The sequence below is a fragment of the Motacilla alba genome, chromosome 1 (assembly GCF_015832195.1).
Source record: "Motacilla alba alba isolate MOTALB_02 chromosome 1, Motacilla_alba_V1.0_pri, whole genome shotgun sequence".
NCBI classification, from domain to species: Eukaryota; Metazoa; Chordata; class Aves; order Passeriformes; family Motacillidae; genus Motacilla; species Motacilla alba.
In genome coordinates, this window is record NC_052016.1 from 104,131,842 (window position 1) to 104,382,124 (window position 250,283).

Consider the following 250,283-nt stretch of genomic DNA (forward strand, 5'->3'; position numbering starts at 1 on the left):
TTTATCACCTTTTTCACCCTCTTTGTAGTAATCCAGCTGCATTAGGTGATGTGACTAAATGACTCCTTCTTTTATCTGTTTTGACAGTCTCCCATTTTTGATACATCTCTGACTGCATTGTATGTATATCTCTGGACTTCATAATCCGTTTTAGAGCCTACATTACACACTCCAGCCATACAAACACCATTCCTCTCTGTCTTATTAATTTGTAACTTAAAGACAAGTTAATGAAAGTTTTCATGTGATCATTTTAGGCAGTAATGGGAAGGCAATGCAGAGTAAAAATCCTCTGCTAACATAAATTCCAACTGCAGTCTGTTTATTTCAGTAGAATTGTGGCTGAGGATCAGCTTCCTGGTAGATCCCATTCATTTAGCCTTTCAAGCGTGTGTTAGACATATATCTTCCATGATCACCCTATCATGCAGTGGCTATACTACAACCTTTATCAGAAGCCTAAATAGGCTCAGGAATAAACCCTCCATTGGCTCCTGTCCAACAGAAAAGAGTGTAAATTTGAAGACAAGTGGACATAAGGAGCTAGCCTGAGAAGGAACAAATCAAAAGTGAGCCTTTATTTAGTTTGGTTACATGCAGTCATCAGGTAAAACCTAAAGGATTTATGGTTAAAATAAGTTACTAAGCTCTTTAATGGTGGATGAAAACCTTGGACTGACACGTAACGTGGATTGCCTGTAAATTACAAAGGTGGTTTATTTAGCTTGTACAGTTTAAAGTGTCTTTTATGATATAAAATTTTATAACTTCTGCATTAAATTACTTCTTTGGTTCATAGAAATTATTTCAGTTGCCATTGCCACACACTTGCTCTGTTAGTGGTAGTGTTGGCAAATTAGTTCAAGGGATATGTTTTGGTCATAACAGTATGATGTCCCATGGAAACAGAGCCTACCTCTCCTTCAAAATACACAGTTTCATAAAATGGTTCTAAGCTGGGCATTTGTCTGCTATCTGAGTCACCAAGAGCTGAAAAGGTTCAGTTTGACATTGTTTGGACCAGGACAGACACACAGAGGTGTTACACAGCCATTCTTCACCAAGGATCATCACAGCAATAAATTATTCTGCCTCTGTAGCCTCCTGAAGAGCAAGGAGGCCCCTGCAAGGTTGCTGCAGCAGTCTGTTAGAGCAGTGCAAACAGGTAAGCCAGGTGTCTGGGGATGTTTCTCCATCACCATTTCCTGGCATTCCCCTCCTTACCTGGCATGCCTCCTCCTAAGCAAAAGCTGTGTTGCCATATGGTTTTGTTTTGCTGAAAGGAAATCCGTCAAACCTACCCACCTTAAGATAACGATTTCCTGACTGCCAGTCATCACCTGGAGGCTGGCACCACGGAGATGTGGAAAGCCATTGCCCTGTTGATGGAAACAGCCTCACCGTGTGCAAATCCCCAGCCGAGTTGCAATTGAGCCGTAAAAAAGGTGAAGGTTGTTCTGTGACTTGACTGAGAAAAGAACCCGCTACTGCCTGGAACATGTTAATAAGGGGTTTAGTGTCCTGATATGGTTGTAATTCTTTCTAGTCTTTTTAGTCTGGAAATTGGAATCTGAGCATTTACAATGTATCAATGCCTTAAATTCCTGCATTATGAAATAAATCTCCCCACACCCACACATTGGGCCAAATCCCAATGCCACGATGACATTATTTCATAGTAAATCTATTTATGTCAGTAGTGATTTCAGAGTTTATCAGCTTTGTAATAGCTCTGAATTTTATAAGCACTTTTTCTTTTTTTTTTTTACTTATTTAAAAAAATCTTTCTGATGTTTTTGCATGGACAGACAGTGATAAGGGGGAACAGTTTTAAATTGAAAAGGGAGAGATTTCAATTACGTATCAGGAAGGAATTCTTTACTCAGAGGGGGGTGAATACTGGAAGAGTTTGCCAGTGGATGCCCCATGCCTGGAAGTGTTGAAGGCTGGGCTGGATGAGGTTGAGAAAGTGGTGTAGTTGAAGATGTCCCTGCCCATGTCAGGGAGGCTGGAAGTGCATCTTAAAGTTCTCTATCAAACCAAACCATTCTGGTTCTACAACAAGGTCAGAAATTTATAGTTACAGTAAAAATGGAATAGAACTGATCTAAATACCATGTAAAACCTATCTTATTAAACTTCGAAATATTCTGGCTACAATAGAAACAATGATACTTGCATTCAAAAAGCAAAAGCAAACAGAACTGACCCTCTCTTTTCCTTTTAATTTTTGGGTTAACATTCTATATGCAGTGAAAAGCCCCAGGAGTACTTACTTCAAAGTGTTACCTTGAAAAGCAGTAGTTACAGATTAACAGATTCCATCCTTTTGTATTTTATCAACTGTGCTGCTTTTTACTGTAGTTTACAATTGAATGAACTAAATTTAGTGAGTAAAGCACTAGTGAAAAAATAATTATTAACAAAAAATGGCCTTCAGCTGAAGTTGGAATTCTTTGTACCAGTGAAACAAGATATGTTAAATACTGTAGATGAGGTAGGCATACTTTTTTTTATTATTATTGTTATTTGCTTAGGGCTTGGAATAAAATTTAATATTCTCTGAAGACAATGGGAAGTTTCCTCTTTTTGATTATGTTACTATTGGATGTTTGATTTCCAATTTAGTATGAGACATTATTCCTACATCATGATTCAGCCTGTGGCTTAATGAATAAAATTTTGTCTCCTGTACTTTACATTTTCCTCAGCTGCCCTGCTCTGCTATCCAGAGAAGGTTCAGATGATACAGCTTTGGGCCAGTCTGCACTATGGCAAAATAGTGCCATATTTTAGCCATTCATATAGTCTTCCCTGGGCCCTGATGTAGGCTGCTGTCACCGGACACAGTGAAGTTTCTGTCTGATCTTGTCCACCTTTTCCTACCTTCTGTTGAATCCTATTTTTAAACAAGAGAGACTGCCTGGCAATCCACCTATGAGCAAGCACTGCAATGTCTCTGCAGGGAGACGGTGCTCTTCTGAGATCCTTATTCCTTCTGCTCGCAAGGGGTAAATTGCTTTTGTAGGGAAGCACTCTTCATTTAGTCCAGGTTTGCCTAAGAATTTGTTCACAAGTTGTCAGAACTGCGTGCAGCTCAAAACGCTAATAAAAGGAGTGTCTGATACCAAAAAATTAAGATGATTTTGATTTTTTGCAGTTTTTTACAGCACCCTCAAAGAGTCAGATAAACTTTCAGAACAATAGTTAACACTGAGTGTAAAATTTTGTCTTCTAGCTCTATTTTTCATCTTTTATGGAAAGTAATGTTTTCTCACATTGCACAGACCCTGCAAGTAGGATTGATTTTAGTCGTAGAATCATAGAAGGGATTGGGTTGCAAACCCAAGGGACTTTGCAAGGGACTTAGAGATCCTCCAGTTCCAATGCCCCTGCCATGGGCAGGGACACCTTCCACCAGACCAAGTTGCTCAAAGCCCCATCCAACCTGGCCTTCAGATTGAGATAATTTTTGAGCTCTCAGCTGATCCAGGACATTTGTTTTATTAGAACTATCTCCAGAAGGTGCTTGTGCTTTTCTTGTCTAAGACAAAATTTTGCCCCAGTCCTTAAAGCACCTTGGTTGCTCTACTTCTTAGACAGTTTGATTTACTAAGTCTTAAGCTTTCCTTCTTTATTTTTTCCTCTTGCCTTATTTAAACCTTTATTCTTTTATATTGTATTAGTAAAAAAACAAAACCAAACCTGACCTGAAGATCAAACAGAGAAACTTCCAAACATGTTGAGTCTGACTGTGGAAAGTCTCCTATGCAGGGCTATACTGCAGCAAGGAAATTCTTCAAAGTGTGTTCAGTTTTCACTCCCCTCTAGTGCTGAGTGTTAAACATTTCTTTTTTCTCTTTTACTTTTTTTTTCCTTTCACTGTGCTGTGTCATTAGTGCTGGCTCTGTTTGATCCATGAGGAGAGCAAATTTCCTGCTTCAGCCTACAATGCACTCGAGAACCTTTTCACTAGAGCCAGTAAGAATGCTCTTGCAGTAAGGAGGAGAAAGAGAAGCCAGAATATGAATGTGATTTGTTTCTTCACTTTGATATATAAAGTGCAGCAAGCCAAAGCTGCATACCAAGAGGTGTCACAGCAGATTCCTCTCACTGTGTTTCCCCAGAGGTCACAGCTCAGAGTTGAGAGCTGTGCAGAACCAAATGCTAAAATTCTGCTGCTGCCCCGTGTGAGTTGGTCTCACAAGTTGGTCCCTCTGAAGCTGGTCCATATGTGGTGGTGATGTAAAGGATAGTTTGTATTTTCTCTCTGTTGAGACCTATTGTTGATTTCCTGAAAAAAAAGAGCGGACGTTGGCATTGCAGACGCGTTCTTTGATTTCAGTATGTAAGTCTGTAATTCTTCAGCATTTTGGGGGCTCCTATGAAGTGTGTCTGTGATGTCTGAACATTCAAACATTATAGCTGACTTCTGTTGCATGGTGTTCCCTCAGCCCAGTTTCATGATTCCTGTGTGTTTGCAGAGAGTGTAAGTCATCTTCTAGTTTGAACCACTACATTGTGGATGGAAGGTGTAGGTCTACCTCCTTTCACTTTAGGTGTCTACATTTGAGTCTGTTTTCATGGTGGTCTTCCTTTAAAGTCAATTAAAAAATATAGACAGGTCTAAGCTGATGTTGATATCTACAGTAGGATGAGTCCCACTGTAGAAATGATAATATTTCTCACTAACCATAAAGGAAATCTGTACAGCAGCTCTGTCATAAATGCAGGCACTTGGTCACATAAACCTGCAGTATCCTGCTCTATACTTCATAATGTTCACAAAGAAACAATTTATAATTTATAGCTGAACAAAGATTTTTGGTTTTAAGGACTCATGACATCGGGAAGCAAGGAGTTTAAATCCTGGCAGTTCTGCTTCTGCCACCAAAACATAGTCTGAGCTGTCTAAACTTACCTCTGCAGCACTGCACTGGGCAGCACCAGCATCCCTTTCATTGCAGAACACGCATGCAAGTAATGCACCATTTCATGTGTTACCATTTCTGCAAAAACACTAGTGGAACTTTATTTCAGTTAAATTTGCTTGAAAGTTGCACCTAACACAACTTCTCCTTTCCCAAGAATGAAATATGAAGAAATTTCTTTTTTTTTTTATATGCAATATGTTTTTGACCTCAGTTTCATTGAAAACTGTTGCACTCCTATGCTGTGACGGGACTTCAAAATGTTTCATGGAAATAGGTGCCTGTGACCTCTCTGATTGTTCCAATAAAAATGCTGATCTAGCTTGGCTCCACGAAAATTCCCAAACCTTCACTGCAGAATATGTGTGTTATAGAGGAGTGCAGCATAAGCACCTTCCCAGAAACTAATTTTTTTAGCTGTCAACAGCTAATACCGCTACTATGATGCCTAAAGTTGAAACTAAGAGCTGTCTGTTGTGCTTATCAGACCTCTCTGCTTCCGGCAAATGACTCAGTGGAGGGAGGTGGTGACTTGATTGAATGCAGAGGGAGAGAAACGCAGAGTTAAGAACAAAGAAAAAGAATGATGAGGGGCAAGAAGAAAAAAACTCTGAAGTGGCATCCGGAACAGATATAGGCAGATAACAAGAAGAGAGTTAATAGAAGGGTTGGTTGTTAGATGCACAAACCAGGTGAAAATGAGGGGGAAAAAAGTGAAAAATGAAAGGCAATAGTATGTAGTAGGCTAAGACAGGAGGCAGAAAAGAAAGCAGGAGTGGCAGGTCCTAAGGAGAAGAGAGAGGGAGGCATCTCAGATTTCCGAAGCCACAGAACCTCGGCATGTGCTGGCCGCCAAGCATGCAGGCACAACCCTAACATTTTTCTAAGGGATGATTGAGGTTGGTAACAAGATCTCATCAGTTAATACAATTTACTTAAATTTGGTTGTCTTAGGCTAACATTGCAATCTCAAATTATTTGTGAATAAGTAGTTCACATATAAATCTCTCAGATTTCATTTTCCTGGAGTGTTATTTGATGCAGGAGAATGCAGCCACCAAAACCTTCATCAGCACACAGAACAAGAGCAAACAGGTTTCGTGTGCATGTAAAAGCAGAGAAGTGAGACAAATTCACATATATTAGATGGAAAAGAGGTATATAAACCTGCGAATGGAAATTGAAAGTGTGAAACCATAGGTTATTTTATATATTAAGAAGTGTTTGAGAAGCTACAAAAGTTTTTTTTCATTCTCTTTGTAAAGTTCCAGTGCTGCCCTTCACAAGTCTCACTTGAATATTTCATTCAAGTGAAAGTAAATTCAGCTTATTTCACCAGACTATGATGTCTTTGAAAACTGTCTCAATCTTTCCATATGAAGAGTACATCACCAACAGAGCTAAACTCTTAATAATACATTGCATGACTCCAGACAAAGCACCTGTCTTTGATCAAAAAAAAAAAAAAAGTATAATGGCACTCACTAGCTGAGCTCGACTCAAAAATAGAAAATAGCATTTTCTTTCTTCTTGTGCAGTTTCATGTGATCCTGAATGTCTTCTTGTTCCAATATAGCTTCTTCCCTCTGTTTACTGGAATAAAATCTGAAAAAGAAATAGCAACCTGTCTTTTACCTTTCTCCAGCATTCAAACAAAAACACTACAAAGCTTTCCCCTCTCTCAGATGAGAGCTTACCTTATTTTTCCATTTCCTTCTCCCACCATAAGATACCCCTCTTGCCTTCTTCCTTTACACACCTTGCAGCTGAGCTGTTGAGCTGTAAACAAGCTCCAGTTCAGTAACCTGATTTTTCCTAACCTAAAGGCTTGCTAGGAGAAACGGATTATGTTTCCTAACTGAACATCACTTTAGTGCTGTCTGGAGAGTTCACTATGACTAGAACAACTGCTAAAGAACTGCTCTGATTTTACAGAAAGCTCCTCATAGGAAAACACGGTCAGGAGTGCAGCCTGCAGGCTCTCTTAAGGGGCTTGAACAGTGCAGGGTATATTCTGCAGAAGGGCAGAATACATGACATATCTGGAATCTTGGCAAGGTCTAAAGAAACTGTTTGGAGTCTGGATACAGATTGGTCTTTCCTAATTTAAGAGTAGTCACATGATTGCATGCCCTAGTTAGTAGGGTTGATGTTGAGCAGTCCACGGTAGTATCTCAGTAGTGTTTTGAAATGTGTTGCTAGAGAGATGCCAGGAGTATAATTTAGTAGGTCATTCTTCCACTTAAGTTACTATCAGTCTTCAGTTCAGTTCTTGTGTGGGTTGACATGCAGGGACTGTTAAGTGTGTCCAGATTTTGGAGTTAGGGATATCAGGCCTTAAAATTAGTGCCTTTCCTCTTTAAAGTGCCCAGTGTGAAAACGATCCCAGCAGCATGTAAGGTCATGGCAGAACTAAGGATCAGGCTGGGGTGGGACGTGGCCCTCGGCGCCCTGTGGAGGGGTGGGATGCCTCAGGGTGCTCACAAGTGAAGCTGAGACTCCTCTTTAAGTGGAGCTGGGGCTTGGGGGCTTGGGGGTGTCACCTCTTGACTGCCCAGCCTCCTGCCTGCCAGGGCCGCCAGCTGACACGTCTGTGATGGCACTAGCGTGTCCAGGCCACCTGGAAGTCCCAGAGCCTGAAGTGATGGCCCGTGGAAAGTGCCCAGGAAGTAGAACACAGGAGGAGCTTTATACCCTGGCATCTGTGAGGGAAACCCCATTGAGAATGTATTGGGAAGGAGGGTTGGAGAGGGGGGAAAATATTTTTATTTCAAAAATATTTAGTACTGGTTTTCCTTTGTTCACCGTTTCTCCACAACTGTTCGAGCTTTCTACTTTTTTAAGGGGAATTTATTGCATGAATGCGTATTTTAGTCATGATCTTTCTCAGGTTGCCAATGTGGAGGAGATAAACATCACAAGTTGTCGCTGTTATTCATGGGACAGCTCTGAAGTAAAATTTCACATCTATCACGGGTATTTGTAAATGGGATCAATGCATGTTCAGTAGGAAAAATGAACGCATGCCCACTTTGGTCGGAATGAGTCCACCTTCAGGAGTAAAACGTTTGTCAGGTAAAGGAATAGTACCAAATCAACTGAACTTTTAAAATAAGATTAAAGGGGCTGAGGAGGTTGATGTAGGAAGCCTCTGTCCATCAGCAGGACTTAGAGGTGACCTTTTAGCAGATGAGGAAAACCAATGTATAGCCAGATAGACATGTATTCGTGCTTTAAACTCTGGAAGCTTACAGCTTTGCCTGCTTTCCTTGCAAGTTTTCCCTATAATCTTAATAATCACAGAGGTGACAAAAGCTCTGCTTAATGCCACCTTTGACTGATATATATTAAGGGAAATATATTTAGTCACAGTTCTTCTCTGGTCTACTGTATGTCTCTATTTATTACTGTGCTGTTTCCAAGATAATAAGTCTTATAAACTAAATTTGATTTTTTAAAATAACCTATGAATCTTAAGATTCAATCAGAAGCTTTTGAAGCTTTGCAGCATATAACTGGAGCTGATGTCTTGTTCTTTATTCTTCAACCTGCAGGTCAAGCAATTATTACTTTCTGTCTCTAATTTTGTGCCAGTCTGTTTTAGCTTGCCAACTGTCATGTTGGTGGATTGAGATTTTCCATAGTTCTACATAATACGCTTCCAGCTCAAAGAGTAAAACATTTTTAAATTAAAATGCATTCTTTTCTAAGAAAACTGCTCATATAAAAACAGTATTTAATAAAGCTGTAGTCCTGTTTGATGCTGGTTTCTACTAGTCCAGCTAGACCTAAAATTAAAGACAATTTTCTGTTGTCCTTAAATCAGAGATCCAGAAATTAAATCCATTTTCTCCATAAACATGTTCCTGAAGTTGTTTTTTTTTTCAAGAACAGAATAAATAATTATCTTTTTGTGATTAAATTATGTGATGGTTGTAAACGTGATCACTTGCATGAAGATGGGTGATTTAATATGTCTGGCAGTCAAAGAAATAGATTCCCATGATTAAGCAGCATGGACTTTAAATAGGGGAAGGACTGCATTAGCAGGGGTAGATTATGTTCATTGGTTTGTAATCTGCTTTTGTTGCCTGATTTTTGAACAACATCTGGGTAAGAAAGTGTTGAGAAGTAACTGGTGAAGTAACTGGTGAAGTAACTAGTGAAGGTTGAAGAAATTGCTCTTTTTTGTTATAGCTCCCACCTTTTACAGAGCAGGTGCTTTGTTGTGCTGGGTAGATGCCGTGGACTGAAACAGAGTAGGGGGCTGTGTCTCTGTGTCAGGTTCCTGACAGGCACCAACCTTTCTGTTCTGCACTTTCCATCCTTCTTTTGCGCCTGGGTGTGTGGGCACACGCATCTGTTCTCACCTACATATACATATATGTACATAAAACATAAGTAGATATATCCCCAATGTGTGTAGGGCTCTAAAAGCAGCATTTCAAATAGCCAGGACAGGAGACAGAGATGTTTTAATTAGAAAACCAGTATTATTTAGAAAAGTAGCCTCACAGCATGAGAGCCTCTGCTATGCAAAGTGGAAAGGAAAGATTAGCAAAAACTAATGGGTGACAAAATAAAGATATCTAATCACTAGGTGGGAATAGAAGGCAACATGGTATTACTTTTGAGCTTGCTCTCATTTATACTGATCTGTAAATTACACAGTGCCTGAAGCTATGCCAGGACTCTGTAAACAATTTCTGCAAAGAGTATGCAAAACATAAAGACATTGCATAACCAATAGGATTTGCACTGGAGGAATGGTGCAGTAAAAATAATAACAGCAAGACTCAAGCATGGCTCAAGACTTTTTCTTGAAGCAAAATCTCTTCAGATAGTGCATGAAATAAAACATTGAAGAGACAAATGTCTGTAAAAGAGAAAGCAGGGTAAGAGTAAGGGGTGAACACAAGTGTCCACAGCATAGAAATGGAGATAATGAGTAGAGAGACAACTGGAATCGCATGAAAACACATTCAACAAATGGTGGTGAAATCCAAACTGACAAAGAGAAAGATTTGTAACCAACCTAGCAGCAAGACATAATGGTGCTGGCATGGACCATGGGGCAGAGGACCTTTTTCACAGCGTGGGTCTGTTGTTTCCCACATTAGTTACTATACTGAGTTAAAGCACTCCCTGGCTTTAGCTAAACAATTTGACTAAGCCAATTCATGAAGCTTCACTTATTCTTAAGGTAAAGGAGAACATGGTGGCTATGGAGTACAAGGTATGTCATAGAGAACTGAACAAAAGGCAGGAATGAAGTTCCTAAAATTAGGAGATAAGTTAAAATAATTTTAACTGGTGAAATAGACAGTGTATGGCCTAAATGGATGTATAGGGGAGAAGGTTTAAAAAAGAAGTAATGAGTTCACTGGTGAGGTTTTTATGTGTACTGTAATGCATGCAGTGGGACAAAGAAAATAGGAGAAATAAAAACACATTAGTCCAGAAAGAATCTGAATTCTGAATTCATCACAACTGATCAGATTTGACCAAACCATACCGGAGACACAAAACTGGAGACACAAAACTTAGCTGCTAAACGTGAAGGCTGACACTTCCAAACACACATAAGTAGATGGAAAGGGGGAGGGAGAAATAAACTTGCCTTGTAAAGGGAATTCTTTGAATCTCCATGGTACAAGCTGTATATTGCTCAGACTGTTTTAAAATACATTAGCCAGATGCATATGGAATTTCACACTCTTTACATCATCCCTGATAAAGAAAAGGATAAGAAGGCAGACAGATCTCCCTAACAAAAGACTTCCCATCCTAATGAGGCCACTGTATTTGTCCAGAGCTAGTTATTCTGTATTCACTAGCCTGTTGGACACAAAGATGCTCATTAATAGGTACAGCCAAAGCACATGGTACTTGATCTGCTCCCAGCCACCTGATTATCCCCCATGGACAATTTCAGCCCAGGTGCAAATTAGAGCTTCCAAAATACAGTAGAGTCCCAGAAGAGCAGGTGGGCTTTATGTGTTTAGAAGGGGGAAAAAAAAGCTGTTAAAATAACACATCTGTGTTTCTGAAGTAGAAGACAATGAGGAAAGCCTTAATCTCTCTTTCAAAGGCAATCAGGATCAAGCCATGGTAAAAGATCTAAGCAACTCCAGATACTCGTGTGCAGAAAGTAAACACAGAAAAATGATATTTATCTGATAATTTGGAGGAAATTAAGCTCAAGATACTGATGAGGTGTTTTTAGTTTTGGGCAAATTTTACCTCCACTTGAATTACTGGGAACATTTTATTGACTGAAAGGGGATTTAGAATATTAAAAACTAACAGTTAGATCATGAAGACATAAGAGTCAGAAGTACAGCTTTTCAAACATAACATGAAATGTTAATCCTGGGAATACAGGAGAAGTTTCTCTGACTTGGGTTTCAAAAAGCTGTTGGAGAACCAATTCCAAAGCTGTATTTATCCAAATACTTTATTTTCTATTTTTTCTGTAATTTTCAGTCTCCTTAGAACTGAAGTAAAAGTAATTTGCTAGAGCTTCCAGGACTGCTCTTAGCTCTTTGCATCTGTCAGATCTGAACTGTGCTTTCTGAAACCACATAGCAAGTTTTTCTGGCCTTTTTTTGGCATGCAAGCTCTTTTCATTACAAGCTCAACAGAAACATGAGCTAGATGCTGTTACCAATACTGTAGTGCAAAACCCTCAGCTCAAGTAAGAGCAAGTCTTCTGTAAGAAAAGATAAAACTTGAATAAATTTAAAGCACATTTGAAAATATTGCAGCCATGGATTTTGCCATTGCACCATTTCTTGGGGGTAAGCAAGGACAGTCTCTACTTATTTCTTTTACCTAATCTTCTCTGAGTACTGGATAACTGATAGCTACATATTATTACAAAGTCCTTGAAAAAAGGTGAACGCTGAGTATTGTTAGAGCAAACAAGTAGCTGTTGTATTTAGTTTTGGCAGAAACACAAATGCATTTTTAATATCTTTTTGTTTCATCTAAATCCATTAAGAGAGCTTCTCCTTTTCTGCCTACATAATGTGCAGTCTGCATTTTGTGTTATAACAACACAAATTCTATGGAAACTTTACAATTAGTGCATTTTAGCATTGCTGCAAAATCCTACAGGAGCTGATGATTCTCTTGCTTTGTGGTGATGGGTGGCTAAGCAACTCAAAACAGAATGGCACTTAAATCTAAAAATTAAACCTTCAATCAACATAAAACAAAGTTAGTGCCTTAAGATAAAATCTACCCGAACCTTTAACATTTTCCCTTTTTTATTTTTCTTGACTTGGTGATGTAGCAAGGGGGCTGCCACCTGGCAGAAGCAGGCTGCAGAAGTTACCATTCTCACTTCACATTCCAGGTGCGCTGACTGCAGAAAGCTCCCTTTGTTCCTTCCTCAAATGTGAATAAACAGTAACAGCTTTTATAGCCCTGACACAGAGTGTGAGCCATAACAAGAGAAAGCATGAAATGCCAGAGTACTCTGAGGCAAAATGTTGCCTTGCAAGGAGATATATATTTTTTAAATATTCATGTAGTTTTAAAACTAAGCACAGAGTTTTAAACAAAAAAAAAAAATCAAAATGCCTTTAAAGCTCAAACTCGCTAGATAAAAGAAAAGTTTACAGATTGGGAAAGAAGTAACACAAGTTGAGGTTAAAAAATAGTGCATTGAAGGAACCCGTGGGTTTCGGGCTGTAAATCCCCCCGGCTAGTTTGGGATTTAAGCCCGCACGGATCCTACATGGACGAAGTAAAGGACGAGAAGCGCTCTTTCTCCACGTGGTTCTGATGTCCTGTTTATTAGCTGGAAGGGGACATCTGCATCGTAGGGCTTCCAGGTGAATAAAGAGGAAGAGCTCCAAACCCAAGGGACGTTTATACCCGCGGAATGGGAGGTGGGGACGGAAGGCCGCAGCCAAGGGGACACCAGTGAGGAGGGGCAAAGGAGGGGCTACAAGGGACAGACCACCTTATCCGAGGGATACACCATCTGAGGGGAAGGGGAATCATGTCTAAATACTTATATAGTGCATCACAACAGTGCATGAAAAAATTGTTGAAAAAAAAATTGTACAGATACACTTCCTGCACTCCTGCACCCTTTAGGATGTTAGGTTCTCAATTCATATAGTCACCAGCTCCTACCTCGTAGTCTAAACCAACTATCCACATTACACATGCAAGGCCAAATCCCATGCTCCGCCTGCTGGCGCTGCTCTCCTGGCTCCGCTGGCACCGGGCCAGTGACAGCATTTGAAGATGCAGCTGAGAGGCAGAGCCCAAGTGCATCAGCTCGAGGTTGGCAGCCACACAGCTTCTCTTCCTTGCAGAGCCAGTGCCGAGGAACAGCAGCTGGTTCTGAGAAGGAGGGTGGAAATCAGAGGTGGGGAAGTAGCAGCCTCAGATTTCTTGTACTCTTTGTCCGTCACCACAAGGTTTTGGGTGTGTACTGTTGTGAACACTGGATAATGCTCAGTGTGTATGTGTGGTGTGCTGAGGTCTGTTCCTCTCTTACCAAATAATTTCCCCACACCTGCCAACCTGCTCTAAAGGAGAGAAAAAATTATACAACACATTTTGTCTGCTTTCCCTGATCATTATGAAGTTTTAATAAATTGTATTATTGTATTAATTGTATTATAATGTTGAATACTGTAAAAAGGGAAATACAAAAAAAAGCATCACAAGCCAGACTTCACAACTGAGCTTTCCTTTCAGACAATGATGCAGGTGTGCATATTCGTTGAGATAGGCAATAGAACTTCTGATGCAAAGTAGAGTGGGGTGTCACAGGCCTCTTTAAAATTAACTGAGGTCAGTAGGAATGTCAGATAGCCTGAAGGTATCCATGTGGCTGACTGAGCTAAGGACCAGCCAGGACTGTTGGTTCTCCTCCTTCACCAGGAGCCACAAACACTGCAGGTTCTGCAGTCACAATCAGAGCTCAGGAATCTCAAGAGCTCCAGAAATAATTCATCACAAACTTTGTCATGAACTCATCCAAAACTGGAAGCTAGAAATGTCATCCAGAACCGTGGCGTGTTTTTTGAGTATGGTTCTAATGAACAGGTTTTTTAGCACCAACTGACACCCACCCAGTCCTTCCTAAAGAGTTGAGAGTCTTACATATATATATATATATATAGTATATATACATATATATATATAGTATATAGTATATATACATATGCAGGAGTGGCACATCTCTTTTGGCTTTACATAACAGACCTGATGTGAGTCTAACACAGTACTAGTCATGTACTTGCCCAGAGCCCAGAGACTAAGGCAACCACACCAAGAGTTCCTTTCTTACAAATTTCAGCTTTTTAAAGTGGCACATGCATGTTTCTGATTTCTCTTTCTGAGCCTCAAAGTTTTTGCATTCTCCCCCTCCTTTCTTTTCCCTTCCCATCCCTTGCCTTGCCTTTCTTTGCCTTCCCTTTTAATTCCATTTACTGCCCTGAATATCACTTTTCAGTTAAAGAACCAACTAGAGCAGATTATATTTCATTATGGAGATTTTGGAAAAACATTTATTGCTTTTTTGTTTTTAGATTTTGCTTTTCATTTGAAGTGTAAGTGCTAGTAGATTTCTTCAATCTTGTTTTTATAAGAAACCAAAAAACAAGGAGCAATGCAGAGCTCCTACACTGAGAGAAGGGAGGGTAAGTGAGAAGGAGAAATTATGAGGAAAGAAAAATTACGAAAAGAGTGAATTTAGTCTCCAGAGGTTGAAATTGACAAGCAGTTTGTTGCAATTTTAATTTCAGCCCAATCTGATTCAAATTATATGCTTTTTCATTACATGACTGGTTTGCGATCAAGTGTTTGTCTCTGTACCCCTATGTTTTGTATACATGCTGAAGATGAAGTTTTATTCCAATCTTAGCCATCATTGGATTAAGAGATGTGGGAAGGAAGGGTGAAGATGCTTACAGTCAGTTTGTTTTGATGACTCATTTTACACTGAAAAGCTGCCAGATATGCATCATTTCCACTCACTGAGAAATGCTGTTTCAGTCAACTGAAACAGTTTTTCATCTAGGATGGGGGGGTCTTCAACCTGCAAGCAAATGGAGACCAGATGGCAATTATCCTCACGTTGATGCCAAAGTCAAAAATGCTACTGTTTTTAAAAAAGCAGCACCAGAAGAAGAGAGGTTGTGCAGTTATAATCTATTTACATCTGGAGTATAATGAAAGAGGCAGCAAAGACCACAAAGTAGATGGGACAAAACAAGAAAAATTGACATGAACCTTTTATAAGTGATCAAAAGCTAAGTGAAATGTGCTTCAGAGCCTGAATGTCAGTACTGTGTGAAGTACAGACATTCTAAGTAGAGCTTTGCAAAGGTAACTTGGGTAGCTGGGAAACTGCAGAGCCTTCTGTTTTGGAAGGAACACATGGGTTTTACATAACCTCATTCTTCCCCCTGTATTCAAGAGGAAGATTAGATAGCTGTCAGAGATCTGATTACAAAGAATTTCTGAGGTATTTTTATCGCACTACTATTCAAAGAGGTAGAATTGCTAGTGGTTTTATAATGGAAACATTTGCTATTTACAGGCTTTAATTCAATTGCTTAATTGCTGATTCGGAATGCAAAGGACTGGAATTTGAGCCGAGAATCATTTTTCCCAAAGAAAATATTTATTAAAAGTAAAAGCAAACTTCAGCCATATCATGCAACCTCTAAATTGAAGCAGAGATGGTAGGAAGAAATCTCAACTATTTTCTACCTCTTCAAGAATGTCCATTCATTCAAGTTCCTTAGGGAAAACACACTTTTTCTTCATGATTAAGAAAAGATCGAGGAAAATACTTAGAGTGTTGCCCAAGGTACACACATGCTTAGTGAAATTCAGAAAGAAATCTATATGGCTGCTTTGCCTAACTTCTTTTGACGTGGTGCCTTGCCTATAAAAAAAACATTCCCAAATACACAGGTGATTTCAGCATGGGATGACACTAACACTCTGATGGTCATCAGCTAACAAAAACCCTCATACAAATCAGGTTCTCAATGCCAGATAGTAATTTCTAAGGCGCAAATATCATTGTCTAAAAAAAGTCTCCTCTGTTCAGATTCCCAGTTTGATGGCTTACATCTGCCTCTACGTATTAGAGATAACAGGAGGCAAAAATAGATGTATGGAAATCAGACACGTTGTAGAGTTAAAGCTATCATATTTCACAGGGCTACCTCGCTAGATGATCCTTTCTTGGCTCACATCTTGTACGACACACATCCAGCCATAAAGGACTTGAGTTTGGATTCCTGGCATCCTCAGCTGACATCGAGCTGAAGAATACAGGTGATTCCAAACAGGTCACTCACTGCTTCTCTTCTTTGGAGAGCTTGATTTTCAAAGACTCATGGAAGGTTTATCTTCAGTCATGGGGAGCAGAGGCAGTGTGTTCACTTATATTGAAGAAGTATTTAACGCAGCAATACAAAGTGTTCTGATAATATATTAAGGACTACCCTGGACACCTTTGCTATAATAGAGCCTATGAAAGAACAAATTGACACTCGAAGAGCCTAGTGGGTCATCTAACCCATCCATGGAATATGCAAAATTAATAACCTTGGATATCATCCTGAAAATAAGCTCAGGAGCAATAAATAATTTATAGTCCATTTGTAGTCACAAGTCTTTCGTTCTTACAGATACATTTGGAACTGGAGCAGAATTTAATAGTGCAAGAAGCACAGTAAGAACAGTGGCAAAAAAGCTCCTCCTCAGTGTTATCTTTGGACACAATTGTCTGTACCTAGCTCTGCATAACTCAGCCAATTCTCCCACTTGCATATTCAGGCATGAAGTTTAAATTCTCAGTAGACCATTATAAGGTCTCATGCAAGCTGGTGTAAATCCAGACCAGCTCCTATGATGTCAGTCAATAAAGTTACTCTGAATTTACTGCTGTGTAACTGGGAGTGAGATACTGATCTCATTGACTTTGTTTTTTCTGTAAATCACTGTGCCAAATCCTTATGGCCTCACATAGGCAAGGACTCCTGTTTGTCACCAGCACAAATTCTAAGTGAGCAAACGGTGCTGAGTTGTCCTTTAATCTCTTCTTAGTTTCATAGCTTAGCCACGCACTCCTGACAACTCCCTGTATTGGCTGGTCACTCCTTTTGGAGACTGTGGCAACAATGGCTGAGGGTGTAAACATTATTAAAGTAATTTTCTTGCTGTGTTTCCACCAAAACAACAGGGGTGCTTGATAGATCAGTGCCTGCTATGTCACCATTCCACACTTCCCCTAAAGAGCTGAGAAATTTTCTGTTTGATGTCAGATTTGTCCACACCTCAAGAGAAAAATCACCCTTCTTTAGCAACTTAAAACTCAATTTTTCCAACAGAGATTACCTGCAGCAAGCAACCTGGCCCCTGGCATCAGTAACATGTCCTCTAGCTGCATCCCTCTAAAGCCTTTTTCTCTGGGAAGCAAGCTCTAAATTGCAGTACATCTGAAATGCAATAATAGAGTCTTTGGGCTTAGACTCCAAAGTGCTATTACAAGTGTAGGTACTGCAAAGTACTGGTTTGATATATTGAAATAATTCTTTTCATGAGAGTTTATGTTGATTTCTTCCACTTCATTGCAATATACAGAAGGATCTCTTTTCATTAGTTTTATAACAATAGCTTTATTACTCCACGTTTTTATTAGCTGTAAAATTGGCATAAAATTAAAGATGTTTACAGTTTCAACATACAGAAAATGGAAATGAAATCTTGAAATTAGTAAAAAAAAATGTTATGAAATCTAGCTAGTTACTGTTTGTAATGCAGGTTTGCAACAAGAAAATAGAGCAGGAAAGCAGTGAATCATGAAGGTGAAGCAGAGCTAGATATAATGCATACAGCATTATAATTATCTGAAAACCAGTCAAACCAAGGACACTAACAATTTGCCACAATAGTTTGTCTTTCAGAAGCACTGAAACCAGAATTTAACTTAAAGAAAGAAAAATAAATCTTCCTAAAGATAGGCCTGCAACTCTGGTCAGATTCTCACAGCATGCTTAAATTAATCAACTGGCCATAACCCAAACCACTGTGACTGGAGATTTACAGAAACATGGCATAGTTGTTTCTTTTCTTTGCCTAAATTGTGATAATTTGGTGTTGAAAAAATGCCTCTCACTGTGTCTTGAAGTCCATTGCTTTAATGATTGATGATTGCAAAATTGTTGATTGCAACATCTTGAACGTTTTATGTTTAGTTTTAAATGTCTCTGAACTAAAGGGCAAAAGAAAGTTTTCTATGATCTCATGCACTCATGCCTTAGATCAGTGACAAGATGGCTCCGGACTGTGACACAAACGAGCTTGCAGTGCTGGACAGGACAGCCTGGAGAGGCAATCCCTCGTGTCAGGGAGCATCTGGGCTGTGGAAGCACCTTTGTCAATGGCACCAAAACACCTGGGGCTTTGCCATTTCTGTACAAACATCTGTGATTAGGATCAAGTGGTGCTCACAGGGTTGCGCACAGGGGTTGATTACAGCATGGCTGGGGCCACCCCTGTGCTTTTCCAGCTGTGCCTGGGGGTGGAGATCCCCATTCTGAGGGAGCGAAGCGGCTGCAGCAGAGCTGCCGGCAAAGACCCCAAAGCATCGCGGTTTGTCACAAGGACAAATGCAGCCTCTGGAATCCCTCTGATGCTGATTAAGCATTGCTTAATCCAAAAGAAACTATTCCTAAGTTTAAGGAAACTTTTGCCATTTTTTCTTTGCTCTTGAAGCTTCAGATGGAGATGATTTTGTTCAACTATCTTCATCAATTATGCAGTGAGACAGAGGGAAAATAAGTCTAGAAGGGACTTGCTGAATTATTTCTTTGTCTTCCTACTGAGGAAAACCCTTTCCCACACACTACACAGAGGATTGCTCTGCCAGTTTAGATTGTTTTCAAGGGTCAGGCCTAGGCTGGTACCAACAGCAGATGACAACAGCTATCCCAAAAACCCCTCGTGTTTCCTTTACACACTCCTCACTTCTGGAAGAAGATCTAAGCAATTTAACTAGAATGTCACTTATCCTCTCTAGGTGACTTATGTGAAGTCAGAGGTGCTGCATTTACAATTGTAGCTTCAAAACAATTGAATTTTGCAAAGCAGAGATAAAGAAACTGATGCTTGTCTGAAAGTTCTGGATTTTTTTATTATTTTATTTATGAATCTAATATGTTTTTATAAACTCTGGGTGACAGAAAAGACAGAGCTGGCTTTTTAATGCCAACACTGAATACACTGAAAGAATACACTGCAGGATTATGGTCTAAATTTATTTCTTGACATCCATTTTATTTAGGGAATGATATAAATCTAGCCCACTCAGCACCTGCTGTCTTCAGACACACCAGCCATTTATGTCACTTATTTAGGGTTCCCCCTTAGGGTCTGGAGAGCAGTTCTTCCACTTCAGAATCCCCTTCTGCCATCATTGTGTTTTTATCAGATTCTCACCTCAAAGTCCTACTACAGCCAGTTGTGCAGGACAGGTCAAGAAAAAAGGAGCAGGCTGCTTTCTGTGCTGGTGGGATACCCCAGGGAGCTCTAGCTCTGCAATTCAGGCCCTGGAAATACATCATTCCTTTCATTTCATGACTTTGCTGTTTGTTTGATGAAGTGTTCAAAATTCAGTGGCACCAGCACACCAACAGGCTTTACTATATTATAATCTTTGTGAAGGTCTTCATGAACTTGCACACAAAGCCTTTCAAAGTCAAGTTCAAAACAAAACAAGGACCATATCCTTTTTCTCTATGGAATTTCAGGGGGAAAGTATTCAAATTTTAAACGGAAAAGCACTTTACAGAAAACGTTGTAATTAACAAAGCAGTAGCTATTCCCAGGAACTACAGCAATTTAATAAGAACAGCTTTTTGCAAAGGACCTGGGTGACACTGGTCCATTCAGGAAGAGCCACAGGAACAGAGAATGTTACCTGCTCCTCTGCCATGATGCTGCCAGCTGCCAACTCTACCATCTGCCTACAGCCACAGGTTTGGCTCATGAACTCCTCCCGAGGGGTTGTGCTGCAGACGCGCAGCTCCGGGGCTGAGCGCGCCCGGTGGCCTCAGCTCCTGCTTCTGCTCGAGAGGGGCATCAGTCCATGGTAGATGCCTGGGGTCAGGGGACAACAGCAGCACACACACACTCACTCCAGGGCACAGATTGCCACTGAAATGTGGTAACAACACAAAGCACTGCTGTTGTGACTACAGGTAACTTAAGAACGTAATTTTGGATTTTTCACGGAGTTGCAAATGCTGGTGATTGCTTTCAAAATCATTCCTAAAAGAGATCTTTCTCTGAAAATGGTATCTTAATGACTATTACTCTACTTGTAGAAAAATAAAGTGGCTGTGATCTGCATTGGAGAAGTGCTAAGGGCAGATCTGCCATCAACTCCCTGTGACTGTTGTGCTCAGCAGGCATGTACAGCTGTGATCCTCAACCAGCTCAGACTCCTTCTAGCATATTTTTAGATGAGCAGGATGCATAACTTTAAAAATAAAACATTTGCCAGACCACACATCATTTCATTTTTGCAGCCCTTATTTTTAATAAACTATTATTTCTTCCACAACACTGTAATATTTTCCACAACACCACTTTTCCAAAGCATTGTCCAAGCCTCCTCTAGGCTCTGCAGCAGCCAGTACTGAAATTCTTGCATGATTTATTTTCCCAGGCACCTTTAGGTCTCCTGTGGATATTAAAAGAGCGAGAGTTTTAAATACAACCATACATAAAAGAAAGTATTTTTTGACAATTACAGGAAAGTCCTATTTGTATTTCTTACATGTGATTCATCATCTTTATTATGATATGAATTATGAAGACAATGTAATATATTCTGTGTTCCCTCACACAAGAAAATGTCTGGTTTGCCTTTGATTTCCTACTGAATCCATTCTACAGTGGGTTTTCAAACAATGATGATCCAAAAATCTGAATTTGATTGGGTTTCTGGGAAGATCTTCCCATCAAAGATTGACCACATGATGTGGCTCTTTTTCCTCTACTCTGTGGGTAGAAGGATATACAAAGCAAAAATGGAAATACAGATTCTAAAAGTACTCTGTTGGGTCAGCTATTTGAACTGTAAACTTTAATTTTATATATTTTATTCTGTATTTATAGCCCAGAAAACCTAGTTCTTGTTTTCAACAAAGCATTAAAAATAACTTTAATATTAAAACCTTTAAAGGAGTGTCAAGTATGCCACTTAAAAGTAATTTTTTTTATATGTTGAATGTCCAGAATTAGACTTTTTAATTATTTTTTTCTTTAAATATTAATTTCCAGAGTGTATAAAAGCCTGTATGCACCATTCATTCCAGGTATGTACAAAATTTTTGAAGACAAAATTGAAGAATTTTTGAAGTATAAGGAAGCTCCACTGTATAAGGAAGCTCCATAAGTTTGGAGGAAACTGTAAAAGTTTTGTCACCGAAGTCTGGATTATTTTATTTGGGAATGTCATGTAAAGTCCTAATTATATAAGACTAGCTTCTGCTTGTGGAGGTTATGAGTAACAGAAAAGCACTCAGAGCCAGGGAGCTGCTTCCTTGCCCATGACTGTGTTTGATGAAGACAATACAGCACTTAGAAAAGACAAGAACATCTGAACTTTTGGCCAGAGTGCTTCTCCTGGCTCTTCCTGGCTGAGATCAGCTTCTCTTTGTGAGCTCCACAAGGCACCACACGCCAGGAGAGGAGATGGTTCCACCAGACTGGACGGGGGGAATAGACTGACTGCAGTGCTCAGAGTCCCTACACTTGTCAGTTTTATTTCAAATAAATATTTGTCCATTTTTAAGGTCAAGAGATCATCCCATATAAAGATCAGACTCTTGGCATAAATTTTTACTGAAAGCTCATAGTCTGGGGCAAGACATATATTTTAGAGAACACTCCAAGTTCTGAAGACTCAACTATACTTTATTAAGTAGATTCAGTGGTTAATTCACCTCATTACACTGACGGGGCTTCTGATTTTTATTCTAAATTCTTCTGGCTTTTGCTCTTCAACACTGCATTTTTCCTAAAAATATGTTTGCTGGAGCAGTTCACCATAAGAATTTCATGTTTATGCCCTGATAATACCAGATAGTAAGATAGCATTTTGTGTGCCTTATCTTACGGTCACAGTCCTATTTAAAGTAGAGATCTGTCTGACTGTCGTTTGTTAGAAAAATGTCCCTCTATCAGAAATGTTGTCACACAGATCCCCTGCAATCACATGAGCACACACCTATGCATGTGCACACAGTCACAAACACAGAAGTATTTGGTTTCTTGGAATAATTTATGATTTTTGAGGACAGGTTTTATCATATTGTAATGTCAAATTCATATTTTATCATTAATGAAAATATAGACTCAAACCACAATCATGGAAGAACCAGCAATCACACAGGAGCACTTTTTAAAAAAATTATGTTCTCTTTTCTGGCCCAATGCACAATTATAGATCAGTTTTCATGGTGTTGACTCAAGTAATTTTCATCTTAGGTTAATACCCAAATAATTTAAAGTAGTATTTTGCTGAAGGAAGAATCAACCAACTAGTCTAGCTCTCACTCAAGGAGCTCAATGGAGATGTTAATTTCAAAACCAAGAATTTTAGGTCTGTGTGTACCTTACACCTCCCATCAGGAGCTGTTCTAATATGGACACAGGAGAGCTGGGCAACAAATAGAATGCAATCCACATGCTGCATCTCCAGCAAAGCCTATTCTCTATGTCATTGCTGCTAAATCTACTTCCTTCAACAGTTTCTTGCTTGTATCAAAAATTGTCCGGCCAGCAGGACCAGGACAGTGATTGTCCCCCTGTACTCAGCCCTGGTGAGGCCACACCTCGAGCCTTGTGTCCAGTTCAGGGCCCCTCACTACAAGAAAGACATTGAGGCGCTGGAGAGTGTCCAGAGAAGGACAGTGGGGCTGGTGGAGGGTCTGACACAAGTCCTGTGAGGAGCAGCTGAGGGAGCTGGGGTTGTTTAGCCTGCAGAAAAGGAGGATCAGGGGTGACCTTATCTCTCTACAACCACCCAAAAGGAGGTTAGAGCAAGATGGGGGTCGGCCCTTCTCCCAGGAAATCAGTGACGCAATGAGAGGAAATGGCCGTGTACAGCTCCAGGGCAGATTCAGGCTGCACATCAGGAGGAATTCCTTCACTGAAAGGCAGGTTAAACATTGGAACAGCCTGCCCAGGGGGGTTGTGGAGTCATCACCTCTGGAGGTGTTTAGGAAGTGACTGAATGTAGCACTGAGTGCAGAGGCCTGGTGATTGATCAGAGGTTGGAATCCATGACCTTGGAGGTCTTTTCCAGCCTTAACAGTACTGTGACTTCATGATTCTATGCAATGATGTCTCCCAGACATGAATGAAATATCACGTTGGCTTCATGCCCTTTATTTAGATGCATGCAGATGCTAAGGAATAAGTTGGATAGTGTAACATACATCTTAACAACAAAATAACTTAATAACAGGTATCTCCCTTATTGGCTCAACATTTTGTAATGATTGCTCTGCTAGAAGGGAAGGTGGCCTTCTAGCTGGGTCGTACTTTATAAAAAATTCTTGAACACTTCTACAAAAGTTATATTGCAAAGGTCAATCCATCCTCAATATATTCCTAAGGAGGGTTTTTTTAAAGGAATTTTAACCTAAGTTAAAGCTCTAACTCCTAGCTTTATTTTAACAGAAGGAAATAAAGACTCCTACCAGTGTGGAAAATGTCATCTTCAGTAGTGAATACAGTGTTTATGAAGCTCTCTGTATTTCCTTGAAATGTAAAAGACAAACAGCTCTTATAGGATGGTAAAAAACTAGAGGACATAATCAGCCTGGCATTCTGAAGCAACCAGTTGATGGATTGAGCTGAGGTGTGAAATATGCTCTAACACAAAGAAAGCCAAAAGATTTCCAAACAATTCTTGTGGTTAGATATTCCTGTAAATGAGTGTTTTAGTTTGGGTGAGTAATGGATTTGTAATAAGATATTATTGTAGGCTTCATTATGTTTAGTTTTAGGCTTTTTTATGGCATAAAGAATAATGCTTTGATTTGAAAATGTGTGATCCTTTGCAATAGCTGCTTGGCATGATCATTAGCATAAAATCAACTAGTGGATAAAGACCAAGGCAGTGTAAATAATGAAGAGGTAGTTCTTAGCTTGTTCTTAGCCAAATTCTTAGCTTAGTCTTATTTGCATCTTCTCTTTTTTTTAATCAGCACATGCAGATTTTCTTCCATAAATTAAAATCAATTCTGAAATTGTGGCTGGACATAATATCTCTTAATTTCTTGAGATGTAAAAGCATGATGGCAGAATAGGGCATCCAGTAGAAAGATGATATGGAGTTAATAATCTTAATTACATTTTATTCTGATGTTTCATTTCTCAAACTCCACTTCCCAGTGATTAGATTTTATTATGCCTTTATGGAAAGGTCAGAAAGCTCACAGCCTCAAATAGCTGTTCAGTGTTTAAATCTCTATCCATGGTAATCTTCTCTTCTAAATTTGTAACTAATTCCTTATATGTAATGGAACTTGCCTTGTAGTTTTTACTCCATTTTATTGTATTTTTATCTTTTTCCCAAAATTCAAATTTCCTTCTGAAATGTAACTTTTTCACTAGGACGTAATGTTTTACACTCAGCATTACATGTATAACTGCAGCCACTTCTCTGCCATGGTTCTTATCTCCAAGAAGTTTGAAAATGCCTGTGGGAGATTTGCCTTCTTGTCTTTGGAGCTCCTCTGAGCATTCACCTCGAGGCAATTACCACAGATTACTAAATATGCCTCTGTGTGACTGCTTGCCAAGACAGTCTCCCATCCTCAAAGGAGAGCTTGCAATTTTGTTCCAAGTGTATTATTTTCTATTTGGTTTTATTAAAACTCACTGTGCTCCTCATGTCGACTTCATTAAGCCACTCAGCTTGCACAGCACAGGCAACTTTTCTACCTTATTCCCTACCCTGGTCATTTTCTCTGTCATCTGCACACGTGATTAGCACAGATGCAATGTCGGCATCTAGAATGATCTTTCATCAGATGGAACCACTCTGTAGTGAGCAGACTAAAATAGGCCAGCCTTTTTTTTTTGTATGTTCCTAATTATAACAACTGCATTTTGTATCTATGAGTGACCCAGGCTTCAATGCTTTCCATACTAATTCCCTGTAGTCCGAGCTTTTTAAACACATCGTGATGTGGTTCTAAGTTAATATTGCAATTTCAGATAAAACCCAGCCTTCTGGGAAATGAACTTTCCTGTAACTGTTGTGTAGGTGGAAATAAGTGAGGATTGATATTGCCTTATCCAGCTTCCTCCTTCACTTCCTACTATAAAGGTCCAAGAGGAGTGTCCTGGCTCAACAGTGGGTCAAATGTTTGCCATATTCATTTCTTCATGCTGAAGAATGTGTCCTGTCTGTAGTGACCAACCTCAGAATTAATGAGTTCCTCAATTGTTCTGCTCTGGCAGTGTTCAAAAACACATATATAGTTCCAGTCATTTGCTAGGATTTAGTTTTGCATCCTAATAAGTTATTGCTTTAAAATGTGGCAAGAAGTATCAGATGTGCACATGTTGTATTACATTATTTCAGCAGTGAAAACTGATAAATAGTGCAGCTGCAGAGCCAGGCCTGAGCATTCTAGGTGTTAAAGAAATGAAAATAGAAGTTGTAGTCTTCCTCCAAAGGGATTTATATAGCCCCAAAACGCAGGTATCTGTCCTTTTGTTCCACATATGCTTTCCAGTACTCTCAGCTAGTCATAATATTTCTCATTAGTAATCTTGCACTTTAATGCATCAGTGTCATTAGACATGAAACTATCCAACAAAATGCAAGCTATCGACTTCACTGAGGACAAAGGATTTGTTGAGAGTGTCTCACCACTCTCAACAAGTCTGTAGTACAAAACATGCTCTGGCCAATTCTGAAAGCCTCTGAGGTGCACAGTTTCCAGTGTCTACTCAGGACTTCCAGCAACTCTGAGGAAGTCCTTGAACCCTGCCAGGTGGGGCTCAATAAATAGCTAGCAGTAGATTAATTAAAGCTCCCTGAGAGTGAGAAAGTCTTGGCACAACATGAACAAAAAAGAGCCAAGTACTCACCTAAGGTAAATGGCTATGTTCCCATCAAGTACAATTATGCCAATTTCTACCACTTCAAGATTTATCTAAAAATGCTCCTAGACCTTTATAGATGTAGAGCTGCATCCACCCTGAGCAGTGCAGGCAGACACAGACATCCAAGGCAGTTTGACTGCAGCAGCAGCAGCAGCAGAGTGCATCCCCCCTGCAGCAGCTGCTGTCTCCAGCTCTGGGAGGGAATCTGCAGGACACCCCACCCTGGCAGCCAGGCACACACCTCTACTGCTTTCAGGTACATCACTGTGATTTCCAAGTTTTCAGGCACACTTGGGAAACAGAGAGATAGAGTTTAAATGGCTATTTGTAATTTTTTTTTTTTCTACATAATGTGAAATGAGCAGAGTTATGCTGTCAATTAAAACAGTCAGAAGGTCTGTCAGCCTTAGAGAAACCATTCAGCTGAAGTATCTGAGTGCTACCTTCTTCTTGGCCCAGTACAGACATAAATACTTAATATTCATGAGAAAGATGATGATAAAAATATTTGGCTTGAAGTCTTGAATGTCAGTAGCTTCTCCTGAGGTCCTTAATTCCTTAAATGCAGTCAAACCTAAGAGATTAATTGGGAAAAATGCAGTGGAACAGGTAGGGTTATCTTAAAGCAACATCAGAGCAGGGAAATTAGAGATTCATGCTAGCTGTTACCTTCGACTTTGAGAACAAATTAGGTGACCTGAGCTACCAGAACATTTGTCAAAGGTAACTGTCAAGTGATCTTTTTGAACTACACACCTGTCCTGTTAAATACAGAAATCTTTCATGTTGTGGGTAATATGGCTCAGCAACATAGCTAACAAAGGGGCACTGTCATGTTTAAAATTGTGCTGCTCTCTGGCTCTTTTAATGTATGTTTACACTGACTGCTCTGGCAGTAGAGGCAGCGTGGGTATGGACCTCAGCATCAGCAGAGTCTGCTCCCAGGGCTAATGAGGCTGGGGGAGAACGCAGGCTTTGGGCTGATGTTCTGGAAGCAAATGCAGCACAATGGCACATATAAGGTAATGTAAGGGCTTTGGTGGGTTGGGAAGCTGTGACCCATGAGTAGTCTGCCCTCCACTCACCTTGTTGAACCAAGCTTCTCCTCCAGCGTGGGCTATAACAGCCCTGCTGCCTGTGGCTCTTTGCTAACCCCACGCTGCTTGTGTTTAGTTAGCTGTGAAAAGGGACCAAGAGAATAGTTTCTCCATTGCAAGGTGTTAATGTCAGTCTCCCACACACATCCATTTTGAGGCAGAACCAAATTTCCTTTTAAAGGCTCTTCAGCTTAAAGGTGAACAATGTGAATCACTGTTTCACCCAGAGTAGGTGTAATTTCTTTTCACTCGACTTACATGACAGCAACCAAACTCAGGTATCACTAATATCTTCTTGCTCTTCTTTCTATTCAAGTATAAAAGTTTTATGAAGGCTTTGCTGTAAGTTTGAAGCAAGAAGCTGATCTATGAAAGCATTTTGGTAGTTTCCCTTCAGCTGCTACGGCTAACAAAACCTGAATATAGATGGAGTTGTTCAAGCAAAACACGTGTCTTTCACCAACATGTCTTGGTTGGGGAGATAGATAGTTTAAATCTACTGGAAAGAGAATTATTGCTGTGGTACAAGAAAAAAAAACTCCAGCAGCAAGGTTTGTGATTTTAATTTCCAAGGCATGTCCCTTCAGGTACAGAGTAAGTTCTACTAGCCATTAAGGTTTAATGACAAAATTAATACACCCTAAAAGTTTAATAAATCCTATATATGAATACATCTGTGTTCAAGGTTTATTAGAAGCTGTCAGTATAAACATTAATTTAAGTGCTGTTAAAAAAATAATGTTATTATGTTTCAATAGACCTTTAAAAAGGGAAAAACACTCATATAGACAGACAAGGGTAAGAGTTGAAAAGGTCAAGATTTCAACTACTATAAGTACCATTGCTCCATGTAATACAGGGGAGTAATAGCAACATACTTGTTGAAAATCTGGCCTTATATTAAAATTACAGAATCCATTAAATGTGTCCATCATTAGGCTGGACATCAGTAAGAATTCCTTTACTGAAAGGGCTGTTAAACATTTAAACAGACTGCCCAGAGAGGTGGCCAAGTCACCCTCCCTGGAAGAGTTCCAGAAAGAGCTGGATGTGGCAGTTAGTGCTGTGGTTTAGTTGACAAGGTAGAGATCAGTCAAAGGCTGGACTCGATGATCTTGGAGGTCCTTTCCAACCTAAATGATTCTGTGATTCTGGGATCATTAGACTCAAGAGGCAGTGGTGTACAGGGAGAGTGACAGACCTTTTTTGTTCCCTCCCCTTCCAATCTACCTTGGATCTCACCACTCTCAACAAGAATTATTTTGTTTTTCCTACAACAAAAGAGATTTTTTTTTCTTCCCTTCCCCCCACCCTGGTAAAACCCTCAAATAAACAAGTCTTTATTGGTTTTATCCTAAAATGCTTGGATGAAGTCACCTCTTGCTGTAAAGCTCAGTGCTAGCCTTGAGGTACAGGATGGTAAAAATTCTATTTGACACTTTATTTTTAGAGCAGGAAAATAATGCACCCTGGTTCCCTTGCTTTAAAACAGACATTATTTTGGTAGTAGAGACATACCACAGTCTGTGTCCCTGCTGAAAGCAAATCCCACAGCAAATGGACCTTTTGTTATGGCTTGTGAGAATGTATAGCACTTCCTAATTTGAGGAGGAAAGTAATAAAAACATGGAGGAAAGCCCATCCAATTCTATGTTTGTTTGAAAAATCGAGATAAGAATGTTTTAAAAGATAAACTCTTAATTGGCATGTTTCTCAATAACTTAAGAGGAAGGTTAAATGTATGATAAAATGGATAAGAGGATGGGATTTTCTTCTGTTTTTTTTTTTACCTTTAAGCTACCAGGAAAGCTAATTTTCTTATGACTTTGCTCGAGGAGCCAATGGAGACCTCACATGTTCACTTTGAACCTTTTCTGCCCTGAAGAAAGAAAGAGAGATAAATTTTCTCCTGAGTATTTTTCAGTAATCAAGTTAAAAGTCAAAATCAAACAGTGTGAAACTCACCTTCCCTCTCATTACTGAGGATTTATTTGCATAGATTTTCCTGCTGCCATAATTTCCTCCTCTTCTTTGTCCAGAAGTCTGGAAACTCAGAGGAGTCACCTAGGAAAGAGTGATAAGCAATAAATCGTCACCATGACACAAATGTTCAGATACAGAGGTAAATATGGCATCTGATATTTACACTTAAAGACAAGGAAAAAGAACATAAACCAAACTTTCACCTCCTCCTTCCATAATGCATTATTAGTCACAGTACCTTTTTTTTCTGTAGGGTTCTCCCATGTGCCCCTCATTGATCTCAAAGAATAGCACAAGATTAGCTTGATTTATCATTGACATTGTTCCCTGGCCTTAAAAAAATGTTGTCTTTTAATCCACCCCACTGCAAAAAAATGCTGAATAGATTTTTAAAAGGTGGGTGAAATAGTTGCTATAGCCTGAAGGCAGCAACAATGTAAATGCTAACAAGTTATTCTGGTTTTACATGTCTGTTCACCTTTATACAGATTCTACCACCTCTGCATCTCATACTGCATGTGTTAATGCTTGGGAAGTTCTTTTGGGCCCTATAAACAATCCCATAATACTCTTGAATGTAAACTGAAATAGTTTCCTCTAATTCTCTGATGCCTATTTAATAAGCATATTCTTGCTCTGCACATTTATGGAGAGCCCAGCTTTGCCACCCATAGACATTCTCCCATTTTATGACCGTATTTTTTTCTTAATTCAGCACAATAACTTGGATTGTGACAATTGCTTATTCAGTTTTAGGGAAAGTAAAAACACAATATCCTTCTCTAAGACAGGCCCACATCTTGAATCCATATGTTTGAGTGTGTAAGAAAATTTGATCTGATGCCCCCACCATGAACAAATTAAGCAAGAAGGGTGACAATGGTGATAGGAAGAGCAAGGAGCAATCCAGTGTATAACTGTACCCTTCAGAGTGCCTTAATCAGTGCAAACTTCAGAGAAAATGCTCTGTTTCATTGTGACCTGGTGGATAGCACATTACTCTCTTGTCCAATTCAAGTCAGAATACTCCTATTTAGGGCTGACAAATAAATTTAGAATCCAGGCCATTTAGTTCACAACCTGTTGGAGTAAGAAACCTCCCAGAAGTAAGAAAAGCTTTCTGTGAGCTCAAGTACGTTTTCACCGAAGCCTCTGGATCCCAACTGGTTCTTACTGAAGTAAAAGCCACAACATCTGCTGCTGTCAGCACCCTGAGGTTTCACCCAGAAGTGAGAAGCCCAGTACCAGCTGCTTGCACAGCCAAACCCCTTTGTGCTCAACACCAGGGCATCCTGAGGGCTTCCCCCAGAGCCACCCAGCTCCAAGCAGGCTCCTGCTGTCCAGAGCAGCTGTGGCAGTGCTACCAAAATATTTTCACTTTTTTTTCAGGGGCTAATCAAGTAACAAGCAAACTACAAATTCTTCTGGTGCAAAGGGTTGCAGAGAACAGCAATATCAGGGTCTTCCTGTCAGTCATGGTAGCTGCCTGCAAGCTGCCAGGGGATCTGAGCTGTTGCAGCTTGCACACAGGTCAGGACAGTTGGAAAAGGGACACTTAGATGTTCAATCAAATGACATATTCATCCAGGCAGCTGTGGCCATGCTGGACCCAAAAATCTCCACAGGAACCACTTGTTAATGATCTCACGCTAGATTTTAGCATGGGAAGGGACAGATTGCAATTAGAAACATTCTTGATCTCTCTCTCAAAGCAAGAGAGCAGTTCTAGAGGCAATGGCTGGAGAGGGAGGAGCTGGCACTGGAAGAGGTGGCTGGTCCCAACCGAGGCTTTATAGGCTCAGGAATGAAAAATAACAAGGAAAAGAACAGGTTTCATGTTAACACAGCAACTGGAATTTGAGCCTGAAAAATTTCAGGGGTTATTTTTCTTTCTATTTATAAAAAATTTATACTGCAAATACAACTATGTTTTTGTAAGCTGTGCATTTCAGCTCTATTTATAATTTGACTATCATTGTGAATCCTGGCTGATTAATATTAGTCCATTAAAATCATGCTCAGATTTCTAAAGAAACATTCTCCTTTTTTATTGTTGTTGGAAGTGGTGAACTCTTGCCTTCCCCTATGGCATGTGTAGGATGGTTTTGCCTTTCGGCAGACCCTTAAGGCAAAGTAAAACACTTTCCCGCCACATAAGAGTCTCAGAAATTAGGCTCTTGAGGATATCCTGTTGAAATAGATATCCTGTTGGAATCCTACTGCTCTTGTCTCTGTGCTCCAGCAGAGTCAGCCTGTGAACTTGGAATCATAGACTCCCACCAGTTTGGGTGGAAAGGGGAAATCTGTCCCAGCCTTTGTGCAGAAGGAAGCCCAGTGCAAAGCTGGGACAATGCTTCCTCCTCCTCTCCACCAGGTGTTTGTTTGCAGGGAGACACAGGGACTCCACTTCTCCAGGCTGAACCAGCGCTGTGCCCCCATCCTCTCCTGGAGCAGGGTAGGCTTCAGCCCCTGGGATGCACCTGTGGACCTGCTCCCATCCCATCCACTCTCTCCTGTCCATCTGGCTTCTCCTGCAGGGGCTTCTCCCAGCCCTGGGACAGGAGCTGCCTGCTGGCCCATTGACCATCACTCCATTCCTGTCCACTTCATTCCACAGCAGCTCAATTTCCTTGCCTGTTCCACATGCAGGGAGACCAGAAGTGCCACTAAAATCCAAATCATCTTTGCTGAGGACTAAAAGGTCCCATGCACATGAGTGAGCTGAGTCTATGCTTCTATAAATTGTTCCCAAACGGTTGCTGATGCCATCCGATTCCACAGCGACTTCCCACGGACTCTCACCACACACACCCTGCTTTCATCTCAGTGATTCACCATCAGAATGTCCTGACCAAGACCATGCTCTAACAATGGTCAGAAAAACATTGTTGCATGCATTTGTCACTTTCTCTGTAAGATAATACCATCACCTGAGTTCAGCTGGATGAGAAGGATGAATGAATTATTAATCTAGGCAGTGTTCAGATCTGGGGGAGGGGAGAAGCACCAACATTTATGAATTATCTTATGAACACAATATAAATTATTCAGAAGCTATACATCCTTCTCATAAAGGAAATGAAATATTTTTTGGCTGTAGTAGGCTTGCAGACTCCTAAACAGAGAAGGAAAGAAAGATAAATACTAAAACAAAAATGCAAACAAAAAAATGTAAGTAACCCTGATTTTAAAGACTTCATTGGCAAAGCTTACCCATGTCACATTTACCTGCGACTTTTCCTACCATTTTAGGGGCAAAAAAAGCCCTTCTTTTCTTAAGATAAACACTTGTGAAGCTCTAGTTTTACTTGGGCAAGTTCATTTCATTTTACTTGTTTATTGCCTTTTGTGTGTGTGTGTGTGTGTGTGTGTGTTGTAATGAAATCTCATACATTCTGTAATATGTCAACTTTCATTAATTAGAACAAAACCCCTTTAATTGTATTCCTGCCTGTGGTAATTCTACTATGAGTTTAACAAAGCCAGAACTCAACCCTAAAATTTCAGAAATGGGGGAATGATGACTATACACAGAATTTTGAACCCACTGGACTTATTGTTTTCCTTTTTGAGCTCACACTCTTTCACAGCTGTAAAGGCTTGTGGTTTAAAACAGAAAGGCAGCTTGTCTGAGTTAGGCAAGTGAGGTCTTTCTGACCAAATTGAAGACTTTTTTTTTTTTCTTTATAAACCCTAGGGGAAAAAAAATCCCCAAACATTTCTTTCTACTTTATTTGTTGCTGCAGTAGCTCCCACTCATTGGTGTACTTCTGCAAAAAAATTGTTCTGCCAAATGCAAGTAAAGTGTACTAAAAGTACTTAACTGATCTGTTGATGGATGATGTAAATACTCTCTTTAAAGGGGTACTAATTGTAGAGATAATTATAAGCATTTTAAGGGCCTCTTTTTTTATTGACAGCATCGCTCAATATTAGCAACCCATTTAATGAGCAATACAATACAAAGGAAATGCTTACATTCACTGCAAAATAAAAAAAATGCAAAATTCAGTGTAGAGGGTGGAAAAGCAAATTAGGTATCACCTACAAGATGCCCTTTTTTCTCTCATTCCTTCTTTTATACCCTGGGACCATCTCCAGGCAAAACATCAAGCCTGAAACCTGTCCACAGCTTCATAACAAAGATCTGAAATTTGCTTTGCATATTCTTCTGCAGAAAGAAAACAAGGACAAGCCCCTTGGCTGCTGTAAATGGAAATAGCTCCATTGGCTGTAGCAGTGCTCTACTGCACTGCACTTCTTTTCTAGACATGCTTCCTATGATTTGAAGCAATTCTGATGTAAGGAAAAGGGAAGGGAGAGCCTGGGACACCATTTTTTCTTTGCTGTCTCTCAGAAGTCGTTTCAGATTGATCCGCCTTAGGAAAAACGCATTGGTTTAATTACATTCATTAGGAACATGATATTTTAAACTATTTTATACCATCATAAATTCTTGCACCTTACCCAAACTCAGTTTATTTTATCTCTTGTTTACGGGGAGTCATATCGCTGCAGCTACCTCTACATCATGAAAGTTTTATTTAAAATGACAATAAGAAAACTAAACCTGTAACCATTCTAGTTCCCCATTCCAGCTCGTTCTAGACAAGAAGTTGTTCACCTGTGCTTGGACATGCCTCTGAGGGATGGGTAGAATAGCACTTTATCTGAGGGGGCATTGTGTTTCTGCATGAGCGCAGGCCCTCGATGGCTGGTCACAAACACCTCCATGGCTGACCTCATGCTAACCTGCAGAGCAGGGGTTTAGTTTCAGAAGCATAGAACCATTAGAATTAAAAGGTGGGAAAAGACCTTCAAGGTCATAGAATCCAACCTTTGACTAACCACCACTTTGTCAACCACACCATGGCACTGACCATCATGTCCAGTCATTTCTTGAATGCCTCCACAGATGGTGACTCCACCACTTCCCTGGGTAGCCCATTCCAAAGATTAACAACCCTTTCTATGAAGAAATTCTTCCTGATGTCCAGCCTGAAAATCCCCTTTTGTCCTGTTGCTAGTTGCCTTTATTTTAGAAATAAGAATGGAAAATTGCTTCGCTACAAATCTGTCACTACGTCTTCCAAGAAAAAACCAGAAACCTCAAGATAAAACTCCTTTGCTACTCTCAAAAAGAAGGAAAAGCATCAAGAAATCATTGTTGCTCTGTTCCTAGGTTTGGGGAAATCAGAGACTGAACATAGATTAATCCCAAGCTTTGAGTTCTGATTACTACTGAGAAGTAAAGAGTACGTGGCCACAATTGGATGGGTGTTACTGAGGATCCTAGTACAGCACTAAACAAAGACATCTTGCAGTGCATCTGGAACAACACAGCTATTCTCTTTGAACTGACAGGATGCAGCAAAGGACTGCTGGCACCTTGGTCCAGCTGAACTCAGTGGGGTCCTTGTGAGGGTAAAGGCTAATGTGTGAGGTCCGAGGCACATGGCTTTAAATGAAGCATGTTTGTGTATCGTGTCTGTGTGTTCCTCCTGCAAATACATACACATAAAAATACACTTAGGTTGTGAGCCCTCACACACTACTGGAAAATAAGTAATTTCTGGGCTTTGTTTTGGCTGATAAATCTAATGATTGCTTTGTTGGTTTACAGCAATTTGTAGACTTAGTAAGAGAAGATAACACCAAAGTTTACAATCACCCCAGAAAGATTCAGGCAATTGATGCCTTTGCAAGCCATCAGGAAGCTCCCATGGAAGCTCATCCTCATACACAAGCTGGTTAGCTTCTCCTGGCACTGGGGAAACGGAAGAGGTAAAAAGTAATTATATTATTTTCAGTAATCACACTCCAGTTGCAAATGCTCACATGGCTCTGGCTTACAGATAAATCTTTCTAGCTGGACTACTCATTACTCTTATAAAAGTAAACATAAACACTGATGAGTGCAAACAAAGACTGTTACGGAAATTCTGTGGTATCTGAAAATCTTGCAGCTGCTCTTACTCCCAAGTAACTCCAAGTTCATCTGCAGGGACTAGAATTTGTAGAACTGAGAGTCCAAAAGACTAAAAAAAAAAACCCTAGCCAGTGTTTTCTCTATCTGGAAAGTACAGAGCAATCAGCTTGAAAAATTACAGGCTGTCTCACCTAATCTTGAAGCTGATTCTGTGAACACTTAGTGCTGAAATTACACACCATTTTAGGGGGTGTCTTTTTGGGAACCTGATGGGATCCCTGTGTTGTAAAAATCTTTTGCATGTTGGTTTAAGTATTTTTGCCTCAGAGTAATTTCAGTATCTTGCCCCTTTATGTTCTAGTAGGGAAGCAAGTGAACAAATGTACAAATATGCCATGGTAAATATGTAAAGGCATTACTTCTACTCTTACCACAGAGGGATTGATCTAAGTTCATTAACATACAGACATGGAAAACTTGATTGAAAAAATAATTGAAAAAGAAATTGCAAATAGCATTACACTTGAAGTCTTGTAAAAATGTTGGTTTTCCACATAACCTTTCTTTCAAAAGCATTTAATTTTTGATAATGTATAAATGTTTATATTCAATTCAAAGTTTTTCTTTAAAAAAAAAGAAACATGGTAAATTTAGTAACTATAAATGCAAATGCAAATGTACTTTCAGTTCCACTTTTTTTTATATTTATGAAAATTCTGGGCTCACCTTGCATATCTTAGTTATGTTTTCTCCAGTCTTTCATGGTTATCAGTTAGAGATTTATTTTAGATAAATTAGATAGCATTAGATGATTAGAGCCTTATTTAAAAAAAAAACAAAAGCATAAAACCCATACCAAAAAAAAAAAGTTAAGCTAAACTTAAACCTTAAGATTAGGGCTGACATGCTAATTCCATTCTAATTGGAAGTAAAGAAATATTTTAGAATGAGGAATTTTATGTAAATTATTCAAAATATTTCAAGTTGACTCACAGTTTTTCATCCTTCATTGCAAAGTGTTAATTTAACAAAAATGAAACATTTAGAGTCTTGAAAATAAAAGAACAAAAGATCCTAGTACAGAAAATACTAAACAATGTAATCAGTTATGTTCTTTTAATATTTCCCCTCTTAATCAAGGAAAAAGAAAGGAAAAAAGCCAACAGCCTACATAGAGCAAATTACACAGAAAAATCAAAAGCAACTGCAGCCTGTGAAATATTGCCAGTCACAAATTTACCATGACACAATGCAGAGGAAGCTATAGTTTGAAGCCCAAGCTGTCAAATCTGAATTTGGAAGTCTCAAAATACATTGTTAAACTTAGTGACATTAGGAAGATATTCAAGAGAGACGGCCAAGAGGCACCCAGGAACCACTTCATTCCTATTATCCCCCCTAATTTATGTTTCTAATACAAACATTAAAGGAACTGCTGAAATCAGTGAGGAAAAACCCAGCACTGAAACCCAGCACTGGAGGATTCAATGAAGAGAAGGATCCATGGTGTGAGGGAGGAAGGAGGGAAGGAGGGAAGGAGGGAAGGAGGGAAGGAGGGAAGGAAGGAAGGAAGGAAGGAAGGAAGGAAGGAAGGAAGGAAGGAAGGAAGGAAGGAAGGAAGGAAGGAAGGAAGGAAGGAAGGAAGGAAGGAAGGAAGGAAGGAAGGAAGGAAGGAAGGAAGGAAGGAAGGAAGGAAGGAAGGAAGGAAGGAAGGAAGGAAGGAAGGAAGGAAGGAAGGAAGGAAGGAAGGAAGGAAGGAAGGAAGGAAGGAAGGAAGGAAGGAAGGAAGGAAGGAAGGAAGGAAGGAAGGAAGGAAGGAAGGAAGGAAGGATAGTTGATTTGAGAGTAAGGAGAGTTGGCCTGGTAAAGAATGAAAGAAGGTTTGTACTGATTTATTGAACCTGTTTCTCCCTCGCTGCTTAGTCTTTCAAATAATTTTCAGTGTTACTTAGGAACTGCAACAGTAAAAATAAAACCAACAACAACAACCAACCAACAAAAAACAAACCACACATCAAAAAAAAAAAAAAAAAGAAAAACAGAAAAAACCACCCCAAAAGACCTAACAAACAACAACAACAAAAAAAAAACCCCACCAAACAAAACAAAAGCACCCCACAAATCATTAATCACTAGGGGTGCATCCATCCCTACTGCATACAATGTTTTTCCAGCAGTTATAAGGTATTGAAAATTAAGGGTCTTATTGTGTTCCCACGGAAGTAGTGGCAAATAAACTTTTAGTTTCAAGAGGAACAAGACAGAAACTAAAATCTGATTTTATACCTGAATGTCTTATTTTAAATACCCAGTTTTTAAACATAGCTGGTCAAAGCATGGAATTAAGAAGTACATTTCAAAAATTGAATATTAATTTTTATTTCATTTTGCATATCATAAAACTGTCTTTTAAACATCTCCTAGTACTTTATTTTAAATTTAATAATCAAAAATGACCTGAGTTTCTTCTCCCTCTAGTGCATTTTCATTTGTGCCCATGTAGAGCACTGGCCTCATGAAGAGAGGCTCTGAACTGTACCAGGTCAACTACAGCCATATAGAAATTAGAACTGAAAGGCAGATCTGATTCATTGCCTGTATCATAGTTTGGTTTACTGCTGGGGCAAGGGGTTTGGAGATTATCCTTGGTTTCTTCTCTTTCTTAAATAAGGCTCTAGGAAAAATTTTTGGAATATGAAAAAAAAACCAAAAAACAAACTCCTAAGCCAAAAACTTCAGAGAAAGTGTTTGTTTTATACAAAGCTATTCCTGTTAAAAATAGAAACACAGTCCTTTTCACACAACCCTGCAGAAGTAACACAGGTGCAAATTGGGGAGGCAAAGTAAAACTTCTTTGTTGTCAGGGCATTAACAACATGTTTCATGAAAATTTGTCATCAAATAAACCAATACATAAATGTTTAGCCAATCACACTTTGGCTTCTCAGAGTCTGCACTTGAAGGTTTGCTAGAAAGCACCATTGTGATGGTTTGTTCTAAGCATATCATGGCAAAATGGGGCCTTAGGACTTCTTGCTGCCTTTTGAGGCTCAGTAGTCGTGCTTGCTTTAAGATTCCAGTCAAAGGACATCCCCACCAGCTGCTTCACTGATTGATTTCCTTAAAAACCTGCTACTTGCCTGTAACTTCGAGCTGTAGATCTCCCTATGTTTGTGGGCTAGACTAAGAAGTTCTCTGATAGCTCTTTTCCCTCCCGTTCATTCTTCCAGAGGGTTGAGTTACTTCCTTGATAAGTTCAATGGATCACTTCTTTAAAAATAAGACAATCCTTTTGTCTTTATCAGTACTCTTCTCTGTAGTTCCTCCATCATCCTTCTTGAAATGCGGATAATTGAATGGGACTACTTGAGCAGACATCACACCACAGTGCCAAGCAGAGATCCTTCAGACTCTGTTCTCCTTCCTGACACATCCATTTCTGTGTACCCAATATTGCAGCAGCTCTTTGGGCCATGGCACCACACGAGGTTAATTTTCTTCCAGCATTACCATGACATATATGAGTTTCTTCAGAATCCTTCTCCTCTCTATTCATTGTTCCCCCAAAAGGGCAGCTTGCATCTAGAAATGATACAGTATGCCTTGTGTGTTTCAGTAGCCATAGAGATTGTGTAAAGAAAAACTATTTTAGAATTCTTGAACCAAAAATTTTGCATTTGGCAAGGGAAGCAATCCATATGTCTTACATTTTGCAACAGTGAATCATGCTTTAAATCCTGAGTAATCCTAGTGAATTAAGTGAAACCTTCTAAAGTGTAAAATATTATACAATGCAATGTCAACATAAACAGGGAACTGTCGCAGGCTAACTGTCTCAGTCTAAAACAGGAGTGCACTTCTGAAACTGATCTCCTGACTCTTGCCCCGTGCTGAGCTTTGGGACACAGACCAGAGCAGTTTCTGAGCACGAGAACTGCTTTCCCTTTGGGCATAACCAGCCCAGCCAGTGCTCCTCGGGAGCATGTCCAAGGTGCTCCTGTCAGGCAGCCTGCAGGACCAGCCTCTGGCTGGACGGCCCCAGGAGGCACCCGAATGCTGATGTTGGTGCAATGCAGACACTTGGTCCTTACATCCCTGTTTCCTCCTGTCCGCTGCCCACAGACATGCCTGGGACTTGTTTGTTTGCTCCTCTGCATGCACCCTCTTCATGAGAGGGATTGGGTTCTCCCCTGTCCTGACAAAGTCCACACTGAGGACCAAAGACCAGTATTAACAAGAATTCTTCAGGAAGATTAGGCCTTCCCAAGGGTAGACTACTGGTTCCCGCCTCACTTTAGCCACTTTGAGAAGTGTGTGAGGAGAGCTGCTCCTGCTGCTGGCCTCAGAGGGTCAGATAATCCTCACAGGACCAGGAGAGACATCTGACAGCACTCTCACAACACTCAGGATTCATACACCTCCAGAAACCAGAGCTGCTAGGGGTGATGATGCACAGTTAACACCTCTCACATCCACAGCACAACCTCCTGCTGAGTCTGGTTTCTCTGCAGGAGAACTGATCCTGTTCACTCTCTAGGTGTTTCACTCTCTTGCAGCCAGCTCCTAGGTAGAACTACTTTCTCTTCTAAAATCTTTCATGGGAGGAACAAAAGATTTGAAACGATAAACTGTCCCAGACATTAATTCAGCACAGCTGGGGCCATGCAACACTGCATGGATGAGGAAAGACAAGAAAAGAGATCATCACCCCTCTCTTCTTTCTGTTCCAGACTGGCAGGAGGCCAAACTGGCTCTAAGAGTAAATTAGAGCAACATAAAAAAAATCTCTGTTCCATCTGAGGATCCTAAGGGACCCATACTGCTAGCTCAGCCCTTTGTGTCAGCCCACTAAATAGATCACAGGAGTGTAGATTACATACATCAAAGTTTCTGATTTATTTGACCTTAAGTAATAACAAGTACGTGTTCAACATACTAAATATCTTCCATACAGTAGATAGGAGTGTTGCTGTAACTTATGTCGATTTTTGGAAGAATCACCAAATCTGTTCTTATGATCTTATAGAAAGAAGCGAGACCATATTTGGTGTGATGCCTACCTAATACAGTGTTCCTGAGCAGCAGAGGTGTACTGGTTGTATAATGGCATGGGGAAGGAAGGATGAATAGTGCATCCCTCTTTGCAACCTCTGCAACAGAGTAACAGCATCAAAATTCTTATCAGAGGTTTTTAGATTAGATTGAATTCCTCTTAAAGCCAGGGAAATCTAAATCTTCACATCTCAACGGTGGATTAAAAAGGATCACTAGAAAATGCAGATATTACAGGCCACATGAATCCATCTATAGAGAGAAATATGATAGAAAAAGGATCAGACCATGCTTCCTTTGCAAAATCAAAAGGTTTTGACACTTTTATCTTCCAGAAACTTTGAAACAAGGTCTGCCACTTTACTTTTTTATTTCTGACAATATCGTTTTACTCAAGAGGTCTACTTGCACAAGTGGTCATGATCTTTCAGTCTAATCCAAATATATCAATAAAGTAATAAGTGAAGGAAAAAAACCAAACAGTGATGGTCTCAATTCCTGAAAATATCTTAGTCAATCAGAATTTCCTTCTAAAATTGAAACTCTTGGTATTAACAAGTGGCTAAACAAGAAACCATTTTCTGGTTCTGCGAAGCAGTTGCTCACATGAGTGACTTCATCAGAACATTTACCTGAGGAATATCAAATATTGTAAAGACGGTCACAAAATAGAAGTCAAAGCTTTCTGCTACAGAAGTGCTAAATAATATTAATAACAACGTGCTAAAAGTCTTTACTCTCCCTCCATGAACAGTTTGGCAGGACACCTCATAACAGGAAAACTGGGGTTTAACACATTTGTAAGTGTGACAGAGCAAGGGCCTAGCACGTCACATTTCCATGTACAGACTATCTACCTACTGCAATGTGAGAATGACTTTGTGCCCCTCTGTCCCAGTAGTGTGGGGATATCCATTCAAGTTCAGTTTTCACTATTGTACCCAAAGTTTGCATATGAATTTGTCTTAAAAACTTAAATTAACAGATACTTTTTTTTCCAGTCCATAACAGGAGTAAATAATTAATCTGTACTTTGGGAGCTTTTTTTTTCCCCCCCAAGAATTATTTAACTGAAGTAATGTAACAGAAGAAGCAATTATTTATTTTGTAATTATTCGCTTTTCCAAGAGAACTTACTTTTATTCAGAAAATGGAAAACATGAGAGAAAAACATAGAAACAGTTACCAATGCAATACAAGATGATGAAGCGCTAGAAAAATAACAATGGGTTTAATCTCGTAAAATGCAAAATATTTTGCCTTATGATCCCATTATCTCTCCAGTAGGCCAACCCTTCTGGCCCTTGACTTTGATAGTTTCAGGTTAGGGTTTCCATTTTAATGAGGTACAAAACCTCAGCTCTGGCTCCCTTCATTTGGAGCTGCCGGGCTGTGGCACTGCCGCTGATCACCATCACCACGAGTCACGAAACTGAAAAAACAAGGCTCTTCAAAAAATGATGATTTCTTTTATACATGGTCAGTTCGGGGTCTTCTCTTACACCAAGGCCAATATTATTGCAGTGGCCATAGTGATTCACTCTTCTATCCTTTACCGTCACTTTATAGTTCGGGATTTTTTTTTTCATTCTACCTGGAAAAAACCCAAGTCTTTATCATGGGTCTGTGCAGCTCCACTTAGCCAAGCACAGCCTGAAAAAAGTGCCTTCCTTGATAACCTGCATTTGAAGTTCTCGGCAAGGATTAGGTCAGTGTTTAACCCCATCCCCGGGGGTGGCTGCCGGCTGCCCCCGGCCACACAGGGCTCCGGGTGGCCACAGCATCGGCCCGGAGCGTGAGGGCAGGCGATGGTGCCCTCCCGACTCGTCCCGCTCCCTGCAGGACCCACTGAAACTCCGCCAGACACAGGCAGCGGCGGCTGGGCCCAGTTAGAAAAAGAGGAAAAGTCATTTCCTTGTACGCCTATGTGGTTGCAATTTAATTCCCTCGCCATCACAATGCTTTCAGTTGCCCATCCAGCTTGCCTCGCCCACCTCCGTCTCCCTGCCCGCTCAGCAGAGCATGTGGCCAGGCCTGGCCCGGCTGAGACCGGCTGTCCGGGAGCCTGGCCGGGGCACGGTGGCTTTCTCGGCCGGAGGTTGCAACACTGTGGTAGGTCCGTGGCCAGGCAGCGCAGGATGAGCGTGTGCTGCTCCTCAGCAGCGAAAACCCCGGCTCAGGGCTGGGAAGGCCGCCAGGACAGACCTGCGGCGCTCCCGTCAGCCAGGCCCGCGGCTCCGGGCGCGCCGGCATCCCGCTGTCCCCTCGCCCCGCAGCCCTCCTGGCCACGCCGAGCCGCCTCCTGAGTGTGGGGGACAAGGACGGAGCTGGCACAGCGGTGACAGCTCCATCGCTCTCCCCGGAGCGCAAGGAGTGAGCCTCAGCTTCCTTGCTGGGCGACCGCGCCTTGGAAGCTCTGCAAGTCTTGACCAAGGACCATTTCTGATGAGTTTACCTCATTGTAAGCCCACAGCACTTTAAAAGCAAGCAAGCAAACAAAAAAAAGCACAGGAGCTAAAAATTTTGGCCCATCTCGCTCGGAATCTGGAGGGTGTTTTTTGTTTGTTTACATTGCCGAGTAATAAAAACGTAATGTAGGTTTTGCATGTGGAGAAAAATAAGGCGAATGGGAGCTTACTTTGAAAGGGAGACACGTGTCTGCCTGTCTGTCTGAGCGCAGATGGCCTTGCACTGCAGTCTCGAGGCTCTGAATATGAAAATCAATCACATCAGCCCGCAACATTTCCCGGTGTTTCGAGTTGTTCTTTCAACACAGATACGAATGTATGTAGCAATGATCTTTATTGTCCCGGTTTGGGTGATGTCATATTTTTCCATCAGGATACTGGGTGGCAGCACATTTGTAGGCTTTGGGCTAAATGCATAACGAGCATGAAAATCCCTTTAATGTCAAAATAAATCCAAAGGAGAAAAAAAAAAGAGTGGAAAGGTCATATGGAAAATAATAAATATGACTTTTGGGGCCGCCTGAGTCTGGCTGTCACCGTGATGAGCCCACCGAGGCAGACACCCCGGCAACATCCCGATAATCTTATTATTTGCATGACATTAGCCATGAGGCCGGGGGGGGGGGGGGGGGGGGGGGGGTGGGGGGGGGTGGGGAGGGGTGGGGGAGGGGAAGGGGGAAGAAGGCCGCCAAAAGCATCCAGGCGGCCCGGGGCGAGCGGCCGGGGCCCTCCCGGGGGTGCCGCGGCAGCCGGGCCGGGCCGGGCCGGGCCGGGCGGGGCCGGGGGCTGGGCGCGGCGCGGATTGCGGTGCGCAGCTACTCGCGGCGGTGCGGTAGCGGCGCGGGGCCCTGCGGAGCGCGGTAATGATGTCAACTTGTTATTTACTTTCCAGCGCCGGGTGACGGCGCAGCGCGAAAGGAGAATCAATCAGCCGCCGGGTGACCCGCCAGGCGCAAAAAAACGGGAGCCGGGCGGGGGAGGGGAAGCACATGGAGCCGCGTTGCATCATCCGCCCGGGGGTTGGGGGGGACACGGGCGGGACACGGGGACACGCGTGGGACGGGCGCGCTGGAGGCTAAAGAGTCGCGGCGCTGCCGCCCGCGGGTGTCGCGCCCCGGCGAGATGCGATAAAGCCCGTTTGTGCTGATTCACAGCCCGCCCGGCCCCGCGCCCCGGGGCGCTGACTGGGCACCGCCGCCCGCCCCGGACTGGGGCAGCGGTGGCGGCGCGGGGCGCGCTCCCGCCGCGCCGCCCGGGCAGTCCGTCCGCGCCGCCGCGCGGGACGAGCGGCCGCGTCCCGGGCGCCGGAGCGCGGCCCGCGGGGCCCTGCGCGGGCAGCGCCGGCCGCGGCCGCTCGAGCGGGGCCGGGCCGGGCCGGCCGCGGGGCCGAGCGTGCGGGGGACAGGGGGCGGCCGCGGGCACCGCGCGCCGGGCCGGCACCCGGGAACGCGGCGCTGCCCGGCGGGCGGGGGAGGGGAGGGCTGCCCTCCGCGTGTGTGCGCCTGGTTTGTCACCGGGTTTCAGTTGCGGGGGGGTGTCAAAGCACAACATAACCACAGGCGGGGGGAGGGCCGGCGGCACCCCGGGGCATCCCCGGGGGCGTTGGCGGCGGCGCCTCCTCGAGCTGCGCGTCCCGGCGTGCGGGACCGACGCAGGTGGGGGAGGGCGCGGCCGGTTCGCCCCCCAGCCGCCCCGGCCCTCCCGGTGCGCCCCCTCCCCCGCCGTCCCCTCCCTCGCTCCCGCCCGGTGGCGGCGGCCCCGGGCGCGGCTGTGGCTCCCCCTCGGCGCTGCTCCCGCCGCCGCCGCGCGTCCGCACCGGCCCCTCCAGCCCCCCCTCACCGCCATTCCGCCCCAAAACTTTCCGTTTCCCCCATCCCACTCTCCGGGACTTCCTTGTGCCGCCCGTGCGCGCGGAGGGGGGGGAGGAGGCGTGTGCGGCGGCGGCGAGGGGGGATTCGCAGCCTCCTGGCAGGCTGGCCGGGACCCCGGGGGAAGAGGAGTTGCACCATGCGCGGCAAGTGAGGGAAAGTCTCCGCCAGCAGCAGCGCCGCCGCCCCCCGCAGAAGTTGGGGCTCTCCCCGCCCGCGGGAGCGGGAGCTGTGCCTTTAACGCCCGCTGCGCCGCGAGGTGAGTTCCCGAGGCGGATTATTCATCCCGGGGACCCTGTTGTGGTTTCTTTTTCCCCGTCTTTTTTTTTTTTTTTTTTTTTTTTTTTTTTAATTTCCCCCCTTTTCGCCCGCTTGTCCTTCCCGGCGCAGCCCCCCGAGCCCAGCCCAGCCCGGGGCCCGCTGCCCCCCGGCGTCCCCTCTGCAGCCTGACCCGCCCGGGGGGGGAGGGGGTCGCTCAACCGCCGCTTGTTATGACGAAGTTTTTTCAACCCGGACGTTTTGGGTTCTCTTTGGGGGTTTTGGGGGTGTTTTCTTTGGGCCGAGGTGATATATGTGTGTGTGGGGCTGCCGTACCCGTGGCGGGTGTTTTGCAGCTGCCCCCAGACAGAGCGACCCCGGGGCGTGGGGGAGGGGAGGGGGGCAGTTTCTCCCTACTTCTGAGACAGTATTTTAATGTACGGGGGGCTTATTAAAAAGAAATAAATGCTCGGGGAGGGGGAGAGAGAAATGCGAGGTATTCACGCTCCAGTGTGGAGTTTGCAGAGCCTGGGTGGGGGAGGGGATCCCATTCATCGCCAGGGCTTGAATCAGCAGCGGGCGGAGGGGCCGGTCGCTCCCCTACATCGAAGTTTACTTCCAAGTAGGTAAACAAGTTCGCTCCTCGCCCCCCGCCCCGGGCCCGGCCCCCCGGAGCCGCGCTGCCCCCGGCCCCGCAGCCAGCGCCGCGGCCGCCGCCGGGGCCGGGGTGCGGGGGAGCCCCTCGGGGCCGGAGCCGCGGGGCCGCCGACCTGTTGCACGTCCCGGGCCGGCGAGCCCAGGCCCGGGGCGGCGGGGCGGGCGGGCGCCCTGCCCCCGGCGCTGTCACCGGGCCGGGCAGGGTCCCCATTTTGCGGTGCGCGTTCAGTCTCGGCGGTGGGGCTGATAGATGGGTTCGGTGCGCGGCTGAATGTCGGTGAGGTGCGATGGAAAGCGAATGACCCTTGACCTATTTCGTGGTGTGTTGCTGGGTTCTCGGGCAGGCATCCTGCACAGCGCAACAAGGGGCAAAAACACCAAGCCACACCCTGAAAGTTCGGCTCGCATAATAATTCCTCAAAGTCGGCGTTTAGACGGAATAAAGGCTGCCCTTCATGTGTTGCCTTAACATGCCTCTTTGCTGTTCTCCACGAGGATTCGTACGGCGTTTCTCCCTTCCTGACGCACGAGCCTCGGAGTGTGGATGTGGATGTGTGCGGTGGGGGAGGGGAGGCGGGCTGTTCGGCGGGGCTCACCCACCGCCTCCTCCAAAAACAGAAAATATTTCTGCATAATGTTGCAGAAACCTAAAATATTCCATTGAAAAGACCGATGATTTGAAATAAAGCGGAGTGTAAAATTAAAATTTCAGGACTAGTGTTTTAGGCTAATAGTATGAAAATAAACATGTCGTGCTAGAGGGAGATCTGATTGTAGGTAATAAATACAAGGTCTTTACTCTTGACAAATGTCATATCTTTCTTCCTTACCCCATTTATTTGTGATCTTTTAACCAAGACTACTTGTGTGGATGGATAAGGTTTAACATCATCTACCTTGCGTACCATGTGACTGCACATACTGGGTTTAGGCCTCTCCCTGTCCTGCAGTCAGTGTTCTGTCATGTACAGAGACATTGGGCAGGTTTTAAATTAAGTATATCCACTCTGTGAGAGCAGATGTTGTTGGGAAAGAGAGACAGTTTTGTCCTAGTGTGTGTTTTGGCGTTGTTTTTTTTTTTTTTGGTTTTTTTTTTGCCTTTTTTTTTAAACAATTACACATAATAATTGCAACATCTCAACGACAGCAATAGTAAAACAGGGAAGCTTTCCCACAGAAGATTTGTAGAGGAGGTGGGAGGAAAAAGGAAAGCAAGAGGGGGAGGATGCTATCACATTAAAAATGCGTTAAAGCTCTCTTGTGCTATATGTAATAGTGGTAAAAACAGGAGATTTGAGCGGAGCTGCTGTAGTTGTCTCAGTGTTTAACACCTTCAGTGAGCTGTGCAATAACCAGGGGCAGGGCAACCCTGGATGTACAGACTGGGGAAGGAGAGGCTGGAAAGCAGTGCCAGGAAAGGGACCTGAGGCTCCTGGTTGGTGGCAAGTTGAACATGAGTCAGCAGTGCCCTGGCAGCCAGGAGGGCCAACCCTGTCCTGGGGGCATCAGGCACAGCATGGCCATCTGGGCAAGGGAGGGGATTGTCCCCCTCTGCTCTGCACTGGGGTGGCCTCACTTCGAGTGCTGGGGGCAGTTTTGGGTCTGCAATATGCAAAAGACTTTAATTCAGCTGTCAGTCTCCAAAGGAGGACCATGAAGGTGTGAATGGCCTTGAGAGGAAGCCATGTGAGGAGTGGCTGAAGTCCCTTGGCTTGTTCATTTTTCAGGAGAGTGAGTGGAGTCCTTATTGCAGTCTACAGCTTCCTCACGAGGAGGAGGAGGAGAAGCGCTGACACTCATCTCTGTGGTGACCGGTGACTGGAGCTGGGAAAATGGCCTGCAGCTGTGTGTGGGCAAGTTTAGGTTGGATGTTTAGAAAAGTCTCTCCTCTCAGAGGGTGGTTGGGCCCTGGAACAGGCTCCCCGAGGAAGAGATCACAGCACCAAGCCTGATAGGGTTCAAGAAGCATTTGGACAATGCTCTTGTGCACATGGTGTAATTCTTGGGATGTCCTGTGCAGGGACTGGAGTTGGACTTGATGATTCTTGTGGACCCCTTCCAACTCAGTATATTATATGATTTTAAGGTTGGTTTTTTTCTCCCCCTAAGATGAAAAAGCGTGTCTCAGAAGCAAAGAGGATTAAAAATTACACACACATGTAAAGACTGGCAAGTGCACAACTGTCCAGGTTTCTTAGGACATAAAAAAGTCCTCGAGAGATAAGTTGGCATCTGAATACATCTTCCCTGTTCTCTGCTATGCTACTGCTGTGAGTTATGCTATTGCTTCTTATTTTTTTAAAGGATTGCAGATACTCTCCACAATAAGTATCTAAACAGCAAAAATAAGTTAAATCATTGCTAGGAAGGTGCACCTGGAATTGTCAGATTTCTTCCACACCAGTTTGCCCAGTCTTTACCAAATCACTGAATATGCTGAGTTAGAAGGGGCCCACCAGGATTGAGTCCAGCTCTTGACCCTGTGCAGGACAGCCCCAAGAATCCCACCATGTTTTGAACTCTTATCAGACTCGGTGCTGTGATCTCTTCCCTGGGGAACTGGTTCCAGTGCCCAGCCACTCTTGGAGTGAAAAACCTTTGCCTAGTATCTAACCTAAACCTCCCCTGATTCAGTTTCATGCTGTTTTGGTCCTGTCATTGATTGTCAGATGGGCTTTTCTCATTTTTTTTGATGGTAGGGACCAGAAGTAGACGTGCTGTCTGCTTGGTATGTCTAATGTGCCGTGGCTCCTGAAGAGCTTCCTGAATAGAGAGTCGTCCTCTGGCAGCAGCAGCTGTTGAAGGCCTGTCATCCCTTTGCTTGGAAGGAGTAGAAAAGAATGTCTCTCAGTGCGGATGGGATCTTATTTCTCAGTAGCTGAGATAAGTCAGCAGTGTGATACGCTTAGGACTGAGTGGTGTGCTCGGTTTGGTTTTTGTGGAGATGAGGTCAGAAAAGCCATCCCAGGTTTTAGGTTGTGGTTGCTGGGTGATTGCTGCAGGTAGTGGGGTCGGTGCATGCTTCAGTGCCTCTAGCCCTTGCTCTTTGCTGCTGCTAGGAGTCCAGAGTTAGAATTCATCTTGTATTAAACTGACGCTGTTTGTATTTTAGTAGTGCCAAGGGACCCCCATTCAAATCACAGCCATTTGGGGAATATTGTAGACGGTGGTTCTCACCCTAAACAGGTTGTAAGTGAGGGAAAGAAAAAGCCAGGAGGGTAAATGCTGGAAAAAGCTGACTCAGGGGAATGGCAGCTGATTGTAGTGCTTTATCTGCAGGACCATGGTGTGATCTCAGTTGGTAGGAAAGAGGAGAGTTGTTAACATCTGGCAGCACTGCTGCTGGTAAATTTGTCTGCTCTGCCTGAAGAGGGGTTGGCATCATAATGTGATCCATATCCTGGATTCCCTTTTAATTCCTAGTATTTTAGATTATGTACACCAGCCTGCCTATAAAGTGATCCAGGTTTTGTAGCTCTTGGGACAGCTTCTTTTTTTTTTATAATCTTCATTATGAGGCAAGATGGAAGTAATTTTGTAAACTCTTTTTTCAGCTGCTAAATTAAAACTCCACTCCCTCTTCCCCTCCCTCATCTTGCCTATTTTTAGTTAGGAGGAAATAGCTGACCTCTTTACAGCAAGAACCCAGACCCCCTGGGTGCCATTTATAGGTTTCTACCAAATGGCCTACTTGGACAAGTTGGTTGAAATTAAACAAAAACATTGGAACTACGACTGTACGTAGGAATAGCAGCTTTCCTGTCAGTACAAAATCTGTCATTTTAATGATACTGAAACAAGCATACAAAGGTGAAAAGTACAGTTCAGGTTATTTTTCTTCAGTGTACAAGAGAATATTTTAAAGGCTTTTTTTTTTTGTTGTTGCTCTCTGATCGTTAATATAATAGAATTTTGTTTAAGGATGACTGATAGTGTTTTGTTTTACAGTCACAGGAAGTACCCCAAAGTTAGGGCTGTGTAAAAGCTAGAAGCAGTCAAAGAAGGTTGTTCATTAAGAAAAAAAATCATAGTTTCTTACCATTTGTCTTCATGTGTAGGGTTTTTGTCCCAGACAGAGATTTATAAATTATAGTTAATAATGTTTAATAATTCTGTAGAAATATAAATTTGCTTCTGCTGCTAGTTTAACCAAAAGCAAGTTTAACTCCACAATGAGTATGGGTAAAGGTGCACAGGCCTTTTATGCTGCTTTTCTTGAGCTGCTTTTCCTATGCGTATTTGTATTTATTTTAAGTGATAATAAAAATACTGCCCTGTAGCAATAGTTATTGCATCTCTTCATTTGGTGTTTGAGCAGAATGTATTGCCTCTCTTATCTTCTGTTAAGGTCCCAGCCACCGGTCCCGCAGGTTCTATACTTTGGGGTAGGTTGCGGTTGGATGCATCTGAGGATGTGGCTTCCATCTTTACAGTCCTGTCCACTTAATGGAATTAAAGGGGCATCATGATGTTTAACCTCATTTCTTGACTGTCTCTATTGTTAATGTAAATAATTAATATGTGTCCTGTTTAAACTGGAGTGCTTGGAAAATGTCATAATTTTGTGTGTAGCTACAATGGAAATTTCTGCCAAGAACCCTGTGCTATTCATGCAGTACAAAATCATGATGATAGTACTGTAGTATGAAGAAACAATTATTTTAATATTTTAGCTAAGTGCATTGCATAACTACATTTTGGCTTGGGTGTTGAACTTTAGTCATTTGCTAGGCAAAGTTACACAGCACACTGAACATGTGGACGAACATGCCAGTGCCTCGATGCTTGGATAACATGACTTATGGCCTGTTCCTGAGCAGATGAGTAGTACTAATAATGTCTAATAATTCTCTATATATGTGTATCAGAATACTCTCATCTAATTAAGTAGGGAGTTTGATTGACCCTTTGCTGTTGGAAGGTGAAACAAGACCAGTGTTCTCCATTAGTGTGTAACAGTTGCTCTGTACATCACTCTAGTGCCATTCAAAGTGGGATTGTGATTTACTGACCTATGTTTCATTTAAGTGCTAATTCTTAGTTACAGTTTAACCTCTTACCACTGTGTAGAGACATTAGAAGGTGTTTGGTTGTATAAAATCATAACTTTATTTAATGAAAAAATGTAGTAATGTGATTTTATAGGGTTTTTTCTATTGCAACACAACTTTCCCATATCTCCAATAAATTACTGATAGAGCAAAAAAGCAACATTTTTCCCTTAGACATTTAAATTACTCGGAAAATATGCTTTGACATTGTCTGCAAGAAAACAAAGAGGATTTTACTTTGGTGGATAGATTCCTTTTGTCATTCTGCAGCATAATGCATTTGTTTTACTCCTTTTTGAAGGCAGCAAAGTGCACTGGATGTACAGTGACAAACTTTGGCTTCTGCTATATTTTGCTGTGTAGCACCATCAGCTCTTCAATAATCCTTTGCCATTGAATGAGACCCTGCAGAATATTCTCTAGTTCAAGTGTGAAGCCAACTATTTATGATTTATATTTCCAAATCAAAGTCATGTTACAGAGGCCCCACTGAAAGGGAGCAGTTGCATTGATGTGATTAACATGTGTACAGTGTTGTTGTGCTTCATGCTTAGAAGTGTCCACTGCTGAGTTTGTGCTAATATGAACACAACGCCATAGCCTACAGCAAAATAATTGGAAAGATGTTCTTCCAAAAGAATTGACCATCACGGTGTGCTGTTAATAAATACAGGAGGGAGGTTTTTATAAAGCGAAGTAAAAATATGGATTTTTTCTTTTGTAAACTCATGTGTGTTGGTAACAGAATGAGGAATTGTTATAACAACACAATAGTATCAGTGGCATTTAGCAGCTACAAGTTGCTTGTTCACTGTATCAATGGTTTTAGTCAGGTTGCTACTGGCAGAGGATTTGTGTGTGTCCAGAGACCCGTTAGTATTAAGACTTGTGTTAGCACATAGTCTTAGCTGTGATTGTTGAACAGGAATCAGTTTCACAAATATGAGTTGTTTCAAATGAACTACACTAATTGTTGTGTGAGTGCATACATATGCACATATATACACGTACGTGGATAGCCTTAAAGTAGTCCAAAAAGTAGTTTTGGAGAAAAAAGATATAACCCTGATGCTGGAGAGTGGTGCCAGCGTGCAGTGGCTTGACTCTCATGCCCTGATCTAGATGTGCTCAGGTCAGCAACACCTGAGGTGTTGTAGAGCCAGTGAAATGACTGTAGGCTGGGCCAGACTGGATGTCAGGTTTTGGGAGAAGGCAGAGGTGCAGTACCCTTTAATTATGTGCTGGTTGAGATGTGGCGAGGTCAGGAATGCATACTGTGCTTGTAACTCTGACTGAGCCTGGTGAGACCAGGAGGCGACAGCTGGGGCTGGGACATGCATTCAAACATCAGAATTATGTTACCTTCATTTTTTCCTCATTTTCAAATTTTTTTTAATTATTATTTGGTCTTTGGTTGCTCTTAGAAGTAAAATTTAAACCCTGATCTTGACAGAGAGATTGAGGTAAAATTGACCTCGCCTATAGTGTTCTCCACAGATAGGGTGAGCTTTGCTGACAAGTTAGGGCTGGGAATCCAAGCACAGACAGTGCCGGTTCATATTGGGGGGATTAGTTTCCAAGGATATTTATCTGTTGCTTTTTACAGTCACAAAACAAACTTTAACCCTTTTCATGCCTATTTTACATGCACACATGAGTTAGACCTCTAAGAATTTGGATATAGAACTGGTTGAAACACATGAAATATTTTCTATATATTTCAGAAGATATTGGTAATGCTGCTAAATATGTGGACTCAAATATCTCTCCTTGTATCTTAACTTTCCTCTTTGTTTTTTTTTTTTTTGTTTGTTTTTTTTGTTTTTTTTTTTTACTTTTTGGGTGGTTGTTTTTTTGGTTTTGTTTTTTTTTACTTTTTGGCTTTAGTTTTGTCCTTTTTTAATGTAAGAGCTTCTGTAGTTTGTATAGTTTACTTTTTCAGTTGGTGACTTTTTAACTCAAATACTGTAATCTGGGAGGCACAGATAAAAGGCATGCCTGAGGATTATTCTTATGAGGAAAACATCTTCCTTCCTATGTCAGGTCTCAAAAAATGAAAGTAAAGAGCAGAAGCAAGTACATTTTTAGTAACATTGCATGGTGTTCAGAAGACAGATTTTATATCATTCTGTGAAAACTATTCAAGGTTCCTTTATTTTCATTTTGACTACTACTGGGTTTGTTTGGGTTGCTGGTGTAACTCAATAACAATGCCAATTTGTATTTGGAGGAATCTGGTTTTGTACTAAAAAATCCAAACACTCTCAGCTCCGATACTTCTGCTAGTATCAGTAAATGTCTTACATAATCAGTTAATTTAAATGAGCCAATTAGTTTAAAATTAGTGCATGACAGTGTATCATAAAAATTCATCCAGCTTCATTCTCGCAGGATTTGATGCGCTTGGAAAAAAAACCACTGAAGCTGAAAGGGTGGCCCAAAATGCAGTATTGGAGTGGAAGGAAAGAACCTATTCATTACATACAGTTCAAATTTACTAAAGCATTAACAGAATGGTTTCCCTCACTGCTGATGAATGAAAATTACTTTTCTGGGAGACCACCATCCTGTCTTTACTACCTAGTCTGGTAGTGCTGGGTAGAGGTTAGAAGAAAATGTGGAATGTAGCTTAAGCCCTCATGGGCGGTTTACAAGGAAGAGGAAGATGAGTGGGAGTAGGCTACCTCAAAAGCCTCAAAAAGGATTCACTGTTTTTAGCTGCTGACCATCAAGTGGACAACTGTTGTGGTTTTTTGGGTTTTCTTTTTTGCGTGGCTAAGATGGCATGTCTTCAAAACACTTATTCCTGTGCATTTTTTCAGTGTTATGATGGTAGTATAATGGCATCATATGTGGGTACTTTATAATATGTTATTTTGTGATTACAAAAATGGCTTTTTGTGCATGCCTGGTTTTTGTAATGTTTTACGTATTTGTATGCATATGTGCCTCACTTTGGATCAAATATTTGATTTTAAATTTTGCTTAGGCCAAGTGATAAATTCTTCATGTTATCTGCTATGTTACCAGCAGCATGTATTTTCAGTTTAAAAACCACTTGAAACATGGAAGGGTTCTGTGTTCTTTAATGACAGCATGTTAAATGCAATTATATATTGTCAGTTTGATCATGTGCACTGAGTGATGGCTTTGTAGATAAGATTCGTTGTGCACAGCAGACGTTTGTGTACATGGAGTCCAGTGTGAAAGAAATTTAATTTCCTCTTACTAAAAATAATGTAGTGACCTGCATCTTCTACCTGTTTTAAAATGTGCTCAGATAATTGCAGTGAATGATTCTGTAGTTGTTTGCTCCTGTATTCATTTTGCCATGAGCTTTTGAAGGACAACATTTTTCCTTTTTTTAATGTAAATTTGAATATATATATCTATGAAAAGAAAGAAAAGATCTGTTCCTTTAACAACCTCACAAGGCAATTGATAGGGCACACCTTTTCACAGCAGGGTAAATCATTTACATTCAACTTATAGTGCAGTGTCATACTACAGAATTACTGTGAGGACAAGACTTTATGAATGACTGCTTTTGTTAGTTTATATTGTTGCTAGTTTATTAAAACATGTGAATGTAAAGCTCTACTTAATAAAGTATAATCCCATTTTTTCCATCAGCTTATCCATTAGGATAGCAAAGTATCAAAGGAAAATTGTAGAACAAAAAGTTTTTTTCCCTTTCAGTGTTCAGTTTAGAGTTAGAAGTAATGATTGCTTTTGTTAATCTTCTATTAATCTGTAAGTTAGTTTCCTGGCTAACAGAGTTGGGTTTAGGGTATTAGTTTGCCTCAGAACAAGCCTTTGTTGTTTGTTTTTTTTTTTTTTTCCTTCAAACTTTATTGTAATTGCTTTTGAACCTTTCTTTTAATTACCTCTCTCCACCACGGCAAAAAATCTGTCAGGGTTTGCAGTGGAGTTCAAGAGGCTTCGTTTTAATGGATATTTTCTGTTCGACACAGTCTTTAACTCCAGCAAGGACAGAGTTTGTGTTCTGAACATTCAACAATGCCTGTTGTTATCTATGGCCTGATGTTGCAAAAATGTGTTTGGCTTGTGCAGGAGATTTCTAGAGTCAGGCCTTATATGATGGCAGCAGAGATTCTTGACTGGTTAAGTAAACATTTCTGAACCTTTTTTATAGCAGCAGATGATATGTGTGATCCTAGCTTTAGTCCCGACAGGCAGCATTCCTGTAATGAAGTGGAGATTGTGGTGTCCTTCTCCTTTCCCCCAGCCCACATAAATAGGTTTTTTGTATGGCATAACTTCCATGGTCTGTTTTGAGTACTGTTCTTATCTGAATCTTCTCCATGTTCTTGGAAGTTTCTCTGGATGGCAGACATCTCAGAAGTTGAGATTTAGAGCCTGGATTCTTCGAAATGTGCAGGACCTGTGTTGGCTATGTCAAAATCTACTGAGCTTAATATTTTGCAGTATAAAGTGTAAAACTTGGTTGCAAACATGTACATTGAAGAGTGACCTGCACAGATGGATGGTTGGAACCTGTGACCTTTTTTCAGTGAAGTGCCCTTAGTTTTTCAGGCAAGGCCATGTCACAAGGTTTAACAAACTCTAGCAGTGACTGGCAAGCATTGGCAGGATGGTCTCATGCCCTGTCTGGATCATGGGAAGTCTCAAAACTATTCTGCCAAATGTGATCTACCACATACAAAGCCCAACACCCCGGGACTGGCACAAGATGCTTGTCTTGTGTAAGGTTTGCAAGCACCATAGCCTCTGTGGAGAGGATATATCAACCTTTTTTATTCTAATTTACTCTTTTTCTCTGGGGTGGTTGCTCTGTGTTTGACTGCAGTAGATCAGGAAAACGACACAAAAAGATCATGACATTTATTTTTTTCACCTTAAATATAAATTTTCAAATGTTTTTTTCATTTGATGATTCAAACATCCTACAAATAGTTGTCTTAAAGAAATATTTAGCTACTTATGCTATTAGCATTGTCTTTATTGTTATCTTTGTCTTTGGAAGTACATATGGTACATTCTGGTGTCTCAAGTGGAGCCAATGTCTTGCCAGCCTATTTAAAGTGCTAACGTATGTGAGAAAGTGTGCCCTGTGGCCTGAAACGTTATTCATGTATTTGCCAATTGCCTCAGTCTTTTAATTTCTGTTTGCATGCATTGCATTTGGTTAGGTTGAATTTATTATTGATTTCAACTGTTTGCAAATAGTCTTCTGACAGAGCATTTGCTCACATCTCCTTTTAGCCAGCATTTTACCCTCATTAGTCTATGGATGTGTTCTTTTGAATGTTTGCCAAATGTGTTCATAAAACCAGTGAAATTAATAGAAGGAAACGTGGCAGCGCTGTGTGACCTGTTATTTGTAAACAACATTTTGGGACTGCCTTTCAGTGTTTGACCATAGTATACTACCTTTATTTTTTTCTCCCCGTGTTTTTTCCTTTTTATTCATTCGGGTTTTACGAGCTTCCCATCATATACAGCCATTTGCTCAGCAATGTTAATTACCTTTTTTTTGGGTGCGTTTTGAAGATGAAAGCTACTAGGTAAATAACAACAGTAATATTTACCAATTCTGTAGTTTCAAATCATGGCTCGCAAGCTATTAGGGTACGCAGGATTGTTTTTATAGAGAGCTGTGAGGTTAAAAAAAAGAAGGAAGTCTGTTGTCATTGTTCAGTTTTACTGTGCAGGGTATCTTTATTGGTCCACAAATTTAAAGAGTTTTAAAAAATGGTCTAATTATATTGTAAACTTCTTTAGGATGTGATGATATCTATTTTTATGACTTACTGCTTTGTGGGTGTATATATCATTATGCAAGAAATGATCCTTGTTTTCACAGAAGATAATTTATACCAACATTACATTTTGGCATCAGTTTGGTTACGTTGTGTAGATATTTATGAGAATATTCCTTCTCTTATGTACGACTGTGAACTGTATTTTCTCTGATAGAATACAGATCTGGCTGATCCTTAACTACACGAAGAATAATCTGTAGAGAAGCATTTGGATTCCCTCAGTTTGTGTTTACCAGGTCTGTCATAGAGGAAGCCTGCTCAACTGATCTTTCTTTATTTTCAGGGTCTTATGCAGTACTGGTTTTGTTTTTAGACTACAGCTATTTCTGTGGCAACATCTGATTTCAGTAAATCCAAATTCTTGCATCTTAAAATGTTAAGAATTTTGTTACTTGATGTTACTACATTTGTGTTCTCTCCTTTGCTTGAGAGCTGCACTCCTTGCTAATGTTAGGAGGGGTGAGGTAGAGGAGGTGTGTATGGTGAGAGTGGGGGTGGTGGGAAGTAAAACAGGCTCTGGTTGTTTACACATTCCAGGCAACCATGGATCTGCTCTCTTTGAGGCCTGAAGTATTTTCCTTTTCACTATCAGTCTTACAGATCTGGGGTATTTGGGCACACTGCCAATAAAAGTAGATAGTAATGTGTTGATCTCTTAGATTGAAATGTAATAAACTGCTTTACCTTTTTGTGTGTGTGCATAAGAAGAAAATATTAACGGCACTTTATATTTAATATATGACATTTCTAGAACTACTGTAAGCTAGGACTATTGCTATAATTTCTTCAAGAGTTGCCCATAAAAGGACAAAATAAATTTGACTCCTTTTGTCTTGCTAGTTTATTCCAAAGGGAAGGTTGCCTAATTTTCTGTTTTCAGTATGATAACCATTGGGTCAAGAAGCTGAGGATGGCTCCCTTTTTCTCATTTCCATGTAATGCATGTATATATATGCATTTTTAAAATTTATTTTGTGGTAGGCTTAATCTGCTTTGTAGTCTTTCATTTGATCATTCTGGTTTCCAGCACTTATAAGTCCTGATGAAATCAGATACAGAAAGCCATCCACTTGCATGTCTTTTTTTTTTTTTTTCCCCAATATTGGAAATTATTTCCTGCAGCCTGCACTGAAATAGACTGAGCAGGCAAGCAGATGAATAATGATTTCTTCCAGGTTCTGCATAATGTAATGAACAGACCTTCTGTTTATTATTATTTATTATCAATATTTGTATACATGCCATTTCCTTCCCTGGAGCTTGCTTTCTTGGGTTTCTTAAAGCTGTACGCTATGTGTGAAATTATTGCTTTATTCCAAGTGGTGCAGTAATGCCACTTTGTCACTCCAGCAACTTGCTTTGTCCCTTGGACTTGACATGGCTCAACTTCTTGTAAATGCTTTCCAAACAGAACGTGTTGCCCTCCAGAAACATTTCCATATCATAGTGACAAACACAAAAAAGACAGTCCCACTGAGGTAACAGCTGTTTCTTTCTTAGGACCTAGTCTTAGGACCATTCTAGAACATACAGTGCAAAAGGTAATTCAGACCATACAGTTTGGGTTTTTTCCAAAGGCAGCCAATTGCTTAAAAGTCTCTTGCATAGCTGTGACTGCCATCTAATCTGCATTTAGAGGCATTAAACTGTTTTTTAAAAAGCTGTGGGCTTCTTCAGCTGCATCACCAGCAAATTGGATAAACTGGCGATGTCTCTCTTGACTGTGTTTTTAGGAAAAAAGTTCTGTTCTCATCCTGTAGCAACCTGGATCTAAAGCCAGAGGTTTTTTGGGGTTGCTGTCAGGTGAGAGCAGACTGTTGAGTTTAACCTAAATGGAAGTAAACACGAGCATTACCTGCACCTCATTATTTCTGTGCTTTTATGACAGACACTCGAGACTGTTTGCATAGTGGCTATGGCTCATGCTGATTATGTTGTTAATAATTGGTGTCTGTAGCATGTGTACTGGCCGGGTGATTTAGAAGCCAGCATTTTTAAATATAAATAGCTAAATAAGTGGCTTGTTTATCAGAAGGCTTGAGTAGGTACAGCTCCAGATGAAGTCAGAGGAGTTGAGGCTGCTTAGTGCTTGGATAAATAAATTGTCTTAGTACAGGGGTGCATCGTAACATTCTGACAACAAAAGATCACCTCCATCTTTCTAACCTAAGTTAAATAAAGTGTTATTTAACTATATTTTAATTTTAAAATATTTTAAAAAAAGGTCCTACCAAGTGACTATTATCAGTCTATATGCAGATGGGTGGGTTTTTTTCTCCATGTGCATAAGTTTGTTGAAAGGGAAAAATTTGACACTGATTCTCAGCAGCATGTTCACACATTTAATATATGGGTGACTGTGCAGGTGATACATGGTTTGTGTAGGTCTCTTGTAAATTGGTACCAAGTTTGTTTACCATATGTGTTTAGTTTCACTTAATGTAACATTTGATGCAGTGAGAAGATGTACTATTACCATAGTAGTGATTCTGTTTAATATTTGTTACAAATATTTCTGAACTAAAAAACCATGAGAACTTGTTTTGTGGTTGAAATAGTAGGAACTGGGAATCTTGTTCTTCTTTAAATAAACAATATGTGGTATAATGACCTAATAAAAACATAAAGACCCAAATGCTTCTTAAAATTAGACAGATTTACTTATTATGTGTATAAATATCTAGAAATCAGCAGTATCAAATGATGAACTGTACTATGTAAGAATTACATGCTTATGTAGGAATTACACTGGCTTGGAGATTTCTTCTTTTTTCTCTAGCTTAGTAGTGTTGTTAAGCTGGTTGAGAATTTAGTGTAAGGTATTTATTGGAAGTAATTTGATGTGAAGAACAAAATGTGATGTACTGTTCTGGTCCACAGTGGAGTTCAGGAGCTATAAGATAGTAGCTTAGACTTCTCAATTTTTTCTCTTTTTGTGTAGGTTGAGAATATTGGCCTATATGAAGCATACTGTAGGCTGTTTAAATATTGACCATTAATTTCAAGCCACAGAAACTATTAAATGAAAATTTAGACATACAGTTAAAGGTTTGATTTTCATCCTTTTTTGCTGGTAACAGTCTTTGACAGCCAAAATCAATATAACAAATTTGCATTGTTGACCTGGCAAAACAGTTGGGTTAATTGTTCAAATTGTACAGCCTGATAGCTTTCTCTGGAATTATTATTTAGTACTTATTTTAAAATTCAGAATATTTCATAGAAATCTCAGTTATGAATCTGGCTGATGTAGTGAAAAACCTGCAGTCACAGGGCATGCAGCTTGTAATGGAAAGGGACTGTTCTAGTACTTAATTTGTTTTTTTTCAGCTCTAGTGATGGAAACGTAGCAACATTTCAAGTACATCAGCAAGCTACTGTTTCGAGAGACCTTTCATAGGAAATGATAAGAAGTAAACCATAATTATATATAGAAAAGGAGCACAATCTGGGCCTTGCAGCAGGAACCCTCACCTATCTGGCAGATTTCTGTTGATCTTAGGCAATTGTTGTTTCCAGAAGGTTTCTCTCACCATTGGTTTCACAGTTTTTGAACCTGATAGTTTCAAAGTCTATTCTCAGCTAGCGTGCTTCCTGTGGAAGGTGGTGTTTGGTGAGGTGTTCATGTGTGCCACATCACGCTGCTGAGAAGTAAATTGTTTTCATCCTGCAGTTCTTGCTTCACTTATTACATTTAATGTTCCTTTTGAGAGGGAGCGGGAGAGAGTGAAGCAAACAACAGTGCTGATATGGTGTGGCTTTATTGGATAGAGAGGCATGCATGCCAGCTTTCTCCAGGTTTGATCTCCCTGATTCTTAACCATGGTAGGATTAGTTGAAGCTGGAAGCAAAACAGTAGCTTAAAGAGACTGATCCCATGAAGGTAAGAATTTACAGCACCAGTTTCAGCCTTTAATTGAGAATTGGCCTTTCTGAAAGACAGAATTGGTTCTGCAAGCATTCATACATTACTACAAATTGTTCTGTTGATGAGTCTTTAAATAAAACCCCATGAAAATACACCAGAATAAAATACGCCTAAGTAAAATTAAAAGAAAAAAACCCCAAAACAACAACAACAACAAAAACCCCACCTATAAAACCAACCAACCAGCCGACAAAAAAAAACCTTCCAAAACCCCCAAACAAACAAAAAAACAAGCTCCAACATCCCCCACCAAAACAAAGTTAAGCAGATGACATACTTGTCAGTTGAGCACTGATAGGTTGCCTTAGGACATAGGTGCTTACATTTTGAATTGATTCTCAATTGTCAACTTGATGTGTGTGGGAAGTAAAGTGAACTTTTCATGAAAAACATTCTCATAAGAACAGTTGCTATTCGTGGTTCTTCTGGTACATGTAGGTGTGTGTTTGGGGAGAAGGGAAATCGCATATTAGTATTTTCACATCTTCTCAATTGAAGAGTTGCCTCATTTATCTTAAGCAATGAAGTCTTTAGATCATACCCAGTTGTTTGTCTTCTGGACAGATATACTTAATTTTTCAGTTAAAAAAAAACTTTCTTGTTTCAAAAAACTTTAATTTTGTCATTATTATTTCAGTCACATTAATTAAAATGCTAGTGATAAAAAAAAATATATAAAGGAACTGATTATGCCTAACGGTACCAGATCAGAACTAGGCTAAATGTTTTACATTATCCATCATGCTTCCTTGCATCAATGTATATACCTTTATTCTGTACAAGCTGACACTGATCTAAAAAGGAGCTGTGTTTATAGCTGAGAACTGATGTTTTTGCCAATTACAAATGTCTTTTTCCTCCTTGAACTTAGTTCAGTGTAGAAGTTAATTTAATGAAGCCATTTCCCCCTTAATATCTAGACTTTCAATTCTTAAACATTAAAACCAAAGTGCTGTTAGCTGTATTTTGATAGACAGAAGTGTTCAGGGCTGGGTTGAATGGGGCTCTGAGCAACTTGGTAGTGGGAGGGGGGTTGGAACAAAATAATCTGTAAGATCCTTTCCAACCTAGACCATTCTATGATTCTGTGAATATGTTGAAGTTTAATTTTAAAAAGTTTGACTTAAAAAAAAAAACCCAGAAAGGGGATCTCTTACAAATGTATTTATGTACTTAATATCTCTATGAAATATAAGTCTTTCTTGTAGACCAGACATTTCCTTCTTAGAGGATGTGGCTGTAGGTGTTCAATATTTATGTCTGTGCTTAACTGCATACACAATGGTTTCACAGGAATAGCATAAACAGCAGCAGTTGTGTGCAGAAAGCTTTTTGTGTGTGTGTGTGTGTGTGTGTGTGTTTAGGACCTGACCTTCATTGCTAGTTTGTAATTCCTAAGAATTTCCTGTCTAAAGTTGAAATGTTTTAAAATCCATCTTACTTCTACTTTGTAGATTTTAAAGCCAGCACCGGGTAACTAAGAGCTTTCCACAGGCGGTGAACACCTACTTCTTGGTCCTTCTGGTTTGTCTTTGTGGTTCATGTTTAATCTTTGGGTACCCCCGGCCCTCTCTCAGTGAGGGCTAGGCGGAGGAGTTTGACTGCTGCCCACAATGCTCTTAGGAAGAACAAGTCTGTGAGACTTCTGTGTAAATAACACAGCATTTAGTAATGAGAAAGTTAGCAACTCTCTTAGCTGCTCATGAGACATACCTGTGTAGAATTGTGCTTTGAAATTTTCTTTCAAGTTATCTCCGTATCTCCGGTCTGAATTTTATATCCAGCAGCAATGCAGACTTATTCTGCAACTAAATGAAAGAAGTGTACATTTCAAACATTGTCTAGTCACGGTTAGTTCCTCGTGTTACAATCCTTAGAGAAGTTAATGCTCCCTTCTGAGATGAAGGAGGCCTGTCGCCAAAGGAATTGGATAAATTATAGGGGTATTCAAAGGGAAGAATGAAGGGACAGGTGTTGGGATTGCAGATGTAGCTTTAGTCAGATGAAGGAAATGGTTGTAAATACGCAGTCTGGTTCATAATGTAGGAAAAAGGGCACTCATGGAGTTCCCAGACAGTGTATATGTAGAGTTTGGGTAATTTATAAATGTTTGAGGTGCTTTTTCCTGCTTGTGTGAAACAGGATTTTTCAAAAGCTTTTCTGTCTCAGGCAGGCACTAAGCTTCATTTCCCCAGCCATTTTGAGAAACAACGTGAATGCCTTTTGTATCATTAAAGGACATGGTTTGCAGTAATTGCTGTGGGGTCAGCCGGTGGGGCTGTGTCAGCCGTGTGTCCCCTGCGCTGGGGACCAGCACTGCTCTGTGCCGTGCCTGGCTCCTCGGGCAGGCTGCTGCTCACAGCTCTCCCCTGACCGGGGCAAGGCATCTTCTGGGACAGTGTAACACCTTTGGTGTAGCCTCTGTGCCTCTCCCCCGAGAACATGAGAAAGAAAACTTTGCCAGCGGTGTTTGTTGTGGTAGGAGGCATCAGCCAGCAGGCGTTCTGGGGAGCCAGGGAGGAGGTGAGCAGCAGCAGCGAGAGGCAGCGAGGCCGAGCTTGCCTGGCACTGCCATATGGCTGCTGCAATATCACTGCCAAATCACTTCTTGCTGGTGGGCAAGAGAGCTGGGGTTGGAGGAGACATGAGCTGGGGAAGAGGGATGGATGACAGCCTTCCCTGGGTGCTGGGGGCTGTAGGATGGGCTCTCCTCCTCTCCTGCCCGCTGGCAAGGGCTGTCCATCATTTGCTGCTCTTGTTGGATGCAATTAGTTTTTATTGACCAAGACGACCTTAATAGATAGGTTTCATTTATGTATCTTGGTTTTATTGCAGTTTAGCCCTCTAAATACCCATGAGGCCCTTAAAATAACAAGGATACTATTAATTAGAAGCTAAGGATTGTAAGCTTAAAACAATACATACTTTCTTCATTTGTAACTACCTCTAGGTTTTTAAAGATATACTTTCACTAAAAATGTTTTGGTAAATGATAGCTTATTAATATAAGAAAGAAATCTATGTAATTTCCTTTTTTTTTTCCTTCCCTTTTTGTCTCTTGCTTATTTGAGACATTGTTGTCACATTCAATGTCATTGTAGTCCTCCAAGGTCACTGTTTTTCCCGTATAGTCTGTTGAGTGTTTTACCCCATGATGAAGGTATTTTTTAAATAGTAGCATGAAATAATTTTCAAATCCATAAAAGCAAACATAAGAATTACAACTGATTTAACCTGTGAAACTGCCTCACTGGTTTGAAATTGAGAAGGTTTCACAGAGACGGTGTCTCTTAAAATGGAGGGAAAAGGAGAGAAAACAAGTGGCAATAGCTAAATGAAAGGCCTTAGAGCTAAGAGCCTAATGTGTAATAGAGTATTTTTATGCTATTTTGCAGTCAGCAACAAAATGAAGCAAATACATTGGACTAGAAGCTGAAGTCTTCTACTGTGAAATGGAAATTTATCTGGTATATTGTACTTTTAAAAATATATTGTTTGTTTTTCTGCTAATGAGTGCATGCCAGATTATTGTTTACCAGTTACCATTCTAGTCCAAATCAGAATTGAAGTTGGCAGAACATAAAGGAAATTTTGAGGCAGCTAAATATCATCATCCGGAGCTTCATTTACTCTATGTGTTTGTAACTTCAAAAGTTCCATACATCGAGGAAAAGGCATGTTAGTCACCAGCACAGTTCAGTTCAAATAACTCTTTATTTTTATGAATTGATTAAAACCTCGGTATTACTGCCTTTAAAATTAAAAAGCCGGTTGTCTGTTAAGAATAGAGCTGCTTAGACTGGAATAGCAGACTGGAATACAGTACTTTTGTGTACCTGGGAAGTGCATGTAAAGCACCGTGCTTTTCCCAGGTGAAGTGGCTTGCCAGGCTCTGGTGCTGGGCAGTGTTATGTTACTGAGGTGTTCTGCCCTGCTGACGAGTAGATCCATTTCTCTGGATCTTGGCTCACACTGCCTGAATGTCAGAGTATGAAAAGGTTGAGAGGAAAAGGAAACTGAAATAATCAGTTTGTGTACTGTGGGGGCATATACAGCTACAGCTAGAGTGACTTCTGTCTGATTTCAGCACTTGCCAACCAAATCCAGAGTTTATATGATAAAAACTAAAAGGGGGGTCAGCCCACAAACTTGCCTTGGGTAGCATGAGCTACATGGGAGTTCAGGCGTAGGTTTATGAGTAGGGTATGTCACCTGTCTAAGCATTATCGAGGTTTTCCTAAGAAAAAAAATCCATAGTTTGGATTCATAAAATCACAGAATATCTCAAGTGTAAAGGGGTTTAGAAGGGGTCTAACTCCTTGCTCCTCACAGTAGTGCCTAAAACTAAACTGTAGGAATCAGAGCCTCATCCAGGATGCCTCCTCCAGCAGGCCTGGTGCTGTGGCTGTTTCCCTGGGGAGCCTGTTCCAGTGCCCAGCTACCCTCCGGGTGGAGAACCTTTTCCTAATGTGCAAATTGGCATTGTCTGTCACTCCATTCCTCCCAGAATAGAGCACTTGGTTCTGTTAAGCATCAGCCACATTCCACAGTGTTAATGTGCTCAAAGATAAGGAATTCCTCCAGGTGTTGTAAGGATTAGTGGCTGAGGGCTGGAGGAGACCAAAGTCATGCGGCTCCCTCACAATGGGAAGAGCTCCTGGCTAGTTGGGGAGCACTGACTGGCCAGGTAGCACATGGATCCTCTGGAAATAGCAGGAGTTTGTGAGGCCCTTCAGCAGGCCTGGTGTATGAAAGTGTCAGAACCGAGATTCTTTTAGTTCTGCTGCTTATAGAACAACATATTTATTCGTTATGTGAGCTGCAGTCTGGTATGAACTTAATTCAAAGCCCGTTGCAAATGCCTATTTGTGGAAGGGGCACGAACTTACTCTTTTTAGAATATGTTTTTGAGTGTAATTGTGAAATGCAGATAAAGCTATAAATCCATCAGCAAACTGACTATTTTAAGTCCATCTAGTCATGTTTCCAGAGATTAGATTTTTACAAATGCGGTATTTTTAGCTGGATGAAAATGAGCATATACCACATGCTGGAGGTATGAAGCAGCTTTGTAAGCTGTAAGTTCAAAACCTTCTGTTTTCAATATGATGTTTTTAAATCTAATAGTGTACAGTATTTGTCAAATGCTATATTATTCTAGTGTAGCACAACTCTAAATGTCTGCAGAATCATCATATAAATTTATTATTTATCGTGCAACTAGAGAATTTACGTGGATTATTAAGACTTCTTATGTAGTTAATTTCTCTGACACTTGCACTAGGACTTTTTGTTACTATGCTATGTAGAAAAGCTTGTATAAATTTCTTTTGTGATATTGGGCTGTGATGTGTAATACATAAAAGCTAATTTATTTTTAGACCGCATTTTCACCCTAACTTACAGTAGGAATGTGGATTTTCATTATATTTCAATTGGTTATTTTTGATTATAGTCCAGCTGACATTTCAAAATATAGCTTATATGTAACAAAATGCCTACTTCTGTTAATATATACATTTCTTGAAATTACTTGTGGTACAGTTCTCATCCAGACTGATCCTAGGGGTGCATCAAACAGCATCACCAGCCACTCAAAAGAGGTGATTTGCCGTCTGTGTTCAGCATTGGTTCAGCTTTACCTTGAGCACCGTGTGCTCTTCTGGGCCCAAAATTTAACAAGGATGTGAAGGTCCTTGAATGTGTCTAGAAGAAGTCACCAAATGTGCTGAAAAGGGCTGGAAAGCATGTCCTGAGAGGAGCAGCTGAGGACTTTGAGCTTGTCTCCTTGGAGAGAAAGACCCTGGGAAGAAACCTCATTGCTCTGGACGGCTTCCTAAGGAGGGAAAGCTGAGAGGGAGGTGCTGATCCCTTCTCCCTGGAAGGCAGTGGAAGGATGTGTGGGAATGTCTCACAGCTGCACCAGGCTAAGTTTAGACTTGGCATTCGGACACATTACTTTACTAAGAGGGTGGTCTGACCCTGGAGCAGGCTTCCTAGAGTGGTGGTCAGCGCCCCGAGGCTAACAGTGCTTGGACAGTACCCTTACAATATGCTTTAACTCTTGGCTGGTCCTGAACTGGTCAGGTTGGGACTAGTGAGAGTTGTAGGTCCCTTCCAACTGTTCTGTCCTTTAGCAGTGAAGCTCCTCTTATTTTTGTTACTAGACCTGTAGAGCCTTAGTATCAGATCAGGCTGAACATACATCCTGTTACCATGCAAAACAGAAGGAAAAAAAAGTACCCAGGCATTCCTTTACATTTGGACTTCATGAAAGCCTGCTCTGAGTGTGGGTTCAGTTGTTTTGGTGCGTCCACTCTGGAGAGTCAAAGCATTTGTTACAATCTGTTCTCAATACTGTTTTCTGGGTATAAGAAGCTTATTCTCCAGTAATGATGTCAGGGGAAAAAACAGTGCAATAGCCCAGTACCACGTGTGTAGGTGGAGCTATTCTGCTGAAAGTGCTGCTATGTTTTTGGTGGGTTTTTTTTAATAATTCTGTTGTAACTTGTCTAAACTTTAGTCAGTTTATCTGTCTCCTTGCTGTAACTCAGCAAGTATCGAGTGGTTTGAACTACATTGTATTAGATTATAAAACCCTTCTCTAATAATGAGATGCTTATTCTCAGCAGTGGTTACAGAAAGTGTAATAAATATAAATATGACTTAATAGAAAAAAGGGAAAAAGGACTTGTGAAATGGCAGTAGAGTGGTCAACCTGAGCTGCTATGTATGTTTCATTTTGGTACAATAAGCAGAGCATTCTGAAATCATGCAGATTTTCTATCAGAAAATTTGCCAATTCTTTATTCTGGAGGAAACAGATTATATTGGTAATTGGAAGACAGCTCAAGAGAAATATTGCTTGTTCAGGGTTAAGCTCACCATGTCTGATGATTTTTCCTAGATTGACACATCCAGGGTGTGATCAATGCTTGCTTTTGTTTTCTCATTATGCTGAGATTTAATTACCTGTATTTAGAAGAAATGCCCTGAAACTGGAAACCATTTACATTATTTTGCACTGTTTTTTAAATGCTGCACCCACAATAAGTCACTTCTCTCTTGCTAGTTATGGCTGTAAAGAAGTGGTGCTTTAAGGGAGGGACCTCACTAGGTTGTTGGATGGGATGAGTACGTGGATGGAATGGTTAAAACTTGAACGCCTCCCTTCACCTGCTTTTGTTCTGTACATTCTACTGAGAAATTATTAACAGGTGCTGAAGGCACGAGTGCTGCCTGCCCTGAACTCTCAATGCACAAAGAAAAGATCAAACATACTTTTTTTTTTAAAATAAAAGAAAACCACTGGAGTTGGAATTTGTTGTGAATGAGGACTAACCTGACAATACTTACTGAATTTTCAATGACAGTGAAATGTAACTATTAATAACCACATCGACTGTTCTTTTCCAATCTGTTTTTCATGTCCTACCACAGGGAGGACACTAGCAGACTGAGGAGGGATCAAGAAAGTATTTTAATCAAACATTTAAACACTGTTGAGCGAGGTATGGCTGGGGGTGCTATGCTCAGAAAGAGATAAAGACACCCTTCTAAAATAAGTAAGATTATTTTCCTCTTCTTCTTTGCTTTGTATCAGTGCCCATCCCATCCTCCACATCATGTTTGTTAGGCTGTAGATTTTGAAAAGATAGCATTTGCTTTCTCTCCATATCAAGGTCTCAATCCTATTTGCGTTGACATTTTAGCTTTATGAGGGAGAATGCATTATGTAAAGTTTCCATTAGCCTGCAAAATATTAAATTAAGTGTTGAAAACATGAGTTGTTTGTGGTGAGTGAAGCAGAGCAAGCCATGGAGATGATTTGTATTCGTCAAAATTAGATAAAGCTGTTGGTTTGGTTTTTTTAGGTTAGACGGGGAATGTAGCCTACCTCTCACTTTTTACCTCTGTTTAGAAAATTAAATAGACAGAACAACGGCCAAGTTCTTAAAAACACAAGTGAAAGCATAGCTATAATTTGTAGTTGGAAATACTGTGAGTAGCATTTGTGGCCATACGTTCCTTTGGCAAGATGTTACATTCTCCTTGAACATATAATTATGTATCATTGCTTAATAAGGACAGAACTTCTTTGTCAGACATTTCTCTCTACTGTTAAGCTTTCAAGCTGCATGTTGTAATAGAATGTTTTGGAAAGTATCAGAAGATTCAACTGCTGCATCTTTTTTCCTTGTGGGAGAACACTGCTACAGCATTAACTGTAGTCTAAAATGGGTAAAAGTGTAATATGGAGTGGTGTATTTGTGCATAAGTAGTACAGGGATATAAATGAAATCAGTCTCAACATGCACTCACGATAATATTCTTCCAGTTTGTTTACAAAATGAAAGAATATCTGTCTCTGGTAGAAAATTCTGTGTTTAAAGCAGTGTCTCACTATCCTTTGAAGTGTTAAATCCTCCTGGGTTTCATTTTTTTTGGCACAAGAGTAGTGGATGTTTAAGAAGCCAACAACATTAGCTTGCACAGGAGCATTCCTGTCTTATTTTTGTTTCTAGGTCTGTTTCCTGTGTTGGGGGAAGGGCAGTGAGAGCACAGCTGCTCCCAAAGTTCAAGATGAAGCTGCTTCTTCAGTGTGTTTTAAGCCTTGGTCACCGTTTCTTACTGGAAGTCTTTAAATGAGCTTTAGTCTGGTCTTCAATTGCTCTTTTATAGGCATGAAATCTCCCTGCTTCCCCCCTCTCTTCCCTGACCCTCCATCCCAGTCCCCAGCAACAAAACCCACTCACTAATAAAAGATAATTCCCGATTATCTGCAACATGAATATCAAAGAGGACCCTCGAAAGCAGAGCATTTCAATGTATCTGAGTTCAGCATCTGCTTGACAGAGCAATTGATCAATATTTCTTCAGAGAATTTTTTTTCCTTCATTTTTAAAATGTTGATGCAAGCTAGCACAAAAGATTGGCTATTTTGGACACCAGTGTTGCTCCATTTGAACTTCTATTTCTCAGATAAGCTGAAACATCACAGAGAATAGAAGATTAATTTTCTGCCTGTTTTTTTATGGTACCTCCAGTAATTCACATGAAAAAGTAACAACCTCTTCCTCTCTTACATTGCCTTATGCATATTTTAAACAAAGTCTTCTCTCTGAATTTTTCTGAGATATATTCCTTGAGCTGAAACATTTCTAACTTTTCATAGTTTTAAAACATATTAAAGCATCTCTTTCTTCCATTTTTCCAGCGAACTTTTTTATTGTTATGTTGCAATCATACGCATACAGAAGGAATAAACCAAGCCTGCAGTGGGAAGAGTGTCATTGTTGTGGTTATTCTCTTTCCACGCAGTGATAGGACTTTCTTTTGAGGTACCTTTGCTTATATGGACTGCTTAGGTGAGAAAGAAAATCACATCTTGTTGATTGTATTTTGAGTTTCCTGCTTGAGAGCAGATTGATGGTTGTATAGGAAGGGTATGTTTTGTTCAAAATGCAGAATAATGTGGGGAAAAAAAATTGTTGCCTTCCAGAGGCACATCGTCTGGGACAGCAGGAACTTAGATGGGAGTCCAGTTTTCAGTGTGGCTGTTTCAAAGTCTGAAGATAATTTAATCCAAACAGAGCTGAGAAAGAAGTTGATGTTGGACTCCCACTGTTGATTTATGAAGTGTTGGCAGGTCAGGAGGACGGGAGAAACTTGGCTGAGCACCAGCATTGGAGACTAGATAACTGAGGTAGTTATAAGCCCAGATTATGATCCAGGTAAAAAGATGGAGTAACTGATATAGGGCTTGGTAAGTAAAGGACAGAGGAGAATCACAGGATATTGCTGATGCTTGTCATCATGTGTTTGTTAAAAATAGGCCCTGTAACACTAACTACTCTTGCTGTATTTTTGAGCTGCTTATATACATTGGGCTGTTGACAAGGAAGAAGTGTAAAAATCCATGTTTTCCGTAAGTTTACTCCCTTGGTGCTCTTTGGTGTTTTCATGAAGAGTTAAGAATGATGTACAGTGAGGACACACAATAGGTGAATTAGACCTAAGGGAAGATTTTGGTGGTCCTTGAGTATCTGTGTGTACCAGTGGGCTGCCAGTCCTCCACACTTGAACATTTTTATCACCCACTTTGAAGTAATCACTTAAGAAGTTTATAGAATACTTAAAAGATCAAGGAAATAATAATGAATAGAGCAAATGTTTGAATGATTGTGCTTGTCAAACAGGGCAAAACAAGGTCTTTGCTTGAACACAGCAAATGTACATGAAGGGTCAAGGATGTAGAGCTTCTTTTGGAGCAGTAGACTCCATCCTGTGTAAAACATCCACGGCTTAGGGGTGAGAGGAGCTCGGGGTATGGAAGCTGGGAAGTGTGGGAATGGGGAGGGAGATGGTACTCTGGCTCTGCGAGGTCTAAGGCTGGATTGTTTTCTCTAGTTCTAGTGACTACAAATAGAGGAGAAAGTAGATGAAGGTTCAAAGAAGAGTTGCAAGATTAAAGAGTGGAAAAAAGCCTTAAGTAAAAAGATTCTTTGAGTTTAAGGTACTGAGCTTAACAAAAGGCTAAAATGTATTCTCTTTGAGCCTTCCTAAAGTGTTAATCTCTGAACTTCTGTGTTTATTTCTAAATGGGAGAATCTTGAAGCCCCTCTTTTCTGATTCCAGTTCTGTCGTGTCTTGACAGTTTTAAAAGCTTCACAAATTTTATATATAAAAAGGGCTTGAGAGTATTCACTGAAGTAGTTAAATATAATTACCTGATTTTATAGATGGAGAAACTGGAATAATGTCACATGTTTTAGTTCTGCCTCTGGATTTTTTATGGAGTACATTTACAGAAATCTCAAGGTAGGGCTATTTTGTAATTGTATTGTCCTTTGCAGTGGTTCTGTGAATTTTCCAAATTCAGGATAATGACAGGTTTTTTAAAAGAATTTACTTTTGTTACCTGAGCTCTGATGTTGAGGAACTGTGTAAGTACCTGCAATCCTAAAACTGAAATTCAGTGGAAACTGAGATTGAAAGTTAGGGGATTTGGTAATTATCTTATAACTCCAAAAAGGGAACAGTGGCATAATGAAAAATATATTAAATACTTTTTTTTTTAATAATCCAATGAAATACAAGCATATTCATTTATGGGCTACTCAGGAACAATCAAATACGTGAGACTGGTATGAACTGTAGCACTTTCTGGAGAAGGACTGAAGTTAAGAATGTGTGATAGAGTGAAACATACTGGAAATAAACTCAAGGAAGAGCAAGTAGTCTTGTTCTTCACTTTTAAAATGCATCGACTTACTTATGGAATCAGTAAAATACCCTATGTATGTATATAGAAATACATATGTGTGTGTTTGTGTATATATATATATATATATATATATATATATATATATATATATATATAAAAATGTTATTTCCCTGGAAATTAAAATATTTTCTGTATTAAAAAGTGCCATATGCTGATGCTGGAGAAAAAAGCTTTAGTGCCATTTCTTACCATTACAATATATATTAAAGAAGAAGCAATGCAACCTCTAAATTATTATTATAAATGTTCATTATGCTTCTTTTCCTATATTGGTAGCAGGAGGCAAATAGTGAACTAAATAATGAACATTCTACACAATATAGTGTTTTCAAGAAAACTCTTATAGTTACACAAAACAGGAAAAACATAAAAGTGATACAAAAATGTGGAGATAAAAAAACTGAAACCAAAGGAACAGGGCATGGAAATAGGATCTGAAAGCTCACATGCAAGCAGTTTTCATAATATATGTATAAATAAATATACATATGCATCTAAACAGAGTTTGACTAATGCTTCTCAATTTGAATTTTCTCAAGGATAGCTCCGTACTTGCTATCCTATATCAAATGAATTATTTTTCAGGTATAAACTTGCCAGCAGTTATTCTAAGGTTCTAGTCTTCCACCCTCATGATATGTTGGGGTGTGGTGCTTCAAAATTTGGCTGCTCTATAGCTGGGAAGAATGATTCAGCTTTAATTAGGTCAGTCTTTCAATGTCAAAACCCTCAAGCCTTCCACTGTCCCAGCTGATGCATGACAAAAAATGGAACCCACAAATCACAGTGCTGTGTGTGTATACACAAACTCTTGGAGCTTCAGTGCTGTGAGAGCTGTGAAACCAGAACTGTTCATGCTACCAGCTAACAAATAACACCGGGTCCTGCCTTCAGCCTGTTCTGAACTCTTAATAACCAAGCCAAAATATTCCAAGTGGATTATGAATGGTGGTAGTCTGGTAAATTATAAGAATATTGAGATCGTGTGTTTATAGAGGGTGTTCGGCAGATGTTCAGAGTCAGTGCTGAAGGGCTCAGCCCTGCAGCTGGACACAGAAATTGTGGCTGATGAAACCTCATCTGGCTCAGCCACCAGGTCAGAATTGTGTCATTGCTCAGAGCCTCTTCAGCTTGTCCCAGGTGAAACAAGGCTCCACTTTTCTTGTCTAGCCGTTGTTACTTAAGAGAACAAACTCAAAATACGAACTGTTCATTAGTGTTGTTTGATGTGATCAGTGGGGAAGATTTTCCTTGTGTGTGTGCTCATGTATAGATAGATGATGGATGATTGTCTATGTGTTCTTAGGCTTGGCTGATTTTTTCTCTAAATATTGTGTATATTGTGCATTTTTCACAACAGCCAGTGCTCATTGGTGTTGCAGTTAATAGAGGTGGAACGTGTAAATGCATCTGTAGCTGTGATTGTACAAGTCTGTTCTAAAGTGCCATATTCAGTTGTGTGATACTTCTGACTTAATATGATTTCTTTTTTTCTGCTCAGAAGTATTTTTTTTACACCTGAACAATATAAGCAAAAAACCCGCAGATTTTTAAATTGAGTATTACCAGAAAGGTTCCTTAGAGTCTCTATCATCATTTGAAGGAAAGGGAAGGGAAAGAAAAAAATACAGAAAGAAATCAGCTTTTTCTCCTTTTTTTTTTTTTGTGTTCTCAGACCACAGCAATTTTGTGTGTAAATAATACATTTGATGGTGTATTTATTTTGAAAAAAATTCTTACATGCAAGTATATTTTAATGTTGGCAGCTGTGTTTCCCTCCCACCTCAGTTCAGCACTAACCTGTCTCTTTCAGTCTCCATCCTCCTGGGATGTGTGTGCCTGGGTGAAGGGAGAGTGATGTTCTCAACTCTCCTGTGATTTATAGCAGTATGTGAAGAAAATGGCAAGATCCAATGATACTGCATCATATGTAATTATTATTGTCCTTCCTCTTGGCATACTTTCCCTTCCATTTTTCCTCTTGGTGTTTTCTGGCTCACAGTTCAGGTGTTAGTCTAATTCTGCCTGTGTAATCTGGCTATCCTCACAGATAAAATTAATGCCATCTTTAAACCATGCTGTTTTCTTGAAGACTCTATCCTAAATGTGCTTGCATTAAATTGTTTTTACAAGACCATGTAGTGACAGAACAAGGGGGAGCGGGTTCAAATTGGAAGAGAATAGGTTTAGATTAGATATTAGGTAAAAATTCTTTGCTGTAAGGGTGATGAGACGTGGGAACAAATGGCCCAGGGAAGTTCTGGTGGATTTCCCATCCCTGGAGGTGTTCAAGGCCAGGCTGGATGGGGCTCTGAGCAGCCTGGTCTATTGGAAGGTGTCCGTGCCTGCAGGCAGGGGGTTGGAACAAAATGAACTTCCAGATCCCTTTCCAACCCAAACCATCCTGTGGCACAGTTGAGGCCAAGGATTGTAATGCCCTGTCCCCAGCCTATATTTTAAAATGCAAGTGTTCCAATCAGACACCAGCAACGTGGAATTTTGTTCTATTTTTCTTTTATTTTATTCATATGAATTGAAAGGTAAAGATGATCTTTTAAAATTCAATACTAAAAAGGAGGCAACCAAAATGCTTCATTTAGTCAAGTTAGCAGTCTCACTTGTCATGTTGATTACTTTGTTTGGCCGTTTCTGCAATATTAAGCATGTATGGTATGAATTTAAAGGAAATTATTAAAAATATAATATGTTTTTTAACATAAATTTCAACTTGATTTCCATTGTACATCTTTGTAATTATTTCTGTATGTCTTCCTTCACATTTCTGCAGGATATGTTCCAAAATGTGTCTAGCCTATGTATTTATGGAAAATGTTCTTCCATCAAATTTTCTTATCAGATGTACTTACAATTCTTTTACAAGCAAAATGATTTTTCATTTTATGGACATTTGAATAACTACTTTGCATTGATACCATGAATAATAACAATTAAAAAAATATTCCTGGCAGCAAAAGATACCACATACTATCCATCTTTATACCTTTTCCTAAAACCTGTCTGTTTCCATTGTGGAGAGATGTGTCTGTTTCCATGTGTGAGATGCCATGGAACTTCTTGATATGTTTATGAGTGGCATAAAAATATACCAAAAAATATAAAGCTGCCCTGCGACTTCATGTGTTCCGCATGTTAAAGTGCATTACAGAGAAAAGTAGAGGTTTTTTTGTTATAGGGTTGGATCTTATTGTTATGTGCAGCTCTCTAAAGAGTGTGACTTCTGATTTATATGTCTCATCTTATACACACTGTTCTCTGTGCCCGGTGGATGGAACAGTGAACTGTATGAATTTTGGAAGTGGTTTTGGGCCGTTCATCCTTGCTGGTTTTATAGGTGTTGTTCAGTTATCAGGAATCACTTGGAAAATTATTCCTGCTCTTTCACAAATTTGTCAGATCCTTATGGCAGGCGCTCCTGTTAAAGAACACAGAGCTAATGTAAAAGAACTTGCTAAAAAATAATGTAGTGTGGCAATGGTAAAACATTTTAAGCTTCTGATTGCTAATTTGGTGTCTCCGAAGTCCAAAATAAAGTATCTCCCTTAAACCAGAATACACCAGGGCTTTACAAGTGAAAATAAAGTCATATCCTGTAATTTACTGGCTGATTCCTCAAAAAGTCGTTTGACTTAATAGCATAAAAATCTATTTGATCATACCAATATGTAAGAATTTCGTAGTTATGACATGCAAAGCTCATTTTTGAATTTGGAGGTATTGGTAAGTGTTGCATAACACAGGCCACCAGAGTCTGGCTATTACAGAAACCTAAAGCTTCCTGTACTCAAGATCCTTTCATCACAAAATGGGGAATAACATGCCTTACATTCATCCTTGCATAGCAGTGATAATAAGGGCTGAACTGAAGTGCTTTCAGCACGGCAGCATCCTCTGAGTGCTGAAGAAAACTGTCACTGGCAGAACAGGTTTAAGTGCTCATGAAGAACTTGATCTTATGAGTCTTTGGATTTACCTGTAAAAAGACTACTTACTGTTTGTGGTCATGTGCACATATGTGGGGGAGATCCTTTTGCCATTTTTTTGCAGTGCTTTCACAAAAGGGATTTTGAATGAAGTTGTACTACCACACACACAAAAAAAAGAAATATGCTTATATCAAGTTGTTTTCCATCCATGAATACAGAAATGAGTCAATTAGAATGTTTAACCCACTAAAAGATGCATGGACATCAGTATTACCCTCTTGGTGAACTATCACGTGTTGTTTCTTTGCAGAAGCTGGCAGTATTGTGGTAATTCCAGATTCTTCAGGCTTCCTGGTAATTTTTGCCATTCCATTGTGGTAATTCCAGATTCTTCAGGCTTCCTGGTAATTTTTGCCATTCCTAGAGGTGGAGGAAAAACAATGGAGGTGCCTCTCTGATTTAGTTATTATGTCACATTTGTTCACTGACTAAAAGGAGAACAGCTGATCTAAGCTACTTCAGAAAATGGTGCTCTTAGTCTTTCTTGTCATAGAAAAAGTAAGTATCTTCTTTTCTGCTCCGTTCTACTCTCCCCATCTGATCCTTGCTTACTCAGGCCTGATTGCAGGTGTAGGACAGTAAATAAAGCCTCTGTCCTGTGTTATGCCTCACCTCCATCTTTCACATCTAGAAAGAAGTTGACCTTACTTTGTCTGTCCTTGACTGGAAAAAAGAGGGCTTGGGTAGACTTTGCTGCAGCACGAGGAACAGAAATGGTCTGAGGGGCAGGAGGTGTATGTGGGTGCAGTTAGCTGGCAGTCTGAGCTACAGGCAGCTGTAAGGCTGGCGAAACAGATACCTGGTGTGAAATTTGGAGAGTTGCAGGGAGCTCTGCTGCACTTCTGAGTAGCCAGAGTACAGCTGCAGCAGGAAGCAAGGTTACTGCATGCTGTAAAATGGCAGCCCTGCAGCTGCTCCGTGTGTTACAGATGCATAGGAAGAGTTCAGAAGTCAAAGAGGGCTAAAATAAAACTGAGTGCATTCCTACAAAAAAAGGCTAATTTTTAAGTCAGTTATTTCTGGTCTTTGAATAGAGTTAGCACTTCAAGGGAAAGATTGCGCACATCTTTGATCGTAAGTAAATGGCTCAGTGTTTTAACAAACATGATTTTTTAACTTACTGTTGGTTTGCTCATCGCTGATGATAATTGTGTTTATCTTTGGTTAAGGTAGAAAAGATACTAGATTTGCTTGGGTGATGTTGTGGAGTTGTGATCTGCTCTTTCTTCCTTTGGCATGATCACTCAGTTGTATTTTTGATTAAGATGGGAACACATCATGGTTACAGTGGGGTTTTCAGTTCTGGGCAAACCAAGATAAAAACAGGTGATGATTTAGGAAAGCCTGGGAAAAAATTGCTAATACTATTTGTGTGTTGGTCTTTGAAAGTCTTTGAAAGTTTTTTTAGTTTTTGGTTTTTTTAAAGAAAAGCCTGTCAGCCTATCAGAACGTTTATTGGAAATTTTAGCACATTTTCCAAAGTAAATACTCCATAACAGTGCTACCTAAGTATTTTAGGCATTGGCATTGGTGTTGATTATTTTGGCCAAATACATTTGAATTCGTATAAGCTGTTGAAATTTAGAAAATTTGTCAGTTTAATAGAAGTCCCTCACTGATGGAAATTAAGAACATTTGATAAAACAAATCTCATCTGTAGTCCAGTCTGATATTACAGAGTTTTGAGGGCTCTTCCAGCTTCTCCCAGTTAGTTTTACGTTGCAAAAGATACAGTTCCATGAGAGACCATGTATGCAGAAGTCTGTGGAAAAAGGAAATATTTAGGGCCTAAATGATAACACTGAAAACCTGCATGGTGAGGGAAAGGATTTTTGCAGCAGCAAAAACGCAGCAGTGCTAGTATCCTAATAGATGGCTAATGTTCACAAACCACTTAAAAATATTTCTATGAGAATATGTTTTATAACTGCCTGTGCTATGCTATAATCTTAACAGTTATGCAAATACTACTGTAAAAAATAAAACCAAAAATAAAACCCCAGTTGTTTTCCCCCGCGTGGAAGGGGCAGGGCTGGTGTGCTCAGTGGCCCGAGCCCCGGCGCTGCAGCCGTGCCCTCGCTGCGCGCAGCGGTGTGTGGGGACGCGAGCTGCCAGGGACTACGGCCCCTGACTCTGCTGCCTGCGGAGCCGTGTTCTGCTAGGGAGTCAATATTGAACTTCCCAGTCCCAGTAAAATTGGAGGCAGTAAACCTTCCTCCTAGCTCTAGAAAAGATACAAATCACATCTTAATAAAAGAAATAGCAGGATGATTCATGGAAACTATTTTCCTCCTGGTTTTGAGGCCATTTACAGTTGCTGAGCTCTAGCTATATGCCAGTTATATCAGCTGTTTAACTCCATTTTCCCTTTTTTGGGTGGATAATTTAGCAGCAAGATATCCCAGTGAAAATAGGACCAAAAAATATCATTGAAAATAGCAGTGAAGACATTTCACAGTTATTACAATGATCTTGATTATGGCTAAGACCACAAAGGGTTTGGTTTTTCTAACACTTCCCTTCAATAGGAAGGGCTCTATGAGGTCAGGCAGTTTTGGTATTGCAGTTTGTTTCAGAGCTCTGCTCATGCTGTGAAGTTTTTCTTATGCTGTTGATAGAACAGGTTTGCAGGTGTGGTGGAGTATATGGACAGTATAATTTTATTCCTTTTCTATTCTAGAACATAATGCCTCTCATTTCCATGGTTAGAAACTTTTTATCCAGAAAAAATGCTCTGTCAACTCCCCAGAAGAAAAAACACAAACAGGTCCAGTTGCAGTTCTCTGGTTTGAAGAGAATGAAAGGTTTCTCATACAAGGCACTAGTAACTGACATCTTAGAAGAATTTAGGAACAATACTTTTCTTGACCAGTTTCGTTGCTAGCTGGAAACACTCCCCAGTGTATTTCCCCGTGTTTTAAGTTGGGTGAGTCATTTTAGGTTGGACAGGCTTCCTCTGCTGCTCCTCAGCTTTCATCTCCATCCTACACTGTGGACTTCCCCTGGGAGCTGCAGAGTGCTGCTGTAGGTGGTGGGTGTGCTGCCCACAGCTCTCTGGATGACCTCACCAGCAGCTCCTGGGCTCCCTTGGTAGATTGTTTTCCTCTGCAAAAAGCCATGAGAGGAAAGGGTGGAAAGGGCCAGACAGCCTTCCCCCAAAATCCCAAGGCAAAAGGTTGGGCTGTGTGTCTAATACCTCTCATTAATAATGCTTCAGGTCTATTATTTATTTTCTAGGATCTTTCAAGTAAAGTCTAATGTGAATGTTTGCTGTACTGTGTTAGTCTGAATTTTGTTGAATATGGAAGTTCTGTATTTTTGCCAAATTTGCTGTGGATACTTAAAAATTGTTTTTCCCTTCTGCCATTTTTTTGTGTTAGGGAGAGTGGGAAGACAAAAGTTCATACTTTCCTATAATGTTTTTGAGTGTCTGTTTCTTGTTGTTTGAAGTATGTTTTGGAGGGAATGCAATGTACTTTACTTTTGCTGCAAGCTGTTTTAACTGATTGGTCAGAGATGTTTTCTGTACACACAGAAACACATGTGTACACGTGTACATGCAGACACATGTACGTGCATGCACACACATAAACATATAAGAGCACCCTAGACCAAACTCTTTAAGAAACTGTTTTTCTTCTGTATTTTCTTCCTGCTTTGTTCTCTAAAATGTAGTAGCTTCAAAGATTTTAACTGATATTCTGCATTCTCATCAAATACAGTATTTGGCTAAGTGTTAAAGTGTCAGCTTGCCCTATTTCCTCTTCACAGAAGCATTCTTCACACCTGCAGCTTTCTTCTGTTTTTCATACCAGAAATACTTGCATCAGTCTTAAACCTTTGCCAAGTCACTGCTGACACATATTTCTGTAGCTCTTTATTTACAGTGTGGTTCTCTTTCTTATTATGAAATGTCAGCATCTGTACTGGACAGGTTAATTTATTTGGAGAAGGTCATGACATAATTTAAAGAAAAGCCAGGCCTTCAGCTGAGAAAAAGGTTTAACATAATCCTTACCTGTTATGATTATGCTAAAAGTAAGCTTGTTGTAATGAAAACAGTTGGTCAAACTGAATTAAGATTATCTCTGGTATAGGGAGGGATCTGGCCACATAAATAATTTGGCACGTGATGGTTTTTTTCTCTCTTCTGAGACAGAAATAAATATTGCAATAAACAGAAGACAGTTGCTTCAAATAATAAATTAAGGTAGTTGAGTAGGAGAGTATTAACTCTTTATGTGACACATTTACATTTCAGTAGATCTGATAATGCTGTTGTAGTTTTTGGCCTTTTAAATATACAATAAATAATACTTACATGTAGTGCTGCTTTACACCACCTGATCATACTGAAATCAGTTTTGTGCAAAGAAACTCATAAATGAATTGAAGAATAGTTGAAGAAACTGTCCAGTACAGAGGTGCTTGTTTTGGTCTGGCGAAGCTCATGGACCACATAGTGCTGTCCTAATTAGTCCCTCTGGTGTGCTGGAATGCTGAGCTTGTAATACCTCATTGCTTGTAACAAAACCATGGTGTTTAGGAGGAGGTAGAAAATGCTGAATATATATTCTTCATTTGTAATTACACCAAGCATATAAACATAAACATTCCAGTTTTTGCTCTTTTTTTTGCATGCCTTGATGGTTTTCCCCTTTTGTCAAATAGTTGTGAGTCTTTCTTAAATGAGTCTTTTTAAAATTACCTTCATCTCCTTTGATCATCAGACTGCATTGACAGAAACTGGTTTAGATGTTTAATCTCTTAGGCATTATAGGGTGACAAAATGAGGTAGTAAATATGGTAGTCACTGCAGTTTATTCCTTGTGATGGTTAAGCATATTGCAAGAAAAACCTCCTTGAATTTTTTTTATTTGTTGGAACCTAACTTGGTTTTTCAGTTTTTGCACTCTTGCTCTCTGAGTCATGGAGGAATAGTTACTTACACTTCATGTGTGAGAGGCAGCGAGGACTGAGGTGAGCTACTGCCTGTGTAGGCTTAGTGGGAAGAGGAGTGCCTGGATGTTCGTTGCCATGGTCTTCAGACAATGCAAAAACATCGTTTTGGCAATCCATAGCAGCAGTAGATGCTCAAGATTCTCTGACCTTGTTGCTCTCCCAAAAAGGAAAAAAAAAAAGTGCAACAGGCTCACAAATACTTTCATTAACAACTAATTTCTGTATTACTTCGAATTTGCATAGTAGTTCCAACACATAAAATATTACCCTTACTTGATAAGGCAGGGGTGCCTTATTTTGAGGTGCAGGGAAACTGTATCATCATCCTCTGCCAGAAATTAAGTTTGTGTTCAGAGAAAGTTACACATTTGCTTATTGCATGTTATGTAAGGTCTCCTTTGAACTTGCTATGTGTGACATTTCTCAGGAGCACTGCAATTAGTGTTACTTTCCAGAATGCACCATCAGACAATGCAAATACTGTCAGTTCTCAAGATCCCAGTTTAGGGGAATATGATATTTTCTGAAATACGTTATTGTAAAAATTATGATCGAGCGATGACAAAAATCAGTAAAGCCAGGGGATTTTCAAAGCAGGGACAAGTCTGAAACATCTCTGCTTCATTCTTCCTGTTGTGCACTGGTACTAGCTTCTGCTCAAACCTTAGGTTTAGTGTCAGTTCTAATTCTTCTGAATTTATCTGACAGATATATCTCTGTCAACCACAGGATTTGTATGCCATCTCATACTGTAGTTTCTGATGCCTGTACTTAACTGATTTGTTTCCTATCTGCCTCGTTCATCTTTTCATTTTTGGCAAACTGGATTTATCTTGTTTTTATGATTAAATGGAAGGAGTTGCTAAGGAATGAGATCTGGATCCTTTATTACATTTTAGCATTGTTCCTTGGAAACCTGATTATATCTTGCAAATTAGAGTAACATTTCAAAGGTAATAAATCCTGCATAGCTTGTTAAATATCTCATTTTTTACTTATAGATTCTTACTGAAGCAGAATAATATTATTTCAAACTTTGCCAAGTGTGAAGTGGTCTGCTGTTGCTGTGTGTTCAGTAGTAACTAAACATTTGCCATGCTAGAACAGAATTACTTTGTCTCAAAGACTTTACATTCAGAGTATGATTTTATAACTGTCAGTTAAATAATGGCTTTTTGCTAATAATGTTTAAATATTTATCGCTTCTCAAACCATTGTGATAAAGCAAGGGAAATACTTTTCTAGACAAATCCAGATCCATGTGTGTTAAGCCTCTGTTTATCTTGTATTTTCAACTGCACGGCTGATACCTGGCTTTTGTTATTTGATGGGCTATAAAATTTGGGTTTGTGTCTGATGTATTGAAAATGTGCAGCATATACATATATTTTGTGACTGCTGATAATTGGATTAGAGTCTTGCCAGTCATAGTTGCTTTTAAGAGTTTATGGTATACATCCATTTGCATTTATGAAATTATTTTAATTGGTGTTTCTAACTGGAAGTGTTCACAGTATGTGTGTGTGTGTGTTTGTGTTTTCTCCTCTTCTTCTGTCATCTGAATACCTTACAGCCTTACTCATGTGAGCAGCTTTCATTCATAAAGAATTATTTGAGAGTCTCTGCTCTGAGATGTTTCTTGACATTTTTCAGTATTTTTCTCTGATGAAAATCTTGTTGCTGATGACAATGAGACACAGAAATGGAGACAGTGCAGAGAGCTAATTGACCTAGTATCAGATGCCCTTGGGCACAATACATTTTCAGTCATCTCTAGATGAAAACCTTAAAAACAAGTGTATTGAGTTTTCTCTTCTAAAAAAATTCCCCCTCCTCCCCACCCCATTGCAGATTTTGGCTTCTTATCATCGGTAATGATGCAGCTGATGACTTTTGGAAGGAAAATATATTATGTGATTGCCTCTGACATGACTTTCAGAGACTGAAAAGGACTGTTTCTTCAGCAAATCAAATATTCAGTGATGCTTATTTGAAATATGTGCTTTTGATGGAAGCTAAAAGCAGTGGAATAATTGTACCTGTGGGCAAGGAACAGGAGAACCAAAGTGATGGATTAAAGGGTCCAATTAGGAAGCTAGACTGAAAAAAAAAGGAAGTGTATTTGGGGAGAAAACAGGAGTGAAACTATGAGTAAATAGAGCACTTAAGCATTTCCTATAAAGGAAGTTCCTGCAGATGCAGTGGGCCCAGGAGTACTTCTGAGCTGTGAGGTAGAAGCTGGGTTCATACACCTCCTGACCTGAATTAGATGGGAACTTCACAGGCACCAGCTCTTTCACCTTAAATTCCACAGAGGGGACACCCTGGTGAAAGTGCTGGAGCTTTTGTGAGTGCAGTTGGTCCCCAGCATTACGACATATGGACAGTCACATTCTGCTGCTTCCTTACAGAAATGGGGGAATACTTAATGTAGCCTCTCCTTCTGGAGCTGTAGGGAGGTCGTGGTTTCTGGCGCGCCTGGGCACAGCACTTGCTGCTGAGCTGCTGCAGTTCCTCCTCTGTGTTATTGGTCCAAAGGGGAGCTACTTTTGAGGTTGGAACCCGAACGTCACCCCAGAATAAAACATTCCCGTGCTGGGCCATCACTAGCAAGTGGAAAATTGGCGAAGTACAAAGAAGGAAGTAAACAAAGAATTGTTTTTGGTCCACTGAGGGATCTAATATAGATTGCTGTCTGTACACAAGCAAGCTTCCATCAGTTACCAAACCCAGATCTTACAGCAGTATTTTTATAACTAAATCTGGACTTCCCAGTGTCATGTAGTGAAACTGAAAATTAGAACTGGGAGACATGCTACTTCGTCACTTGCTGGCTTTCTAAAAAGAAATGTGGTTTTATTACCTTTATTTTGTAATGTAAACTTCACTCATTTGAATTATTTTTCAAATTTTTTCAAATTAGTTGTAGTTCATGATAAGCATTATTCTTTCAAGTATTTTAAGATGAGTGTGATTTATGTAAGGCATTGTCCTGCCACTGTGGTGTACCTGGCTGGAGCAGCAGATGTACCATGTAGATAGTCAGAACTCCAGGCAGCAAACACCTCCTGTGCAGTGTCTGTAGTAATTGTAAGTCATGGTGGCCTAAAGTTTGCTTTAATTTGCTTTAATTTAGACAGAGGATGTGTTTCTTAGACAGGGCCATTTAGTGAAAGACTGGTGCCATGGGGGCTCTCTGCTCTGGTTTCCACATACTTCCATCTCTGCTCCTGGAGAATGCCAGAGTAGGAGAAGGCTGTCTAGTCACCTTGTTAAAGGGAAGTATTCTTGGGCTTTAGCCAGGGTCATCTTGCAGGTAGAATAGTTTCTAGCTGCCTATTTGCCTGAAAAATCTGTCCATTAGACTTTATTCGAACTCATTATGAGGTCATATTTCATTTCAGCCCTGGAGTGCTGGCCATTTCGGTATCCCTCCTTCACTTCAGGGGATCGTGGGTATATTTTGTAGGCTCTCACTGTTCTCAAGTTGTGTGATCCATTGGTAGTTGTTAATTAGAGAAGATAGGTTGATAAACCTCATGTGTGTGTTTTAGTTTCCAAGATTCCTTGAACCCTTGGCATATACTTCATTACCAAAATAATTGAGAGCCTGCACTCAGAGTGATGGGGTAGTATTATACTGGCTTTGTCAAGGCTTGTACTAGGAAAAGAAAGAAAAGGATTAAATGATGGAAAGAGGAAAACTCACTTCCTTCCCTTCTCCACTATGGCTTCTTTTGGTTTATTTTTATGCCAAGGGCAAGAAAATTATTCATTTACGGACAATATTTACCTGCTTCTTTTAACCTCTGTTACATAAGATTGCTAAATACAGCAATGCACATGCAATATTTATGTTGTTGTGAGACAAAGATATGCTCTTAACTTGGCCTGATCTGAAAGCAGAAGCTCTTTTGGTCAGAATCACTATCACCTTTATGAAGTCTATAATTATGCTACAGCCTGTAGTGTTAATGATGTTTACAAGTACCTCTCATTTCCCTTTCCATGTGGGATTAACTGGTTCTGTATAAACACATAGCGTGTCTTGATCAACAATGTCATTGAAATATGTAAAGCAGTGCTCATTTCATGTATAAGGTTAATAGTACCACTTCTGTGAGGTTGCCTTTCTCAGTAAACTTTTGGTTCTTGATTCATGACCATTGTGACTGAGTCTGCATTTTCTCTCCAGATACTTTCCTGGGCTCTACTTCTGTTCTGAAGAGCTGCTAGGTAATGAATGGCAATTCATTCAGTGTTTTGCAGGGTTCAACCACCTGCTGTCAGAGTAGGTCAGAGGATAAACTGTGCCTCATTGCAAAAGAGTTCATCTTAACTGGTGGCCACAGTGAGACCTGAAGTTGGTTGAGTTATGCAGCAGCTCTGGAGAGGGATTAAGAAAGACTTTATGCAATACTGACAAAAATGTGTGGAAAGCTGAGCATAAGAAATCATGAGAAATTCTCCCATTTCTATTTGCCCAGTGAGATCTTAACCACAATGCAAGCACCTCCTTTGAGGTGAAGAAGATCACCTTGTGATTTCGAGACAGGTTATACTTTCTTGTCTTCTGTTTGACTTTTGCAGGCATAATTAGAGTCTTGACTTTTGTGTTGCACAGAAGTCAACTCACCTCTTCTTCAAAGTGCACAGGGTCAATGTGACTGTTAAATTGCAAATATTTTGATAGGAGCTGTTTTGACAACATGCAAAAAGTCTTGCTGCAAAGAATAAAATGGCTGAAGATAGAAAAAAAAATATTTAATTTCCTTGAACTTAGCAGTATAGACTACTTAGATCCCTGATTTTAATTTCTGTCTTACCCTTTTTCTAACCACTTTCCTTTCTTCCTTTGTCTTTCAAGGAGGCAACTTAAAAGATGAGCATCCAAAGCTGGAAAAAAGGTATTAAAAATAGCGCTCTAAAATGCTAAAAAGTTTTGAAAGAAGTAATTTAAATGGAAAAACCATCATGTCATTGGTGATTGCTTTTACTTCAGTAAGCCTCCCTTGAAAAATTACAGTGTTCTGGGTACAATGAAATTCATAGGTATCCTGCTGTAATTCAGAGTGGAGTCTTTCTGTTCTCTCATATTTGCCTTTGCTCATCTCAAGAGGGTGTACCCCAAAACAATACATTGACTCATTTTCGTACTCTCTTTTGGTACTACGGTGGACTAACCTTGACTTAATATTGGATTGGGTGGAATTGACTCAGAGCAGTGTCTGACTGCTGGTCACTGGTACAGGTCATGTTTCAGGGAAATTGGAAGGCTCTCCTTTTTAATGCTCCCTGGGGTATCTCGAGTTATTTACCAGCATTTTCAGTGAACTTAATACCTGTAAGAAATGTTTTACTATTATTGCATGGAGTCATAGCTCTTTGAGATAGCATGGGTTGTTTTATTGTTATATTGACATTTAGGATAATTGGGATGTAAACTTTATTTAGCATGCTTGATCATCAGGAAGGCGTAGAGGTCTTGAAGTAAATATTAGTATCTTGCATCATTTTCCTGTTGCTCTAAGTAGATAACATAATCTTTTCTGGCCTTTTTTTTTTCTTTTCTTTTTTTTTTGTTTTAAGAGAGATTTGACTCATATGTCAGGTAGCTGCAAACCAAAAATCTAATCCTGCAAACACCAAAGCATGCAAGAAATTTTCTCAGATAAGCATTTTTACTGACATGGAGATTGCTGAGGTGAGCGGTGGTTCACTGCATGTAGTAAGAAATCCTTGAGTGGAATCATTGGCTCTCAGTGTGACGGTGTCTGAAAATTGTCAGCTTTAAAATATTTTTTATCTTTATATAAAGAATTACTTCAATGAAAGCACTCCCATGTGTATTATCAGAGAAAATAAGAATTCTCTGAAGTGTTTCTTTTAAAAGCCTTTCTTAGAGGTTTTACTGTGCAGAATGTGCCTCTTCTTGTATCTAGACCAATTTTCAGAAGCTTTGACGATACAGTTTAGTCTGATATGCACCACAGGAGTCTATTAAATAAAATACAAGTAGATTAAAATTACCTTTAAAAATAATTTCTTCATCAGTAGGTCCTGCAGGAATAATATAAAATTGTATCACAATAATGTTTTTTCTTCCACATTGATACATTTTGCTTTTAATGACATTTGCCCAGTTTAATACTCAACACCATTTGGCTCAGTAATAGTATCAGGTATTTAGGTCCAGCCAATTCATATTAGGAGTTACTCACTTTCTATGTAACACAGCTATTTCTACAGATCTTTTAACAAAGCTGTGACTTTGTATCTCAACAACCAACTTCTTGTGCTAAATATGGGGTACTCTGTTCTGTGGAGAATCCCCTGTACTTTGAGTGTATTTCCTTGTACTCAGTTGTTTTGTGTTCCTAGAGACTGCGTCTGCTTGGTGTGGAGGTTCAGCATGGTTTGGTTTCAAACTGGATGTGGGCAGCCTTGCCAAGTGCCACCTCTGACAACCTGGAACCAGTGGTGCCTCGCTGTAAATAGCAGTGTCCCACAAGGTTCAGTGTTGTTTAACTTGTTCATCAGTGGCTTGGATGAAGGGGAGATGCCTCCTCAGCAGGTTCACTGAGGGCACAAAGCTGTGAGGAGTGGCTGATACCCCGGAGTGCTGTGCAGCCCTTCAGAAGGACCTCGACAGGGTGCAGAGATGGGCAGGGAAGAACTGCCTGAAATTCAGCAAAGGCAGGATCCTGTGCCAGGGGAAGAACAACCCTCTGTGCCAGAGCAGGCTGGGGGATGCTGGTGGACAACCATCTGTCCATGAGCCAGCAGTGTGTCCTTGTGGCCAAGAAGGCCAGTGGGATCCTGGGGGGCATTAGGGAGAGCACTTCCAGCAGGGAGGTGATCCTGCCCCTCTGCTCAGCCCTGGTGAGGCCACATCTGGAGTGCTGTGTCCAGCTCTGGGCTCCTCAGCACAGGAGAGATATGGAGCTCCTACGGCTGGTCCAATGGAGGGCAAGAAGGATGATTGAGGGACAGGAGCCTCTTATGAGGAGAGGCTGAGAGAGTTGGATCTCTTCAGCCTTGAGGAGAGACAATTGACAGGGGACGTAAACAATGTCTGTCAGTATCTGCAGGGAGATGTCAAGAGGATGGAGCCAGGCTCTGCTTGATGGTGCCAAGCACTAGGACAAGAGGCATTGGGCAGAAGCTGAAGCACAGGGAGTTCCAGCTGAACATGAGGAAGAACTTCTTTGCTGTGCGAGTGATCACACACTGGAACAGGTTGCCCAGAGAGGTTGTGGAGTCTCCCACATGGGAGACATTCAAGAACCAACTGGGCACAATCCTGTTGGATCAGATTTCCCTACCAGTGGTCCCTTCCAACCTTACCCATTCCGTGATGAATTTACTTGATAGCACTGAATAATTCCACTAGGATGTCATAAAAGTCCTAAAAATCATGGGAGATGTAGTTGATAGTCCACTGCTCAGTGTCTGGGTGGCCAGCTGGTTACTTTGTGTGGAGAACTTCAGTGGTCTTTATGGACTGAGTAGTATTAGGAAATTTTAATTGCTGTGCTGCTGCTTTGATGCAAAATTCAAGAGAGTAAACTGAAGGAAGTAATTTTGGTCTTGTGTGTTTTGCTTTTGATCTTCTGAATAAATTTAAGTTTACTGTAAATTTATTAAAGTTAGGAAACTCAAGCCAAAGTCATTACTGAAGTCATGCCCTTAGCAAACCCAGTAAAATACCACTCATAAAATTTTTGAGCGCTCCTCCTGTAGATTCTTTCTTCCTTTTTATGGCCATATTGTTTCTGGTTTGCAGGTTATTATCACACCTGACATCTGCATATGCTGAGACCTTATCCTGTGTTAGATCTGTACTTTCACATCATACATGTACATGCACACTGGGTTTACAAAATACATTAATCGCAGTGTTCAAAAGGAGTGTGCTGTAGATAAACATATGTTTAGGAGCTTTAGATTCCCTGGATTCGAAGGGCATTAGGCTTGCTAATGTAGGCATAAGCTCTGTGTTGGGTTTATGCTTAATTTCTTTTTTGGACAATTTGGATATAAATATTAAAAAGTAAAGTTGTGAGGTTAGTCAGAAGGAGTGAGTGAGACCTAGTGACTAGAAATGGAAGTATTGATGAGAATTTGTCCAAGTGTGTTGGGGTTTGAAAAATCTCTTTTTTTCATGCTAACATCAAAAACACTGCTCAGATATAGATAATTCAGTATTCTTGAGATGGAAAAACCTCTTTCTTTCATGCTAACATCAAAAACACTGCTCAGATATAGATAATTCAGTATTCTTGAGACATTAATTGAAAGATCAAGCACCATAAGGCAGCAGTGCAAACTTCCTTAATTTAGTCTCATAACTGTGTATTATCCCTGGCCAGTAAGGGTAATTTACTGTAAATCACTCTGATTCTTGTCCTTCCTGATAACGCCATATCACATTGTCAGTTTGAAACACTGCCTGCTCATTTTTGCTTGCAAACTGTGATGCTTCTTTTTTGTACATAAGCATGTAAAGATCTCAGTATCTGTATACATGCAGACTGTATGCCTTATTTGCAAATGTATTTTGATAAATGTATTTTCCAATTAGGAATGTGAGTAGATTTTCTGATGGGATTTTATAAGAGGAACATACATTTGTGTTCAGACAGAAGTAAGCTTTGAATTCTTCTGGATATGCTGCTAGTTTTCTGCATGGAGATTCCATATTAGAAGTTAAGAGTAGTATCTGTTAGTATGGATAGTAGGATGTGTCCATGTTAGTATCTGCTAATATGGATGGTTTGTATCTGTTGCATGGATACTGAAATTTTGATATATAAATATAATGTATATATATTCCAACTGCAAACACTGCAGGAAATGGTTGTCCTGCGTTGCAGATTCCTTACTTTTTGTCAGTATAAGTCAAGCATGCACTCAGTCAAAAGTCTGTGTATTTTATATTCCAGGTGTCATAGACCAGGAACCTCACCAGAATTGTGCCTGACATTTATCTGCAATTTCAGGGAAGCATAACCTTTTCCATTATCAGAGACCAAAGGGCCAAATTGATACATTCAGATCCTGCTAATGAGCACAGAGGACAGAAAGCCATTTTGCAAGCTAGGACAAATTACACTAATGCAGTTTAATAGAATGCTGAGTGGTGCTGCAGTTTTGTATGAGACAGGTCATGATCAGCCTTGGGAGAGCTGAGTGTAAGATGGATTTTCATCACTTCTGTTGTAAAATGAAACCTAAGCCAGCATGGATAGATTTTCCCCTCGCTGCTGCTGGGCAGTGAGGTGGCTGTGAAGAGCATCTACCTCTTCCTGTAGCTGACTCAGCTCAGCTGGCCAGCACTAACATGCTGGGTCATGCTAATTCAGTTGCTTCTGGTCCATACCTTCATTCAGCGATGCATGAAACTGCTCTAAAAACATAAATATCTGGAAGGTACATGTTTCATCTGTGGAAGAATTGTAGAGAGTTGTCTACAGTTTCTCTAAGGTGGTGTACATCTGCAGTATTTAATTTTATAAACATTGAATTCTACACCATGGGCTATTAGCAAAAGTTATCCTGTCTGCCTTAGCTATTTCTGAGCTGCTTCCAGTACTAGTAGTGGGTTACTCTGTGAAGCTGGATCTAAACAGGAAATGGTTAAAGTATATATGTGATAATGAGTGAAAAAGAGAAACCAACTTTGAGCGTAGCTAAGATACTTATTTTCTGAGAAGGTAGTGTTCTGCTTGACTAGAATGCTTGCTTTATTTATAGAAAAAAGCTCCCATGTCCTTAGCTCACAGGACAGGTCTGGCTCTGCTAGTTGCTTGGTAGAAAAAATACTTTTAGGAATGTGACTGCAAAACATTCATGGCATTTCTTGGCAAATAAGAGATCCTGAGCATTAAGGGAAAGTAGTTCTTGTTTTGTCTAGTTCTAGTAATGTTCATCTTTTGGGTAAACTTTCCACAAAGATAGGATTTTTTTTTGGGAGTATTTGATTATAATAGTGAAACTAACACTATGATGTGAGTAGCTAAAACCTACTGACTTGTGTAGGCACCACAAAGCTGTTTGGTACCAACCAGCTAGCCCCTTTGTCCATCATGAGTCTTTGACTTTGTGCTCCTGCATTTTTAGGTTTTCTATGCCTTTTTTTTTTTGTGAAACCAGGAGACTGACACTTCCAGTATGATCTAAATTTTTGACCAAAAAGAGCATTCAAATTATAAACTCAGAATCCTGTATACATTTTTCAGGAGACTATATCAGTGTTGATGTGAGCTTCTGTGGAAGTGGTTATCACTGGGCAGCTTTTGCTCTGGCAGCTAAGAACAAGTATGTGTGAGAGGAAGTGGCCTAGCACCTAGTGACTTGTCAGGTTGGAATTGCCACTTTAAAAGGCACTTTCAGTGCTGGCTGAGGACATAGAGACAAAGTAGGTGGAGGTTTGGCCTTTCTGGGTATCTTCTGTGTGGCTTCTCAGCAGGCTGATGTGGTAGACAACTGGCCATGCAGAACCATCCATTTAGAAATTATTTTTGAGTGCAAGCACAGGCATTTGGTATGGAGTTACTGTGCACTGTGTGGTTCATCTGCTTGCTGCTGGAGTTCAGAGGTGTATATTTAGGGTTAAGAATCTGAAAGTCTTAGTTGCTAATTCAGCTCTGCAAGCCCTCAGTGCCTTGTCTGAGACAGGTCACACTTATCTTTATCTCAATATGCAAATATCTAAAATGAGAAGAACATCTGTTAAGATCATAGGAGGTTGTGCAGATGATTTAATGGTTGTAGCAGTCAGAATTAGGTAAAGCACTGTATTAATGCCACTAAGATGGCTCTAAGCCACCAGTGTGATGCTGCTGTGAGTCTAATGTGCTTCTGCAATGTGTTAGGCATGATACTTTTGTAGAGAGAGAGAGAAATGCTAATAGCATTTCCTAAAGTCTTCGTGAGACCTCATTTGTAATGTTGTGTCTGATGATCCTTTGCAGCGGGCAGAAAGATGGACTTAGATTGGAGCAGGTGCGAAGAGAGTTGAATAAGCTGCACAGGAGATTTATTCTGGAATGACAGTAGAAAGTTGAGTTTGGATTTGAAGTATTGAGGTCTCCAAGGGTTCTGAAGGGAGACTGAAAAACTGCTTGTTTTGATTATATTTATTTGGCATTATTGACATGCTTCAGTCTTTCCAGTGGATGGTAGTGGATAAGAGAGACATGCTTTTTCTGCTTTTCTTCCAAACCCTTTAAATAACCCTTTAATAACACCATATTTTACTTGTCCCCTGTTCTAGTTCCCACCTTCTAAAATTCATCGTGGAACCAATTACTAGATCTGGGGTCAGGAATGAATGGGTCCCCTCAGGAAGGAGAACATACAATAGATTTTTTGTTCTTTTTTTGTTGCGTTAAACACGGTCCACTTACCCTGATCATTTAGGAGAAGTTGCTACTTAGCAATTACTAAAAACATGCAGCTATTGCAAAGACATAGAAAATAGCAAGTTGTAAAGCTGTAGTGTAATTGTAGCCTTTCCTATAGCTGTTTGGCCTTTTGTAGGGTATTGAGAAGCAGTTTGTGGGGTTTAGATACACAATGGAAACCGCAGAACTGAACATTCATCGTGTGGTTGCCTGCAGCTGCATGTTCATCCCAAAAGGGGCATCCCGTGTCTCTGAGCTGTGCTGAGGCACAGTGAAATGCTGGGTTGGTGGTCCAGTGGAGGTGTAGCATTCTTTCTGCTACTCAAACTATACTGTTTGGTGCAGAGAAGTTTCTCAGTAATTTGTCTCCTCCTGTAGCCCAGAAGAACTGTTTTCAGTAAGTGGTGTCTTACAGTTTGGTTATCACTCTGCTTTTGCATTTTTGGCCTTTCTGTGAGAAAGCGGACTTGCAGGGAAGTCAGCATGTCATCAATGACCTCAGATTCAGGGAGGGAACTACAGGAGCAAAATGAGATGTGAAATTCTTTCAAATGCTCTAAATTTGGTATTAGGTAACCAGAATGTGGGCAGGAAGCAAAGAAAAATAAGTGCTTCCATTAGGTTGTCTTGTTTTTTTCAGAAAGCTGCAGCCTAAGAGGGGCATAGTATTTATAACATATTCATGGCATAGCTGCTTCCTGGGAAGTGTGCAACAGGAGGAAATGTTGCTCTTAAATTAGTAAGTGAAAAAGTGGCTGATAAAGGATGGGGTACAGATTTCTAGATTTTATTCCAGACAGGATTTAAAGAGAAGGTTTCTCTTCAGTGTCTAATTGGAGGGTCAGATAAAAAAGTAAGATACAAATTCCCGGTGTTGATGGTCTCAGGCCACCACCAAACATTCAGGTGGTTGTGAAAAGGCCCTGTGCTTTATGTGATTATTGTCATTAAAAAAGTATCTTAGGGAATGGCTATAATGTAAGCCTGGGTATTTGTAACATACCTTGTTAGGCCAAGGCCTTGTTAGGCCTTGTTACACCACTGTGTACTCTCAAGGAAGAGAACTAGTAAAGCAGGATATTGTTCCTGCTTCTACTAGTAACTTACCATGTTGTTTTACACATATTTCTAAAGGAGACAAATAGCTTTGAGTAGATCATTAATGTTTTAATTGAGGCCAGTTGAATGTCACTTTTATTTTGTACCATAAAAAAGCAGTAGCTCCCATTCAGAGTGAATTCTCTTTCAAAATGAACTGAGTTCAGGAGACTGTACTTCTGCTTGTCTGACTAAATGCAATAGCAAATCTTTCAAAAATTCTGGCCATAACACATTAAACTGTTAAAATGGATCTGACTGATAATTTACTTTGAGATCAAATACTAAAAATGTGCTAGAGATTATGTTTTAATTGAAGGGACTTATACTGTGGAAAATTTCTTTCTGTTCAATACTTTACAGATCATCAGTCTGGGTGGAAGAATGCACTGAACCTTTCATGGACAATTGTGTGACAGCAACTGCACTGTTTATATTTAAACGTCTCTATTACTTTCTAGCAATGCCTTTCACGATGAATTCCTGTAATTAGTGGTTCCTGAAAGTATCAACACCTCCTCTCTCCCTCAGCTCTAAGTGTGAATCTCAAGGATCAAAGAAATGTTAACTGTATTGGCTGTAGGCTGTATAAAGTATAATCCCAGAATGTTCTAGGATTTACCTGTGTGACCAGGTTAACTAGCACCAGCCAGACTGTCACAACTGTAGTGATGATGCTAAAATCTGCTTGCTCTATAAAGAGGGATGTTCTGAGGTGAGCTGAGATTCTTTTGGATAAAGATTGTTAAGCAAAAAACCTTTTTATTGCCAAACCCTCCCCACCAGATCCTTTCATGGAAGATTTAAACTAGTTGATTGTATGATTCTGTCACCATTACAATGGTAAATTTTCCATGTCAGGAAACCATTAGATGGTAAGAATCATTATTTTCCTTCTTCTTGCAGGCTTTGGGGAGGCACAGGCACTTTTGACTTTGACAAGGTGGGGAAAGGGATGATTCTTGTCTTCGTACTTGTGGTTTTTGGGGGAAAATTATGGACCTTCACTTGTAAATTACTGTCTTGAGCTTTCTGGCAAGGACCTATGTGTAGGTGTGAGCCAAGTGTATTTTTCATGTCACTGATGATGGAAACTAGAATATAAACATCGTGGTACAAGGGATGCCAGGAACTTGCGAGGAAGGGAAAAAATCAGAGTAGAAAGATTTCCTAAAATAAAAGGAGGCAAGTACTTAGAGTTGTTCTACAGTTTTTTGATCAGTTTACCAGTGATATTTTTTTTTTGAGGGATTTCATGTTGTGTATGTGTCGGGTTTTTTGTTCTTTATTTAATTCAGAATCAATCTACTACTAATAGCTGTGTTATTAATTTCCTGTTATCCTAGCTAGCAAACCCATTTGACTATACTGATTAATAGGATACTCAGAGTGCCAACTTTGGAGTAATGCCTCAGATCACAAGTGATAATTGGCTTCTGTATGAGTTGTAGTCATTGCATTAGTTAGGTTCTGAAGCTCAGTTCGCAGAGCATGATTCATATTGACTGTCCTCCTTTCTCCATGGGAAGTGACAGTGGTGAATTTCCTGGGTCAGGCAATACTGGGGATGGGAGCCAGGATAACGAAATCTCTTTCTGCCCTCAACACCAGCAGGAAATATAAGAAGTGGAAGAACAAGCAGTTCTATGAATTAGATATATTCATGTGACTGTTTGAGACCTTTTCTGAAGAAATAAGGAAAAATACCATTTTATATTATCCTAACACATATGTTTCAATGTTGGGTGCTTATCAGCAAGATCCAAGTGTTTTGAACATTTTTATTTCCCTGTTGCATTTGGGATCAAATAAAGATAATTAGATGCCACTTTAGCATGAAAGTGTACTTAACTCAGTGTGGCTCAACAGAGGAATGAGTGATTTATTTGTAAATACTGTGTTCATTAATGATATTAAATTTATACTTAATTATTTTTATGTTGGACACAAAAAGGGTTGTGGAAAGGTTATGTTGTTGTAGTGTACCCAAAATATTTTTGATAATTTGCTATTTAAATATAAAAAAGTAACTATTCTGCAGGATTTTTTTCAGTTAAATCAGGGAGATATTTTTTGGTTTTAGATTCAATGTTGGAAGAGCCAAAATGTACTAAAAATTTCTCTTCAGCAGAAAACTTCTAGCACTGAATCATTCATCTGTACTCATTAAGTAAAGTATGCTCTTATTTAAATGGCCACAGTAGCAATAATGCAGTAGTAGCATAGGGGGGATCTGTCCATAATCCAGGAGTGCAGCACAGGCTGGTGTCTCCCCAGCTGGGAGGCAGCCCCATGGAAAGGGAGTGGGTGTTCTGGTGGGCAGCGGGTTCTGTGTGAGAGAACAGTGTGCTGCTGTGGCAAGGGATGCCAGCGGGATGCTGGGCTGTGGCAACAGGGGAATCACCAGCAGAGGTAAGGTAGAAGTCATTGTCCCACTCTACTCCGGGCTTACCAGGCCACACCTGGAGTGCTGTGCTCACTTTTGGTCCCCGCTGTGCAAAAACGTGAGGACAGGCTGGAGAGGGTCCAGAGAGGGGCCACAAAGATGAGCAAAGGTCTGGGGACCTGCCATGTGAGGAAAGGCTGGGAGAATGGAGAGTGTCCAGTCTTGTGCAAAGAAGGCTCAGTGGCTACAGAGATGGTGGAGACTCCCTTTTTACAAGGAGTCCCATGGAAAAGATGAAGGGTAATGATTAAAAGTTACTCTTGGTGAGATGCTGATTGAACACAAGAGGAAAAATTTTCATAATGGGAACAATCAGCTGTTAGAATAATATCCCCAGGGAAGCTGGGGATTCCTCAGCATTGGACACTTGTATGATTTGTCTGGACAGGGTGCTGGGCCCTCTCACTTAGGCTGGGCTTCTGCCATGGAAGGCTGGATCAGACGATTAAAGAGGTCACTTCCAACCTGGTATTCTATAATATTCTAAAGTCATCTTAAATTCAGCCTAAGTGCTCTTAACCCACCCACACACCAAAGGCAGGGAAGTTCGAGACAGAATAGGAAGATGTCTTTGGTTAGTTCATACTTTCTGGCAAAAATAGATGAAGGTATGCTGCAGTCTACTTTCTTCTGTAGAATAATAATAAGAACACTTAACCTTGGTAAACAGTGCCAAGAAAACCCTGTTTTTAATTAAAACCCCTTTTCCCTTCCCCCACAGTACTTAATGTATTTGACTGACTCAAGGGCTGCTTTCTCTTTGGAAAAAATGTTTTTAAAAAGTATATGTAACTTGCTGTTAACTTAGATGTAGGTTGAGTTTAGGTTGAGACTTAGACTCTAAGTAACTTTATTGTGGTTCATTGGAGAAGGATTTTGGTTTTAAATTTAAAAGAGTGGATGGTGTTAATCTAACAGCATGACAGAAGTAGCTACAGTCCACAAAGCCTTCATACAGGTGCCTTGACATCTAAATATATATGTGTCTGTAGTGAGGTCTTTAAATGCCTGAAATTCTATTTCTGCACTGCTGGTTTGGCTTTTCTTCTGCCCCAGTTCTTCTAGGATCCTGAAATTAAGTGTTCCTGCTCATTAGCCCTTGTACAGATCTCTTTAACACCCGTCATTAGAAGAGAGTTCTGCACAAAGCGTAGCAGCCGTGGCTGTGGCATGCTAATCACAAAGACTGTGTAGGAACCAGGAGAACACATGGAGTTAGTTGTTGAGAAGAAATTTGGAAACTGTCAGGGCAAGAGGGAAGCACAGGAAGTGAGTGGGGGAGTAAAGAAGTGGGAAAAACATTGGAAGGTGAAAAGAGATATGGAAAAACGAATAGATCTGTGAAGGGTGCAGAAAGCTGAGAGATTGAAAGGAATGCTGGCACGGGAGAGCTGGAAGCTAATGGGACTCTGGTTATGGGATGGGAGCAATGTATCGTATAATGAAGTGGTTGAGAATGAAGTGGTCACTGAAAAGAGGCAGAGAGACAGGACTGGGATCCCAAATAGGAAACTGAGCCTCAAGACAAGAGTGGATGGGGCAGTAGCACATGTCCACGGGATTGGCAATAATAAGGCTTGGATGAGAAGTTTCAAGGGAGACTGGGTATCTGTATTGAGCAAGATGGAGCTTCTCCATTTCAATGGCTACTGTCTTAAAAAAAACCAAGCTCAGAAAGCTGCCTTGAGTAAAGATCTACAAAGAGTAAGTCCTGCAAAGCTGGGAAGGCACATAATTAAGATTGTCTAAAATCTGTTAACTGAGCTCCCCGGACATTTGCATTATGATACAGTTTTAAATTCTGTGATCTCAGAATTGTATGGTCTTTCCAAGTGGAACAGGTGTGTATGAAGACTGCAGCAAAGAAGGACTGATCTCTGGAAACCTGCTTTTATTTGTTGTAGAAACCCTAAGACAGATAGTGAATGAGGCAGCTCACAAGTGAGGGGAGATGTGTGTCACCTTAATTAGGAAACTAGGTGGATACAGCTTCTCCAGGAAATTAGGTAAGGTATTATAGAAAGCTAAATACTCTGAAAAAAAAGTGTTTTAGGAACCTGGTTGAACAGCAAAGTTTGTAATGCTCCTGATTCTGAAGTTTTCTTGTCTCTGGGATCACATGATGCCCTTGGCAGGGGTGTGTTGTTACCTGGCTGCACCAAAGGGATCTCTGTCCAAGAATGTCCTCAGAATGCTGTTCCTGTTCTGGAAAGCACAGGGTAACCTGAAGCAGTGAGTGTGTAGAGCTGTGCTGTGACCATGTGGAATGCAGCCGCTGGGTAGAGTTTCACGACTCTCTTCTAGCTACTGTATTCACTGAATGAAGCTGGGGACCTGTGGAAAAAAAACCTGTGCATTATCACCTAATACAAAGTCAGACAAACTAGATTTGAACAAGGGTGCCCAGTTAACTGCAAATCCTTGGGGAAAAAAAAAACAGAAAAAAACTTCTGTAGAGCTTACCTTAAAAGTTTGTTAGTGTCCATGTCATTGGATACTTACCTTATGTTAGAATTTTATTTAGAGTGTTGATGTGTGTATATAGCTTGTTGACTTCTGTTTCTTTAAATGGCATGCTTTTTGTACATTTCTTGTGGGAAAATAAGTGCAAAAAACCTAGGAAAATCTAGGAAGTATGGTTACAGTCAGTTTTTAATTTCTGTTGACTTCTTTGAAAAATTGTACCTTGCCTAATTTCCCAATTATATATTTACTTGCATGATGGAGAAGACAAAAAATGCTTTTCTTTTGATCTGATGTAATTGGAGCTGTATTTTAGGGGAGCTAATTCAATCTTATCTGATTATATCCTTACCATGGTCAAAAGTAAGGCTGCAATTGCTATTTAAGGAGACTGGTTACAGAGGTTGTGTCATATCAAATACATTGCTTTTCTACTCTCTTACTGTTAAATGGGCTGCTCTAAATTAGATGGTCTAATTCTGGAAAATTTGAATACGTGCAGGTGGACTTTTGTGTCATCAAAGCCACACTTATTTAATTGGAGCTCCATATGTCTGCAAAAATTGATTCCATATGGTTGAATGGCACATTTTGAAAATATTTTTTTAATCCATACTAGTGCCAGGAGAAAGAATAACTCTATTTTTTGAGCTCCTTAACTAAGTGACAGTGCACCTGTGCACGAACCTTCTTTCAGTTTTTAAAGCAGTAATTGAATACGTAGGATTTGTTTGTCACATGTTAACAGCTTTAAGGTAGTTTAAATATATGGCTAACAAAGGCTTAACTGTGTGCTCTGTGTTCATACTCCTAAAAACAAGTGATGAAATATACCTAAACCATCCAATCCCACCATCTATTAGGTTGAATTTACATGAGTTTTCTTACAGAAAACTCTTTCATTTAGAGTCATGGTAAATCTAAATATATATATATATATATATATATATATATATATATATATATATATATATATACTGGTGAAATAAAACCCATTATTTTACATGGGGAAAACATCTTTGAGTTTGTTTCAGGTTAACCATATTGATGAGAAATAATCCTGGGAGAAAAACTGGAGATCTGAATTTCTAAGTTGAGGCCATAAAAGTTGATATAATCAAGAGATTAACTTGACTGAGCAATAATGTAAATTAATTTTTTATTTGTTTCTTCTTATTGTGCACAGGTACCTAAGGATAAAACTGGCTTGAAGGGAAAATCTGGGGCAAGCTGGGGACCTTGACTTTTCTTGCACCTGAGTAAGTGAATACTTAGTGGAAATCAGCTTTACAGAATGTTAAGATTGTGAAATATTTTTCAGCATCTCCATGCCTAATTACTGCTGTAGCTTTAGACAATACTTTGGCTTTTGAATTGACAAAGACCAGAAGTGGTAGGGCTACCTGCAAGTGAGGGAAATGTGCTATAGAGCCTTCCGTGCTTTGCAGTATGTTTTGTTTTTATTGCTACCCTTGAAGTCTCTGTAGAATGAAACATATCTTATAAACAGGATTTCTTGGTATTTTTGATGTGTAGCCTTTGCAGTTATTTATCTTCAGACTAATGTCTGAGTTTCTTAAAGCTTAACTTGGTCTTGCTGGTTTGTAATCGTGGTAAGGAACTGAGACTCAGCAGGACTGAAGGTCAGGCCAGGTTAAATATGAGGTCATCAGAGGGTGAAGGCTGAGAAGATGACCTCGTGGAAGGTTGACTTGGAAAGGATGAATGCTCGTTTCATGAGGGGTGTTTTTTGAGACAAAAACTATTGTCTTGATTGGGGTGTGATTTCACTAAAACAGAACAGGGACAGCTTTTCTTCATCAGCTTGGAGGGGGCATGTGGTAGACATTCCTTGGTATCTGGAGTCCCCCAGTCCCTACACAGTTTTCTGAAAGGCAGGAAGAGTATTTTCCATTTATCCACATAGCTTTCTTTCCTGGCAACCCAAGCATTATTCTGGTTGCGAAAAATTACTTTACATGTTGAAAAGGTACGTTGATGTGTTACTTGTTATTTAATGCATTTATTGAATCATACATATTCATATATGAAAAATCTGTAATATTAATAAGCAGATACATTTTTTATAACATAAAAGTTGTTTCTACTGGTAACATATTTTTAAAAATGGGCAAGTTAATTGAGTTTTCTGAAACAGTTGCTAGAGCTGGAGCTGGAGCCTTTCTTCATACTGGTATTTCTGATGCTAAAAGAATTATCTTTGGTTTTAGAGAGCTTTACTAAGCTGAATATCCTTACTGGTATCTACATTAAATTTTGAAAACAATACCTACCAGCTGAAAGTCTCTCAATTTAATCTGGTCTAAACTTGTTACCAGTGTTGTTTATTCCAAATCTGTGCCGTGGTTTGTTCATATTCTTCTACTTAATTCATGAACTTGCAAATTGGTATCCATCACATCACTGCATAAAAAAGTGTATTTCATTTTTCTAGAGCATTTATTGTGTTTATCCCTGCAGTAGAGTAGTAGACAAAAATGTCTCTCATTGCTTTCAATATTAAAGAGAATTAAATATGTAACCTAAAAATCTGCCAGGCTTTGTGAGCTATGCACACACAAGACTTTTAATTCATTAAGAAATACATCATGGTAGCATTTAGCATTATCGTTCTTTGCTTTGCAAGTTAGGTGAATTACAAATAATGCCTGAGACTGCACTATAAGTAACTGGTTGCTTTCCTGTTTTAGCAGTTCTCATTGAAGTTCTGGTTCCTTGCCTTGCACTTGCTGTGTATGGTTTTAGGAGTTAGGTCTCTGGACTAGTGAACAGGTGGAAGGTTTATTAAAGAAGAGAAGTTCAGTATTCTTAAATGATAGTGGCATGTTTTGAAATCCCAGTTGACTCAACAGCTCTGTTTTAAATCCAGCAGGGACCTCTGAGAGAGGTTTTTGCCTTGTTTCTTTTAACTTCTTTGCTACCATGAAGCAAATGTTTTCATTTATTTCCTGTGTTATCAGTCCTATTCTGCATATTTTAGTCTATTGCTTTTGACAGTGATGAAAGGCAGCTATTTCCCAACCTTTTGTATTTTGGGTGCTACATAAACTCAGCTGTTCATTTTGGGAATATTTTCTTCTCCTGATTTCTTCCTGTTTCCTCATTTGAAAGGCAGCATTAGAAATTCCAGATAAAATTGCAGTCTTCTTGGAACTGTAGTTTAGATTTTGTGCCTATGTACATGAGACAGGAGCTTGCCCATACAAAAGAAAGGCAGTCATTCTGCTGGACTGGAGGACCTGTAGGTAGAATGACAAAGATACTGTGTCAGTGTTGTGTTACTTTGTACTTGAAAATTATCCTTAATTGTTGTCTAATAAGATAGAAGTCAAGAATACTGAACTAAGAAATGGAGATAATCCAGTTGAATTGTGTAGTGTGTTCCTTCATGAATATAGGATTGATCTCTAGGTGTTTTACCCAGTTTATTATTTGCCAGTTACTGTAGTTACTGCATCACCTACAGATTTTCTCATTCAGACTTGAAATTGAGTGCCTTGGGGCAAGATTTTCTCTGTTAAGCATGAAAATGAACTGGCCTTGGTTTTGAGAGCATCCTGTGTGCAGCAGTTCTTGTGCCTGCTGCTCTGGAAAGATCAACTGGTTTTGTGCAAATCTGCATCTGGGCGTGAGGCAAGAGAAGTGTGGCAGGGATGTAACCTCGCTCTGCTGCCTTCTGTTCTTTTCCAGGGATCTGTAGGTATTAGTCTGTGCCCTGTTCAGAGGCTGAAGTGGAGCTGACTGGTGCTGGTGCTGTAGCCTGTTGATACCATAGGATGAAGCTTTTTCAACTTCTTTTAGCAGTTAATTTCACAGAGATTGCTTTTTTTTTTTTTTTTTTTTTTTTGTAAATCACAGTGTATGGTTTCTGACAGCTTTTAAAGATGTCATATGCTCTGCTGTTTATAGTGTAGAAGTCTCTGGGGATTTAAAACTTTCTCTACAGTATCTCTCTCACAGAGATCAATTAAGTTTCTAATTAAAGTTTTAGCAACCTAGCATCTATTGAAATCCTTAAAATGTTGGTGTTTGTTGAGACAAGCATAGGAGGTTTTCTAATCTCAAGAGAAAATTTTTTGTTGAGGATTGTTGGAGGTTTTTTTTATTTTTGAGTATTTCTTTGTTGTTCAGAGTGATGTTTGAATAATGGAAAGCTTTAGATGCTTAAATTTTTCATGAAAAGGAGCCAAACAAATTTATTTAAACAATTTTATTGATTAAAATAGCTTGTTCTCTGCTAACAAAACTGTAGTTGTAATACTTCCCCATTCTTTTTGTCTTTGAAAGACTACTTATTTTGATCACACCTAAAATGCTGATGACAATTATATCTATTTTTTTCACCTGATGCCTTTCTTTCATGTTTGAAAGTTGTATATCACTACATATGAAAGGTACCAAAGTCCTGAGGTGGGCCTCAGTATTAAAATATATGGACACTTTTGCTTTATGAGGCTGTAAACCAGATAATTCATCACTACTGACAACCTGGAAGTAGATGTGGGCTTTTAAAGAACAATATGTTATATTACAAATTCCTTGGGAGGAGGAGTGTTTGTTTTTAGGAATTCCTGGAGAGTCGAAGCCTATTAGGATGGTATTGTACATGTAATAATTCATGTACTTGGCCTAAGTTGAGGTTTTTTTTTCCCTTTTTCTTTTAAGGTCTAAGACCATTTAAACATTCTGTCATAATCATAATAATAATTAGCAGTATCCTCTCTGCAAATACAGAAGATAGAGGGAAGTTTGGGTTTTTTTATTTTTGCAGTGTAATATTCTCAGTATCTACATAAATAAATGATAGTGTGTGGCATGATTCACATGAATAGCAATGCAGCTGTATTGCTACTGTCTGCCCAAATAACAAGAAATGAGAGAGAAAGAGGAGGTGACAGGGGGGATATGAATCGGAGAGGAGAATTGTGGCATGAATAAATTGACACTGTGGTTTTACTTGGGGGGGACACTCATTACAGGAGGCTTTGTCTATTTGCTGCTTTCCCGTATTTAGAAAGCATCTTCAGTGATCCTTTTTGCAAACAGCTCATGCAGTAACTGGCAAAACAGAAGCAATTAGTGGTGTAATCTCAAAGGGAATCTCAAGCTTCACTTTAAGTGCAATGATTAAATCCACTAGAATGATAACCATTGCTGCCAAGAACTCCTGTAATTGGCCACTAATGTATTTTGTTGTAGCAGTCGATAACTACTGCATTTCATGCCCATAATTAGTAATGCATACACGTTTGGTCAGTAAAATTGAAAATCCTGATAACCGAGGGTAGAGGGGGTGGAAGGAGCACAGAGCTGGAGAACTGAAATACTGCTCTGTTGATAGTACCTAACTAGAACTGTGTGCTTCAACAAAACAAGTGTCCTACTGTGCTGGAATACAAATGGGCTGTCTGTGGCAGGATATAGCAAAGACATTTGGCAGAGAGGGATTTGAAAGCTTCTGGCATAATGTAATTGAATTGGCCATTTCTTTAAAGATACAGCAAATTGTTTGCTGCGGCATTCATCATCATAAGGAAGGTCAGACAGCTTGCCAAACATATGATATTCATAATAAAAAGTAAAAACGGTGACGCTTATTTAAACACAAATCATGTTATCATGTTTGTAAAAGCTGGAGAAATGAATGGGAATATTTTTGGTGGTGCTGAGCATCAGTAATCTAAGTAAGACTGTAATTCAAGAGGGGGACAGCGTCTAAGCAGAGAAAAGATCCACTGGGAAATTCAGCTACTGAGCAACATATGATCCCCCTGATTTGAGAGGGTAGTAGGTGTTTTGGCAGGATTATTGCTGACTCTCTCTTCTGATCACTTAAGGGAAGATAAACTTGTATGATCCTATTTTTTGCCTTTTAAGAAAACAAAGAAGAAGGACTTGAGTCTTTAAAAAGAGACAAAATTTGAACAAAGCATTGCTGGGAGTTTTTTTGTCAGTTATGCTGTGACAAAATAAGATGATGCAACAACCTGTAGCATATCTGAAATGTTATATGAAATGCTCTGTATTGGTGTGCTGGGAAACCCCTCTCGAGTCACATCCAGAACCCTGAACGTAAATTGCCTGGTGACAGGGGCTTTGGGCCATGCAGTGATGCCTCTGCAAATGAGTAGCTGTTAGCTTTTAGGTTCTAACACATTCAGGAGACTGGCATTTTGATTTCTTGCACCACTGCACCACTGATAGGGTTGGAAATGGGAATCAAAATAATTAGATTGGATATATAGATCCCAGCAAACCAGCCAAGAAAGCGGCTGGGCTGGGGAGGGCTGCTCTGAATTCTAAAATGTGCCAGTGCTGTTTTTATGAGAGCGTGAGGATGGAAGGAGTAAACTAGAGTGCAGATGCTCACCATTTATATTCAAAGCATGTAATAAAATAATTGAATGTATGCTTCCTCCTATTAAAGCCTGTTAAAATCAGTAATAAAGTACATTACTGTTGTATTAAAAAGGGAGCACAAATTTTCAGGTAATATATCTTAGCTGTATGCACAGTGTACAGATAAGCAGGCTGGGAAGTGGTTTTTTACATTGTCCAAGGCATTCCTCTTTCTGGTGCAGGACTGTTCCCATCAGTTCATTTTCTGTTACTTAGTCCAGCAGTATCTTTGCAGTATTCCCTCTGGCATTTTTTTTACAGGCCAACAGTCATTCCCCTCCAAAAAGCCTTTCCTTTTAGTTCCTCGGTATTGTCATGTAAAAACCCCAACAAAAACAAACCACCAAAAAAGCCCCCACTTTCTATGTACTCCTTCTTGAGTTACCATAGCTGTTAGAAAATGTCATCCTTTTTCTATGCACATTCTTCCTTTAGATATTTGTAAAGAATTATCCCACTATGTCTTTGCCCACTTTACCATTTTTCACCTGTAAAAAAAATTATCTTTCTTTACTCAAATGTCAGTTCTTCAACTTTTTGCTTTTGAGAGACCCACCTTCATTTAATTAGGAGATTTAGGAGTCCAGGTTCTCCTAAATCTGTAGAGAATATTTTTTTTTCTATTATCATGATTCCTGGTCCTTTTCTTTTTTAAAATTCTACTCTCTAGACTGACTGCCCACATTCCCTCCTACATTATTTATATCTCAGTGTACTCTCTCTTCTTTCCATACCTTCCTTATTACTGATCTGATTTTTTTTTTCATACCAAACATGTTACATCTTGCACTTTCCCAAGCCATACCTTGCTTTCCATTTGTATTTCTGTTTTTTCTTTTCATTGCATTAAATCCCAAGATCTTGTGTCTGCAACTTCGTATCTATCAAGTCAGTGTTAAGCATCCATCCAGAGTAGCCCATTGGTTTGGGTGCACGCATGCCTGCCATGAGGAAGGCAGTGGTTGCAGTATCTCCTCTGCTTTGAAGCCAGATGCCCAGGGCCATGTCTCTGGTCATTCTGTATGATAATAACACATGGGAAGTACTTGCTTACTTTTGCAGAAGCCTGTCCTGCATGCTGTCCCTAAAATACTGACTGAATCCATAAGCAAATACAGCAGTTACTGGCTCCAGTTGTAGTCACTGTAAAAAGCTATGTTGAGCTGTTTTCTGAGCTAAATATGAGCTCCATTTTGTTCCTGTTTCCCTGCTTTGGTCTCCAGGAAGTCTTTGGTGGTAGTTTTTTTATTTTCTTATTGTGCTCTTAATCCGTTCATTATTTCACGTTACCTTACTCAGTTGTAAAGATAGTGATGAGCAGTAGCAAGGTGATGTCTTCTTGTTTTAATCTGTGCAAGCCCATAATATCTGAAGCTCCTTCAGCAGTTGTCATCTGTGTATCCCGAAGGTGCTCTGTGGCCATACTGTAGAGCTTGCATGTAAATCTCCCAGGCAGTGATTCCATGTTTTGATGTAAGATTACAAGACTAACAAATAAAAAGTGTATTTGCTGTCCCTGTGGAATGGAGGATATTTAGCTGGTATGGGAGTGCAACGTGGGTGAGTGGTATTCATGCCAGGGGCTCTAAGATTGTGGGTTTACCGCAGAAATAGTTGGGTGATTCTGCAGGAGCTAATTTTTATAGTAGAAAAACATAAAATCCAATATTTTTTGTTAAAAGAAGACTGAAATTATGAGCTGGCCATCATCTGTTAATAACCATGTGAAGATTTATGATATGAGAAGGCTCTTTTTGTTTTGATGCTATGGAAATAAAAAAATGCACTGGAAATAAGAAAAAGAAGAATTCAAACAGGAAACAGATTTTGTTATTTCCCCAATATTCGTTGAAGTTGAGACAAGGAATTAGCTGAAATTTTTACATCCACCTCAAATGAATTTCTAAAATACAATTTCTTTCAGTGTTTGAACATTGTGTTAAATGCAAGAATTGAATGTTTGAGTTTCAAAACTTGTGTTTTTGAGGAAACCCAGTAGAGGTAGGAGGTAACTTATGTCTTTTGTTGGATTTGTGCTTATTAAGGCCTTCAGTTAGGGTTTGGGCTCTCATCCAGGCTGGTTATTTAGTTCAGATGATGGTCACAGGTTTCTGGAGGGCAACACAGTAGTTGCTGTGCAAGAAATAGTTCAGTAATGCTCCAAAGGCTAGCTCTTAAAACACACAGCTGACTTACAACCCCATTAAGGACTGACCTATGTTGGGAGTTTATTTAAATGCTTGGCACTGTTCTTTAATATAGGGAGTTTGGGAAAAACAATGTTGTTTTGTTTTTTAATAAACTTTTCCTTGACCTTTACCTGCAGCAGAATTGGCTGGCAGTATCACAGCAGGTCTAAACGCAACATTTTATTTATGGCATTAATTTTATAGAAGAACAAGTGGAATTTGGAGACAAGAAGAAATTAAAGACTCCTTAGCTTTTTTTAGATTAATAACTTGCTGAATGTGGATGAATGCAAATGTCACTGACTTGAACAAAGAGATCAAATTAAATAGCTTAGGCAGGTTACACAATGTCTGTCTAAGGGGACTGCAACACTTGATCCCTGTGTTCTGTCTACTGCCATTGAGACAACAGTACAGTAGTGTATTGCACAGGTAGCATTTTCTGCACCTTTTAGGCTGTTAACTGCTATTAAATATTTCCTGTTCCAATGTATAAATAACCTTCTATGATATGAATTCTAGGTAATGAAAACACGTTGCATATTTCAGCACCACATTATAGCATTTGTTTTATTTAGCAGACTTGCAGATATATTTAATCTTCTATTGTAGATTTATTAAAATCATACAATATAAACATCAAGACTTGTCATTCATCTAACTTCAATGTGCTGTAACTCAGGACAAACTGGCCTGTTTCTTCCTTACCTGGAAGACTTTTCTGTGCTTGTCTTATCCTTGGTTATTGGAACTGAGTTTATGCCCTTCTTCTACAGTAATCTTCAGAACTAAGGATGTTCAGTGAATATCCTGCCCCTTGCAACTTTTCACTGATAATGCAGATTTTATGGCATGATTTCTTTTGCTGTATGGTTAATGACTCAGCATGTTATTCTGTGTTCACTTGGCTTTTGAAGGCCATCTTAAAAATATGGAAAAGAATATTCAAATTACTTTCCTTTTTCTGATCTCTTATGCCAACACTTAGAAACATGATGAGTGGTCGCATCTTGTGAGATAGTATATAATCAAGGATTTTTTTATTCTTTCTGAATTGGTAAAGCAGTTTCATTTATACACAAACTTAGCTGCAAAGAGACTAATATATTTAGTTATTTAAAAAGATAAGTATTGCGGCTGTGTAGGACTGAATTTTACCAAAGTATGTGAAAAATATTTTTCTATTTTTGAAAAAAGAAAAAAAAAAACATTGTTTTTATGTGTTCTTAAGGGAATATGGTTTGAATCTTGCTTTGTTATAGTAGCAAGTTTTTTAGGTTTTCAAAGCATTAATCCTTAAATGAATAATACCCTTCTGCCACCCATGCAGTGTTTGGGAAAATTTAATTTGTTTAGGAAATGATAAGTGACAACACTGATATCTTAGCTCCTTATCTTGGGAAGTGCTCCCCTTATTTTCCTCTTCTGTGCCCCTCTCCAGGAACAAAAGCAATACAAGAATGCAGATGTTGAAAGGCACGAAAATGTGCTTAAAGTATTTTCCTTCTGTCTTGGAACAATGGCTGCTGACAGCAGAAGGCTTGCTTGCTTGTTAAAATTAGATTTGAATCATCAGTGTAATAGCAGTAGGAAATTGTAGGATGGAAAGGTGCCAGGAAGCCTATCTATATCTGCCCTTTTGGAGAGAGGGGGGCCTGAGTGGCTTGAGCTGTCTGCTCAGCTGAGTGAGCCTGCCCTATATGACAAGTACTGCTTTAAGCATCCTTAAAACAAAATTGTCCTTGGGCAGAAGCCGTTGAGGTGGAATCCTGAGAACAAACAAAAGCACAACAGTGCAAGACAGCTGTTACAACTTAGGCTTCTGAAGAGTTTGTTTCTTGTTGGTTCCTTACATCGCGATCAATTGGGCCCACTTCCGCTACCTGCCACCGTTTTCCTGTGCTAGGATAAAAAAAATTAAATCTGTGGTTTGGGACTTGTTTTTTATTTTATGATTGTACAAACACTGGGAAGTTTTCATAAGTTAGTAGTGAGTAAATTGGAGGATGATGCTTGCTCTGAAGCTGCATCAGGGTCAGCAGCATTCTGGCTTATTCTGTTTCTCTTCAGTTGTTTTAAGGCAGTCCAGTGCCCAGTTACTTCTTTTATGTAGTCATTATCTGTTGGCTTTGCTGTAACCCAATCTGTGGAACACAGTGACCTCTCTATGCACCTTAAAACCATTCACAGAAATGGTTGTAATTCTGCTGATGCAGAATGCAGCTGCCCATTTAAATCTCTTTTTCTTACAGAGGGGATGGTTATGTCTCTGCTGTGTACTGGCTTCTGTTTAATTTCGAGTGCAGTTTTTACACTACTTCCATAAGCAGCTTAGTTCTTGATTACTTCAGGGAGTGCTTTGCGTGATACAAGAGTAATTGATATCAGCTGAAGTGCTAAATCTACCGTCCCCTCATTTAAATTAGTGCCAGTTGGAGATGGGAGAGCCAAAAGCAGGACTGGGCCTGGGAGAGGACTCTTGCTTTTAGAAATTATTTCGTTTGCTCTCATAACAGGGTAGGAATTTTCTGACCTTCTGGTTATGAGGTTGTTCTTGTCCTGGGGTAGCAAAATAAAATCAAAGCGGTTGTGTAGGGACAATCAAGGAGGAATTTTAGTTTAAGTGTTTAATGATATTTAGTGCATTACTGTTGTCTTCATCAGTGCTGTGAGTGCAATCAGATACATTTTTAAATAAATCTACATAAATGACTGGGTTATAATAAATGCAGCATTGGTTTATATCTTTTATTTTATCATTTTCATTTACTCCATTTGACACTGTTTTGTGTACTTATGTACCTATCTATCTGTATATATCTGCCATTTTTATATATAATGTTACCTGGCATTTTTATACATAATGTTCATTTATATTGTAGAGAAATAAGCAATTCTACAGCTGGGCTGTATTGTTTATGGGTGTTATTTAATTATTGGCAAATATTTAGAAGGCACAGTACCACCAGAGTTTAATGAGACTGCTGTAACAAATTTGCTGGTGCACAAGAAAAAAACTGAAAGCAGTGCCTGAGCATCAGTGGCCATCTTGACTGGACCTGCTTGTGTGTCCAGTTTTATACCACAGTCCCTACTCCTGCTCGTGTACCAAGTGGGAGAACAGTGCATTATGTGGAAGATTTTGCTGGAAGTTGCTGGTACAGCTGTGATTGAAAAAATGGGTAGGGTTTGATCTACCTTTTTCCCCCCAGGGTCCTTGCAGGCCAGTAGAGTGATGTAGTGTGAGGTAGGCCTCAGATTGCTCGGGTGATGGTGGTTTGTACTTGTTCTTTTCTGTAGTGAGTCAATTCTTTATTGTTATATATGTCCTGTGGTCCCGTACCGTATTTGTAGACAGTTATTTGCCAGTTTCTCAAGAGAGCAGCACAAGCCATTCCCTCAAATAGCCCAGATACTTGTGTTATAAAGAACCTTTTCATTAGTGTTCTTCCTGTTTGTCTTGTAGGTGTCTATAAAAGTATGTAAATCTAATCTATAATATTAAGGGGTTTATAGCCTTAGTACTTACATTTCAGTTCCATGCAGTGCATTGTGAGATTGCATGTACTCTTAATCATATTGTTAGCCATTATCATCTTTAAGCATATTTCATGTCCCTTGGGTGTCCACCTACCATCTGTTACTTTATCCCATTAGATTTCCACCAGATTTCTCATTTTTTCTCTAGCATACTGTGCTGAAAAAAACCCTCCTTACAGTTTCCCTCATTGATCTCCCAGTTTAGTCTTAATTACACAGCTAATCAGATTACGATGGCTCTCTTTATTTCTTACCTCCCTGTGCTTTCCAGTATGACCAAAAGCATGCGCTTCATTTCTGCACGTGGGTATGTATGTGCACGCAGGACACACAAGATTCTTCTGTGCAGTGCTTTCTGTTCCACTCGCTTTGCACAAAGCTTGTAAAGACACCTAAATTCTTCACAACTTCATCAGCTGCTCAGCTTCCACTTCCTCCTGTGGACCGAGGGAATCCAACTCTTAGCAGTTGACCTGAGCCAATTCAAAAGCAGTGTCCTGCCCTCCTTCCCCTTCTCCTTGAGCTGTGCTCCCATTCCAGGGTACTGCCAGCCCTGTTGTGCTGCTGCCCGGTGCTGAAAGATGCGCAAGGAGCTTCCAGCCAGCTCGACAGTCTGGCCCTGACACATGGCAGCCACAGGCTCTTAAATAAGCTTAGGCTGGCTATTAATACACAGTGCTGAGTCACAGCTGAAATGCTTTACCTTGCTGTGCACCTTTTGGAAAGCAAAGCACGGGCAGATCAGGTGTGCTGGGACAGGCTATAGCTTGCTGTCCTGGACCATTAAATGACGAGTGACTCAGCGAGGAAGGCGTCTGTGGAGTATCACCCCTGCAGATGCTGCCACCCTGCTCTGCTTGAGCATCACCGCTTAAACTAAAACCTGGGAAAATACTCTCCACACACAGAAAGCGTCTTTCTGTTTCCTTTAAAACCTGTGAGAAATGTAGTATTCTGGGAAGATGCATGAGGATTGTTTACAAACCTGGTGACTATTCCAAACAACCGAGAGAGCGTGTTTACTGTTAACTGGAATTAACTGACATTCCTGCATGGGGAACCATTGTTTTATAGGGCAGGAAGGGTTCATCCACTCACTGCTCATTTTTTTGTATTGTTGGACAAAAGCTTGCCTGATAAAACAGCATGTTTTCATGGCTAATGAGCTCAGTCAGTCCTTGGTATCTGTCCATGTACTACAGGAAATAAACCGTATGGAATATTACTGTGGAATATTTAGGTTCATTTATAAATACAAAGATTCATGTGTACAAATTGGCTTCACTCTTAATTGATTTAGAATACTTGATTAGACAACACAGCTGAGCCAGTGTAACTCTTGCTGCCACTGAGAGGGTTGGTTCAGCCCTCACTTTTGTCTTCCTGTCCTTTCTAGCCATATGGTGCATGTCTGACTCCTCAATCCAGTGCTGAACTCCTTCCTTCCTGGAAGAGATCAAGCCATTTTATCTGGTTTGATGGTATGAAACAGGTGTAGGGAACTGTGTGCTTCATTTCTGGAAACAGTTTCAGCATGAGGGTTGCAGGTCTAGTGAGAAGCCTCTAGAGCTGAGAGGTGTATGAGCTAGATTAGCATGGGTTCATTTCTACTTACTGTTTGGATCAAGAAAATGAGTAGTCTGGTTTTACATATGTCTTCTGTGATACATTTTTAGATGTTACCACCTGCACATGATATCATAGTCTTGTGGCAAAAAAAAAAAGAAAAGAAAAGAAAGGCATTTTTAGCACAGTTGACATGATTGATAGAGCTGTGGTTTTACATACTTTGCATTTTAGTGGAGTGAGGAGACTTTCTACTCTAAAACTTAAGCTATCTTGCATTTAAAAATAAAAGATATTTTAAAATGCTTTGGTGCATCAATACTTGGCAGAAAAACAAGACTTATTACTTTACCCAGTAAAAATCAATGGCCGCAGAACAAACATGTTCTTCATCAGCTAATCATGTAGAACTGTGTTTCATGTAGGGCTGTGTTTCAGTAGTTGTGATGACTGATGAAGGTATCACATGTTTTAAGTACTGGTGCTCTACTTGTGTTTATTCTGACTTTTTGTCTTAAAAAGCTGGCCAGAATCATCTCTGGTGTACAGCCATCCTTTACATTAGGCTCATTGCAAAGCCATGTAGTAACTTTGGGAAACAATTACAAAAGTTTGCAGCATTAGGAATGATGTTTTGGGAACAATTTTAACATCCTTAGTGAGCATGTGTGAAATTGCAAATGCAGAGTTTTCAGGGGCAAAATTAATGCTTGTGCTCAAGAGCTGGATCAGGTACTGTGGCACAAAATGTCTTGTTAGCGTTGCTGAGTTCAGCTGCTGCTGTTCGCCCAGCATGGAAGCAGCAGCAGGTGGTGGGGAGAGCTGCTGGTGGCCCAGGGAGGCAGGCAATAGGAAGGGAGAGGTCAGAGCAAGACTCTGCTTCTGTCTGGGAAAAGCAAAGCAGAGGCAGTGTCTTAGGTTTTGGCAGCTCAGGTGTGCTTTTCTCACATTTAGGTTTTGTACAGTCTTAATGGCATTTTCATTTGTGTGTCATCTCCTTGGCTGTTCTTCTGTTTTCTGTAGAGAAAAGGAAACTTCCTAGGTGTAGTACTTAAAACACGTGGTATTGACAGCAGTCCTAGTTTTGGTATTCCTGGCCACTAATAGCCTGTGTCAAAATTGCTTAAAGCTGACCAAGGTGATTGGCTTAGGTAATGGGATTGTGCTGCTATCTTTTGTGGACAGCCACTGGAAAGAGATGTCCGAGCTGGATGTAATGAATTAATTCAATGTGCCTTTGCACCCGCAGAGCCAGGCCAGGCACGTACACCAGAGCCTGTGTGGGCTGAACTGAGCCCGAGGCCTGGGGACTTCAGTGGCTTCAGGGAATCCCCTTCTGCTTGTGGAGCCTCCATCCAGATGGAAGGAGCCCAGTGCAGCGCAGTCAGACCTGCCAAGCAGAAGCCATTGGGGGTGGCCAAATGGGGACATGTACCCCACTTCCTGGACTTCTTTGGGCCTGGCTGGGTGGTCTGGCCTGCCTGCTGGGGTCTGGCTAGAGCCTGGCTTTGTGTTGGAAAGAAGAGCCAGGGCTGGGCAGGCAGCTTGCAGAGGGTAGTGGGGGACTTCAGTGGATGGATTTTAGTTGTCTCTGTTGACATCATTTAAGTGGATTTTTTTTTTCTTCCAGATTTGAGCATAGCTAAGGCTGAACACATTTTGCTGAGCTCAGGCTATTATATTGACTATCCCGATCTTTATGCTGTACAGAGTTGGGGTGCTCACTGTTTTTGACAGTCTGTTTCCCAAAAAAGTTATTTGAGTGAGGTTACTTACATGTGAGAGAAATTGCTTACAGCCAGGTTGCTTATGAAAATTGCATCGTGTATGTGTGTGCATACAGGTGCATCTGTACCTGTGCTGAATGTAATTAAAATCACTCTTCCATAAGGACCACAAGGTTTGGAGGCTTTTTCCACACGGGGCAGTATCTCATAGACGCAGGTTCTGTAAAAGCCAAGTATTTTCTCACACTGGCAGTTTATTTTTGGAAACACAAAACCATGAGCAAGCAGCACCGTGTCTCACATCCATAAGGTTTTGCACAGATGTAGGGTAGCACAGCCCAGGAATGTGGGTGTGTTCACATCCAGGCTTTGCACAGACATAGGGTAGCACAGCCCAGGAATGTGGATGTGATCACAACCATCCATCCATCCATCCATCCATCCATCCATCCATGCATCCATCCCCCCTTCCCTCCCTCCCTCCCCGTGCCTGCTCAGGCTCATGGCAGGGGCGCAGAGATGGCTGTGGTTGTACCTGTTTGTGGGTGATGGGTTGTTTTTGCCCTCGATCGCTGCAGGAAGAGAGCAGCAGCTTATCGAGCTCTTCAATCTGGTTTGCTGAGTGTAACAGCTTATGAGAAAATGGCTGCCTTGTTTTCCAGCCGTGTCCCAGGGATGGCCACACAGGAGAAAATGAGGATCCGAGCTTGAGGAATCTCTCAGCAGCTTTCCCTGCCATTTAACATTTATAAATATGCTATGAAAGCTCCTTTTTCTCTCCAGGTAGCTGCCTTGCATTAGTTCCTGCCGCACAGTAGAAGGAGGGGAGGGAAGGAGCCTTTCCAGATCCTCACCCGTGCTCCTAGGGAACCCTTCCCTAGACAGAGGTGCATGCACACGTATCTCTCCATATATATGCATATAAATGCATGGATGTACAAGGTGCGACTTTAGGCTTGAAATTTGTCTTCTGGGGTAATCCAATCACTTGCTTTTTAGTGATTATATTAATGAAGTGTTGTTTCCTCAAGTATTTAGTGCTTCTAAAAATGACTTCATTTTCTCACGGTTTGAGTGACACAGCATTGCATTATGAGCAGACATTATGTGCCATGAAATAGAAATGCATACAGCCCTCACATTGAAGTAACTCGAGAAAGGTTCTAATAGTAATACAGAAATGAGCTGCACAAAACAATTCCTCCTGAATAACCCACTAGAAAATTCTCTGCTGTTCAAGTGCATTATTCCATTAAGTGGGATAATGAAAACAATTTTTAACAAATTGTTCTAGCTTTTTGCAGCAGTTTGTTTCCTTCAATTCTTCAAATGATCTTGATGTTTTAATGAATTAATTCCCTCAGTATCCTGTTGGAAAAGGCAGAAGTGGCATAAGGAATTATAAACTCTTAAGAGAGTAAGAAAGCCACTTACTTGGAATGTAATGAGAAGTCTTTTAAAAGGAGTGATTAGCTTCTTTGGTGTTTGGACCTTTAACATAAACTACTGTCTCATAAACACTGGTAGATTTAGCTGTGCTGGTTTAAGATGTGACAATTACCCTTTGTACTCATTTGCTGGGCTTAATCCTTCATCAGCTGCTCAAGAAAATGCAGTCCAGTTTGTGAGCCCTGTGGAAGCAGTGGCTTGAGATCGTGTAACCCCTTCTGCCTGGCCCTGCCTGGAGACTCTCTGGGCTGAAACTACCAGAGCTCTTCACAGCTAGGCTGTTAATCATCTGCATCTGTTTATAGTAATAAGGGAGAGGAAAAAAGAGTAGGGAAACCACCCTACAAAACAACCAAATCAAAATTCCAATCAGAGCCAGGCACATTGCCTTTAGCTGTGGACTTTCCTACCAGCTTCCAAGCAGTGTTGTTTTCAGGTAGCTATTAGCTAAATTGTATTCCAAAACAAAGTGTTGTTTTCAGGTAGCTATTAGCTACCAGTTTTGTGGCATTGATGTACATAGTTTTCTTGTATTCCCTTGAGTAGGCTTTTCTTCTTCTCCCCTGCCATCCCTTTAAAACAATAAGCAATGAACTTTTTCTGTGGGAGCAGTGTTGCTTTTGAGCATAATCTCAATTTACGCAGTCCACGTTAGTGCTAAAGACAAAAGGTTCTGTTACTCTGTTCTATTTTCTTATAGAAACACAGAATGTTGAAGGGTTGGAGTAGACCTTAAAGGTGAGCTAGTCCCAACCCCCACTGCTATGGGCAGGGTCACTTCTCACCAGACCATCTTGCTCAAGGCCTTTTCCAGACTGGCCTTGAACACTGCCAGGGTGAGGCTCCCTTTTCTGAGTTAAACAAAGCACTGTCAGACCTGTGCTGGAACAGCTCTCTTTCTGTGGCTGCTACACTTCACATGGGTTGGAAACACGAGAGTGCCCATGTAGCTGTTTCCCTCTTCCAGAGGTCAGCTGTGCTGCTTCGGTGTCACTGCAAGCCCAGGGAAAACACGCTGCAGCTGTACCAATATCAAACAAAGGATGTGTTCTTGTGAATCAAACTCTCCCTGTCTTCTCTTTGTATTTTCTAGAGCCGTCCAGATAGCCTTTTTTTTTGTACTGGTGAAAAAAAGGCTTTTTCAAAGAGCTGCACATTCAAAATGTGAGTGCGCCAAAGGAATAGGAGGAATGCTATTTGTAGGAGATACTGCTGTTTGATTCACATTTATCCTTCTGCCACTGTCGTTTCTGTTTTAACAACTGGAGCAGAAGAGTCTGAAAAGGGAGCTGGAAAGACAACCACAGGTTTTGTTTTGAAAAGCCCTTTGGAAAGAATACCTGTTTCATACTGCTGTTCCAGCATGGAAGCTCTCTGAGCAAGGCTCCACTGCAGTGCTTTTTGGCAGGGTTGTTACCTGACTGGTTGTTATGTCCCTTATTTTGGACAATCCCACAAGGTCTGTGATAACATGAATGTGGACAGAGTGCAACAGGCTGATCAGATGACTGACTTTTGGAGGTATCTGCTTTAAAAAAAAGAACAGATTATTGCACTGAAAATGCTGAGCAGTGTTTGTTTATTGGCTGTAGCAGCACTGCTCGGGGGGTGGGGTGGGCTGGGTTGTGCAGAAGCCCAAGTTAGCACAGTTAACAAAACACCTTTAGGGCAATTCTTCACCTGGGCCAGTCATACTTTACTAAAGGAAAAACTGTGGGTCTGTAGCATGTCCTGCAGCACTCAAGCTGCTATGGATATGTCTTCTGCAGTGTGGCCTGGAAATGCATTCATTGTTTTGTTATGCTTTTCATCAAACAGAATCCATCCTGTATCTCTGATTTTATTCTTATAACTTCTGGGGACAAGAACTACTTTTTCTCTCTTTTCATCTGGATTTTTCTGGATTTTAACATAATCTTCCATATAAGATTCACAATTAGCATTTCTAAGCAGCAATTTGGTACAAATAATGATATTTTATTATTGATCAAGGTTTTCTCTCCTGCTGTATCTTGAAAACTGCTGGCAGGATTCAATGCTTCTGAGCTTCTTTATACTGTTATTCACTGGCTTGTAATGCTGAAGAGAAGAATAAATAATTCACATCAGGCTAGGAGGTTTTGTTTATCTTTTTTTTAAAAAAATGTTGCAACAAAGTGGTTTGAGTGTTAGGCCATATAATGCAATTCCAAATATTTTTAAAATAGAAAACTTATGAGATAATGTTATTTATGTTCTATCTTGCTAAATAACTATTTCAGTGGACTGATAATGTAGAGCTGCTTTGGGGGGATTTCTGCTGACATTATTGTTACACAGTGTGATTGCTGTGCTTCTGATGTTAGGCACCAAACCTGACCCACTGCAAAATGTTTACAGTTTTGCATTTTCTGTGTTCTAAAAATGGAGCAGCTTTCACAGTCATTTATTCTCATATAACTTCTCCCTTTCCATGCAATCATACCTAGAAATCAGCAGCTTGCTTTGCTGGGCTGACATGCATGCTGCTTTATTTTTCAATTTCATCAGTAATAGGCTTTTCCTAGCTTGTAATGCTGCTCCACTGACACAATGATGGTTATTCCTTATTCGCACAAAAAAAATCAAATGAAGTCTCTCTAAAGATTTCAGTCTTTATGGTGGTTAGTAATATGTATAAAATTATTCGAATTAATAGCTTTCATTTTTCAGTACTTGATTCTATTTGTTCTTGAAATAGAGTATACGTTTGTAATAGTGCTCTAGGATGTATGAATACTTATACTGATCTCCTCTGGCCTCTGTGTTAGCTGGGCTTTGAAGCAATAGTATATTGTGTGTGTGTGTGTGTGTGTGTGTGTGTGTGTGTGTTTAGACGTCCATAGATGGGGGAAGAGGAAAATAAAACTCTCCTCAGGACTCATTAGTAAATTTGCAGATGACACTAAGCTGGAAGCTTGTGTTGATCTAGTGGAAGAAAGGAGGGCTCTGCAGAGAGACTTAGATCAGTTGGATAGATGGGCAGAGCCCAACAGCATGAAGTTTAATAGGTCTAAGTGCTGAGTTCTACATTTTGGCCACAAAAATCCCCTACAACATTACAAACTGGGGACAGTGTGGCTGGACAGTGCTCAGGCGGAAAGGGACCTGGGGGTGCTGGTTGACAGCTGGTTGAATATGAGCCAGCAATGTGCCCTGGTGGCCAAGAAGGCCAGTGGCATCCTGGCCTGCATTAGGAATTGTGTGACCAGCAGGAGCAGGGAGGTCATTCTTCCCCTGCACTCGGCGCTGGTGAGGCCACACCTTGAGCGCTGTGTCCGGTTCTGGGCCCCTCAGTTTAGGAAGGACGTTCAGATGCTTGAGCATGTCCAGAGGAGAGCAACAAGGCTGGTGAGGGGCTTGGAACACAAGCACTATGAGGAATGTTTGAAGGAGCTGGGGTTGTTTAGCCTTGAGAAGAGGAGGCTTAGATATGACCTTATTGCTCTCTACAACTTCCTGAGGGGAGGCTGTAGACAGGTGGGGGTCAGTCTCTTCCACCGGGCAGCAAGTGACAGAGCATGAGGACACAGTCTCAAGCTACGCCAGGGAAGGTACAGATTGGATATAAGGAAAAAAAATTTCACCGAAAGAATAATAAAATACTGGAATTGTCTTCCCAGAGAGGTGGTAGAATCACCATCTCTGGATGTGTTTGAAGAAAGACTGGACATGGCACTTGGTGTTATAGTCTAGTTGAGGTGTTAGGACATAGGTTGGACTTCATGATCTTAGAGATCTCTTCCAACCTCATTATTCTGTGATTCTGTGATTCTGTGACTTGTAAGCCCTCTTCGAAAGAATCAGGGCCAGAAATAATGTCAGCAAGAGGCCGTGTCTGCCAAACTGTGGCTGCTTCTGCTTCTGTACCTAGTGGTGTTGGGAAGACAGTGGGTCTGTGATGGCAAAGCAATGCTTCCTACTTGTGTGCATGGTGTCTCTGCTGGGCCAGAAGCAGTTTTCTAATGGACACAGGTCCTCAGATCTGAAGGCCAGACCTATTGAAACTCAGGCCACCTGACTCTGAGCTGAAGTGGGTGTGTTATTTGTCCTTGCCTGACTGTTTTACCAGTGAAGTGCCATCTATCTCCATCATTTGCTTTGGTGACAACTACTTTGCACAGCTGATACCTCTCCAGGTCTTTTGGCCCTGGTGGTACACTCCAGTGCCTCGTGCTGTTTGGCAGCAGATAGCTGAAGGCTTTTTGATTTGTATGGTTGTACTTTCAGGCAGGACTAGGCTTTATGATATTGTTTGTGTACAAGTCCAAAAAGCTTCGTTTCAAAAGGAAGTGTAAATCTAAGTAAAAATAGGCCACTTTTCTTAAAATGTAGCTACTCAGGGTGCTTTATTAATGCATGTATTTGGGAGAAGTTTCGCTGGTTGGTACTTCTGTTAGTTCTGAATCCATGAGGAAATAAAACTGACCCAGAAAAAAGCCCGAGTTCATGGAGTTCTAAACTAAGGTCTGTGGTGTCCCACCCTTAGGAGGGAACACCTAAGAAGGGAGCACCTATTAATGCTTAGTGGTCGAAAGGGATGACACAAGTCAGAGGCTCCACAAAAGCTGACAAAGTTGTGTTAGTGAATCACACACTTGGCATGGAAATCGGTGTTCGTTAGTCCATTATCTCTGGGTATAAACGTGTGGCTGTGAGTCCTGATAAAGGGTTAGGGCACAAGGGAAGAGATTAATTAAAGAGGAAGAGAGAGAAACAAGGGGTGTAAAGAAGGAATAGAGAGATCACTAGTCCTGATTCCAGCATTGATCTAGCTGGCGGTGTGGCCAGGATCCTGGGCTGCATATGTCCCTAGGCTTTGTTGGGTGCCTTTTTAATGTTAGGATTCCCCACTCTGGAGATAAGTTTCTCATTTTCTATGCAAATCAGCTATTATGTGCAATTTGTTCTTCTAGACCTTTCTGTAAATGTGTCAGAGGGCTTCAGGCATCTTTAGTAGCCTTGATCCCCCACTACTGTCCGTGCCTTCTTCTTGACCTCATCCCTGTGCTTGCACTGTTCTATGTTGTGTTTATGTCCTCAAGCCAGAACAAGGAGGTTTCTCCCTGGAAAGTGCTGCCCTACCTCTGTATGGCCCCCTTCTCCAGCCACATCCTGTTCCTTCTGGCAGTGTTATTGCCAACAATCCTTGGTTGTTATCACACCAATCCTTGGCTGGCTCCACAGCTCTCGGTGCCTGAGACATACAATAAACATCAGCCCCTTATCTTCTACGGGAGCACGTGAGCACGTTACTCGGGGCTAAAAAGTTATTTCATGTTGAGGAAAGAGTGCTGAGTTAATTGGTGTTACTTTTTATGTGCTATGAGCTTAGAATATCTTGAATACACCTCTCTCTTTTTACAGGTACTAAGTCACAGAACCTCAGTTACTGAGCCTTAAAATGCAGTTCTGTTTTGAGATCCAACGCAGGGAGCCATATTACTGTCAGTGATAGTAACAGTTGTACCCGTGTACTAAAGTAAAACCCTTATGATTTCCCAGATTTCCCAGGATGAAATACATTGTCGTGGATGTTCTGAAGAAAGGTATTGGCCTGGCTTTCTGATAAAGTTGGCAGTTAAAAAATTGGTTTTATTGTTAAATTGGACAAATTTGATCTGGAAGTAGCAGAACACAGAAAGCAACAGACACAATAACGTCACTAGAATCAGTTTTCACATTTTAAGACTCACAGACCTTGGTTTGGACCTCAGATTTGTCAGTGGAAAATCTGGAATAGCTTAATCTGTAATTCATTTGAGTCTCTCCAGGCATACTTTGCTTGAATTGAGTGGAGCCTCAGCCAACCCACTCCAGGCTAAATTGTTCACCTGTTTATTCACCTATGAACATGTGCATCAACTCACCCACTGACACAGTTTCCGATGAAGCCAAAAGACGGGCACAGTTTATAAAAGCAAGGAAGTCTTGAAATTCATAATGTTTGACAGCCATGACAAATAAGCAACCGTATCCATTACCAGTCCCCAGAGTTATCTAGTATCCTTTCTTTATGTAATTTCTTACACTGCTTTTTTTTTTTTTACATCAATCTTCTTATCACTTGTTATTTATTATTCATAGCATTAATAAGAGTTCACTACTTCCCTTTTATTTTCATTGGTGTCTTGAATATTTTAACACAGTAACTGTGCTTTGCTTTGTTTCCGTGCTGTGGATTTTTTTTTGTGCTTTTTTTCATCTTGTGTTTTCTAGTTTTATCATCTGGAAATATTATTAAAGACATTATATACCTTTTCTTCATCCAAAGACTTGGTGCATCTGTTGACCTTCAGGGCATATTGCCAGGGCCATCTGGTTTTCAAGGGAAGTGGGGGTTGGCAAAGAATGGGGAAGGATTTAAGGCAGAAGGAGATATTAGGTTACTTATTTATTATTTGATTAAGGTTTTCCTTTGTTGAAGGGTAAGACTGATTGGTACTTTGGTACAGTGTTTGTCTTTTTATAGTCTTTGGTTCTTCTTGTGGTTTTGTTTTTTTTGTCGTTGTTGTTTTGAAGTGATGCTGGGCTGGGGAAGCTCTTGTGTATATTGTGCTTGTCTTTATCAAAATAAACAAAACAATATGGTCCCAAACTGCTGTGAGGTGTTAACCAGTGCTGTTGTAGTCTGTTAGTCCCAGGGTTAAATGACTCCATTTCAGACATTGCTCATCTCTCAGTTGAGGCAAGTGTTAGTGACCAGTGAGGAATTAACAGGACAAAGTACCAGCCCCATTTCAACCTGAGATAAGTTGTATTTAGGAGAAGTTTGGGTTCTGGAATTTTTCCCCCAGTTTTTCAGAGGGAGCCTGATAGTTTTTTTCTAGTGCATTCACAGCATATAGATAAGAGATACCATTTAATTTTTACTGTTATCCTTCCAGAATAAAGGAGTCTGACAGGTGTGTGCAGGTTTTACTGGGGCTGGAGACAGACCAGGAAAATAGGGAATTTTATCAACTCTGGATTCTCCCTCTTTCAATATGACCACAGCAATTGCTGTTCAGTGGTATTGATACACCTTTGCTTTATTATGTTTTTCTCTCAGTACCATTAAGAAGCCACTGGTTGGCCACATAGGATATAAATTAGTAATTTTTCTTACATTTTGTAAATGTTTGTCATATATCATATAGTGAAATACACTGCAGTGCATAAAAAACTTTGATTTTCTTGTGCTAAAAGCTGTTACAATTCAGTTACCCAAAGTCTTATACATGACCTGAAAATATGGTGCACACTTTCTTAGGAGAGGAAAGAAGAATTTTTTTAAGTAAAGCTACGGAATAAAGTATTTATTTTAACTGAAAATAGGAAACAGCCTGGTTGTAAGAGAAAAGTTTAGGCTCACATGTTAGAAATCATCTTCTCTAAATTAAGAAAGTGCTAATTTCAATTAAAGCAGAATGTGTCTTCATGTGTGTAAGTTCTGTGTGATCTCAGGAAAAAAAAAAAAAGTGTTAAACCCAAAACAAGCATCCCAGGAGGAGGGGGAGTGTGTTTGTGTGTGTCAGCGTCCCAGTGCTTCTCCTCACTGTGTAATCTCCATAACTGACCCCCATCAAAACAAAATCTCCCCCCAGTGCAACAATTCCTGCCCATGCACAAACCTTCTCATAACCTGTGTCAGACCAAGTGTCTGGGTTACAGTTGTGACAATGTGATGATCTTGTCACATGGTTTTGTATTTAATAATGTCCAGGACGCTTATTAATTATTCAGTTTATTGTCAGTCTTCTCAATCAATGGATTTATTTCTCCATCTTGACCAGGAAGACAAAAAGCCAGTTTAGTTATGCACTTACCTTACCAATAAACCAGTGTGTATGATGAGGAAAGAGCAGAAGAAACAATGTACCTTTGTAGTGTTTAATCTTTTCTGCCTGAATTTGGAGAAGGGGACAGATAGAGGGGGAAAAAGCTCCTAACTCCTGTGAGGAAAGAGGAAACTAACTTAATTAGGAAAGTCTGCTTAATCAATTATGATTTTGGGGATATTTCATGTTTAAGTGTATCATTTGAGGTGTCATTCCAATCTTGCTCTTAGCTTTTTCTCCAGTTTCTTTTAAATTAGCAGTAAGGTTGCGAGTAAGGCAAAAGAGCTTATGGAAGCCTAGTTAAAAGCTTGCTTTGATGTTTGCCTGGTGACCTAATAAAAGCATTGCAGAAGCTTACCTAAATAAAACTGATAGGTACCTGGTTCCCTGTCCTTATTTTGTTGGTTTGTTCGTTTGGGATTTTTTATTTTGGTTTTTGGAGGAGGATTGGTTAGCTGATCTTAATTTTGAGGAACAGCAGAGGACAAAAGGACAGGCTATTGTCTTTTCCAATGGCCATGATCAAAAGCTTTCTCACTAAGTCACACATAGGTTTGTAGAAATTCCACCCAAGCCTCATAGCTGCCTGCGTTGGCTTTTCTGTGTAGCTTTTCTTAGGAAAACACATAAAAATGTGAAACATCTGTCGAAGAATATTTCTTCGTGAACTACACCTTGGAATTCCTTCCTTGCTGGTAGTGAGTTTGTTTAAATGTGAAATAACCAAGAGTAGTATAATCTGATTTCAGCAGCTCAGGGGGTTGTGAAGGTGTTGGGAGAGACCAGGCTTTCAAAGAGATTCATGGTGTCATAAAACATTAAACATTGATACAATTACAGATTTTGCTTTTTTAACAACACAGGGTAAAATCAGGCACAGTAAGAACGTGAACAAGCAAGGAATCATGTTATTTTCAGGTGAGCATGCAGTACAAGAAGTTAAAGACTGAATATTTTCTTTTACAAAACTGAAAGTTTGTACTCTAGATTCATTTTCTCAAATCTTATTCTGTGGATCATTTCCCCACTTCCTTTATATTTTAATTCAGAGTTCCTGTCTGCTGCTGTTTTATTCATGCAGAAGTGCTTATGGAATTGTAAATGAAATTGTTTTCTGAATCAGACACTGACTAGGTCATTAATTAAATTCCAAGTTTAGAGCCAAACCATATCCTGGCTGCTTCTGTAATGTTGATGGAATTAAAACAGGTGTGGTGACAAAAAATTTTATGTGGAAAATCATGATTACTTTGGTTAGACATAACAGGGTAAGTCTGTTTGACTTTCAAATCCTGAATGAATTTGCAAGATGTGAATCTGGAATAACACTGGTAGACTGAACATATTCAGTGACAAGTGACTGCAGTCCCTTAACTACAGCCATTCTTCCCATGCATTTTTGAAGACGTACTTGAAGGAATAAAACATCTGTAAGTTCTGTTTGAATTTAAGAAGTGATTTTTTTCTCATTAGAATATCATATTTTGGTTTTCTTACCAAAGCAATGTTTTTAATAGAAAACGTTCATCTTTCCTGATGATCTGAAGAATGTGAAGTAGCGTGATGGATGTTTATAGGACACATTTTCCCAATAGATAAGAAAGCATGAAAAGAATGTGCAGACTACCATTTGGAAATGTAGTAAGTGAACAAGGGCACTGGCATGGAAGTCAGATAAAGAAGGTTGAAAAGTGCTAGAAAGGACATTAAAAAAAAAAAAAATAGATGCTGGAACAGGTTGTCCATAGAAGCTGTGGATGCCCCATGCCTGAAAGTGTGGAAGGCCAGATTGGATAAGGCCTTGAGCAACCTGGTCTAGTGGGAAGCGTCCCTGTCCATGGCAGGGGGTTTGGAACAAGATGATCTTGAAGGTCCCATTCAACCCAAGCTATAGATTCTATAGAAAAATAAAGTTGCTTACATAAATCTGGAGATTTTTTCCAAATGTATAAGTTAAGGTAATGTTACCAAGGGTTGCAAGTCAGTGTGACAAGTAAGGTGACTGTGAGGTTGACAGTGCTTAAGAATAGAAGTAGTGTAGCAAGAAGAGTTGCAGAGCAAAGGGAGAAAGAGTGTTCAGAATAGTTCTGGAGAATAATCACATTAGAAATGGATAAGGATTCTGGTCTGCAATATAGAAGAGGTAAGTCTGGAGCACACAGTATCTTTTCATAAGTGATAATCAAAATCAGTTTTGAATGAGATTCCCTTTTGCATGGAGAATAAGAGAGCCAAGGACAGAGCTCCATGGATTGCCCCAATGAGGCGTAAAATAGCAATTAACAGTGAATAGAAACATCCAAAACAAAAAGTAATTCCATATACTGTAAGAAGAAGTGTAAAAAATGAGCAGTTTCTTTTTCAGTTGAAGCCGTGGTTATATGCACCATTCATGTTTTAGTCAGTGGTTTCTTTTGGTTTCTTTAATGAAGAATTGAATTCACAAGTAGAAAAACCAGTGTACTAGAGTACTTGAGGATGTGCTAGGTGTTGAGTGAAAAGCTCTTCTGCCTTCTGATAGATGTTTTACATCTGCAGTTTCTGTGGATTGTAAAAGAAAAACCTGTCATTTTGCCATTTATTAAGTGATACACTGGATGGAATGAAATCTATTGAACAGGAAGAAATTTTGAACAAATCAGTGTATTTATATGAAAAGTTAAATTAAACTTTGTAGGTAAATAAACTGTGTAAACAAGGAATATGAATTTGGATTTTCAGAGTGATGCTACCAAACTCCTTTTCTTTGAAAAAAACCCCAACAAAACACACACACACACATACATACTTGAGAGGAGAACGTAGAAGCATGCCTTTCTAGTCTAGAGCATCCATGGGATCATCTCACCTAACATTTTACATAGATGTTAGGTAACAGAGGTGTCTGTCTGCTTTGGTGCCATCCCTGATGCAGGTTTAGGGGCTCCCAGCACGAGGCCTCTCTCCTCGTGGGGAAGGTGCATCATGTGTATCATGCCCCAGAAGTGCCTGTCTCCTGAGGGGGAGAGGAGCTGCCCTTGGCACATGTCTATATTGTACCTGTCAAAAAGACATCAACATAATTATTAGCTTCTGCTACATTTCACTAACCTAAATAATTACTCCTTACTGTCCCTCAAATACTTAGTTTAAAATATAGCTGAGCTTGCATTCATTTTATATGTATTTTTAATCAGCTATACCCTTCTGACCAAGGTTTTTATTTATCATAATTGATATCTGATGTTATAGTCTTTCTGAAATTAAAATAACTTGCTATAAGGTACTTGCTAAGAGAAGAAAACTCAGGTAAAATTTGTAAAGCAGAGAGAAGACACATAAATAAGAGCATGGGTTCACTGTTAAAGACGTGCCAAAGCAAACAATGCTCGAAGGGTATTGAGTGAGGTCACTAGGGAGGAGCTGAGTAGCTCCAGGCATGTGTATAACTAATTTTTGAAATACTACAAGTGTAACTCACATTATAAATAACCATATGTTCATTAAGTAACTGAAGAAGGAAAATCTGGGAAAAGTTTGTCCAGACATTTATAACTTTTTTAAGGGCAGTTGATTTTTTCCATATGATTTTCAGATTAAGAAATGATTTTCGTCTCTTGAGACCGTTCATTGTTGAGAGCTGCAGTAAAGGAAAAGAGCAAAGTTACCATCCAAGCTTAAATGCAAAACATGAAAACCTTTGGGATTTAAGCTGGCTGTTGGTTTCTTGATATGGCTTTTACTTTATAGCAGAGGTGTACAGCAGATCTTCACCAAAAACTTAGTTTAGCTTTTTTTCTAAAGTCCAGAATGGTGATTGAGTGCCTGAACAGCAAGGCATGCCTTCTGCCTATCAAAATAAAGATGTTCAGTACATATTATGCAATTCATCCTCATCATAAAAATGTACTGTTTCTCTATTTCTCATTTCATATTCAGCCATAATATGACTGTAAACAAAAAAGGATAACTTTTATATTATGAGTATACAAAAGGAAGTGAATTTATAAACTAAGAGCAAGGGTAGTTCATAGTGGAAAAAAAATGGAATATAGACAGGTTACTCTGCAGACACTATTGTAAATGTCAAGGAGATTTTGACAGCTGGTAAGTTGGAGACATAATTAAAAAAAAAAACTTCCATACAAGTACAGACTGCCTTTTAGTGTGGAGAATTGGCACACAGTGAAATGAGAGGGTGAGTAGCATATGGGGGATTAAGGCAGCTGAGTTCTAGTGGAATCTGGAGGCAAACAAATAGACCTTCAAGACAAAGACAACTGTAGTGGTCACACTGGTATTATGTATTTGTTGATTTGTGGTTTAACAATCTACCCTAATTAAAGGAAGGTTCATCTCATGAAGTTTTCCATTCCAGAGAGAGCCTCTGTAGTATAGAAAAGAGGAAGTTGTCAGAGGAAAACTTGTTTGGAGTGATGAAGATTTCTCTTTAACAGACTTGTCTCTGTGGCAGTCTGTTTTGATGGAAGCTCTTAGTACACTCATCTAAATTGTTAGACATTGTGGTCAGTTGGATTAAATAAAGGCATTTAGGGGAGATCCAAATTTAAGCAAGCATTTGTATTTCTATTAAATATAGTTTCCAAAAATTACTTTGGATTTAGACATCTCTTAAAGTCTTCATTGAGAATCAATTACATTGTGCACTTTAAATATTACTTTGGTATATATTTGGTTTTGGCTTCAGTTTAAATTACAAATAGAAGGACACTTGGCTGTGACCCTAGAGAGGGAGAGATTAGTTTGGTAATGCAAACTATTTCAGGAACTGAGCTATACATTTATTGCTGTATCTTTGTCCTTAGTCTTTTGCTTGGATTTCTCTGGATGCTCTCTTTATAGTTGTGCTTACCATACCATTTTTAAAGACATGCTTTTTAATCAAGGTTCTGCAAGTCTAGCAGTACTGCTTGACACAGGGCTTCCACTCTGTGCAATTGCTGCATCAGGAGGAGATTCTGCTGAATCACAACTCAGTGTAACCAGCTTAAAAAGAAGATATTTAAATGTTTGATAGAAACCAAACAGATTTTTTATTTTAATTTTACTTGAAGTACAAAATAATGACGTATAAATTGGGACCTACTAACTAATGAATTGTTATTTGTATTGATCTAGTGAAGGTAGTACTTGGTATTTGCTGCTGAAGTTTTAGAGAAAGTCATCAGCTCAATTGTGAGAAGACTTAACTGTGTACCTGGATCTAGCCAAGACTTAACTGTGTACCTGGTTAGTAAACCCCCATCTGGCAAATGTAACATTTCCAGCAGGTTTTCTTCATTTTGGCTTATCAATTTAGTGACAAGCTCAAAGATGAGAAACCGCTTGGGAGATTACTAGTCAGGAAAGCCCCTACTTTCTCCCAGTTAGTAATTTCATTAGAAAACCAACAAAGAAGGGCTGAGATCTGTTGGTTTTGAAGTCTTGGAGGGCATAGGTACCAGAAATACTCAGTTTCTCTAATTATAGATAATTTCTTTTGTATGTATTGAATTGATTCAAAATACAGAACAGTTTACGGGGTCATGCGTGTTTTACATAAACTTTTATTAACTGGTAAAACACTGTTTGAAAAGATCCTATTGTGTTTAAAACATAGATTTTTCTCCTTTTTTTTTTTTCTCGTTTTAGTTCAAGTTTAATTTCCATTTAAAAAAATTATGGTCCTGTATGTAAGAAGGGGTCATTCATTATTTTCTAGCTAAGTGGTGTGTAAGAATAGTAAATGTAGGTTAGCACACATTCTTCCTTAGGTATGTATGTGACACAGCTTCATGGTAAGCAAGTTGCAGTATTGACTTGATGTAAAGGTTGTATTTCATTATAAGGTAATCAGTGTGTACTAAGAAACACTGAAAACACTTAGAAGAGTAACGAGAATATCAGCGTTGTAAATGGCTGTGCAGCTCCAGGATATTTTGGCCAAGCTCCACAAAACATGTAGGGTGTTGGCTGAATCGAAGTGGGTGACCTCTGGGAGGGCAAGATAAGAGCAGCGAGGCGCTGTTTGCACCCTTCAGAAGGGGTGGGTGACGCTGGGCATTGGGCTGAAGCTGTGGCCATCCCTCCTGCCCAGGGGTGTCCTGTCCCTGCTGCTGCTGCCTCCCACGGCATCGCTTCCCCTGCGAGCCAGAGGCTGGCCAGCCTTCCTCGGGGCTGAGCGCTCCCAGGGAAGGCACTGCAGAAGCTGGAAAAGCCCAGGTTGGTTGGAAGATGTTTTGCTGTTGTCTCCGTGATTCATGCATGTGGACTGTGTGGAATATGTTTTCTGGATCGTTTTGAGGGAGGTGCCAACTGAAGCACACGTTCTAAAGCTTGAAGCAAATCTTGGTGAGACAGAAAAAAATTGAAATAAGTAATAAATTAGATCTAAAACATGCATGTTCTTTTCATGTTACCAATAGGGTTGGAGGGAAAATGCTGTTCTTGCTTTTTGCAAAATTGAATTTCAGTGAAACATTTCAGGAAGTATAGTATCAAGAATAATCAGTTGCTTTGTAAGCTTTTTCCATTTGAATTGCTGACTATTCCGCATTACTCTGCGTTTTTTACAATGCACATGGATTAAAGTTGAATTAGTGTGTTTTATAAGTACAGGTGTTTAAAAACAAAATTTCAGAGGCCACCTATAACAGAGGAGTATAAAGAGTACATGAAGTCTTCCACATCTATGTCAATGGCTTGATGGTGACATCATCATTGTTAATTAATTAATTAATTACCATCTGAAATTGACCTTTTTGACTTTTGAGTTCAATTCCTGGCCTTGTAGGAAGCTTGAGGTATTTCTAAATTCAACGCTGGCATATTTCATCAGAAAGGAAGAGTTGTTGAAGAGACTTGGGAGCTGTGTCACCTTTTCCCTGGGAAGAGGTGAGCAGCAAGCAGGGCAGCGTGGGGGAAATTTGCACCCGTGCATGCGAATCTTTTGTTGGTTACTCTCAGCCTAAGGCTGATCTTAAAAAGCTACTGGTTCTTTGCAGAGCAAGAACATAATGAAAAAATATGTGGACAGTTGTGGACAGTTTTTAGATATTCTAGAAAAATTATTCCTCAGACTGTTGGAAACATAAGTCTTCCTAAATATTTTGCACTGAGCAGAATTGAGATAGTGTTTATTAAATGTCTGTTGTTTATTTTTTCCGTCTGCAAGCGTATGGTAGAATTGTCAGAACTGGTTCCATGCAGTTACAGTCTCCCTATTAACTGAGTACTTTAAATATGTTGGTGCTGAGAGGTTTTTTTCAATCCCAAAAACATGTGGAGAAGGGAATTTAGGAAAGAATGGAAGAAGTGACTGTTGATTGCCATTATGGTGTAACAAATCTCTGAGATTAATTTGGATTCCCCCATATCTGTATGTGTATTGTCTGTTCTCAAGACTTGAAAATACAGAAAATTAGTCTTCTGTGTGAAAGAGATCTCTTTCCATCTTGTCTTATCCATCCTGCCTTGTGCAACAGTTGCCTAAGCCTAATTCCCTTTTATGTGATATTGATTAACAGCCATGCTGAGTCTAGGACTGCCACAAGGACTACAGAGTGTTTAATTATTCAGCTCCAATAAAGTGGAAGACAGCACAGCAGCAGCAGCAGCAGCAGCTGTAACATAAGTCATTGGTACTTCATCTCCAAAACATAAGAATTGTTCAGTAATAACACAGCAATTCTGTCCTCCTGGCTTGAAGGAAATTCATAGAAATCTAAAGACTGAATATTTGGAGAATGTGTGAGTGATGGGCTTGTCCTCAAGATAACTCCATTCTTTGGGTGTGTTCTTAGGCACAATGCCAAGTGATTGTACTCACATGAAAAGAACACCATTTTACCAGAGGCACAATATTCCTAAAGTCAGATTTTCAAAAAGGAAGACATGGAAGAGTATTTTTCTGGTTATTTGTTTATAATAATAATACAGATGTACATGAATATTTCTAATTTGTCTAGATGTACATGAATATTTCACGTTTCTTGTGAAAATCCCCAGTTCTCATGAATAGCTGCAGTGTGCAAATTGATTGTGGAAATGTTTACATGTTTGTATGGTTTTTGATTTGGGCTGGGTTCAAAAGGAGGAGTTGATGGAATCTTTTTCAAGCTTGGAACAAGACACAGAAAAATTAAGGACACTGTTGTATTTAGCAAATAGAGCTGAGATCCCTAAAATCACAGGTGCTTTAACATAACATGCTAATGAAGTCTTCCACAAATTTTCAGCATTATTCTGTGTTAGTGTTTGTCTAGAAGATGTGTTGGTGCATCTCAGTACCAGGACCATGAGGAGGTCCCAGAGCTGTAGGCTGCTGGGGCTGGGAGAATACCACTGTGTCTGCTTCATTCATACATTCTTCATTACATAGCTACTTCTCTCACAGTTAAAGACATACTGGCCAAAGTGAATGTTTGACTTCATGTAGTACATCTGTTTTATTTTTAATTTGTGTTTAAATTAATTTTAAATATTGTGTATATTATGCAGAATTGTGATTTGTGAGACACACATAATCTTTAAAATGCCTCATAAGATGTGTAAATTGGAGCATAAATACCACATCTTCTAATATGAGATTGTGAGTTACATTTTGTCTGGACTAAACTGTAAGAAATATCTTAATAGGTTGTGATTTCTTAAATCAGAAAGTAACAACAACCTTGTTTGGATTTTTTATGACATTTTGCAGTTCAACATTGGGAGCAATGGCAGCCTGTCCCAGAGCAGTATGCTTCTGTCTTTAACACACAAGAGCTTGGATGTGATATTATTCATTGCTAATGAACACAAAAACCACCAGTGTAAAGGGTTGTGGTTTTATTTATGTTCATATTCAATTTTCAATTATGGATAGATTTCTTTTTCCCTTGCTTTGGGGAAGTAGGGTAGAAAAGACAGGAAAAGAGAATCCAGTAGCATGTTCTCAGGTTTTAAAATTATTATTATTATTATTATTATTATTATTATTATTATTATTATTATTATTATTATTACTAATATTATCTTTGTCTTTAAAAAGAATTCCTCCTTACACATTAAGATTCATCGAAGCAGAGTGAAGATGTCAGCATGAAACAAGTGCTGTGCTTTCTTGTGAAACAGTTTATTGCCCAGTCTTTCTACCTCATTAGGAGATCTTCACTACTTTTATTCTCAGTTGTGTTCATTCTTTGGTGGTTTTAGGAGTGGAGGTGGAAGGCAGCTCTGTGCAGCAGGGTTCAGTCGGATCAGACTGTGTAGTCACAAGGCAGAGCGAAAAGAGAGCGAGTTCACGGGGAAAATCAATTGTTGGTATGCGAGTACAAATTAAAGCCAGCTTGCCTCACTGTTTATTTAAGAGATGAACTTTACTGTGACTGGCAAATGGATCAGGGACCTAAATAATGTCACTGTTTTAGTCATTAAAGCCGGAGCAGTGAAATAAACTAGCACAGCCCATGTCTGTGCACGGTCTCTTCAGAATGAGATGAGGTAGTGCTGTTAGAAAAAATAAATTATTTTAAATTAATTCTTTGTTGCTTCCACAGCTAGACCTTAATTAATTGGTACGTGATCAGGATAGCAGAGACTGCTGCATCTCTAGAGTGGCTGATTTTCTGCTCTGCCCTGTGCTGTCAAGTTCTTTAATATTTATAGATGGATAAATGGATATATATGGTCAGCATGGATATTTTTAAACTGATACTGGACTCCCAGTCCAAGGTGTCATTTCACAAGCATTTTCTAGTTGTAGAATAAGGTATATAAACCTCTACATTTCATTTGTATTGGATAATATTTTCAGAACAACAGAAAAAGTTTCTCAGTGGTATAGTTTCTTTAATTACAGTCACTAAGTGCATAGACGCACTTGATTCTGTGTAGAAATTCCATATTGTACCAGTGCTGTGCATTCAGTTTGATTACTATTGCATTTATTGAATGGCTGGGGTTGCTCAGCCTTTGGCCTTGAGCTGTTGGCATGCCTCAGGTGGTGAGCAAATTGCATACAAATGCACTGCTTCTCATGTCTTGCTGCTTAATTTGTTCTTTGGAATAAGTTAGTCTCATAATAGGCAGGTACATCACAAAGCAAAAAAGCATTGAAGAGAGAAGAAATATTGGCCTTGTAAAACCCTTCCCAATATTGAGTCACTTATCTTTCATGGAAAGTAATAAATATTGAAATTAATGGCATGCTTCTGCTGTACAGAATTTGTCAGAATGTTTGCATCTGTCTGCAGCCTTGTAATGACTTGCCCTGTGGTGGGTCTGCATCATCTGATGACAATATTTAAGCACCCTTTTCACAGGAAGGTAGGGAAATGCATTGATGAAGGAATTCCTGTACCCAAAAAAATGATCACCCATTAATTAGAACAGATTTGTTGCCTTTAATGGTAGTGACAGTCTAGAGTACATTTTTGGGGTCACAGAGTCAATACAGTGCTATTTTTATGATGGTTTATTTTTAATGTGGCGATTCTGAACAGCCACACCAGTGCGTCCTTTGGAACAAAGAGTTACATAGTTCTGAATAGCTCAGCAGCTCACAGAAATAATAAAGGACAAACAACAGATTATTTAACTTTCGGGTAATGTAGAACTTTGTTCTTCCAGAGTATTCATTGCAATGCAGAGTATACACTGCAGTGCACACAACAGAGAATTACTAAGATATCCACCGTGGGGGATATTGCTAGAACCTCAAAATAGTATTATTTAATGATAGATACTAGGATATGTTGCTCTGCTTGTATCAGTTTTTGTTATGTTACAGTGTATCTCACAATTACATGGTGCGTGATGTCAGGTTTTAGAAAGAATTGTCATTTTGGATGGCTCAATATTTATCTACTGGCTTTTAATCAGACTATGTGCTATTATATCTTGCTACATTCAATAAATCCAAAATGTATTTGTAGGTCTGTGTGTCTGGCAATTTCTATGGATGATGGATTCAATCTTATTCGACAGACACTTTGATTTCTTTGATAAATTTTTAATACTTTATGCCCAGAATGGCAAAGAGTAGTTCTCACTGTTTTTTGATGACCAAGCCTGGACTACAAGAACATGCAGTCTAAATAAATAAGGCAGCATCAAGGTTCTTCAAGCCTGGTATATAATCTTTTCAATTTAGTGATGAACTGGAACATTTTTCCAAGTTCATCATGCTTTTGGGTATGCTTTCTATCACAGCATGAAAGCTTGGATGAGTTTTTATCTTGTAAAATGTGTAGGATCTGAACCCAGCTGAGTTTATGGACTAATTTCCAGCCTTAAAATGTGACAAATATAATGGAGTATTTTATTTGTTCCATTTGCAGTATTACATCACAAGTCCATCCTGCCTGCCTTTTGCACAAACAGTGTATAGCCTGTGCGAATAAAGAGGAAGGATTTGTCACTTGCAGTCCTCTTTGTTTGGGATTCACAGCATGTTTTAAGGACACCCATTGGGTGTTTGTGGAATGGTGACTTTCATGTTTCACATTGTGGCCATTAGCAACCACAGATAAATTTAATCATACCACTCAAAGAATATAGAAAACTGTACAGAATACTAATGATGTGAATCATGAATTTTTAAGCTCTCAGAGGATGCTCTAAAAAGAAATTGATTAATCACTGTGCTAAAATAATATAACACCTTGAGATACTTTTACTTGGGTGAACATCATAAGGTAGTGGTTTAGTGTCAATACCGGATGGCAGTGGTCTCCATAAAGCAGGTCTGGCTCAGTAATGAGCTTGTAGGTATGCTAATGACTTTAGAATCACTTAGGATTTCTCTGATGTTCATCTTCTGCTTGCACCTACACCTGTGTATGCACTCAGCACCTGAAACCCTTTCCTGAATTTGATGGAGTTTTGGTTAGTTCACTCATCTGTGTTAAGAAAACAAAACCAGCCTGCTCAGTGAGCAAGGTTGGTGTTGAGACATTTCTCCAGATCATACCACAGTTTTCTTTCTACCTAGGGGGCAAAGAGTACCATGTTGGTACAGAGGGGTAGTGTGGAGTTTTAGAAGGTGACAGCACTAGGAACCGTGGCATATCCTCCAGAAATCCTGGCGCTGCAGCCAGCGGGCCCAGAAACGCAAGCATGGTTTTGCAGCACAGCCTTTGTCATGAAAGCTACTCCATCACTCAAGTAAATCCTGAGCCATCTTGCTGTGGAAAACTGTCAATTTATTGGTTTTTCTAGTTCTCCTTTTTTTTCACACTTTCACCCTGCAAAAAATCTGCAGTAGGGAAAATGGTAGCAAAGCAATTGGTAATTCTTTATGACAAATTGCATAGAAGCAGCAGGATGCATGGGATGCTTACTAGAACTACAGTTTAAAAATAAACTGTATAAAAACAAAATCATATATGAGCATAATATTTAAGGTTTCAAAACAGGTTAATATAATAAGTGGCACTAAACATATTTAAAGTAAAGGATAAAAGTAAATATTGTAGCATCTTAATCAAAATTAGATTTCACAACATACAGGGGGGTAGAACTGTGAAGTTTGAGAGATTGGTTCCGTTTGCTGTTAATGTTCAGATCTCATGTACTGGGTTTTCTGCCCTGAAAGAAAAATATGAGTTCTCTAGAATAATCCAGCTTTTCATTCTATTTTGCAGCCTTGTCTAAGCAGATGAATCTGATAATTCCTTAAATGGGAAATTTGCCAGCTGAGAGAAACCTAGAGGGCAACAAATGGGCAGTGATGACAGAATGTCTTGAATGCTGAGAATGTTGTTTTGATTCCACACAGTTTAAAAATATATTTGTCTAGTGGAAGGTAAAATTTTACACAGATAACACAGGAGATTTCTGAGGCATTACACACATACATACACACATGCACACACAGCATTTGTTTGGATTATTTTTTTTTCTGTAGGCTTAACCCAGATAAATTAAATTACAAAAGCTCTCAAAAAAAAAAAAAAAAGAAAAAAAAGGAAAAAGGAGGGAGTGGGTAGGAGGGGAGGAGGCAGGGCACAAAGCAGTGAAATCAAAGCAGCTCTGCCTTAAGGCTGCAGAGATTTCCTTATCTTATCCTGCTGTTTCTAGGTATTGCAAAACATATGGCTCACCTTTAGGGGCAGTCCCCAAACAGTGGGAGATGTTGCATCCCATCTGTGCTGCAGCAACTGGAGGTGCAATAACAAGGTGAATTGAGGACACCAAGATGACTGTGTTTAAACTCGTTGCTGGCTTACTGAGGTGGTGTTGGGGGAAGGGTGGTGGGCCACATTTAGTTTGGGAGGGTTTTTTTACCTACCATGTGGATGTGGCTCTGCTGGAGAAAAATTGTTTTAAGGAAATTTGATAGCCTGAATCAGGAGTAAAAATTTCAGGATCCTAGATATTGGGAAAAGCAAAGGAAGGAAGAAAAGCTAAGCATGAAAGCATTTCTCTGTCTCCCACATTTTATTCTGGCAGCAGCTGAACTGGCTGAATAGGCTCCCATCCCCCACTGTTCAGTGTTGCTCCCTTGAGATTTGGTTGATCATGTAGTCACTCTCTAACCTGATTTGGTCACTATAATCTAGCTTACTTTGAACACTTTTTAACGTTAACTCTCTGAACTCTTTAATAAGAGTCTTTTGGACATGAGCAGTTATTCCACAGACACTGAGGGGCAGCCATGTTCAGCAGGAATGTAAGGGAAGAGTGATTGCGAGGAACAAGGGAATCATGCTCCACCAGTGAAGCTTCACTCAGAACAACAGGCATAATGACAGACGGAAATTGCACACTGCAGTGGATGGAATGGAGAACATAGTTGGACTTACCCTGATGAAAATTAACATTTTCATACCTGTCCTCCTAAATTTCTGAGTCAAGCGTCTAAGCCTCTAAACTTATGCCACAGAGTTTTCCTAAATAATTTCAAAGGCCAGGGCAAAAAGTGGCTTAACACCTTTGCATCTCACTAAAACACTTTAATGTAAACAAAATCTGTAAACTGAGATGCAAAAGGTCTCTTAATGATCTTATTTTTTTGCTTCTATCATTGCTATAATTATTCTTTTACTTCAATGAGTCTTTTGCTATTAGGTCCTTCTTTTCCTGCTAATGTAATACAAGAAAACCACTTATTATAATGAAGCCTGAATATTCATGCCCAGCTTTAGGCATCAGGATCCATATACATAAATTGGAATCAAAGTTAAGGGGTATGAACATCCCTGACATGTTCTGTCATGATATAAAAAGAATCTTTTTCATTTATTACAGCAAATAAAACTAGCTACCTTCCTGTGCAAATACTTGTTCTCATTTTTCATAGTTTTCTCAATTTGTAGGAGAGTTTAGCTTGCAAGATGAAAAGACTGATGGATTTCCAGAACTGCAGGCTACTTCCCTTTTGTTTTGAAGTCAATGGCAATTGTACTTCTGAGACCCTGGGAAAAATCACCTTTTAGTGCTGACTAAAAGGAACATCACATACTGTCTGCATAAAGTTTGGTGATTTAAATGTACATGAAGGTGTAGTACTGTATTAGGGCATGCATGTATATATACAAATATGAATAGTCTGCATTGCAATTTGAATTATTGTCCTGATCTGTATGACTTTCAGGTGTTCCTTATTAATTAGTTAGCATTTCAAGAAGCAGACCTACCATTCATTGAACAGACCTAAATGTATTTAGTTAATAACATTAATGCACAGGTAAGCATTAAATGCTGTGGGATATTTCACACTGATGGAGGTAATTAAAGCTTTTTCCCCTTTTCACTTTTGAGCTCCTTGTAAGGTCCTTGCAAGTTGTCAAGAAATGACATTTGCAGCAGCAGGATCAGTGCCTTTGGACCCTAATGCTGAAGTAGTAAGGCTGAGGAAGCTTCAGGGAGAAGGAAAGCAATTTAACTTTGCAGTTTTCTGCATTTCAAAAGTTGTTCTCCCTCCTCAACAAGTTTAACTAATTTGTTGCATTTTCAGAATTTGGTGTGATTTTGCATTTGTTTTGTTTTGTTGTGTGATTTTATTAGAGTTTTGAAGCTTGATGCAGATTTTTTTCATCATGGCTTTGGAAAATACTTGAGGAACTTTACTATATGTGAACATAGCATGAAGTAGAACAATGTATTGACTGAATGGCTTGGATAACCAGTTGCTAATACTGAGATATTGAGTATGCTTTCTGTGTATTCCTTCAGTGAAGTAGACTAAAGAATTGTTGTAAATCTTTGAGCTTCATTAGCTAAATACCTCTTGAAGCAGATAGAAAATTGAAATCAAAGAAAGCAAAGATGAATAGATCATACCATTTATGGTGTCAGAATTGCATTAAAGTACAGAACATAGATATATTGAGAGATAATCCTCTATTGAATTCATTAAATAAATTTATCCTAATCTTCTTACATAAACAAATTTTCTAACATGTATATTGGTCAAAATTTTCATACATGCTATCAAAAGAGGTGAATTTTGTCTCAGTGTAGAGGTGAGGATATCCATTTACTCCTGTATGGCATATAATGATGAGGCAGTACTATCAGCCATCAGATTAATCAGAGTAACAAATCAACAGGACCAAAGTTATTTCCTCTGACATGCAGGTGGTAATTTTGAAGGATTTTTTCCCTGAAATTTCACTTCTGCTGCTGACTCTTAAAATATTTTATTAAAATGTTTCATTGTGTTGAAATTACCTGTGTTACTGACCAAGTCCAAGGACTGGGTTCCTCAGATGAGTGCTCTTTACCACCAAGTCTGTGTGATGTTCATTGACATGTTACTTCATCCACATCTTTTGAAATGTTCATTTTTTTTTGCAGCCATGTTTACTACAGATGATTTCATATTCCTGCTCTTTTTTTATTTAGTGTATTTCTCTAGCCAGTATTCTCAGCTGCATTTTTCATATCCAGACAGTATAACCTATTAATCTGTCCTGCATTTTAATTGGGGGTAGACTAAAATTCACATACATACCACTAAACTGTAATTTAATTTAATATAAATAGTTTTTACTCCTATATTTCTGCAATGATTTATGTAAAAGGAAAAGGTAATGTTGAAAGAGAATCTGCAGTGTAACAAAAAAGCATTCTGTATGTTTAATCATCAGTCTTAGCTTTGTTAGAGTTGCTTAACTAGCATGAGCTTTATATGAACAGAAGGAATGCCTCACATTTGGTATCTTTAAGACCTTGGATCTGTCTGGATTCAATATGTAAGTTGGTGCCCTGGTGTTTTTTATTAAACTCCCTATTTTCTATGTAAATTGCACAACAGTCATGTGTAATTTTAGTATCAAGAGATTCACACTGTAGGATTCTATGATAATTCAGGACTTTAGAAGGTCCAACACCCAGGTGAAAGCAGGGCCAGCTTTGGGTTAGTTATGGCTGTTCTAGGTCTGATCTAGTCAAGAGTCCAAAAAGAGAGACTGCACAGAAATTGTCTTTCAATAAAATTCATTATCTTTCCAATGCTAAAAACAGTAATTACTGAATATAAAAATAATGTTTCAAATGCATATTACAAAGGGTGCTCCTTTTGTAGATCAATCTGTCAGGTCACTTCTGCCATGCTTTTTAGAACAGGCAGTTATTTGCACTCCTAAAATGCTCTGCGTTTTTGCATTTGACTGCTTAACATGGCATGTCCTTCCAAGTGTACACTTCCTACCATACAAAGTATGGATGTTAGTGGACTGGGGCTCCAGCTGTTTCCTTCTTAGATGGTTCCTCTTTTCCCCAAACTCTTCTTTGCTGCCTCTATTAAAAGACCTTGAGAATTCAGTGCAGCTGTTTAAATACAAAGCTGCTGTACATTTGCCCCTGATTTGCAGGGAAGAATCTGTATATATAATAATTTTCACAGTGCTTTAAAGAGATACTATTTACCTCAAGAATTTAAAAATTGTCTCAGAGTTAGTACCCAGGAAATTCAGCTTCACTGACAGTATAGGAAGTTTCTTCAAAGCACACAAATGAAGGCAGTGTTTCATTATTTGCCTGGCAAAGACAGTTTCCTAGTTAGGAAATTCAGGACCATGATCTATTTTATTAAGGAGGACTCAAAATAGGAGAAAAATTTTTTAAACATTTTTTACTGCAAAATGTTCTTTTGATTAGATTTGGTGTTTGCTCTGCTCAATACCACTGCATTTCAAAGGAGTATGTGTTAACAGGAGTGTGAAATTCTGCATTTCATGTGGAAGTGTGACTGACAAGTGTTGAGGTTCATACGGTGTGGGACAGCCCTTGCTCAGGATACTGTCTGCCCTTTGTGGGAGTAGAAAATACACTAAACAGAGAGGGTGAGGCTGGGAAGGAAGAGGCTGTCTTTGAGTGATAGGCAAGTTGACTGGCTGATGTGCAAGTGTCAGCATCTCTGGGATGAGTTTTCCAGTTTCAGGCCGGAGGGAAGGAGTGGGTGGAGAGTTCATGTGAAACTGAGATTTCTGCTCTGGGGTTCATGTGAAGAAATCTCAAGCAGCTCAGTGTTTAATAACCTGCTTAGTACTTTACCGGGTGGTGTAAAGACCTGTGATTGCATTTTTGAAGCTCGAGTAATGTCCAAGTAGCTGCTCTTCTTTTTGGCCTTGTTCTGAGGTTGGTGCTGCTCCCAAGAATTGCTGGCTGTACCTCATCCAGCTGCTGCTGCTTGATTCACCAGCTAAGTCAGTTTACATCACTGAATGTATTTTTGCTTATCTATTTCATTGTTAAAAGTCCAGCTGTAGCTTTTCTAGTCACTCTTTGAATTCAGACTGATGTCCACAGTTAACTTTAACTTGTGGTACTACTTTTAAGAGAATTTTTGTATGTTGGCTGTTGGCTTTACTTACCAAGCACATTGTTTAGGCTTATGTGGAGTACAGGAAGTACAAGTTTCTTGTTTTATTGTTTTTCAACATTGGTATTTTCTGTATCCCTGATGAGAACATCCAGAGGAAATTAACAATTAACACATGCTGCTAATCCAGCTGAATCCTGTGATTCCAAGCCAGAATGTGGATTATTGACCACAATATAATGGATCTAGAAGAAGGGCACCTTTTAAAACCCCCTTTCTTACTGGTCATTACCAACTTTGTTGCTTTTTGTTTCCTCTCCCACAACTTCTTAGAAAGGAAGCACAAGCATATAACATCCTAGAGTAATTTTTTTAATAATTGAAAAGGATTTGATGAGAATTTAGCATTTTTACAATTACATCATTTCCATAGTGTGGCACAGTTTGGAAGAACTTGGCTCCCTATAATTTCAGCCTCTGCAGAGGTCCACTTATTGAAATCTGTCTGGAATTAAGTCACGGGGATAAAATGGGTTTCGTTGCAACATTAGAAAATTCTGCCCAAGAAATTAAATAAATGGTTTTTGTACTTTTATGAGAATTCTCTCGCAGTTTGCAAAGTGTATGGATTTGTGGCAGCATGAAGTTCAGTTCATGTCTGTTCAGTATAACTCTAGACAGCTTTGAAATGTCTTTTGTCACCTCTTGTTCAGAAAGATGTACAAGAAATAAGTAGTATGAAGAAATTCTAGCTCTACAGCTGTAGTTGGGCCATCCTCAGGGGGTTATGCTGAAAATTGTCCTCTTATGCAAACTTCTCTTGAAACTTCAGAATGGCTGGAAAACTTCCAAAAGTCTTTTCAATATTTTTGTGTTTTCCCTATTATTTTTGGCATCGTATAGTTCCATAATGCATACATTTAATTTTCATTTTCTGCCTGATAGCTCCAGCATTTTATACTTAGTGGGCTAATCAAACAAATAACATTGGTCAGTACTGGGAAGAGATGAATATGTTATATGTCTGGTTCTCTCTCCACTCTTAACACTGGTTTTTCCTTTGCAAAAATGTACCAAATAAAGCACAAACCAGAATGTGGGCTTGAGAAATATTATTAGTAGAATGGGTCCATAGTGCCAGTGATTCAGTCATCTGTCAGCCTGATAAATGGATTAGTGTAAGAGGTGTTCCAGTGGGGAAATGAAGCCCATAGGGCTTCCAGCTAATTATATTTAAGTTGTTTAGTACTGCTGGGAAGCAGCATCCAGGCAATTACTGAAAGCTTTGATGCAGTGTGCACTATTAGAGTGTGGGTTCAGAAACTCATTACCCTTTTGTGCTTCTGTTGGATGGATTCTAGGAAACTGACATGAAACAGAGAGCAGGAATCAATAACTAGAAAGGCATTTTAGTTCACTTCTGATCCATTTCCTGATTCACCAACTTCTGGCCTAGAGCACTTCATACAATTGCTATAATGTAAGGGAGGAAAATGTGACTTAAATATATTAATTATCACATATATACACATTTTGTTACAGTGATGTGTAGCTGAGGTTCCACCCAAGATGAAGTTTCAAAAGGTCTTTTAGGGACAAACTCCTCCTCTAATGCCATGCCACGTGTGCAAAGTGCCTGCCATCTCTGTTCCTCCAAAGCTGATTGCAGTAATTTCTCCTAAAGCCAGACCTTGCAGTGTTTATTGATGCCTCTGCAACATCAGGATTGTATTACCATGGTGCCCATGGTATCCCACCTTCAAAATCTCTTGGAAACTACAGCTAACATGAAACAAAACTGATTATATTGGCTACTCATTTTAAACCTTGTTTAAGAGAATTGTACTGGCTCTGTCTTTGCCGTGGGCTGCAATTCACGTTACTGATGCAGCTTGGGAAAACTCCACAGGCTTTGGGTCATTCAGACGTGAGAAACAACAAATCCTTTCACTGTAGAGCTCTGCAGCTGGGCACCTCCAAGGTGTGCATGCTGAAAGCCGTGCAGTATTTGTGCAACTGGGGGCCAAAGACTTGAAGGTTCATTCCTTACGTTAAGCTGACAGATCTACTCAGGGCAAAAGTTACATGAATTAATTGAAATTGTGTGGTTTTCTTTTTAAGCTTGCACTCACTTTTAAATCTGGTAATGGTGACTGCTAGGAAAGTGCAAAGGAGGCTGCATTTCTTCTTTCCTGTTTCTTCCTCTGTGCTTTTGCCTGAGGTAGAGCTAAATAGGCAAATGAGAGTATTACAGTTCAATGCTTTTGAAAGGGATAATTCTTTCCCACCTACCTGCACTATCACAAAATTAATAATTAAACTCCTTTCTTTATGTTTCATCACAACAGTCCTAGACTGTGGGTTTTGTTTCATGTTTAAAAGGTGCAGCAGAAATCTCATGAGTTACTGTCAAGGGAGAAGTTCGGGGGGTTGGTTTTTTGAAATCTGGACTTGTTAATTAGAAAAATGACGTTTGGTTTGCCTGAGGGTTGGTAAAATAAATCTTGTGCTACTTGATACTCACATATCTTTGTGATAAAAAGAGTATCAGAATTGCTGTGTTGTTGGCCACAGCACCCATGAATCTGTCCACGTACTGCAGAAAGTCCTCTTACAGTAGAAAGCATTTCCAGTCTTGGTACCAGGTTTGGTTGCTGACAGCTAAGCTTTTCATAAATCCATTATTATCGCTGAAAGTTCTGGCCTGTTAAATAATATTAGATAATTCATGTATCTCCTGTGAAACTATTACATTTGATAGAGAAAATATCTTCTACACTCAAATACACAGCTGAAGCAGAAAGAAGCTGAAGCTGTCAAAGTGTCTGTGCAGGCCAAGTGCTGACAGTGGTAAATGATTTTGAGAATTGATGCTGTCAATTCCAGTCTGGCTCCAAGACTGGTTGGATTGAGTCACTGCTTGGGCTGCTAAGAGTTAATTTGTCCTGGGAGGGACCTGTGTAAAAGGGGTAGCATAATACAGCCAAGTTAATGAGACAGTGCTTCTGAAATTCTTAATTTCATGATGTCCACTAGTTTCAACAGAGTTAGTTAAGATGAAACATGAGAAGAGTTCCCACCTGCTGTTTAGTTTTCCCTTGAGAGACTTGCTTCAAAGGGGCAGCCCAGGCTCTGTGAGTTGCACCTGAGGAGAGGCTTTCAAGGCTTAAGTATTTTAAGTTTTTGTGGGAAGATGTGGGTTATTTCTGAGGGTATTTTTGTTGCTTTAGCTTAGATATTACCATGGGGAAGGTTTTTGCGCTAATATTATAATGAATATTTATTTTAACATTGATTTTCAGATTTTTAACTGACTCGTGACTTTACTTCATCAAATCTGGGCATTCATCTATGGTATATTTAAAATAAAAAATCTCTCATAGCTTCCTTTAGAGGAAGCAGCTGTGGGGCAATAATAAATACATAAGTGTCTACAGCGGGAATTTTTTTATCATAGCAAGACATAAACTGGTGTTTATTTACTCTAGAAGACCTTAGGGCAAATTCATTCATATTCAGAGATTGTGTGGGTTTTTCTGAACAGAGATTGCAGTTGCAGTGCATAGGTACTCGTTGGAAACATGATAGAGCAACCCAGCATGTTGTGTTGTGTTGTGCTGAAAATGATGGTCCTGCTTTCTGCTCTGTGTGTCTGCAGTGTTATCCACAATCCTTGTACACACTAATAGCTGGTCATGCCCCACGGGAGCCACAGCTGTGGTTATTCTGCTGTGATTATATTTATATATTATGTTAATCCATAAAGGAACTAAAACCCCAACACATCACCAGGAGTTTGGCAAATGTTGAAATGTTCTCTTCACTGACTTGTACACTTCTTAGGAATTGCTTTAGACAATGCATTTTAGGTTATTTTTTTGCAGAAGGGTTGCATAATTATTGGTGTCCTGTTAGAATCTTCTGTATAGTCATGGTATACTTCCATATAGTATAGTATAGCATAGTATACTCCACCAGGGGTAGTTTGAAAATATTGAAGCTGTTTATCAATTTGAAAGAAAGCAAAATATTGTGCACTAGGTATCCTGCATTTCTTTCCCAGAGATGTAATGCAATCCCTGCTTTTGTAATTCAGTGTCTTTTGAAGATGGCCTATTTAGCATTTAAACTTTCCTGAGCCTTAAAAGACCAGAAGGGAGTGGGATAATAAATTAGTTACCCAGTTCATGTTTTTTTCATTATGAAAGAGTTAAGAGAAAGATGCTGAAACAGGATAGTAATGGCAGTGGTTTGGTTTCTCCTCATCTGTATTGTTTAGTAAAAAGAAATAAAATTATTTATCTGAAACTATGCAGAAATAGGACTTAAACCGAAATCAGATTGAAAAAGTATTAAGCAGCTAAATGTATTTAGAGGAATTGAGTAGAATTCGCTAGAACATCTTCCAGAATGATGTGACTGATTATTCCACGTTTAAATCAAGAGTAAAACTGCTGTGCTGTTTATGTGCCCTTACCCCAGCCACCTGCCCAGCTGGTAATTTCAAGTGCCTCCTATAAATCTGGCCCCCAGGTTCAGTTTCCTGAAGTCCCTCAGGTGCCTGCGAAAGGAAATCTACATGTGAAGCGGAGGATAAATGCACTGTTTGGTCTGTGGCCCCCTAAGGGCATCACCAAATTCAGCCCTCCTTGAAGGAACATCCCTCCTTTGGCTTCTCAGTGCAAATGGTGCCGTTTGTCCTTGACGCTGGGCTTGTCCTCTGCCCCGCCCTGGCCAGGGCAGGAAAGGCCTCAGTGCTTCTCTTCAAGCTAAGCTGGCACTGGGGACAGTCACAGGGAGGTTGGTGACTTAATTCATTCATCAGCTGCCCACATGGGAGGTGGTGCCAGGGTTTTCCATGGTTTTGCTTCACAGAGGTTGTGTCCTATGGAGGAGCTGAGAGATAAGGAGATCAATGAAAGTGTTTGCCTAGGTTGACTAATGTGTTTTCAAACATAGTGCAAATCCAAAGTCAGACCTTGTGTACCAGCTGTACAATTAGTAAAAAGGAAAAAAAAAATTAAACTTTTATTTCTGGTTGATCTTTAAACATGGTTACATTTCTTGACACTTAGAAGCCCAAGGCAAAGATTAGCGACGGCACCAATGCTGGCTAAATTAAGACATCCAATAACTTTCCTATTCTTTGCTAAAGGGGGGAAATTTTTAACCTCGCTCACTGTGCCACCAGTGTAGCCTTTAGGCCATAACTTGGTTTTATTTCCTTTTCTTCTTCCTTTGTCCCTTTGCACGAAGCCCATGTTACTTGTGTGCCCAGCGTGAGGCTGCTGTTGCAGGAGAGAGCTGTGAGCAAACTGCTGTGAGGCCACAGCAGCTCCTGGATGTCCTCTGAGGAGGAAAACTGCTTGGCTAACCCACTGAAATACCCCACCAAGAAGGTTTTTCTGCCCAGAAAGCTTACTGTCCACAGGGACAGGACTGGCAAGTAGTTAATAATGTGAAGCACTGTGTTTATTGCTCCATGCCCCGATTCAGAGAGCATCATTTGTATTGCCTGCCTTCAATCATCTGACTGACGCCCCAAGTGACCCTTGTGAGGAGAGCTCCTGCTGCCACTCTGCTGTTACTGAGTCCTTTTGGCTCATGGGGGGCAGAGTAGGCTTCCTAAATTAGAAGTCAGAGTATTACTGAAGCAGAATTGAGTTCACCTGTCTCAGGAAGGAGGACGATAGTTGTGTGACTCCACGTGGCTTGAACACACACTCCCTCTCTCACTTTGGATGTGTGTATGTATGCACATGTATGTCACTAAGTATTTGCTGTCACAGCAGCTCAGCATGCACAGTGCTCATCACCACCCAGTGCTTTAGTTACAAAACCATGCAATTGGTTTTCATCATAATATATTTAATTTATGAGCAGGAAGGGATGGTTACAGCGCCTAATCTCCCTTTCTCTGTAATGCAGACTTGGTCTATCTGTATGAAACAGAGTAACTTTTGTATGACTGCGGGATGTCTTGTGTTTTCACAAAAATTCATCTTCTGGGAAAGTTCCACTAAAGCTCGGCATCAACCAATGGAGAATCTCTGCGTTCTCCTTTGGATAGTTGCACTAGTGGTTAGTCACAGGTGATGGAAAGCATGTGCTTTATTTTTCATTTGAATTTCTTGTCAACTTCCAGATGCTGATTTGTTTTCTGCAAACCATTTGCTAGATTAACAATCCAGTTAGTGCTTAGTATATTCTCCCAGTGAAAATACTTAGGTGCTATAATTAGTCATCTGTCTTTTTTTTTTTGTTGTTGTTGTTATAAACTGTACCAGTGGAACTCTCCAGATATTTTATATTAAAGTACTTTGTACCCTGTTCTAATCACTTTTGCAGCTGTGTTCTGTGATCTCTGGTGATGGGTTATTTTTCAATTTCTCTGTAAATTGTGAAGACCTTATCCTACTGTAAGTAATTGTAGGTTGTAATGCTAATATTACAAATGAATGTTTAAAGGAACATTTTTGTCTTTGCCTACTGTTTATTCCAAATCTCATATTGGTATTTACTTCTGTATGAAATTGGATTTGAAGAAACTCTCATTGTTGAGTAAAACATTGTGGGTAGGGCCATATGATACCATATGATTATTGCAATCATCAATACATGTATTTTCTCATCCAATCATAAGGGAAATATATGTAACTTCTAAGCTTCACTGATACAGGTAATAAAATGATGATCATAATAATAATATCTTTTTGCCTCTAATGTCTCTTTTGCTTTACTTTTCACTTTTTCAGTAGAGAGCTGGTATTTGCCAAAAAGGTAACCAAAGCTGGCCTTACCAAAGAACATGATTAGCTCTTCCAGCCTGTGTTACCAGTGCTGCCTGCACTGCTGCCTCCTGCCTCTCCAGCACTGTGGCAAGATGAATAGCCTTTGAGTGATTCTGTCACTGATGGAAACCACCCGTGATCCAGTTTATAAGATTTGTAAACAGAACAAATGAAAACATGACCCAACCAGTTTATGAGTGTAATTATGACAGAAAGCATTAATAGAATTTCTTCAAAAACCCTGATTCATCCACAGTGCTACAGTAGGAGTATCTGGTATTCTGCAGTGTTCTTTAAACTCCGTGAATCTTGCAGAACCTCTCATTCCAGATGAGCCAGTTATTTCCCTGGTATTTGACATGAGAGCAGCCTCAGTATGTTTTAGTTACTGTTGCACAGCATAATGTAGGGGTATTGAATAGTGATAATTTTAGTATATTAATACTCCTTAAAAATTTCCCATAAGACATGGTAAATCCTCTAATTGTTGCTTGGATTTTCAAATTTTATATTTACACACAGTTAATGCTTCTTGAATATATTGTATTTTACATAAACATAACATGCTTCACAGGAAAAATGAGGCGGGAGACAAGCTGTTGATGCTGCAGTCCTGGCAGTGCTCAAGGCCAGGTTGGATGGGGCTTTGAGCAACCTGGTCTAGTGGGAGGTGTCTCTGCCCATGACAAGGAGGGTTGGAATGAGATAATCCTTAAGTCTCTTCAAACCCCCCTGGCCAGTCAATGATTCTATAATTAAAAAAAGAAAAATAAAAAAATAAAAGATGATATGGAGAGATGAGAACAGTCAACTCAGAATTCCATCTGAGAATCAGATACGTAGCCACATAGATAAAGATTCATATGCATTCAGTAGACTAACTCAGAAAACCTGTGGATGTCCAGCTGATGTATTGCAAATAGTTTGGGACGCTTCAGTAGGCAAGTGTTGTCCCTTGTGTAGTCATTCACCTCCGATTAGGATGGATGTGACTCGTTCTGAAGGGAGTAGTTGTATTTGGTTAAATGGTGTATTTATGTCACAGTGAAGTAAATGAGAACATGTTGTAGTACTGCAGACTGCTGGATTAATGAAAGCTTTTCCTGATGATGTGTTCAAATATGTTATATATTAAATCGATTATATCATAAAATGATACTTAATGTCTAGTTGTTGTGGTTTAACTTTAGCTGGTAACTAAGTACCTCACAGCCATTCACTCCATCCCCCTACTCACCCCAGTGGGATGGGGAGGAAGAAAGTAAAACCCATGTGTTGAGATAAGATGGGTTTAATAATGGAAAGAAGTCATTAATAAGTAAAATATAATAGTAATTCTAGTACTAATAAAGTTAATAATGATTAAAAGAGATATAACAAACCAAGAGAGAGAAATAAAGCCCAAAAAGGACAAGTGGTGCACAATGCAGTTGCTCACTGCCTGCTGATGGCTGCTCGGCCCAGCCCCAACAGTGAGCAGTCCCTCACAGCCAGCTCCCCCCAGTTCATAGACTGGCTGTGACATTGTATGGCATGGATTGGCCAGACCATGGCAGCTGTCCCAGCCATGCTCCCACCAGCTTCTTGTGCACCTGCTTACTGGCAGAGCATGGGAAGCTGAAAATCCTTGACTCAGCGTGAGCGCTGCTCACCTACAGCTAAAACATGGCTGTGTTACTAACATTGCTGTCACACTGGGTCTGAAATACAGCACTGCACCAGCTGCTGGGAAGAAAATGAGCTCTGTCCCAGACAAAACCAGGACAATAGTTTTAAAAGCTGTCAGACATCTGTGTGGAAGAGAATAATTAATTTAAAAGTCTCCAATGACTTCTCATTTCACTTGACAGCATTTAATTAGTAAATTATGTAGACAAAAATTGAGCATAAGACTTAAGGTTTGAAATGGAAGAATAAGAAACTAGTCAATATACATGGTGCTCGAATGGCAAAGGCAATAAGAAATCAGGCTTTACTCATCATGCTTGTTGGCAGGCTTGGAAAAGTCTCCAGATAGGTTTATTATTGCAGATGAATGCCAGGCTGTCTTTCATGTTTGGTTTTCATAAATGCTTGCCTTCAGCCTTGCCCCAATTCAAGAAGGTGACTTCTTTTGCCTACTTATTTCTTGCACAGAGGAGATGCTCCATCAGTTTCCCACTGGAGGCTCTCTGAAGGAGCACTTTTGTGTGTCCCACCGTTCTGAGGCAGCGCACTGCTGTTTCAGTCCTGTGCTCAGCAGTGGCTCTGAGTGGATTGTTTGCTGTTGTTATACTTGACCAGAGAGGCTGAAAATTGTTGAGTCAAGCTCATGGTATATTTGGATCCTTCCATGCTCCTGAAAAAGTGCATGGCTTTGCAAAGTGCTCTCATCCAGTGTGTCACTGGGGATTGCCCTCACCTTTCTAATTCTTTTGGTGATGGGTGTTGGGTTTTATCCCCTTACAGTTTAGCTGAAGCTCCTAATCTGGGAGCTCAGACCTTGGTGAATGCCAAAAGCAAAGGTATTCACATGCTTGTGTTTTGCTGAGGTGATGGACACTGGTTTGACGTGTTCCTCTGTCTCTCGTTGCAGCCCCCTCATCTGTCAGATGCGGTGATCTCCATGGTAACTCAAACCCCCAGACTCTTGACAGCAGCCTGCGAGGAGCAGCATTCAGCAGCTCAAGGGTCTCACGACCAGGTAAGCCAAAAGGAATCACCAAATAAGAGCTCATCTCTGGTGTGCCACTTCCTGTCCTGTCAGGTTTTTCCTTGGTGAAGTCTCCCAGGCAGGCAGGCCCTGTGCACACAGGTGATGATGGACTCCTACCAGTGTTGTCACTTCAGGCTGTGGCAGTCCAGCTCTCTTGAGCATTTGACATAAAGTCTGCATTTGTTCAGGGTTGGTTTTTAAGATACAGATTGAAGAAGCAAAACAAAGAAGTACTGTACAATTCTTTAAGTGGCTTTGGTCTTAAGTAATTGCTATGGTAGGAAATAACCTCAAAACATATCAACAGTGAGACCTGGCTTGCCACTGTACCTACTCCACCATCAGTACTGCCCAAGCTGTAACTTCTGGCCTGAGCAATCCTACTCTCCTGCAGTGGATCACAGACAGCTTCTTGTTCCTGTAACATTCATTGGTTTTCTGCAGCATTTTCAAATTGCTGCTGTGCTCTTTCCTCGTGTGTTTCTGTGCTAACAGCAGTATGTGGGGCATTCTGGTTAACATCTTAAGGAGGTACAGAATTCTTCCTCTATTTTTGTGAGTAATGGAGAAAGAACAAGATGTTTGCCATTTTGGGAAAACAGCACAAGGACTATATAGCTATATTCACTACTCTGGAACTGCTAATGCTGTGGACTGCTACTGGGTAGTATTGCTGGTCTTGTGCACTTACATGTGTGGGAAGTTTATTACTCCTTTTGTTGTCAGGCTTCACTGTCATCTGTATTGAGTTATTTCTGTGCCATTAAGATTTGTATGTATTTTGTAAGTCTGTGGCTTCTGTGCATTATTTTCTGGGTATTACCTGCATTGTTTCTTGCTTGCTATGTAAGACTACTTGGCTGTAATATACTGTCCCCATCGTACAAAGAAATCCATATTATTCTGGATAATAATTTACTACCTTTACTGGCCAGTTTGACAATTTTTATGCCAGTACTGCCATCAACAGTATTTACTTCTGTATCATTGATGATACTCTTAAATAGTGTTGAGTAAGTACTGGATGATTTTGTTGGAGGAATGTAGAGCACTTTTTCAATTATTATTTCCTTGTAACAGTTACTTTTTCATATGTATATCTTAATCACATCTGATGATACTGATAATAATTTCTTATTCTGAGTTTTGTGCGGCTGTAAGGTAAATGCCATTCAAAAGTCTTGGTGTTTCATTTATGGAATAAGATCTGCTGACCAGAGTTTGTAACTTTATCAGATGATTAAATAGAATTCTCTGTTTTATTTAGCAAATTTCTGTATAATGACATTGACTGGCATCAGTTTTGTTCATGTAATTTCCCAGTGAATTTATCCTCTGTAAGTTGAGTGGTTATTTTGCCTGAGATTAGTAATGGCATAGAGCTCTGTAATTCCTGAGATCATACTGCTTACCATCCTCAACCATTAGCAGAAAATGCTAGCAGTCTTACTGAATTTTTCTGGTGCTCCAAATTCTATTTAAAATTAGCATCATTGAAATGATGCTCTCACAAACATTTTGAAGACTCTTAAGGCACAAACTATTGCAGTGTACTAATTTAAAGTTGTCTTTTAACATTCGTTTTGGTTACTAACAGCCTCCTTATCCCTAAAAAATGCTTTTCTTCTACTTAGAAGAAAGTATACGTTCCTTGTTTGGGGTTTTTTGTGTAGCATGTTTGTATTCTTTCAAAGCATGAATTCCAAGCTGGAGGTCTTGTGCTGTTTCAGTTAGCCAGATTTTCCTATTAGAATTGATTTCATTGGGTTTTCAAGTATAATCTGTATTTCAAGCTAATTACACCCTTATCCCAGAATGGGAGTATGATTTTTTTTGCCACAGGTTGCCTTTTTTGGGCTATTTAATCATTACCTTTGGTCCCTGGTGGCAGTGGGGAAGTGAGAGCTCTGCACATTTTTACCCTTGCACTTTCTCCCAAGTGCAATTTTTTCCCTAGTTTACTAGGCTAATGAACTTCCATGCTTGCTATTAACTAAACTGTTTCAAATACCAAAATTGTAATTACACTCTGGGCCTGTGCATTCAATATGTATTCCAGCAATTAAATTTGGGAGTGCCTGGTGAGTTACTACTGACTGCATGGCATTTCTAGCTGACTTCTCTCAGATGAACGACCTTCACAGTTCTTTCAGTGTTTCACAAACACATACTTAAGCAGATCATCCAGTTCTCTGAAACAGTTTGGTGGTTTGCTTTATCTCAGATTACAAGAGTATATCCTTCTGGGATCTGCTAGTGTGTTGTCTATATGAATTTAAGACCTTGACATCCTGAATTATCAGTAATTTTGAGGAGTAATGGTGCTAATAATGTAGAGTACCATCTTCTTTACATTTGTCTGGCTCTTAGTGGAGATGTCCCCAGTAGTTAAAATGATAACTGTTGATAACTCTTGTTGGTATGATAGGTGTGACAATGGTAAGAGGTCAGCTTTATCAGGATCTTGTGGGTTATGTTATGGAAATCACTGTATTTTGACTAGAAAACCTTATAAAAAGCAAAACAAAGCAAAGACAGGAGGCGAAATTAGATGTCAAGAAATGAAAGGTTGGAGAAGTTCAGTTTGAAAAAGTAGGAAAAGTAGGTGTATGCACATGATACCTAGGAAGAAACAGGTCATCTTTTCCTAGTTTTATGTTTCTTGTATGAATTATTTACTTTGAATTTAAGAATAAAATGGATAGGATGTAGTGGAAGGTACTTCAAATGTATCAGCATACCAGCAGATTTGGGTTGTTTAAAAAGCTTGGAATAAGTGCAGTTTAGGAATATCACAAATGATATGTGGTAGTGCAAGTGACTGTTGGTAGAAGTACTGAGGCACAGATTAATATAAGAAAATACTCTTTTTTTTTTTAAGTTTGCAGAACAGTATTTTTTTCAGAAGCATTCATTTGGTGTGATTGTGAAGAATGTTCCATTATCCATGAGTTAGCACTGACATACTTTATTTTGAGGAAATACACATCTTCTTTTTGCATAAGAACACTGCATTTTATATAAAGAAATTAAGAAAAACTATAAACAAAAAGTTTGCTTGCAACTGCATGGTTCTGAAAAGTACCATAATACCCCCATGCATAATGTTCTGTACACAGCTTTTATAATTATTTTACGGTTACTAATTTTTAATGATTTTTTTTCAATTTATTTAGAGCTTCATAAGTGATATTGCACAGGCATAGGGTACAGAGACTTTCTGTATGTTAACTAAAGTTACTGTTGGCACCTGATCCCACCAAATAATTTTATCAGTCAGTTAGATTTATGGACTAGAAAATCAAACTGCTTTTAAACAATATCCTTCATAATTCTGAGGTTTAATTAATAAACTCTGTATTGATTTTGTTTTCTAGCATCATTTTTCAAGCGCTGCCATCAAATAATATTGCACCTGTGGGTGTGCACATGAGCTATTCATAGAGTAGTAATTCTTAAAAGTCTAGTGGCAACATAACTGTTCACTGAAAAATAGTTTAATGTTGTAATAATACAAAAAACCAAATAGTTTAATTTTGAATTAATACAAAAATATGCTTAAATAAGCATATTTTAAAAGGACATGAACATTCTTTAAATTTGCAGCTGTTTCATTGTCACCATGATATTTTATGAAAAATCCCTTCACCAGGATTTTTTATAAAATATCGTGGTGACATTTCATGGCTGAAGTAGAGTTTTATTTGTATATTCTCTAGTATTTCTCTTGCTACTTGGTGAATCATGATTAACTGAACTCTGATTTTATTAATGAAATATTAATTAGTAGTTTTTGGGCTGTCAACCTAAGTCAGTAAATGTAGCTAGAACATGAGCCCATGTATTTTACATTGTGGTAGAGAGATGAAATTACTATTCCAGTCATGGCTAACTTCTGAAATACTTGCTTTGAACCTTTCTCTTACACAGTACAGTTTTAAACTGCTGCTGGTGGAATAAAATTATTGTGCTGCTTTTTTTTTTTTAAATCTTTTGTCTTTTAAACAGCTAAGGTTTCAAGGAAGGTTTTCAATGATAAAGAGGATTCTAGCGTTGCAAAATGAGGTGGCAAAACACCTTATCCTTTGATTTTTAAACTAAGCTGGTGATTATTTAAGGCATAGCTCAGACCTTGTAGGACTGAACTGTGATAATCCCATACTCTGCTATTTGATTTGTGAGCACATTATGCTACCACATGCACTGTGCCAGTCACTTGAAAGTGCTAATAAGAGATATGCAAAGTGGGAAAAGGCAGTTTTTGTTGTAATAAGTGTATATTTAGTTCAGCTGGAGTGCCAGCTGCAGGGAAAGGTTCATACCTTCATCAGCAAACACAGTGCCACAAGGAGGGGGAAGTGGAGCTGTGCCTTGCCCAAAACTGCTCCTCTGAGTTTGCCCAGCCAAGACTTCACAAAGACAGGTCAACAATGCATTTCCATCCACCCCAGGTCTGCTTAACTTGTCTGGGCAGAGCTGCAGAAACATGGCCAGGTCAGTGAGTTCAGCTCAGGCTGCAGCACTCCTGGGAAGCTCAGGTGTTTGTTTCTTTGGACAGGCACTCAGGTGTTTGTTTCTTTGGACGGGCACTCAGGTGTTTGTTTCTTTGGACAGGCACTGGGCACACCCTGAGTGTGTAGCACGTTCTGGACACACGGTGCCTTCTGCAGCCTGCTTGTAATGAGGGACTCTGTGTGTGCAGTAAATAGGCCCTTCCCAAACACAGCTAGAACAGTTTTCCTCTGAAGACAAATAGGAATTTCTGATTTTTAAAGGTTGATTCAAACAAAGCTTTTATTTTAAACTGAATTATTTTATCATGTCATGGTGTAGAAATGGAATTACTGCAGGCAGTCTAGTTAAACATGCTCCCGAATAATTTGAATGTCTCATGCAGCCATCCCACATGGGAACAGAACAGGTAATATAATTGTTTTTTCAGTAAGTTGTTAATTAAGCCTTGGAGATGTACAGGATCTATATTTCCATTTACATTTTTATATGACCTTGTTCCTATCTGAACTGCTTTGATTTAATGGAAGGTGAATATAATTGATGGATAAACATACTGTTATATACATACTACATCCAAAAATTTGTGCCCAATATACAGATTAACATCAGCTAATTTCAGAAGAAATTCCATCTTCAGGCAGCTTGTGAACATTTTCATCTGGTATTTTCCTGTCTAGTTGTCACACTAAATGCTGTAAATGAAGAGAAATAAATTTTTTATTTTTTTCTCAAAAGTTTACTTAATGTAGTGGTGAAAGTTAAGGGTAGCTCTTCGGTGTAAACCGGAGATATTTCAGGTGTAATTAATCAAAATGGATTGGCAAATATGGTTGTCAATGATACTGTGTTTTTACTTACTCACTGAGGTCACAGGCTCACACTTGCCTTTGTAATCAAGGACCTTGGTCCAAGCTCGATTTTTTTCAGAAATGTGAATACAGTGATTAGGAAAGTTGCTGTAATGGCATATTTGGAGAGCGAGTGATCACCACAGGAAAAGCGGAGGTGATTTAAGGTATCACACAGCCCACACCTGAGCTGCAAAAGCGGAACACTCAAGTCCCCTGACTGTTTCAGTGCAAAGTCCATTCCCAGCCAGCTCTTACTGAAATATCTTAAAACGACCAGGAAGTTCTAACTTTAAAGAATGCCATGAGAGATCAGTCAGTAGCTCTGGTTCAGCTGTCAGGGACAGTGAACTCCAGGTAAGGAGCAGAGGCAAACAGCTGCAGCACACCTGGTTTCACACTGGTACCACCATTTGTCCAGTAGGTCTCAAAACAGTCTTTTATTGACTTGCTCATAGCCTTTGAATAATCTCTGCTGTGTTCAGACCTTCACTTGTGAGATGGCTAGCCAGCTTCTGTAGTGCTGTACCTTCTACTAAATGGTTCTGGAGATTGGGTTAATATGGAGATTGAGCACCTACTCAGAGAATATTGGGGGAACAGGGAAGGCACTCTCCTGAACATCTCTGTTGCAGCAGAACAAAGTGGGTTTGTGATTTTTGTTACATCTGAAATGGTTAATATTTTTTATTGGTTGCTCTGTGAGCTACAATGTGATTTAGCAAGCATCCCAAATGTCTGTAACATGAATTGTGTTTATCGTCAACCTAAATCAGTTTAAATAAGATTAGTTCAACTGATGCATGCACAAATTAATTTTCCCTTTTATCTAACCAGCTTGCAGTCCTAATAAACAGAATAATCAATCACAGCTGCCTTCATCTATAGCATGATTGTATATCTCTGATCAAGGAAACGTAGAATAATTTCTCTCTAGTCCCTACTTGGTTCCCCCTGTAATCAAGGTTTCTGGATATAATGATTCACCTTAATCATTTTTACATTCCTCGACAGAAAAAAAAAAAATTTTTTTTAGTTTGTATGTTTAAAGGAAGATGACATTCGACATTGTAAAACTAATTTTAGAAGTATTTATACTTTTGTAAATATATGTAAAAATATATCCTTTTTATTACTAAATATCTTATACTTTTAAAAGTATAAGAAATTTTTGTTTCTCTGCTGCAAAAAAGAATGCCAGTCTGACTCAGAGAACTCTTTGTAAACACAATGGCAATGGTACCATGCTTTGAACAGTTTGTACTGTGTCCTCATCCTTTTTAGTAATAGCTGGTTTGAGGCCACTGGCATCTTTCTTACTGATTGAAGTGAGTCCAGGACTCTGGCTAGACATTTTCTCTCTTCATTGAATTATAAAGTGCCAAGCAAAACCTGAGGTTAGCTTTGTGTGAGATGCTAGGAAAAGCTGAAACAATTAAAACTTCCCTTTAGGTCACTGGCCTTCAAATGGTGCTTTAACTTTTATGCTGAACTATTTACACTATATATCGGACGTCTTTAATCTTTCAATTTTATACATATATGGTGTATCACACATTTAGTAGTACTTCTGACTAGATAGGCAATTATGAAAAATATATAGTTTGCAAAACATGGCATTTATTTACAGTCGCATTTTACAGTTTCATAGTGCAATTTTGCCTTTGGTAACAAATTCTACCTCTTGAAACTGCAAAATGCATCAAGGAAACCTTATGTTTTCGGAGGTTTATCTCAAAATGTGTGTTTAGAATATGTCCCATTAAGTGCAGTTGATAATATTAGGAAAACAGCAGTCTGTATGAAAAAATATTCCTACTGTAGTAGTTACTGGCAATTTCAGGACTGCTAGTTTAGAAAAACTGTTCCAGCTCAAGGTATAGCAAGGAGTTGACATTGAGATGAATCTTCTCCCCTATGTTAAAAATAGAGCACCTTTTTGAATAAACATTGTAATATGTCCCTAAACAACAGTGTATCTTCTTGTTCCTTTTGTGATTCCATTTCATGAATAAAGATATTTAATATCTTTGGTCATTTAAGGATCAATAATTGGCTTCAAAATTTGACCTCAAATGTAAATTAATCTCGTGTTTAAGAACAAATTACATCAGGTTTTAGAACAGTAAGCTCATTTTGCATTTCCAGTTTCATGCCTTTTTTTCCCAAATTCTTCATTTTTTAAGTCAAAAGTTCAGCTGTGTTAAAATATGACTAGGTCTAAACTTAGTATCTGAAATGACATGAGGTCTTTCCCGCCGTGTTTTCACAAAACATTGCCCCAAACATTTCCAGATAAATTATTTCATTCCAATATTTTGTTTATTTCCTTCTTTTAAAGAACTCCAGGTTTATGTCAAGCTGTTAATCATAGCTGAATGACTCTGTTTTAAACAATTAGAGTTGATAAATCATTGTTTAGTAGTAAACTGGAGAAGCTGTTTTTCCTTGTAATGTATGCATGCATTTGATTTCTCTCTAGAAACTGATAGGTCTTTGTAAATTATCTGCCTAAGAGTAAGCCCAAATCTTTTGAATTTTACCTAATTAGATAATGTTTTGGAAGTCTGTTAATATATTCAGGCTTTTTAAGCTCAAAGAGTGAAAATTCTCCCCATTAAGCATGTGTTTAAAATTATACAAAGATCATTAAAAACAGAAAAGTAACAAATACTTCATCATTTTTTAAAATAATAACCCTAGGCCAGAGCAGCAAAAGTGAAGGGAGCAAAGCTATTTGTGGTGCCATCAATGTGAAAATTGTGCTCTGAGGAATGAAATCAGTGGATGCACTTGGGTCAGGGAAGTTAAGTGAAAGAGGAGGAGAGAATGGTCTGACAACCCTGGCTGGGAGGTGTAAGCCTGGGGATCCTCTGAATTTCTCTTCTCCATAGATGTTTTATTAGCTAGTGTGGCCAAAATCAAAAAATAAGGGAAAAAAGTCTTGGTATTAAGCCTGCTGTTACTGCCTATTACCAGTTTTATATAAATGTAGATTTGTCGGTTTTTCTTCCTATTTTTTCCCTATAAATTAACCATCTTTCTTAATATAATATAAACTTTTTTCATCAAAATTGTGTTTTGGGAATTTGCAAAATCTCCTTACACTGAGTTTCCATTTATCTTGTGGATATTATTACAATCCTTTCCCAAAGCTTTCATGGTCCCTTGTCTCTCAGAGCTCTCCTCTTGCTTCAGTCATCTGTCCTGTAATCAGTGCGTGCTCTTGCCTTGGGTACAGCAGCTCGGATAAAGAGGATGTCAGCTTTATTGGAGTCCAGCCTCTTGGCACATGTTTTCTCTTGACTCTTAAGTCTGGTTTGGGTTAGGATTTCACCGGAGAGGGAGCCTTAAGAACTCATTGATAGGTAGTGGTCTGCATCATTAAGCTTTGTGTTCCTAATATTTTGACACAAGAATATTGGAGACAAATGAGATTGCGTTTGTATTGATTTAAACCATCGTTGCTATGCAGCAGAAAAATTGTATGTCTCTTTGAAAGAGAAGGCAAAATAGGAGTGGCCCTGTTTTTACAGGGGTGGAGGAAATAAAATTTCTGGTTCTGTGACAAGTCTGTTACTCCTGAAGTGGATTTGTTGTTGAAATCTTTCAGGTGTACGGTTTTTGCTGTGGCTTTGTCCCAGTTGTTGGAGTTAACTACTAAAGTCAGCCCCAGGGCTTGTTTAGATAATTGTAATAAAGCTTTTCAGTGACTCCAGAGGGAGTTTACACAGCAGGTTTTATTCACTGTGGGATTTTTTAGTATTTTGGAAACTTGCATCATTCTCTTTATTGAACTTTTATTTTGTCTTGACAAGATACCAGAAGCTTAGAATGGATGATTTTCCTAAAACCCTTGCAAACCCAGCAGCTCTCAGTCTCCTATGAAGGTGTCACCTCGGAGGGCAGGTGCAGAGCTGTTTACCACAGTCAGACGTGATCGCTCTGTTCCAAATGAAATCTGCCCGAGATGGTTGGCAGGGAGCTAATCAAATCACTGGCACCATTGGATCTGCTCCCATTGCCTTTCATTATCAAAGCTCCTTTAAACTGCTGCAAACTAGAACTGAGCTGATAAAACAGATAAATGCATACATCTCTGGTCATGTTTTCCTGCTCTTGTTTTTTTGTATTATCCGAGCCTAAAACAGCCTCATACACTGTGCCTTGTCATCTGAGCAGTTCTATTAATTTAGCCACTCTTCGTTTGGTTTTGAACAATGCAGAATAGCTTTTCATTTTCAATATGAATGACAATAATTCATATTTTCATATTCAATGAAAATATTGTTTTCATTCATATTAAGTAATATAGCAGATAAAAATGAACATTTTGCCCTTAGGATTACCTCATTTCCTTATGGGTAATAGGCAATATATAAGAAGTTGTTGGGGCATTGCTTTAAAAGCACTGTTACTTTTTTCTCGTAGTAATTAAACACTTCAAAACAACAGTCATTTCCTGTGGATGGTGTGTAAACTCTACATAATAAATAGGCTTTTCAGGCCACTATTGGAATAAAATTGGTCGTTACTGTGTTTCCCCGTCCCCATTTGTATTACACCAGATCAGTACAGTGGATACTAACTAAACAGACCTGGGAGCAGAAAAGAACTGGGCTATTAGGAGAATTCTTATGAACCGCTTTCTTCCCCTGCACATTTGAAAAGCTGTCATTTTTAGTTTTGGTTTAGTCATCAGTGATATTCAATTGTCAATAATCCATCCTCAGGTTTGAATTCTGCTGTTGAGTCTGTGCCGTCTGCAATGCCTTTGATCTGGCAGCTACAGAAATTAAGCAATTGAAAGTGAAGTAGTCACTGGAACTTGATTCCTGATTTGTTTTGCAGGCATTTTTAATGCTTTTTCATTTAATTAGTAAATCACTGCTTAAATTAGGCCCACCAAGCTGAAACAGAGATAAAAGGATGAGGTCAAGACTTAAAGCAAGACGTGGTTGCTTACTGTACATGCTACAGATAGAACTGGGTTTTGCAGAACCCTGGGTCTTGGGAAGGGGTTAACAGGGTGCCTCTTTCGTCCAAGTGAAATTACTTACCTCTGGAAACTGGCAGAACGGTTGAAGTATTTCTGAATAGATAAAGAATTGGGAGGAAGGGGAGCAATTGCAAGGTGGTTTTCTGTGTGCTGTGCTTAATGGTGAACTTTGGAAAGATTCAAATTGAATGTTGAGCCTGTTGACCCAAACTTACTTCCCTCATGTTTAAAGGGTGTTTGATTACATTAAAGGTTAAATTATGGCTTTGAATTTGTGTACAGATTTTGGAAAATAGCATAGCTTCCAGCTGAGATATCTTTCATATATGAGTGTCTCCCCCAAATACTGGTGCCAGTGCACATGGCAACAAGGGAGTGTTTGCTGCATATTTGACTATTAATCATGGTCCATGCTGATAAAAGACAGTCAGATCTAACTCGCCTTCCCTGTGAAACAGACAAATGGTTGAGTCAGTTTTGGTCACATACAGCTGTTCGTATCCTTGGCAAGAACAGTGCAAAAAGGGGAATTGAAGCACTATCCCTGCAAATTAGAGTTAATTTCAGTTTGACACAACTTCTTATTAGCAGTAATGTGCAAGAAAAAAAAAAAACTGCCAGGTTGATCTTTGCTTTCCTGAAGTCAATTTTATTCCCACTGACTATGGCAGTAATACAATGAAGAGCAATATAAAATCCCAAGTCTGTCATACCGTTTGTTCAAAAGGCTTTGCAGGCCATACAGCAAGAAGTGCAAAACCCGGCCACAGTGCTGTATTAAATCTGCCCAGCTTTGGCTGAGCTCCCCACAGTGGAGTTCTACCATTCCATAAGAGTCCTGCAGCCTCCTGGGGTCACCTGCACTGTGGTGACAGCTGGGACACTCCAGGCTTCCAGCTTCTCGCTGTCAGGCTCCACGGGGGTTTCAGCAAAGAACAAATTACAAGGCATGAATACCATTATTGTACACTTGGACTTCATGATCCTAAAGGTCTTTTCCAACCTAAATGATTCTTCTATTTCACGTCCTGCTTTTAGCTCCAGATCCTCTATTGCCTACATTACCTGTAAAAATTGAGTATGAATTTTTGTGTATTTTTTATGCTACAGATATTTCCAGATTTTACCATTCACTCTTTTAATGGTGATGGTAAAAAGTGACTGCTATCAAAAGTATGATGGCAGTGATCATCATATATTTTCCTTTTTTTCTCTTATTTTACTGTCAGTTATCTAATTAATACTATTTGGGGTAGAGCAAGTCAGGTGTTTATTTCAGCAGATACTGTAAATGTTGCCAAGTTTAGGCAGCTGTGTCTTGGAAATAGAAAACTGCAAATTTTCAGCCACCCCAGTGTAAAGATAACCTTCATTCTGAATACCCCAAAAGTAGGGAGAAATAATGAAGTTTTCAAATCATGACAAAGAAATGAGAAAAGACAAAAATAATTGTGAGATGTGACATAAGAAAGAGTGAGCTTAGAAAGTGGATAAACCCATTTTTTGGTGTGCTTAGATGTAGCCCCCTGCATCCCTCCTCTTTGTCCTTGTAAACTGTGCCTTCCTCAGAGCTGAAAGCAGTGAGGTTCTCTGAGTGCCTTGGGATCACTGACAGGCCCCTGCTTCACTTGAGAGCCATAAAGCCTCATCCTTTACTTTAATAGCTCCAGTGGGCTTAGTCAAGAGCTTTAATGGAAGTTCTTTGGGAAAAAAGCTTTGGCTTTACATGTCCCGTCAGATGGACTTGCCATGTTGTGCAGCAGTTAAAAAATAACTGCTAATACCAGCAGTGAAAACAAGGAGGGTAAAAAAGGCAAGAAAGTGTGTTTCTGCAGTTGTTGGGAAATGCATTATACTTTTGGCACTTCATTCTCATCTAAGGCAGTGCTTCTGCTCTTATTTTGTAGCTTTTCTGGAAGATGAACAGAGGGAAAACAGAGATAAGCAATTGTAAAGGGAATTTTTGGTTGTCTAAGCACATGCACAAATTAGATTTTCCCCTCCCCTGCTTCTTCTGGCTATCTGCCAATTAATAATATGAATTTACAGGATCTGGAAGGTTATGAGTGTGATGAAATTCAATCAACCTTGAATTCAAAGTCAAGGCTGGTTTTTTTTTATTTAGAAGATGAAGTGTCTTGAAGAGAATTTTGAAAGTGAAGATATGTGTAGTTTGATAAAGTTTGTTCTATCATTTTTGGATTTTTGTTTCATTTTTTCTGTGTGTTTTGGCCAGCTAATTACCACAAAACACTGTTAAGATCAATGAATCCTAAGTGAACTATTCTGAAGTAGTTTATAGTGAGATCTAAGTAAAAAGTTTAAGTTGTATTTCCCAAGGTTGCAGAGTTGCAATTGAGAATCAAATGTAATCTTTGGGAATCAGTCTTCAGCCTAAACTGTGTGGTTTTTATCATTATTTTGAATTACAAAACACACTTCATTAAGACAATATGAACCAAGTTGGAAATATTTTCTCTTCAGTTCTCAAAGGACAGTCTTATTTACAATTTCCAGTGCTGCGGGTGTTTTTCTTTCTCTTTGCACAAAAATGGCTTAGAGGGTGTACAAGACTAAACATATGACTTGGTAGCAAAGGATGATATCTCTGGATAAGTTGGTTTTTTTTTTCCTACGGGTGCTGGTGGCTTGTTACAAAATTTTGTTATATTCCAAGCTTTTAAGGCAAGATGAATTGTGTAGGACATGAAAATAAATATGTTTCTTTTCAGCACATTTTTAACAGGTAATTACAACACAGACTTTAACAAGTAATTGCTCTCTGGATTTACTGTGAATTTCATTTACTGTCTGACTCACTTGTGTGGTCAAACTACATTTTTTAATGTAAGAGTGATGGTAAAACCCATGTGCATTTTTTTCTAAAAAAGGATTTCTCTTTACTTAAGTGCAGAAAAATAATTTAGTGCATATAGATCTCTTAATATATGATTCAGGTTTTTTTCTTTATTTATTAGATACAACTTACACCTGCATTGCTGCCTGTGCACCATATTCACACTTGAGCAGAGACATTTGCAGTGACAAGGGCAGGCTGTAGTGGGCAGAGCCATGGCAGGAGTCCTCAGGGCTGCCTAGCTTACCTAGGGCTGACTGAAGCTGATAAAATGCACCTTTCCAGATGTAAATCGAGGTTACAAAACAAACCTGCAGTTGAACCAGACTTCAGAGTCAGGCATCCTGATTTTATGCATTTGGTTCTGTCCATTGGTGCTGTTTCCAGTAAGGTAGCAAGCACCTTGTGTGGTGCTCGGACTTGGCAGCTGAGGAGTGACACCAGAGGCCCCTGGGGACACCAATCCCCAGCCTGAACGGACTAAGGGCTCCTCACAGCTCCTTGTCCTGGCACAGCCTGCACCCACACACCATCATCCATCCCTGCCCAAAGCAGGTCAGAGCTGAGGAGAAGGAGCAAATTTGTTCAGTGAGGCTCCCATCTCCTACCTGGCTGCAAGCCCAGAGCAAGTACACACCTGGGGACTTCACTCTGCCTTCAGCCCTGGTGTCTGTAGCTAAGCCAACCAAAACAAATGTGTCTGTCGTTCCAGTAATAGTTGACAGGCACACTTCAGCTATCCAAGAGTGGCATTTTCTCTTTTAGTGTGTTATGGGGCATTTCTTTTCCTTGGTTTTAAGGTTGGAGAGATTAATGTGTGACTGTATCAAATACCAGATGTACTTTTAAAACCGTGGAGAGTTTTGAACACAGTGAAGGACAATGTCAATTCTCTGTCAAAGTATAGACCAAGGAGTTTAATACTGGAGGATGTAATTTGGACTTCGTACAGAGCAGTTTTCCCATGAGTCCCTAACAGAGACAGAAAACAATGTTCTTTAGTGAATTTTGCTACAGCACTATACTAAAGTTACAAAGTTGTTCCAAGTGAGAGAAAAAAGGTATGTTGCATCTTTTTTTGTGCGTGTCCCATGGCTTTTAGTGTGCTGTCACTTTTTTGCTGTATTTGCAGCTCCATAAAAAGTTTCTCATCTTCCATATATATATAAGTGTTTGAAAGCAGCACGCCATTCATCATTGTCAACAACAACAACAACCTCTCTTTAAGTTGTTTTAAGTTGGTGTAATGTCCAGAGCAGGAGCAGAATATGAAAACCAGTCTAGCGAGTTCCTGGAATAGCTGTTGTACAGGAGTTGTATCTGCTGCCTTAGTTAGAAGTCCAAGTCCTCAGGCATTTTCTGTCATGTGTCAGTGCCCCTGTTGATGTGTAGTTTGGTTTCAGTTATGTCCTGGAGCTACACAGTAATGAGCCAAACAGGGCAGTTGAAGTACCAAGGGCACCTCAGGTTCTTTCCCAATCTGATATTCTTGGGTAGATAAACTCTTTTCTTCTGTGCCATGGGTTTCACCTTCTCTGTGGTCTCCCAAACTACAGTTGTGCTTTGCTGTACTTTACTGTGGAAGGAGCCTTCAGAGGCTACCAGCATCTTGGAAGTGTCAAAATTGTTTTTATTGCATCTACTAACACCATGTATGTCCACTTACATGAATTGCTGTCCAGGTGGTAAACTACCCATTTTGCTAAGAGCAGTTTATATGAATAACTGGTTATCCTCAAAAAGGAATGTAGTTCGTGGTTTCTGTTGATTTTCCTAGAAGTATTGTGTTGTGATGCACTATATAGGTATTTAGATGTTCTGCACTGGGTGAACTGTTCCCATGGTATCCCTTGGTAAGGTGGTCTGTCCCTTGTAGCCCCTCCTTTGCCCCTCCTCACTGGTGTCCCCTTGGCTGCGGCCTTCCGTCCCCGCCTCGCATTCCGCGGGTATAAACGTCCCTTGGGTTTGGAGCTCTTCCTCTTTATTCACCTGGAAGCCCTACGATGCAGATGTCCCCTTCCAGCTAATAAACAGGACATCAGAACCACGTGGAGAAAGAGCGCTTCTCGTCCTTTACTTTGTCCATGTAGGATCCGTGCGGGCATAAATCCTAAGCTAGCTGGGGGGATTTACAGCCCGAAACCCACGGGTTCCTTCAGTATTGATTGTTATGTTTCAGTCAGGTAGTTTTAATAATGCTGAGGTCAAATATTTGAGTGTGGACTTTTTTCTTACTACTTCCAAGACTATGTGAAGGCAACCTCAAGGGAATTTTTTGGAAGAATTTATTCAGATGCTGACTGTCAGTAGTATCTCCGATATAATTTCAGAAAAGGGTGATAATGGCTAAGTGTTTGCTGCCGAAATAGAGCTGGGGTCAAAAGTGCTATTCAACTCCTGAATGCAAATGCCTTGTCACATTTCCCTTTGGAAGCAGCAGATAACTAGACTGAACTGAAACCGAAGACAGTGTGTTTTTTATGACACAAATTGAACTCCTGCCAATGACAAATTTCAAGGTACATTGTGAAAACGAAACGCTGCAGTGCTAGCTGAAGTGCATGACATAACTATGAATAGATGTACCCGTGTGTACGACACAGCCCCTACCTCTCTGTACTTGGGGAAGACAGTTTCGCATGCACCAAGGTCGACAGAGTGGTTGTATCCTGAGAATCTCATGTCATGCATGAAAGTACATAAAGACCATCTGGGAACGATAAAAATAGCCTGTCCTGGCTGGATGATTTGTGTGGTGGCCAAGGACTGATAGGCTCATTCAGGAAACGGCAAAACAATGTCAAACTTGTTGGGAAATAACCAGGCTTCTTTTCATCCTTGGGAATGGCCTGGTATCTCATGGAACAAAATACACAAGGAGACTTTCAACCACATGGTTTGTGAATACCCTGAAGGAGTCTGTGTGAACTGAAGTGGTTCAGTGCTAACAGTGGGAAATGTTAAGATTATTCTTAATATTTTAAGATTTCAGGTTTGGTATATCTGAAGGAGACTGAGAGCAGTAATAGAGTTTAACTTATATCTTTCTTTTTTTTTTAAGTTTTTATACTTTACATGGGCTTTTAAAAGTTTTTGTATGAGGTTATATCAATTTATCATACAAAAAAAGCTGACCACAAGCTGGTCAGCCTTATTCAGCTATCTCCAAATGGTTTATATAATCATCTTGTGTGAAGATGGTTTATAAAGCAGGACTGAAATTTTTTAATTGACCTACAGGAATGCAAGACTTCCATCTTAAATCTGTGTAACATTGGCCAGATTTTTTTTTTTTTAGGTTCAGTCTTGGCAGGATGATTCTGAACTAACAGACATATCTATAAACAGTGAAACTCAATTTCAGCCTTTCTATGAAGCAGAAGAAATAGAGATATTAGTGATGACTGTTTTTCTGATGAGTATTTAATGTGTCACGGTGTCACAATAGCAGCTTCTGATCACAGTTTTAATGAGGTTATCATACCAATTTGACTTCTGTAGAAGCCCTTAACCTGAACACTGTAACCTGTGACAAGTTGTCTCCTGGTTTTATTGGTAATGGCTGTGCTAGATAAAGCTGTGCTCTCCAGCCACATCAGGCAGTCCAGGCACTGTTTTAAATGCTGTTAGGAGCTCTAGGAGATGCTATGAAGAGAATAGCTGTAAACCACCTCCCTGGCCTGGTTTAACATTGAGCATCTAATTATTGCCATACATTTCAAAACTGCCATTTTGTATTGAAGACAATGTAATAGTCTGAAAGATCTGGATGTGTTTCTGTTAAATGGATTGTGAGTCCTCAAATGGCTTGTTCTGTCACTTATTCATATTACCTACCAGTAGAGTGGTGTGTACAGACAGGGAATTCTGCTGTGCCCCATTAATTGAGCAAAAACTAACTACAGTTGTGTTTTCTTTCACACTTCTGGCTAAACTGGGATTGAGGTTGGAGATTTGAAAGGGCCAGGCCTTTGTGTCCCCAGTGCCTGCACTAGCAAATTTTGTTTGTTGACTTATGCCAGACTCAGCCACAATTTGATCTGATCTGTGGGAAATAGGAACAGCTGTAAACTTCAGAGGGAATTTGATTTCTGAATTAACACAAGATTTTAGATGTACTCACAGCTCTTTGTTCTCCTGTTTGATTTTTTTTCATTATTATAACTGTATTAAGAGGAATGATGCACTTCTTTTGAATGTGGAAGAACATACAGGATATAGTTGGTACCATGAGAAACTTGGTTTTTTTTCTATTTTTCCAGAGGTATAAGAGGATTTAGTGGAGAAGAATCTGTTCTTTCTTCATACAGGGATAGTTTAATCTTCTAACTGAATGAAGGCAAAATCTTCAGAATAGTTTCTTCACGTTTAATTAATATTAGTTATATTTCAGATCTTGTCTTGGGAATACTTACTTACACTGTAGTTTTTCATTTTTCTCTTTGTAATCCCTGACTTCTGAAAGTGACATGAGTGAGTGTTCTGCTTATACCTAAAGAAAATGGATGATTCCTTGAATGACAAAAAGGTCATTTTATGTAAGAGGTATAAGAGGTATAGTTACAGGCACCCGTTTCCCTGGTGAAAAGAAATTTAACACATTTATGCCACTTGCTGAATACAAGTCTACATTCATGTGTGATCTTGCAGGGAAGGAGAAATTGAAGCTGGGTTTTTTCCCAGGTTTCTTGAGTGGTTTCAAGCGAGGGAATGTAGTGTGGGTGTTCCAGGAGTTGTGAAATCTTTGGAATACCGACTTGAAGCAGAAGCAATTGTGCAACTTTCCTGTTTTATAGCCTCACCTGTAATCAAAGTAAATGATGTTTCCTAAATACCATTAGAGGGTGCAGTTAAACAGCAGGAATTAAATAGGAAGGCATTTCTTTGCTCTTGGAATGGAGCCTTTCTCTTCAGCTGGCATTCTTATCCACCACAGCTTTCACTGGGCCACATCCCACACCTGGCAGCCTCTTCCTTGTCGCTGTGCCTGTGTCCTTGCCTTGTCATCAAAGCTTTTCTTCCATGTCCCCAGGATGCACATCTGTGTGCTCAATCTTGCCCATCAGCGCTCTCCCCATGCAGTTTGCCACCAGTCTCCTGAATTTAAGCCCTACAGTTCAAGCTTGGCTCAGACCTTACCCCATGTGCAAGTCCATGGTGTCTCTCCTCAGGCTCAGCTGGTTGGCTCCAGGGAGAGGCTCAGGGAATGGGTTTTGCCTTGGCAGGAAAGAAAGTGACTGCAGCAGCAGGTGGCAGGAGAGGCTGTGCCGGTTGGTGGCCTTTGCAGCTTTAATTTTAACATTCCCATTGTGAGATACTTGATGATGTGTTATGTCTCTGTGGTAATTTGTGTGTTATATGGTTCTGTGTCCTGTGAGTTAGTGGATGTAGGCATCGAGTGTAAATGGCTTACCCCTCCAGCTTCACTTCATGGGCATTTTAGCAACTGGCTTTTAAATGACTTCACATAAGCACAAAAATTAAATGGAAGTGTCTTTATAACCAAAATGATCCTTATAAAAATTAAATAAAAGTTGAAATTTCACTTTATATAAGCTAATTGCCCCAGTTTAAAAATACACCTGCTGCAACAGAGTATTTGCTTAGAAAAGTGATTATAAGAGTTGAGACATGATATTATTCTCTCACTGTTTAGCTCACATGAAGTAAAATAACTTTAAGGGTCTCATTTGATAGCCATTTCATTTTAGTGACTTGGTATGTCTTACAGAATTGTTTGCAAATTTAATAATATAAAGAACTGGACCATACTTAGTGATGAAGTTTCAGCAACACTGTGCATGCATTTGTGGTGCTATGAGATTCATTATAGCTCATTTCAAGTCAGTGATTTGTTTGTTTTTTACTTCTACCTCCACACTCGTAGAAATATATTTGACTTCTTGTCCCCAGGCTTTTCTTTCCTCCACTTCTACTTTATAGTAAAAAATATGCAACTCAGTCAAGAGGTCAGCCATCAGAAGATGACTGAGCACTTAGACCATCACCATGAGCATGTCAGCCACTCTCTGCACAAATTAAGAAGAGCTTTGTGCAAGTTCAGTGGAGAGGATGGGTGCAGCTCTGCTGGTTGCTGCTGCTGTAACCAAGACAGAGCCAGGAGGAGCTGAGAGTTCAGTTAAAGCAGGACTGGGGGAGCAGGTGAGCAGCTGACATGTGGGGGAATGTTTCTGATCTTTTTTTAATACGTCAGAAGCATTAAGAGCCATTCTGACACACTGGCATTATTAGGCAGGTGGCCTAATTTGAGGTGGAGCTAGAAAGGCTGTTGTTAGTTTTGCTTTTTGAGGAACAACAGAAATGATTTTATTGTTGTTTCTGACAGCTGAAATCATCAGAGAGGCCAGAGATTGGAATTTGTGAAATATGCTCTACAGTTATGTTCACGTTCTGTCACAAATGCAGTGTTGTCCTTCCCTTTGGAAGGGAATGGATGTGGTGCCTTACAACCATAATGGTTGAGCTGTTAATGACACATCCTGAGAGCCTCTGTGTAACACCAAAACCTACACTGAAACATTTAAGATGTATTTGTTAATGTTTTAAGAGTTCTTTCAAAATACAGAACAATAAAAAGTCTTTAATGGTAACACTGTGAACAACTGAGGTGGGAGATTCATCTCTTAATGTGAAAATTGGCATTTGCATGTGAATAAAACTATACTTTTCTTAGACTATCATTATTGATTTTATACAATAACCTTGTATTATTTTATTTTGCTACATTTTATATTGTATTCCTTCCAAAGGGAATGCAGAGTTTATTATTAGCTATAACCAGTTTTTTTGTCAGTGAAATGTGCCTGAACTGCTCTCCCCCAAAAAAGTCTTAATTGCTTCTCAGTGTATGATAAATGCTGCATTGGAGTGTTTATGTAAGGTCTTAAAATTAGAAAGCTGAGAATTTGAAAAGAGACATGCTACAATCCTATTACTAATTAGATCACACAAAGTAAAACCATTTAAGGTTGCTTGTTTAACAGGTATCCATTACATTTTAGTGACTACATGTCTTAGAGAGTATTTTGCAGTTTTAATAGTCATGGAAGACCTGTGCGTAGGGTACAGCTTAAAGTGTCAGTGGCTAAAAAGAAAAATTTCTTAAGGAAATACCTGCAGTAGTATTTTTTTTTCCAGTCTTATTTTCCTTTTCCTAAAGAGAACAAAAAGCTATTACCCAGTCAGGTAACAGTGATGTATTAGTGTGAAATGTAGAAAAGGTGAAACCTTCTCTGTTTTTAAGATTTCTTTCACGAGGTTTTTGACTGGAAGGAAGATCATCTTCATTTGATGTGGCAAACCTATCTTTTGGACCTCAGGGATTGTAAGCATTTATAAACATCAGGTTAAATCATGAGGCATTTATATAAAAATAAGAGAAAGGAATCAATTCTTGCATCATTGTGAGTCTTATGGTTACCTTTGCAGGCATTAGGATTTAGAATATCCCTTTCCTCAAGAGCTCCAGGCCAGCACTGTACAGGTTGGTAGTCAGTAAAAAACTTCAGTGATGGCTCTTCCCTGATGGATTTTGTTTGATGGCCTTTTTCTAGTTTATGCTACCAAAATATTGCTCAGTGACAGCAGAGCCATGTTAAAAATGGCATTGGCAAGAACAAGTTTTGTTTCTTTTCTGTCTTTGAATGCAATCCCTAGGAATTAAGTATGTGTTGAAAAGTGTTTGTGTGCACATATTATGGTAAAAGGAGTTTATTAATACTAGCAGTTTATTGAGAGTTAAAAATTTCATCAATTTTCAAATTAAATTTGATCCAAGTAAAATGTAGGTCCTTGTAAGTAAACAGCTATGCTGTTGAAGTCTGTGCTTAACTGAAGAAGAAACAAATGGGAGAAGGAATAAAATCTTAGTCTGTGTTTTTTAAATTATATTTTTAAATAGTTCCATAAACTAGCTAAGTCTTATAATCGAGTGCTTAGGAGAAAAATCCTTGACTCATAAAAATAATAAAAGTAAGATGTAAATAAATAGGGCTGCAGGGCATTAAAGATCATCCAGTGTAGATCTGCAGGAATAAGTGGCTGAAAAAAAGTAGTATGAAGGACAGCAGAGAAATTTAAAAATCATACTTTGATTATAATATTTTTTCTTCTGAAAGACTTGTTGGGAAGAAGGTATTCTCTGCTATCTGCTGAGATGAGACACCTGAGCCTACCATCTCAGCTGTCCATAAGGCTGTGGCCATGATGCCCTTTGCCCTTCCCAGTGCTTGTCACCCTTTCCCAGGCATCAGCCTGTGGCTGCTTTCCCCTGTGTAAAAAGACTCTGGTCTGACAGGAGTCAGAGGCAGGAGCCTTTGTCAGAGACAGCACTGCCTGCCTGAGTAGGAAGCAAAGTTAATACAAGAAAAATACTTTGATAATTGAATTACAGCCTCTAACAAACATGTGTAACATGTATACAAAGTAGTATTTTCAGAAGGCTTTATTTTAGTCAAATTTGCAGGTATTTTCAGTGTGACAACAAAGGCTCTGCCAGGAGAACGGCCTCTCTGCCAAATCCCTGCTCCAAAATATAGAGGCACTGGAAATTCTCATTGAAATACTGAAACTATATAAATATTGGCAAAATTGGGTTTTCCTTACCTTCACTCTGAAGCGACTGAACTATTTTTGCTTATGCCTTCCAGAAAAAAAAAAAATTGCCTGAGGCAAAGACTCACTGTGGAGCTTTACAGTCCAAATAGTTAAAATGGAGTCAAATTATAAATGATAATATAAGCTTATAATATGACATGCTTAAATATAGGTGTTGATATCTACTCCTTGCATAATACTACAAAGGCCCTTGAGTTTCTGTAGAAATAAGGAGACCAATTTTATCTTCTCTTAATAAGGAAATGTAAAACATATGCAAAAAAGAGTGCTGAAGAGTAGAAAAAATGAAAGAAAATTTTTCTTTGGACAAATGCTCATATTTAGATCAATTTTCCATTGATGCTGAAAAATATTGAAATGTATATGATTCAGTAGCCAGATACTTGCAATAAACAAGTGATTTATTAATTAAGAGTGGTTACAGATCCTTGCTGCTTTTCCTGGTCCTTTCAAGTCTCTCAATTCTTTGCTCCATAGTGGTTTTGTTTCAGCAACCTGTAACCAGGTGTAAAGTGTGCTCTCCTGGGAGCTGGAAAATGCAAGTTTGAACCCGCTAATTCTTCAGTGAATACTTTAATCTTCAGTCTCTTAAATCTGTTATACCACTTCCACTGCCACCTTTCTCTTTTTTTTTCCTTTTCAAATAAAAGTTCTGAGTCAGTTCTCCACAGCCAAAAATACAAATTGGAGCCTGGATTTGGAGCGGAAATTTGAAGCAATGAATCCCGGTCTCAGACAAGTGTCTAATCCACGTCTACAGGAAAACACATAAATCTTTGAAACAGGCACATAACTCTCCCTATTCCTTGCAGAGGGAATTTCATAGCTAACTAGTCTTTGAGAGTTATGTTCCAGGAGCTGGATGACTAAAATACCCACTTGGTTACAGTATCCTTAGAAGATCTAATAAGCATGACAGTATGGAGTGTTACCCTATCTACCTTCCTGCATGTCTTTTCCAAATAAAATCTTTTTTTCCAAATAAAATTAGTGAAGAGGACAATGAGTGAGATTGTTCCAGTTTGGAAAAATTGCTTCCCTTGAATTTTTGCTGGTACTGATGTTCATTTTAAAGTCATGTGGAGGTTTTGCCTGTTTATAGCCCTGGTGTAATTTCTTTTTGCGTGAACTGGAAGACACAAACAATGTGGGCAGTGTGAGTGGGAGTGCCACCGGCTGATCAAGGAAGGGATTGTCCCTGTCTCTGTGACTCCTGTCAGACCACATCCAGATACTGCATCTGCTCTTGTCACCTGGCACAGGGAAGACGTGGGCAAGCTGGCACTGTGAGCAAGGAGGGGGGGAGAAGGGATGGCTTTGGAGCCCTTGGCAGCCCCCAGCAGCCGCAGGGAGTCCTTGGGATGGAGCCAGGCCCCTCGCAGCGGTGCAGGCTGCCAGGGTGAGAGACAGGAGGAACAAATTGCAGCAGGTTTGGGTTTAAGGAGAAGCTTTTCCCAAGGTGTCCTCATGGGGAGTGAGGCAGAGGAGCAGGTCACCCCAAGAGTCTGTGCCGTCCCTGTCCAAGGAGGGTTTTGAGCTCTTTTGAGCAGCCTGGTCTGACCTCAGAGCTGGCCCTTCTTTGGACAGGGGGTGGGACCTGAGACCTCCTGAGATCCCCTCCAGCCTGTGACCCTCAAGCCTGTAGGTACCCAAAATTCTACTGGTGTTCAGCAGCTTTTATAATATTTCTGTAATAGCAAGCCTATGATTGACAACCACTTCAACCTTCCTGATCACTTCTAGCTTCCCTGGAGTCCTCCTTAGAGAGAAGGCCAAAAATGTAGAATCATTTTATTCTCTGATAAAGTGATTCTTGTCCAGGGATTAAAACCTTTAAAAGCTTCTCAAACTCTGTATCTATGGATTTAAGGCTTCAGTTCTCTGTATCTTGATTTTTTAAAGCAGGGGAATGCTTTTTTTATTTAATCTGAGCTAACTAATAGCTGTGTCATAATATATTAAAATCCTTCCTGAGAAGTATTTAACTGAATTTTTTTATGAAAACCTTAGATTATGTCATGTCTGTCTCTGACTCCCAAAGGATTTTTGAGTTCATCTTAGTTTCTAGGCTGTTTAGCTTTTTCAAAAAGGAGGTTTGAAAGCTTTCCTCTTAGCATTGCCTTTTAATCTATAGACTTTGCTATTTATATTAGGGCTATATAGGACTTCATGATGCTGCCACCAGAAGTGTGATTCTCTGTCCTTTTGTGGTGTTCATTCTTCATCCAAAAAAGCCAGGAAAGTCTGGAATGACAAAGAGACTGCCTCACCCCTCTTGGACTATTACAGCATTGAAGGGGGGAGGATGGTTGAAAAGACAGATAATATATGTGAAAGTGTTGTACAACTTGGATTATGTTACTGGATATGCTGTGTGTGAATTTTTCTTAGCTATTTAAATCCTGGTTATAGAACATCGAGAGGAAAAGTTAAAAGAAAGATAAAACAGTGTCTGAGATTCGTGATTGAGGTAGTTTTTATTAGACAGAAATTTCTCACCCTTAATTCTTTGAATTGATTTTTAATGGGAAGTTTCTCTATAAAATATTTAGCAATGTGAGTGCAGAAGAATAACACAGAAACAAGCTTTTTACTTAAGTGATTGCTTAGAAGTTTCTGCAGGCATTCTTTAAATGCAATTTCCCTCCATCCATCTTCCTTCCCTCTCCACCTTCCAACACAGAAAATAGTCCTATAACTTCCATTAAATGGAGACGTATAATAACCCTTCTCCAGAGCTCAGACTAATATAAGCTGTATGCTTATGTTTAAAAAAAAAAAAAAGAACACACACACACAAAAAAAAATGCTGCAACAGATTTCCACTCAGAACTAAATACACAGCAGTGATATATGCTGAATTTATGTATATATTTTTCTGTTCCACTGTGCCATCCTATGTAATCTTTGTCCTTGCAGCTTTTAACATTGACATTCTCTTAGGATTATTCAAGGGAAAACATGAAGTATTTATAGCCATAGTTAAAATTTTTATAAATAGTTTATAATAGGAACTGCCATCATAAAAGTTTGAAATAGTTTCCATTATAGTTCTTTGTTTTTATATATTCTAAAATTTGAAAAATACTTCTTTGGGGGGGGTTAAATTTTCCATTCTGTGAGTCTGAAAAGTATTTTTCCTTATTAATTTGGAGTATAATCCTTTCAGCTCTTTTGGAATTATAGACAAATGGGGGAAATGCTTTTTCCCTTTGTACTGTTATAATAATGAAAATAAAGAAAATCTTCAGATACGTTTTTGACAATACTACAGGGGGAAGAAGTGAAGGTTGAAAAATGTGGCAAGATCTATTCCCTTTGCTTTCTGAGGGGGAAAAAACCATTGAAAATGATGGAAAAATAACATCAAACTCTTTCCAGTAACATCTGCTGAGCTTATTAGCAGAAACTAATAAAAACACACCCCCTTAATGACATCTCTGCACATTCCCTTTGCCTGAGGCCATCCAGACATGAGCTAGCTGAGCTGCTGCAGCTCCCTGCTGCTCTCTAGACCTCGGTGGCTCTCTCTTACTGGGCAGATCCCAGATTGTGAGGTGTCAGGGATTTGCCCATCTCCACCTCCCACATGCGATGCACAAAGGTGGTCCTTCTCCTGTCCTTTACTTCTAGGAGCCTGCAGCTGTATAGAACCAGCCTGTATGGCTAGAAAGCTGTAGGTTGGTTAGCCTAGCACAGATTTGTGATGGTTCATCTCAAGCAGAGTTTTGCTAAGTCCAAAAGAAGATTTTATCATGCAAGTTATGAGTGTTGTCATGAGACAGTACTACCAAAATGGTTTTCACTCCTAGTTTCTCTCCAACTGTACTTGTGTCAAGCTGTCCTGAAAGATACTAAGCCAGGATGAAATTCATATAGGCAAGGAATTGAAACAGGTTTTACTGGGTGTCTGGGTCCTGTGGAGGATGTAGCACACGAACCTGCAGGTATGTGGATGAACAGGCCCTCCTGCATGGTGTCTGTGCTGTGTCTGTGCTGCCCCTTGCCTGGAGAGCTTTGGGGTTGCCTCACAGCTGTGGGACAAAGGGACAAGGTGCAGCACCAAGTCTCAAAGCCCTTTGCACTCACTCCTCTGTGTGCCACATCTGTGGTCTGGCAGTGCTCAGGCCACCTGTCTTTAGCATGTTGGGTACTGGAAATACCTACCACTCTACTGGGCACTGACACCACTGCAGCCAGTGAGGTGGTAGTGGTCTGGTTTTTGTAATGAGAATTTACACCTCAGGGTGGTGTGGGAAACAGTTTGTGTAAGGAACATGGTAAAAAAAACACACATGGATGTTTTATCCTTACCTCACTCTTAAAAAATAAGAAGGACAATCAAGACACAGCCCAGTTCTGCAGTGGAGCACTCACATGTGTTTGGAGAAATCAGGATTTTGACCCCAGCTACCAGTTGTACCATTTTTAGCAGCAAAGATAAAATCAGAAACAGTCAAAAAAGCCTTATTCAGACATTCTGTCTTTTGGGCAAATTCTTCACACTGTCTCTCATTTCTCCTTCCAGGCACATCACTCTTATTCTCCTTGCCTTGCAATCTCACTTAAAATGGGTGCCATGGCCAGTAGTCTCCACTGCCCATATATCAGATGGCTGAGCCTTTTGGAGGTTTCTGGAAGCTCCTTTTGTGTCCCAGCAACATGGTGTCACCTCAAAGCCAGTGTTTCCTCTAGTAGACCATGGCCTGTCTCATCACAGTTGATGCCTGCCAGTGCCCATTCTTACAGACCAGCTTGGAAATCAAGATACTTCACATTTATTTTAGTGTATGTTTACTATTAAATGTCAGCTGAAGAAGAAATTGCACTTTGTTCTGGCTTTTTGGGAGGAATGTTCATTCTAAAAGTTCAGCTAGGTTATTTTACTCACATCTGAATCAGGTACAGCCATTTCTGGTAGGAACTCAAGCCATCACATTCATTTCACCTCAGAACTCTGAATGTGAAGTAAAAATGAAATATTTAAATGCTAATGTTTTGTTTTGTCACAGTTTTACTGAAAAACCAAGTATAATAAGTGAAAAGTTAAATTTGTGATAATATTAATATATTTGCCCTCTTGGCAAAATTAAAGAAAATGGATTATCACTAGAGAAATTGTGCCATCTCTTTAAAGTTGCAATCTTCCTTAACGTTTTTGAACGTGTAGCACTACTTGTAAGATTTAAAGCACATTTTTGTTGTATGACGTGCATGGAGACGCACACAGACCATCGGTTACTACACCATCAGACAATCATGCATTTTGGCCTAATTGGTTTGAAATGAGTGGACACATACCATTGTCCCTGGGTTTGTCCTAATTGCAATTTTGTGCTCATGTAAGGAAGAAAATCCTTGGTTCTGTTTAGTGGCAGCATTCCCAATTGACTTCAGTTGTTCCAAGACTGATGAGGTATCTTGGTTCTCAAACTAAATCCAATCATGTGTTTTGATTTCTCAAGCCTCTGTAATTCCTTCTTTTCTTATTTTAAAACAATTGTTTTGGTTTGATTTGTAAGCTCCAGGTCTACTGTCAACCATTGCTTTCCCATTAGTCATTTTTTTGGCTTCCCAGAGCTTTCCATATAATATATTTGTGTAAATAACATTTCTGTTTTTTAAAAAAATTGAAGGTGCCTCATCATGAAAGAGGTGAAACACAATTGCACTAATTAGGAAGAACTATTGGGTTTTTTTTTTCCTTTTTTCCCCTTAGCAAAGAGACTAAAAGGAAAAATCAATACTGGAAAACCCATTTCATTTTGCAGCAAAGGCAGTTGGAAAAGATCCACTTGAACTCTTAGAACTGAAATGCTGGAAGCTGATGTAATTAAGTAAACCAGCTGAGAACTGAAAAACAACCTGATCAAACTAAGGGATTATAACTATGAAAGATCTGATGCACTGTTCAGAATCTTTTGATAGAGGAAGTAAAGTTTGCTGGGAATTTGGTGATTAAAGGCTTATCTTCTGTTGATGATTAGTTATTTTGCTCTGGGAATTGTTGATTAATTGAAAAATGTTTGAATAGCACTTACAAATTGTAGGAATATCTCTTGTTGCCCTTTCTTTAAAAAAATAGATGTGGGTTTTGTTCCAAATGACTCTTCAGTTTGAAAGTAATTTATAATTCATTGAAAAGTACTATTCATGCAGAAATAAAGTTTCTGCAATTATGTCCACCAAAGTGTTTAACTGGCCAAATGATTTTTATAAATATCTTTGTGATACTTTTTTTTCCTTAATTTTATTTTTTGATAGTTTACTGGAGGATGTGTTATTTTGTTAACATATTTTCCAGGACAGGACAACCATTTTTATAATTCATTGCAGATTTTTAAGACAGTAGGAACAGTTACTATCCCAAAAAAGTTTAATCTGTTCAAAGACAACTCTTTTCAGATATTGCATAGTAAATCAACCTTCTCCCTAAACATTTTGATTTTATTGAAATGCAAACCTCATTTTTGCCAGGTTTGCCCATACAGCATTTGATTTATCAAGAGTGACCTCTTGAAGACAGAATTGCAGGTTAATTGATCACTGCCACATGTCTGTAGATGGTATTCCTCCTTTTTCTCTGATTGGCACCAGATTTGGAACAGTGATATGGTTGAGCTCAGAATGAGATACCCTAATGTGTCAGGACCCAAGGTAGGCTTTTATTATATCCATGCCGATTTTTCCTGAAGCTCTCAGGTACAGATTTAGTGGTTACAACTTCTCATCTGAGTGTGGTCTTGCAGTCAGCAGTGGGAAAAGGAATGAGCTGTGGCTCCCTGGATTTGTTTTGGTTTAGTGTGGTCTTTTAAAAATCAGCAGAAGGTCCCTGTAAATAAATAGTCCTAAAACCAAAATAAGAGCCAGGCTTAACATTTGGCAGTGCAGGATTTTTGACAAGCCTATTGCCTTCTGCCACTGAGGTCCCTGTCCTTAGTGATATGCGATGAACATGGGTGACAAACATCTAAGTGAGACAGTGCATACTGCACAACTCAGTAACCATTCCCAAAGGAAATCACTCTGTTCTGGGGAATTCCAGTTTTGTTTTCCCCCAAACAACAACTATGCTACTGCTTTTGTAAAGAAGGCTTCAAAATATTAACAGTATAAGTGATGCAAGGACACGAGCATCTGTAGCAAGCATAGTACAATAAATCTGAGCTATTTGAATAGCCTCATTTTTGTCACTAAATGGTTTGAGTGACATGTCATTATCATTTACAGAGTGAAGATAGTTAACATGTTTGTGTCTCATTAAGAAAGGCCAGGGAAATATGGTGCAACTCTTATTGGGAACACATCTTGATTTGCTTTCTTTGTTGTAAAGTCTCTAGAATGGGCAGCTGTTTATATTTTATATTTAGTGGTTTTGAAGCAAGGTGTCTTGATCAAGCCTTGCAAGGAGGAATCAGGAAGTCATGGTTGCTCAAGCTGCATTTTGAACAGGGTTCACTGTTAATTTGGTCACTGGTAGTGGAATTCGGAAGAACCATTCTTCTGTGCTTTATACCTTGTAATCAGAAGGAGTGTGATGGTCTCAATTCTATTGTCAGGATACTTGTGAGGAAAAGATGTTTTGCTCTTTAGGTTAATGAAATGGCAGGAGAGACTGTTAGGGGAGAAGAAGCAGAGTTTGCTCTTTTCCTCTCCCAGAAGTTTGGTTTGGCATTTTGAGAAAGCAGCGTGCTGGAGTTTCTCCACGAGAAGAGGCAGCTGTGATAAAAGCCAAGGCTGAGGAATGCATTGGTGAGGGCCAAGCAGAGCTCGTTGGCCTTTGGGGAAGAGCTGCTGGCTGCTGCCCCTGTTCTGGCTTAATGGTGAGACACATCCCAGAAATACAGAAGCGTAGGGCTCATTGAAAGTTTCTGATGAAAGTATTTTTCAACAGAAAACACAGAGATTGCCTAAATGACTCATTTTGTGAGAAGTGGCTTCTGGCTTTGGGAAATGTTTTTCATTAAACTACAGAGCATATACAAAACAGTAACACATTGATTTGGCTGTGCTGCCATGGTGCCTTCCTAGAATCTGTTTCAGTAATTACGTTCACATTCTCTTCTCTGAGATGGGGAGACTATCTTAGGTTCTGAGAGAAGCACTTTAGTGCACAGAAACATCTTGGGTGAGAAAATAGGAGCATAAGTGTGTAAACTCTGGTTGCCATGCAGCAGGGCATCGAGTGAACGACATTAAATGTTTGATTTTTCTGGAATGTTTCCATTTTTATGGAACCTCTGCTTTTTGCCTTTTTTTTCCCAAAACAAATACACAATTTCTGTTTACACCTCCCTGTCATTTTAACGGCAATGTTGTTGTCATCATTAAAATTTCAGTTGTGAGAAGACATTTTGGTCTCTGCAGGAGATAAACGAAAATCTGGGTGTTTCAGCTGGGGTTTGGAGGTGAGCAGGGTGTGGCGGAAGAAGGGTATAGTGTTTATTTTACCACAATGACCCCAAAAAAAAATCTCTCCCAAGAATCTGACAACTGCTCAGCACTCAGTTAAAGCAGACTGGAGCTTGCAGAATTTTTGAAGATGTAAGGTGAGAGCCAGACCAGCCATCTGATAAATTTCTGTTAGCAGGGCTGGATGCACAAATGGGAAGTGCCCAAGTTCCTATTTAGATTTTAGTTTAGGTGTTTTCCCTAAATGTCTGACCTGTTTCTGCCTTCCTGAGGGGAAAATTGTCTGGTAATTCCCAGTCTCTATGGATGGCATGCTGGTTCAAGTAGCAAATGTAAACACATTTCCCGAAATAACCTCGGCTGTCCCCTGCCCTGGGGTTGGCCTGGAAGGCAGGACATGGCCCTGGGGGACCCAGTGACCATCGCTTGGAAAAGAGGCTGAGGAGTGGCATCTTCAGATGCTATTTCAAAATTGAAAAGATCATTTTCCCTTGATCCTTCAGCCAGCTTCCCCTTATTTATGGCAGCAGTGCTAAAATATGCCTGGCAAAGGAAGAGCAGTCCTTTTGCGTAAGGGGATGATGGGATGTGAATAAACTGTTCTCAGATGACGTGGCTGTCACCGTGCTGAACCATGGCTATACATGAGGCTGTCTTCTCCAGAGCCACTCCCAGTGCTCCAGGAAGGTTGAATTTGGGAGCAGTGGTATGTGGGTGCACAGAGCCAGATCAGGTGCTGTGGTTACTCTGGGAAGCAGGCTGGCCTGGCTGCCCGGAGCACAGGGAGGCGTGCTGCCATTCCAACTTCACTGGAGCCAGCTCAACGCCAGGTGAAGCATTTGGTTCAGCAAAAGACAAGCACCCTAGAAGCACAATGGTGGTATTTGAGGAAATATCCCAGATTTTCAACCCTATATGGGAAGCATTTCTGCAAACCTCTCTGATAGAACTAAGAGTTGTTTATTTAAACTAAGTTTTCATTTAATTTTGAATGATCTTGACAACCCTTCCATCCACTGATGGGGTTTGTATGTTTTGCATCCATTATACTTTGGGAAGTCTTAATTGGCTCAGGTCACATTTTTGGGCATTCTTAAATATCTACAGGATCACAAGCCAAATTTTTAGAGGTTGAAGTAAATAGAACTTCCCATTATGTGTAATTGGCTGCAGGAGAAAGTGTTTCAAGTAAAGAAAGTTCAAACACGTTTGAATGCTTTTTGTTAATCCTCTTGACATTTTGAAGAATTAAGATGTAATTGCTGGTTTAAATGTGAAATGTCTCCAAAGGCACATCAGTATTGTTTATAAACTGCACTTCATTTCTTTTAAAAAACTATTAATCTAGGTAATACCAGTTGTCAGTAACAAAAAGAGGCCATCAATTAGCAGAAATAAATCAATCACATTGGTGACTGAAAGTTTCTGTGATTTGCTGCAGATGTTTACATTTCTACATTTTAAAAATATATTGAGGGAGAGGCTAGTTGTTTGTTCCTTATGAGTAAGTCTTGGAGATACACAAAACATAAGGATGTTCCTCTCCTCTCCACCATGTCTTTTTTAGCTACTTTTATTTGTACTGTTTATTTGCAGAGAAGAAGGGAATCAAAAAGAGCATTAATGAAATTGAGTGTGGTCAGCCAGATTTCTAATGAATAGATTTTTCTGGGTAAAAGGCAAAATCTGCGTCTTGCTTTTGACGGGTAAACGCTTTACAGTTGTGTATCTGATTGCTACACTGACATCTGTGGGAGAGAAGAAACCTTTAATATATGAGTGGAGATCATCTGGTTATTTGTGGCATGGTAACAATGTGTGTATAAAGATATGACCTGACACATGTGTCAAATTCCTGTTGACTGACTGCAGAGAAAATGCATTGTAAATTCAACTATTACTGGGTATACTTGCGATTTTGATACAAAGGTAGCTGCTGTAGAGGATTTCTTTCTGGAGCTGGGAGACTATTTTGCAATCACAATGATTTTCACTGATTTTAATTAATGTAAGAAAAGTCATCTTTAGAAAAACAAGCAAATCCCAGCATTCTTCCTTTCCCTTGCCTCCCTTTTCCCAAAGCCACCCTCTGTATGTGGGAAATACCATGTTAATATCTAAAATTGTCAGAATGCACCCAGAAATGGCATTTGAAGGTTTTGATTTTTTTTTTTAAATAAAGTTCATCTTACCACAGAGTACGTCATTGCTGAAACTGAATTTTTGTAAGTGGTTTCATCTTCACCAACTTTCCTACCACCGAACTCTGAAGCAGCTATTTTTAAAATGCTTTTAAAACTGGGTTGGTTTTTTTTTCAACCCACAGTGATCAAATTATCTTGATTTATTACTATCATGGCCATAGAAACGATACAGATGTATTTTAAGCACTCGGAAATTAAAATGGCCTTAACTGTTGCTGTGAATGTCTGTCCTGTTCTTCTTTGTACAGCAATGATTATGCAAAAAGGGTGCAGGAGGTTATTAATTATTCAGGTCCAAGCCTGTTTATCTGGAAGAAGTGTGTATAAAGTTATACTGGAAGTGGTGCTTTCACTGCATGAAGTTGCCAGCTTTGGTAACTTCAGTCCTAACCACTGTCCGTGCTTCCAGTCTCCTAATCGTGTGGCAGAGGTGTCTGAGCCCATTTTACAGATGAGGAATTGAGGAGAAAAGAAACTGAGTGGCTTCCCAGGGCAATACGTGGCATGTGTGACAGGAATGGATGTTGAATACAGCTGATGCTGTCCTCAGCCAGAATCTTAGCAGAAAGCATTCATCCTTTCCAAAGGAGATGAAATTTTCCTTACGGAGACTGAATGATTTTCAGTACTTTGTTTCTTCTTGTTCTCCATGAAACGTAAACTGTAACAATTGAGACTCAAGTATTTGAGGAAGATGTCTGCCAAATTACCAAGCTATGGTTTCGTAAGAAAAACCAGCATCCAAGCTATTGATGAAATAGAGCCTGGGATAATAAGAGGCTTACCAGGGTTCCAAAGACCTCCATTTACATAAATATGCAAAGACATCTGTTACAGTCATGAGTGACCTGCTGGTTTAAACCATCAGCAGGGGAAGCATCGTCGATCACCACTGCCTGCAGTAGCAGGTGCTACTTTAGGCAGCAGGAATTACTGAAGAGGTTTTCGATGAACAAAGACGACCTTTCCACTTGCCAAGAAGAGACAAACGGGAAATCAAAAACACCCGGCACACACCTACGGTCTTGCATTGGTAGCGCGCGGTGAGAGCCCCGCGTGCGCCTCTGCGGCCAGAGCTGTATGTGATCACTCACAGGTATGGTGTGGCTGACACAGCTCCAAAGTTTATGTCTGAGGAGTACTTAGGTCTTTTAAAACCAAACTATTTAAGTCAGATTCCCAAACAGGAATGAATCATCAAGATTTAATGGAAAATGTTCAAAACATATTTATCATCTAAACCCAGTGTTTTTATTACCGGAGTATATGCCCAAAATAGTAATGTAAAACCATCATCCTAAAGGCTGCAATTACTTAAATGAAAAATTGGAGTTTAATTCTTGCTCAGCATAAATGAACAGAGACATTATAATATTACAGCTTTATATAATGCAAGGATATTTGTCTTCCTTGTTGGCTCAAGGTGTATATGGTGTTCTCTCTCTTCCTCTTCCCCTCCGGCCCCATTCATTGCATAACACAGTTTTGTAAGGAAAGAATCTGTCTTCAGTGGATGAACAACTGGACAAAAAGCTGGATTACAAATTCAGAGCTGCAAAAATATTGTAATTTGGTGTGTTATACATGACTGTAATTGCCAGCAATTCTGAAAATGCTCACACGGTAAAGAGGAGTGTCCAAAGAACCTGTAGGAAAGCCACACAAGTAAAGGAGTTGACATTAGAAAAGTCTTCCAATATTTAAAATGCTCCCTCTGACTCTCTCATGTATGTTAAATACTTCTCCTGAATTGTACTAAAAGGTGCAGTACAGCCTCAGTACTTGATTCAGGTATTTAATGGATGCCTCACATTGCGCCGTTACAGCTCTAATAACTTTATGACATCTTTAAATACCTTAACAATGTGTTTTGATAACACATTTCATAGCAAATTGAGATAAAACAAAAGCTGTTCTTTTCTCTCCCTTTGAACAGAGCGTGGATCACACTTCTCGTAAACCTCATCATATTGAGGTTGGGCTAAGATGAGCATAACCAGTGACGAAGTGAATTTCTTGGTGTATCGCTATCTCCAGGAATCGGGTAAATTCTTTGTCTTTCTTCATAGCTTCTGGTCATAAATTAAATGGGGAAATTGCTTTTTTGCATGATATTTCTCTAGGGATGTTACCTTGAGTGTTTCAGACTGATGGACTAAACATTTCTTGCATAGACCTCTGTTTCTTTGAAGTCATGGTCTAGAGCACAATAAAAGTGCAAACATGCACAGGTACAAAATAAGCATTGCAGCTTGGCAAAACAAGAAGTAAATAACATTATGTTAACAAATGCTTTGGTAGTGATATCATGTCAGCCAAAGTAATTTTTGGCAGCACAGGCAAAAAGCACATGTATCTCATATCTTTTTTTTCTTAGATACTTGAAATTGTTTGCATTGGGTTTATGTTGACTCTAAAGAGAAATTTGGGTACAAGTTTCTGATGTTTAGACCATTCTTAGGGTAATTATGTATGTAAACTGATCTGTACAAGTGTCATCATGGCTCTGTCTCCATACCACTTCCACCTCTAGCTGTTTTCATATTGGAAAATACCACAGGGCTTCAAACTCTTAAAAAAAAAAAAGAAACTTCTATTTTGGGTTTACTTTATATATGTAGTGGAAAACATTCTGTTACTGTAGAGATGATAGGGGAGCTGAGAAACATTAACAAAGGATTTGTAACCAACATCACCAACATTTTATTTGGTGTACTGACCCTCTGTTTTGTGTTGGTAAAAGTAGAATTGACTAAAAATATTTCATGTTTCGCATGCTGAAACATACAAACAAATCTGTGGAAAATAGATGTCATCCTGTCAGAAGATTTGAAGCCAATTTTAGAAAAAGCCCTCGAGACCCAAGAGATGTCTTGTACAGAGAACCAGAATCCCAACAGGTAGAAGGTACTGCCTTAGCCTGCTTCCCTTGGTCACTCAAACTGGTACTCATTAGATGCATTATTTTGAGTTGTTTCTTCTTCACTTGCAAGACTATTTCAATCCCAGGAAACTGAATCCCTATGCAAAGAATCTCCACGTCAATAAAGAATGTTTATCATACTTATACATGGTTTGGTTTTTTGAAACGGTTCTTTGGGAGTCCATTGTTGGCCTGTGTTAGCTGTTGTCTCACACTTCCTAATAATGGAGCTTATAAAACATTGTCTAGATCTGATGTGCAAACATATGAAAGAAAAAGAGAAAGTAATGAAACTAAAATTTCATCCAAAGTTTACTTTTAAAAAGAAGCAATTGTGTACTGCCCTGGAAAGAGCTCTTAGACATTATAGCAATGCACCAGTGGATGTAATCAAAGATAAAAAATCCTGGAGTTACTTCACATTGTTATGTTTGGGTGGTAGGAAGGTCTGCATAACAGTGTTTTAATACAGTAGCTTTTCCTGATGTGAAATAAACCCAACCTTTTTTATCCCTCTTGATACATCAGGAGGTGAGTTAATGATGTGTAGTGATTCAGGAGGCTTTACAAGTCAATCAAGAATGGTGGGATCAGCCAAATGTGAGGAAAAAGTCACTCTAGGTAACATCTCCCACAAGCAAGGAATCACTTTTGCCATTTTACAAGGAACTTAACATGCAAATGTATATGTTAATGGCAAGTTGTGCTGCTCTGACATTCTTATCTCTAGAGGGTCAAAAATTTTTATTATTTGATCCACACATACTGAAGATATACACAAAAACATTGTATTTCCACTGTTCTGTTGTATTTTATACACATGAGAGAGTGGAAATTGAGGTTAAATATTTGAAGAAATATTCCAAAATGCTTCAAACTGAGCATATTGAAATCTAAATGCTGGATATGGATGTAGTAGATATACCTGGCAGTTTGTTAGGAATTCCATTCAGCAAACTAGAACTATAACCAGTGATAAATCCACTAATCTGTTAAAAAAGCTTCTTAAAAAAAAAAAAAAAGTTTGAACCTTTTTTACTGCTGTCATTGTTTTTTTCCAAAAGGTTTTTATATCTGTATTTTCAGATGAAGTAAGGCATTAAGACAGAAACTGTTATTCAGCATTTTGGCTTTCCACTGGCTACTATAAATGCCATAAGATGCAACAGCAAATGAAAGCTGTTTAATCCACAGCTTCAGAAATAATGCAGGCCAGATTTAAAGGGCTAGCATTTACATACAGTCTGAGTTCAAACTCCTACAATTTAAGGAGTTTGCCAAAAGCAGGGTTATTACACAGATTATTTGTTAACATTAGATGAACCCAAAGCTTCTAAAAATTTTAATAGATGCAACCATGAATGTTGCTTACAAGACTGCACAAAAGTTCACTTCTTTTTTTTCAGGTATCTATCCTTTAATCTGATCATGTAAAACTTCCAGGCTTTTCCATAAAATCTAGGCAAATGATGGGAGGAAGAGAGAAATAACAAAGGGGGGAAAAAAAAAAAAAGCAAAGTGTCCCTATAATATTTCATGTATTTTGCATCTGCGAGGTACAGAAACACTTGAGATTCTTTGAAGCATTGTAGCAAAGATGCTGAAGGGGGCTCTCAGTTCATTATGAAAATGCTGGCAGGTGATATTTGTAGGAGTTCAGCTCTTATAAACTTGAAGCTAGAAGTGAAATTTCTGTCAGATCCGAAGCCTTGCACAGGAGAGTATTAATAGAGTTGAACTGTCTAAACCATTATTGTTGCTTTTTAACAAACCTTGGCATACTGAGGAGAGTTTCAGTGAACTGGAAAAAGCAAATGTTGTGCCAGAATTTTTAAAGGTTAAATAAGATGATCCAGGTAACTATAGGTCAAGGACAATCATTGGAATGCTGAGACTAAATATCTCCAACAAATCTGAAGAGATGACGCTATTATCCAAATGCCAGCCAGCAAGTTTTTATGGATAATAGATCTTGTCAAACACACTTGATACTGCTTTTTTTCCAAGATCAGAAATGAAATTGACAGAGATAGCTGTGCTGACATTAATACACTTAGACTGCTTTATGACATTTATTTAGTCTTGTTGACACGGTAGTTAAAACCAAAATGAAATAACAGTGAGTAGAATCAGTGTAATCTAGAGTTACCAAATGGATTAAAAATGGGATAACAGAAACATCTTGAAAAGGGATTATATCTGGGGAGTATTCATCTCAGGGGTTACTTCTAGTGGGAACTCACAGGAATCTCTTCTTAGCATAATGCTGTTCATCAGCTTTATTGGTTACCTGGAAGGAAATATAACATGGTTACCAAGTACATCTGCAGGTGCAATGAAATACTAAGTTGTGGCATTTGGTGAGTTATACTGACTGATAATGGGGTTTAATAGAAAAAAGTACAGCCAGGAAGACTGCTTTGAGTTGCCTGCTGCTTAAGGAGCAGACTGGAGGGGATGCCTGGTCCAGGGGCAGTGCAGTCAAATCCCTCCCTTTTAAGACAGGACTGGGACAAGTTAAGGCTCAAATGTTTAGCTGTATTAAAATAAGTAAGTAAATAGTTGCCTCTTCTCACAGGTGACTGTCTCAGTGCTTATCTATGCCCAGAAAATCAAAGCAGTCTATCATCATTTCCATTTGTGCTCCCTGGCTTAATGCCATAGGAAATTCACCATGAAGGTGACTAGGTGTTAAGCACTTCCTCAGTAAGACCATGAATGTCCCTTTCTTGAGATACAAAGAAAACAAGTGTTTATTTTCAGTTCAAGGTTATCTCTTCCCATCCAAAGTCAAGTCTTGCAACGTCTAGTTTTCTCCTTTTTTATTATGAACGTTTTTGGTGCACAATTTAAAGGGGTCATTTTTAAAAGTGCTGAGGCCTTTCAACCATTGTTTGTCTCAGGAGTCAAACTTCTTAAAGGTTGTGTCTATTTGTAGGTGTCTTGATACAAAGTCTACCTTTAAATTAAATGTTGGCCCCAGTTAGGTACATCTATCTTAGAGTGTACAGCCGGTGTGGGGATAGGAGCACACAAAATACTCCTCTGGTGGATGCAGTTAGATCAGCAATGCAGGTGCATTGATGAAAGTGAAACAGGCTATACCAAAGTAGCCACGGTTTTGGCATCCAAATTATGTTAATTACAATTAATTGTAGATAATATTAAGACAAACATAATAATATTGTATTAATTTTGCATCTGAGAAGCATGCTTTTGCTTGCAGCCATCTTCATTGCTGACATAGACTTTCTATTGGGTTTCTTCAGTTTCTGAAAAAAAAATACTGACTTCATGATGCAGAGTTTTCCTGTTCCTTTTTTTTTCCAAAAGAGAATCAGATAATTATTTGTCTTTTGGAATGAAAGTCAGAGCAGTACAACGTAATGAGGAGTGATAAGGATCCCAAGGAAATTTCTGAGAGTTGAGAGAGGATGGCAAAACCAAAGGGAAATCAAATGTCTCACATACTTTCTCATCTAAAATGTGTTGCCATTTGTTGTGAGTGCAAATCCTATCTGTCCAAATGCTACAATAAATTACCTTCCCTACCCAGCCCAACATGTCAATTCAGTTATTAAAGCTTTTCAAATGGAGTATTTTTGATGCATTGATCATTTAACAGTGTTCCCTTTCTAGCATTTATATGCATGCTGCAGTCTGGAATTCTTGTCTGAAAATCAGGTCCCCAGTTGCCTGTGGCTTACACTGTTCTTTAGTAGAACACTTACTGTGACAAATGTCTTGCAATGACTGCTTAGAGTTACGCTTGTGTAAGTTTCCATTTTCGATCAGATTTTTACTTTTTGATTTGAATTTTTCCATGTTTTATGACACATCCTTGATAACTGTTCCCAGTGTATAATCTGCACCATGCACAATCTGTACCACATCTAAGACAATAAAAGCAGTAGCTAGATGCTTTTGCTAAAAAAGATGTCAATGACACCTTTAGATGCTGACTTGGGACAATTTACCATTTTACTTTGGAATTTTCCTTTGTTTTCTTCCCAACCATAAAAATGAAGACAGCTAATAAAAAAAGGCTTTTCCCCTCTGTAAATTCAGGATTTTACCAGCACATTGTTCTGCCTTGTTCATAGTTGACAGATTTTTCTTGTTTTCCTAGAGAAAAAGATTTTCTCTCAGGTTTTAAGCATCAATTCAAGGGCACAGAGCAAAGGGTTTCTGTGAATCACAAAACCCTTTGTAGTTAGGCATGTACAAATATGGGCCTTTCCTGTTAACCACATCCAAGGCATTTTGCCTTTGGAAATTATGAGAGAATCCAAAATGTGGATATTATCATGTTTCTGGAATTTCATCCTTGTGATGAAACTAAATACTAATAGTTGGAGTAGTACTAAATTACTTTTTTTTCCCCAATGACATTTGCAATTTTTTGAGAAGGAAGCAACAAAATTTGAAGGAAACTACCTTTTTTTTTATTGAATAGGTCTCTTTTTCAACTCAGAAATTTTACAGAAAATGTAAATATCACAGTTTGCTTGCGTAAGTTCTCAAGCAGTAGGGAATCACTGAAGATCAGTATTCTGTTCTTTTGAATTGGTGCCTGATGCAACAGTCTTTACTTACATAAGCCTGTGTAATTTTTCTCTGAAGTCCATACTTTGCCTGCGTGAGGTATGTTTAGAGTCTTTTTTGAACAACTTTGTGTGGCACAGAGTCCCTGAGTCACAAACGAGAGACGTGCATGTTGAAAACAATTCAGATTAAGCAAAGCATAAAAGATTGGCATATGTAGGTCAGCTAAATTTGCTTCAAAGCTAACTGCTTCCTTTGTGTAGGAAGACTGCTGTGAGGTAGAAGAGGAATACACAGAGCATGTTTTTTTTCCTAAATTATTAAAATTTAAACCTTGAAGAATAACTCATTAGACGAATGAATCACTTGGTCAATAAAGGCAATTGTCCAGTGTGGCAGTAAAAGCAATAGTGTGCACTAATGGCAAAGTCACTGGGTAATGATTTTTCTTTTGCCTGTTTTTTATGTTTTCTTGCAATTTGGCTCATTAGGCTCGTAGGAGGGCTCAGTCCGGATAGCATCTCAGGAGATGGCAGAATCAGAGAATAGTTGAGGTTGGCAGTTCATCTAATCCATCTCTCCTGCTCAGAGCAGGGTTGGCTGCAGCAAGTTGCCCAGGGCTGTGTCTGGTTAGGTTTTGAATATCTCCTAAGGATCAAGAGTCCACATCTTCACTGGACAGCCAGTTCCAATGCTTTTGTCACCCCTACAGTAAAAAATGCTCTGTTGTGTTTCAGGGCAATGTCACATGTTTCATTTTGTGCCGATTGCCTCCTATCACAGGGCACCACTGGAAAAAGTGTCCATCCTCTTTGCGCCTCCCTCAGGTATTTTTGCGCAGAGGAGAAGCCATCTGTGAGCCATCTCTCTCTCATCTCAGCCTCTCCTTGTATGGCAGATGCACCAGTCCATTGATTATCTGTATGGCTATGGATCATGTTTCACTGGGCTCTCTCCAGGGCGTCCCTGTCTCTCTCATCCTGGGGAGCCCAGACGTGGATACAGCACTCCAGGCCTGTCTCACCAGTGCTGAGCGGAGGGTGAGGATCCCCTCCGGTGACCTTCTGGCAATGCTTTTTGTAGTACAGCTCAGCATGCTCTTGGCTTTCTGTGCTGCAAGGGCACATTGCTGGCTCGTGTTCAAGTAGTCCAACCTCCTGCTCAGCACTGGAGAGGCTCAAAGATCCTTTAAACAACCTATAGAGAAGGGTTTGCAGGGCAGTCGCTGCAGCTTTCCCAAGGCTCTGTACGCAGCTGTGCTCCAAAGGCAGCGATGATGGGAGACCTTTTGTTTGCTGAGGGAAAAATGCATCCTTGAAATGACAGCCTGCCAGGCAAAGATAAAACACACATTTTAGTGTTGATTCAGTAGCAGTCTGTGGCTGCAGTATTTGTGTCGACACGTGTGTTACCACAGTCTCTTGGGCCTGGTGTGTCCTGCCTGCAGCACAGGGTGACTGCAGCTCACGGAGTAAGGACATTTCTGACCTTCCCTTTGTGCAGCTGCTTCTGTGCTGCTGTAACTGGGTGCTGACCAGGCATTACTGAATAAATAAAGTGATACATTTTTCAAGGGCATACATGAAAACTGAGTGTTTATACCTCACCCTGAAGTTTCTGTCTCTCAATTTTCCTGTTTGAAAGCAAAGTTAATACTATGAACAGTACTGCAGCAGATGTTGAATGTTTATAGTCCTAAAATGTGCTGAAATCCTCTGAGTAAAAAGTATTATATGGGTGCTGGGACAATATTTACCATTCTTTTTCAGTTATTTCAGAGTGCTGTTTATGAATTTATGGGTGAATATATATCCCTAAAAGCAGGATGAATGAAATACTAATTGTATTTTTCAGGAACTGGTTATTAAAATGTATACCTTTATACTGGTGTTAAAACTCAAGGTAGGGATTCTTTCAGCTTTTCAGCTGTACAACAGTGAGACTTCAGAGCAAAACAAACACTACTTTTAATTCTCATGGTTTAGCACAGACCTGATTTGTGGGCATGCAGTCCTATTTATATTATGCATTATCCTTTTTAGGGCCAGCCTACTCAATTAAAATAGAATAACTTCAATTTTTGATCCAGATATCTGATTTATTGAAAGTTGGCTATAGAACCAGCCAAGAACCATAGAAGCAAAAGTCACAAGAATTTTCATGAATTATTTTAGATAAATAAGGCCACAGTGTTGTTCTAGGAGTACAATACATGTTTAAGTGACTGGTGGATAAGAACAATTAAGAAATTTGACCCAGGAAATGGTTTGCTTTAAATTTCATAGAAGTCACCTCAGAATGAATGTTCCTATGTGACATGAAACCATCTGTAACAACACATATTTCATTATATATATATATATATATATATATATATATATATATATATATAATGCCTCCAGCATAATATTTTTGTAGTAAAATAGTGTATTGTCAAAAGGGTATATAAGGTATTTTAATAAACCAGAACACTTTTTTTGATATCTGCTCTACTTTTCTGTATTTCTTTTAAACTGGGGAGGTATTGGCTGTATGGTTTCAGAAACAGTGGGCCTTACTCTGAATTTGAAATTATACTTCAGTGCTTGAGAATGGATTATGTTGAAAAGACAAATCCATTTCTAAAATAAGAGCTGTATCATTAGGCAGTTTCTTCTCCGCTAGTAAAGATTTGTTCTCTTTGTAAACAATAAATACATTTTAAGAAAATCAGGGTCAACATTAGAAGGCAACAAGCTTTGTTGAGCTGCAATTCCGGAAACACTTTTCTTTAAACTTAACAAAGCTACAGATCTTGGAAAGGATGAAACTGAGCACCTGTGCAAGTCAAAAGCAAATTGGACACTTTTTTCATAGAGCAGTGAATACGTACTAGCAGTATCTGATGGTTGGCTTCACAAAATCCAAATTCTGTGATGGTGAGAAAAAAAATACTTTTACAGGTAAAGAGGTTATTGGGTTTATCCTACTTTGTTCTGGTAAATTTTCAAAAGAATCTGTTAGTCTGTATGAGACCCATTTTTATGGTTTTATATGCACAGACTTGTGACTTTTGTGACCAGATATCTCTTTATATACAAATGTATAAAAATATTTTCAAATGTTTTGTGGTGCAGTTCAAGAGATCTGTTTGAAAATTTATTTCTATTTACCCTGTTTCGTAATCAGTGCAGAATTTTTAACTTCATGTGAAGGAAAGAAATAGACTGTGTTTTGGGGTTTTGCCATTTGCAAAAGTCTGCTTTCCTCATATTTCCTTCTAGGTCTCTTCACAGTTTTCTAAACTCGGCTATTTCAATTTTTCTTTGGCCTGAAAGTTGCCGTACAGGGTTGGATCTTGGACACTGAGCAAACACAGTGATTTTGAAGTTACACAAACATAAACAATTACCCTTTTACAAATTTATTCCATGGCACAAATTTTGGTTCTGATCACTTCATGTCCTGTTTTTTAAAGCTTGCAAAACCACAGTATTTTTAGGGTATTAAGAAAATAGCATGTGGGGTAGAAGACAGATGTCTAAAGGTCAAGATGACTTTGCTGGCAAAACCAGTGCAGTCCTACACATTTCTCACTTTACTGCTTTTCAGTTTGAGTCTCCAGGCCCAGTGGAGCTTTGCAAGTTTTGCTAATAACCTCTGTGCTGAGAATGTTCTGCCTGCACAGCCATGACATTAACAGACACCCCTCCTCACACCCATCCTGTGTTAGGGCTCCGTCTGTAGTCACCAGCCCCTGACCCTTCCTGGTGTCAGATTCCTGAACGTCCCCTGAGGGTCAGCTCTGGTGCCCTACTTGCCACCACTTCGAGGTGTATGTTAGAACAGAGAGAAGAAGGAAAGCATATACAACTGTGGAAGTCTTTTCTATAAACGTGATCCCTATATTTATGCATGTCTCTGGATGTTTGGTTACACAGACAGGGCTAAAAGATAACAACATCCCATGAATTCAGAAGGAAAATATTATTTTCGTCCTTGTGGCCTTGGTAAGCTGTTTCAAACTTTGCCCATAGTTGCAGTAAATTGCTAGATCTGTACTGATACTTGCAGTTTTCATTCTCATTTACACAGAGTGTGTGAAACAGGATTACTTCAGAGCTTGTTTTCAAGAGATTTTTATAAGTTCCTCTTTCCATTGCTTGTGTTCTGTTTTCTGTCTGTATCGTATTTCTCTCTTTGTTAATTTGCAGCCCTCAGAAAGGCTTAAACAGTGAGTGCCAAGTACCACTCATCAAAAGATCATTTCCAAGTTGTATTAATCTTTTCCAACATACTTTCCCGCATGAAAAAGAAAAAAAAGTACCTGCCAAAAACATTCTTTGGCACATAATAAAGTCATTTTGGGTAGCAGACATTTACTCTGAATTCTTGGCAGAAGGTGAACAGGTCCAATATCCAAGAAAAAAGGGCGTAACATTTAATATTAGTGAATAATCATAACTGTAAAACTTTGGGTAACTAGACATACTGTAATTTTACCTACAGCTAGGAATCCTTTCTTTAAAATTTCCCAGTGACTGTGAAAGAGCTTGTAATACCGAGCACATTTCCCAGGGTTCTGGAAATAATTTTAATCTTTTAGCAATCCTAATCTTGAAACAAATGTGCAAGCCCTATTGTTCAGCTGATTCTTCTAAAAATATATTTAAATTGCAGTTCTCTATTTTAAATTGCTAATGCGTGTCCTTGTTAAGCCCTTTATGTAATTGCAAAGGTAAGTCTTCAAAATAAGCAAACACTGCCAAAAACAGAGAGATGCTCTGGGATGTACTACTGAGAAACAAAAACCTCAACTGAGAGAAAAATCTCAGTCTGCTGTGAATGACACACAAGATCTGGCATAGGATTCTTGTCCACTGTTATTTTTTGTAATTGTTAGTAGAATCTTACCAGTGGCTTAGGGCACCAGATGCTTACTGTGACCAAACATATTTCGAAGAAACCAGTTGCCCTTTTTGTAAAGCCTTCAAGTATATGTGCACTGGGAGTTTATGACCGTATTTTTATGGATACATAATTCAGTTCAGACAAAAATCTAAGGATAAGCAAGGATAGGGATCCATGTTGCATTCTCAGTTCTCACTCAGTACATCATATAGAAGAGAAAATACTGAGCTAGATGGCAGCTGCAGTCAAGTACAGTGAAGAGCATCACTGTATTCTCTCAGGCAATGGGAAAGAAATTGCATCACTTGCCTCAGGAGCTAGATTAGCGTGTGCTAGACCCTGAATTAAGAAAATACAGTTGCTCTAACTTAAGTTGTTTTCTCCTGGTTTTGCATACAGAAATTCCATTCAAATCTGCTGTTAGTGATATATGTGCCTTGCTTGTCTACACTGATAAATCTAGACCTACAGAAGTCTTCATTTAACATTGACTGTATTGTACATCATTCATTTTTGGAGGAAATTACTTTGTTTGTGGTCGTATTTCACCAGGGTTTTTTTTTTTCTGTTTTGTTTTGGTTTTTTTTTACTTTTTTTTTTTAGCTGCTGTGATGGTGCTCTAATTTATTTCAGAACACCACATTGCACCACTCTGCCCTTCTTGCCTTCCTGCTTACATGGCACTCCCAGGACCCAGACGTCAAACTTCGGATGAATGTTTTTCCACTGCTTGCATCTGGTTTCTTTGGCAAACAGTTGTGCAGGCAGCTTTGGAGTTACTTGGGTTTGGGAACATGGTGGAGCAGCTGATGGGGATTGTGTGTGGACGTCTGCTCCTCCTGCGCATGATTTTCTTTTGACTCATGATGCAGTGGAATATTTCTACTTCATGTGTCTGCATCTCCTGGGAGTTTTGCCCATATACCCATTTATGGTCATGAAGATGACTTTTCTTTGCCCCTTGCAAACTTTTTTTTTTTTGCCCTGCAGCCTTTTATATAGTTATACAGGCCTTCTGTTCTTGTATTAAATGTACTTTGGTCAAAGTCTCAGCAGAAGTGCCACAGGTGCAAGACTTACCTTAAAGAAAACAAGCTCTTCTGCAGCCAGAAAACTTGAGATTGCTGGTGGATCCCATTATAGCAGCTTCAGGTTGATTCTGCTGAACCAGTAGTTATAATAATTTCTAAACCCTTGCTTATTTTTGTCTCCTCTACCTGCCAAATACTTTGAAGGGGAACACTGTGTTACTTCAGAGGTGAGGATTGAAGGAGCTTGCATTGGAAATTTCAAAAAAGAAAGGCAACACAATGGCAGAGAAATCAATTAAGCAAGAAGTGCTAGTTATTTCCATGTGGAGATGGTTAAATTGTTGGAGGAAAAAAGGGATTGTCAGATAGTTTATTCCTTTTCTTTTGTTTTGCTTCTCTTTTTCTTTTAAAGTAATGACATCACTAATTTAGTGATTTCCAGAAATTGAAGTTAAGATCTGTGTATATGGAAACCTCAGTCTGGACTGCTTGAGTTAAAGAAATAGGAAAATTTATTGAAGGAAATGACAGAGATCTCCATATAAAATGTCACTGTTTTCCAGAAAAGAGGGCCACACTGGGCATTAGTTATACAAAGTGATAGTATATTAGTTATACAAAGATTTGTAGGAGTGGCTTGTTACTTGTGTTGTTACAGTGTTGGGATAGAGGCTGTTCATCATCAAGATGCCCAAAGTGTATGGGAAAGGCAATCTGATTTTCATAATTCTCTATTCTCTGTTTCATTGTACAGTAGGAAATGTTTCAGTGAAGGATCTTACAGTGTGAGTAATTGAACCAAGTAAGTTTCAAATAACTGAAAAACACCTGTTTTTCAAAAATTATTTGTACAGCAAACTATTTAGGTTAACCAGAAAAAACTAAGCCCATTTAGCTCACAAACAGAAAACTTTGTTCAACAGATCACTTCTCTCTTGCTCATCAGGGCATCCCCAAAGTAACTCCCAAGTAACCAGTGAGGACTGAAACAGTTCAAAGGTCGTTGCTTCCACAAACCCCTCTTCTGTCATTCCCCTCACCTGTACAAATACAGCAGGAGGTACTGTAGCTGCTACAATTCAAGGTTGCAGTTTTACAAAGACATGCTTTTTGTGGAGCTAAAGAGATTGGGAAATGAAAGGAACGCTTGGTAGACGTCAGTTTTAGCTGGAGCTGCGAGTGCCAAGTGAACCAGCGTGGGGAGTACTCAGCATCACCCCAGGTGTGAGTCTAAAAGGAGGAATGCTTTGCTCCCAGAAGAGATGAGACACATCACTGGAGAAGAAAAGTCACTCCCTGGGCTGTGTGGCTCCCCAGTTGCCTTTTCTACACCTACGTTTGACAGGCATTTCTGATGTGAGCCAGGCATATTGTAAACAATTAAAACTATGTAGCCTTCAGATCAAACAAGCGTGCAACAAGCATCATTATGTTCATTAAATAAAACCTTGTCATTTTATGATCAATGACAAATCTATCTTCAAAGGGAAGCCATTTTTAACTGAAAAAGGAACAGCCAAAGGAAAAACCCTCCATCATCTCCATTTTTGCAGTTATAGCAAAACCTATCAGTGAAATTTTGCAAAACACAGTCCTACATATGCATTTTTTGGCACTGCCTAGGGCAAGAATTCCCAAACGGCTGTGTATGTACCACAGAGAGTATATACAGACACCTCAGTGTGGGAAAAGATATAGCACAGAACCAGGACCTGTTACCACTGTCAGTACAAAAAAAGTGTAGGAATCTCTCAATTAGGAATATCAGTCAGTTTTCAAGTCTGTTTGTGACTTGTGTAAAAATTTTTGAGATTGGGGGATCATTTAAGTAATTGTTTTCTGCATTCATTACTTCTTCTCTGCTTTTATGCTCTGTGAAATACTTCAAGTCCAGCTGTTTCACTGTTGATAAGTCACCTCCATTCATACCAAGATCATCCCAAGATGAATTTTTTCTGCACAAGAATTTTTTTCTGCACTGTTCATTTGGATATATTTTTCATTTATGATAATGTATTTACAGATTATGCATAGCTTGATGGGTTCTGTTTTCCCATCTTTTTTGAGGCAGAAAAATCCTGGAAGCCATTCCCTCAAGTCTGCTGAAAGATGCCATTTAGAGCACTGGTCATGTCACAGCGATAGCAACTGGTTCACTGCTGTGAAACCTGTTCAGTGTGTGGCAGTGCTTTCTCCTCTTCAGCCCTTTGTGTTCATGCTTTTAACCTTAAAAGCTCATAGTCTCACTGCATGTGTCTTCAAAGGGTATATTGCACTAAGATTTTGCTTACTGGTGCTATCTGAACAGAAATTATTGTTTCGCAGAGTGATCATTGCAGTCACCAGCGACAGGATTTGTGAGAAGGGATGCGTACAGACATGGATTTGCAACTTTCATTCATTTCACTGCTGCCATGGCATTTTCAGTTTGTCTGCTGTAATTTCATGTCACCCCCACCACATCCTTCCTTCAGATCCCCACTTGCAGAGCACCTTCTGTCTCTGCTCATGCTCCCCAACTGCCTTGACAGACTGGAAGTGGGGGTGGTGCTTGTGTCTTGGCTTTGTGTCCCCAGTGTAGTTTCATGATCTTAGAAGGAGGGCCTGGTTAACAAGCTAGCTTTTTTTTTTTTTTAATTGCCTTTGTTTAATAGAAATCACCTTTTCATAAGACTAAACGATGGAGCTGCAGCTTTGCTGTGTATTTTAGTGTAGTTCAATGCAGAGCCCTGAAGAGAACTGATGACATGTGGTAACTATAAAAGTAATAAAGCTCGGGTGATTCTTCAGTGTTATCAGAAACCTCATGTAGGTACAGCTTCATTGAGGATTTTGTTGACTGTGTGAGGGGGTTTTAAAACCATTTATTTTCAAATGAGCCTTATATAACTGCTGTGGTAATACAAGAAATCAGGAGGGAATTAGCTATCTGTTGGAGGACTGGTTGGCATATTTCTGTTGTTTTGGTTTTTTTTAAAACTACAGTTGTACTGGGTGCATTTTTTCAAGAGGTGTGAGGAGCACTATGTCCATCAGCACCCACTTAAAACAGTTTTGTGCCATTGATTTTTTTGTTAATGGGATCTTGTCTGATAAAATTTTAGGAAGTTTCTCACAGCTTCTCAGTGAGTGAGATTGCTTCTCAGTGAGTGAGATTGCTTCTCAGTGAGTGAGATTGCTTCTCAGTGAGTGAGATTGCTTCTCAGTGGCAGTGTACCAGGAGTTTTGTGTTTCCTCATGTAAGAGGTGCTTTGGTAATAGTTTCTCAGCATCCAGAGAAACAGTAAGATAGCATGTTTCATTGCAAAAACACAACTGAGTTTTGTAATGAAAAGTTTCTTCTCTCACCTGCTATGAGGTGAGTTGTGTTGTTCTCTGGGGATCAGAACAGAACAAAGAGGTTTAGCTGTGTGCTCAATCATCTGTCTCCTGGCAAAGATGGGGCTTGAGATATGCCAGCAGCCAGCTAAAAAGTCTGTAAGATACAAAATGCAATAATGAGATGTAAAATGTCGTACTTAAGATTTATGTCTGCCATAGATCCACAGTCATGATATTCCACTTTTTTACTTTTTCCCTCCATGTTTGTTGGTTGCCATTTTTATGCCATCCACCAGTTGTTTCAATCAGAGACTATGTTACAGTTTTCTGAGCTGTTGACTTGGAAACTAGCTGGGACAGCAGCTCAATTTTCTCTATTCTTACGTAGATTTACTGATTTATCTGTCATGTATTTTTACGTTCATTCTGTTTTAAGAAAATTGTGTTACCATTGTTGATTAACTCAAATACACATAAATATCAATTTAGAGGAGTCTGATTCTCTAATTCTGCTGGTTAGTTTTATGCCATGTATTTATAGATACACATAGAGGTTTCAGTGTTCAATGATTAGGCCCTAGACCTCTCAGGTGCAGGCTCTGTATGCTCAGTGCTTGATTTCTTCCTCATTGTGGTTCCCAGTAATGTGCTTAGATGTCCTACAAAACTAATAACCAGGGAAAAACACTGCCCTGCAGATCTTACAGTCTATTTCACAGCAGGAGGTCCAGCAGCTCATAAACTAGACCAGGACATAAAGAGCAATACAGAATAAGAAATTGGCCTAGGGATTACATAAATGATACTGCAGTTTTTCAGTGGCAGTTTTTTATCTGTCCTTTTTTAATGCCTTGTGATCCTATGGAATTCTGTTCATAGGTGGACCTGCCATTTCCTAAAAAGTGTCCAAAGCATCCCAAGTATCCCCCAAAACTGGGAGAGCGCCAGGAAGGAAAATTAGGGTGGGAGGGGAGAGAGTGGAAGCTGTTAGCAGGAAAAAGAGAAAAGCAGCAGCAAAATAAAATATGTAGGGGGAAGGGGAGAATCAGCGAAATACATACCTTGGTTTCAAATGTGGGAGGCATTCTGTTTTTCAGCTTGTTTTTGCTAGCTATCTCTGTTAATAATTGAGCTAGCTGGGAAAAGCATTTTGAAAAGAGAGAAAGCAAGCACTACTGTCAAGCAAGCCCAAAATCACATCCCCAGCCTGCACACAATTGAACATTGCAGTGATATAGGGGAAATCCCTTAACGGACAAAACTATAAATGAAACTGGTGTTGACAAGGGGAAGAGGCACAGCTATATTTAACGGAAGTATTTTCATTTGAAAGCTGCTTTCTTTTTCTTTTTTGGGGGGTTTGTTGTTTGTTGTTTTTTCTTGTCTAGTTGGTGGAGACGATGAGAGCTCTTCCTGTTTGAGACAGTGCATGGGTGGTTTCCCCAAGGCTTTTAATGTTAGATTAATGCTCTGGAGACAGTGTGATGATAAATGGGTTCCTACAGTTATGTCTACATCCTGTTCCCCCTCCCCCTCCCACAGCTGCCCCTCTGTACAGACTCTCTGCAGCGCTCGCCTCCGTACCCAGCAACAGTTCTGAGCACCTTCAGCCAGAACTAAAGGCAGCACTCTTTAAAATTTGTCTGCCAAATTTGTTTAATTTTCAGTGCTGTCGCCTTCATTGTCACTTACGTACTCAAACAATGACAAAAATGAAACAGGGAAGAGAAAGACTTCTGGCTGAAGTACAGGCCACCTCACTAGCTTGTCATCTGCTGTGTGGCAGATCCCAGTTAATTACTTTTGCTATTGCTGTTCACATACAGTAAATAGGTTTACAGGGGTGGCCTTTCTCTAGTTTCACATTTTAACGGCAGCGCTCTGCCCATCATATTGTACTGAGCAATAAATGAGCAGAGGATTTGTAATCTTTTCCCTGGTGTAAGGGAATGGCTCCTCTGTGTCAGCTGCATTTATGCCTTGATTTTATACAACTTGCATGCTGGTAGGGATTTAAGTGTGCAGCTTCAGCCAACACCCAGCACTGAAATTCAGCAAGGGAAGTGGAGATTTGAGGCACTTTTTTTAGCTGGACCTGCCCTTGTGGCGATTGCTGATATTTACGTGTTTTGGGGGGTTTTGTTTCAGTTAGTGCAGTTATTTTTCTCTGCATGCATTTCCATTTCTATATGGCTTCCCCTGTATGTGGGGGAGGGCGGGGGGGGGATGGGCAGTCGGGGTGGCTCAGGTTGACCTCCCCAGCTCCGAGCAGCCAGCCCACACCCTTCTGCTTACGCGGCAGCATCTCGTAGATCTCAAGACAGAATTATTTTTAGACCGTGAAGGTGTATCTGCCTGGTGCATTTAGATTTCATATCATGGCTTCCTTTTCCTGCTCTCAGGTTTCTCCCACTCGGCCTTTACCTTCGGTATCGAGAGCCACATCAGCCAGTCCAACATCAACGGAACACTAGTGCCACCTGCCGCACTCATCTCCATCCTCCAGAAGGGGCTCCAGTATGTGGAGGCCGAGATCAGCATCAATGAAGTAAGTGCCACTGCTGCCACTGCTGCCAGCTGCCACTGCTGCCACCACCGCCACCGCCGCACGCTGGGACGTGCCGAGCAGCGCACCCCAGCAGCCCCGGCACCAGCCGCTGCCCAGCTTCTCCTGGTTTAATTTTATTCCTTGTGCTTTGCCACATCCCAGCAGAGGGCCAGAAAGCTCTGGAATGGAGACGTGTTTCTGGTTTTTTAGCTGTGGCAGGGAGGCGTTCTCTACGCTGCTTACCCGGGGTTTCGTGGTGTTTCTGCTACCCCAGCCAACAAATCCAGGGCGTACAGGTTCTTGCTGCAAACAAGAAAAAGTGCCTGTGCTTGCAGCCTTGCGTTTTCAAGGTCATAGCAGAATTTGGCAGGAAAAACCTGCAGCATAGGTTAAAACTTCACTCCCTGACACGTCCTAGCAGGCAACACTGTTCACAAGCCATGAGAAGCCTGATCAGAAATCCACAGAGGTCACTGGAGAGTGATGTCAGTGTCTTTGACCTAAATCATATGAGATGAGGCATCATGTACATGTTGAAACAGTTGCATGTAAACTCTCAGTGTGGCTGGGGTGCAGGTTTTCTGTAGATATTGTATGAACAGCCACAGACTGTCTCTGTTCTGCTTGAGCTGCCAGTGGAAACAAAGGAGGGATGTGGGAAAAGCCAGTGGTTTTGCCCTTCCAACCTTAAAGACATGGTGCTTTGAGAGGGAATGAAGCGTGACAGATAAGCAAGTGCTGCATTACAAGATTTTTATGATAGATATTTCTGATTGACAAACATCTGTAATAAATAATAATACAGAGAAGCTACTGCTTTTTCCTCTATACCTGAATGTAGCATGTGAACAGCATGGGTGAGAACAAAGGAATATAAAATAGAGAAAAGGCTGTGTTGTTTGCAATGTGTAGTTTGGAAACTTTTGTTTTTATTCAGACATTCTGTGTGTTTTTTCTTCTTGTGACTCAATACCATGTATAAGATTTGTATATGTGTTATTTTGTAATTGGGGCAATAACATTTGACATTCATGCCAAGCTGCACTTTCATGCAGTTTTAATAACAAACCAGTGTTAGGAAGAAGCTGTCTCAATTTGCTGCTACTTAACATTTTGCCCCATGCCTGAAACTGGAGCTACACAGTTAGAAAGGTCCAGCTCTAAAGCACCCATATCAGGTCAGGTTGTAGGGGCCTGCACTTACCCAGCTTCAAGACTTCCCCTAAAATGAGAGAATAGTCTGAAAATATGCCTGTTGTCACCATTAAGATTTATGTTGCTCTCTCATCATGGTTTGAGTCAGGTTGAACGGGGCCCTGAGCAACATGATCTAGTAGAAGGTGTCCTTGCCACAACAGCAATGTTGGAACTGTATGGCCTTTAAGGTCCTTTCCAACCCAAGCCATTCTATGATCCTGTTCAAATACATACTGTTAAGTATGTTGTTGCAAAGCAAAGGCCATTCATGCTACATCTGAATCCCAGGAAGGGCTACTACCATAGATGCTTCCCTTTGTGTTACTTTTCTATGTGTATTACTTCAGAGTGACAAGTAATCAGTGAGTCTGTAAACTAGTGTGTATAAAATTATTGTTTGTGATCTGTTAAAGGGCAGTTGTGTAAATAGTCCAGTGAGCGCATTTACAGATGAAAATGTAAGGTGTCAGGATCTGTTGGTAAATATTTTGTTTATTGTGTAGCAAGAATTTGAGTCAAGATTCAAATAAATTTTGGCAGACACATAAAAAAAATATTGAGGAGAAAGAGATTATGGTTTCTTCTCTAATGACTGTCTCCTCCTTTTTCTTCCCCATGAGGAAACAAATATGAATTATCTTAATATTGTAATTATAAGGAGTAATGCAACAAATAGGTCAGCAGAAGCATACCAGTCAGGCAAGCAGCTATTTTTCTATATTAATGTTCTCACCTATAGAAGATTATATTGTTTGTCAGCTGCATTATCTATCTGTATCCTATTCTTACTTGCTCTTTCTCAAGAGCAAATCTTTCAGCATCAGATCATTATTATTTCAAAGAATTGAAGGGAGTTTGCAGAAGATTGGAAAAATTGCACTTTATCAAGACTACTAAAATCTTTCCCCTATATTTAAGATAACAGAAAAGTGAAAGTGAAGAAAAGCTAAGTCAATATACCCTGTATTGAGTCTTCAACAGCCCCTAAAAGTTTACTCAATTAGTTGTTGAAGCTAAAGACTAAGTTACAGAAATCAAAATGAAAGTCATAACTATTGTTAATAATATAGTGGAATAAAAGAAAAATAAAGGTAAGGCTGTCTTGTATGATCAGCTACAACCGATGGTAGTGGGTTGAAAAACACTGCATAAGAAACCACTGAATTTGTGCATACATCATGTTTTGGCTGAGGTTCATTATACATCATCTGCTTCCATTCCATTCCTATGCTCCTGCAAGTGTAGGAGAAAACAAACAATTTAACCAAAGTCTGTTTGCCTTTATCTTGGCTTTAGCCATGACTGTTTTTTCAAACAGAAAACAAAGTGAAACTTTTTGTCTGTGGTCAGACATATTTTTTACACAGCCTAACTCCTTTTGCATCTATAAAGCATTTATAGGATAGAACACTCTATAAAATTCCAACAAATTACTTTTTGACTGATCAGACTTCTGAGTGGACCATGCGTGCCACCATCACAGATCTGAGAGAGAGGCAGTCCACAGTCCTCTGGCCCTGTTAGTTAAGTCAAAGCGTTGTATTTTCACACGGCGTCATTTTGTGATTCTTTGCCGCCTGAGTGGTGAAGATCCTAAACCTGGGCCTTCCCTTTTGCTCATTTTCCCTGCAGGATGGTACAGTATTTGATGGCAGGCCAATAGAGTCCCTGTCTCTGATAGACGCGGTGATGCCCGATGTCGTTCAGACCCGACAGCAAGCCTTCAGAGAGAAGCTAGCGCAGCAACAAGCCAGCGCCGCGGCAGCGGCGGCAGCCACGGCGGCCACAGCGGGAGCCACGACGACTGCTGTTTCCCAGCAGAACACACCAAAGAACGGAGAAGCCACTGTGAATGGAGAGGAGAATGGGGCACATGCAATAAGTAAGCCAACATGCAGCTGCCTGCCACTGCTGGGTGGTTTGTGTTTTAATAATATTCTCGTACTTAGTTGCAGGGTGGGGTGCAAGGTGTGCTTTCTGCATGGTGGTAGAACTAGGGGCAATCATTCCAGGAGGGTGGGGCATTTCTTAAAAGGCTGCTGAGTAAAAATGATGTTTCACATCACAGTGCTGTGTTCTACCTGTCTCTAACCATCTGAAAACTTCAGATATGTTCAGAATTGCAAGTTGCAGACAGAATCAAGAAGCGGAGCCGTATGCTCTCTCCTTGGAGCAGGCTACCCAGACTTTCTTATCAGCCTTCTAGATGCTTTTAGATATTGGATATAAACTGGGCTGTAGTCAAAGCTTGTCATTTTGGCTAGGCCGAGAGAGATGGGATGAGAGGCTGGGCCCTTGTCTTGGTTTAAAAGACAGGTGTCTGCCAAGGGAGGCAGGAGCCTCCGTTGGAACGGAGAATATGACCCCCTTGCCTTCAAATTATTATGACTTTGAAATTAAGGGGCCTTCAGCCAAAGATATGGGAAAAGGAGTAACAGTTCTTTACTGGTATGTATATGCATAACAAGGCAAAACAAACAACTGCACTGGCAGCAGCAGCAGACAGAAGCACAAACCCAGTCTCAGCTTCCTCTGGGCTGTCAGGCGCGTTTCCCTTGGCTGCAGTTCCGGGCATGGCCGGCAGGGGCGCTGCTGGCTCCCGGCCGGGCAGGGCAGGGTGGGTGCAGGGGTTCCTCCACGGCTGCAGGGGGCGCTGTGGCACGAGCTCAGCCGCCTCTCCACGCGGGAATGGCACCTCCGCCAGCGGAAGGGATGGGAAAAGGGGCTTGCTTTACAAACCCACAGGAGCAGTAGGTCCCGTGCCTCTTTGGAGAGCAAAATGAGGGGTAACAGGGACCTTGGAAGCAGCAAGGGTAGAAGACGTCAGGAGACGGAGCCTCACAGGGGTGGTGAATTTTCCCCACAGAGATCGCAACCTGTTTCCCCTCCAGGCTTTGATGCAGACAAATGAGAGAGAGTGAGGGACTGCACTCAGCCCCTTCCACCTCCCACTATCTCTGCCCCTCCAAGAGAAGGCACTCAGCTAATAGAGTAGCTGGCCACACCCTTCCCCTATAGTGTGGCAACTTCTTTTGTCTCTCTTATGTACCTGTTGTTATTGTCCCTTATCATATGGGAGAAAATTCCCTGAGGGAAAGAAAACAAAAGGAGTAATTCTAACTTCCAACAGACCTACAAGCCCTATCTATCTGTGTAATTGTTGTGTGACCAGTGCATAGCCTTGTGCAGTAGCTGTTCTGTGATCATCCATAGCCTTGGCATGGACCTTGGCCCAGTTTGGCATGCTCCAGCTTCCATTTTTACAGGATGTGGCCAAGCACAGAAGCATCCATAGCCTTACTGTCATGGTCATTAGCCCAGTTTGAACTATACCAGCTATCCATTCCTGTACAGCATTGCCAAGCACACATGCCAAGGACTATTCCCAGCAAGCAGCTTGGATGCAGCCAACCTGTCTTGAAGGCATAGAGCAAAATTGTTCTCAGCCTTAATAGCACGTGCTTATTCATACGGTCCACTGCAAGAATCCAATTCAAGGTCCTACCTTCCTGAGATTTCCTTACTCTTTGGGAGCAGTCGGTTCTCAAGAGCACTCAATTCACCTTTGTTCATGGGTGACTAAGGGAGACTGCACTTATATATTAATCATCCAAAATCAGACATTTCTGACCTGGAGTGGGACCTACCTTCTTGTGAAACCAAATCCTGATGACTTGCTAACACTGTGGGGCAGATGGGATCACTGCTTCTGGTTTCTGTGTGCAAGGCCCATTGCGGACCGGCTGACTTCTGAAACCAGCCCTTACTGCCCAGGTGTCTTACAAGAAAACTCTAGGGGAACATGCATGGCAGGTTCTGTAGGAAGTCTTAACAGCTCTTTGGCTTAGACAAGGTCAGGACTGTGGTCATGTTACAGATTTTATTAGTTCTGCAATGTAGATACCCTTATCGGTCTCCACTTTCTCTTTGATCTGAATAGATTCCTCTGTGGGTCAGTGAGAATAACACTTTCAAAACAGGTTTTCCTTCAGAGAATTCCAGTTAGACGGGTTAGTTTCTCCCATAAAACTGCAGTTATTTAAATAACATTTTTATTTGAGAAAGCAAATGTAAAAAAGATCTGAACATTTTAAAAATATTAATCTGTTCTTAGACTATGGGTTGTGTATGTTTTACTTTCAACTAACCCTCTGCTTTGAACCTTTAATCATTTCATCTATGAAGGGGTGCAAGCAGAAATTAAAGTACTGTTAAATGTATCAAATGCTGACATTTTGTTTGTTGACACATCTTCAGCTGACATGTGAAAATTTTACGGGAATGTTTTGCTGTCTCAGGGCCAGAAAAACAGAAAGTCTTAAAGTAGAAAACTGATCCATCAGTTCATCATTAAAAGAGAAACACTCAGATGTATTTCCTTCTGATCCAAAAAAAATATACCTACTATTGTATTGACAAAAAGAAAGCCTTAAAGATCAATTCATGTTTATAGCCACACTGTAAGCCTTGATATCTCAAATCTGACATTTTCTAATTAAAAAAAATTATAATTCTCACAGCTGTTTTTAATAGAGGGCTTTTCACAAACAGTTGCAGACCTTTTCTTGGAATGTTGAGAAAGACTTTTCCTGGGAGAAAGAAATAATCATGAGTAGAAAAGACTGCTGATATGAAAGCTGTGAGAAACTTCCCGAACCTTAATTTTTACTGTTGTTGTATTCCACAGACCTGGCATATATTGGCACAGGCTTAAATGATGTGCTAGTCCTTAGTTATAACCTGGAAGTCGCCCAAATACCAGGCTTTCAAAAAAGGTGGAATGGGTGGAGCGGGAGGAAGAGATGTCTTTGAGAAATTACCTAGTTTGCATTTATTCTGGCATGGAGTTCTCCCTGACACTCTTAAGTCTTTCCAAAAAAGTTTCAAAATATTTAATATTGTATGATAAGTTTTTGTATGTGGCATTACCAGTACAATATGACAGATTTAAGAAAGAGAGGAGACAGAAAACATGAAAACAGTTTGAGGTGCAGATTCAAATACTGAATAAAAAAGTTGCTGCCTTGTCTTGTTGCTTCCCAAGTAATGTTCTCAGTTTTAAGTCACTTTAAATGTTACAGGAAAAGATAAAAGTCAGCATGTAAAAATGGAGCCAAACTTTGGATTGTTTTCCAATACAAATATTTTTAGAGTAATTTGTTTCATTATATTTTCAAGGATTGGTTTAGGTTTACAAAAAATAAAGCTCTGGAAGGAGGACTAAGCCCTGTTCCTTTATAAAAACTACAGCCATAAAGAACAACTTTAGTGAAAGGCCTCTTAAATATTTAAGTAGAAAAAAAAAAAGAAAAAGAAAAAATATATTTCCTAAGAAAAGAAGGGGTTAGCACTCGTAAAATCCTAAAAATATCTATTTCTTTTCTTTGGAGGAAATAGTATTATTTACCAGCGTGTTAGAATTTTTCTTTTTACACTAAAAAAACCCCTCAATCTTAATACTTTGGGGTAATATGACTTCTAATTTCCAGTCATTTGGGACTTCTTATACATTTCAGGAAAAGAATTATAATGTAGACTATAACCAAAGATTCTCTGGCCTTTAGAAAAATGTTTTGTGTTAACATTTGGGCTGAGTCCTTCCCTATGTGACCTGCAGACTTAGGTTTTTCACCTGAGGCTCTGCTGCAGTTAGTAGAAATGCCTTCTCTGTTAGAGAACCCCCTCAGGGCAATTTTGTGCAAATAAGATCTTAACCAAAGCTTTCTGCTTGGAAGGTACTTTAGAACAAAAGAAGCCTGTTCTTGATGGTTACTGCATCTCACTTATCTATTCATTCTCATTCCCCATGCATACATGGTAGCTGCATCCATAGGAAAGTCAAATTTCCAGGTGAGGCCAGGGCTCCCGAGAGCTCATGCTGCATAAGGAGCTTGTCACTCTTGAGAGCGTGCCCGTTTGCGCTCAGGGCTTTCTGCAGTTTTTTTGTTGTTACCATCATCGTATCAGTCATACACTGCGAGTGTCTGTGTGAATCTGAGGAGAGCCTGAGGCAGTATCACAGAGGCATGAACTGTCCTGTTTGTTCAATGGGGCGTTTTAAGTTTAGTGCTGAACAGTAACACTCTAAATATGAATGTTCCTGACTACTGATGCAAGTAGGGAGAAAACACATAAAATGTAACAGTGGCAAATAATTTTGAAAGGCTTCTCATCCTTCCCTCTCTTTTCTCATAAACCACCAAAACTATTCTGTAAAAAATCGTATTTGGAAGATACAATACAAAATAATTCTGCAGGTATTTCATTGCTCTCAGAGGCCAGTTGGTCTTGCATGTACTGATCCAGGTATCAGCTAAACAAGGTTTCTTTTTCACAGCACAGCTATTCATGGGGTTTTTTCACAGCAGTTGATAGCATTCAAAGTATGTGTCTAGGTTTTTCCATTTGGCCATATACAAATGAAAAATATTCCTGAGTATCAGATGGCTTTGTTCTGATAGCACTTCTTGACTCTGGGACCTTGGATTAATGCTGCTCCCCAGCTGTCATTTGGTTTTAATCGAGAGCAAAAAGCATCCCTGCCCTTAGAGCCAGGCAGGTAACAGTAGGATCCTATGTCGTAGGCATAGCATCTCATTTAAATTTTTCAAATTAAAGTGCTTGAAACATCTTGATTTACCCCCAGCTTCCAGCTCACACTGTGAAGAGGACACAGATGAATGCATAACCTTTGTCATGCTGCTGTTTTTCTCGTGAAAATATGCTTTAAGCATGGTGAATCTGTGCTGTGCTGAGCAGTAGAGGATTGTGAGTTCTAGGCTTGTATCTTCTGGTGGATTTTAATAGTGCTTCACTCTTCAGTGCCTGACTTCTTGGAATATCAAAAATCCCAGCTGCTGGTGTCAGGCTAAATCTTGAGTATTGGTATATCTCAACAGTATTCAGTTTAGTAGTCTTACACATAGGGAGTTATCAAGGACGATGCTTAACATAGGGACTCAGCAAAGGTTTGGATTTTACAAATAGGCTTTTCCAGTGTTTATGCAGCAAGTTTATAGGTAATGAATATAACCAAAATATAGATATTTTTCATTAGAAATAAGCTGTCAAACTACTGTTGGTTGTTTCTTGAGTTTAATACTTGATTCTATGTAACTCCTGTAGATTCCCTCCACCGGGGGTGTAGATCTGGCACTGACATAGTTTTAGGGTGCTAACCAAATACACAATGAGAAGTGCTGACTTCTCATACAGTTAGGGTGCTAACTCAGCATAGGTTAGGCAGAGCCAAACCAGGTATGTGAAAGCCCAGGTAAGGGTAGAAATCTAGAGATCTTCCTCCCAATGGCGCTTGTGCAGTGTCACAGTCTGTTTCACCAGCTGATGGGCAATAGCTTAGCAGAGTTGGAGTATCAGGACAGGTGGCTGATTTTAAATGCCATAAACAAGCAGCAGTAAGAGAGCATAATTATTCTACTTGCAAACCTATGGATCTTCATATGTGATTGAAGAATGACTAACTGGAGAGACTTAACCCAGAAAGACATCTTGCATTTTGATCAGTCAGAGCTGATCAGCTGGCCAAGGCATTGGTTAGGTAGCAGGAGGCTGCCAGCTACCTGCTCTTGGATGTGCTTTCTGCAAAATGGGCCACACTTGTGTGTTTAGTAGCATCTGGTGTCTGCTGTTTCAGTGTGTCACCTGTCCTTGGATGGTGTCTTGTTTGCAGAGAATAATAATCTTGTAGTGCTGCCAGGAAGTGTAGCTGGAGCTTAATGAGGAAGATTTATACTGAAGCAGAGGAAGTCTGAAGTAAAAATATGGTTCATGATGCAAGTTGGAATGAGTTGTTGTTACTAAGAGAAATCCATCATTTTAAATTCACTTTTTCTTGCTTAAGACAATAAAGGAACTTTATAAAAGCGATGAGTCTGAAGAACCGCGGAGTTACAGCATGCAGGTTAAGAAATCTATGACTCATTTGGTACCTTTTTATGTATTATGATATCCTTGAGAAGGTGATCGTTCACCATTCCCCTGATGTGCTCCAGGAATGAAGCCCCTCCTCAGTATATTTTGTGTCTGTGAGTAGCACAGATACTACTTATAGGAGACTGTGTAAGAAAATAAAAATGCTTAATGTTATTTTTTAAAATTAAAAAATTTTAGTAAATCTGTAAGTCACTTTTAGTGAGGCCAGCTTCAAAAGAAAAACTACACTGAACTAAATCCTGAGTATTTGAGGGATGAAAAGCTATGTAGATTTACACAAAATGTTTTGGAAAGCTCTACATTTTGAGGAAATGTCATAAATTTGAATGGCCAGAGAGAAGCAAGTGGAGTAATATTGTCAGTGACACAGCACAGAGTATTAATTTTGGTGTATATGCTGCTGTAAGCTTCAGGCCTTGTGAAGCTAGCATGATTTTAAAACAGACCTAACTGCATCTTGTAAACTATTTATTCTGCTATATCTCCTTACAGATAATCATTCAAAGCCAATGGAAATTGACGGGGATGTTGAAATTCCTCCCAACAAAGCAACAGTCCTTCGGGGCCATGAATCAGAGGTGTTCATCTGTGCCTGGAACCCTGTCAGTGACCTGCTAGCATCTGGGTAAGACAGACAGTGACTCAAACCAGCTGCTGCAATTAGAGAGTATTTAGAGATGCAGGAACTTGCAAGTGTATTTGGGATGTGAATGAGTATTCTCTGGGCTGTTTTATCAGCCTGCAACAGTGTTTTTTTCAGCAGTACCATACCTTTATAACTGCTAAGTAATTACAAGGTGATGACAAATATGAAGAATTTGTACATTTATGATGTAAATTCTGTGGCCCTAAATACACACAATTTTTTAGAAATATTTTTTAATCATTCTGGATAATTTCTCAGAATAGTTGGTGCTTGTGTAATCTAGTGCTCTTGTTATTGATTCACACTGGGCTCTCAGAAAGTTGTTGGCATCCACTGGGTTTTTTCAGAGGTCTGGAGATGAGTGTGCTTCAGAGTGGACCTAAGTTTGTTCAGTGAGCTGAACAGTAAGCAGAGGTGTAAGGGAATGTTGTGGTTTAGTGTCATTGGAAGGGAGTCCAGTTTATCCTCTGCAGGACTGCTCTGCAATGACCACCAGAGCATCCTAAGTGAGATGATCAGGAGACTGACTTACAAAAGCACTTTTGATCCAAACAAAATCACGATTGTAAACATACCCCAGGAGCTGTATGCAGGCACTGGTGGAACCTGTGTTCATACTTAAAGTTAAACCTTAACATGGAGACTAGATTTAAGAAATCTAACTGGGAACATGGAGTAAAGCTGATCATAGTTTGAGGAGGTAAATCACTCAAAGTTACTTAGCAGTATTGGGATACTTTCCTCACAAGGAAGAGGAAAGTCCTTATTTTATTTCTAGCTTTTTTGCAAGATTATCAGAATAGTCTTCTTACTTACTTCACTTAGTACATTATATAAATAGAAAAGAAAAATAAAATTAATTCTGTGTTGGATGAATAGCAGATATCTCCAAGAGTGTGAAGATAGAAATTTCAAAAAAATAATTTCAGACAACAAACTGGGATTTTGGGAACCAGAATCCTGCTGAGTATGCTTTTTTTTTAACATCTAGGTCTCATAGTACTTTTAGCATCTGTAGTACTAATATCTTCATTTATCAATTTTAAGCAAGTCAGTGCTTGCTAAGGTGGACTGCTTCCCTAGGATCCATGGTGCACAGTCCTGGTGTGCATAATTTAAATGGTGGAGCATTTCATAAACCAGAGTATGTGTTGCAGTGTGTGTTTAACTTTGCCTCAGGGTGCTAAGCATTGGTGGATGGATCCCTGGGTAGTGGTATCTTACAGGTAGACCAGTAGCTTCAGGTAAACCTGGAGCATGATAATCAGAACCATTAGTCAGATTCCTGAGCCAGAGGAATACCCTCTCACTAGTAATACCACTAAGCTTTACCCTTCAGTGTAATAGATCTTTCATAAAGAGCTTTGCTAGTGACCGTGGAGGCACATAAATGCACACGTGGTTGCAAAGTACAATCATGTGCTTTAGTCACACTAATAGCAGTGCAATGACAATGCAAATAAATTAGATCCACATGCATCTTGGTCAGATTTTAGCCTGCTTGTAAGAAATGAGGTAGGGGTAATTCAGCAGCCAGTGCCTGGTGAAGCTTAGTGACTGAAATGGCAGAGAATGCACAGAAGAAAGTGAAACTGAAGGAAGAGAGCTGAGTGAGTGATTATGCCACTGCACAAAGAAGCCTTTGTCTGGTATGACAGTGCAAGCATTTATCTACAGGTAAACTCCATGTTACAGCAGCAGTTAAACAAGGGAGAGAAATTCCCCGAGATCCACAGTATACTGCAGTTCTGTTTGCCCTTTACAAAGTAATGATTAAAGAAAAGAATACTGCAGTTAGTCTGATGAGTGAGCATCAGATTGTTAGATTCTGTAACAGCCATATTGTGCTGCCCAGTCAATGCTTTTCTTCGGGTTTCCCATCTGCTTGATTGAACCCATCTTAAAAAACACATTTCAAAACCTAGCTATTAAATAGAGGAAATAATAACATATTTGTTTTATTTATAAAGTGACTAATTGAATCTCAGTTAATGACAATGTATTTTCCTGAAGCCTTGTTACACAGGCAATAGATTTTTCTAACAACTAGCAGCAGCAGTTTAGACAGCAACCTGATGTAATCCTCAACTAAAAAAATAATGCAGGTTCAGAACCTAATCTGAAGCAAGCTGTTTAAAAGAAATGTAGAATGAATTACCTAAAACTAGAGCACTGGTTTCCAGATTTAGTGACTATCTCACTGAGAGAAAGGGATTTTGATATTTAATGTCATATCTACTCAGTTTTCCTAGTGTGTGAAGACTAGCATGGTAATATATACTCTCCGGGCTTTGCAAACAGCTATTTCAAAATAAAACAGAGAGACAGAAATTTCTCTGATCAAATAGCTAGAAAAATATATTCTGCAGCTGCTCTTCCCCCTCCACCACACACATAACCCTTAAAGCTGAGGATGGGGGAGACTAGAAATACCAGTAAAGGCTATCAGAGGCATGACTGTCACCAGATGCCTATGAAAAGAATGCTTAGATGTTATGAACAGAAGCATTATAATAATAGAGTGAAGTGTGTGCATACAGCCATGGAAGATGATTAACTACACTTTATGAAGGAAGTCCACATTCCAAAGCAAATAATTGCATAGAGTGTTTTGGACAGGTGAAAAATACGAAAAAAAGAGGTGCTTGGTTAAATCTCAAGATTTGGCCATTCCCAGCCATAAACCCAAAGACTGGTATCTTCCACTAGTTATCTTTCAATATCTAAGTTTTAATTTCATGACACATTTAAATTGTTGCAGATGGTTATGTTCCCTGTGTAGTGAAGAAATCCATTATAGCTGCATCCACATTAGTAAACTAACTGTGCCTGGGAATATTCCTGGGCACTGAGGCCAGCTGGCACAGAATGGCTGCTGTCTGTGCTAGCAAACTGCCCTGGCTGCCAAACAAACTGCACACTGGGAATCCTCTCTGGACATTGTAACCACCAAGCCATGCCCAGGAGTAATTCAGAGAGAACATCAGAGACCCAAGCAAGAGTGCTAATTAAAACAAGCCAAGGGAATTTGGCCAGGGAATAACCTGTCAGTTTGCTTGCACAGGTCATCGTGGTCCAGTGACACAGAGTGTTCTGAACATGCTTGAATTTCCCAGTGTGGAAGTGGATGGACTGTGAATGTCAAGGCTGCTAGAGCCTTGAACTCCAAAACCTTTTCCAGTTGAACTTAGGATGTTTTTGTCATTGTGTTCCACTGCTGCTTCCAACAGTGTGTTCTGTTCTGTGACATCCAGCCTTGCCCTTCAAGTAATTCACACAGCCATGAAGCAGAGGGACCTGGCCTCAGTCCCAAAACCAGCAGTAGGTTTCTTTGCTTATCAGCTAATCTATGCCAGCCTCTCTCATACAGAGAGGCTGTGGCTTGTCTCTTGCAAACCACTCTGTGCACCTTTTGCTCTCCCTAGTCAGCAAAGTAATTATCCATAAAAGCTGTTGTCTGAGATCTTTCAGTTCTGGCTGTCTCTCAGAAGCAAGAGAAGATGTTTCCAGGCTATCTACTGTCATCATTTCTGGGTTTTAGATGTAGTACTTAAGGTTACTGTACTCCTCATATCAGTGGTTTAGGATCCACTGTAAATTACCTTTCAGAATAATCCTTTTGACTTACCAGGTTGAGGGTGTTAATTTCAGACACCACCCCTCAATGTCAGTGCCAGATTAAGTGCTTACTTGCTAGCAGGGGACTCTTTGGACTGGTTTCCTCAGTGATCAACTCCATGAATGCAAAGTGGTCAGCTATTAGGAGAGGTAGACTTGAATAGCCTGTAGCAGGGAATAACGTTGTAGAATCAGAGGAGAAGAGATCTGAGTCAGGACACCTGTGAGGCACTTCCTTCTACTAACTGCCTAGGAAGAGTAAGCACTTAGTAAGAAACATGCTTTGTTAAGGAAATGCTAGATGTCCAAAAAAAAAAAAAAAAAGAGGAATTTCCTTCCCATAATTCTTTTAATAATATCTCTTAAAATAAAATAATAAAAACTCTAACCCATTGGAGCCAGAACTAGTAAATACACATTAGCAATATTGCTTCTCCAAATAACAGTGATTTTAAGTCTTGTAGCTGAAGATTAAAAATACCAAGGTTCAACAACCATCTTGCAAAATTCTTAACCCAGCTGCAGCCCTTACAACCTCTGTGCCCGCAGTTACAGAATGGTGATTTTATATGTCACAAATGAAATTCCACAAACATTTGTCCACCTTGATTCATGAACCTACTGGGGCAGGAGAGCATGAAATAAAATCCTTTCAGAACTAGCCTTCCTAAAATTTGGCAGTACTCTTCCACAGTGCAGAGAAGTATACCTCTTACTCAAGTGTTCGTGACTTGCATGTTGGAATGAGCTGCTTTATCATGTAGATAGAAATGCTTCTGTGGGCAAAGGAGATTAAATATCTTTCTGAATTGTGCTTGAACTGTGCTCCTCTAATAAGGCAGGGTTCACTGAATCATTCAACAGAAATCAGAATACTTTCCAGAGCATTCTCTGGACTCTTTTTTTTTTTTTTTTTTTTCCCCAGCAACAAAAGGGAAGACACGCAAATACCCTTGCTGCACACTGGTAGGCTTATAAAGCCTCTCTGCAGGGACACATAATAGCTTATGTAGCTTTGGGAGAAGAAAAGGGAAAAACAAAATTAAAATACTGGAAAATAAGATTGCCCGGGCCTTGCCAGAAAACTGACTAAATAAAACTGTTGAAAAACACAACATAACCCTTTTAGAACTAGCAAATAGGATATTGTATTTGATAGCCAAGTGACTGAGTACTTTATTCACAGGGTCCAATAACAAACTGAATTATTACAATGAAGGCAGGACAGTCCTGCAGTCTTATATAGGAGAGAAGCCAGGTCTGAAGGAATTTCCTACTTAACATGTTAACCAGTGAAGCAGTCCTTTAAAGACTTATGTTCCCATCCTTGTTAATTACCACAGTTAAAAATGTTCCTTAACTTCTGAGCCTCATGATTAACTTGGTTAATTTTCTAGCCAACATATGCAAAAATGTCAGTTTTCCAGACCTCTGAAGAAGTAAGAGTGTATATTACAGCCACAGCTATGTGGTGGCAAAAATTACCCTGATCTGAATTATTTCTTAATCACTAATGTGAAGATATGTCTTGAAAGTTAAAGAGTGGCTTTACAGGAGTAGCTGGGTTCAAAACCCTGGCCAGCCATCACATCTCAGCTTGGCACAAAAGGTTCACAGGAGATGGGGCACATTCCCCCTGCATGCCATTACCCAGAAGAGCTCAGAGCTCCTGATACAGGCAGAGAGGTGTTTGCTTTTATAGTTGAAACGTTTGTGTAAAATTAGGCTAAATTATTAGTAAAATAATACACAGAGATCAATGGAGTTCCATAATTGCTTGGTCAATATTTGCATTCAAAGACATGTCAAGTGTTGAAAGTTTGCCTGGTATTCTGACTATTAGTAATTAAAATGCTTTACTTGTAGACCAAAAGAAAATCTAGTATTCTCTTGTGATGGATTTTGCTTTCAGTAAAACATGGCTTATCAAAGCAAAAATGGGTCTCAAGTGGATCCATTTCTTCAATGGATCTTTGAAGAAAGACTTTTTCTCCTTGATAGTATATAGGAAAGAAAGTTTTTTTGTCATTGCTTTAAAAAAAAGGAAAAGCTAACGCATCAGATGTAATGAAATTACAGTGAAATTTCATCTACACTGTATGAATTCTTGCAGGTATGAGAAAGAGAAAGATGTTAACTCTGCTCCAAGTTTCTACTGCGTGTAAATGAAAATTGCTTTCTGGACAAAACAAACAATCCAGGAAATTTGGTTTTGGTCATTGTTGTTGTTTTAAAAGATGAAGGAGGACAAAAAAAAATCCCAGTAAACTTTTAAAGTGGATTTTCTTCCACTCCATGGCAAATTTATCTCTGAATCTCAGAGATATTTTTCAGTAGAATAAAGATTTATGCAAAGTCAAAATAAATATATTATTTACAAGTAGATAATGATGAACTCTCCCCAAAACCTTTTCTAAGCAAAATCAGGGTTTCAGTTTCAGCCTGCATTAAAAACACCTCTGTGGAAAATAATTGGTCTATAAAATAGGTCAAAATCCTGATGCTGCTTCTGTCTTGTTCTATTATGGCAGTACTTATTTTGCCACTTTTTCAGACAGACAAGCTACAGACAGTCACTCTAAGTTGCCCCAGACTAACTCAGTTATGGTGATGCCAGCTTTAGGTATGTAGTGCAAAATGTAGACAGAGAGTTTATGAAAAGTTTTGGATAAAACTTCCCTGAATAAACGAAATTACTATGACAGGTATGATTTAAATATGTGTTGGCATTTTTTAAAAAGTACACAGAGTACAGAAAGAGTTGGAAAGAAAAAATTGCTTAAAGGCTTGTAATGCCCTGATCTGTTCAGCAGGTTTAGGGAAAGGTGGTTGGATCTACTCTGGGCAGTGCACAGGAGAATCATCAGAATTCTCAGGAGGTTCAAAACAACTTCTACTTGCAAAATTTGGAACACTTCAATATAATAGGGCCCTCCCCTAGGTGAGCTTCTGCTAATTCCAGCACCAAAGTCTTACCACCTGTGTTTTGCACTGAGCCAGAACGTTGCCAGCAGCCCCATGCAGTCAGATGCTCCCATTACAGTACAGGCCAGCGGCTCTTGTTCCTCCAATCTCCTGCAAGGCTGTAATGTTGTCTCAATGAAAACAGAAATACAGGCTTTTACGCTGTTTGCTAGGTCAACATGAGGAGTTTTCAACTTATTTTCGTAATTGCTTTATAGATCCGGAGACTCAACGGCCAGGATATGGAATCTCAATGAAAACAGCAACAGCGGTTCCACTCAGCTAGTGTTGAGGCACTGCATAAGAGAAGGAGGACATGATGTCCCCAGCAATAAAGATGTGACTTCATTGGACTGGAATGTAAGCTAACTTCTAAGACTGTGCATGGTTTTTAACTGTCTAAATTTAATTCCAAGGCAATTACAGTTGCTGCTCCATATCTTTCATATCTGAGGTGACCAGAAGCTCTGTCCTAACCTACTGACCTCTTGTTTCAAATACTCGTAATAGGCTGAACTTTCTCCTACATGCTGTAATTTTCCAGGACTGTTGCCATCTTCGAGCTTAACAATGATATATTTATATCTCTATTTTAGGAGCATGGGTAAAAATAAACTTAGCTAGCGTTAAGAACAAAGATTAAACAAACAATCTATGTAAGCCTCATTAATAATGTATTTGCATCTCATACTTACTTTATTTTGTCACGTAAGGAGATAAAAGCACCAGTGAAGCTTTTTCTGAGGTTGGACCCCAGATCCTCTCATTTGAATTATGCTGTGCACAGCAAAATTAAATCAGTGTTCACATTGTTTTCTTTGTCTTGATAGGAGCATGTGTAGTTATTCTGTCCTTACCTTCTGGATGAAACTGTCTTGCCTGATCCCTTTTTGACTTTCATCCTGCAAAACCTCCTATCTTAGATAATGTGCTCACGCACAAAGAATATTGAAGTGAGCAGAGAGGACAGGTATTGTTGAGAATCCTCAGTCTCTGGGCAGTGCCTTTGGACAGCTCTTAATTGTTGCCAAAAAAACTTACAAGACCCTGCAGAAACCTTAATTACTTCAAGCTAATTTTCATTCTGTCTGTTTTGCTGATATTAGTACAGACAGAGTGATCACATTAGTCTTGTTTTCATAGGAAAACAGATTAATTAAGTACCAGGAAGGATTTTCAGCATTTAAGTACAGTCTCAGTTGTTGGCCAGAGATCAAGTTTCGATTAATCTTTGCTGCAGTATTGTCCTTCAGGTGAGCTAGGTGCTTCACAAAGTTAAAGATAAGGCCACTGCACGAGTCACCTTTCCCCTGTGTATTTTGTATTTGCACAATGAAATAAGTTGGTGAATAGTACAGAAAGTAGGGGTAGGTCATGGAAGCAAATAAAACTCAAGCTTGTGTTTATTACTTGTTTCCTGTGGATATTAGAGTGAAGAAAAACAGTTGAGAAAAAAATGCATCTAGGAGTAAGAAAAGAGAAATTGAAAGGGGAAAGCATGCAATGACTGCAGAACAGTTAGGAGAAGATTTGTCCAAAACCCTCTAGTGTTTACTGTAGTAGTTCCTTTCCTTCCAGACTTCATTGGTACTTTGTGCTTGCATTGTACTAGTACTTGAGGTAGGGAAATGTTCCTAATTCAAATACTTCAAGTGCTTCCAACTTACTTTGAGTTTCCCAAAGCATGTGAATTACCAGCCACAAATTAGGATAAACTGTGTATCTAAGTTCCTGAGCTTTTCTTTTTCTCTTTTTGCCCTTTATCACCTTTCTTCTCATCACTGGTCCAAAGAAGTGTACGTCACAGTGAGCTTCGCTTATGTTATGATATTTTCCCCCCTACATTATTGTATATTTGAGTTAAATTTACAAGTGCTCTGAGTCAATGTTTTTGGAAGATTGGAGTGGGCATATGTTTTAAAGTATTATTTCATGGTTTTTTCTAATTTTATAGTCATCAAGCTAGACATGCCATCTGCCTTTATTGTTTATTTAGAACCATAATATTAATCTTATTTCCCTATGAAATATTCACACTGGTGGTATTGAATTCTTCTCTGGTTTATGTGACTTATGTGACATAAAGGTTATAGGAAAGGTTATTTCTGGAGGTCATATTCAGATCATGCCCTTTGATACCATGGATAGGATTCATCTCCTGTAGGTTTAACCTTGTAAGCTAGTCCTCTAAACTCACCTTAAGTCAGCAGAAACAGAGACACGTGCCTTCATATTGGATTGGGCACAATCTAAAGCAGACCCGTTCATGAGTTACACTCCAGAGCTGTAGTAACATGATGCTGTCAGTAATGGAGGGAGACTCGATGGCGCTCCTGAACTAACTCCTAACTTCTGCATGTCTGGAGATAAATGGGATGAATCTCACTCTTAATCCAAGTTCTGAAATGTTGAAAAACTAAATACCCTGCTTCAACAGTGTCACCAGATGGCCGAGTCAAGTTCTGTTTTAATTATTCTGATTCTGGCCCAATCACACCAGCTTCACTGGCTGCACAGGACACAGCCTTCTGTGAAGGGTTCCTTCCAGAATGCATGTAACTTGATGATCAGATTCATGGGCTTTTTTCCTCCTCATTGGGACCCATTGATCCATTTTTTTTTTCATCATGGTAGTGTGCCCACGAGCACATGTGGGAGTCTGTGTTCAGACAAGTAGAAAGCAATTCCCTGGTGGTAGATAACATTTGAGGTGTTCACCCTGAGTGTATGTGGCTTGGGGTCTTCTTTCAAGTAGAGGTGCTTGAGTTTCACTGAACTTGGATTTAGTCTGGGTTTAGGTCATCTGTTGATGTTTTGTAGGTCCTTTATGTCTAAGAAGTAGTATCTGTTTGTTAAGTGGAAGAAGCCCATAGAACTTGTTCAATCTTGTTTTCTTTTTCTAATCTTTTTTATTAAATGGCTCATATCTGATGGTATAGCCCAGTATTTCACTGCATGTTAGAGGATTTTATTTTCTCTGTGCTGTCTGAAGTAATAACCTTTAGTTCAAATCGTAGCATAATTGTCTCAATGAGTGGACTCAGAATCATAAATCATAATTAGCAAACCTTTAAAAAGAAAGAAGAAGGTTGGTTGAAACAGATTTTATCTCATAGCCACCTTTGCCATATTTATATATTCCAACAGAGTGATGGAACACTATTGGCTACAGGCTCATATGATGGTTTTGCAAGAATATGGACAGAAGATGGTAAGTCAAACATTTATTGTTCTTAAGCATCAAACAGCAGTGAGTTGTAATTTGACCAGTTTGTAAAGAGATTGTAATAATAACCTGTTCTTTATTCCAGGTAACCTTGCAAGCACCTTAGGTCAACATAAAGGTCCAATATTTGCCCTGAAGTGGAACAAAAAGGGGAATTATATTTTAAGTGCTGGTGTTGATAAAGTGAGTTTTCTCATTGTTCTAACATATAATTATACTGATGAGTGAGCTTGTGCTGCTAAATTCCGTAAGATTATTTTCTTCTTCTCCAGGCACCCTGGAGAGTTTACATTTCTTTAATATATTTTACTGCATGTTGATTACATTTTTGAAGCTGCATAAATGTATACTATTTTCATGGAAAATACTTAACTTTAAAAAAAATAGTGTAAAATTGCATCTTGAGTGTGTCTCTCTTAAAGAAGGAACAGCTTCCAGTACTTATATTTGTAGTTTTGTCAGCTATTTATGGGAAGAAAGTGATCTTAAAGATGCCACACCTTTTAGCTCATCTAATTGTTGAAACACTTTTATTTGAATAAAATATATATGGCTTCCTCTGGAAATATGCAAAAAGATATGGTTCTGAACTGAAAATCAAGCAAAACATAGTAGTTACAACTAAGTGCACATTAGAGATTAAAATGAACAGCTGACTGATGATCCATTAAAACTGAAACTGCAAAGTACACAGCATTCATCTTGCCTAACTTTCAGTGTCTAAAAATTAGATGCATGTGTCATCCTTGGCTTCCTTTATAAAATTCAGAGAGAAAAATGACACTTTCAAGGGATAGGCTGCATGGCCTGTGTTCCAGTGAGATGCACTGACAGTGCTTCTCTCCAGCAGCTGGCAGAGGGGAGTCCAGCTGAGATTTGTACATTTGTAAACTCAGTGAATCCCTATATTTTTGTATCCTTCTGAAAACGGAAGCTTTAATACTGACTTATATTCAGCTACACTGATTTCCCAATTGTAATTCCATTGCTCCGGCAAACTTACATTCTCAATAAAAGCAGCATTTCTTTAGGTGATCCATTATCAGCAAGATGATGCATCCTTAATTTCTTTCCTGGAAGTATATGCTCCCAATAAATTGATAATTCACTCAGAAGGTGGTATTGAGCTCTACAGGGGACACACTCACGTGTGCTGTGAGTATAGATTAAACCTGTAGTAAGCCAATTACACCTGAGTCTGTCCCACCTCAGTGGCAAGAAGTGTTGTGTACTCTGCTGATAGAAAAACATTTCACTTGTTGCTTTGTTACCAATGGGGTTCTGCATTGTTTTGAAGTAGAATTCAACTTGCATCTTTTGAAAAGGAAAAAAGTGTTCTTTAAAGAGCATAACTGAAACTTTTTTTTCAATATGCTTATTAAAAATGTATAGTGTTGTCTTCTAGCATTATTCAGAGAGAGTATGCCTGTTCTTCATAGTTATATTGCTTCTTCTGTAGGCATGATAGGTCTTTATCTACACTTAGATTATTATTCTGTAATACCAAGAAGTAATTTCTAGTTTTCCCACTGTTTAGCACGCAAGGGTCTCTGTAGTCAATAATTTTATCAGTTCATCATTTAGGATTGCTTCTTTGTGAGGGTACTATTTTTTATGGTTTTGAGGGTTTTTTTGAGCTGAACAGTCACTAATCTTTCTTTTCCACCCTTTCTTTGGATGCAGACAACAATAATTTGGGATGCTCACACAGGAGAAGCTAAACAGCAATTTCCTTTCCATTCAGGTACTTTTTGCACAGCTCTTGTTAGGAAAATGAAATGCAGTTTTTAATTCTGTCAATGTATTTTATCCATATCTGCCAGAGAAAAGTTTCAATCAAGTTTTTTTGTGCTTTAACTATCCTGAGTATCATGGCTTGTGGGTTTATTCTTGTTTCACAAAGACACAGTTCTGTGAGAATCAGCTTTGAAAGCCGATTTTAGGAGAGGGTTTGTACACCAGCCATGTCTACCTAACTGAGCAGTCCTGTTGTTATCTATATGCTTGAATAGTACCAGGTGGTGATTCATGAAGAGAACTTTCAGTGGGGGTGTCTGGGGTCTTTTCAATTCTCTCTGCTCCTGTTCAATGAAGCTGGTTTGAGGCAGAAGCAGGCAGACCTCTCATGCACTTTGCATTCACCACTGCACTCACAAAGGTCCTCAGAATTTCTTAGCTTTTAATTTTAACTTGAATTTCTTCAATATTTGCTTTCTCTGATTATTAGAAATCAGTTGCCAGGCTTGAGTTTCAAAACCTTGCTGCAGCAAAATGCTATTAGGATGGTTACTTGTAGAACTGTTTCAAGAAGACAGGAGATGTCACAGGTACTAAATAATCTTGAATAACAGACAGTCATTGACATAATCTGAAATTCACCTGAGACCAGACTTGTAAGATGATGGCTGAATTTGTGATCTGAAGTGACTACGTTTTCATAGTGAAGAATTTTAAAGGGGTATAGTAAAACTGAGTTTAAAGCCATGAGAGCCTTCTGGATTCTGATGCAAGAGGTGCTCATCTTCCTAGTTCACTGTAATTAATCAATTTTTAACTACAACAAGCTTTCACAGTGGTGTTTAAAAACATATTTCAATACTAATTTTAAAACATTATTTTGCACATGCTTTTCAACTCAAACTGTTCTTATTCTCACATTTACACTGATGTGAATAATGTGCTGTAGCAATCTAAATGGTTACTCAGCAGTAGACAGAAAGTATGTCCATGGGCACAGCAAATCCATACTCTGCATTTTTGTCACTCGTCTCCTCATTTATTAATGCAGCTGTTGGTTTAGAGGAGTTGATGTCTGCTGACAGATTTTCTCACTGTGGCATTTATTTATCTACCATAACTGTTCCATAACAGCAAACTGTGCACATAGAGTAATTTTGTTAATGAGACTCTTAATCCTCTGATCCCTAGCTAGTAATCTAAATAGTTGTGGATTCAGAACTTGATTTCCCCTTCAGAATCATGCTCACTGACACACAAGCTGTCTTAGCAGTGATGTGCATCAAGGACAAATCACCCCATCCCCTTCTTAGCAAGTTGAAAACTCAGCTGTATCTACCAATACAATGTGTTCATGTGCATGAAAAGAGAGAGACACAGAGACACAACTGAAGTGTAGAAGTGGATAAGCTAATATTTTTAAATTTTTTTTCACTCTTTCATATATGTTTTCATAAGGAAGTAAAGCAGTTATTAAGGAAATGCTGTTGAGGAAATTTTTGATTGGAGAAAGCATGTATCCTACAAAACCTTCTTAAAATCAGCCAGACTCTCTACTCACTTTGTTCTCACAAGTCTAAAGCCACAAAGACCTCACCTTGTCCTCTTTGCATCACCAGGACAAACTAACAGCAAATTCTTTTCCATATCTGGAATCTGAAAACTTTGTCTACACTAGGATTAAAGGTGGCATTTTAACAATTAAAAGTCTAGTCTAGGCAGGATACACCTCCTTTGACACATACTTCTTTGAAGTCTGGAGGTAGTCTGTAAAAAACATAAGGTTTTTTTACTGTGCGCTTCTTTATAACAACTGGTTTAGTTTAAACCACATGGAGAAAACTGTCATCTTAAAATATGTAAGGAAAAGTTCCTTTGTCTGGGTGTTGAAGGCCTCCATATTATTGGTGTTCCCATGTAATTTTTAAGGTTTTTAGTTCAAAATATGTTACTATGCAGATAAGTAGCTTCTAGGGTTTCATTATGTTTTGCAAAACTATGAATCATCATAGGGCATTTGATCAAAATACATATTCACTAAACTTATTTATTTATAAAGGAGCTAAATAATCCAGTTTTGACATTTACTGATAGATAAAGACTGATGTCTATGCTTGCAGAAACATGTTGTTAAATTGACTCCAAAAGAGGTGTTTGTGTGGCCAGTTTTAACCATCTGGTTGTGTAGAGACAGGACAAGGGGTGAATGGATTCAAATTAAAAGACAGAAGGTTTAGATTAGATATCAGAAGAAATTCTTTACTGTGAGGGTGGTGAGGCACTGCATCAGGCTGCCCAGGGAAGCCCAGGTTGGATGGAGCTCTGAGTGATCTGGTCTAGTAAGAGATGTCCCTGTCCACATCAGGGAGCTGGAACTGGGTGTTCTTTAGGGTCCCTTCCAATCTAAGCCATTCTATAATTCTGTGATCCAGTTGCTCTAAATCACACTTAAATTTGTTCTGAAAAAGCCTAAATTACCAGATAATTATTGTTACACTCTCATTTTTGGTTTTTATTTTAGCTTTGTTTTTTAAGGATTTTTTGCTGCTTTTATTATGATATGTTATTATATTCTAATTGTTTTTATGCAATTGGATGGTATCCTGTGGTTTTGGAAATACTTTGGCAATTTGATTATTTGCATCAGGAACTATGTTTGTTTGATTTTTTTTCAAACCTTTTCATGTAGTTGCATATCCAGTAAACATATGCCTGAGTACACCAATAAATGAATCAGTATTAATTATCAGCACTTTATGATTTAAATTATGCTGCAGTGTAAATCCATAGCTTTGGGTGCCAACAGCTCTCTGAAAAAGTTTTTGACTCATACATATCATAGTAGATATTAGCCCTGGAGGCATATTGCTATTAATGATTATTTTTTATTTGCTTTGAAATAGGAATACAAAGCTTGTAGCATAAAAAGAAAGGCAAACAGGCAGTTAAAGAAAGATCTTTGATTGTTTCCTGATCCTCATTCATGTTCATTGGAAAACTCAAAAGTAGTCTGCTTTTCTCACACAAACTTCCTTTATATTTCTGCAGGGTAGTAATTCCTTCCCTGTCATAAAGAATTATTGAGCTTTTACATTAATACTGAAAAAAGCCCTTGTCTATGAAACAGTGTCAGCCTTTCATTCTCATTTAGGAGCTACCTGATGATTCAGATGGTGATATGGATCTATTTTGTTTTGTAGTTCATAAAAATTATAATAGGATAAACATATTTAAATGTAACAGGCTTGTCAGAACAGATATCTTTTCACCTCTGTATTCACCAAAGTGTCTTTCTAAACACATTTGAGGAAGGAATTTCTTGGTTTCATTTTAATCATGAATTTGCATTGTATCTTTGCCAGGAAGAGATCCAACTTTGTTTCCTATATGCTGGTCTCATCCTAGCACACTTGCTTCTCACAAGAGAGTGCTGAGAATGAAGATTTCTCTATTTTAGCAAGTCTTATGTCATCCTCTGGAGGGCAGCTAAACTCTATCCTGAGGGAAAAAGCCCAAGCAGCAATCATAGAAACACAAGCAAGCTGTTTGCCAGGAACTTCCTCCTGCTCCTGCTCGCACTCTGCAGTGACATGCTGGAAGAGTTGCTTGGGGATTTTTCCCATTCTTTTTGCAAAGAGAGTGTGTGTGTGTGTGTGTGTCTGTCTGTCTGTCTGTCTGTCTGTGTCTGTGTCTGTGTGTCTGTCTGTGTCTGTGTGTGTGTCTGTGTGTGTGTCTGTGTGTGTTTGTGTGTGTGTCTGTGTCTGTGTGTCTGTGTCTGTGTGTGTCTGTGTGTCTGTCTGTGTCTGTGTCTGTGTGTGTGTCTGTGTGTGTTTGTGTGTGTGTGTGTGCACTGCACACGGGCACTACTTACATGCTCGTGTGCTCTCTGTGCACAAAGTTTTGTTAGTTCAGTGCCAGTTAATGCCAAACCCTCTACAGAAACTCTTCCTCTCATTTCAGATGAGGCTGATCAATGTACCTGCCTAAAACCAGTCCCCAAGCAAATTAAACTGAATTTTAGTGTTATTAATCCATGTGCCTGCACAGAATGATAGGTTTGTATCAAAGGTTGCATAAAGCTCTAGTGCAGAGGGACACAGCCACCTACACCTCCACCTTCCCATGTGTTGTGCCTGGCATTCACAGGAACGTGCTTGTCTAACCCAGATGGAATTATCCATATTTTTTCTTAGTTTTCTTTCAGTTTCTTCACTGAACTGGGTTGCAGAGGGATGAATGCTAGACATGACCCATGATATGCATAGCTGGCAGCAGAGAGGGTGGAGGTAGAGTTTTGTCCCCTCTTATGTAACTTGACCCAAAAGATTCTCTTAAGTAGATGCCATGCAAAGTATCCAGATTATCCACTGGAGTAGAAAAAATACTCTGTGCCCTTCAGACAGTCCCTATCAGCCCTGTAAGTGGCAGCAGGTGACAGACCAAGAACTAGCCTGTTTCATCCAGAGACGTGATGGTAGGAAAATTATTTGGGATAGCTGTTTCTTTTATCATGATCCCTGATATTCCTTCTGTTGTTTGTATTCACAGCTCCTGCTCTGGATGTAGACTGGCAGAACAACACTACTTTTGCCTCCTGCAGTACTGACATGTGCATCCATGTATGCAGACTTGGCTGTGATCGTCCCGTTAAAACCTTTCAAGGACACACAGTAAGTTTAAGAAATCCAAAATGTTAGCAGTAAAGTCACAGCAACGTTACAATGATAGCAGATGATCGGTTTGCAGAGTATGTTCTAGCAGCAAAGGTGTTACACCCCATTGTTTCCCTAAAAGTATATTCCTTTGGGAGTGAGGGATTCACTGCCTGTGAGAATGGATAAAATGTTCTAAATCACCACAGGAGGCAACACCTCTGGCCTCAACAGTGAGAGTGTTTCTGGGTAGCATGAGCTGCAGAGTAAAGGCACATTCCTAAATAAGATTGTGTTTTCCACTGGCTTAATTTCCTTTACTAAATGAGAGCTATGAATAAGGAGAGAACAGTTTACCTCCAGCCTTTGTTCAGTTTTAGAATCAATTTAATCTAATAAGATATATTAAAGATGTATTTCCCCACTCTTTTCTTGGTGGAATTTAATGGCTCTCAAAGGTTACTTTTTCTAGGTTTCATTTGTGAGAAAAACTGGGATCATTTACTGACCCGTAATTGAGATGTTAGCTTCCAGAACTATGCATTTGGAGACCTTTATCTTAGTCTGTGGTTAAACTGATATTTTGTGACAGGTTGTACATTCCTAACAATAGACTGGTGCTTTTTATGATTATATGAACTGCACCGTTTTGTACGTGATCCAAATTTTCACTTCAAATATATATCTATAATTGTTTTGAATTATTACTGAAACTTGAAAAATATATAGAGAAAAATTTGAATATATTCCAGGATTGTTTTCACTGAGACCCTGGGCCGATTTATATTTTTAAGAAAACAGTCTTTCCCTTTTTATAAAACACTTTTTGTCTCTTTACCTATAGCTGCGGAAGAGTATGGTAAACTTACTCATTACCAAGGGAATGCACTAGGCTTAGTTCATTACAAAGTGCTAGAAAGACTGATAGAGAAAGCATCCTAAACTGTTGAATATTCCAGCATGGAATTCATTTACACATAAACCTCTCTTTAGAGAGACCAGCATTCTTGTAGAGCTACAGTATGAAGAATTATCAAGTCCACAAAACAAAACACCCTGCCAGTGTAATTATTTTCTGTTGAAAATTTGTATCACCAAGTCTACAGAACATTAATGAAAGAAATGCCCCAGTTTTAAAAAGAAGGTTATGCTGTGTCATCAGTGTCTGGGTTTATTTAAATCCTAGAAAATGACAAAAGGATAGGAGCCAGAGCACACATCAGAAGATTGTTTGTGTGTATTGTTCACAAGCACAGGATGATTCCACTCTGAAATGCCACTTAAATAGCATGTTGGGGAGGCAGCAGTGCTTTTGTTCACCCCTAAAAGCACCAGCACTGTAATTTGTGGGTGAACTTGTTCCATGCATAAACCTTGAGTGCCCTCTGCTGAGTGCCCAGTACGATGCAGTAACTGGAATATTTGCTTAATAATATCACTCTTGATTTCAGAACGAAGTGAATGCAATCAAATGGGACCCATCTGGCATGCTACTAGCATCCTGCTCTGACGACATGACATTAAAGGTAAAACAATTCCCATTCCTGCTTTTCAAGAAGTGAGGACAAAAAATATGTCTATTTTTCAGTCTTCTTCAGAATGGTGGTAGTGTAATCACTTCAAATTCTGCATGAACAGTAGTTTCCACTTTGCCCTATATTTCTTGAAGCAAATCTTGAAAGATTGAAGACAGAAGCAAACAGTGGGGAAATTGAGGCATCCTATCCAAATAGGTGTTACAAGACTGATATGCCTTTGTCACAAAAAAGTCATAGTTTAAGTATAGATAATATAGAGCTTGAGCAGCCCAAAACCCTTTCTCATTTTTCTTTTCCAGCCACATCAAATGAAGGCTGGCTGTGTAGGAGTAGCTGTATGATGTTATAGCAAAGCTCTCCTGCTGGACTGTTGATTTATGCTGGTTCCTTGAAGAAAACAAATATCCCAGGAAGGATTTGGTTTTGTGGCTAGAATTGTACCAGTAATAGTTTCCTTGCAGTATGGTTGTGTTAATTAAGAGTCAGATCTCTTTGCACTGCTGATTGACACCGCTGAAGCTTGGGACATTTCTAGCATGAAACTGGGATAGCAGCAGAATTTGCAGATGAAAGCTAAGAGGATGTCAGCATTATGAATATTTCCTGTTCATAGGTAGACTGACTTCTGCTCTGTCTTTGCCACATACCCACTGAAGTTTTCATCATTCTGGATTCCAGATGTGTTATTACAGGCTAGTGACAGAGCTGGAAATTTACAGAAAACAGGGGCAAAAGGGAGAAGCTGGCCTGTCACACTGCCACAAAGCACTATTGCATAACTGTTCTTGCTCTGCTTAAACATCCTGACCCCGTGGTAGCACATCTTTTTGGTGCCCAGTTGCATGCTGTGTTTTAAAAACCACTGTGGTTCAGTGTTGTTGTTACCAGTTCAAGTTCCTGACCATTGAATTAGAGCTAGTGGTTTGCTATCCCTGGCCTCACCTGTTTATAAAAACCTTCCATGACGGAGACAGCAAATGCTCCAAATGAAGGCATTACTCTTCTTCCTTTTCCTTTGTAAATCAGTCTTCTCCAACTTTTTTCTTCTCTATTTTTGGAATTCACAAGCTTTTCCTATAACTTCTTGAAATGTGCTGCCTGACAGCCGCAGAACATGGCTGAGCTTTGTGTAGCATTTCCAAAAGCAGTCTCAGGTACACTGGTGGGAATTCAGCATAAGAGCACATTCTCATGGTCAGACTTACAACAACTGAGTTAAATCATTACTACATTTTTGGTATCTCTCTGAAACTGACTGACTAAATTTGAGTTATTTTCCCTGCTGTGATTTTTCATCTTACTTTCTCAGTTAGCTGACAAAAAGAAGTATTAAATTATGTGTCAGCTCTATTGAGCATATTCTTCATCTTACACTGAAGTATTTGGCCATGTAACACTACAGAAACAGTTGACTGTCTTCCATCTTTTGTACTGTTAAAAACAGGAGGGAGACAAATGGAGTTCAGGAGGAAAAGGAAAATTTTACTAGCATAAGAGAAAATTGCTGTGTTCTAAGCGGTTGCTGCAATTTTCTTCTCATTCTTTAAAATGTCTGCTGTTGCAATGTATGAATAAAATTCTGGTTAAACTAATTCAAATAGATAAACTTCTCTGTGAAAATAGTTACGGGCTTTTGGAAGTACAGCAATTCTTTGGTTCTTATCTGTTTAATAAATACTATTAAATGTGTAACTCTTCTCCCTACTGGAGTTATTTTAATGTATGTGCCAAATTGCTGCATTAATACATTATATTGATGTGTATTCAGGTGAGTTGAGATCTCAATTAAACAAGTGGTAAGAATAACACAGAACTGAAATAATTCAGCTGAGAAGAGATTAATAATGTTGCCATTTTCCTCCTTCATTATTTCTCTGATTTAGATATGGAGTATGAAGCAAGATACCTGTGTACATGATCTTCAGGCTCACAGCAAAGAGATTTACACTATCAAATGGAGCCCTACAGGACCAGGCACCAGCAACCCGAACTCCAACATCATGTTAGCAAGGTAAAAAATACTTCTTTTTCTTGCCTGCCAAGAAGAAGAATCATCTTTTTGACATGTAACCCTACTGTCAGTTTGCCATCAGTCTTCCTGCAGACAATTCCACTAAAAAGTATCTGTGTATGTAAGTTAGGAGGATGGATACAAAGGGCAAGGATTCATATTTGAAAAAAGAAGGGGAACAAAGAAAGAAAATTTAATCGTGTGGTATTTAGCTTTTAAGCTGCCTTGATAAAATGGTTGTAAATTCGGCATTGCACTTTCACATCCAGCATTGCGTTGCTAGGAGTGAAAATCTTGCAGCAGGTGCTCTCAAGATTCAGGCAGCTGGAATGGTTTCTAACTGGAGTCATGCAACTCACCTGGGCAGTTAGAGAAAATTTTCATAGCCTTCTTAGCTAATAGAGAAAAGCTTGGATAGTCTTTGAAGTTCGACTTGAAAATCTGTGCAAAATTCTTCTTTGAGCTTAGAAGATACATTTATTTGTAGAGTGCCAGTTGATGGCAGTATGGTGGATTTGTCAGATCGGCTCATGGCATGTGCAGTGTAGAGAAGCTGTATCAAAACTCCTTAGTCTGGGAGTGGACATGGAAGAACCCCACTTTCCTGGAGTTATTCTTTTAATACTATTTTTAATGCAAATTATTTCCTGTGCCTTTCTCCAAGCCCACAGTTTGGGATTTAAATGGCATGTAGCAAAAATATCACTGAAACAAAGTGAAAAGAGGCGCAGTTCTAGAGAACTGTAAAATGCTAATTCATTAATCAGGGTGAGTCCATTAGGAGTAAGATCTCTCTGGACTTATTTATCCTATTAATGACATGGATATGATTCCTTTCTGGATAACAGGAGGTAGAATATCAAAAGTGGGGAGCATGACCTTCTTAGGGCTACATAGAGCACACCTACCTAGGCCCTAAGGGCCCTCATACAAGAATTCAGTTCTATAGCTGTAGTTATTAAGATAAAAATATACAGGCTGTGGTACATTTTAGCTTTTCTGTTTGAAACATTATGTCTTGCTTAGCCAAGGGGAAGAAAACCCTGTGGTATTCTCTTATAACATCTACAGTATCACAGTACAAATGGATTAACACCCAGCTTATTAAATTCTCCTGTTGGAATGTTTCTTGCAGTGCTTCGTTTGATTCCACGGTTCGGCTGTGGGACGTTGACCGAGGAGTCTGCATCCACACCTTAACAAAGCATCAAGAGCCTGTCTACAGTGTAGCTTTTAGTCCTGATGGGAAATATCTAGCCAGTGGGTCCTTTGACAAATGTGTCCATATATGGAATACTCAGGTACTGTTTTGCCTCATGTGAAGCACGTCTGGTTTAGATGACACATGAATAGCAAAAGCTTAAATGGAAAATGTGTGTACCTAGGTCATGCATGACCTGCCTGCCAGGGTAAACCTGCTTGTATTGGCTGGCACAAATCCATGGCAGTTGAGTCACTCAGTGCAGTGAGGTGACTGCCCAGGACAGTTCTGCTCAGTCTGCTTTGTATGCTAAAACAAGTAGCATGCATGAAAATAGGTACGTTGCTTTGGGTCATCAGCTTTGTGAAGCAAAGGTGTAGATTAGAAAGAGGGATACTTTTATTTAGTTGCAAACTGAGTTCAGCTGTGAATTTGATGCTCCTTGCTTAGATGTTGTGAAGAGGAGATAGAGATACAAAGATGTACATGCAGGGGACTGGTGATATTCTGGAGAAAAGTGGGACGTTGTAGTTCCACAGATGTAATTCTGGATACTGGTACCTCACAACCTGAATTAGCAGCAAACTTTAGAGAATAATCCATCAACCTAACCCCCAGGCCTTTACTGTTACAGAATTGACAAAAACAGATGTCTTGAGTCCTACTGGTTCTGGAGGAGCCTGTTGCTCCTCATTTCAAGGACCACTTTCCTGACTCTCTCCTAACAAGATTCCATCACAATATGGAGGTGGCCATAGCTGGGTGATCTGAATAGCTCCCCCTTTTAACCTAGTGCCACATGACAGAGATAAGGAAGGGGAACTTCTGTATCCAATGTCTGCATGCTGTTTTGCTTTGTAGAGTGGAACTCTAGTACATAGCTACAGAGGCACCGGGGGCATCTTTGAAGTCTGCTGGAATGCTAGAGGAGACAAAGTGGGAGCAAGCGCATCAGACGGATCGGTAAGGATCATCAAACAGTGCAGAGCTTGGGTGGAGATTTCTGGGAGCTTGAACAAAAAACAGGATGCTGTATTTACCTCCTGGGGACAGAGCCAAAGACAGGGGCAGCTCAAGAAACAAATAAGTAGCTCTATGTAGTGTATTAAAAATGCTCCTGCTTTGAAAGGTTTTGAAAGGAGGTGGTGTTCCTGTCAGAAATGAAGAATGCTTGTGGAATTGGTGAATACTCCTGAAGATGAGAATGACTTTTAAGTACATCTTTGACAAGAACAACAGTTGTGTTGTTTCTATGATTATCTGTCAGCTTTAATGAAGAGCAGATCACAGCAGTCAACTCTGTAACAAACAGTTACCCTGGAGCTTTCAGAGTTTGATTCCACAATAGAATATTCCTATTCCTTTGAACAGGAATAGCTAAAGGAGGAAATTTTCAGCATGATACCCAAAGATTTTGTGATGTGGTAGAGGAGAAATATTGCCATGGATATTGATTATTCCTTACTATTTTTTGCTGTTAATGTTACTTCTAAAAAAATTCAATTGTAGCATGATCAGCTTGTGCAGGACACACCTGGCTGGCTGGCATCATTACTTTGGAGAGTATTTTTAACTGGTTTTAACAAAGGGAACACCTATGACAGAATTCACTTGTTTGAGCTTAGTTGTGCCATCTCAGACAGTGCCATGCCTGGCTCCCAACAGCTGCTCCAAATGGGCACATGTCCACTGTCATGCTTGCCAAGCCTGCATCTGTTTTGGATATATTTCAGAAGTGGACATGATATTTAGGGAACTGAATAGATCCCATAATCTTACGAGATGAGCCACCAAAATGTTTGTTTGCAAACCAGTGAAAGCACAGCTAAGTGTTTAACGTGTGGGTTTCACTTGGGCTTTCTGCCATGTCAGGTTGTCCCTTTACTTGTGTGCCTGTAAACCAGTACTTGAGAGAGGCTGATTTGAAGCTGGGGAGTGTAACATCCAGCTGGCTGGTCCACCTGTGTACAGGGTGCATGAATGGGATTTCCACATCACCTTCACAAATGGTTCTTAACACGGGATCTCCTCTCCGCAGGTTTGTGTTCTAGATCTGCGGAAGTAAAAGTGAAATGTTTTAGAAGAAATTTCAAATGGACCAGCAGTGAATGTGTGGGGAGAAGCACTCTTCAAAACTATTCTTAACAGCTCCAGAACTGTACAAACTTGAACAAAGTTAGAGTGTACCGTGAAACCGACTCTCCCTGGCCACAGGTGACTTGTATTTTGTCCGTAACCTTCATCGAGGAGTAAAAACGCAGTCACTTCAGAGGGGGAGGGAATGGTTTCTACCTGGAACATTCAGCCTTGGAAGCATGAAGCCACCAGCTAGGCATTGCACTGTTTGGTTTGCATCTGAGAACTTGCTCTGATGGCTGGGGAATAAAAAAAAAAAAAGCTGTGCCAAAAAAAATTAATAAAAAGGAAAAAAAAAAAAAGAAAAAAAAGAGAAAAATGCTGTGATAAACCAAAAGGGAAAAAAATCCTCCTCCATGCGATGTTGTATTTTTTCCTTCCAATTTGGACACTACAGTTGCTCTCCCAAAGGACGTTCAAAGACCAGTTTGTACTGATGAAATGCTCAACTTTGTAATCACAACACTTTCTATTTTCTAGACTACTTTTTTTGTTCAGTGGTTTTTCTATCAGCTGGAATATTACAGCCTGGAGGATCCCAGGCTTAGGATGAAACTTTTGTTTTCCTTTTATTTCTCCCTTCCACTCCCAACTTTTCCTTCCTTTTTTTTCTCCTCTTTCTTTTTGCTCCCCTTTTTTGTTTCTTTTCCCTGTATGCCCATAGTAGATGCAGCCAGGTGGACATGACAATGAAAATTTTTGACAGACTGCTTCTCCTCTCTTCTACAACTTCCTTTTCCTTTCTTTCTCTCCATTTAAAAGAAAAAAAAATCCTCCATGCTTCAGATCTTAGCGTCTCAAGGGCACTTTCAGCAAGTTGTGTAATAAGTGCTTTATATAAGAATGCAGTGCTGGGGAAGATTTTTACAGGAGAAAGATGACTTTTAACAGAAAGAACCCAGTGTATTTTTGGAAAAGAAATATTTTTTATGTTAAACAGTTTTAGAAGCCTAAAACGGCCGCAAAATGTAGACCAGTTGTGTAATTCAAGCAAAAAGAATGACACAGAGTCCAGGGAACATGAAAGGCGCAGTATCCTTTTTCTGTCCTCTCTCAGAAAGTGCTGTAAGAAAAAATGGTGTTTGATACAAGAAATACCAGTCCTTTACTAAAGTCCTTTTCCAGCAGCCAGCCATTTACATAGTCTCATTCCATTTTTTATGGCTGTTTGATGATGTAAACTTATTCAAAGAGATTCAGAAGCCTGAGACTATAACGGTAACATTAATTTTCTCTAGTCTGTATTTTTGTTTGTTTTCAGTAACCAGGAGAAAATGCTTGTGCATCTTCTTTCCTCTAGAGATAGTTCAGATTTTGACAGAATATGGATTTGGCTGCCTGTGGCCTTGCTGAGCAGTGCTGTCTTCCATATTCGTTATTCCAGTCAGTCAGTGGGGTTTTACCACTGACTTAGTGAGACCAGGTGAACTGAAATACATTGACTGCATCTGTCACTGCTGAGGAATGGACTCTCGCCAAGCTCCTGTCCATCCATGGACCACACACACCAAGAAGGCTCTGCCACTGCAGCTGGTGGTGCTGCTGTCACCACGCGTGCGCTGCATCCTGCAGGGAAAGCTCTGGCTCTGCACTTGGAGGCTCACTGTCTGCCCAGACAGGTTTGGCCTCGAGGGTGTCCTCAGTGTGGTGCTCAGGAGCAGTGAATTCTTTAGGTTACGACATCATATGTAAGTTCCATCTCAATGTGTAAACCACTGTAAAGTTGTGGGGGTGAAATGATCAGAACAACAATGGAGAGTTCCAAAGCACCATTTATCCAGTTTGGACAAGATTTCCTTACTGCAGCTGAGACACCTGCACAGATGCCAGCTGAAGACTGCTCTACTCTGATTGAGGAAATGACAAATGCAAAGAAGGGACATAGGCAGAGTTTACTGAAAGTGCTGTAAACTATAAGGCAGCCTTGGGGTGGTGTCAGGCATGACTTAGATCCTCCAAACTGGCTGGGTCATGCAGATGTCTTCTCTACAGCCTAGGCTAGGATCTGTAGGAGAGAGTAAAAAGGCCACAAACCTCTCAACAGATGTAGAACCTTGTGGCCCGAAGTCTCTGTAACACAGCATCTTCCCCTTGGTTTGACCACAGCTGCTGGAGGTGTGATTTGATCTGAGCAAATCCAGAGCCCTCGGGCTGAACTGGTGCTGTGAGACCTGCTGAGCTCCAGGGCATCATCGTGGAATCTGAGCACCATTTTTTCTCTGGAGTTTCCTTCTCTGTGTGCTTGCATCTGTAGGGGATATTAGTCCTAGTGGAACTAGTCACTGCCAGCTTCAGCTGCATTTCTTAAAGATACACCTTTGGAAAGGAGAAAAGAACAGAAAGAAGCAACTGCTGAAAAGAATGGAAAGAAGTAACTGCTAAAAGTGTTAATCCTGAATTGAAAACAGTTACGTGGAACTATGGTTACTAGTGATAGTTAAGGTTGTTTGTAATTTATCTCAGATAATTGGATGCCAGGCAGGATCAAGGATTATTTTTGGTGTTAAATGCTTTTATGTGCTGGTTTTATTTTTTTGCACCAAGAGCATGGCTGTAGATCACCATGTGGCAGTTTTGCACTCTTTTCTAATAACCACATGTACCTGCTAATTTAAAGTCACTACTTTTTTTGAAAAAAAGAGGACTTGCTCAAAGAGTCTTGAACTTGAATACATAGGCATAATGTGGTTTTATGAAGCGTTGTTTGGACAATGATTTGATTGCACTCATTGCGTGCAAACGGTTAAATTCCTACACTGCTTTTTGGTGGCATTTCTGAGAATAACAAGCAGAAGTTGCCAGTCTGTGGGAGGGCAGCACTGATGTGGCTCTGGCCTTTCCTCTGTCCCTTGAGTGACACCTGAATAGGCCAAACCTCAGGATTTGAAGAGATTAATTTGCTCAATGCTCCATGACTGGCTGGCTCTACAGCCCATGTTTCATAGTTGTTCCCAGGATAGCTGCTGTAGATAACAGGGCTGTGTCCGTGACGCATGTTCCTTTTTTTTCCATTTTTTTAAATTTGTCAGAACACCACTTTGCTTGCCTACATGGAGGTAAGAAGCCGAGAGAAACAAAATTTGAGTATCAGTTGGTTTGCAAAGCTCATGTGTGAGAGAGGCTGCTGCTCCAGAAAGTTTTCTGTATGGACCATCAGAGTTAAAAGCAGTGTATGTGAGGAGCTAAGAAAATTCACTTTTCTTACCTTCCACAAAATCCTAAGGACTGGAAAGATGCTGTAGTAGATAGTTTTCTGAAATGAGAGCTGTTTAGGAAGGCAGGAGGTGTAGTTGCAAAAGTTAATCTTAACCTGAGGACGTGGTTTCTTCAGGACACAAACAGTGGGGGGAGAGAGCCTTTTCCAGGCTGTAGTTCAAGGTGGGTGTCTCAGCCCAGACCTGCAGCTCTGTGCTCCTGGGAGCTCCTGGGAGCTCTCCCTCCCCTCCAGCAGCAGCGCATTCCCGAGCTGGCACAGCCTCTCTGTGACTGCCCTGCAACAGCACAAAGCAACAGCCCAGGGGACTTGGTAAGATTTCTTCCTAGAGTTCTGTTTAGAGTTCTTTGTAACAGAAGAGAAATGGAAAAACCTAAGTGACCAAACAGGATTGTGAAACCATCCAGAGACTTGCTGGATTTTTATTATTGCTGGCTGTCTGGAACTGGCCTGGGAGTGAAAAAAACACCAGTTTCTGAAAAACCACTATATTCTGTGGGTTAGAAGGATACTGAATCTTTTATGTAGGAAACACTGGGTCCCTTATGGGGCAATAAAGGGCCTGACTTACAGGGTTATACACACATTAACCCCATGCTACATCTTAGAAATTTCCTTTTAATTTGTTTTAAAAAAAAAAGAAAAAAAAATAGCTAATTTTAGAGCCAAGTGAAGTGCACTTTGTCAAATGTAAGGGTCTGCTTTGTTTTTGGGTTTCTTTTTCTTTTTCCCTTTTTAATTTTTCCTCCTTTTTTTTCCCCTCTTACTGCCTTTTTAAAGATGTGGTTCTTTGTCAATTGCAGAAATGTTCTTTCAGCCACTCACTGAAATTCTGAATTCTGGCTTCTGCAGTTTTTATTGTCTGTGTCAGACTTGCAGCCAGACTTGGTTCTCATTTAAGCATTTCCCAGGTTCTGTTGAAACAACATCAACCCTTATTTTGTTTCTCCCCCACCCACACTTTCTTCAAATTCACCTTGTGTATTGTAGCTCATTTGTTTTAAGGAGAGAATCAACAGATCATATTCAGTGTCTTGAATAAATTGCTATATTTTGATATTAGAGAATTCTGTGCGTGTTGTTCCTTATTCTTTTCTGGCTGTTTCGCATCCTGCGCGTCAGAGCTGGTGTTGAGTGACTAAAATTGTGATGTGGTGTCACATCGTGGTGTCACAGCTTAAGTTGTGGTGTGGTGTCACTGGCCTGTGGATGTTTAAAGACCTTGACCATAGGTTTTTGTGATACACAGGGCATGGACACTTTAGCCTCTGTCTTTCTTTACTTTGTTACAGATCACCACAAACACCACAACTCACCATTAGCAAGTACACCTATAATAAATGAAGCAAATATGAATGTATATATGTGTATACATATAGAGCTATTGCAGAGTAGTATCTGCAGCACTGGTATAGCAACAATCACTGATACAGCAGCAATGAATTTATAGCAACAGTCAAATACAGTGGCACCCAATAGCAGTAGCAATTAAGTGTAAATATATATATATTACAGGTTACAACTAAGTTGTTACTACTGAAACTTGGCAGTGATACAGCAGCAGATACACCTAGGGTAAGTCAATTACATGTGTAGATCAGACACCAAGCTGTAGGTCTCAGAAGGGGCCCGGCCATCCCAGAGATGGGAGGGTAAAAGAGGCCAGCCCCAGACTTGGGCTGAGGGAGGGAGCAGTAGAACAGCAGGCAGGATCTCCCCTCAGGTACAATCCATGCCACAGAGTTTGGAGTCAGCAAGGCTTCCCCAACAATGGTCCAAGGTCTTGTAGACCTGTGTAGGAAAGGGACAAGGATGTGCAGTGCAGGAAGAGAAAGAGAATCAGATTTCAATAGAAAATCATCTCTATCATAGAGGCATAAGAGGGTACAGGACACCACCACTTTGAGCAGCCAGTGGATGCAGTTAATTTCTGTTTTTCACCCGACAGATTATGATTTCAGTTCTGTTTTGGAACTTGTCCTGCTCTTGCAGTTAAAACAGCCAGTGGAAGTTACCAGTACATTCTTTCTCAGGATTTTATCCCCTTTTTCCAGACTATTTTTCAGCTTTTCAGATTATGTTACTATTGTGGTTCCTTGGACTTGCACTTTCTGAGGGTATCTCAGGATGTCTCTGGTTCCCAGCTGCCTTTCAGTGATGCTGGCTGCACTTCTCAAGAATGCTTCTGGTCCCCAGGCTCACATCTCCCAGGCTGGCTCAAATTCTCTCCCAGAATTTTGGCACACTTCTCCTGTTGAGTTCTTTTTCCCTCTGAATCAGGGCACCTTTATGGCTGTTCACATCACATGTTTACTGTTTGATTTTATTTCCTCCCATGCTGTATTTATTGGAAATTTATACAGCTGATAAGGAACCAATTTGAGTAAGATTGGGTTGAAACACTTTTTAAAGTTTCCTTCAAATAAGTTTCCTGAAAAGGACATTTCTCCATATAAAATAAATTTAACTCTAGTTCTGATCAAGGTAAATCGTTAATTTTTCCTTACCCAAGCTAAAATTTAACCTTGCTTAAGCAGTTGGAAGTTTTTGAAGAACTTCCCTTGAGTGGAACATTCTGAAGTTGTCACAGTCATCCCCTGTGTCAGGAATTCCCATGGGCTCCTTTCTCTGCTTAGGGCTTAAGGCACTGACCTGAAAGGATGCAAGGGAATGGGATTGCTTAGCATTAACAGGCTGAATGTTGTATAGATTTTGCTTGGTTTTATTCCACAAAATGGTTTCCATGGTACTTGGGGGGATTCAACATGAAGTGGGGTTCTTGCTTTGTGACCATGTAAGAGGCTGAACCATTGACCTGAGCTGAGGCTGATTGTCCAAAGCCTTCAAAAGGAATTAGTGCTCAGAACAAAAACAGTCCTGTGTGTCACATCATCTAGTTCTGAGGTGTTTAAGGACCCAGAGCATTAAGCTGGGATTAATATATAACATTTGGAAAGACAGAGGGGCTGGAAAAGCTGGTGTGCTGATGATGAGCACCTCAACACGTCGTATGTTCAAAAAAAGAGAATGCAATGCATGAACTTGTGTCAGTTCATGTTCTGACATTTGCTCAGCACTTATATCTTCCTAACAGCTTCTGAAAATAAAAAAAATGAGAGCTAAGGAGACAGCTACAGTGGGGCTGGAGCTTCAGGGGTAGTGCTATATAAAAGTACTCACTTTACCTGCTTCTTAAATAAATGCTATGTCATGGTCCTATTTTTAGTCATGTTATTTTTCAAGCATGCTTTCAGGCAATGTATGACTGACTGTCAAGCTAAAATTGTAGTTTAGTTTTCCTGCATTTATCCTCTCTCTATATATATTTACTTAGCCAGAAAATTATGTGACAACTAACACTGGAAGCATTGAGCAGTCCTCAACACTGGCTTCTCACGTCTGTCAGTGTGCAGTACAATTAAGGGTACTTTTAGAGCCATTCTGGGAAGATGTAATATTGCAGCATCTCACACAAAACAACTCCTTTCCCTGCCATCACTGTCTGTATCATTTCCGACCAAGGGTGAGATCAGCACTGACCATTAAGAGCACATGCAATTTCATATTGAAGCTCTGTGGTATAAAAAATAATTTTTAAAGCTTTAAAGTCTTTCAAGTGAAGAAATTACTCACTTGGCAAGGAATTTATCATCATTGCTGACTCCTTTCCCAATAGGAAGGAAGATCTTTTGTTTCCTTAGAGATAGGTTTTTTTCCCACTTCCTTTTGAATATATTCAGAAAACCAAAAGAATACAAAACGTAACAGTTGCAGGAAGGCAGCTATATCCTCTTTCATGGCTGCAAGGTCTAACATCTTTTACCTTCAAAGAAGAAGCCTTGACTTCATCGTGTAATTCATTAGTCATTATTTCAGTACAAGAGCTCAAAAAAAGATTCTGCTCATCACTTTGCTATCCTTGCCATTAAATACTGGGGCAAAGTTGACATCCTTGTCCTTCACTGGAGTAATTTCTCACAGTCAAATGCACAACAGACAAAAATGGATTTGGCTGCAAAGCACTGCCATTTTGCAGTCCCAAAACTGAGAATTACCTCTCCAAGCTTCTGAAAATACCTGGTGTCAAGTGAGCATCACATCCCTACGCGTTTTGTTGCAGTTCCTGAAAATTCTGAGTATTTTCTTGAAAAGAAAGACGGAAATGTCAGACCCTTAGGAGAGTTTTTGGCACATCCTGCAATCCCTACAGTCATGGTGTCCTGCCAGCTGGACTGAAAAAGTTGTCGAGTGCCTTTAGAGAGTCAGTGAGGGCACGGTGGGAAGATGACTGAGGGTAAAAAGGAAACAGTGCAGAAATTACAGGGAAAATACAGCTGCTGCTCCCTGGAATGAGCACGGTGAGCATATCTGACCTCCCACACGCAATACAATCTCAGGAGGACTAAACAGATGATGGAGCAGAGTAGAGACCACAGCCAGGATTTGTCCAAACCTTTGCAGAGAAGGGAACTCGGTGGTGCTTCCTAGCTGAAAAGCAGCTATGCTTTCCTAGCTGTGCATAGCACCTGAAAAACAAGGGAGATAAAGGAAGCCCTTGAATTAGCAGCCATGACAAAATCCCTCTCCTTGGACTGACGCGTCCCCATGGAAGGTTATCTCAAGTACTCTGCTGGCATACCCACCCCCGAGGTACCACTGCCCCTCAGCGGGTAAGGTGTGTGGCTTAAGTCACTCCATCTCCACCTAAATTTAAAGAAATAGTATAAAAGTATGTTAAGAATGGAAAAGTTAAGTCAGGGAGGTCTCCAGAGTAACTTCTGGAGTCTGGGGTCAGTTGATGCAGTGAACTTGTCTTCTCCCCCACAGGGGATGCCTGTTGGGCAAGATCTGTATTCCACGTGCATGGAATGATTTTCTCAAGTTATGTTTTGTTAGGATTAGAGCTTGTCACTGTTGCTTTGAATTATATGTTGCTTTGGATACACTTTTTCAGTCACACACTATCCCCAGCAATCCTTGAACCTGTCATAGCTTCATTAATAAAGAGAATTATCCTGTAACCTGTTAATGTGAGTCCTTCAAGGGCGTTGACAGAATACTCAAGCATTAAGGGTTTGAGAAAACCTCCCCTTTTCACGTGACAGGCAACCCAGACTGCCAAGAGAGAGATCTGATGGGAAGAGCCCTCATCATGGTGTTTCCTTCCCTGAAGCCCTGGACAGTGGCTGCTTGTCAGCTTCTTTCCCAGAGGCTGATCTGGGGAGAATCATGAGAAATGTGTGTGCAATGAAATGGCCATGTCTAATCATTTACCCACTGACCTTCCTCCACAGAGGATGACAAAGGCAGAGAGCCTGTGCTTCAGTCAGGTCACACAGACATCCTTTTTTTTTTTAATATCCCCATTAAAGGTCCAGATCTCATGACTTGATCAAAGAATACACATCAAAGCAATTTTTTAAAAAGTAACATTTCTATTCCACCAACATTTAGAGTGGCATCTTGACTTAGCTCTGCTTCAGTACAGAAGCAGTGATGAAGACTGTCGTGAGAGCAATGAAAATCTATTCACGTACAAGCAACATGAGTTTTTAAGATAAAATCGTAATCTCCTATATAGAGTGGTAAAAAATGTGTTGGTAAAAAAATAATTTTTAAAAAATGCTCTGGACTCTGTACCAGAGTCTGCAAAAGATTAATAAATTGAGGTGTATTTCTCCAGATGCAAATTTGGAAACTGAAGGTGTTGGTAGGGGAAAAAAACAGCACTTCCCATCACTGTACAAGTTCCACCAGCCCTCTGGAGACTGGAGGAGCAATGGATTAACTGCATACATCACTGAAGACCCCTTATCAATAAAAACCTCAGCATTCCTGCCTGTCCAAAATAGCACATTTCTGCCTGGTTTTTTGGTTTCTGCAGCGACAGAGAAGCAAGCAGGAGGGGACAGAGGGACTAGTCTGTGCACAGCTCTAAGCTGAGAACTTGTCCCACAGCTTTTATCACCAAACCTTACAAAAGCTTTACTTGAAAAACGACCACCAACAGCCTGATCCATTTCTTGAGCTGAGTCTATTCCAGTAGAAACTGAACAGCAGCACTTCAGCAGAAAAAAAGAAATTTAATTTTATTACATATTGCCACTTGAACCACTCCTTCCCAAGTCTGAGCCACAAAAGGGTTGGTGCTCATTCCTCCTTTGGTGGAATGATAGCTGATCAGCTCCCAAAATGAAATTAATTTGAGAGAGTGAACACCATCTTGCTTTCTCCTGTACTATTTTGGCCTAATTCATTAATATGTTCTTTCACCATGAAAGAAAATATTAATACCTCCATACCTCTCCATACCCTGCATGCTTTGGACTGGGGAAGATACTTTACCCAGCAAATGCTGTGTATCTGGATTTGGAAGGTCCATTTGGACTTGTTTCATGTTTGGACTTGCCTGTCTCAAATATTACATAGTGGCCTGTTGGAGACTCATGCAGTAAATCATTGCTTTAGTTGGTTGAAATAAAACAAAACCAACCACACACCCCAACTGTCATTGGAAAATAGCCCTGAAAAAAATTAGAGAAGGCAAAGCACTGGCAATTTTATAAGAAAATGTTACTGGAATTTTTGATGGTGTTTTTGAAGGATATTTGTGAGCAGTGAACTGAATGTTAAGGTTTTATTTTTATGAAAATTTAAGTTTTTTTAAACAGAATATTTGTTCATCACTTCAGGTAGTATCTTCTGGGGTGCTTATTTTTTAATAAAAGACAATAACATTTGGAAAAGAAAAACAAAAAAATTCTAAAACAAAAGCAATTAAACTGCTGCTTATCCATCAGCAGAAACTATGTTTCTATGAATTGAAAACCTAGGGACTACTTATATGTGTGTGTTGTGATGCAGGTGTGCTCTGACATCTGAGTTTTTGTGTAGTTGTACCTGAATATTCATCCGTTCCTTTCACAAGTGCCTGCAGAAGCCAGGCAAGAGGCCATCCCACAGTTTCACAGGTATGATTAGAATCTCATCTGGAATAAAGTGAATCATTAAGTGACTATCTACATTATGACATCTTCACAAAATAAATGCAGACAATACATGCCAATTTTGTCTCCCAGTAACGTACCAATATAGCTAATATTTGAGGATGTTGCCATGAACAAACAAACAAACACATTTGTTTAAGGTTTTACAGACCCAAAGCTGAGTGCTGAGCTGGTGCTCAGGCAGCTCTGCTACAGGATGCCAGGGGCAGGCAGCACCCAGGCATCTTTCACAGCCCCACTGGGAGCCCTGAGCACGGGGCTGCAGCTCCCTGGGCTTCTATTACCGTGGGTCTTCTGGGCAGTTTTGACTCGGTGAAGTGAAGGAGAGCTCTTGACTCCATTTCAGAAGGCTGGTTTATTATATTATGATATATATTACATCAAAAAAGACCACACTATAACTATACTACAAAGAACAGAGAGAAAGATTCATCAGAAGGTGAGACAGGAATAGAAAGGAATGAATAACAAAGTTCTGTGACTCCTAGAGAGTCCCAGAGCTGCTGCCTCCTGGATTGGCCACCAAGCAGAAACATCCCACACTGACCAATCGAGGAAGCACCTGCTGCATTCCACAGGAGCAGATAACAAATTGTTTACACTTGAAGCTGAGGCCCTTCAGCTTCTCAGGAGAAGAAAATCCTAGCAAAGGGATTTTCACAAAATATCACAACCAAGGCTTCCCCTGTAAAATACTGCCAAACAGGAGCGAGGGGTGTCCTAGCACCAAGGCCAGGATTACTTGCATTTTTCCTTTCTTTTGGCCCAGTGAAGAATGAATTCTGTGAGCCCAGTGGGGGGGCAGCAGCTCAGGCACGAGCAGCAGCTCCCACTGCCCCATTCCCTGCGAGATGTTAAAGACATCTGGAAGAGAGGAACAATTCTCCTTGTGGCTGCCTCGGTGCCTTCAGCTCACCCATCCATGCCTTTCCCAGGTTTCCAGTTACTCAACATTGGCCTCGTTTCCCCTGAAGTCATGGAACTCACTAGTGACAGAGCCCAGCAAACAAGGGTGAAAGACCTTTATTACACTTGAAGATACTTATAAAAAATCTCTTGTCTTTGGCAAAATGTATTTTGCTAAGGTTGATGTCTTTTTTTTTTTCCCATTTTAAATTCAGATATTAAATTGAAGGAATCTGGGTATACCAGCTTTCAGCCTATAAAATACCCCCTGGGAACTAAGGACAAAGCTGCCTTATCTAGCCTCCCCTGAACTGTTCTGGGTGCAATTGCATTCCTAGGGGATGGCTGACTGCCTGATGTGGGGCATGAGCAGAGCTGAGCTGTTACCCAGAGCACTTAGTGTGGCTGGGGGAATGCTTCTGATCCTTGGCAAGCCAAGTCTGGTGCCTTGAGGAAAGGGCTGGTGAGAAGAATGCTGCGCTCCCCGTCACATGCTGCCGCATGACCAGAGGCGGGGTGGAAGGACGTTTCATTGCCACATAAAATGTGGTGCTCAGTTGAGTGCTCTTGCCTAAGGAGGGACTTGTGTTGTTGCTTTTTTTTTTTTCTTTTTCTCCAGGAAATTCACTCAAGATCTGTAGCAGCAAAGCAGGAGCAGATGCCATCACGCGGCTACAGCTGCGATGAATGGCTGCCAGGGTTTTCATGCTGCCCTGAGTATTGGTGCCCTCTTGAGGGGGGAGGATGCTGCAAGGACACCCCACCCAACACAGCTGGTCCCTCACACTGCACAAAACCAACCCCACCACGTTGTTATACGCCCATGTCTACAAAACATGCCCTTTTCAGTAAGCACAGTAACAGCCACAGTGTGTTCAGTTCTCCGCATTCTCCAGACTTTGCAGGGGGCTCTCAGATGCTCGGGGGGTGGGTACCTCTGTGGGGCCAACTGGAGGGCAAGGATCCAAGGCCTCCATTTACCCTCTGAGTCCCTCTCAGCTATGGAAAAGGTGGTGAAAAACTAGGACAGGACAAGGCTTCATCAACAAAGGTTATCTTTATTAACAAACTTGTCAGTGTCCCACTCTCCAGAGGAAGGAACATGTCTCAATCCCTCACAGCCCTTCTCCACCCCTTAAGACCCAATTTCCTCCCCACAGAATTGAGGGCAGAATCTGCCTGAATTTCATCCCAATGTGACACCAGGGCACAAAGAGACCCACGGTGCCCTTGGTACTGTCATGTGCCACAGGACAGAGCAAGGAGGCAATAGTGCCAGGGCAGTAGTGGCCACCACCCTGCCAACCTTCTCATCTCCAGGCACTGGCTTTGCAAGGACTCAAATGTCCCCTGTGGAGAAGCCTGAAAGCTTCAACAGCTTCTTGCTGCCCCAAAATGTGATGAAACCTAGCAACCAAGAGATGCTGGAGCAGCAAAAAGTTTCCCCATCACTTTCATCACTGAACGGTTTCCCTTTAGCTGCATGCTCGAATTTTCTCAGCTTTTTGAAAACTTTACCTACAAAACCCCTGTGTGTGGTTTTAGTGCCCTGAACGATTACGAGTTTGCTTAGAAAGGTGCAGTAAGAGAACCAGTTTTCCATACAGCTCACAGCACATCATAGGGACTATTAACCAGGAAAAGAGATTCATTCCTGCGTTCCTGGCCTGGACTCTGTTCCCTGCTTTCCTTTCAGTAAGATTGCATCTTCTTCAGCTGCCAGTTTCAATGTCCACACATGTGGAGTGTTCCTTAAAAAATTAATAACCAGACATCATCTGACCTGTCTCATGTCAATTACCATGTGGTTTTGTGATCTTCCTCTGGGATTATGGTAAACTTGAGATTCCATAAAGATTTTAAAATATTTTGGAGATCAGGTAACTCATTATCATGGAAACACAGAGGGAAACACTGAAGTATAAGTCAAGTATGGTTATCCAGGGGTGGGGGGATCACATTTAACCTTTCACTTTCTAGCTCCATGTATTTGGTCTACAAGAAGGTCTTAGTGAGAGATGTAGTTAGGATTTTGTTAGTCAGACATGTGGTGCACCTCATAAATGCAGAACTGTGGTATGCAAGAAATCTGCCTATTCACATTGTTTATTATTTTATTAGTGCTCATATTTCAGCTTTGCAATTAGCCTGAACATCTGGCCAAATAAAATAGTAATTAAATGTATGTGGCTGGCAGGTCATAGACAGAGTGCTTAAAAATAAGTGCTGGTGAATACAGAGAGAACTTAACTGTGTGTGGTTGGATTTGATAAGCTGACTGGGAGGCCAGGAAAGTGTTTAATAGAGGCAATACCACCCTGTATGTATAGATAGCTTCTCTATGTGATTCAACTACACTAATTATATTTCATTGCATGGATTCAACTACCTTTTTATTCTAATTAACTTTTTTTTTTTTCCTTTTGATAAATTCAGGAAGGCTTTGTTGTGCTGTAATACACCCAAAATACAAGAAGCTATAGTTGACAACTGCTGTACTCATGAAGCAACACTTTAGCTACATGTATTTTATCAGACAGTATTTGATCCAGTTTCACTTCTGTTTACTTCTGCTCTGAGTCACACCTTGCTGATCCAGAGGAGCAGGTGCCCTCCTGCTCCAGGAGGGAAGAGCTGGGTGAGTGGAGGTGAGTCCCTCCCACAGTGTAAGATGGAGACCACAGACTGACTGCACCAATGGGCTTCAGTACTGACAGGAGCTGTCCCTTGTTAGCCCAAGCCATGTTTGAAACTCATCTTGGAAAACAAATGTGCAGGCCAGAGACAAGCACTTCTTGCACTCACCAGGGCAGCCCTCATGACAGCTAAGCAGATAGAAATCATCATCAGAATGAAAGCTAGGATGCGTTTCTGTGCTGGTAAGCACAAGGGTCTCTCAGCAGTGGGTGGCACACTTAAGGAGGCAGTGGGGGTGTTGATGTCAGAGCTGGGCTGTCCAGGATGTTGTGTCTGTAGTTTGCCCTTGCTGACCCTCGGAGGACAGTGTTTCCCTCAACATGAAGCTGGCTGTAGTGGCCTGTGGCTGCTCTCTCACATGCATGCAGCAAGCACATGGAGTGGGGACAGTCAAGAGATGGACCTCAAAAACATATTCCTGGTGGGAAGGGAGGAGCATCTGCTGCAATCCTTGAAGAAGGCAATGCTTTGCCTGATTTGCTGAATAGTGAAGCAAGAACAAGGTTTGTGTAAGGTGAAATCAAATGTGGCCATGGTTACACATGAATAGAATCAATTATCATCCAATTTTAAGCTGTGAAGGAATGCCTCCTGTACATCCACTGGAGGCTAGGAACAGCAGGTAAGGAGCCTTTCCTCACACATACTTCTTTTATAAGTCAAAACCCACTGCCAGTGTGCTCTTCAATGCCCCATAGCAATTTCTAGATACATCAAAATTAGGTCAGTTTTCTTTCTTAGGCTCTCAGATGAGGCCTAATTTTTCCTGATGACATCCCATAGATAACTAATGCACAGACACACCATACTCACCCCAACAACAGCCTTGAAAGAACAAGAAAAGGAGAGGAGCACAGCTTTGCAGAAGGCTGTCCCAGAAGAGGAGTGCTCCAGTGGCAGCAGCCACTTGGCACTGCTCAGGGGCTGCTCACAGCTTTGGGGGGGCAGGACTGGGGCATCCCATCTGTCCCTGTCCAGCACAAATGCCTGGAGCAGGCAAGGGAGGGAGGGATTAGTCATTCAGTCATCTCTCAGGGCCTCTTGCTACAGCCTGTCACCTCCCAAGTGCTTTCCTGCCACATAATTATTCCAGTGAAGGCAGAGAATGTTTATTTTGGTTTAAGGTTTTGCAGCTTGGTCCACACCACAGCATACGAAAAGGTTTACTAACAAATCCACCTCCACCTTTTTCCTGCTCTTTTGACCCCAGCTGTGATGAGTATTGCGCTGAAAAATTGTCTCTGTTTCAAAAGGCTCAATATAATCTGCTCATAAGTGTGCTGTCTCTTCATACTTGTGGTAGGTAACAAATGACTGCGATTAAAAGAAAGGGTCTGGCGATCTGCCAGTAGTTCTGACAAGGAAAGCAACAATAAAAAGCCATAAAGCCACAAAGGTTTCCAAAGAGCACAATGTTAAGGACTTACTACAAACCAAGCACAGCTCTGTAATGATCTGCCTAAATAGTTGTCCAATCATTGTTTAACACCTTTGTATCAAACAATTAGCTCAAGAAGCTGATTTATTTTAATTAGCCAATCAATATCTTTCAGCATTGTTTCTGCTGATCCTGAATTTCTAACCTTCCCCAGACTTCCCTGAGTAACCCAAGAAGTTAAGCTTCATCTTATTTTTGCATTAACCTTTCAGCTGCCTTTAATGTTTGGGTTTTTTTTGCTAAACTATGTTGGAAATAAAAGGTGCAAACGGCCAAGAAAGTTCAGCCAAAGTGGATGTGAGCAGGATTTAAAGCCCAGGCCTGGTCACATGCTGAAGAAGAGGAGGGCAATTACTTGGGCTCAAGGGGCTTCCACCATGCCATCAGCAAACTGTGCTGTAAACTGCTTCCAGCACAACCAGACAAGTCAGCTTACTTCTATTTTTGATATGAAGTCAAAAGCTTAGGGTACACATGTTCATCATTGTTTCTTAACTTTTAACCAACCTGGGGAATTGTTTGGAAGTAGGTACCTAGAGCTCTGCAGAAAAAGAGGTGTATCTGAGAAGATAAGGAAAATGCATTT

General features: G+C 39.8%; 1 protein-coding gene and 1 long non-coding RNA gene across 6 annotated transcripts in view; one reads left to right on the forward strand and one right to left on the reverse strand.

The window, feature by feature from the left end:
• Positions 1 to 6,929, reverse strand: part of LOC119710032 — a 7,758-nt gene extending 829 nt beyond the window's left edge. The window contains exons 1-2 of the long non-coding RNA XR_005259487.1: positions 6,629 to 6,929; positions 6,417 to 6,536 (exon numbers count right to left, since the gene is read on the reverse strand). This is a non-coding gene — a long non-coding RNA (uncharacterized LOC119710032). The remainder of the gene's footprint in view (positions 1 to 6,416; positions 6,537 to 6,628) is intronic.
• A 37,707-nt stretch (positions 6,930 to 44,636) lies between these two features.
• On the forward strand, positions 44,637 to 238,713 carry TBL1X (transducin beta like 1 X-linked). 5 transcript variants are annotated; one of them, XM_038145931.1, is made up of 17 exons: positions 44,637 to 44,770; positions 99,067 to 99,139; positions 149,707 to 149,814; positions 184,235 to 184,342; positions 201,411 to 201,556; positions 204,386 to 204,635; positions 211,199 to 211,331; positions 218,153 to 218,294; positions 221,082 to 221,145; positions 221,246 to 221,343; positions 222,844 to 222,904; positions 227,446 to 227,567; positions 229,001 to 229,075; positions 230,971 to 231,098; positions 232,234 to 232,399; positions 233,161 to 233,262; positions 234,338 to 238,713. In XM_038145931.1, exons 4-17 carry the CDS (start codon positions 184,285 to 184,287, stop codon positions 234,362 to 234,364), a joined length of 1,572 nt encoding a protein of 523 aa, XP_038001859.1. In that variant the 5' UTR covers positions 44,637 to 44,770; positions 99,067 to 99,139; positions 149,707 to 149,814; positions 184,235 to 184,284; the 3' UTR covers positions 234,365 to 238,713. The 5 variants fall into 5 exon arrangements, with proteins under 5 accessions (XP_038001859.1, XP_038001886.1, XP_038001868.1 ...); XM_038145940.1 differs by lacking the exon at positions 44,637 to 44,770 and adding an exon at positions 44,874 to 45,391; XM_038145958.1 differs by lacking the exon at positions 99,067 to 99,139 and having other exon boundaries at positions 44,666 to 44,770.
• Positions 238,714 to 250,283: the final 11,570 nt, after the last annotated feature.

Coding starts and splice junctions, on each gene's coding strand:
- TBL1X (XM_038145931.1), top strand. CDS start 184,285: ATGAGCATAACCAGTGACGAAGTGAATTTCTTGGTGTATCGCTATCTC. Junction 221,146..221,245: donor AAGAATATGGACAGAAGATG/GTAAGTCAAACA, acceptor TCTTTATTCCAG/GTAACCTTGCAAGCACCTTA. Junction 227,568..229,000: donor AAACCTTTCAAGGACACACA/GTAAGTTTAAGA, acceptor TCTTGATTTCAG/AACGAAGTGAATGCAATCAA.